Here is a 230,107-nt window from a genome sequence, read left to right as displayed (position 1 = left end):
AATACACAACTCCTTATATGGACATCCTGGGGGGGTGTGTTTATAGGTCACATCTTCAGGCTTTACAAAATGCGTTTGTGTCGTTGAGTCAAAGTGATGATTCATATTATATCGCATTTTTAGTAGTGATATAAAGTAGCAATAATTCTGCAGAGGTCACAAAATAGACTGTTTTTCTTCTCTTTTTGTTCATAAAAAAAGAGCCAAGTGAACTATGAGCTGCGACATATTTCCGATTTTATACGGTTTCAGTACTTTTTTTCTCCAGTGTGTTTATATAGTTGATGAAAATGTTGTTTTTTCTCATCAGATTGTCTAGGTTGTGCTGAAAAAGGATATAAGACACTCTATATTGCACATTCTTATAGCCTCTTTAGATACTGTGCCTTTTAACATAGTCATGGAAAAAAGCAGCCTAAGTGCTCTAAGGCTTCTTAGGGATTTTGCATAAGGTTCTTATGCAAAATCATACTTACATTCAGTGAGCTGCCTGTTTGGAGAGAGAGAGCGAGTGGAGAAGTGAAACAAGATTAACGCATCGTTATCATGTGAATTAGGACAGCAAAGAAAATGTAAATGTAGATTCTGTGACGTCCCCGTTCACATCACAGCCGTGTAAATCATGTTGTGGTGTTCTCCTGTCTCCCTCTCCAAACAAACATTGTCTATGTAACACACTTTGCCTAAGTTCCCCATGCACCTGCTCTTCAAACAACTTGAACTATCCCTTTAAAATAGAGGCGTCAACATGGTGGCCACATGCGCCCTCCCCCCCTCCCCCCTACTTAATATCATGTTACCATGAAAACATGGCAGAGGCACAGCTGCATACATTATCAAATGTATGACATAAGCTTTATTAGCATTATTATTATTTACTTGATTTTTGGTTTATTTTTCCGTTTTTTGACTAACAGATTCATTTTGCCTCATAAATATATGATTATTGTGAAGTATACGTCGTTCCATGTCAAAAGCAGCACTTTTATTTTGAAATTATTTCATGAAAGTCATGAAAATCTTGAATGCAAGTTCACGATGGGAATATTGTGCCCAGGTATTGTGATGTTTTTCCCCCCACTGTCTTTCTCTAGACCAGCCCCCTCTTGACATTTTCTCTTTTCTCATTTGCGTTAAAGAATCAGTAGTGGCTTCTGTACAGATGTCCAGTGCAAGCTGTACATTTAGTGTTTCGACTGATGAGAGCGCTTAATGAAATATTTAACAGACTATTAAAATATGTGGCTCATGGTGACGCGTGCTGCAAACCGAGTGCCCATCAAGAGGCCGCCGTGCTCCATCGCCTCTCTGCTCAGCTTCATCAGCCCTGGCGCTGTCCATGGTCCTGAGTGCTGCACCATAAATTCCGCACCACCGGGGGTCAGTAGGGGGCTTGGCACTGACAGCACAACCGCCACAATGAGCAATTGAGGAGCGATGGATAACACGAATATAATGTGCCATTGAGTCATTAATCAAATCAATTCCTGGGCAATTGATTTGCACAGAATACATGCAATATATTGAGCATGACAAAGACTTGGACGTGACCCAAGAACAGAGTGGGCCTCCTTCAGTCAGCAGCACACACACTCATACACACTTATACACACACATACACACACACACACACACAGTGCTGATGAGCTTTGAGCAGGTGTTTGATTCCTGTTGTTGGGAAATCTGTCAGCGCTTCGTTCTATGGGAGGGCAGGGAACATTAGAACATTAGAACTCCTTTTAACGCGTGTGAAATATTCAGTCAGACTGGAGAACATTTTCATTAATTATAGGATTAATTTGACATCTGACAGCACCTCTATTGTAATTTGACAATTTATACATACAGAGCAGTTTTGTCATTATGGGTGTGACGCCTCCTGTGTCTGATGGGTACTGAGCCTGTGAAAATAAGCCTGCTGGTGTCATAGTGATGTCATCTTGAGGGCTGGCCTATCTGACAGCACTTTTTTTGTCGGGTTGCCAAATGCGATGCACACGCCACACACAGCCTCTTTTGCCGAGGCCTATAATTTCTAAAAATGAGAAGTGTGGTGCCTTTTTTTCCTTGTATTGTTTCTAGGTAACCGGCCTCACAGCGCATTTCATATTAGGCAAATTTACAGATGTGTACATGCATGTTTTAAATATAGATGCAACCACCGCCACTTGTTCCTCCTCCATGATTGTTGTTTCCAAGCAACTGTAAACTTTATGCCACCATCACAGTAGCTGCCTCTCTCTCAACCCACTGGACAACAGGCAGAAAAACACAGATTGTGTCAGACTCTTTTCTTTACTAAGGTTTTTTTTTTATCTCTTGAGGCATCCTGTAAAAAAGACACACCAGGTGCTTTAGGTGTCTGAAATGCTTTGTGCCCACGGCACATTAGCAGCCGCCCAACGGCTCACACACAACCGTCTGATCAGGGCTTGAGGCCGGAGACTCCTGATGACAGAACAAAGATTTTTTTTATAAACTGAGGACACTTAAAAAAACATCTTTAGGCAGGTAGGGTCTGTGTGAAAGGGGACACTGCGTTGCAAGAGGGGAAGTGCAGGATCCAACCTTTTTGATGGGATTATGGTTGGGGGTCGGGATATGATTGAATGATCAACATTTATTTATTTATTTATTTATTTCAGTTGCTTACAGTGGACAAACAAATATCTAAAGGGTACAGGCTAGGGGTGTCAAACTCATTTTTAGTTCAGGGGACACTTGTTATTGTTGCAATTTCAACAATATTGTGCCTAAATTGACCACTTACACAGCCAATCCAATCTAATCAGATTACAGATGTACATCCGAGATAAATAAGACAAATAAAATATAAAAATGACATCATAAACTTAACAACAAACAATAAAACAATAAAATACTGTAGAAAGTATAAATACAACACAAACGAGCAAGTCATACAATAAAACTATAAAAAAGATAAAAACCAACGTCTCATACTGGGTCCAAAGCCAAAGAGTAAAAGTGGGTTTTAAGATGTGTTTTAACAGTGGACAGTGAAGGGGGCGTGTCTAACATGCTGTGGAAGATTGTCCCCCACATGCATAACAACTTACAGATCACAGTGGATCTACAACGGCACAAAACATTTAGTCACAGGGATCTGGAACTGAAAAATATAGTATATCATTCTGCGGGCCAGTTCTGGCGTGCGGGCCATATGTTTGACACCCCTGGAGGCTGAAGCTAAACCCCTCTTACCTTACAAATGACCTGTTGGCTTGTCAGTGGTAGTTTTAACATATTTACTTTATTATTTAGGAAATATTTATTTATTTAACTACGACCTGCACACACATTTAACACTTGTACTTGTATAACCAGTGTGACAACAATAATAATAATATTGTGAAATCTTGATAGATCTTAATAGTATATTGGAAGGTTAAAAAACCCCAAATGTCTGTTAGATTCCAACCGTTGTCAAATGAGTTCATGCGAGTCAAGTGTGGTCATTTGACAGTTTTGATATAGGATTCACACTTCCTGTCCCCGCCTGCGCCTGCACTGCTGGTGTATACACACGAACACGTCCTCAGTCAGATCTGATAGTATTGCATGTCAGAGCCAGTTTTCAGATTAAAGGATGTAGCATACAAAAAAAAAATCACCATCATTTATCCACTGCAGCTTGAGCTCACTGTACTGCATGTTTTAACATATTCAGAAAAACTCTCCTGACTGACTGAATAGGATTTATTGACTTTTGTAGTAAGGAAATGGGATCTGTGTTCGTCTTCGATGTGTTTCCTTATAATCTACATAATCTCAGGTGCGGGTGTGCTTCTTATTTTGCTCCTGTAATATTAATTTACTGGAAAACCCCTTTAATCACCGAGTCATTGCTTTCTCTCAAGTAATGTCTGACAACATGAAACACAGGCCTTGTTTACCGACGCCGCTGATCTCCGGAGTGTCAGCACAGTTTTGAACACAGGATGACCTGCATTACTTTGTGGGATTTAATGTGATTGGTTTGAAGAGCTTTCATTAACCCGAGGGTCAACACATTTTCATAGCCCACAGCTTCCCTTAATTGAAGTTAGAAATTAAAAATAACCAGTTAAGGGGTTTTCACCTGGCAGTGACATTTTGTAAATTAACAGCGGTAAATAAAATGAATACTTTCCAGTTCATGAGTGAATCCTTTTTTTTCCCTCTCATAGTATGACTAATAGCATTATGGCATATTGTGAAAGGAATTGTGAGCTGAGTGCAACGCAGCCTTGTCACATTTCAACCCTTCCTGCTTTGAATCAACGGCATTTACAAAAGCGACTTAGATTCTCTATAAACACACATCCATTCAAAACCAATGACACGTAACCTGCCAAAAGTCAGGGTTTACAGATTGAGTCTGTATCTCAGTATAAATGTTTGGGGTTTCTAGATTGACGAGTCTCTTCCTTTACCTCTCACATAAAGTTGATAGTGAAAAAAAAGACTGAAACTGAAACTTGTTTTTTTATTCTACAATTTTTTTTTGGCCTCCTTATTTCTGTCCTTGACTGTGGTGATGTGTTATACATACAGTGCAGGCATCCTCTCAAAGCGTACATGCCCTGGATACAGTTTATCATGCAGCTTTGAGTTTCATCGCTCATTTTTAAAGCGCTGACACGTCACTGTTTATTGTATGCTGTGTGTTGGATGGTCTGACTCTGGCATATCCTAATTTACAAGTCTATCTTGGGTCTGCTACCTTCATATCTTCAGGCCGACATTCATGAGAACAGTTCAGGCTTACTGTCTTCGATCCCAGGACTTATTCCTTTTGTCAGTCTTGTACTGATTTAGGATAAAAGGCATATAAATACGTGGCTCCTTCTTCTTGGCACAAACTTGGACACTTTTAGAATATTTTTAGATGAAAACATATGGCCGTAGATGTTTTTGACTGAATGCACTTTGATTTTATTGAATAATTTGCTGATTAGGTGATTTTATATCGCACTCTGTGTATTTAAAATAGTTTTTCATGTATATTTTATTTTATTATATTATATTATATTATATTATTATATAAAATTATAATAAATATAATTTTGTTTGTGTATGCTGTAGGTTATATCTGTGCCTTAACCTAATGTCTTGGCCAGGACACTCTTGCAAAAGATGTTTTTAAACTCATTGAGTTTTTATTCCTGGTTGGCATACATGGAGTTGCTTTTACAGTGTCGGGCATGTTAAAGTAATAGTTCAGCCTTTTTCCCTGCTGGAAACTGAAGTTTGTAAATTGCTAACTCTCCACTACCTAAGTCCATTCAGAAAATCAGCATTTTTAAGTTGTGGGGACAACGGAGAACACCTTGCCAAGTCAAGTCAATTTTATTTACATTTGCCAACATCGAAGGGCTTTACAGTCTGTAGAGCAGGTGACTCCCTCTCTCCTTAGACCCTCACATCGAGTGAGGAAAAATGGGAGAAACCTCAGGAAGAGTGGAGATGTATATAAGTCACAGAAATGTAGAGAATAGCGAAACATTTGTGACAGAAGAGCTCACAGAAGAGAGGCAGATGGTCACAGTAACAGTAAAATCAACTAGTATTAATATTAATGCCAGTATCAATATTCATATTAATGAATATGGCATCCACACAAGGCTGTGGGTGGTTCACAGTTACAGGTCTGTAACTGGGGAAATGGAAACACAATGGTGCAGGTCTTTGCCAGATTGTGGTCTAATCTGAACAATTTTGGCAACACAAGAGGAGGTCTGGAAGAGGAAAGAAAATGAATGAATGAATTGATCAAATATAATTTAGAAGATTTCAGAATATTTAATCATGTAAACATAACATGTAAGCCTGAAACTGCATGGCCTTTAAAGGACTAACATATTCAAAGTAACTGATGGACAAAGCAGTAGATTAACAACTCTGATGTCAAATTGTTGATTTTCTTTGGTTTGGGAGAGCAAGTGTTTGATAAAGCATCACAAAATTCAGCTTCCAGCCTAGATTTGACCTTATGTCCTGCTGGCAGTACTGTTTTAAATGAAGGTGCGCTTCAGTTTCTTGTGAGTGGTTCTCAAAGCAGGATGTGGGCACAGCGCAGTTAGTGCTGACTATGTGCCAAAACCTCATTGATAGTATCCTGCACCCTCTCTCCCCTTTGGTAAAATGCCATTGTCAACAAGCAGATCTCACTGCGAAGAAATGGATCCAGCAGCTACAAAAAAAAAAATGCATTTTCAAATCACATACCCTTTAAACAGTTTCCCCCACATTTCTGACTTCAATTCCATCAACCTCTCCCTCCCTCCCTCCCTCCCTCCCCTCTGGCACCCATCGCTCCTCTAACCGTGTGTGAAACCCATTCGCTTTATTCTCCTCTCATAATTTCTGCTTCAGCTGACATAACAATCATCGCCTTTCCACACCCGCCCATCTTTAAGGCACGATTGTGTAGTGATACAAACGCCAGCGCAATCTAAGGTGCGTTGTAAAAATGTAAAATCACCGGCGCTAATATCCACAGGATGGGTTCCCTGCCAGTGATCCACTTTAATATCGCTGCTCAGACTGTTACGGCTTCAGTTGGCAGCGGCAGTGCCATGTACAAACAAATAATCCCAGTCTATTAAAAAAAGGTAAACATTATTATAGCATATAAAGAAAATCACACTGGAGTATCAGCAGGGCAAAACCCTGAAAAGATGATGAGGCAGCTGAACAACCTTGCTGTATGTGTGTGTGTGTGTGCGTGGCCATGAAAAAGCTCCCACAAAGAGGAGGAAGGAGCAAAATGAAAGGGAGGAAAATCTTGGATGATGCGCGGGTGTGATTTCTTAAGCTTTTTGTGTCATATAAATTATGAGGCATATCTATCTCTGTGGCATTGTTAAGTGCACCTCCTCGCTATCTGATATGCGGGGCCGTGAGCAGTTTATTAAAAATGGAAGTCGCTCTAAATGAGCTCGTAATGCTCAACCCTTTCAGGAAATCTTAATGGATCCAAGCCTATCTCTGACAAGGTTAAATGCTTGAGGAGACCGCCAGAAGCGTTAACAGACTACATCATGGAGAGAGTTGAATACTAACCAGCCCACACTGTCGATTCAACTAGAAAATTAGACAGCATCATGGAGAAATGTGATGTTTACATCTCAACAATCATAGGAAGGATGAAAAGAATGACGTCATTATTATTTTTTGGATACGGAAGAGGGCGTTGAGGAAAACGTGGAGAAGTGTCGGCGCAGTGGCTAGAGGACATTTTATGAGCCCGTGGAAGGATTTGCAGGACGCTCACTCTGCAAAGTCCTCACTCGATTGGGCATTATGGGAGCGGCTCAGAAGAGGGCCATTCAATCTGCAAGTGAAGCCGCAGAGAAAACCGTTATGTGGCTTCGGTTGAAGAGGGCTGATTGGTGGGTTGCTGCTGCGATGCTTGTCAGCGTCAGATCAACCCTGGCTGGTGTATGATGTCGTGAGACCCGAAACACCCTATGACCCCACGACACACACATCACTGATGAAGCGTCCAGGAGATGTTTCTTGAATATATCTTGCAGTCTTCGTTCGCATCAGGGGACTACGGTGGCCTTCATATACCAAAAAGGATGACATTCTTGTGTAGTAAACTTTGACTTTGACTGCTTTTCAAGCTGCTGTACGTAGAAACAGATACAGCTTTTATATATAATGGACTTCACAAATGTGCAGCTTCATAGTTTAAAATGTCTAAAATGACATCGGTGTATCGAGTTTTGTGATATCGGTATCTGTATCGGACACAAAAAACCTGCCGTCCCCACAAAAACAAATGTTACACCTATTCTGTGTGGCTTTTTCTTCGTTTGCCAAAGTGACGCGGTGGCACACGCTCGCTAGACCGGTTTCACACTGTTTCAATCTTTCAGTCTCTACTTGGAAGTATCCGCTCTGCTCAAATAGGGATTCCTTGACTTTGAGAAGCACTGATTGTCCAAGGTCCATAGAATTTACCTCACTGCTCCTTCGTAAGGACAAAAGCAAGGCACCGCTATAGCTACAGTTATCGCCTCTCTGGAACTTACAATAGAGGTGCTGTCATTTTTCAGTGTCAGCATTTCACGCAGGTGAATCTGAAATGAGTAGTATGAGTACAACCGTCTGCTGAGCATGCTCACTGTACCTCACAGAAGCTGAGGAGCACTGCCGCCTCCAGTTGCCGTTGCCCCGCAGACCTGCTGTCACCGCCGGCAACAGTAATAGGCGTACAATGAGAATAAGTAAAAAAAAAACCCTGTTGACTGAAGATCATCAACTGCTGCTGGATTACCGCTCATGAGGTCACATGTAAATGTTCTACCAGGATGAGCTGTCACCTCGTCACCGTGTGGTGTGTGTGTGTCCTTCAGATGACACAGCTCGGAGGATGAATTCAGCCTCATTAACTCCGAGCAACTCCGAGCAGAGGAACCTGCGGTACAATTTCACGACACGAGATCGTGTGAATAAAACATGATCTTTGTTTTGGGAAGGATGTCTTTTAAAGTCTGCGGGATGAACTGTTTGGATGCATCTTTAATGTCATCGTGCTCATGTGTGCCCATGTATAATGGAAATATATAATGGGAATGTGCTCTGAGACGCCATGGAAACTGTGCTTAAGTCGACATCCTGGCCTCTGAGCAACTACAAGCAGTGTATTTTTAGAGCTTGTAGTGGAACGTCATCTTTGCTCAGCTTTTTGTGAGTGTTATGTATATTTGTACATATTATGAGGTATTCTATCAATATGTAACTAGCAATGAGCAGCCAAACTTTATGTGAGTTTATTTATGTATTAGGGTGGATCTGAAAGCATATTTATATACATTTAAAGGCGCAGTATGTAAGAATTAGTGACATCTAATCAAGGTTAGAATAGTTTGGGATTTTTCATTAGTTTTTATATAGTTTTTGTGTTAGTTTTTTTTAATATGGAGTATTTGCCAGGTGCAAGATGCAAAAAGGTGTAAAAATAATGTATTGGGACAAATGAACAAACATCCCTGAATCAAATATTACGGTCCACAAGAAATTAGCCTGAAGTATAACATGTGCATAATATAGTCAGTGTGTCAACTAAAATTTTTATTAAAGACTAAAAGTCTTTGTAAATCTATTTCATACTTAATCCTTTTGGGTTTATATGAAGTGTGTTTATTTTTCCTCTGCCGGCAAATTTGAAAGGTTTTATGTTCTTTCATAATTAAATGTTTTCAATTTGTTTTTGCATGCATTTGTTATGTTAGATGTGTCTCGTGAGGGTTATTTATTATTATTATTATTATTATTATTACTATTATCATTATTATTGTTGTTATTATCATTATTAGTAGTAGTATTATTATTTAGGTGATGTTCATGTGTGTCTTTAGTCTTGATTTTTACCTTTCACACTAACTGCATTCATCCTCAGCAGTATTATCGCACTAATATTGCACTTCAGGCTAATTTCTTATATACTGTCATATTTGATTCAGAGATGATTGTTCATCTGTCCTCATACATTTTTTTTTAAAATTGCATCTGTTGTTGGGTTTTTATAACACAATACTTATTATGACCTTTTTGCATGTCGTAGTTGGCAAATACTCCATATTACAAAAAACTAAAACTAACTACAAACTATTCTAAATCTAAGCATTTACAAAAAGTCAAAACTAAATAAAGACTAAAACTAATGAAAAATCCCAAACTATTATAACCTTGGTTCGTATGTTCAAGTTCTGCCAATTTACCCTCGTAAATGTTAGATTCAGGCCCTTTTACGATAAAAATAAATCAGTGCATTGAAACCTGGAAATGGTGAGTTTCTAGGTTGACCTCTCCCTTTGTGGTCAAAGTATCAGACGCTGATGCTGTAAATGGACAGTCTGCATTTTAGGACACGGGGGCTTTCAAAAGGACAACCTGTCATGCATTATTACATCTATCTGTGATCTGGGTCAAGCCCTTGTAATGCATGAGTGCATTTACAGACACACACACACACAGCATACAGGACCACCATTTCAGAGGAAATATAATCAAGCCTATTGTGGACTGTCTGCTGCTCTTATTAACGGCCTCTGAATGGCTCTCAGCTGAAGCGTACGTATACGGCAGCCATCAAAGTGCCTGCAGCCATCACTCAGGCCTCGCAGCAGCGACGCATTCATGGGCCACATATGTGCTGCCAGTGGCACAAGTTGCTGTCGGGAGACATGTAATGCTTCCCCCGTTTGCTTTTGCGTGAGCAGCAGGGCATAATAAAACAGCAGTGAGATGTTTCATCTGCTGCATGCACGGGGACTTGTGGACGTGGTTGGGGCAGAGTGGGGATAAAGCTGTGTTGTGGTAGCTCTATTATTCATTTGGTTCGGAAAGTACAAAGTTTTCCACATCAAGGATGAAGACTGTAACACTGTAACGGCATAATCCAGCACTTTTAAACTATATTTTGCTTATAACTGAAAAATAAATGGATTTATTTGAGCTTTATCGAGGATATCTGGTGATATATTATTATATTTTCAAGACTAAAACCAGCTACAAGCACATAATTACCCCCTGTTTAGCCATAGTCTGATTTAACTTATTTGTAATCCATTGTCTTGTCACTGAAGCACAATGTCGCTTAATTATGATCGACATGGGCACTGTTGTTAATATTGAATGAATATGTGATTTCCCTGATGGTGGAAATATTAAAATAACAAATGTGTTGGAATTCACAGCTGAAAGTGTTCCCCAGAAACACACCGTTTAATTCGAACTGAGTAATTCCTGCTGAAATCCCAGCGCTCGGCTCCTTTTTTTGAAAATGACACGACCGAATGCTTCTCGAGCAGTTACAAATGTGCTTTAGTGCCACTGACAGGGTAGTGAAGTCACAATGTCCTGCCAGAGGAACTATAATGTTGACGAGTCGAAGAGTTTGTTGACTGTGTGAAAAAAATATCTTTTCAAAATGATTTCTTAAAATTCTGCGTACTACATTTGAAAAAGCAATACTATCAGACCTGCTCGAGGGAGCGTTTGTGCGTATACAGTTGCAGCACAGGTGCAGGCGGTGGCAAGAGGCATGTTTTTTTTAGCAGTACAATTCATTTCTGAGACTTTTTGGTGCCAGTTTCCTTGTGCTTTCAGTCATACTATAACCTGCTTCCTGTTCACATTACTATCCCAGTGTTGGTGTTACCCCCATCTGTCTTGACACACTGTAAAACAAACAAGAATGTCGCCAGACTAGATATAAACATTGCTATACTGAGAAACTCACAGAGAGTGGTGTGGAGCCGATAGGTCTCAGCATTCCGTGAACTCATTTGAGACTGGTGTGAATGTCAGACAGACATTCAATTATGTGTAAAATTACACACTACAGTTTAAAATTAAAGGGCCAGTGTATGGCTAAGGGCGATATGGGGAAAAAAATCCTATCACAATATTGATATACTGTACATCAGGATATAAATCAAGTTAATATTAATGTAAGGCTGTAGGCAATATGACTTATAAATAATATCTGGACATTTTTTAGGCTATATTATATATATGTATATATATGTTTATATATATATATATATATATATATATATAGCAGAAGTCTGATATAAGTATATATAATATATATATAAGAGACGGTTTATGGATGTAGTGAAAGAGGACATGAAGTTAGTTGGTGTGAGAGAGGGGGATACAGAGAACAGGGTTAGATGGAGGAGGTTGATTCGCTGTGGCAACCCCTGGGAGCAGCCGAAAGGAAAAGAAGAAGGAGAAGAAGAAGATATATATATATATATACATATGTAGGTTAAAACCAGTGGTGGAAGAGTACTGGGATATTCTACTCAAGTAAAAGTACCACAATTGTGATAAAATGTTACTTGAGTACAAGTACTGGTCTAAACATGTACTCAATTTAAAGTAAAAAAAAAGTAGCTTGTTTAAAATGTACTCAGAGTAAAAGTTACTCAGTTGGGGTTCTTTCTTGTGTCGTGCAAAGAGGACAAGGGGATCCAAATCTCACATGAATTGTTTTGAATGAAAGGCAAACCTTTACAAATTAAAGTGCTGACAAAATAAAATATGTGAACACATAATGTATCAGTCGAAATGGTCACAAATGCTTTAACGTTCTCACTCACTCAGGGACCTTAATTAGCTCCAATTCACCTGTCCTCATCATTCACTGCCAAAGTGTCTGGTGCATGAATTTTTTTTTAAACTCAGTAACAGATGTGATATAAAACATAGTGAAGTACAGTACTTCCAAACTTTCCCAAACTTAAGTAAAAGTAAAACTACACATTTAAAGAATGACTTTTAAATTTGAAAGTACACAAAAACCAACTCAGTTAATGTAGCGCGAGTAAATGTAATTCATTACTTTACACCTCTGGTTAAAACACAAAAAGCGCACTCCGCTGCTGTAGAACAAGATCACAGCCTCCATAAAGCGAGGCCCTTTCCTCCTTCTCAAAAGTACACACAAAAGGCAGATTCGTACATAAAACAAATATATATATATTCTTTTTAATTTTAAAGTGAATATACAATTATACAAGTCTACATGCGTAGTATGTTCACTTTCTGCCAATAAACCCAGCAAAATATTACACACCGGACCTTTGAATCATGTTTAATTGAGTTTAGTTCAATTTAAAAAGTGCACTTTGAAAAACCAACATTGAACTCCATTTAGCTGCAGGTCAATTACAGCTTAAATGCTCAGGTATAAATGGGGGACAGCTGTCCCGGGTGACCTTCATGATCCTGTAGACGTTCTGGCAGATGTTTCGCTGGGCAGGACAGATGAGGCGAGGTATGACAGAAAATCAACAGCATCCACAGCTCTTCTCACAGCTTTGGCATGAAGCCATTTACTGCACCAGGGAGCTGGACGCAGCTCTGACCTCTTTGCAGACTCTGGGGCTTTTCTGCCTCCTTCTGCCATAAAACTGTTTTATGTAGGTTAAAGGAAATAAAGGAGCGTATTGCACTCATGACTCTCCAGATGCAGAGCAGATCAGCAGATCAATAGCCGCCCTTACTTTCTTTCTCCCCAGTGACTCTAGTTGGCAGAGGGAGAGATGTCACTGAACCTGCTCCTCTGAATAAAGCACTTTTAAAGGTGCATTTCATTTCTATGCCCCCACAACCCACCACTCATTTTCACTGTCGAGGCACATTTCCTCCTGTCATGTCTTTCAGGTGAGCTCGACATTATCTCCTGTTCAGTTATTGCCAACCCACTATCTGCAAGCCTGAGGATATTTCTTAGAATTTCTAAGTCCAAATGTTTCTCCATTGCTCAAATTCAAGTCCTCCAAATGCCAAAGAGTAGGCAGGGCACTAAATTAATAATAATAATAATAATAATAAAAAAAGGGAGGAGATAAAAAACACTGCAGAGCCACTGAAAAACTTAAATAACTGGTCCGATTATAACTAGATTTGGGAAAAAAGATAATCACATCTCAGTAAATGAATAAATGTGTTTTTGTATCATATCACCATGCACATCATGCTGTAGTTTCCTACATTATATACGTTTTTGTCACCTATTTTAATGAATACTTCACAGTTGGGAATTACAGATAGCACAGTCTAACATTGAGCTGAATTTTCCTTGAACGTTCTAGGAACAGACTCCACAAAAAGCTCAGAAAAGAATCTGTCTTTTAATGAATCAGAAGTGAAAACACAAGTCCACAGGCGATGGGAATTAAACATACAAAAACTTGACTACATTTCGCGGATTCAAAAGGGGCGTGGCCACGGTAACCATCGGAATTTAGCCGCCAATTCGCCAGGAAACAGGACATGTACACCTGTAACTTGGCCATGGGTTGACCGATCTGCTCAAAACTTTGTTTTTACTAGATTCAGATAACCCCACAAGTTACCATTTAGTGATAATAGAGTTGCAGACACTGTTCATTGTGTTTCAAGCTAAAAGCAAAGTATTGCCTGAGAGCATTCCAAAATTCAGAAGACGAAAAAGTAGCTCGGACAAATGTGTACTTCTGTTGTTGGAGTAAAATCCTGGAATTCTCAACAGAACAATTTGAAGGGTTGTGCAAATAAATGTATAAAGAGAAACAAGTGATAAAATATGCATCGGAAATTTGACTGGATGTTTAACTTTGTGTTGTTCTGGTCTTGAAAATTAACACTTATGGGTTGTGTGTTTTTTTGTTGATGTAATCAAGGGTGTAGATGAGGGTGGAGCTAACTGTAAGTGACAGACCATCTAAGATTGTTTGAGTTTAAGTTGGGGGGCAGACATAAATAAGATTTTTATTCTTCAGTATTGTCTCAAAAGCATTTATGGATTATACTTTACACTTTCATGAAAGGAACAAAATAAAAAGAAAGAAAGAATAAAATAATCCTTATCAATTAAATGTATGAAACGCAACACGAGTCGAGACTGATATCTGAGAAATGACTTAATTATAACCCTCAGCGTATTTAATTCTGGATAATACTAAAACAGAAAACCAGACAATTCTTTGCAAAGCTCCTAGTGAATAATTTTGTGTGTGTCAAATGTATCTAAATGAATGAATTTATTGTCCACAATCAAACAATACACTCCTGGTTTGATTATCTCCTGCTGTATAGTATACAGAGACTTGGGAACTAGAAGCACAGACTTTACCTCTGAGTTTGAAATGTGTTAACACACTAACAAGCCTGTAGGGGAACAAACAAACAACCAAACAACAAAATGTTCTTTCACATCCAGTAATTGAACTTGTGTTTGTTTCCCCCCCAATAAAAGACCACATTAGCATTTCTGTGACAATTTTGTGCACGACTGACTGTGATCCCTTCTCACCGCGGTGACATGCTGTGATTCACACACAACTATACCATATATACTGTATATACATACAATATGCTGTTCATTTGTGGGAGGCAGGGGTGATGAGTGAGGACAGAGGAGTGTAATACTCGCTCACACCCCCAACAATAATGCATGTGTGGTGATTCGTCTCTTTTCCCTGCCTCCAGCATTTCTGTCCCGTATGCTGTAAGAGACACAGTAAGTCAGGCCAGTGGTGTGGAAAATTACATCATTAATTGAGAATCATCAACATGGTATCTTTAATATGTAATTTAATCTTCGGTGACTGTGGGTGAGCTGTATACGGAGAATTACTCATCCTCTCTATCTATCTATCTATCTATCTATCTATCTATCTATCTATCTATCTATCTATCTATCTATCTATCTATCTATCTATCTATCTATGCCTAGTCATTGTACTATATTACTGTTTTGTAAATTGTCATCGCTTGCATTACTTGTTACTGTGTAAATTAATAATAATAATAATAATAATAATAATAACAATAATAATAATAATAATAATAATAATAATAATAATTTAAAAAAAATAATAGTAATAAAAAAAAAAAAAAAAAAATAATAATAATAATAATTAAAAAAAATAATAGTAATAAAAATAAAATAATAATAATAATAATAATAATAATATTACAGTGTATATTACTGAGTAATCACATTATCACAAAGCACAGTACGGCAGAAACCTTTACAATATTAACTAGGTGTCCTGTGTACCTAATGAAGAAGCCAGTGAGCGTATATTTACAGTTTCTGATTCCATTATAAAAACCTTACCCAGTTTTCCAATTTTCCTCCCAATACTAGAAACATATATTACACAGAGCCCAACACAAAACTGCCCACATGGGGTGAACGGGTGTTGTACATATACTGCACCTTAGCTGATGCATGTGTGGGTCCGACTTTCAGCTCTGGTTTTGAACACAACTGGTGCTCAAGTGAATATACAGTATTTACGAGTGAATATATTTACGACCACACGCTACAGTGTGGCTCACTGATGCGTTTCCAATCACTTTTTGGACTGCAATGGACTTCTGGCCCAAAGGAATAACCATAGGCATGTATTTCAAAAGTGGATGTAGACTTTCGATTTCCCCATGGAGGCCAGTGTGGAAATAAAGATATACTGAAGAGCCACCAGGGGCGAGTCTGATTGTTGCAAAATTAGCTCACTTGCCACTTGATTTACGGAAGATTTCCCTGAAGATTTAATTGTCTTAATTGTTAGGTGTTCGTCAATCATTGCATATGTAAATTAGTATGCTCTGTTCCCATTTAGAGAAAAATAGACCATAAACTACGATCGAGAAGTGGTGTCATCCAATCCGGGCCTGGACGCCTGTTAGTGTCTAGTTGTGTCAACATGGTTGTTGTGGTTTTTAGTTCTGTTAGTTTTGGATGTAATGGATGTACAAAAATATGTGTTTCTGTAACTGTTCGCTTGAGCAGGAGGGTGGGGGGGGGTGTGTGTGTGTGTGTGGGGGGGTCACCTTCGACCCGTGTGGCAAAATAACTGAGGCGCCGACTCCCACTGCAATCTGAAGGAGTCTGGTGTAACAGTAATTTCGTTCCCCCCCCCCCCCCCCAAGCAACACAGGCAGAGAGGAAGATCCCAGGAGTATTTAGTGCAGTAGGGGAAACAAGGACGGACGTTATAGATGAGACCAACATCGCAATCAGAAATATAATTAAATCACCCGCAAGGACGGAGGACATATATACTGTGCAGTTAGGATTTATTAGTTTGCAGTTTAAGTTGAATTAGACAGCTGCTTCGGGTTTAGTTGAGTGGTCTGACTCAGTCCATCCAGTGGAAGAAAAGAATGACTCTTTTCATGCTGTACTGGATCACTACCCTTTGCAGAGTGGTTACAAGGTTTGTTGATTGCATGAATAGAAAAGGGTGATGTTTTAGCTCTCTCTCTCTTTTCTTCCTTCCTTCCTTCCTTCCTCCCTCCCTCGCCTGCTTGTTTTCCCCCCCCTCCCTTCTCCCTTCAGCAATAACATATTTCTTTTCTTCCAGTTTAAGGGCTGATTGACATGGTTCTATCAGCGCCTCCTATTTCGTACGTGACGTTTCTCTCAAGAGAGCGAATGTAGTCAGATGAATGGTTTTTAAAGGGACAATGAGCACTGAATGAACACATTTGCGTAAATGACAGAGACTCAGAGTGGGATTGTGTTTACGGTCTGCGGCTCCATGGAAAGGTGGCGCTTGGCTTGGGAAGCTGACGTTATCACGGTTTCACACAAAACCCCATTTACTTTTCACAGGAATATGAATTCTCCAGTGGTTATTAGGAGTCCTTTGAACGTTACATGCTTTCCTCACTTTTATCACAGCCCTCTTAAGTTGGATGATGTGACAGGTAGTGGAATTGAAACTTCCACACTTTAATCTTAATACTGTCACGATTCTAAATATGCAAATGTGTTTGGGATGAAGACGGCTTGGAGCCATTTGTAGTAAAACTGGCTGTGGCACGGCCCACTGCTGCAGGTTTCGCAGACTCTGCGCTAAATTTATTATCCACTCATTATTCTTTGATTGTGGTTTATGAGCTACTTACTGTACACTGGGTCTTGATGGTTCTTGTATAAATGTACAGCAATGATTGATACCTGTTTTTTACTTCCATACCCTCGGTTTGTCCAAAAGCCTGGGAAACATTTTAAAAGACGCAGTATCCAAAAACATGTTTTCATCATTTTCTGGTCTAAATTTTGGACACAAAACGGATCTTGCAGCGTTACGTTCACCGAGCAACGAACCTCGGCCGTGCCATTTTTCATCGGATGAGTCAAGTTTTAAGATGTGAGCAGAGTAATGACTCACATATGAGGCAGAAATGACTGCAGTGTGTTTGTTCCATCACATTTAATTTCCAAGTCCTTTGATAAATAGCACATTATAGTGCATTATGTAATTATTCATTTAAATGGGGGGTGGAAGTATTTCGGTGATGTAAGTCATATTGTGTGAAATGTTAGAGGTTATGCATGAGTTTTTTTAGGAGAAGAATTAAAGGCGGGAGGCGCACCGACCACAGCAGATTTATCTTTCAGACTCATTCACTCAGGTGTTTGTTTTATTTGAGGAGGCTAATATAAATGTTTTATGAGATTACCCTGACCTTTGCCCTTTGACTAACCAAATCCAAACAGTTAATCCATTAGTCTGAGGGAACTTTTTTTTTTTTTAAGATAATACAAGGCAGTAAAAAATGAACAGTTTTGGAGGTGAATTCAATTCTAATCAAATCATTTTTGAGTCGCAGTGAAGGATTTTTGTCAAATGCAATGCGATCACCATGGTGTGTTTTTTTTAAAGCAATAGTTTTTTCATCAACATGGGCAACTGATAAAGGAGTGACCCAATTTTGGTTGAGTAACATTTTTTTTTTTTTTATGAATTTGATCAAGATTTGAATTTCAGCTAAACTACACATGGACATAGTTACTGTTTATCTGGTGTTGTTACAATTTTGAATGGGTATGAAGGATGCGTGATAGAAAGAAAACGTTGGATGCACTGTATGAATGTGTGAGTCAATGGGTGTGAATGGCAAAGTTGCATTAAGTGTACTATAAATACAGACCATGACTGACATTTGTTATTAATACTAGTTTATGTCATTTAAGAAACAGAATTAAAACTCACTTATCTTGCAAGGTTAACATTATTATTATTTTCCAATATATAATCTAATAATTGTTACCATGGGCCACAACCTACATCCTCAGAAAATATCATCAAAATCTATTCAGAACCTTTTCGGAGCAAAACACGAGCAAAAAAGCACTAACCCAAATTCCAAACCTCCAGCCAAAACGTTTTGGACCACACTTGAGTGTTCTGCATCAGCTTATTTTCTTTTCCTGGAAGTCTTCTGGAAGTTGGACAACTTAAAGCCAAATAGAGATGCACATGCTGCTGTTACAGAGGGGGAATTACAAAAAAAAACTTTACGTATTTTTCAAACTCTTCAAATCATTAATATGTTTGTCCTGCGGTGTCTGTCTTCAAGAGGAAGATGTCATATGACAAGTTCACAGTCAGACTCAAACAAGTCAAAGTCACATGGTGCGTGTTGACAACTGGCTCATCAGGACAACACCAGTGATATAACTCCAGTCTTTTTCCCGTAAACGCTGAGGAAACTTTCCAGATGAGCTCACTCACTGCCAAGTTTGAGTGGTTTTTACTGTGACCAGTGACAGATGCAGCTGATTTGCTGAAGTGCACACTTGATTATTTTGATGCAGACTCTGGCATGTTCGTGTGTTTGCTCTCTGGTTAGCTCTCGTGGCAACAGAACCCCGGCTCCACCCAGAGCCGCATCAACTTCTCATTAGTGGAGTCGGCTTACTGCGCTTCATGTTCTGTGTTTTCAACAAACATTTAATATCCTAGGTCCTCTTTGCTCTGAAACCACCCCGTACTTACTATGCTCTGCACAATATGTCTTTACACTGATATTTCTTTGTTTCTTTAATTAGTGTTTCTCTCTTTTAAATGACCATTCTAGCGACACACATTGTCAAAGCCCCATGAGTTTGACTCATGCACTCCCACTAATGGTCCTATTAATGTTTTTCTGTGTAATGTTGGCTCTTGACGAGTTTAAACTTATTCTAGCATTACACTTAATGCTATGTGCGCTCTGAGTTCCAAAGGTCAATTAGTGAATGTAAATCAGGGTTGTTTCAATTAGAGAAGCTTTTAGATTTAGCCGCATTCGCTTCGTGCATGATGATAGAAAAGCATGGATGAGAGGAGATGACACTGCATTTAGAGTCTCTATCAAAGTAAGATTCTATCAGGAGACTCAATTTGACCAAAACAACATTTTCTGTCTTGAAAATTTCAGCGATGGCCCTCCAGGCGAATAATTCATCCCTGCTTTCTTTTCCATTCTGCCTTGTTCCTGCTTCAAATTGCTGTCAGCAGCTGCATCAATACTGCATTTTCATGCCGGGGGTGGAGAGACATGTTGTTTCCACGCCAGCTGCTGCAGGTCGGTGTGCAGCCGTTCCTGGGTATCTTGACACAAGTCTTTTGGTCCAGACATTACGATTTTGCACTTACCTCTCATGGCTTTCAAAAAAAAAGTCGATACGAACCACTGTAGCTGTTGCGAGTTGCTTGTGCGACTGTAATCAATGCCATTTTTCTCACCAATGTACACAGCTTTAAAAAGGGCTCACGGCATAATTTAAGAAAACACAGGTGAGAATGTACTTTAGGGCTGAAAAGTCACGCTGTTTGTGGTAAATCACCTTCCAAACAGGCTCTGAAACTGTTTACACGAGAACTGTAATACACTGGCAAGGGTGAATTATTGATCAGGACACAGAAGTGTTGCTTTAATGGCAGTCACCCCTCTACTTTCCATGGCTCGCGGCGTGAGCTGACATGAATATCACAGGTGAGGACTTTCACCAAAGAAAAGAGTGGTGACCGTTACTGAAAACTGAAACTGCAAATGGTTTGCAGTTACAAAATTTGAGCTATCTTTTGTGTTTCTTCTCCTCCCCTTATTTTGCAGAGCTATGACCAATGCTAACTGGAAATAAACAACTCCAGAGTGCAGTAAAACCAGCGGTGATGGCTTTTACATGTGCATACGCCTTTCAGAAGTTGTACTGCGTTGTATGCTGTAATATAAAGTCCATATGCTCCTTGTCCCCGCCTCCCCACCCCTCGCTTTCACTATCTGCCTCTCTCGTTTTCCCACTGGGTGGAGAAGCTATAAATTAAAGTGGGGAATTACTGCTAACTGGTGGAATAAATTAAGGCGCTTTTGCGTCTGTAAACACCGTCTGACTGCATAATTACACTCCCACTCCCACTGAGACACTATGGAGAGGGAGGATAAGGAAAGAAATGCAGCATAGATAGAGAGCGGTGGCAGTGGGAGACAGAAAAGATGAAGAAAATGTCACAAGGGGGGGATCAGATATTATTCACTCCGTTGCTGAGTCCTGGATGCTGGCTGGGCACTCCTACAGATTAGGGGGGAAAGGTGACTTTGAACATCAGAATCTTAATCGCCATATTGTTCATTATGTCTTAATGATAAAGGACAAAATGCCGCAAACTGACACCACACATAATACAGATGGTTTGGCGCGAGTCACGTGTCCCTGTTTAAACGACGCTTTGTTGAAGATTTGCATATTTGAGCCATTAGATTTTCATCTACAGAAGAATATATTTAACATCATGTAACACTCAAGCTCTCGCTCATTCTTTAATCTCATTACGGACCATGTTCGTGGCAAAGTCCATTTAGCAGTTTACAGTGGATTATGGGATGGATCGAGAAGTGCTCAATCACATACGGATTTTAACAGCTGGCTGAACTCGAGCCACATACTTTACATACGTGCTGTAGACGCACGGCCTTCAAAAGCGGTGACGTCATGAGCCCGAGAAACACATCACATCACCATCAGCCTGCATTATAAGCACCGAGCAAATTTAATTAACACATTTGAAAACTGTGTGTGCACCACTGTATACCCACAGCAGCTGCTGACAGTGAGGCATGCACTCAAACTAGGTTGTTGACATTAGGCCGACACAACACAACTGCAGTAGTTCAATCACTGTTTCAATTTGCAGGCCAAGCAGATAAATAAATGAAAAGCAAATTACACAAAGCTCAGCTCGGCTCACCTTTTGATTCTCGACCGTCAGTCCACAGCCTCTCTGACGTGTCCGCACCTGCCGTCACTATCGCTGGCTTTCAAAAAAATAGCAGGTAGCTCCTGATGTGAAAATAACATCCAGAAGAATGTGCAATACACTAATTAAAATAATAGACCCAGAAAATCATTACGCCATTTTAGAATGTAAAAATACACAATAGAATAACCAAGGAAGTAAATAATATAAAAAATATGCACCTTAGGTAGTGATCAATATTGTACAGAATGGACATTTTAACATTTCTTAGTAATAAATAAACCTTTGACAATGACACCAAACAATCCATCTGAAGCAAATCTGAAGTTGCATATCACACTCGATATACAATTATGAACAATATGTATGTCAAGAATAGTCAATAACCTTAATTTAAAAAAGAGAGGTACAACCAAAACAACAGCTTATATTATATTATATTATATAATATTATATTATATTATATTATATTATGTTATATTATATTATATTATATTATATTATATTATATTATATTATGTTATATTATATTATATTATATTATATTATATTATATTATGTTGTATTATATGATATGATATTATATTACAGTATATATACATTGTATAGTATATACTGTATATTATATATTATTTTATATATACATTTTTAATCACTTCATCCTGGAGCTGGAGCCAATCCCAGCTGACATGGGGCAAAAGGTGAGTACACCCTGGACAGATCACCGTTTCATCACAGGGCCAGTTTAGAGTGTCCGTCCATCCATCCATCCATCCGTCTTCTACCACTTTATCCTCAACATGAGGATTACAGGGGGAGCTGTGCCAATCTCAGCTGACATAGGGCGGTAGGCAGGGTACACCCTGGACAGTTTGCCAGTCCATCACAGCGCCAACAGGCAGAGATGAATTACCAAACACTCTCCAATTTGCACTTATGGTCAGTTTAGAGTGTCCAATTAATCTAATCTGCTTTGGACTGTAGTAGGAAACTGGAGTACTCAGAGAGAAACCACACACACACTGCCGGAACACCCATACCCACGGGTGTAAAGGTAGTAAGGTGTAGATATTAATTTTGGTTCAACCAGGTGTTTTTTTTTTAGATGCACTTCAAAAGCCTTCCTGCTCTCTTCACATGTCAAACTTCCTTCCAGACAAACCCCATGCTTCTCACTAGCTTTACTCAGCTATGTGGGATATACTGTAGATCCTGTGTCCTTACATCCACACCTGCAAACCTCCTCTCATTGGCTGCAGCTTCCTCAACCGCACATCTCCAAGCCTCCTCCTATTGGCTACATCCTTCCTGACATACTCCCACAGGACACACTTAGACTGAGACACCACTCCCCCAGATGGAAAAAAAAAACATTATTTCCTTCCATAAACTTCAGAGATTTGTCTCCATGAAAAGAGAGCCCAATATTTTTGTAAAATATGCAGGTGCTACTTTGTTTGAGGACCATCGATCGACCATTATTGGTGCCGTTTGATTGGTTTGTCTTAAATAATGGATCTTCAGCTTGAATCCATTCAGTTTTCTGCAAGAAATCCTTTTGGAGAAAACAGCAAGAAGTTTTCTTCACCGGACAAAACAGCTGTAGTTTTTCAATTTGAACCAGTGACCTTGTTGCTGGGAGGCAATAATTCTAGCCACACCACCACCATGTTGTTATCATAAATATATTTATGTTTTATATACTGTATATATATATATATTTATATATATATATGTATGGAATAATGATTTCACTTGCCATAATGTAGTATTGTATGTAGGTTTCATGTTTGTGGCTCAAGGGCGCCCTCTCCTTAAGGTAGCAGGTAAATGCCACAGGTGTAGTTGTGGCCGTGCTGCTCCTTAATGAGAAACATCTCTGAGGTGAGTGTGAGATATCATGTGTCAATGTCTGTTTTTATGTGCACTGTAAGTCAAAGTGCTGTTAACCACACGTGTTATGAGCGAGTTGCTGTATTATTAAGTGTTAAAATGTTCAAAGTGCACCCTTTTTAGCAAGCTGGCTAGCTAACACAATGCTAACACATGTTGCTGTTCTTTTATATTATGCCATGTGTGAACTATATGTTGTCATAATCTGTTCAGGTGCTTATTTTGGTATTACTGTAATGTTATATAATTACTGGATAGCTCCGTTTTTTTAGGTGTGACTGTGTGAGGTATTGACACATTATCAGCACTGACTTGGCCACGTTCCGGCTTTTCCATGGACCCAACTGGCTGCTGGGCACACACTCTCTGTGATAACATGGCTGCCAGCAGGGACAGAAGGAAAAACAGATTTTGGCCACTTCACAAAATACTCACCTCATAAAACCTACACCTGCTGAAGTCTCTGATATCTTAAGAATATGTTTTTATTTTCAACATATTAACAGTACACGTTAATGAGCATTCACATATAAATGTGCCAGACTGGCGCCATTGGCTCATATCCATCTGTAGTCCCGAGGAGGCAGGTTGATATAACATAAGCAACATGTAAAAACACATGCAGTGTTTTCTCCCCGGGAAACTGAAGTTTGTACACTGCTGACTGTCTCACACCATAATCCACAGAGAGAGTCAGTATTTTTTACGTCATGGCACACAGGAGTAGGTAATCCCTGCTGGGTGAGTTCAAAATTGTTATCTTGTGACAGCCCGTTCTCATACCGAGAGCACTGTCACTGTCCCTCAACGTTGCCTGAGAGACGTACAAGGTATCCTTCCACATCTGAAAGACACACACACCGATCAGATCAGAGTGTGACTCAACAGTGCATATCCACTACTGGCGCTTTTCCACTACCCAGTACCAGCACGGCTCGACTCTACACGGTCTGGCATGGTTTTCCATTACTATAGTCCCCTCCTCAAAGTGGGTGGTGTCATCATAGCACGGCTGCATGAATCTGCCATGACTTCGTAGTATGTGCGACACGCGCAAAACGTTGTAAAGCACTTTTTGGTGTAACTGAATCATTAGAATCAGTTCATTAAAAAGATTAGTTCACAGAATTGTTCAGTACTTCCTGCATGACCGGAGCGTCGTCCGTCTGACACAGTCACTGAACTGAAATACGGCAGAAGGGGTTGTGATGCACCGCGCCGCTTGTGATCACTAGAGTCCTCTGTTAAATTTTGAGATTTTAGACATTACCTTGGTAAATGTTGGAGATTAACTCATGTCTTCACAATTTTTAAGTCTTTTTAACCGATCTGCGGTTCGGCATTGTCCGGTTTGATTCTTCTGTCGGACGTCGCACTCATGACTCTTCAAGTGTCGGCTCAGCTCGCTTGGAAACTCAGTCAGAGCAGGTAGTGAAAAAGGTACCAGGTACCACATACTATCGCTAATAGAAAAGCAAAAGGTCGAGCCATGCTAGGACTGGGTAGTGGAAAAGCTTCATCAGCCTAACCCAGATATTTAGCCTAAGCCTAACCTCAGTCCTATCCTGGCACCTAACCCTAATGTCAATCTCTGACTTTCATTTTACCCCTTCTCTGCTCTGAGTGTGCATCACCACTGGGTTTACACTGAAGTCAATCGAAAGCCCGGGGAGTCTCTTGGATGGGAACGTGCTCCTTATTGTCAGGGATTGAAATCCTTTGCTTGGCGTTACATTCAAACTTCCCACATGAGGCAGTGGTAGAGCAGGAGCTCCTGTGCTGATTCTTTATGGACCTTGGTGCTGGAGAGTGAGCGGGTTTATGAACTTTAGTTTCCTAAAGGTGGGGTACGGCCTGGAGAGGTTGCCAGTCCATCACAGGGCCACGTATAGAGACGATCAGCCATTCACTCTCACCTACAGTCAATTTAGAGTGTCCAATTCACCTAATCCCCATATTGCACTGTGGGAGGAAACCGGAGAACCCGCAGGGAACCCCCACACACACAGGGAGAACATGCAAATATGCATGGTCACGAATCCAGGTCTTCTTCCTTCAAAGGCAAGAGTGCTAACCACTACACCAACCGTGTGGCCCATACCTCATATAATTACACTAAAAAACCAAAACCAAAATATTCCTTTAAGAAAGGCCCAGTTTAGTAGCGCATGTGTGATTTGACGCCTAATGTGTGCCAAAGAAATGAAACAACGACAACTGGAGAGAAAAATGCCTCCTATTCGTCAGTAGAAGCACTCAATGAAGAGCCAGTAAAAGACGAAACCATCTAGTTACAAGTGTAGACTAGCATGCACTGCTACATGTGCACATTCAGCTCGACAACATTGTCACACTGTTTGCCAAAGGCGTAGTAAAAAAGTAACTGAAAAACAAGGCCTTTGTTTCTCACATGAAAATGACCTGTCATAATATTTTATGGAATGATGGCAGTTTAATGAAAACGCTGGAGGTGTGTGACTCCGCGCTGCTCATCAGTCAGATTAAGATTATAGGCTGCATTATTTCATCATCCACACTAGATCCATGTGTACACTCGGCACGCCAGTTTGTACTTTCTGCATCTAGGAATCCGACATTTATGTGTGTAAGAGTACAAATGGATCAAATGCACTGCATGTGTGGAACACAACCCCGACACTTATTACTTCACCCCACCGAGTGGAAGTGAAGTATTGTTTTTAGTGGCTCTGTGTGTCTGTCTGTCTGTTTGTGTTGTGCCAATATGACCCACAGAGGCCGACGGAGGCTTGTTGCATGACTGGGGTGAAGTCTGCCATCGCTGATTGCCTTGTTTTAGTATCGTTTTAGTCTCTCCGGACACCAAGTGTGGAAAAGGACGTGGAGAGGCCTTAAATGTGGTGTCATGATGGTGAAGAAATACTATCAGACCTAGCGGCAGTGCAGTGGCAGGCGGAGGAAATAAGCCTTTATTCCATCAAACTGCTGCTGGTGGGGTAAAGCAGATGATGATGGATGGATGTTTACGGTGGTGTCGTAAAAATATTTACTCTTCGGATTTATATAGCGCTTCATACACTCACAGTCATTCACACGCTGTCGGCAACGTGGGGTTAAGCGTGCCAAAGACACATCGGCATGTAGACTGGCAGAGCTGGGTATCAAACCCACTACCCTCGGAATACGAAAACGACTCACTCCACTGAGCTACCCAGTAAGGGGGAGCACTGTAGAGGAGAAGTTGAAAAGGTGACCAGACCTGCAAAGTCCCACTGTAAACAAATGATTTCCTGTGTGCAGCATCGGAACACAAGCACCTAAACACTGTGCTACTGAGAAACACAGCGAGGGTCGCGCAGAGCTGCTGAACGTACTCAGCGTGATGTGAACTCATTTGACACTTGATTCAACGTAAAAAGACGTTTGTTTTTATTTAAAAAGCTGCACACACTAGTGTGTAATTTTGTCCCCAAAACACTTTTTGTTTTTTGGTTGTTGAAAATCCTCTTCACGTCCCAATAACAATCAATAAGCACTACCAATCATTTCATTCAGACCAAACACATTGATTCACTGGTGTCCCTGTCAATAACGGACCTGCCTATCTGTGCAGTTCATCGTAATGTTCGGTGTTTTCTTACGGGTTATTCAGACATGATGTAGTGTCAATGAAGCTGTGCTCACAGTGCTAAAGAGGATTTCAACAAATAACATGAGAGGGTGTTTCAAAAACTAATTAGGGAGTAAAGCTTTAAAGGTTAATCAAACACGTTGAGGTTACAGGCCTTTTTTGGCACATTTTTTTGCCATGCTGTCACTGTCAGGTGTATTTATTTCCTGCAAAAACACTGACGTAAAGTAAAAGAGCTCAAGATTACAACGTTTTCTCTGCAAGTGCATGGAACCAAAGAGGGAATCGTAACTGCATTTATCAAGGTCCTGCTGAATCATCCACATTAGAGACAATGATGCTCTGCTTTGTAATTATTGGGAACCACTGATCTTTTCTTACACGTTCGCCTTTCCTGTGGGATATTTTGCTTTTCGACACAAAATCTCAAGCCTCGCTCTTCACAGAATGTGATTGAAGGGCATAAAACAATGTCAAAACTGTAGCAACGGCACAATTTGTTTGCTGAGGTGTGCGCGCGTGTAGGTGAGGGGAGAGAAGCTGGAGCCCCGCCACACCCAATCACAAGCTCCCGAGCTGATAAGTGTTGGTTTTTGATGCACAACTGAAATGTAAGCAGCTGGTCTCATCTCCGGCCCAGCGGTGGGATTCACAACACTCCGTTCCCCCCGCAGCAAACTGTGGTCCACATCACTCTGGGGACTGTACCAGATGCCCGACCAATTTAAGGGCCGCTTTGAAAACACTCTGACAACAGTGGAACAGAATCATAACCTGCCCAACATGATGCTATGAGCTGATGGAGCGATAATTAAAACAAACACGTGAACAATTCCATCCACTGCTCGCACAAAGAGAGTCTGACTGTGACTGTAGTTTTGTTTTTATTATGAAAGGAGACTAAACAAATAGACAGAGATAGATAGATAGATAGATAGATAGTTAGATAGATAGATAGATAGATAGATAGATAGATAGAGAGAGAGAGAGATAGATAGATAGATAGATAGATAAATGGACGGATAGATAGATAGATAGACAGAAAGATAGATAGATAGATAGATAGATAGATAGAGCGATAGATAGATAGACAGATAGATAGATAGATGGACAGATAGAGAGGTAGATAGATAGATAGATAGATAGATAGACAGATAGATAGATGGACAGACAGATAGATAGATAGATAGATAGATAGATAGATAGATAGATAGATAGATAGATAGATAGACAGATAGATAGATGGACAGACAGATAGATAGATAGATGGACAGACAGATAGATAGATAGATAGATAGATAGATAGACAGATAGACAGATAGATAGATGGACAGACAGATAGATAGATAGATGGACAGACAGATAGATAGATAGATAGATAGATAGATAGATAGACAGATAGACAGATAGATAGATGGACAGACAGATAGATAGATAGATGGACAGACAGATAGATAGATAGATAGATAGATAGATAGACAGATAGATGGATAGATAGATGGATGGATGGACAGATAGATAGATGGTTAGCTGGATAGATAGATAGCTAGATAGATAGATAGATAGATAGATAGATAGATAGATAGATAGATAGACAGATAGATGGTTAGATAGATAGATGGATAGATAGATGGACGGATGGACAGATGGACAGATAGATAGATGGTTAGCTGGATAGATAGATAGCTAGATAGATAGATAGATAGATAGATAGACAGGCAGACAGACAGATAGACAGACAGACAGATAGATAGACAGTTAGATAGATAGACTGAACAGACTGATAAATAAAAAGAAACAGTGATGGCCTGGCATCTCAGTGAGTGAGAGAGTGGGTGAATGAATGAATGAGAGAAAGAGTGATGTACATTATAGCTCAGTGTTAACCAAAGGACATGTGGATGAAAACCTTTTTTTCTTTTTTTTTTTACAAATGTGTCCCAGCCTTCTTCTGCTCTAATCCTATCCATCCTTTACGTCTTCTCTCATCTGTTCCTCATTCGCTCTCTCTCTCTCTCTCTCTCTCTCTCTGTCAAAAAAAAGAAAAAGAAATCTCTCGGAGGTAATTTATTTATTCAGCGCAAACAGCGGACACAGCTGAGAGCTTGCGTATCTCTCAAAGAATGAACGGGTGAGCGAGCACGGACCGGTGCGAGCGACTAATTACCATAATAAGGTGCACAAGTTCGCCAGCGAGTCCGGCACGTTTTTATTCCTCTGTATGTGTGAGCGCGGAGCCAGTCAGAGCTGCCGCAGCGGGGAGGGAACACACACACACACACACACACACGGACAGAGACAGGAGCTGGCAGCACATGATCACACAGGCTCTCCATTCACTCATCCACTGGAGCATTCGTGCTGCCTTCAACATATGGGAATACAACAAGGCGAGGTCGTGCTCGCACCTGACTGTGGAGGACGCACGAGGAGCCGCCGAACCCGAAAAAGGGCGACCGAATCTGGGGAAGTGTGCATGAAAGGAGAGCGCGGCAGCCGAAGCACCATCCGGTAGGTGATGAGCCTTGATTGATATGCGCGGACTGCCAATGCGCTTTTCATCAACCGATCAGGCATGTAAAAAAAATAAATGATCAACAAATCACCTCATTGGTGTTTTATCGCGCGTTGTAGCCCAACAAGTATTTTTTTATTTACTGTCTGTGTCTGTGGCACGGTTCAAGAAACAATTGGGTCTGTGTCTGTGAAACAATACAATCGACTCGGTGCCAAATGCCAAAAACCACTTGATTGAGGATGCGGGTTTCAGTGAAGAGCTGTTATATAAGGCTGTGGTTCCGAAAGGCCCACTAGTGTGGATATAAAACCAAACAAAGGAGAAAACATTAGAAAGATACAGGATTAGGGAAGTGTTGGCGCAGGTCTGCATGCATTTTATATATATATATATATATATATATATATATATATAAAAAAAGAGGGAAATGGAGAAATAAAAAAGAACAGCAGCAAAGCATCTAAGTTAACAATTGAATTGATTTGTTTGCACTGTGCACGTATTTAATTAAAACGCAGGAGTCTAATGGCTGAGGATGAAAAACATTTTCCAGTAAAAAAAAAAAAAATACATAATAGCTTTAAAAATTCTGAATGTAGGCCCTAGTCCACCATTCAGGATTTGTGTGTGAAGATTCTGGGCTGAAGTTGGTCAGGTGAGTTGGAGATAACCCTCATACCCAAACCCCACCCCCACCACCACCAGCACCAGCACCAGCTTACATTCATTGACTCATCTGGAGAGAATGACTGCATATATTTTCCTGCGGCAGGGCCTCCTGCCATGTATGCCCATTAAAATGCCATTAATTGGTAAAACAGCTGAAATCAACACAGCACGCCATGAATCTAAACACCTTAAAATGGAAATGTGTTGTGGTTCAGAGCCTCACACCGACCGCACTCACTACTCAGCCAGTAAGCAAAGAGTCGGATTCAAAACGCTCCTGCATCGTGTTACGTTTCCTTATTTGTCACGTTCCATATAAGTGTACCATAAGGGGATAGTTCAGGGTGTTTTGAAGCGTGATTGTATGAGGTATTGACACGTTGTCATCACAAAGTTTGCCGCTATCCCTTCTGTGAGCCAAACACTTGGCAGAATTAGGGGGACAGAATTAGAACGAGGTTTTAGCCACTTTACAATAGATTAATCCAATACAATTCACACCTGCTTAAGTCTATGATATCTTAAGAATACGTTCGCCACTCACCGCTAAACATTCTTTTCCAATTCCAAACTGAACACCTTCCTGCTCCAAATTCCACAGAGAAAATATTTAGTTATTTATATTTTTGAGCTTAGTGAGGGGGGGGCACAGGAAGTTGCTGGTGTACCACAGCCTTGTTTCATAAGATTGTGCCAAATAAGGGATTTTAACTCCTTTTAACACCGGCCGTATCGCAGACAACACGTCTGTGCAGATGCACTTTGCATTGCTGTAACTATGCAAAATTCCAAATTCCAATTTTCTGAGAAAGCTGAGAAGTTGCAAGTCAAAGACAACATGTGGTTATTACGGTAGTTTCACTCACGCTGTTGCAAGAAGCCGGCGAATCATTGTCTTTGTCAACAGAGAAGAGAGAGTTGGGAAAAAACGCCTATTTTTGGACATTGAGACAAATACTCAATACACATTTTGTTCTATAGTGTTCAAATTCAACATATAACACACACAATGTGAGTGTTTCTTCTCCATAAAACCTTTTGTTTTTCATAATTTGAAATTGTTCATACATTATTTTTAACATGCAGTAAATTGCACATAACCAGATATTGAAAGTTATTCTGGATAAATGGGCCAAAGCACTTCCTCACAGGATAATTTAAAGTAGTTAAAATGAGCCAAAAAAAAAAGTCCAGACGGACATTTTGAGGCTTCAGTGTTAAACACTGAAGTCGCAATTCTTTTAACTTACTGATGGAGATGGCAGTAGATTAATAATTCCTGTGTGCTGTGATGTAAAATTGCAGATTTTCTCTCAAACTTCAGTTCCCAGCCTGAAAAGGCCAACTATAACAGTGAGAGAAAGCAGCAAACATATTTTTAAGATATCATAGATATTATAGACTAGTGCAGACATACAGTATCTGTTTATTTCCTTCAGTCCCTGCTGGCAGCCATGTTAATCGTGAGAGCGGGTGTCCAGCTATCGGACAGATTTATGGAAACTCTATCCTAAATGATCAGTGTTTTAAGATAGCAGCTTTTTGGAGATCCAAGAACATAATCTAATTTATGTGATAGTTCCACATGTTACTTATCAGGACGACGCTTCATACCGGTGCACTTACCAGAGGCGAAACAAATCGGCGACATGTGACTCATGAATTAGGAACTGCAGAGGATTGAGACGTGCCTGCTGTAATAACTTCATCTAACCTGTGCCGACGGCACACAGGCGATAGACAAACAGATGGCACTTCATCTTTTGCAAGTTGGAAGAGACATTTCTTGGATGGGCTTCCCTCTGAGTTGCTGGCACCAAAGCCTGCTTTTGGCAGTAATGAGGGAGGCCATGGTCAACGGCCTGATTACACCGCTTTGTCTCCTGACTTAGCCACACCTTTCGAAAGGAAGCAGTGGAAATAGTCCAGTTTCACTGGAGCCGTGGTGCTGATGCTGCAGCACGTTGCTTAATTGATTTGCCCGGCTTCAGGATACATCACTAGGTAACCAACAAACACAAAAGGCTGGGTTCGGATGACCAACTACATTCAAATCCAGTTTAAATCTGATTAGTTATGGATCAGATTTGACAGTTCACATTCATAACTACGGGTTGCTGTCATCTGAATGCAACATTTCAAACTCGCGTGTGTGTGCACAAATATCTTTTTTGCACGCATCATCAACAACAACAACAAAGGAAAACCTCATATTTGTGGTTTAGGGAAATTTAGCAATAAAAGCTATTGCGTCAAATGTGTGGGTGAGATTTAGCTCTGGAGGACAACACTTTCCTTTACTGTGGTTTGATTTTGCTGTGCTGCAGATCGATGACATCAATGTTGAGCGCACGTGTATTGGTCGTCACTGAATACAGCGGCAGGGGTTGTGACACCAAATACCAGACTCCTCTGTAAAACATTGAGATCTTAGACGTTTCCTTGCTAAATGTTGGAGATTAATGCAAGTTTTGGGGATTTTTAAGTCTTTTTAATTGATCTACAGTTTAGCATTGTTAGGTTTGATTCTTGTGTCGGACGTCGCGTTCATGACCTCTTCCTGTTGCAGCACTCTGACAAATCAGTGGCCGGCAGTCTGACGACGTCACGCGTAGTGTTGGTTCAGCTCGCTTGGAGCCTCGCCAGAGCAGGCATTTGAAAAAAGTACCAGGTAGCGTGCCGAGTCGAGTCGCCCTTGGACCATGTGGTGGAAAAACGAATGTGAAGACTGACAACTGAGTCAGCGGATGTGTTCGTTACTTTGTCATGTATGTTGAAGAAGGATTCTTGGCGTATTTAGTGACAAGTTGCAACCCTAATGCTGATATGACCGTGATCCAGTTGCATGGCCACATATTGGACATACTGTATATCCTTTGTACGACCACATACTGAAGTGACACAAATCTGATTTGATGGAATTGACGAATGGATTTCTGCGTCCACACAAACCTGAAAACATTGCATCCTACTGACAAAAAACCTTCTGCATCTCCAGAATAACAACACAAATAAATATAGGGAGTATGTTTGCATATCATGGTCTCTGTCTTGGTTTTGATCCTGTAGTTGAAGTTGAAACCCAGACTAGCACATGAAGGGCTATGATTTGTTTGTCTCCTTTTGAATTGCCCGTCAGTGGTTGGACGTCAGACCTGTTAGTTTTCTAAATGTTTCAGTTGTTAACAGCATAGCCAGGTACAGATAGAGCTATGATCTATCCGAGCAGCATTGCTAATGACTTTATTGCATTAAAGAGAAGCATTTAAAATCCGGATATTGTATCGGAAGATTAATGCCTTTCGTGAGGAGCTTTGTAATGAGCAGGATAATGTATAGGCAGTCATTTGTTGTTGCCTTTCACCTTGGGGCTTACTTTCAGTAATGACCAGCTTGCTGTAAGTGTGCTACACTTGGCAACCTGTAGCAGATCACAGGCTGTGGTTGTTGCTGCTGGGTGATAAGCCAGTACCACATCATTAGTGCTCACTCCAGTCGCCCGTAAATGCAAGGTAATATTTCTCACTGACTCATTTGACTCATTGACATTATTGACATTTGACTAATGTCCATATAATTTTGTCCTGATCTTTGACTAATTCGTTTCAGCCCATCAAATTACCTGATGTTATTTATTTATTTATTTATTTATTTATTTTTTTTATATGCAGAAATCATTCAAAAGAGGTAGAAATAAAGTTTGTTATATGGAGCAAAGAAAACAAAAAATATTCACATTCAACAAATTAGAGAAACTAATTAAATTATTTTTAAAAAACACTCAAACCAATTTAATAGATCAAAATATTTGACGAATAATTTAGTGCTCGAGTAATTGTTTCTGCCCTAAAATGAACATAAACTATTTGGATTAATTTGTTTCTGTGTTTTTTTTTTTTTTTTTTTAGCTTCTTAATTGTGAATGCGTTCATTAAAACGTAATCATTTTTGGTTTCACACAAAACAAGACTCATTTCAAGGTTTGGGAATCACCAATCAACATTTTTCAACATTTTTCAGAAATTTCATCAACTAATTGATTAATGGAGAAAATAATCATCAGATTAATTGATGGTGAAAAGAAGTAGTTGCAGCCCTGACATGGTGCATGAAAGATTCCACATGGACAACGGGCAAGCTCAAAGATCCGATGGCCACAGATCTGCTGTGTCACTGCCTCCTTTATTCCTGAGACGTCACGTCATGCTGCAAAACAACCTGCCACTATCAGATAGAAATGATGCAGCTTCAGTCCAAACCACACTGACTGCCCTCGGCTGCAGTACTTCTTACTTGTGCCGGGAGTCGGTGAACTTTCTGTCTATAAAACACAACAGCAAAGCTATTATATTCATGACAGCTCAGTCATTATAGGAATGACACCCCTTGCACTACACATTGTTGCCATTACAGCTGCAAAAAAAAAAAAAAAGAGGCTGGTTTGCTGTGTTTTCCTGGTGTAGGTGGAAACCTGTCAGAACAGAATGGAGGTGGACTGGAACAGGATTAAAACATCTCATTACAATGATCCTGAATAATGTGATGGAAAGCACCTATAGTCGCTGTTGACTGATTGCTGGGTGCGAGTGCACAGCAGTATCACTCACTGTTATTTCCAATGCCACAGTGGTAAATACCACATTAAGGAAATGAACGAGCGCTATTTATTCTTCAAGCCATGAGCTTTTATGACATACAGGCCACCGCGAGCTTTGTTGTTGGCCTTGTTGACGCAAAATTATGATTTTTACGTCTGTTAAAGTCTCGAACCTTTGGCATTGTGAATGGAATGACGTGAAGTGTTACTCATAGCATGAATTAGTGTTCGACTCCTGCCATTGCTTACGTGTAAAGAGAGGTCACGTTGAATACTTGAACACTTAAACAGTAAAATGTTCACTTATTTTAAACTTGCATACATTTCTTCCAGTATTTTGTAAGACAATGAGAAATACTCATATACGACCATTATAGCAGTGCTAAAACAAATGTGATGGTGGCCAGAGACTGTTGCATAGAACTGTAGGCATTCGGTTTGTCATCAGAGCTTTCAGTGGATATACTGTGTACAGTGTTTTCAGGAATAACATTTTTATGTAAGCCACTTTCTGTTTGTAGCAGCAGGGACAGACACGCTGGCACCTTCTCTTCTCCATAGTGTCGGTGATGGGAGGGATTTCTGGAGCCAGTGTGGCCTTTGGTGTTGGTGTCCTTGCTCCCGGCCTGAGCTGAGCTGGACAAACTCCATCTTTGTCCGTAGCCACGAGTTAATTAGTCGTACATTTGCAGGGTAAACAGCACGTTGAGCTACTGCTGACAAAACTGAGGTGCATTGGATCAGTGTGTTATCTTCAGCTGGCAAAGAGACTGTGGAGAGTAGGGCTGAACAATGTGTCCCCTTTTTTTTCCTGCTACATATTGCAATGGCGATTATATTTGTGTTATAATACGAGTTTTAGTGGAGTATTTTTCCAATATGTGTGTTACGTTTTTCTAATTTACATAGAGGATTGAATAATTGATTTGCAGCCTTTGCGATTGACTAATTTGATTTAAAAAAAAAAAACAACAGAAAAAAAAAACTACACAAATCATTCAACCCCACAATGAAAGTGACAGGACATGTTGTTTCTCTACCTCCTTTTTAGCCCAATCTCTACTGACAACATCCATAATGTGTTTTAAATTCCTGGACGTGGAAATAACCACACTGCATCATCTCATTTGTGTTCCATTTTGAGCACCATTAGAGTGTTTTATTGGAGACGAGTTGGCAGTGCCATCTCTGGTGGATTTATCCAGACATTTGTTGTAAACTTCCTGCAGTGCTGTGAAGCAGACGCCTCAGTTTTATGAGTGCTGTTTGTCTGTCAGACTGGGAATGGCAATGTTGCTGCGCGGAAACCAACCCAAATCCTTCCAAAGCAAATAAAGCAAATGGACTGAACACCGTTTCCAGTTGCTCCTTAATTGCCGCTGATTGCTTTGATGTTGATTTGGAAATATGCTATGATTGACATTCACTGCATAGCAGGATTGGTCAAAATTATAACTTAAACACGATCATGTTGTGCAGCAGTTAAAGTCATCCTCTCTTGGCACTATTCCTGCATCCTGCTCTGTAATTGGATGTTGGGTGAACGGCCTCTAAAACATAGTTTTATGCATGTCCTTTTATAAAATGCAGAAATACAATGTAGTCGAGCAGAGGCTGAAAAAAACAGTAATCGCTAAAGAATATAACGCCATGTTCAGACTACGTGGGAAATTTATTTCTCAAATTGGTTCTTTTCAGGCACTTCAACACGTTTTAAGACCTTTTTAATACCTCTTAGAATGAGATTTAAGGCCAGCTGCATTTCCAACTGCACTCACAGTTTGAAGGACACAATGGAGGATTCGTGTCCTCTACTGTCAGTAGATGTCCCGATCCAGTCCATCGTCCAACCACAGACAATACCATCTCTCACAACTGTTTCAGCAGCAGTGATGGTGTCAGTCATGCTGTTGGTTTCATCCTGTGTTTCTGCTGTGTGTAGCTGGCCATTCTCAACTCGGACTTAGTCTAACGTTAACTACTGTATGTATTTTAGTGTTCTAAGGTGAATTTTAAGGGCTTTTTTCCAGATATTTCAAGGGCATTTTGCCCCCGGGCCCTCACTAATTTCTGACCCTGGTTTGAACTTCGATGAATAATGCAGAAATCTGATTTTCATTGCATTTCAAACCACTTCCCAGAGTCAGATTTGGAAAGAAAAAGAATATTTTTTTTGTTTTCTGTCCAAAACAAATCTCAATAAAATGTAGAAAATCAGATTCTGTATTATTTCAGACCAGATTTATTTCAGGTAGCATTATTTCAATTCAAATGGGGTCGGCTGTTGCCTCAGCCCGTTGCAAAGAGTGATGTGGCGTTGACGCAGGTCCGTGCTTTGATGGTTCCACTCGCATTAGACTCCCGTTGTTGTTTTTCAGCCTATAGCCAATCAAAACGTGTGTGTGTGAAGGAGTAGTGGAGCTGATCTGACAAGTCCGTGGGTGTACATCTGACGAAACATCTGAGAAGCGCCCGTTTTCTAGCCTCCTGTCTCTCCAACAGCCAGTACAGTGCGGAGACGTCGAGCCAAACAGATTATGAGCTTTTGTCAATATGCAAAAGAAGACTTGAGGTTCAAGCTCGCCGTCTATAAATGTGAATCTATAAGCCGGCGCAGGTGCAAAGATGAGAGACTGACAATTTCGTGATATTACTCAAAAAGAGCAGGCAGGAACTGCATTTCCTCCCCTGCTATGCCTCAGTGTGTGCAGTGCATATCTTCCCCCTGATTACATCAGCCCTGATGCTGATACAACCATTTACTGTGGTTTGAGGATAAAGAAATATAGCCTCCTGCATTAATTTTGTCTGTTTGAGTGCATTGCGTTATCAGCCATCTTGACAGAAATGAACCCACATTATGCCGCGGCCTTTTCAAAACAGAGTGCTGGTTCAGCGCTGTTGAGTAACAGACCTCCTTCAGCGTCGACGTGCATGCAGAGTGACCTTTTTTTTTTTTTTTTTTTCTCCACAGATGAAAGCTCTGTGCAGATAAAAGCCCTGTGAGCATGTGAGGGTCATCACTGCATTGCCATTGTTCCAATATTTGGCTTTACTTCTAAAAGTGGTATCCTGGAGTCTCTAAATTGAATGTTGAATAATAATAGTTGTGGGAACAGACATCAATAGCTCGAAGCTGCCTGTGAGAGTGTACTGAGCTGGGGAAAAAAAATAAAAATCCCAATTTGTCTTTGCTGCTTTTACCACAGGCAGAGTTACACTTCTTTTGTTCATCACTTACTTGGTGGTTGCACATTTGTTGAACTTTGCCCTTTACCTTCATTTATCTGCTGCAAATTATACTCACTTTTCTTTACGAGTGAACAGTTTTAAGAGACAAATGTCTTCTCAAACTTTCGATGTAGCCCTAAATATTTCTTGTGTGTGTGTTTTCACCAGTTAATGCTGTATTCCTGGTTGAAAGGTCGAGTCTTTGTCACATTTGTGGTGAACGCCCCCCCTGGGATGGAGGTTTTAACTGACAGCATACCCACTAAGGCTCAGTCCTAATGTCCCCCTTAAACCCTTAAGCCCTGGATCCTCATGGACTTTAATGAAGTCATCTGCTAAGTGCCTGAGTGCCGGGGGCTGCACGAGCTCCACATTATATTAATAGGAATGAGCTTTATGTGCCATATTACTTCACCAAAAAAAAAGTGGCATCATTTGGCAACATTGGGACCTTTTTGATTTGATGTTTCCTTTAGACTTAAAGATACAATACGTAACATTTCCGCGTTAATATCGAATATCTTCCAATACTCTTTAAATCCACAGAAATCCATGTTTTCATTCAAGGAAGTGACCATGTCAGTTTGGTTGCCAGTAAATGACTTCATGCACTTTACCGTCCGTGCTATAACTTTCAGGGCAAACTCCCTTGAGTCGCATTGATAGATTTTCATCAGCTGTGGTGCTGGACAACAGTTCCCATGATCCCACGCTGCTTCCTGTTGACATCTAACTCGACCTTGTCCTTTTGTTTACACTTTGCAGTCGACACTGTAATGTATATGTAACAAAATAATCTTGATAACCTTGCGATCATCCCATTGGAAATGTTTTCGAGCCTTTTTAAGCTGAATTGCTGTATCAAGTAATTGTAAATTATAACATGGAAATCGAGAAAATATCATAGCATAATAATCCTGTAGCTATTTAAAGTTGTTTTGTGATAATTGTTATTTGTATGTATTATTTTAAAAATAAGACATTGAAAACAACCGAGAGCTAAAAAAAAAATAAAAGGCTAAGCAGCTGGCAGCTGATGGTGGCTAACCTTTTATTATGGCGAGGGTTCTAAATGAGACATGAAGGGAGCGTCTTGAGGCCCAGTGCTATTGACATTTGTAGACACTAAAGTGTTTAAATCCAGCTGATGTCCATGAACGTGTCCTCTAATGATTTACTGATCCCCCCCCCCCCGTGTACTGCGTAAATCACATACATCAGTGTCCAGTGAAAAGTCTACGTTTGTTTTATTAGTAACGGAGTCGTGTCTGACATTTTGTTGACACATTATACACTCATTTTCAAATATTGTTAGAATCAGTCAAGATTCAGAGACCTGCCTGGCTGTAAACTGGTGTCTTGGCCGAAGCAATTAAATATTAATGTTCCCCATGAGGTGGAATATGAGCAAGTAGTATCTGCACGTGTGCTGCACGCTTGTGTAACATGAAAGGCTTTGAGAAATCTTTTAATCTCTACCGCTGTGGAGAAAAGAATATTTCATATTAAATCAAATGTACAATACGTGCTGATATTCAGTGTTTTCAACCAAAAAAACCCTCTTGCTCTCATGCTGCTGACAATTTTACTGTCGGGGAAACTAAGCCACAAATTGTCTGTGTGCAGCGCTGTGAGGGTACTGAAGGTTGATTGATTGTCGTGAAGTCAGAGAGAGACGTCATTACATTTGACTTTTTTTTTTGTAATATCTGTGCGGCAGGCTCCATTAATGACTCACACCAGTCGTCATTTATGTGATCCAAGCTTTTCTTGTAAACAGGCTCCTCCCTTTTCTGCTGTTGAGCAGTAAAGGTAGTTAGCTGGTGAAAGCAGCTCAAATGATTATTTTATATTAGCAATTGTTCTCCATTAATCAATCAGTTGTTTGTCTTATCTTATTTAATTTAAATGGTGACAAATATCAATTGGCGTGTTCCAGTTCCAAACATCCTCAAATGTATTCTTTTGCTATTATGTTTTGTATTTTCACCATTTGGTTGCAGTTTAAGCACTTAGTGTATGAACACGGCATTTTCACACGCATTCAAACACACACCTTAACAATGCATTCGTAGTGAGGACACTCATAGACATAAATCATAATCAATCAATCAATCGATCCCCTAGCCCTGACCCTAACCTCAACCATCACAACTAAATGCCTAACCCTAAACGTCGTTCTCCATTACTTCAGTATCTCCTCAACGTGGGCGGGGTCGCCATAGCGCGGATGCACGAAACTGCGGTGACATGGTTTTATACGTGACGCAAACACAAAAACTAGTGACAAGCAAAACAGTTTGGTGTACTCAAACGGTAGAATTGGTTCATCAAAATGATTTGTTCAGTACTTCCTGCTTGACCGGCGCGCAGACTGAGTCCGACACCGTCACTGAACTGAAATATGGCTGAAGAGGTTGTGATTCGGCTCACAAATTGCCAGCTTTCGTCTAAATACACCAGCCTCCTCTGTCAAATATTGAGATTTTAGAAATGTCCTTGCTAAATGTCAGAGGTTGTTGAAGTTACAGGGTTTTGAAAATCTCGTTGAACTGATCTACAGTTCAGCGTTGTTCGATATGGTTCTTGTGTTGGACGTCGCACTCGTGGCTCTTCCAGTGACGCCACTCTTCCAATCAGTAGCCGGCAGTCTACCGGCCACCAGGTACTATCGCTAATGGAAAAGCAAAATAAAAAAAATGAGTAGGACTGTATAATGGAAAAGCACAGATTTTTTGGTCCTCACCCATAAAAAGAACATCTGCTAGAGATCTGCAATGTTTCTTCAAGATCATTTGAGTGAATACGGCATGCCTCATGGATATAAAATGATTCCTACGTAGTGGCACAGGAAACAATCAGGAGATTGTTCAAAAATATTGGATCCCCAGGGGGTGCAATTAAGACGCCAGAATATGAAAGCGAATTGCAAACCGCTTCCGTTGAATGTGTTCAGGAGCGAAAAATAAAACTAAATCCCGTAACAAAAGATCCTTTTTAAATATTATGTTAGGTGAATCTTTGGGAAAATAGTGGCTTTATTTCGGCTGAGTAGCAAATCAAAGGCAGTAGTCTCGGAGCAGGTGCAGTCACTCCACGGATAAAGCACATTGACAGTTTTTGTATCGTTAAAGCGTTTGAGGAGTAAGGACTTGGAGTTGAGCCATATTTTAAACTTGTCGATTCTTTTCTAAGGTCAATACTGCTCAGGTTTGGGTTCCTTGGTAACAATGGACACGACAGCTAGCCCCTGAATCGATTGGTTAAAAAACGTTTGTTTTTTTACGACGCATGTGAACACACTCCAGAATCCATTAAGTTACTGTTCATACAGCAGTGGATTGTGTTTGCGTTTGAGTGTTTTGCTAAATGTTGCACCTAGAAGAAACCACCAACATTCATCCATTTGGATTTTCACTGTGTGTTTTTAATCAGCTTTTTTTTTTTTTCCCGGTGTGATCATTCGGGGAAAAACTAATTGTAATCCCAAAAAGAGATTCCTTTTTTTCCTTTTTTTTTTTTGTTCATTTTTCACCATATGAGGAGCTTCACTATGTGCAGAGGAGATTTATTTTTCCTCCTATTCAGTCCTAATTAGTTCGAGGAGACCTCTAATGAATACTGCAACAAGCGACTGTGGGTAAACCTGTTCTCTGCACACAAAGCAGAATCAACGTATGCATAAAATAGACTTCCACGTTGTGTAAGGTCATTTCAAACCCCGGGGAGCTCTCATTTGGCCTAATGAATTAAGAATTGCTGCGTTATGGTGCATTAACGAAAAATTTCCATCAGCATGAGAAATGGTTTGTGGAGTTTTTCTCCGTATCACGCTCACCATCTCTCCTTCTCTCCCCCCCCCCCCCCCCTCGGTATTGTTTCTCTCGATTGCCCTCTCTTCTTTTCAGCTGCCACATTTCTTTTTTGTAATCATCGGAGAGACAAATGAGAAACAAGTGAGAGAGAAAGAAAGCCTTTGGGCTTGTCCTCACATCATCACTCCCATTACTCCCCTCCTCCTCCTCCTCCTCCTCCTCCTCTCTCTATCCTCCATCTTTCTGTCTTCCTGAGTGACAGCTGGCAGCCAGTAGGGTACATTGGGCCATGCCAACTCGAGTGCAGATTTTTGCCAACTGACTTGAGAAAAGACACATTTGAACGTGACTGACTCGTGCGTGCAGTCTCCTATGGCTGCTGGCTGTGTTTTTTCCTTCTTTCCTCAAACACAACACATGCAGCACACATGACACTCCCTACTGCCCACTGAGCTCTGTGGTCGTCAAATCACGCAACCGTACGCTCGCACGCGGCCTGCGAATGAATCTCACCGGGATGAGCTTGGAAGCCGAGGCCACACAGGCAGCGAGCCGCCGTGAAGTCAAGACGGTGAAGGGTTAGCAGTTAGCGTGTGGGGAATTAAGTAGGAAAGGAATGTTAAATTTAGATTATTTTGTTGCACTAAAACAACCTGACATCCATTCCCAATATTTTACCATGTTCGCCTACTTCTGAAGCCACTTGCTTGTTTTTCTGTTCCAGCTGGAGCAGTAATTATAGTCCTCTTTGTTGCTCCTGTGGCTTTTTTTCCTCCCTTTATCTCTCTCTCCTGAGAGCAGCGAGCGGTGCTTTGCCTTTAAATTTGGGAGCTTTGCAGCACACAGCAAAAGGAAGACATTTCCAGTAATGACTCTGCAATATGCAAACATCACCTTATATTTTACACACGGCGTGCGCTGTCCCCTCCTCCCTCTCCTGTACAAAAACACATTTGGACGTTTAGAAATGTCTCGCCTTATGCTACACGCGCCACAGCTGAGCTGATGCATGAAGGAGCTGTTTGTAAGAAATGTATTGTTTTAAGTCAAATACAATGGCCACGTGTCATGAAGATTAAGGAAAAATCTCATTGTGATACCGGCTTCACATAAAAATAGTACAGCCAGTTTATTCACAATTAAAATTTTCATTTAAAGCAGAATTATGCAGGAGTTTTTACCCTAATTTAGCAGCTTTGTAGATAGTGTGATGTTAAATGGCTTTAGTTTGGGGGCTGTATCCACTCCTCCCACTCGACCGTCTGTTAGCAGAAAACCAGCCTTGCAAGACCAGGGCCACTGACCCGGAGTCCTCAGAATCAGGAGGTCTCGCAAAGTCCTGGGTCTCGCGAGTAACACAAATTGCTTCACGACACTACACACACACACAAATACACACACACACACACACACCCTAGCCAGGTATGGGCTATAAGATCAAGGCAGCGCTAGTGTTCATCATGACTGAGCCAGCGAAAAAGGAGCAGAGAAAAGGAAGACAAAAGGGCTTGAGGGGCCACACACACACACACACACACACACACACACACACAGACAAGTAAACATTGGAATGCCTTCTTTGGAATGGGCGAGAATTGAAAAACACAGGAGCATGCCAAGCGGTTGTCGACCGGCATGGACCTGGCTCCATTGTGTTCGACTGCTTCATTGAAAACAAATGCACATGGCCAGGAGAGGGGAATGGAGGGTGGGAGCGTCAGCGGTGAGTTTTTAGTCAGGATAGAACTGGTAGACGATGGATGGATGGATGTTTGCGGGGGTGTCTTAAAAATAAGTAGGGAAAAAAAGACGAAAACTCCCCCGAGCAGACTTTGCAAATTATGTTCATGTCTTGGTTTGTTCCACCGTCCACCAAATAATGCAGAGTTTGACACTTGCGTTGCTTCTACACAGCGAGCTGCAGCCGTGGGTCAGAATTGCAGAATGTTACCAAAACTAAAAAGGCCTCAGTGTTGATAGTAAGTTTTATTTATATATATATATATATATATATATATATATATATATGGGGTTTATGGCTGAGACGTGGTGTTGAAAAACAGGTGGAGCAGCTACCAAGATTATTCTTTTATTCTTTATCAAATATTTTGTTTTCATGAATACTCCAGTTTTTTTCCCCCTTTTCATTTCTCTACCCTAAATGGAAAGTGACATTTAGGTCAAGGTCTCTCATTGATGCAGACCGAGTAGCAGCACAGCAAAATCCAAGATCGGGCGAGTGCTTTGTGGAGGCAAGATTGGTGATTTCTGCTATAATATTTGGTGGTACAAGGGTCACTGATTGCAAAGAGAAAATGACAAGATGTAAGAAATACAAATACACACACTGTATATCTGTGTGTAATCTGGGATTATTGTAGCATGAAGCGGTTCATGCAAACATTGGGGGGGGGGGGTGGAATCAGACAAAACACAAGGCTCAGACTTGAACCCTGAGGGATAAAATGAGGCAGGTCGGTGATGAAAAATGAAAAAAGAGGTTTGTTGTTTTGTTTTGAAGAAAAAGTCGCCTAGAAACACGAAGCCATTCATGGACATTTCTACATGACTGATATTTGTGTGTATGTTGTTAATAGCTGTTGCGTGAGCATAGTAACTCTGACATGAGCTGAGAGAGACATGAACGACTAAGGATTGGACGACATGCGCTATCGCACAGTGGGATATTAAGCACTTGCATCGAGTTCATAGTGGTGAATTTCTATAATCATGACAATTGGGAATGAATGAAATTTGACTTGAAAATGCTGTCCATCTTGCCAATGTACAGTGAGGGGTTTATTATGAAGTGTCACAAGGGGGTGCCTGCAAATTTTGAGCCCATCCCGGATTTGTAATGATCTCATTTAAGATTCTCTTCACCTTCTTAAAAATGTTCATAAAAAAATAAGGGCTCCAATGTTTATTTTCGTCATCAATTATGTTGTTTGGTCCATAAACTTTCAGAAAGTGTTGATCAGTGTTTTCCAAACCTGGAAATGATGATGTTCTTTCTCAAAAAATGATTCAGTTTAATGATTTCTTTCTTACATGGAGCAAAGAAACCAGAATATATTCACATTTACGAAGCTGAAAGTTTGAACATGCTCAAACCGTCTTTTGATTGATTATCAAAATAGTTGACAATTCATTTAGTGATCGATTAATTAGTTGCAGCCTGAAAAAAAAAAAAAGAAAAATCTATAGTAACCTACTATGGTCACACCTACTGTACATGCAATTTAAAGTGTCCAATTAACCTCTGCATGTTTTTGGACATATGGGAGGAAACCGGAGAACCCGGAGGAGAACCCCCACACAGACACACACACACACACACACACACACACACACGGGGAGAACAACATGATATCCTAAATTGTAATCGTTTTGGTCAGAATAATCGCAACACAGCATTTTCAAATTGTCCCATGCCTGCAAATGAGAGGCGTCTGCGTCGTGCTGGAGATGTGACAAACTGCTCAATGACACGCGAAGGGAGATTGGAGTTGTTCGATGGCACAGGACGGATATGAGATCTGCAAATGTTCATCAGGAAATTAATCCACAAATATTTTGACGGCTGATGAATGGGTAACTGTTCAGGCTTTTCAAATGTGATTATTTGTATTTTTTTTTTGATGACGGAAAGCTGAGTATCTTCATTGTCAGACAAAATCAGTCAAGGGCTGCACCAATTAATTAATAATTTGCTAAATTAACTTTTTTATAATCAATTCATTGGTTTGAATGTTTTTTTAATCGATTTTTCAGCTTGCATGTTAATATTTACAAAGAAATCATTATATCTGATCCAATGTTGGTTTGTGGACTAAACAGAAACGTCATCATTGTGAGGTTTGAAAACCAACATTTTTCAACATTTTCATTTTGTTTTACCAAGTGATTATTCGATTAATTGAGAAAAAATAATCAACACCTTAATAAACATATGAGCTATAACATTATCTTATTCAGTAAAGTGAAATACTACACTAGTATACTAGTACTAAAATAGCATATTTTAGTATAAAGAAGTCCATTGTCATTTCTAGTTATCTGTGTACAGATGCCATCCATTTATTCCATTTTGTAGCAGCTCGAGCTTCTGTAACAGCCCGAATGCAGCCTGGGATTTTATTCCGACAATATAAGAATTGAGATGGTGTGTACTCCGACCAGAGCGACGCATTCCGTACTCGCACTGATTGTTCACGCTGGCCCTTTATAGTCATTTAAGTCACGCTTAGGTTTCAGCGGTCACTGGGACTCCTTTTTTTACGAGACCACTGATCAATCAGTCCCGTAATTCAATCCCTCAGTCAATCATGTTTGAATGAATAATTCACAAACCATCACAGAAGGCTGGAGTGAAACGGCTCACGGGGAAGGCGCCGCCCTTAAACTGCAAGGAGACCTGAATGGAATCAATCCAACATGAAACCAGATACAAACAAAAAATGTACGAAATGAGTTGTGTTCAGACACGAACAGAGAACTCCAGTAGGACACTGATCGAATCCAAAAGCATGTATGTGATCATCATGTGAAAAATGGCCGATTACAGTTAAAGTGTCTCAGTTTTCTAAAGCACCAGGAGTAAACGTGACTCATCATGATGACCTTTAGCTCTATATTTGCACTGACCATGTCGTTTCCTCAACTGGAGACACTCCACTCCTCCTGCCATGGCTCTACTATGGACGGATGATTTGAAGGACAAAGATGTTCATTTTCCCCCAAACTCCCAATTTTCATCCACGACAGTTGTCCGGTGCAGTCTCCTAACAGTCTCACTGTTTGTACAACATTTTTAGCCTTTTATGTTGTATTTTATTTGCCGATTGTTGACACCGTCTGATCCAGGCCGAAGACGACCAATTACAGTACATAAATATTTACAATTGAGATATCATTTTTTATGTTGCACACTGGATGGTAGGGCTGCACGCATAACCTCTCTAAATAACCTGAATTGCAATATGACTCAGAAGACAATTATTTGATTACAAATTATTTTTGACATAATATTATTATAATAATTTATTGTGAACTGAATTTTCTGTTGTGAAAATGATCATTTGGACTGTCTAAATCATCATCATCGGATTTCTTTGACCCTATTTTGCAGCTTTACTTTGTGGATGCATTAATGGGAAACACAATAGGAATTTTGTATAAGCAACATTAGTTTTTCTAAGCACATTACTACAACAACTTTGCCTGTTGGAACGCATTAACTTCACATACGTTTTGCATACAATTATTTCCTGTGCACAGCTGTATTTTCCCTGTGATTTTATTGCCTCCAATTCTTGTGATTGTGTGCAGTCAGCTAAGATAATTGCTGTGTTATGAAAAGAAGAAGAAGAAGAAGAACAAAACCGTTGTATCTGTGTGAGTCCAGACCATGAAGGCAATCTGAAGCTGTTCTACCACCTACACTGGGTCAGATTTCAGCAACACATCAGCCACTCGCAGTCTGGACGCCCTGGTCAGAGCGCAGTAACCGGCAGCACACACAGATGGGGCCCAGATGGACAGGTTTACTCAGTCTGATTTCCTTTCCCTCTTCCTGCCACCGAGCTCTCCTCCTCTCCCTGTGCTCCAGGCTTTGTGCCTTGTGAAATCAAGTGTGATGATCAATTGCGCTGAAAATTTTCTGGGATGGTTTAAAATGGCGTTCTCGAAAAGCCCAGAATTGCCTCCTGAATTTTGACTGCCCTTTATGGAACCGCCGTAAGCAGTTGGTTGTTAATACCGTGTTTAATATTACAGAAGAGGCCTGTTGCATATACACATACAGTACAATAGGTTTTATAATGTATGAGCTTTTTGGAAAATTGCATCACACAATTTCATACAAGTGTCTGGTTTGTTTTAAACCCGTAAATCATGAGCTTTTGACCCATCTGTGAGACCGTCGCTTGTATTTTTACAGAGTCACTTATCAGTCACATGGATCATTTCCAGGAACGCACCCCTTTCTTAGAACAAAAGAAATGAATTGTTGGGTATAAAGAAATGCCAGGAAAACATAAAATGCCCTGACATTGAAGTTATTGGCTTTGTGACGATGGAGGGAGTTTATGGCAGTAAGCGTTTCTGCAGCTCACAGGAGACAAAGGAAGCTAATCTCACTTGGAATGGTAAAATATGCTATATAGCTAATGAAGTATTATACTGTGGTCAATGAGGTAGAGGCACTGCAGAGCGCCTACGCAGTGTGTGTGTGTGTCTGTGTGTGTGTTGTGTTAGTGGGGGTTTGTTTTTCAGGAGGTTGCAGGGATAGTGCTGCTGCCATCAAGCAGCAAAGTCTTTCAAGGGAGAGTGAGCAGAGAGAGAGAGAGAGAGAGAGACCCATTAAGAAAAAGAAGGGAAATAATCCAAGAAAAAGCATATCAGGGCTTTTTTTTTGCCACACTACACTATGACAAATTTCACATGGATGTTTCTTCAAATTACCATTGGTGATATCCAGAAAAAAAAAACTGGGTGTGACCCCGCCTTTCGCCCGATGTCAGCTGAGATTGGCACAGCACCGCCCCCCGCGGCCCTCACGTGGAGGATAAAGCGGTAGACGATGGATGGATCCAGGAAAGCAAAGAAGTAGGACATTGCGCCCACACACTCCGGCCCAATCACAGACGAGATTCACCAGTGCGCCACGCGTTCGTGACGTCGGCTTCTCGGTGCCGTAATTCCTTGAATAACTGCCAGATATTGAACGTTAAAGTCATCTTGGAAAACCGGGGCAGAAGCACTCACACCATCGAAATAAATCCAGACGGCCTGACTATCATGATGTTCATAAGAGTTTTTTTTGTTGAAGTGTGGTTGTTCTTGGAGTCAGCAGCACTGATGTCTGAGACACCAATGCTCACTCTTATTGCATACGTGGCTGCCAGTGGAGACACAAGGAAAAACAGATTTTAGTCACTTAACTAAGGGCTCACCAAATAGAATTTAAGTCTGTGATGTCTTGGGGGTATGTTTGCCCCTTAATCTCCACGTATTACAGCCTTTTTAAACTGGATACTGAAGTCTTTGCTGCTTTGTAAAACACTCTCTCTGTCTCTCTCAAAAGTCCATCGGGACCACGACTTCCTTCACAAGCAAGTTTCAATGCGTTATTTTGTGACTTCAGAGTTTGAACTCCTGTGTTTTGTTTACTCTGACCCAAACTTCCTAACTGAGGCAGCAGCAGTAGACTATAGGAACTTCTGTGTGTCCACAAGCTAGAAAAACACAAACAGTTCCCAGTCAGAAAAGGCTGTCACATATTACATCTTAATAGGTTAGGTTTTATCAGCAAATTGTAAATAAGGACAATAAGGTGCAATTATGGGATTGTTCAGCTGGTAAAGCTGGCACCACACACTTATTTTAACCCTTATGATTAAGCCTTTAACACCTAAGCCATTAAAAAAAAAAAAAACATCTGGACTTTTGCTTAGTTTACCCATAAAAGGGCTCGAAAAGTTCCTGTGAGTAAATGTTTTAGGCCATTTCTCCAGAATTAATATAATTGACTGCATGTTAAAAGAGTGTATTAACAGTTTTAATGAAGAAAAACTAAATTACATTACATAAAAAAACATTGCACTTGTACATGAACAAGAGAGTTTGGATGTTAAATGTGAAATTTGAACAGCATAGCATATATTTGTAATAAATCTTTTTCTCTCAATGTGCAAAAATAGGCCAAGAAAATGGAAACCGTAATAACAACAGGTGAAACATCTCAGCTTTCAGAAACCGTTGCAATATTATGATAGCACAAACCAATTCGGAAATTACAGTAATGCAAAGTGTGCTTGCCCAAACCCCTGTGCTGGTGATACGCTCGGTGTTAAAGGGTTTTAAAGGCTAAACATCCTAAAAATCTTAAAAAAAATACATATAATCAACAAGATTGTTAACCATCAGAATTTAAAAATGAAAGAGAAAAAGCCCGATATAGAAAAATCGATATAGAAATGTATACATAACAATGGTTATGGGGAAAATGGAAGGAATACTTCAACAAAAACAAAAAAGTCTGTAGCAAAGACAACATACAGTTGTGTAAATTGGGCGATGTGTTGATCGACGGTACTCAAAGGTGAAATTAGTAGCACTAAACACAAAGACATTTAAATCATTTAGATTTTAGACATTTTAAAAACCCTTCTAGACTCCGTGTAAAACTGAGTTTAATGACTGATCCACGAGCAGGAACTGCTCCTATTTTTAGACTTAGACATCAATAAATAAGACGCGCTCAAATCCAACAAAGACTGCACCACTGAACACAAAGACATGAATATCTGTACCGATATTTCAATTACAGCACTGTGTGTGTGTGTGTGTGTGTGTGTGTGTGTGTGTGTGTGTGTGTGTGTGTGTGTGTGTGTGTGTGTGTGTGTGTATATATATACTGTATAGATATGTTTAACATTACATAATGTTAATAATCTAATCAGGATACATGTGTACTTTAGTTCTGGGAACAACACAATGGAGTTAATAACTATATTTCTCTCAGCAAGACAGCAAATGTCATCAGGCCCTAAAAAGATGGCTCATGACCGATGGAGAGCTTTTTATAAAGCCCTCTCAGAAGCCTAATGATGGTGTAATGGTTGGGATTAAAAATAAAAAAAGAAGAAGGTTGACCTGTCAGGAGGCCCCAAAGAGCCAAATGTGGAAATAAGTCACTGTAGCTGTAGTTTGGTGTTTTCCACGCTGGGGGTGTGCTGATCATTTTAAAGCTGCAGTTGTTCTTTTGTTGTGTGTCTTCGTGAAACGTTATTTGTCTGCTGCGTCCTTCATCTGAAAAGTGGCTCTGTCGAGCAATTCTTTAATTAGCACGGCTGACAAAGGCTTGTTTTAAAGCGCTGTGTGTGTTTCAAGCATCCCATTTTGTTGTACAGTGTTTGTGCGATGATAATAAAGATCTTCTTTTCCAGGTCTGTTCAATTACAGACTTAGTTGGGGCCACATTTTCAGACCAAGAAAATTTAGCTGGGCCACACATTTTTAAAGACACATTAATCAGGTAAAAACTGTACCTGAACAGAATCTGAGGCACGAGCAATAATATTTTCTCCTTTGAAATCAAAAATGTGGTGTTCATATCTGTCCTTCGCATACCTCGAGAGTGCATAAAACAAAAAACCCCAAAAGAAAACGTTTTCTCTTTTCAAGTTAAAATGAAATGTTTTATATTTGACGCAGGTGCAATTCAAAGTGCATAAAATCAAAGGGGTGCACAGTATTAGCAAAATATACAGCATGTCATACTCTCCGAGGCTTGAGGAAGTTGAGTATTTTTATGTTATGCCTAACAACCACACTGATTTCAAAGTGCGTTCAACAGAAAACAAAAGAACTATCACAGGCTACGTAGAGTGTTGCATTCATGGACAGTGCTGCTGTAGGAATTTTTGTTCATTTCCTCAGTCTTTCTAGCAGGGTCACCATCTTGCTCTTGGGCTGCATGTGGCCCACGGCCCACCATTTGAATCGACTGGCTCTATTCCATTGTATTACTATCACTATCCGACCCGACTGAGGGAGCATCTGTGTGTATACAGTGGCACCGCAGTGTTGGGTATAAGAATGATTTTATTCTATTTAAAAAAAAAAAAACAGGCTGAATTTGAGCTGTAGAATTCACTTCTGAAACTTTTCATTGGCACTTTTTTGTGTGCGCAGTCGTCTCACTTTACTTGCACATTGTTGCTGTTGCCCTCGTCTGTCACACTGTAGTCAGTGCAAATCTTAGTGAAGACCAGAACTCCAAAATAGCAGTATCTTCTTTTTTTTTCTGTCTTTTGTTAATCTTGACGATCAGATCCATGTGAGGATATCCCAAGTCAAGGGCATTTTCATAATAAGGATGGAGGAGGCTTGGAACTGTTCTTTTTTTTTTTTCCCCTGCTGTCCTCCATTTGTCAGATCCTGCTGTATCATTCTAGCCTTCACTCTTACTGCCTATTACCTCTTGTACAGATAGTATGGCAGCCCATGGGACATGTCAACATGCAGGACCCATTAAATTATTAGACCTCGTTTATTATTAACTCTGTTGCATACGCAATTGGCCGCAGCCTTTTAATATTCATGCAGCATGACAGTGCCAGCCGATGCAAACAGGACCAAGCGGGAGATACACGTGCAGGAAAAAGAAAATCTACTCCGTTTGACATTTTACCTCTTCAATAATTAGTGAGTTACAGGTCAGCATTAGGCTACAGTGCATTTCTATAGAGAGACGGTGTGAATGCACACAGGGTGTTCTCTTTAGAACGGTCAGAAGATAAAGGCTTAGTGCTCGTGCTGCAGCCCGGTCAGATTGACACGGCTGGCCAGATCAGCTTGGGCTATTTCTGTCTTTTCTGGTCCAAGTTTGCTGCAGGCAGGAGGTGTTGCAATACTGTCTGCTCGGCTGAGAGGTCGAGTCGGAGCGAGCCGTCCCACACATGGAGGAAATGTTGGAACGGAAGGTGAAAGTGCTCATTAGTGACGTCAATGACCGGCCGTCGGTTCCTCCGCTGTAATTAGGAGCTTAAGTGATTGGAAATGTATTAATTAAATATCCATGAATGTCGGTTTCATTTCCTCTTGCGTGTCATTTCTCAGCGTAATTTCACGTTCGCAGGCAAATTGGATCTTTTGCAGGCAGACTGTCTGCACTGTTGGGGTGGCTGGTGGCGCGTTACAGCTGCAGCGCTGATCTGCTGCATGTCATGTACATGCGTGTGCAGGTGTGGAGCTTCGGCTATATTTTCCCTACGCTTTGCCTTCGACAGACACACAAAACATACTTTTAAATCCTCTATCCTCTGTACTCTACTTCTAAATACCAGGACAGTTCAGTATGAAGTCACCGATCCACTGGTGCTGCACATAATATTGCAGAGTCAGACTGTGAGAGGGTAAAAAAAAAAAAGGAAATCAGAACTGAAACGCTAGAGTGCTTTTACTTTGAAGCAGGAACAGGACGTGCTCGCTTTGTGACATTTGTGGCAGACCCCGAAACTGTGAAGAAAGTTTATTTCACTATATTTTTTTGCTGAGACGTGCACTGCTTGCAGTACAAGTAGGTGAGAGGTTTTTTCCCGAAAGGAGACGCATGTTCTCAGTCAGTGTGAATGGTCTCAGGAGTTGAGACCTGTGGGCTGGTCCAGTACACAGTACGCAGTCCTGGTACTGCGTTTAGGTTAGGGTTAATTCATTATTATGTTCCTGAATAATTCTATCTCAGGGAATACTACGCGGCATTCACCCGTTCTCGCGAGAGTCTAGTGTTTGTTTCTTCAAGTTATTTTTATTGTCAAGAGGAACAATGTCTATTAGAAGTGAAAATGTTAGTTAAAGGTGACATCGAATGCTTGTATCGCACATATATGTTAGTTATGGAGGTCTACTTACATATATTAACTTGTTTTCATGATTAAAAACCTCCTAATCGCTGCAAACGAGCCGATCAAAATATCTCCTCACTGACGTTCTCGTCAGCCGCGCTGTTTCAGACCAAAATCACACCCCCAGAATGTGGACTGTGTTGTGATTGGCCAGCCAACGAGAGCTTTCCCACTGTCCTGTGATTGGCCAGGTACCTGGAAGTGACGTAATTGGTAGGCCAGCTCTCAGATACACAGCTCCCCCTCTGGCACGGTGGATGCTCTGCATCTCAGCAGCTACAACGAGAGTAGTTCTTCTTCTTCTGCGGTTGAATGTACGCAACCAGATGTGCCCGGACTAGTGCCCGCACCAGGAGGCGCTACGGTGGTGATATGAGTGGTGAGGATTTCTGATGACATCATCAGCATAGGGAAGTGCCGATCCGCTTCGCAGAGCCCAGGAAAACAATACAACACTATTTTCTCAGCAGTGGCTGAACTGTTTGTTCTGAAACTTTAGGGTTTCATAAACGAGGTAATGACGCAGATACACACACACACAAACGCAGCGTTAATTGGAGCTTCCGGTCTATGTCGCCTTTAAAACTAGTTTTTAGTTAAATTCACTGACTTCTTGTCACATTTGTGTCCTGGAGGAACAGCACAATGACAGGACGCCAAATCAAATTGACACTGTGCTTGAGGTTTAAATCACTGTTGGAACCTTTATGGGTAATCTGAATATATCCAAAATGTGTAACACAAATCCAGTTTCAGCTATTTGAATATGGACTAAATATTTAAATACATCGATATTGTGAACATCACTAACATCATCTGGTATCTTGTATTTACTGAAAATGTTCATAATTTAGTGTTTTAATTGTTAAGTTATACCAACAGACATACACACCTCATGTGGATCATGTGGATAAGGGGAGCATAGACACCTTTTTTGTGTGTGTGCCTAAAAATGTGTGTGTGCCTAAATTAAAATTAAATCTGTGGGTCCAGACGTGAGAAATCTGTCTATTTTACTCGCGTAGTTCTACCCATATTTTGACGTAGCTGTCAACCACGGATGTATGAAATGGAGGGGCATCTCCTCACACTCAAAAAAAAAAACCAGGTCTCTTCTCCGCAATGGAGGAGACTGTTGTGTGAATTGCAGTGTTCCATGCTTCATTGTGTCATTACTGTGATGCCAGAGACGATTTTTGAACAGCCAGTGAGCGTTAATTCAAATCAGTGTGTTTCAGATGACCTCCACAGACTGACTTGGTGTGAGTCAGATTTGGGAAAATTACATTTCATGTGTTTTCTGTTGTCTAGACATTCCAAAAAAAAAAAAAAAAGAAAAAAGAAAGAAGCAATCTGTGCATGCGAAAATGTCGATTTTCTCTGGCAGTCTGAAGGTGATCAGTGCGGGGAAACAAATGTGAGGTGAGATGAAGCAGCCTCTGAACAGAGAGCTACACCTGCACCGGGTCCACACAGGATGAAGACATTGTGGTTACAGCTGTGGTGCTCCTCCTTTTTGCCAAGTCAATCTACCTGCGCTGAAATAGAAGTAAAAAAACGTCCTTTTTTTTTTTTTGAATGTAAATCCGTTTGACTGGTGGAAAATGAATGTGCCAGAATCTGCGTGTGTATCTCAGGGACAGTGTTCTCTGCAGCTGTACTGACTTTCTTAAAGACTATTTTTATTTGATCAAAATAAAGTTTGGTCTCCTATAATTACATACATTATACAGCAGCTACTGCTGCACAATTAGCTGAGGAATGACAGGCAGACCCAAGTGGCTTTTACAAACAAGAACCTCAACACGTTTTTATTAGGCTGTTATTTTTGTTAGTGATTTGTCATTTAACTAATGCGCTGCTAATTAGTAATGGCTTAATACCAGTTCTTCGTGTCTCATACCAATACTCGTATGACAACCTGTACCGGTCTTCTTCTTCTTTTTAGCTTTTAGCCTCATGTCCTCCTTCACAACCTCCACAAAACCTTCTCTGTGGTCTTCCTCTTTTCCTCCAGCTCCATCTTTGACGTCCTTTGTCCAATAATGTTCACCGTCTTTCCTCTAAACCATCTCAGCCTTGCCTCTCATTTCGAAATCTGTCCATCCTAGGCCCCTCCCCTCATGAACATCTCAACACCTTATACCACACAGCACCTGCTACTTAATTTACATCTTGTACCTCCTTAAATCAGCCCAGCTGTTGATAGTTGTGTTGATGCTTTTAACAGCAATTAAAAAAACAAACCATAATCCTCTAACAGCATGACATGTCCTGGTCACATGATGATGACATGATGTCTGTCCTCACTGAAGCTTTTATGTTGTGATTTCGGGCCGAACGATTTGGAGAAAATAATTTAAAGTGTTGTGTTATTTTTCTTTGATAGATGTGATTTAATTTTTTAAGTTAAGCCATGGTTGACTGTAATACATTTAAAGCTTGATGAAGCAATATCACGTATCACCATCCATTAGAATATGTACTCTAATGCAAGAATAACAAGATGAGGATAAGATTAAAAAAAAATAATTAAATTGAACTGCAGCCATTGCATTGTTTGAAATTTGGATTTGAAAAATGATAATTGTTCAAGTTTATGGATTATATTGGATCTGACTTTTTAATCTACCAGTATCTAATCCAACGATGAGTGATTTGAGTATCGGGTCAGTTTATCCCTGCCCCTAAAATTTGAATTATTAATGATGAATAGACTGTTGACTGTTGTCTATTTATAATGAAGATTCTAACTCCAGCGCTTGTCACACTGCGCCTCCTCTGAGCTGCAGCCCTCTAGAGATCATAAATGTGTGTTTGTTCAAAGCTGCTGGGGGAAAAAAAAAAGTGATAATGATTCGACTTGTCGTTCGGTTGGTGACACCGTGCTCTGTTGCTTTCTCTCACGGGGCTGTAAATTTGTCATTTAACAGGCCGTCCAGACACGACTCGTCTGTGGGAATAGTCTTTGTTTTCCCACGTGCCCTCTGTCCCCCCCCCCCCCCCCCCCCCCTTCATTCTCATCCTGCCTAATTTCCTCTCCGTCAGCACATTGACCTTGTCCCTCATTCCACCTTGTTTGATTGGGAGATCGTCTGCAGTGAATGTGTGAGCGAGAGAGGGGACAAAGAGCAATCATGGAGGTGGGAGAAAGATGGATGGGGAGAGGGAGAAGGAGAGAGAGGGAGAGAGAGAGAGAGAGAGAGCAGTGAGGTGTCCAGCACTTAAATTGCCTGTTTATTTCCAGTCATTGCACCAATTACACTGATACAGCATACAAACAAGTGTGCAGTGTGTTTATGTGTATGTGGGCGATCGGGGGGGGGGGGTGAATAAGAGAAACAATAAAAAAAAAATTATATGGATATTTTTGTGCTGTATTGTGCAGTTTATATCGTAGCGTCAAGAGAGTCACAAACAAAGGGAATTTGCATTTTTGTTCTGTTACCAGGGACAAAAACAGAGGAAACTTGAGCTGTATAATGTTTAATTTTGCGATTCGTATGACAACCGGTGTATCCATGCATAAAGAGTGCCCGAGTGCATATTTGTGCGTGTGTGTGTGTGTGTACATGGGTGTGTCCCTCTGTGTGTTCTCTGTGGGGTCAGCCAGTGGCTGTTCTGGGAGCAGGAGTGTGATTGTTGGCTCTCTGGGGGAAGAGAGCCGTGCTTGTGACAGGCTGCAGTGATTAGTGGAGCTCAGCGGGCAGAATTCATCAGACTCAGCCAAGGCCACGAACCATTTCGGCCTGCAACGCTGCAATTTGTCTCCCACTTTTGCGTCACGTAACAGCATCCTTGCGGCTTGGGGGCGCATGCACACATTCTTGCCGGTATGCGAGATTGTCTTGTTTTGTGCAATTCTTGAGTGAGGCATGTTTGGGGTGATGAATGGTGACGTGTTTGCAAGACAAGGTCTTTTACAAGGAGGTGCTTTTGATGCCATGGATGGTTTAGTCATTTTCTGATTTAATTTTCATTTCATTCACTGTTGTCTACTTCCCACACCAATGTTAAATGGAAGTGCTTAAGAGAGCACTTGATAAGTTTGTAGACGGTTATTCTGCAAGAGTTGTGAATGAACAAAGTAGAAGACAGGTTTTTGCAGTTGGTTGTTTTTCACTGTGACATCATGTGCATCAGCTCCATCAGTCACATGTTCTGAAGCAATAGCAAAGAAAACCGTCGCAATATTCTTTCGGTTTCATCCACCGGCTACATTTTTTTTTTTTTTCCCTCTTCCACTCGGTTCCATAGAACTTTATTTGTACAGCGCTGGTCACAGCATACGACATGCCTTATCTCAAGCCGATAGGTTGAGACGCAGAGAAAAGAAGAGAAACCCACGGGTTCTCACAACGAGCAAGCATTCTGCGACGGTGCAGGAAGAAAAACTTCCATTTAAGGGGAAGAAACCTCAAGCGGAGCCAGACTCGGGGCGTGCGGCCATCTGCCTTGACTGACTGGGTTGAAAGGAGACAAATGTGTTAGAAAAGGATAAAGAAGAAGAGAGGGAATAAGAGAGAGGAACCGGGAACAGTTGTGTAATTGTGGTATTTAGGCAGTGCCAGACTGGTTGCTATTATAATAGCAGTACCCGCAGGTGTAATGGTGTTATCAATTGTAACAGCGGCAATTCATCACTGCAGTTGAGAAGTTATTTCCAGCCAGTTAAAGCTTAGCTTGAAGCGGAACTATGCAGGATTTTTACCCTAATTTAACAGCTTTGGAGTCATTGTGATGGTTAAATGTCTCGTCGTGTGGAGACTGGGGGGGTTGGGGAGTGGGGGGGCGGGCTGTCTCCACTCCCCCATACCGTCTGTTAGCAGCAAACCAGTGATGCCCGACTTCTGTCACAGGTGGCGATGAAACTGAAGAACATCATCATTGGACGCTAGCGTAAAATGATTACATTTAAAATGTAATGTAGGTCACGTGTCGTCAGCTTGGATTTTTATCTTACTACACAATTATTTAAATAGGTTTCAGGCCTGTGAGTCATGCTTTTCAGATTTCCACTTGGGTCCATGTGACAGACATAACTTTTGGCCGAAAACTGACCTTTTGAGTATTAATTCGAGGACAAAAACAACAGTTTGAGTCCACACAGACTTGTTTTGGTCAAAAAAGACAACGACGAAGACACCTTCTCGAGGTTCCGTGAGGACGTCATAGAAAACAGGGGCCGTACTGAGTAATAATTTCCACATTGTGGCAATGGAATGTGAGATTGAGCGCGAGACTGACGTAGACCCTCATTTAGTACGAATGGCACCACAGGCATGTATGCACGTGAGGAAATGTGAAGCATGTCTCTGTGGACACAGGATGCAAAAGTATGAGAAAATGATGACATGAGGTCATGTTTTTTTGAGTGTATGCATCGACCATGTATGAGAAATTGACATAGTCTTCCACTGTGAACAGTGAAGCAGTAGGAGAGAAGTAGCTGGTTGCATAAAGAACTCTGTTAAGTCTATGGTGAAAAATGATCTTCTACTCGTCACTTGATTTATAATGCCTGTAAACATTTTGCTGATGAGTTAATGGTCTCAATCTAGACTTTCTCTTCAATAGCACATGATGTCGATGTGTAATTATGGTCTCATTAAGGGGAAAACAGATGATAAAGCGTGACACACATGAGTGGACAGCAGTGTGATTTCAGCTTCCATCCATTAGGTCTTGTTGGTTTGCAACCAGAAGACTATGTGCAGCTCCTATATATATGAACCACGGGGTGTAACAGATGATAGTTCCAATTAACACTCCAATTAAGTGTTTTCTTTGACAGTAATAGCGTCTCTCCCCTTTGCCATGAAAGGATTGCACATGCGACATTAAGGCATTAAGATAATTTAACCACAGCTTTGTTTGTATATAGATAAAATAAAGTATCATTTTATTTTGAAAATCCCGCACAGCAGCCTGAACAACACAGACGTTGGCTCTGAACTAAATGATGATTGTATACAGTGTAAGTCTAATTTCAGGCACATGTGTTGGTATTAGTGTGACCAGCAAACACTGTCTCATTGGGTTTTTTGTGAAAACAACATTGACTAAATGTCATCTTTTCAGTTGACGATAGTGAATTTGACGCCCATTAGTTATGGAGCAACATATTGTACCTCAAGCAGGCAAGAAAAACACATGAGGGAAATATATGACTTTTAAGTTGGTCCATTTTACAACAGTTTATTTTTTTCTCCCAAGTCACAAAAAAGTTTCAGCAAAATATCCAAAATTGACGCCATTAGCAAAGTAAGTACACTAAAGTTCACTGTTGAGCTCCATAAACTGAGAGGAGCTGAACATTTGGAATCATCGTTTTCACATCCTCACATTTCTTTTAAACTGTCACTTGAAAACAATTTCTTCTAATGAAAATATGTGCTGCATTAACCTGGTCCATTGAAATTGTCATAGTTTTTTTTTTTTCTCTTTCCATGTCAATGAAAAACATTTAAAAAAATAAAATGTTCTTAATTAAAACAACAAACTGAGAGATTAATTGCTGAAGAAAATAATAATGACTTTCATTGCTGTTATGAAGCCGTTGGAGTTCCCGCGTCGGAAATGTCAAAGTAAATCCTTGAATTAGAAGAAACTACTTTTAATCAGCCGCTGAACAGCCAATCATACTGGCGCGGCTCATTACTGTCAGAGGCAGAGAGCATGAAAAACACGGATGACAGATTTAGTGGCCTGCCTCAATCCCTCTGGGATACACAGTTTTTATGGTAAGGGAAACAATTCATCACGGGGCAATTCATCAGTGGATAACTTTTAATTAATGTTCAAACCTGTGGACCTTTTAAAAAGGCAACCTCAGCCGCCTCCTCATTTGAATGTCTGCTGTTTTGTTTCCTTCTCCTTCACCTCCTCTTCATTTCACTCATCCACTTCCCCTTCATCACACTCGCCATCTATTTTCCCAGCTTCCCCTTTTCCACTCCACACTCTATTCCATTTTCAATAGATTCACGCGCAGAGTCCTTGCTGCTCAGCCCCTGCCAGTATTTGTGTTTTGGTGAATGCTGCTCACTATTTCTAGCTTTTTTATCATCTTTATATCTCTTCTTACCAGCTCATTTATTTCTCTATATCCTCTTTTCTTCCTGTCCTCTCCCTTTTCTCCTTTCTCCTCTGCCTCGAATTATCCACATCAAGGCAGAGTATTAAAAGAAATGGCCGATCAGAGAGTTCAGTGAGAAAGGGAACTATTGCAAGGACGCAAAATGGAGCCGGCGCAAGCAAATTGGACAGTCACAAGCACAGAAGCAGGCTTTGATGTAGGGAAGTCCACATAATGGTGGAGAAAAAGAGATTTGGGGCAGATTGATTTAGAATGAAATTAAAGAGGACGAGGAGGAGAATGAGATGGAGTAAATTGAGCATTACATACTGCATTACAGTGTCTCTTAATTAACCGTGTAAAAGCTTTCTTATTAGGACTGATGCACTCCTCGGTTAACGAGGGGAAAAGGGAGAATTCTCTTTCAGCCGTCATTGAGATGGACCTGAAGGAAAAAAAGAAAAGTGTGAAATGGCAAAGCACCGAGTTTGGAATGAGTGAGAACAACTTGGAGACAGCGATGAAGAGTGGTCCAAGCTCATCGCACATGTGAAACGTCTCACTTAATGTGTTCATTCTCAATTATCTGTCATCTTTGTAGTGCTGGTCCACACTGCTCCCCACCACCTCCCTGTCACTGAATAGACACTATGTGCTACTGTGTTGACAGTCCGATCACATCGCAGGGTATCTGTGTGTGTGTGTGTGTGTGTGTGTGTGTGTGTTTCTGCCTCAGGTTCTGCACCTTAGCTGTCTGGCCGTGTCAGTCATTTTGCCTGTTCATACATTAGTGACACATTATTTCATTAAAAACAAAAACAAACAAAAAAATCTCACATCCAAGAACAAATACATGATTATTGTAATAATGAGAGCTGCAACTAACAATTATTTTCATAATCAATTAATCCGTCGATTATTTTCTCGATTCATCGGTTGGTCCATCAAATATCAGAAAACCTTAAAAAATGTTGATCGGTGTTCGTCAAACCTGGAAATGATGATGTTCTCAAAATTCCACAAACCAAAATTATTAACTTTTAATGATTTCTTTGTTATCCACAGCAAAGAAATAAAAAAAATAGTCTCATTTAAGAAGCTTAAACAATCAGAAATCTTGTTTTAATCACGAGAAAAGCTTCGTGGTCGATTAATTTGGTAATCAATTAATAATCAATTAATTGTTTCAGCTCTTTAGGAATTAGGAAATAATATGGAAATAATGTTAAAAATGTTTTCCTTAAAATCTTAATTACTTACAAAGACATTGCTATGTGTGATATGTACAAAACCTTATACCAAGCAAATTTTCTAATTTCAGTAGAATTTATAATCCAATGTAATTGTGCTCCCTCAGGCTACGTGGGATTTATTTTAATATCTGTGCATCTATGCGTAAAACACAGCGTAAAACTCACACACATTAACAATTTGAAGCACATGCAGTAAATGTCAACCACCAATTTTCAACCTTGTGGTTGGTAAATGGTCTGTATTTATGTAGCACTTTTCTAGTCTTGAAGGCTGGGAATCGAACCTACAACCTTTATGGAAAGATGACTTGGTCTATCCTGCGGCGTTTTTCATTACGCCTGCGTCACATGTGCATAAATTGGGATGTCACAGATGTGCCAGAAACAAAAGTCAGCTAGAAGAAAAGAAAAACCAGTGATGATTACAGTCATGTTACCGTGGTTACTGTTTTTGCTTCTTTTACCGTGGTCCCTCAACAGCTGAGATCAGGGGTGTCAAACTCAAATGACCTGGGGTCAAACAAGTGTTAAGTCTGATCAAGAGGGATCAGTCTGGTGAGAAAAAGTGGAGAACAAACACTGCTCAGTAGTGGTTGGGCAATATGAGCTTATTCCATCATGATGTTGCAGTAATATATTCATAGTGATATTTCACAGAGTTTCAAAGTAAAAGTGCTTGTTTTGATGTAGAATGATGTGCACTTTCCTATAATAAAAAAACAAACATATTTATGATGCAAAAAGAACTCTTTGAACATCAAAAACGGAGAACTAAATCTAAAATTACAACATGGACCACTGTAGTTAAAACACCAAATTAGCTTCTATACATGTAATTTACTGTTGAATGTAATACATTTAATAATGTGGTAGTTACAACCGCGCTTAGGGGTGTTACGATTGTCCAAATCCTTGATTTAGATTTTTGCTTTTAAGGTCACGGTTCCACTTGCAGTCTTTTTTTTTGTCTCTCCGATTGTCTACATGGTAACATTGTCAACGGTATCATTTGTTTGCAGTGTACCACACTTAGCCCTCATTGTCAAATTTAAATCATTAACATTATGAAGGTCCGAGTTAGGTTGGTGTGTCGCCCAAATTAACAGTTGCCATGGTTACTATTAGTTGGCAGCAGCTTCGTTAGCGGGGGGGGGAGGTAATGTGTAGTCGCGCTACAATGGCTACAACCACAACACTGTTTTTTTCCCCCCTGTCTGGCACGTCGCACTGGGGGAGTGGTTAAATCATTCCACTTTTGCTTTGAAAGGTCGAGATTGTGACGTCGTTTCGATCAATATTCGATTTGAAATCAAGATTGTGACACACCAACAACCGAATGTCTTATTATTACTAAAATAAAACTGTTGCTAGCAAATGTATTCAGTATAAGATTCTGTCTATATTCTATCACCTCACATTTAAAGGATGAGGAGGTCACGGGCCATGTTTTCATTACAACAACATTAAGTGGTGGGCCGTGTGTAATCAATTAGGGGGCCACATGTGGCCTGCGGGCCTCCAGTTGGACACCGCTGGCTTAAATGGATTGGATTGATAAAATAAATGACATTGATTGCTGTCCCAAGTTTTAAAGGATCGCTACAAACATTAATGCTAATGGCTATGTTATCGACTATGCTAACGACCAGAAGCTGAGTACACTTTGTAGTGGGACATGTGCTATGTGACAGATTATACAGTAAATCAGGCCTTTAACTAGATGCACACTTATATTCTCCAACTAATTCAATTTACATTCAAGATAAACTTGCTTAAAACACCTTACCCTCAAAATGTCTGCTTTTTTAATTTTTGTTGCTTATTTTAACCATAAAAGGACCAGAAAAAGTGCTTTTGTTTCCAGTTGTTCACAATTGCATGCATGTTAAAATACTACGCTCCGTTTTAAAGGGTTAAATGTGATGCTTATACATCTCATGGACATCTGATTTAGATGTGACAGGCCGCGAGGGCAGAAATATAACCACTTTGAAATAGTCTTCCCTGTCAAATGACGTCACACATCACCATACTGAATAATTGTGTTTGCGTAAGCCTGCAGAGATTCCACCTTAACAATTCAAAGACTCTCTTTACATTTCTGTTCCATCATGGATTAAACAAACAAGATATGTTATGTTAATTAGACAGTTTTACAGGTGATGGTAAAAGCTGTGGACAGAGTTAGGTTAGCTGTGTCACCCCTACTGGCACTCTTTATGCTAATCTAACATATTTAACGTTCCGATATGAGATTGAATTGGCACATTTCCACACATATTAAGCTGTTCTGCAAATCTTTTTCTCTTATCGGGTAAGTTATAAAATAAGAAAAAAAGAAAAAGAGGATCAACTGGCAGAGAAAAGGCCAAAACAAAAGGCATTTGTCTTTAATTTTAGGAATTTAATTTAGGGATGGTGATTGTGATGTTTATGATAACACATGTGCAAAACAAGTCCAAATATTGTGCTGTTACAGACCTTTTTTTTTCAGGTGGCTCAGGCATATCAGAGCCGCTGCAGCCCAGATGGGGAGACAAAGACTGTTTGTCAGCAACTGGGTCTGAGTCAGCACAATGTACACAGACTAAATCTGCTACAGCAGCTGTAGAAGTTGGTCATCCAAAATGAAAGCAAAACGTCACAGGCCTGCACCTGTGTCGCTGTGACTGGCGTGGTCTTGTTAGGGGCCATGGATTCTGAGAGGAGAGTAGCAGCTCAGGCTTGTCGAGGTTAATCCGGAAGGTGTTTGGCAGGAATCCAATCCAGGTTTTCTGATAGAAAATTGAAGATATTCAACCCAACCTGTGCGTCAGCGCTGGGAATCAAAAGGTCACTGAAGTGTCATTGCAGTGATGGGAAGAATTATGGGATGTGGTGGCAGAAAGCGCCCCGGAGGTTTAGTGTGTAGTAAGAAAAAGGTTTTGTGCCGTCGTTGGCGAGAGAGCTGAGGAAGCTGAGGAATCTTAACACCATGCTCTCTGAAACCACCAACCACAGGCTGGAAGGATGACGACTGACTTCACAAGCGGAAAACCTGTCTTGTTAATACATTCCCTTGAATCTGATTGCCCTATTGATGTCAGCGACGTGCAGACACTAATCAGACCCACTTTTTCTAGAACAATCACTCGCATGTCTGGCTTTTCAATCGCAGCTCCTGCTCGTCTCCTCACACACAGCGTATGTGTCACTCTGTGGTTTTGACTCAGTGGTTCCCCGTTTATGGCTGTGACATATGGTACCATGATAAAAAACAGTTGGTTGTCTGTGTTTGCAATAGTCACATTTAAAGGATGGGCGACTGATGGACTGAGTCCCCCCCCCCCCATCTGAGAGGAGCTTTGAGAGAAAAGAATCCAGAGGGATTACGGAACGAGTATGAACACAACAGAAGGAAGGAGAACTTCAAATTGTGATAAAGAGACTCAAAAGAGGAGAGGGTGGAGAACTTTGAGCTGCATCGAGAGACATTTGAGATGCGCTTGGGAGCGTTGAACTCTCGATAGAGAAGGATGAGAATCAGCTGTGTTATTAGCCCCCTTTTGCACAGCAGCCATTTTGACATATTCTGGCAGGAGAAACACATAAAAAAAAAAGGACGGCTTTGTTCAGTTCATGTAAGTCAGGACTGTGTGACAAGGAGCCAGCCTGCACCCTGAAACTGTCGAGGATGAATTGAACTCAGCCATCATTATTCCACCTGTGCTTTTTCCCCCAGTAAAACCTGCCAAAATGGCTGCTGGGCTAAGGGTCCAACAGACCCCAAAACCAAAATGTAAACAAGAGTTCATTCATTCATTCATCTACTGCTTTAGGGTTGTGGGGGGCTGACATAGGGCATAATGTGGGGTTCACTCTGGACAGGTCGCCAGTCAAACGGCTAATTCCGAGTGTTCAGTTTGTCTCTGCATGTGTTTAGACTGGGAGCAAACCAGAAAACCCGGAGAATAATACACCACTCCTTATATGGACATCCTGGGGGGGGTGTTTATAGGTCACATATTCAGGCTTTAAAAAAAAATGCTTATGTGTTGTTGAGTCAAAGTTATGATTCATTTTCTATCACATTTTTAGCAGTGATATGAAGTAGCAATAGTCACAAAATAGACGAGCCAAGTGAACTTTGAACTGTGATGTGTTTCCAAATTTCACAAATTCAATCTGATTTTAAACATTTTGAGTTATACAGTTATACAGTTGGTGAAAATTAAAATAAAATGTTTCGTCAGATAGGTTTTAAACATAGCATTCCGGCTGCTTTTTTTCCCATTACTATCTATTACTATTTCTAAGGGTTAATAATGATAATCCAAATGTAAAACTGATGGTACACTGGAATGACAGGCATGAGGGCATCAGGAACTCTGCTGGTTTAAAACGCCATTACAGACATCCTTACGTCCTTTACGTTATTGACACATATTAGCATTGGTTAAAATCTAAACGGCAATTAATCCGAAGCAAGTAAGCATGCAAGACAAAAGTAAATCCCATGGGTGGACAATTCAATGGTTTAAGATCCTTTATCTTTTTTTTTTTTTATTCACATGAATGTCAAATGTTAAGGGCATCAGATGTTTCTAAGCTGTGAAGCGAATCCTCCCTAAGGAGTGTGAGACCTGCAGAGGTGATACAAACACAGTGTGAGGTGAGGGAAACGAGTACATGCTGGTGTTGTGGATAAAGCTGCTTAAATGTCATAGTGAGTTTTGACACACTTTTACACAATTGGTATCCAACATTCCTCCTAAGTCAAAACAAACACCTATTTTTAGATTCAGGATGACTTACACACCCTTCGCAATATCATTCGCTTTTATATGCATCCCCAGTTTAGCATCCACAAAGCTGCTTCAAAATCATCGTTGGAAATTAATCTTTATAGCTTAAGTTTCACAATAATAAAATCCCGACAGGAAACGTGCCTGTACATAGTTTCCATTTTTTGTTTTAGTTTCTGTTTCTGAACACTGAGACAAAGACGCAAACAAATGGTATTTTAAATATGTGTTGTGCTGTTCAAATGTAACACGCAGAATCTGGTGTTCATGTACACCTACAATGTTGTTTTTCTCAGTGAAACTTTTAGTTCTTCTTCATTTTGAATTGTTAAGACACTATTTTAACGTGCAGTTAATTGTAAATAACTGCCCGATATTGAAAGTTATACTGGAAAAATGGGAAAATGCACTTTTTATTGTTAACATATGCATAAAGAAAAACCTGACACTTTGAGGCTTAGTTGTTAAAGGGTTAAATGACTAGTTTGTGAAATCTTTTTTTGTTTAAATAGCCTTAGAATAATCATTTCAAAGGGAGGGTGTCACCATTGTTTTACAAACCTATATTTTGACATTTAAACGCAGCATTAATTGTGGGTTTTTTTGCAATATACTTTCATGGGGCTTATTCAAGGTGGCACGCTCCAGAATTGAAGAAAGATAAATGCTAAACCGCTCTGTAGTCAAAGTCATGTCTGATCAGATAAGGTTCGGTTTTCGTGAAGAAGAGGAAGTGAGCTGAAATCATGAAGGAGGATGGTGTTGTGTCTCAGGTCACGGAGCAGTCGATGTTCGCTGCGAGAAAGACACCTGATCAGCATTAAGCAGAGGGGAAGGCGATGGCAGGAGGGAGCTGCTGGCAGAGTTTGCAGAAAATCACCAGGGAAAATGAGAGAGATGGACATCAATAATCACTTTCTTTTCCAAGTTTGTGACAAGTGCAGGAGGCTGAGGAAGGAGTCGGACACCAGTGTTGTAATCGGAGAAGCAAAGACTTGGAAAATTTTCACATCAAAACCCATCTTGGTTGAGTCGGATCGCTTGCTTTGTGCAGTTTCTCTGAACTCGCTTTGATTCGGCCACCCCATGATTATCAGGGTGATGCAATATTCAACGTAGTGCATAGAAACACAGCATTAAAGTTGATTGAAATCAATGGGAAAGAAATGGGTTTCTAAAGTTTGTCGACTTTATAGGTTAGAATTAGTGTTAAAACCACTCCGAGATTAAGTTCAATATATTTGTAGTGTTTCTGATTAAATGGAGCCACATTTGATTTATTTGGAGTAAATGGAATGAAAGTTTAGCAAATGAAGAATAAATCACTCAGTCCTTTTAACCAAGAGTAGATTATGAAAAGTAATGAATGTGAAATACTGTACATGACATACTGCACAGTAACGACACATGATGGTCAGGGAGTCATGCAAGAAACATCTGTAATGCCGTTAGACTTTCATCAGAAAAGCATCAAATCTTTGGATTGTGATTGACATTGATGACCAGCTGTGAGCCCTCATGGTCTTTCTGTCACTCTGTTTCTCCGCAGAGAATTAATCTGACGACGGGGGGAGACAAGTAATCAACATCGAACCTGCCCGTAAAACCACAGAGGACAGAGTGGTTTGTGAGAAGAGAGGGAGTTTGCCAACACGCGCCAACCTCCAGTATCCGCTTTCCTCTCTGTTTGCAAACCACTTTTGAGAAGAGGCTGAAGGAAACGCGTTGAGGACGCAAAGTTCAAATGGTGTTGCAGGACCGTCTACCCTGTCAGCCCCACTTCAAGAAGTAAGTTTATACGAGGATTGGGTTGCACTTGTTTTTGGTTTACTTGACAGACATTGTGCTGTGATTATTCACATCTTTTCATCTACTGATTTAATAGTTGATGTTTAAAACTGCATTAGTTTTACATGGGTAGGCGAAATAATGTCATTTTTACCACAGGACATGTGCAATATTAATGGGCACTTCGCTTGGGATAAGAAATTTCAGTAAAACTACCACAGGTGGGAGGAGTAATTCGAGAAAACTGGACCAGGGAGGCAACGCTGTGTTTCCATTTGGGGCAAACGTCGGTTTCAGAGGCAGTTTGAGACATCGCAACACCGTTTGGGAAAGGTTGAAGAAGATCTTTGGGGATGGTGTTCGACTTGTCCGACTTCCTACTGCGAAACTAAATGCTTCTTCATGTGTCTCCATGCATGAAAATCTGCGGTAAACAGGATATGACGGAATATTTACACCCATATTTACTACTGGTCTATGTGCAGGGGATCAGTATTACCTGGGCTCATTTTTACAGAGTTTTTTACCCGAGGTAAAAGTCACCGTAATCATCTCGTAATGATTACTGACATTGGACATTAGGACGGGACTGAAATCACTAGGAACCTCCGGTAACAATTACTTCACCCCACCTCTCCATGGAAAACTAATCCCGTCCGAATAGGGTTTATGTCAACATAGCAGCATTCCCACACTGCGTACAGGAAGTGATGCATTTTATATCAAGACAGATGGATGCAACAGTAAGATTGCGCCGGATCAGATTGTTTGCGAAGTCGAACTTTTCCCCATTGACCGCAGCTATCAAAGGTCAAGTCTATCCTGCCTCGGACTTGGAGACGGTGATCCGTGCTTTCATTAGAACTTGATTGAACTAGTGCAATGCACTTTAATTTGGGGTTAGGGACAGGCTTCCATTTCATGCTTCCAATTAGTCCAAACTGCTCCTCCCAATCAGTATCTTCATTCAGCCCGCTTCAGCCATGTCGTCCATCATATGCTCTCAGGTCAGCTGATCACCTGCTCCTGGCTGTGCTAGAAATGAGGTTGAAGCCGAGAGAGCATTTGAAGTCACTGCTCCGAGACTCCGAGAAGTTTTATGTTGAATAATCTTCTATTTTATTTTTTTTTTTTTATGTGACTGTACGGCCCTTTTGCCAATGTTTAACAATTTCACTGGATAAATGCTTCTTGCTCCTGCTCTGTTGCTCTACAGTGGCGTGCACAGACATTTGAAAGGGCAGGGGCAAAAATGAAAAGGGCACCTACTGTACACCGATGGGGCCAGGTGCCAGTAGCTTAAGGCAGGCCTGTTAAAAGTGTGACCTGGGGCCAATGGCAGCCCGGCCCTGGGGATTGAACCTTTTTATTAGAAGGGCACCCATAGGAAAAGTTGCAAGGGCATTTTATAGGCCACTGCATCACTTTTTCTCCACTAGAAATCCACTCCTTTAGAAACAATACATGTTTTTTATTTATATTTTTGGTTTAGAGGCCACATATGAATGGCAGCCAGTAGGGCACGTCCTCATTTCTCATCTTGTGGCATACAAAAGACCAAATAACATCAACAACACTCACCAAAACGATGCACTGCAGCTTTAAATGTGAAATTAACTTGGAATCTTTTTAAAGCTAATATTGTTTAACAGCATAGTTTAAGCAAATATCATCTGCTGTTAACTATGGATGGAACTTGTATGCACTTGCACAGTACAGGCACGTATATGCATTAACATAAAACCCCATGCCAAACTAAAGCGCCACCAAGGTTAATAGAAATATGTAGAAGAAAGTGATTTCTTGTGTGTACTCTTGTTATTAGTGTGGTGGCGCGAAAACAGGCATTCCAGTCTTTCACAATGAAGTGCACTGCAATGCCCAACTGTCGTTACTCACAGAAATCCAATGGTCCAATCATTAAAGCAAAAAGCATCTTTTTATCTGTATTTGAGGTTGATCTGATTGATGTTTTATGTCTCCATAAACTATTTTTACCCTAAAGTTCCCCGCGTTACCATTCCATTCGAGTCTCATCATCTACTTCTCTGCAAAATAAACATCCTGAGACCTTAGACAAATTTTGGACATTAAGAGCAATTCGTTTGTTTTTGTGAAGATAAATCTGGTATAATGAATCCTCAGATGCTCCTCTGTCCAACCAGATAGAAAAAAAACAATCCACTCGCTGAGCTGTCTCCTATAAATGACTCATTTTCTTCTCCCTTTCGTCTTAATTTAATGCTAAACAGCACGTCACCGTTTTGCGAGAACTTCGTGTGTTTGTCTTCCTCCGCTTATCTGGGTTAGGATGCAGCAGTGTTGGTAAGAAAGCCCAGACAACTCGTCGGGTGGGATGTTGTGTGGCGTTTCCAGGCTAGTTGACAGATGCGATCTCTCCAGTGTGTCCTGGGTAGAAACCTGCCTGCACGCCTCCCTGGGAGGAGGTCTGAGCGTCATCCTCACCAGATGTTCAAATGGAGGAGCAGCGGCTCAACTCTGAGGCGTGGGCCACCCTGTGGAGGAAACTAATTTCGGCCGCTTGTATTCACAGTCATGTTCTTTTGGTCTTTACCCACAACCCATGACCTTAGGTGAGGGTCTGAACACAGATAGACTTATAAATTGAGAGCTGTGTCTTCTGGCTCAGCTCTCTCTTCACCACACCAGCCTCCACCTTGAACCGTCTGTCCATTTTTTACCACTTGTGAACAAGACCCGGAGATGGGTTTCTAGCTGAGAACCATGGCCTTGGGCTTAGAAGTGCTGATCCGCATCCCAGATACTTCACCCTCGGCCACATCATCTGCACAACGGCAGAGACAGAATCCTGATCGGACCACTGATCCTGACTTGGCTGCGTCTAGAAATTCAGCTGACAAATGGCAGTCCAATCCCAGCTGGGAAATATAATTATACCCGAGAAAAACGTGAACAGTTTTCATTCAAGCAAGTTTTGTCTAACAACCTTGTGGGTTATTTTTTATAAAAACTTTTTTATCGAAAAGCGCTGTGACTCGGATGTGACAAAGCAAAAAATTGCAGCATGTACTTTGCTATTTTAACTCCATTTAAACCTCATTATGAACATTGTGGATCCAAATCTCCAAAGCATAAGCCTCCAACAGGGTCTATTAAATTAGAGGCACAAATGCAATGTAATTAGTGCTTGATGGAACAAAAAGTGTTTTGTGTTCTTGGAAATGTTTGTCTTCCTTTTTTTTTTTTTTTTTTTTAGGATTTTCATTTAAAAAAAAAAAAAAAAATCCACTCCGCGATAAGACCTTAAAGCTCTTGTGAATATAAACCGTCAAGTCGACCACCTTGACTGAACCTCCGTCTCTTAAACCTTGGCAGTAATTAAATGAGAGATAAATGAAGCCATTAAACAAACTAACACTTATCAATGGTTAAATGGTGAGCAATAAAGCTCGATTATCCCCTCATTTTCTCCTGTTGGGCACCAGTCCAAAGGAAGCAATCAGTAAAGGTTGCTGTAAAAGACAGCACCCATTAACGAAATATACTAACTCGCTGCAGCTGGTCAAGGCTTTGAAGGTGGACTCTGTATCTCATGATCGCACCACTTAAGCCTCAATTTGGTTTTTCATTTGCAGTTGCAACACATATTTAAGTTCCCAAAGGCAGAATTTAACAGTGTTTTTTTTTTGTTTACTTTATTGTTTGTGTGTTTACATTTAAAGAAAACAATTTTCAACTCTTTTATTTTCAAGATTTATCTACTCAGAAAGAATGTTCCCCTTGTTCTTACTTTCAACCCAGTCTGACCAGATTTCATGGCTGAAAGTGAGGTCATGTAGGCCACCAAGAGAGACTAATGCATTCGGATGACTCTGTGTGTGTGTGTGTGTGTGTGTGTGTGGATCAAACACTCCCCCAGATATTAAACCCACATGCACGCACACTGTACACAGCAGAGGATCTCTTCTGAGCCTTGGGGGTGGCCTTTGTCTATTTCTATTATTATCTTTACGGTGAAAGATAAATGCATGCAAGTGGAACAACGCTAGATAATGTTGACTTCATTTTTTTTTTCCCAAGAGCCTGCATGCAAATGCTGTACTGTACACCAGAGCCTTTTAAACCACAGCAAAGCACAAGTCAGTCATGCAAGGGGAGGTGTCCTCACATTTGCTTGAATTAGATTTGTTTTAGTGGCTTTGTAATTCCGTTTTGTTGCATTGCTGCTATAAATGTCTTCCTTTGGACGAGATTCAATTTAACTGGATCGCTAACATGTATTATTTCAGTCAGTCAAAGGCAGAGCAAGTTCAAATGTTAGCACACACCATTTCATCAATAATAAGGGTTCGGTCTTGTTTTGTTTTCCCAAAGATTTCTCACTGGATGATACAATTATAAAATAAGAGAGGGCGATACAGGGAGACGGAGACACTTCAACGAACTGAATGCACAAATAATATATTATACAGAAAGAATCTCTGGAGTTGAGGTGAAATTATTGAAGTATGAAACTTTCCGAAATTCTGTTGGCCATATGAATTAGGACCGACCATGTTTTGCTTTGTCCAAAAGAAAGTACATCAAGGGACATCATGGAAATAAAGGGAGGAGAGACGAGGACATAAAAGAACATTGGGTCTCGGTCAGTCACCTTTGAATCCCCGTACTACAGCAAAGAAACTACAGCAAAGAATTGAGGAGAAAAATGTATTTTTTCTTAGTGTAACACACGTCTGCCTTGTGTGCATGCAGACGTGCACGGACACATTTTTGATGTTGGAAAGTGCAGTCTCAGGTTCAAGGTGTAATTTGCAGTGTGGAGGGTGTAGATGAGAACATGAAGATCATGAAGATCAAAGCTGCCGGCAGGGAGGTTAGTGATACCCAGGCTGCTAACAACTGGCACCAACGTCTGATGGAAAGCGACCAAACAGAAATAATATGTTGTGTCCCCTCATGGTGGATATGAGAAAGCATGTGAAGTTTGTTTTTGAAATGAACTGCATCCATTGATAGACAGTATATGCAAAGACTGCATGGACTTTGCATACAATACATTATATTGTTCTGTGGAGCAACCTCTGCTTCAAAATGCAAAAGTCACTCTGGCTGGTTTGTCCATTCAGGCTGCTCTAGAAACATGGCAGTAAAGCAAGACTATTGTAAAGCAAGGCTCATTTTAATGCTAGAAATACTATTTTTGGTTTAACTTATACAAAGATACTTGGAGGTAGTATTCAATTTCTCCTAGAGCTGAAACAATTACTCAGTTTAATTTATTACTTAATTAATTGTCAACTGTTATGATCATCGGTTTGAGGCTTTTTTCATTATTAAACAAGATTTCTGATTGTTTTAGCTTCTTAAATGTGAATATTTTCTGGTTTTCTTTGCTCCAGATAACAAAGAAATCCTTAAAACTGAATCATTTTGGTCATTTGAGAACATCCTCATTTCCGGGTTTGACAAACACTGATCAACGTTTTCTGACATTTTGTGGATCAAGCGATTGCTCGATTCATCGAGAAAAGAATCGACAGGTTAATCGATTATGAAAACAATCGTTAGTTGCAGCTCTCTCCCAATAAATCCTAAATGTTACACACTGGACCTTAAAAATAAGAGTTATTGGTTTCACCACCACAACACAAAATGAATGAAAGTGAGTTTAACTTGACTCTTTTTTAATTCCTGAATAATAACTCCTGTTGTCAAGAGGATAATGCTTAATTTCATTAATTCACAGAAAACAGCTTACATGTGTGTTACTGTGGAGCTTTTTCCAACTTATTATTTTTCTTACGTAGAGATTACACGGAGATGTATACAGCCCACTGGTAATTTAATATTTAAAATCTTGTATAATTGTGGTTGTTGATCAACATACATAAGGGGACATATTACAGAAGGAGAAAAAAAAACTATTTTAGGGTTAAAGTATTAAAGATGACTATAATATGCAAATGTTTTAAAGGAGACTTTTGCATTAACATACTTAACCTTGCAGTGCAATTGCCATAATGTCTAATGCGATTGTATGGATAATTTGTGTTTTAAATTAAATTTGTAATTGTTTTTTTTTTGTTTTGTTTTTTTTACATATAATCACAATCAGGATTAAAAATCATGCAAAAAAAAATAATCTATCCATGGTAAGGTCAACACTGATATCAGCTTTCTAGAATATGAAGTAAACAAAAGCAAAAAAAGAGCAAAGAGAGTTTCATTTATTATTAATTTAGTACATCATCACTTTCACATTATTAAAAACACAAACTCGGTTACGTAAAAGTCCATGGGGATACTTGGACAGTAATTTTGAATAAACAGTTAAGAACTGCTTTTGCACGATTTTAAAATAACTCATCCTGTGTATATGTATCTATGTGTATATATATATATGTATGTATGTATATGTATATATGTATGTGTATATATGTATCTATGTGTGTGTGTGTGTATATGTATATATATATATATATATATATATATATATATATATATACACATATATATATATATATATATATATACACATATATATATATGTATATATATACACACTATATATATATATATATATATATATATATATATTGTAGAGGTCCAACATGCAGGACTTTGTCTCGCATGTTAGACCAAAGCAAAAATGATCCTGACAGCTAATGCCAGTAAGCTATCATGCCTAATCTAGATGATCCCCAGTGAAAACAGATATGTAAGATAATGTGTGCATCAAGTTACTTACGAGCCCAGGAGGAGACGAGCTACTTGCGCCTTGTCATGCTGGAGCCCTTTCGCAGCTCCCCTTTGCAGAAATGCCAGACCAATATTAATTTCAGTCTTATCTCTCCTTGGCCTTCTTGCCAAAGAATGAGCTTTCTTTCGAAATAAATCTGGACAGTCGCCTTCAGCTGGATGTTTTGGCTACATTCAGGTGACATTATTCAAATCCAATTAAGTTCTGATTCATGACATATCAGATTTGACGGTCCACATTCGTAATATGGCTTTCATCAGAACGTGAACCGCCTTCTCAAACAGCACGCGCGCGCACAGTGATCCATTCTCGTAGGCCATCAACAGCAACAGAAAATGTCACATTTGTGAGACCACTTGGTATTGAAGTGGGAGCTATGTAAGATAAGATCCACCACGGGCAAATTCACTTACTGAAGTGACGCAAATCGGGATTGACAATCACATGTTTGCATCCACGGAGTGCTGAAAAATTCACATCTGGTTCACATCAACGGGAAAAAAATCTGATATAAATCACTTCAGCCTGGTAATCTCTGTGTAGCCTTTGAACTTTGTGCTGCCGCTACCAAGTTGCTCGCCTTGGCTGTGTCTGTTGCTTAAGTGGATGTCGTAAATTCACAACAAAGTTGGAGTAAATTGGTCGGTGATATGATACAGGAGTGTTCAAATGTGCTCACGAATACCAAATAAAACCCTCATTTGAATGTACAACTATTTTTTCAAAAATATATACAGGGTCCGGTGTTTTCCGTGATCTTGATTGCAACTGTCGGACCGGCTAACAAAACAGAGGCCTCGATAATAAATCATTAAGGTCTCCTGTTTGTAGCTGCTGAACCTTCAATATGGCCACCCAGCGAAAGTGTCATGGATGCAGTCTGTCGTATTTTGTTTTTTTCCCCCTGTAGTATCTTTAATGTGGAGGTTAATTTTCTCCCTGAAAGCACATGTGAGTCAGCTGCCTGTGCCTCCCACAGCCCTGTGTTGATATTGCAACAAGCGTCAGGCTTGAATTCAAATTTAACCAATTACGCTAACCAACCCCCCCCCCCCCCCCCCCCCCCCCCCACTCCCCTTTTCTCACAAATACAAAAATCCAATCAGAGTCCCAGCTGAAGCGTGACAACCACAGCTTGACTCCTTGACTTAAAAGGCAAAACATGAATTTGCCTTTTTATAAAAAAGCCTTTTACATTGATCAACTGTGTTTTTCTTCCAACTGGAAAGTTAGACCCTCATTGAGAAGAAACTAAAAATGATGAAATACAAATCCCCCCCCCCACACACACACACACCAAAAAAACATTAGCGTGCACATGATATCAGAAGCCAGTTATGCATTGATCAAAGACTGTATTATGACCACTGACAGAGACTGACACATCTATCGTTTACTCTAGTGCGGCAAGCCTCACTGTATCATCCACCAATGTGGCAGAACAGCAAATCCCCCATTTAAATATCCAAAAACTTTTTCTTAAAGTGCTTCATAAATAAAATCCAAAGATGGCAGTCGTGCATTTTTATTTTAAATACTTTTTGAAGTTGTGTTAATTCATTGTTTACTGCTCAACCCTCCACAATAGGGCAGAGGCGGCATACACCCTGGAAGGGTCGCCAGTCCATCGCAGGGCTAACACACAGAGACGAACAACCATGTACTCTCAGTGCTAGCCACTAGGGATAGGAACCGGTATTGGTCCGATACTGGTCAAAGTCACTGGATCGGATATCATACAGATAAAAATATAAAATCAGATACAGTCCAAAAATCCTATAAATCACAATGCAAAGACTATAAAAATGCAAATAAAAATCAGCAAAAGCATTTTAGCTGATTTTTTTTGGGGGGGAGAACATATGTTACACAATTGAAAAATGACTCAGCACAAATTCATTACATCATCATAGTTCATAAATGGTCTGTATCGGACTAATATCTGTATCGGTAGATACTCCAGTTTGTGATATTGGTATCGGTAGTGGACACAGAAAAGTGGTATTGTCTCATCCCTACTAGCCACGGGTCCTTAATGTGGCCTTATTTTTATTTATTTTATTTTTAGCAATTAAGGCAGGGCACGGCTGTTTAGCAACGTCATGCACGTAATCTAATCAGAAAAAACTCTCTGTGTAAAACTACTGTAAAATCAGCTCTGTGCCATTGCTAACATGCTCAGGAGGAGCTCACAAATGGACACTGATTGGTTGTTTGTATTCTTCACAATTCTAATCATTTTATTTTAAAGGTCCAGTGTGTAAGAATGAGTGGCATCTAATGGTGGGACTGCAGATTTGAACAGCCTGAGGATGCCACTGGTCGTCCCTCTCTTTCCCAGGCATGCCAGTGGCCTTCACATTTCACTCTTTCTCATTTGCATAGTAAGCTTCTGCTGCAGAACATGAAATGTAAGCTGTGGCAGCTGGTTTGTCTGTTCAGGCTGGAGAAACATGGCGGCACGAGCTCTCAGAGCCCGTGTCTCCTACGACGAGTCCTGGTCGGGTATTCCTTCGTCTTGGACTCGCTGTACAAAATTCCTGCGCTGCCTATTCTCTTGTGTGTAATTTATGTAATTTATAACACCCATCAGTAGAAGATCTAAGACCTAAGGATCATAAAACCACAGAAAGTCTGAAACATAAGTAGCTACCAAACCATTAAGAGCTGTAGACCAATTAAAGAACCTAAAAAAATGTGTTTTGAAAAATACTGAGTGCCAGTGTGTGGCTGAATTTTAGTTAACTTTAGCTCCATGGTTCTGAATAAATTGATTTCCCCCGCCTTGACTGTTTAAGAAGACTAATAAAAATAGTATTAAAATAAAAGCATAGGAATGTTTTTTTTTATTCTGCACTCAGCATTTTTATTTAATGGGAACTGCTCCACGTTGGCTGTATGTTGTCAGTGATAAAAAAGCTGTTTTGGTCACCTTCTTTATGCGTGAGTAAAATCCAATCTGAGAGTCTGAAATAATGCCCAGGCATTATTGCTATTTCTGATCCAATCTCTGGAGCCATTTGCGCAAATGTTTAAAAGCATACCAAATGAGACACATGGAAAAGTGCAGGGGATGTTTACTTTGGTTTTTAATTTGAAATGTCCATCACTGTTATGCAAGAGTGGGAAACAAAAAGGATTTATGTGAAGTAAAATCTGTGTCAAACCTGACAGACACAGGCCTGATTTTGAAGAAACGTGCTGGCTCACAATATTTCACCAGGCCAAGCGTTTTCATTTTAAACACAGCCTGAAGATCGTCCTCCTAAAACACGCCATGTGAGATTTGCTGCTCCCTCTTATACACAATGCGGGAGCATATTGTTGCAAGGAGCTGCCGCCCCCTTTGTGAAACGCTGAAAGGATTTACCTGTAATCTGGCTGTCTTTTGAAGAAGAAACACTGAGCCAAAATAATTCAGTGGCTTTAGCAGCTGCAGTAGAAGCGACAGGGAATGAGACTGGTAGCACGCGACAGACCATATTACAGCGCTGTGAAGATAAAACGCGCGGAGCTATATATCAAGTCACTTCACAGCCCTGTGAGCTGCACAACCACCAGCAAACAAAAACCACTAAGATGAATCCCCAACTGTGAATCATGTGACATCCCCCACAGTCTGTGCAAAGCAAAGCATGCGCTGTGGCATTATCACTTTTATTTCAGATTTGAATGGCAAGCATAGATCATGTGACTGTGCGTCGCTGTCAATGCATGTAGAGTCAATGGGCAGAAATTAAATATGCTTGTGTACATTTGTATTTGCTTTAAAACTGAAAAAAATATCCTCACAGCGAAAGAAAAAGCCTTTAATATGTAGCCTGAATGGACAAACCCGACAGAGATTGTGTTTTACAATTTGAAGAGGACTCCCATTGAGCAAATGAAGAAGAATTACATCCCTTCTGGTATGTGAAGGGGTGAGTTTTTCTCACACTCCGGGAACTTTAAATTTAATGTCATCGGCCCAAATACACACGTATGATGTTAGAATTCTTGAAATGTGTTCAATATAAACTGAAATGGAGGAATTTTAATCCGTCATGTCACATCAAAGTGCATTTCTCTCAACTGTATTATAGACACATATGATATGCATATAGCATGAGTTCACGGTTTTAATCTTCAACATAGCTCTTCATATACGCTCTGTCATACATCTGAGGTCTTTGTGTCAGCAGCCGGGATGAGAAACTGCTCAGTGCAAATCCTCTCGCTCCCTCATGCCAGGATATTGGTGCGAGAGGAAAAAAAAAAAGGGAAAAATTTGAGTTATTATGGAGGCAAATCCATTACTTATTTGGCTTTTAATGGGTCAGTCAATCTGCCCTTATGGCACAACCACAGTACTGAAAGAAGAAAACATGGGCAGGTTTAAACAGGCTACAGGGAAAGGACAAAAGGACAATGAAATGAATATCATAATTGTGTTATACGATTCATGTATGTCGTGCAATGAATGTAGACGGCTTTATTCACACGACTGAAGAGACTGTGGCTTGAGATGGTTTTATCATATGTGAATAAATGTGGAAAACATGCCCGATTTCGCTTTCGTTGTCAGGGTTTTGAGCTGATAAATATTCACCCAACCTTAACAGTCTCTCTGTCCAAATAACAAACACATGATTTTCTATCCTGATGTAGTTTTTTTTTTTCTATTTCTGATTACTCAAAAAAACCAACATGTTTTGCTCCATCATTTCCACATGTCCTTTCTGTAAATCGAAAAATGCGATCCATGGGCATGTAAGATAAGCTGTGGGCCACTATTATCTTTTCTCTGCCATCAGTAAATGGATTTACTGATACATCAGCAGATCCTTAGGTCAGCCAAAATCCGTTTTTCCAGATTTTCCCTGTTCTATCCCTCTGTGGGCTCTTAATGGGGAGAGAGAATCCAAAGGTCTTACTCAAAGCGGCGCTCTTTCTTTCTCTGTCTCTCTTCTTTCCCCTTTTTTTTTTTATGTAAATCGATCCAGTCTTGGGTTCCAGTATTAGATTGGGGGTTGTTGTGTGTACTGTATTTTGCCCGAGGCGGCTGGCTGTCTGGCTTACACATTACCCCACATGCCAGCTTCAGTCTCCTTTATGGAAAACTGAAATGTAGACCGCAACCGTATACAGCCGATTGTCCACATATGGGTTAATGTTTGCAATTTGACAGTGCATGAATAAACAAACACACTGAACTTTGAAGCCGCAACGTTTACATGCACAGACACAAAGAGCAGCCGTGGACTTTCTATGCAGTTGTATCACTGTCTAATAGAGCAAGAGAAATGAGCAACCACAAGGCAAAGGAAAGAAAGAAAGAAAAAACCCCTCCTGAAATGTCCGTTTGCCATTATTTGTAGCACCTGCTTAATCCTTTAAAATCACAGCTCAATACACTCTATTAATTTCAATGGCTCTCCACTTCAATCTCTCTAAACATCTCTCCTGTGTTTAAAGGGCTGACCCAAATACTCCAATGTTGGAGTCTCACTGCTGAAGCTCCAAAGATTCAAAAGTCATCCTTTCTTTTGCCCTAGTCAACCTCACACACACAAAGACCCCTTTTTAAAGTTGGTATTAACATTCATTCTGAGTGATCTGATTAAGGCCCGATTGTTTTAAGCAAAGGATTTTGAAGACTCTCACAATTTGTCCTGAATGCGTTCCCAAATCAGATCACAGAAACCACGTTTGGAGGTGGTTTGAGGATGAATGTAGCCACATTCCTGAGCGTGACGCATTAAAGCGGAACTTTGCAAGTCTGGTCGTACATTAAAGATGGGGACATGGTACAGAGAGTACATGTTTTTCCGTCTACCACTATCTACCATTATCACTGGATAAATGCTGCCCCTCACTCAGTCAATCGTTTCCTCATCCTCACTTCCTCCAACAACGGTTTTCTCTGCTTCTTTTCCGCCGGCTCTGCCATGATAAATGTCTAAAATAACACAAGACCTTGTGAGACTTCCGGATTCTAAGGACTCCGGGTCAGCAGGCCTGATCTTGCAAGCCGGATTTCTGCTAACAGATGGTAGGGGGAGTGGAGACAGCCGCCAATCTCCATGCAACAAGACATTTAACCATCGCAGTGACCCTGAATCTGTGTTAAACTAGGGTAAAAATCCTCCATACCACTGCTTTAAAGACCACCGCCTCACCTGACTCCTTCTGACCCACAATGGTTGATTCATTTGTTACTACTGAGACAATATTAACATTATTGTTGTATAACTTTAACTGTATATACTAACATAACTGTATAACTTCAGTTATGTTTTTAATATATACAGTATATATATATATGTATGTATATATATATATATATATATATATATATATATATATATATATACATATATATATATATATATATATATATATATACTGACACCATTTAAGTGTGTCAAGAGGATTATATCAGGTAATATCAGCAATATTTTGTGCAGCAGTAGAGAAATACAAAGATGTTCCTGCCACGTCAGAGTTTCATGACGATTGACCTCTGAATTTAGAGATTAATTTTAGTTGATGGGCTTAAACGTGCTAAATAATGCATGATAAATGGTGGCAGCATTGCTACAAGGCCATAATTATTGTTAAATCTGTATCCGTGCTATTATGTTGAAGTCTTAATTCTCTGAAATCATGAAAAATAGATCAGTTGTATTACAGAAACATTTGCATTTATTCTTATTTCCTAACCATTGCGCCGTGTCAGGTTTATTAATGTAGAAATATATAATTGGAATTAAAATAGGATGAGGAAACAGAAAAGGCTTTGAAAAATTAAACATGTAGGCCATTACAAATGTTATACATACTCAGTGAACTCAAATTTCTTTTGTCTTGAAATTGTATTTTCCCACAAAATTGCACTTTCTGCTTCTTTACCAATGCCATTTTACACAGTAAAGATACACAGTATATTATTATTACTTTGATCCAATGTTAATGTGCTGTATGCTGTCAATCCTAAATGTATCACCTCCTTAAATGCTTCTCTTTTATGTTTACGATTAGGATATTAACATTTAATGGTTTTACAAATTGTTTTATAGAATACATGTATTGTTAAAAATACTCTAACCCTAATGGTTACAACTACCAGGTATGAAGTGTTTGGACTGTGGAATCAAAATCTGATTTAGCACTACTGTCAATTATTAAAATGCTAACATGAATTCTCAGTGGAGTACACATCCAATCCTCTATTTGTAAGAAGGGTTCTCAAAACCAATCAGGTTTACAAATGATAGACAGTAATTTCTTTTCAAGCTAACGAGAGATGTGTCACCTAGGTTTTCTCCACTATTTTTTATACTTGGATAAAGATTAATATTGCACAGATGAATGTTTGCAAATATATATTTAGCGAAGTCAACTCCCAGCAGAGATGCCATTCATTTGGTTAATTATGGTGCTGTCTGCCTTATACACTCGTGGGAATCCTGTAATCTGCATGAGAGCCGACTGGCTATGGCAGATCACGTTGGATTTGTGAGGAAATCAATACCACAGCCCGACTATGTTTGCTGCTGTGTTGGCCCTAACAGTTTGACTAATGGCTCACGTTATTGAAGACCATGATGAGCTCAAGTTGTCACTGACAGTGTTGCAATTTACCATTTTCCAAATCTCTGTAGTCAATACTGTACTTCCTATTATGGCATCCATCACTTTGTCAGTAACAATAACAAATGACAATGTCAAAATGTTACTCTTATTCCAACTCATACAGACTCCCACTGCAAAGTTTTGATGGCAGGAAACATTGTCAGTTCTATTCTACTGCAGATAATTCTCTCATTATTAATTTATAAGACCTTATTAATGTGATATAACTAAATTAGGGCACAGTGATTTGTGGTGAATTTCTGAGGTTTTATAGATTCCATCCTGATGGCGGATGAGTATGAAATCCTTAAACTGTGGCTCTGAGCTAAAACATGTTGTTCCTTTTTTGATAATGAAAAGTATCTCCAGCTCTGTTCAGCTAATGCAGCCATCTGCTGGCAAGTTCTAATGGAGTTATGGAGCCTCTCAAGAGCTATTTAATAATTTAAATGTGGAGAGTATTCTCAAGACTTCATATCCACAAGGCTTAATTCGAAATGTCGGATTTAGTTTTTCATTTGTATAGTTGCATTTCCTAAGACTAAATATTCATTCTACTTTAACATTGGTTATAGTTCACACCATTGTTTAATTTTATTACTCTCTATAATCCTGTTGCTAGTTCAGTGTAGTTATCCTAGCTATGCATTTATATTATGTCTTAGAATGTTGTCTGTGATGGGAATCCTCACAGGTTCACCCATATGCACACACCTTCCTGATGATATTATTAATCGTTAAATAAGAGCAAGTTGCCCCTTTAAGTTTTGTTTATATGTGATTGTTGCAGTACGTTCTACGATTAAAATATTGCAGAGACCTAAGATAATTAAGAACAGTGAGAAACTGGTAAAAAGAAATACCACTTAATTAAACCTGTGGCTATTTATTAATTTATTTGTGCAAGAGTGCTGATTACAATTTCTTTTTCTTTCAGGGTGGAGGTCTCAGGATTCCAGCTGACACCAAGAATTTGAGGATCAACTACAGACCTGAAAAAGAGAGACAGAGCGTATGCTTACCATGATGGTTCCTGCGAGAGTGGCAAAATTCTGGGCTCGGCTCATTCTCCTCATCCTTTGCTTGACACTACATGCCGGCATGCTTCAGTTCACTGCGGCAACGATACAAGGATACATTGAAGATGAGAACATGGTTTGTCCATCTGAATGCAGGTGTGATGAGGACTTCATCTACTGCAATGATCGTGGCCTGAACTCAATTCCGTCACTGCCTCCAACTGCATCCGTTCTCTACCTTCAGAACAACCACATAAACAACCCAGGCTTGCCCACATCTTTGGAGCGCCAACTTTCTGTCCGTGTGGTCTACCTCTATGACAATGAACTGGATGAATTCCCCTTGCACCTTCCACCATCTGTGCGTGAACTGCATCTGCAAGACAATAACATTCGCACTATTCCTCGCAGCGCTCTGGCTCGGATGCCCCTGTTAGAAAAGCTCCACTTGGATGACAACTCTATTTCCACTGTCAGCATCGAGGATCAGGCCTTTGCTGATAACCCACGGTTGCGCCTACTTTTCCTTTCGCGCAACCATTTGTCCAGTATCCCCTCAGGACTACCTGCATCTCTGGAAGAACTCCGCTTGGATGATAACCGAATCTCCACAATCCCAACCCATGCTTTCCGAGGTCTCGCCTCACTTAGATGTCTTGTCCTGGATGGAAACCTTTTAGCAAACCAGCGAATTGCTGATGACACATTCTCTCGCCTTTCCAACTTGACTGAGTTATCCCTAGTCCGTAACTCCCTCCAGACCCCACCTGTCAATCTGCCCAGTGCCCATCTGCAGCGCCTGTCTCTACAGGACAATGCTCTCACTCATATGCCTCGTGGGTCTTTGGATGGCATGCACAGGTTGCAGAGGCTGGACCTGTCCGGAAACAATCTCACCACCCTACCAAAAGGACTGTTCAAAGACCTGGAAAACCTGGGTCAGTTGCTGGTGCGAGGTAATCCTTGGCACTGTGGCTGTAACTTGCGTTGGTTGTATGACTGGCTGCTTGCCCGTGGTAACACCATCACTGTCAGAGGTCTCACCTGCCATGGACCTGACAGAGTGCGAGACATGGCTTTGATAGACCTGGCCAGTGAGATGGTGGAATGTGAGGTAGTGAGAACAGCAGGGACCAGAGATAGAGTTGGTGGAGGTGGAGTAGATAGCTCTACTACTCACACCCCTCCACAGGGTTCTCTCTTCACCCTTCGCTCAAAACGACCTGGACTCGGGCTTCCTGACTCAGGTTTAGATTATACTCTTAGCAGCAGTGGTGTGGGGAAGAGCTTGGCCCTGAATGTGAAGGCTCTCTCTCACAACAGTGTCCGTGTTACCTGGAGTGTGGCCCAGCCCAGCTCCTCCTTTAGGCTGAGCTGGCTCCGACTGGGCACTGGAAACGCCATGGGATCGATCACAGAGACATTGGTCCGGGGGGACCGACGAGAGTATCTGCTCACCTCGTTGCAACCTCGTTCAAGCTACATCATCTGCATGGTGCCCTTGGCTTCAAGTTCAGAAAGCAAAGGGGCACTTTCTGGAGATGCTGACGCAGATGAAGCTCTGGTATGTGCAAAAGCTGAAACTTCAGACCTCAACCCAATAGAGGAGGAAGAAGATAAAAATTCACAGCAATTGACAGCACTGCCATTGGCAGGGATTATAGGTGGAGCTACTGCCATTGTGTCTTTGGCTCTTATTTTTGGCATCTTCTGTTGGTATGGACATAGGACTGGACATTTGTGTTCCCGTGACCACTATACTCGCAATAGCTCTCGAAAGAGTAAAACCTATGATGATTACATTGAGTCGGGCACCAAAAAGGACACTACCATCTTGGAGATCCGTGGCCCAGGGTTTCAGATGACTCCTATGGCGGCTTGCCAGCCAATGCAGGCTAAGCCTCTTCGAGAGGATTACATCATTCATACCATATATCCCTCCAATGGCACCGGGTTGTACAAAGGTGCTAACGAGGATTCTAACGCAGGACACGGCACCAACCGTGGGTACAGAGAAGGAGGAATCCCAGATATAGACTACTGTTACACATGATGTAATTTACCAGATCCTATTCACAGTGTTATTGGAAAACTGTATAGATGCACAATTTCCCTTCGCATGGACTCTTCTGAAGCACCCCTCTGTGCCTTCTTCTTCTGGTCACCCATTCCAAATTACTTGCTGTTCAATGCACTGAAAGTACTGTATGTGATTAACTGGAATGGAAATCATGTGGGAACAGTTCACTGCAGGAAGCAGTAGCCTGCACCCCAGGTGTAAATGCACAGCTGACCATTCCCCCACCATCTTAGAAATGATCTGTGTATGTTGTCTTTTCTGCTCTTCTCCAGTGACCTGTTGACAAAGAATGTATCCACTATGGTCAAACTTGGTGTCGGTGCGGATAGTGTTCTTTGGCACACTGGACTCATAGCAGTCAATTATAAGTGGTTAAGGAATGACGATAAAAAGACATTTTTTGATATTCATGTCCTGCTCACTCATCATACGCAGTATGTAGTCTTATCAACTCATTGTTCCAAATGCCTCAACTCTATCGATGTGCCCTACCAGCTATTCCAAGGAAAGGGCTTTGTAAAGCTGTGAATTGTTCTATTTCAAACGATCCAATAACCACTTGTCTTAAAGTAGGCTTGTTATTACCTTATTCATTTGTCATCAAGTTGGAGATCTTATCTGGGCTGGTCAGCCTTGGTTATACCTCTTTGAGATCCTCAGCTTGAGCCCAGTATTGTAGTGTTGCATCAGATTAGATGCAGCACGAGTGTGTAGATAATTTACTTAGATACCGACCGGACTGTGTTTGAAAAATGCTTTGCTATTTTTTATCAGTGGTTTGTTTAGTAATCAGGTCCTGCACAGCTCTCTTTATTTATTTTACTCCTTATGTAAAGCTTTTTGTCTCTGCTTAAATGTCTTTTTTTCGTTTTAACTTTCTTGTTTGTTATTACTGACGAAAACCCAGCTTTGATGAAGACAGTGGATTTGGTTTATCTAAGCAGCAAAATAGGAGAACACTGTCTCCAGGTTTGTGTTGTCTTAAATTCTTGGATGAGACTTTAAAATATGTAATCGGAAAATTAGACCCCTTTCCAAAGACTAGCATGCAAGCCCACTGAGATGAGAGAAACCAACCTCAATCTGTCTTTTCCATTTTGTGCCTGTGTGCTTATCCTGTGACTTCATTGTATGTCTTATGGTTAAAGAACATTTCTTCCACATGCTTAAGGTGATGCCAGTGTTTCCACAGCACCTGGACTGGACAGTAATACTAATGCGGAATGTCCTGCAGCCTCCTGTATGAGGCAGACTCTAATGAGTGAACCTTGAAAAGAGGGAGAGAACTGTGAGTGCAACTGAGGAGACTCAAACCGCAACACTGTTGACCTGCACTGTGGGGCAGCGGCCAAGCTGTGGGTGGGTGGATGGACTGGTGGGGTGTTTTCGAGGTAGAGCGACTCATCAATGAGGGGAGTTCATTGATGTTTGTTTTAGCAAAGGTAAAAGGCCTCCACTTATTCCACCTCTTTTATTACTGAGCAGCACTAAAAATGTAAATGTATCAGCACTTAGCAGAGAACAGGGACAAATGTAATGGCAGGCACAGGGAGATGGAGGAAAAAGAAACATCCCCAGGCACTGGCAAAGATACAGAATTGATGGCTGTGGCAAAGTGGAGCTCACCCATGCATAAATCTGTTTTTTCATATTCAGCCTCTTCCCTTGGGTTTAATATTGTTCATTTGTTTAGGGGAAACCAGTTGTGCTTCCTTGACTGTGCAGCCTGCCAGAATTTTTAAAAACCCTGGTCACAGACAACATGTCAGTGGAATGTATATTTTATCTCACACCCAAAATCACTGGCTCAAACAAATAACATCTTACTGGCCTGGCTAATTCTGTTTTGGGGAATGTTGATATTGTGTAATTGGTATTTTATAGTGGGTCTATTCAAGACGCATACTTCCTGATCATTTGTATAAATAAAACCATGGCCACATATACATGAATATTTTTTTCTCTGGTCAAAATATAGAAAATAATGGTGCCATAATTTTGCTTGAAAAAAATATGTGAACCTGAGATATGTGTGGAATTTGCTTTATGAATTCATCTACAGAGGGGATCAATAAAAAGTTTTATAATCTTGTTATTACTGAAACCTGTCATTTCACAGACTGCCCGAGGAGAATAACCTTTTTTAAACTCACTATATGTTCTTAAACTGAAAAGAAGAGAATATGGAGGAATTATCAGCGTGCTAAAAATAATAATCCTGAGCGACATTGAGATAAACCATGGCCATCTACAGTGTAAAGCCAGAAACTTGCTTGCTGTATAATGGAGTTGAGAGGAGTCAATCGGCTGCTGCCCTCTGTGAATTTTGTTAAAATGCAACCTGGGACTTTCCTGTCTTTCAAAGTAAATCAAACCTAAAATAGATTTTTGGCCACTTCAACCAACAAGAGTTTATGAAGTCATATGTAATGTGTTTTGTTGCCAAGGAGAAGCGATGAAGATTTTCATCTCCATCGCTTCTCCGGACATATTTACTACAGGAAAAAAAAAACCTTAGGGAGAAAATCTGTCAAACAGATTCATGACTGTCAGAAAAAATGAGCTGAACAAGACAAAAAAAAACTCTGTCAGGGGAAAATATTCTGACAATTTCCAACATTCTGAGTGTGAATGTGTGACTGGGAGACATAAAAGGCAGTTTTATACGGTACATAGGCTTATATCATGTATCATTTATGCCAGTGAAAAGGCTTCGGTGATGAGAACTCAGTGTCAAGTATTCCGGAGTATTAAAATGAATATCCCCACAAAAATGCCTGTCTCTCAAACAGATGTTGGAAAAGCCTTATGAACATGGTTGATAATTGAAGAATGAAAAATGCTGACTTTAAAGAGAAACTTAAAGTAGAACAGTGCGTTGCGCTCACACCCCACTGTGCTATCACACCCTGGTGTGCACTTCTACTTAACTGCAGCAAGGTAGAGCACTAACACTGACCAACAAAAACTGTGTTTACATTACTCTTGAAGCAAACTAACAGTTTTCATTTTAACAAACTAATGTTTGCTAAAGAGGAAACTATATCTCCATTTATTTTTATGTGTTCGTTATCATACATGATGACTGCAAAATGTGCCTCAGTTGCAAGCTGTAGACTGGAATGCATGTAACTCATTTGCTTCTTCACAGTGACTAAGAACAAATGGAGAAATCATTGTTTGTCGCTTGCAGTCGTGTTGTGTTTGGCTGTGTCTGGGAAAAAAAAGATTATCCTCAATGTCTGTGGGCTGAATAGCGGAATTACTGGGTGTTAGACTGTAAAGGCACACAAGAGAATCACCATCTGTGAATCTGAGGTTCTAAATATCCAAAATCCAGACTAAGGAAGTCGGCTTCCTTTTGTTACGTTAGAGCCATTGTATTGTTTTGATTGGTTTTATGTTTGAGCTTCAAGGAAACAAAAAAAAAATTCTGCCATCTCACTGAAATGTGCTTCATTTCTCTTGCACTGTCTAGGCCCCCGAGGGTGTGGCATGTCTGTGAGCGATTTGATGAAAATCACTGCAGATCAGTGATTGTAACTGCTCTTGCAGAGCTTTGTGAACAGTTTGTAATGGCAGCAGAATTCCCCATGCAGTGCAAAAGAAGTTGATTGGATTAGACACTTGCCAATTCGGTACAGGGTAAATCATTTCCTGGGTGAGTGAAATGTACTGAGTCCATGATACAAACTCGTTCTCTCGAGACTGAAGTCAAGAGGGAGCTAAACAATAATAATGCATCTCGTCAAATCTTCACGATGGTCACAGCATCTACGCTCTGTTGAATTACAGGTTAAAGTAAAACTTGCATTTATTCAAAAGTTATTTTATTAACTGCAGGTGTCGGCTCTTATTTCGAAGTGGAATAAATAATGACTATTGGTTCTGCTGTATCAATTTTGATATGTATGTTCAAACCAATGATTCCCAAAGTGTGGGCTTTGGCCAACTGGTGGACTGTGAAGGTATTGCAGGTTAGCCACGAGACATCGTAAAAACAACAATTTAATTTGTAGTTTTAAATCAAGCTCATTTAAAACAAGATGGAGCATTACCACAGGAGATACGATCAAAATAATTTGTTAAAATTAAATGCTTAATTCCTTAATTGTTAGCCTTTTCTAAGTTAAAATCATTATTATTATATCTTATTTATTTATCTTTTAGCTGTTTTAGTTATTTAAAGTTTGAGCAGGTGTCATTCACACTGGAATGTAAAGAGTGTGAGTTCAGATTTCAGTGGCCCACAAAAGAGTTTTGGAATTCAGATACTGCCCTAGCATTCTTAAATTTGGGAGTGCAAAAACGGAGAAGATGCTTATTTAGACACCTGTTATGACATCAGTAAGATTGTAGTCACCAATGGATTATATGTAAACTGCTGTATTAAGAAGGGAAGTAAAGAAATGGTATTTGGAAAGCCGTCTCTGGCCTGTACATCATTGTGTGTGCTGCTCGTGCAGAACACACTCACCCTCTCTCAATGAAGGAGTATTGTCATGGTCAGCTACATTACAATTCCAATAACTGTGACCTCAAGGTTGGACATTAACTTATTTCTTGCCTCACTCCTGGACAATTTAACACCATCCCCTTTAAATCTCATTGTGCACTGCGAAAGAAATGCCAGGGGAATGAAACGTGAGAAATACGGTATTGGAAATGAGGCCAAAGGGGGTGATATTGCTGAGAAAGAGATCTCGTTGCCCATGTTGGCTATGGGAGTCGTTTAGGAGTCTCACAGCAGATGGGCTTGTACGGTTTCGAACACAGATGGCTTAATACGTTTTTTTTTTTCCAAGAATATAACAGTTCAGAGTTGATAAACTGGCAATCTGATCATAAGTTCATTAGAATTCAGCATGGTATTTGGAGGGAATTGTCTGATCCTGAAGGGACAACTGCGGCAAACTGCAGGCTATTGATGGCTTACCGTCAACTCAAACTAGACCTTTTCTATTCAAGTAGCAAAATAAATTCACAACCCTACTGCATAGCAGCAACTCATTTCTAAACATCATGTTTTTCTGGTTCATTTTGAACTCACACCAGATGTGTCCAAGGTCTCCGAATTATCCTCTGTGTCACATTGGTATATCTTGCAAACAACAGATAAACACAGATAGTGTACATGGAAAAGCTGAAAGGGAAGGACTCCAAAGAAATCTGAGTTGAAAGACATTCTGTACTTTCCGTGAGGAACCTAATTATGAAATGGGCCAGGCAGAGGGAAATACTCATCGTGATTGTGACAAGACAATGACAGCTCGTCCAGCCGTCTTGACACACGTGTGCACCAACATCCTCTGTGTCTTTGAAATTAATTCAGCTTTCACTTGTTGTAATACCGTATCGTTTTTGTGTGTGATTTGCAACCATTAAGCCAATGTTTTCCTCTTAACTCCTACATGTGGGAGATAAACCGAGACAAGTTTTGAGTGTCGGTGTGAAAGGTTTGCTATAATAATGGAATGAAGCAGATATTACCGAAAGGCAAATTCGTTGCAGCACCAGTAGGTACTCACATCTGCATGGAGTGGGCTGTTTATTCTGAAGTGGTAGTAATCACCATGTTGTGGCTCAAATTACTAAGGTGGTGCTCTACACTGGAATAAAATTATATTTTATAAATCAGTTTAGCTTAGATCGAGGGTGGTATCACTGTCACAGCTGTTTACTGGGTAATAAATACATCCTACAGGAGCCACTTAATCAAATAAATGCCATTAACAAAACACTTAATGGATTCTGGCTGTGCGTGTGTATGTGTCTGTGTACTTCTGTCTTTGTGAGGTCCAGCTGGACCTGAGGAGGACATTTTGTCCCATTTTACCGCGCTTGTAATTTTAGTATTCCGTCAGACCATTTTTAAACAGGGTTTTGTGATTTCCTTCACACCGAAGTGGGCCTATTTAGCAGATAAAATCATCCTATTTTCTTTGTGTGTTTTTGTAAATTACTCCCTATTGTTCGACTCTGAGTCACACTGAGAGCAAAAAATAAATATGCTGTTTTCCTTAGAAGGGACGTCTCCTTGCTGTGTGATTAAATGTTAATTATGGTTCTTGAACTGAATATTTTTCTGATGACTTACATGTATATCCTGTTAATGCTATTTAAATTTCTGTTCATTATCACTGATTTAATTCATCAGTCATAGAGGCCGTTCACAAGTGTCTGAAAAGCTCAAAAGGCCTGAGGTGTTCTTAACTAGGGTGCTTGTGGGGTTGCACCCGCCATTACTAAACAACATAAAAACCATGTATTATCAATGTATTATCAGCTCTGCATTGCCTTCAAAGCCGATTTACTGTGTGGGGAAAATACCTGCAGTGTCTGGGTGAATCTTATCGTTTGTACTCACCAGTTTGACCTACGTGTACATCATCGTCGTGGGTATCAAAACACACGTTGAAAGTGCTTGCTGCTTTTTAGCACCGGTTAAATGAATATATTTGTGTATGTGAACAGTCCCTAATACTTTGATAGCCATCTTCAGGCACACAGACCAGAGACAAAATGCTGGGTTTTCAAGCAGCCTTTTTCGTAGCCAAGTAGCAGCATGGCTCATTAGTTGGTCCATCACGCTGGTCCAGACATTGCTGTGCCTCATGATGATTTGTAGTCATTTTACTCGTTGCCATCACTGCCATCATCGTCACCAGGTTAAATCCCCATTTAATCACTAGCGCTTTGGTTTATGGTTTGATCAAATAAAAGCTAATGACATTCACACCGACCCTCGGTTGCATATTAAAAAGCTGAAGGTGAATGTCGTTATCATTTGACCCTGCACCTGCTCATGCTAATTAGCATGTTAACGTTTGTCAACATTTGTCAGGCCGTGGTCTGTAACTTTTAAATAAAAACAAAAGGGCTGTTACAGTCACACCATTGTCAAATGAGTTCACACAGTGCTGATTACGCTCCACACGACTCTCTCTCTGTGTTTCTCTCTTTCGCTAGCGACGAAACAGCGGCTGAACAGCTGCCTGAGCCAAACTGTCTGTGTCAGCACCTCACAGCTCTAATGTTGTGTCTCCGTCATGGTACGTTCGGTTTGGTACAGTACGGTACAGTTTGGAATGGTAAAGCCCTGGGTCAGGCTTGCGATTCCACTAGGGAACTGTACATTTACTTGGTAGGCGAGTTGTGGGCCACGTCAGCGAGATAAGTAGCTTGAAGTCGTACCGGTTTCGACGGCAACGAACGCCGACCACAAACGTGACACAACAGACTACAATGGAGAACATTCAGCAGCTTTTTCTTTCCCTGCACGGTTTTGTAGCTGTTTATCTCAACAAGACATCAAGGGCATTGAAGAAACACTAGTCACAAGGGAGTGACATTTTACTGTCACCCAATCGGCTAACTGTTGTGGGTTAGTGCCTGACCTTACCGTAAAAGGTAAGGGTGCCAAAAATGTAACAATAGAGGCTTGTTATTTTGGTGTTATTCCTAATGGAAACACAAAGAAATAAAGCACTATCTGATTGCTATCTGATCACAGAAAACACATTCTAATGCCCGGTGTAAAGATGACCTGCGTTCTGTTTGTTATGATGCATGTGGTTTTAGTACAGCAACCGTGTTAGTAGCATTTCTTAGGATGCCAGTGAATCAGCTGAGGATGATACCCACATAGTTTTTCTCCTTGCACATCATCCAGGGTGAGCGTAGAAAAAGAACCACAGATTTCCATTGCTGTATGATTTTAGTTGGTAAAGCCTGACAGACATTTACATGCCAGTGCAGGTGTTGACGCAGTCCCATAACTCCTGCACCTCCTCATTATACAGTCAACGTCAAACACCCAGCGTCTCACACACCTGTCTTGTTACATTTATAATGTGCCACATTGTCGTACGGTAACATGTAAATCACATCAGGTTGTGTCATTTATGCAAAACAACTTCAACTCTGCAAAAAAAAAAGAAAAAAAAAGGAGGGGCTGCGAAAATTGTTGGCATTTTGGCATTTATCAGGCAGCAAAAAGAATAACAGCCCCATAAAATGAAGAGCAATCTGCAAGCTTTTCACATGAGATCCTGGTGAAACAACATCTCTCATCACACACTCAGACTCTAATGGAAACCTAAAAAGAGTCTCCAATCTTTGCAAATGGAAATGGAAACCAATGGTTTTTCATCCATCCATCCATCCATATTCTACAAAGAAGGAATTAAAAGGACATGCAAATACACTTTATGGACAAAAGTATTCAAACAATTGACCATTACACCAACATAGGCTGTAATGACTAATGGAGTTGGTCCCCCTTTTGCAATTTTTTTGGATGACCTTCCACTTCCTCAAGAATTTGGAGTGCTTCTATGGGAATTGTGCCCATTCATTCTGTAGCGCATTTATGAGGTCAGGCGCTGATGTCGGACGAGAAGGCCTGGCTCACAATCTCCGTTCCAGTTCATCCCAAAGGTGCTCAAAAGGGTTGAGGCCAGGGCTCTGTGCGAGCCCCGTCAGATTCTTCTCCACCAAACTCAACCAACCATGTCTTTAGTTGGTTTGTGGACTGGTGCACAGTCATGTCGGAATAGAAAATAGCCTTCCTCAAACTGTTGCCACAGAGTTGGAAGCATAGCATAGTCCAGAATGTCTTGGTGTGCTGGAGCATTAAGAATGCCCTTCACTGGCCTAGCCCAAAGGCTGAAAAAAGGCCTCCTCCACCTCCTATTCCTTCTCCACCAAACTTGGTGTGGCCAAATACTTTTGTCCATATAGTGTACATGCATATGTTGCATAAAAATGGTACTTGAGAGAATAGTACTAGTGGAAAAAAATCATTAAACACAAAAGAAATTCGGAACAAATCTGACTTGACTTGATAGTGAGTATGATACTGAATTTGCTTGAAACAATGGCCAACTTCCCAAATGTAAAACTGGTGGACGTTCCAATATTATAAGGTTAATGTTTCCAATGGAGAGGTCATCGAAATATAATAATAAAAAAAAGGTTGTTCTGAAAACAGCAAAGTGAAAAAGTCCAGATGATCAGCTGACCTTGTGTTATAGTAATAGATTTGAGAATTGACCCAAAGTGCTGAATTACTATTGTGATAAAAGTCCTTAAAGGTAAGCTCGGTGATGCATACACTACACATCACTCTGATGGTTTCGTCTTTACCTCAGACTGAGCATATTCATCACTCTGATTAAGTCATTGTCCTCAACCGCACTAAAACAGCCGCATCGTCATGGTTTTGGCTGACCTTTACGTTTTACACTTCCAGAACAGAAGGTGTAAGGGACATACAGTGTCCAAACAAATGAACCTGGATGTAGCCTGACAGATGCTTTTGCTGCATTAAACTGTGCTTTGACATTGAATGGTCAAGTGCAATTTAGGCTTGGTTAAACTGGGCCAACCAGAGCCACTGGATGATGTGAGGCACAGATGGCTCACTAATTTACAGACGGCCACAGTCACTGGACATTATAGCAAACCAGACACCCTTCACTTTCCGCAAGGAAAGGACACAGCAACAAAGCTGTCATGGTATCATACCTATAGCTTAACAAGGTCTACCCCCTGTTTTTCATCTTCAGTCATAAACAACAACAGTGGATTTGGGAAAGCTCAGCTCAAACTCTGCAAAGAAACATCTCATTTTAGCCTGCAGTGGTTTAAGGATGTTGAGAGCAGACTCTGACTGAAGCACACAGTTCTCCTGAGGGTGAGTCAGTGCACACCTCGAGCATAATAGACCTCACTGACTAAACCCCTCTCACTGAAAAGGTTGGACCCTGTCTGTCCAAATGAAGAAGACGAATGGCTAAACAAAGTGTTTGGAAGTCATTTTAAGTACAGTGCTCAGGAGCTAGATACAGAGATAAAGATGTGATTAATTTAGTCTAATTATTGTTCTTTTTGGTGATCCTCTGCATTCTCCACAGGCCTCAAATCTTCGTCCAACCCTCTGGCTTCTATAAATTACATGAAACTAAACTGCAGCTGCAAACATATTTGAATAAAGCATAATTGTATAATCATGTCATCGAGGCTCGGATGACCTTGGGCGACTACTTCTTCTGTTATCAAAATGTTCTGTTTGGGGAGTGGGGCTTACACGCCAACTACCAGTGGGGTGGAAATTAAGTTCCTGCAATGCGCTCTTTGCATGCGGTTCCAAATTCTGGGCTGCACTCGCGCCATGATTCGCTGTGCAAGGAAGTATACCAGGGCCTTTAAGCTTCTGAAATGCATGCTCTGGCTGCTTTAGAAACAGGGTGGTGCAAAATGGCAGCCTCTGTGAAAGCAAGGGTCTTGCCTAAAGTACATATAAGAGGCTTATTCTAATCTAACGCTATAAAAACCAAACTGTTATTTGAAAGTGAATATATATTTAACCCTGAGAACACACAGCATTTTTGCATTTTTTTTCCATGACTATTGTTTAAACATAGTATGTGCAACATAGTCTTATATCCTTTTTTTCAGGACAAACTAGGCAATCTGATGAAAAAAGAATTTCATTTTCACCAACTATATAAGCGCACCTGAGCAAAAAGTACAGTCTATTTTGTGACTTATGCACAATTATTGCTACTTTATATCACTAATAAAAATCCGATATAAAATAAATCATAACTTTGACTCAACAACATTTAAGAAGACTAAAAAAACACATAATTGAAAGCCTGAATATGTGACCTGTAAACACACCCAGGATGTCCATATAAGGAGTTGTGTATTATTCCCACTGGGTGCACCCGCAGCACAGATCCGTGCCACTGGAGCTCTAAGGGTTAACAAACATACTTATATTATTATATATATTCAATGTTCTACTAATACAAATCCTCCAAAGTGTTACACCTTCAAGTTTTAATCGTTGCCTGTTTCACGAGCGAAGCCTCTTTACTGAACACTGGTATCTACTTCTTCTGATACTGGCTGCTGTTGTGACCCCTCCTGATCTCAGGATGGGAGCACAGTTTATCTTTTTTTGACCTGCAGAGCTGATGTCTATAATTGAATGCTGGTCATTTTGCTCTTTTATATTTGAATAATGCCTTGCTGGGTCTTCTCCCTAATTGACTGACGATGTGTATGGAAATTTAAGGCCTTAAACTGCAGGGGAACCAATAAAAAGGCTGATAGAAGGTGAATCCTGGGTGGAAGGTAACATGTTTTCAGCTGGTTAATAGAGAGTTTACAGAATTTCTTCTTTTAAAGCATAGAGTCATATATATATACAGCAGGTATTCGTCAGATAAATGACTCCAGTGTTTCTGTGTGTGTTCAAGTGAGTGAGTGAGAGTCTGGCAGTAAAAAAAAACACAAACTATAAGAAGCAACCATTCATTTTTTATTGTGTTGGCAACGCACCCAGATAATTCAGTTGTAAGTCATATTACTCTTGCAGGTATATGTTGGACTTTAACTGGACCTTAACTGTTATAGGTGCTATGTACATATACTCCACAGTGCCCACCCCAGGGCTTTGACATAAAATTAATAGACAAAGCCTGTACACAGAAGAAGAGGACAACAGCAAGACTTAGGCAGTTAAATATTTTGAACTTAATGAATGGCAGAAAGACACAGAATGGTACTTACGACTAATTGTTTAAGAATAAATAGACAAAGTGTACTGGTTTCCTCAGTGAAGTCACTCAGGTAGGGAGAATATAGTGAATAGCCCTCAGGGTGCGACTCCTGTGGGTGTGATAAGATGATAAGATGTCTGTCTGAATGAAAGTCTATGGGAGAATGAACCTACTTCTCGATTTAATTAAAGATTCTATAAACATTTTCTTGAGAAGTTAATGGTCTCAATCACTAGTTCCAGGTCTTCTCCAGTAGAATGGGATGTTAGTGTTGGAAATGATGCCATTATGAGGAAAATAGACGAAAAGGTATGGCACATACAAGTGGACACCAGTGTGATTGACAGCTAGTGTTGTCTCAAAGGAGCCGGATTGAGCTTGGGATCTGAACTGTAACCACTGATAACTATTCACATAATCCAACCATCATGGTTTATTTCGAGTTGTTGTGGAGGAAAAGGATAACAAACACCTTGGATGCCTTCAGTGTCCTGTCATACGTAGTAAACCCCAGTTCTTTACTGAAACACTAGGTCAATCACTTATCAGTCTCTTAACTCTTATTTATTAAATGTTTACAGCTTACCTTTACTAAAGCAATTTCCAAAATTGTTCAAGTTCTTGAAATTGACAAGACCAAAACCCAATTTCTGAGAGCTATTGCCACCTAGTGTACAGGAGGCAGACACACGTCATTCAATAAATTGATTCCCTGCCATAGTGCTTGTACACTGGGACGCTCGTCCAATTAAACGGCAGCTACAACCTCAAGCTATAACCGTAGCTCGATTTAACTGTGCGTGGAATGGTAGTGACTGATGTTTTATGTTTTATCTCCCACTTCCCTCACCGAGCCCTACCGGGATGAGGACTGTGTAAGTGCTCCAGGCCGCTGGGTCTGTTATAAGATTACAGGGTCCAAAATTAAATTGAGACATATGCAAAGGTTGGAAGGGCAGGGAGGAGTCAGACAGAAGCTGGGGTTATGATGTCAGTAGGAGCAACACAGACAGAACCTCCCTCTAAACAACCACACTGACACACACACATACATGCATTTCCCTGTATCGATTAGATGAGGGGAAAAGGGTTGAGGTCAGCAGGCATATGTCTGAATTTCTTTCTCGCTGTCTCTCACACTCCATTTGTCTCTGTCTGATCCAATACTCTTCTTCCCCCATCAGGGGGCCATGCTTCATCCATATATCTGCGACTCCCCTCCCCTGACCCGCTCTCACACTCTGCGGTTTTCTTTGTGTCCGTCTCTTTGCCCTTCACTTGACATACATGAATCAATCAGTCAATCCAATTCCATTCAGGGCAAAGCCTGATGGATTTGCTCCTGAGCCACCGTCCCGATAAAGTAACAGCATCTACAGTGTAATTACGCTCCAATTTATTTGACGCAGGCGAGGTTGTGGCCGTAGATTGGATTTAGCTTCATTCTCAGTAATCACACACAAGTAAGCGACAAGAGAAAACAACAAGTGCCCTGCGAAATTAGGTACAGCTGTTTCTTGTTTTTTCCTTTTTTTTTTAATTTAATTTCATTGTCACAGGAGTGAGAGATCGTCTCATAAGCTGAGCATGATTATAGAACACGCATTGCTATCAAATAAATGTATTGCCAATTGTATTTTTTTTTTTTTTCCCCACTCATGTTCAAAACACATGATTATCACAGCAGGACTCCGAACAGAGAAGGATTAATTTCCATTTGTTGGACACAACATGCATTATTGACAGTTGAATGTGCTCGCTCAACAATATTCAAATGAGCTGCTTTTAAAAATAAATGATCTCAATCCGTCAACGTTCACATCACTTTGCCAGTGGCAGTGATTTCTTTTCTGTTTTTCTTCCACTGCACCCGCACAAACATTATTAGTCCCCAAATCAAGAATTTGCAGTTGTACACTGAAAAATAATTGACTGTAGGTTGTATATTTAGTTTAAAATGGTGTGCCCTGGATACAGTACTTTCACTAAATTACTTACAGTTACTGTAACTTTACAGTTATGCCATACGTTACTGTGATTTAGTAGTATTTTTCTGTATGAATACTGCATTTTACTTCTACTTTGCAGTATCTTCCCGTATAATATGGTATCTAACTGTAAAGATTACACTAAAAACAATTAAAGGAAAATACAAAGCATTATATTGTTAAATATCACAGTTAAAACCTGTTTATTATAAGAAATTGCAAAAAATGATGATGTCATTTCTTGTAAAATGTACAGTTAGAGAAAAGTGTAAAATGAAACAAGCAAAAATCCTGCACTTCACACTCATGACATATGTCTAGTTTCAAATAAAGACGATATTTTAAAATCTATTCGTTTAACAATTTCAGGAGAGGTGGTTTGTACAATGCATGGAGGAGCCAAAGGGAAGGGTGTGGAAATAATCAGTGAACGTGCAAGACGTAAAAAAAAATAAAAAATAAAAAAGAGGTGAGATTTCCCAACATGATCCGACAACATGATTTTCTCACGTTCGCAAAACTGTGACGAAGCTCGAGCTGAAGACTCAAACACGCCGGAGTGAAGCTCATCTTACATGATTCAACATGTTTACAAATGATTTACACATCGAAAAAGTCATTATTCAAGTATTTTGTTTTGAACAGGACTCCTCACACACTCCCTTCTATGATGTTGCTCTTCAAACGAGGTGTGACTTTCATTTATTTATTAGTTTACGAAGCGCTTATTGGTAAACTGATGGAATATCTATCAGTTTTACTTCACGAATCAGACTTTAATCAGACCAGCTTAAACAACTGTTTGGGAATTCTAAATTTGGGAAGAATGCATTCTCTTACTGCAGCTGACTCATTGTAAAAAAAATAAAAAATACAACAACAACAGACTCTTAAATTAAGTACATTTCCTCCCTTTCGACATATTTAGAAATATGATCTTAAACCTTCCAACTTCCATTTGCAAAAGGTTTTTAATGTCACATTTTGTACTCTGGATTGGCCAGATTATTGAGAGCCAAAGGTTTTTAATTAGTTAATTTATTTTAATGCCTTTGTCTGTCTATGTTATTGTCGCTTTTACTCTTTACCATTTTGCGCAGTAATTTATTGGCTCCTCTAGTTGCATTAATGTCACAGTAAATAACTGTGTTATATTTACAGTAAATTACTGTGTCCTACGTTCCGTACAGAAAACTTCCCTAAATGAACAACTGCTTTGATTTAGCTGTATTTTACTGTAACTTCACGGTAGTAATGTCATACAGTAAATTGCTGTGATTTAACTGTATTTCACTGTAAAGGTCACGCTTAAAATATCCCCATAATATCCACACCTGCAATCATTTCACAATAATGCAGACAAATACATTATTGCACTGTTTTCCCACAATAAATCCTGTGAAAGTATTTTATTGTGGAATTTGCAGCTTGTAAAATCAAGTGGCAACAAGAATCCGAACGAGGCCTCCAGAATCACAATTTGGCGCCATGTTGATGTTTTGCAACTGGAAGTTCTGAGGCGTCGCCCGCAACTCGGCTCCCGTTGGACAATAGCAGCTGTCACTCACACTGGTGTCCACTCATTTGTGCCGTGCTTCCTGGAAGTGAGAACTAAATTTACAAAAGTGACTGTCACAGTGTCACATAGAGACAAACAACCATTCACTCTGGAGAACATGGAGAAAACCCACGCACACACGGGCAAGGGCAACCGTGTGGCCCTTTAGTTATAGTCTTATGACTAAAATACCATTTGGTTTTAGTCATCTGAGATGTTATAGTCAACTAAATATAATCATATAATCGACTAGATTTGCAGTAGATTTATCTACAATCAAATCAAATACAATTTTTCTTTTGGTTTCAGTGTGAAAACAGTGAAACATGACACTTGGACTTTATTATCTTCAGACTGTCAATTGGTATTTTTATTCAAAATCTAAAATTAGCAGCATCGTTTTGTGGTTTGTTTCAGTTTTAACTACATTTTAAATTTAGTGTCAGCTGAGCTGAGAAAATAGCTTTAGCTTTACTCGCCTCAAAGGGTTTTTATCGTACGTGAAATCCGACCATCTATGTTGTCTCTTCTCTTTCTTCCTAACGCCGTAATTCCTGCTGCTTTCCTTGGTTGTCCTCCTTCCTGTTGACATAAAAGTAAATCAACCTAAGACATTAGATCTCTTCTTTTTCTTCTTCTCTTCTGATTGGTTCTCAGTTTTTTTTCCAAGTTTTTATTCATTGACAGAAGTGTCAGTAGATTGCATGTCATAGTTTTTGGTCATATCAACTTTGTTTTTGTTTACTTAACGTCTTGCTATTTGACTGGAAAATGACTCCCATTCATATGAAGCTCATAGCAACCAGCAGAGACACCCCCTAGTGGCTCTTCAATATATTCCCGCTTCCTATTTGGCTTCAGGAATACAGTACATGGTCCATGTCTGAAATCCTACAAATAATTTACAGTCTGTCTCTCTGTGGTTTTCACTCACTATCATTAAAAATGGGGGTCGTCCCTCAATGATTCCTCAAGTATAAATAAAGGTTGTATGTACAGCATGTGTGTGTATAACGGTCAACACAGACTTTGTGGATTTTCAGCACTCATCTGCTTTTGGGCCCAGTCACTTCACACTCACAAAAGGGAACTAATACATTAAACAAGCCACGTCTGAATCTTAACACTTTCACCCGCAGATAGAGCTGATAGCTGATCAATAGTTGCCAGACTCAATCAGTCATTGTGCTCCCGCTCAGCCCGACAACCATCGTGTGCTGTCGGTGTTTCAGACCCAGCTGCCTCAGCTGCAGGGCCGGTTTGTCCTCCAGTGCCTCTGTCATTTGTCTTTAGATTTCCCTTCCATCTGATCGCACCACTGCTTTTCAAATGCCCTTTCCACTTGTCCTTACTCTCTGTCTGTGATTTATTCAGCAAGTGTCCCCGGCCGTAGTCGAGGACACGACGAGATCATGCTCATTTGCACAAAGACATTTAGGTCCGTATGCATATTTTTCTTCAGAGGGATTAAACAATATGCCGGGGGAGTGAGATGATCCCGCGTGTATCCAGAGTTGTTCAAGCATGGTGTTTCAGCAAAGAAAAAAAAAGAAAAGAAAAGAAAAGAAACATCTGAATTTGCTGTCCACAGAAATGTCTTGCTGCACTGATGCACTCTGCCTAATGTTAAATTCAAATGTATTGAAACTATCAGAGAAAGTTAATGCATTTTTTTTTTTTAAATCAATACTTGAATGCAAAAAAGGGGAATGATTTTATTTATTTAACTCACTCACTGCATTAAACAACTTATCATTGCGTCAGATTTTACAGATGCTCATCACCACTCCCCCCACCCCCCCTTGCACTTGGACTGAAACTGCTACTTCTTTTCATTTTTGATTCACTGACTTCCCACTACAGGCAATTCACATGTGCAGTGAACTGTGACGGGAGACAATTGTACCCTCATTCTCAAATACATTCATGGCCATTTGCACACACACAAGCAGACATGCATACAATAATGCCAAAAACAGTGTTATTATGCAGAGAGCATCATGGACACACTGTTGTCATTAATATGCATTTTTTTGTTTTTTTTTTAAATCTGCAGGGCTGGAGTGGCTGCCATGCACAAGCTGTGGAGTCCTTACTTTGTAAATCACTGTAACACTATGTTAAGTTGATGTCTGTCACGCGTGGCAGGGTTTTTATGACCACCGCCATTTCCCACATCAAATGTCTCTTTCTGTCTCTTTTCCTGCCATTTTCATTTATGACATTTTTAGCAGACACTCTCCTCGAGTCCTTCAAATTGCCCATTAACGCGACGTCATCAGATCAAAATGAAGACACATTTGCGGCAATCAAGTCATTCCAGTGATCTGCTAATTAAAAGTGCAAGAAAAACTACATTACTCCTTCATAACATCTGTTCTCCTCTACTTTTAACAAAGCCGCCGCATTAAATCAAATGCTCATGGTCATGTGCTCCTCCATAATTCACTGATATTTTCTTAAAATATTCACACATACAAATGTTGTCGATGATAAATAAACTGTGACTATATTTGAGGCGCTCTTCTGCTGTTGAAAGGTTAACCATATTTACCTGCTTCTAGGGCATTTGCTGAATAATTAAACCAGCACTCTTGTATTTTTGATAAAGAGCTAAAATGCTCATTAGTTTGTGCGCCATCTGCTGAGTAAACACACTTACTGCAACGTGACATCAAAAAGGCAAGAGGCCAACACAACAGAGAGGTTTACTTTGCTGCACTTGACATTTTCACTGCTTTGATGCCAATCTTTGATGGTGCAAACATTTTTATATAGGCATATTCTTCAAACTACATATTGCGTCTAATAGATGCTCATAAATGATACTGTAGGAAATATAATCTATACTGTGTATTTGGTTCTTTTTAAATGTTGTGTTGCTGTGGCATAATTAATTACATTTTATCAAAAATAAATTACTCTTTTTTAAATGTAAGTAACTAATTGTACTATGTTGGGTCTTAAATTCTAGAATGAGAAGACAAGATGTGATGTGAACAATACAAGCTGAATTGAACATTTAATGTGAATAATCAACTATCAATGATAAGTGTGATGTGACACGAGAGATAGAACATAACAATTTTAATACACATAATGTTTTTTTTTTTTTATTAATTCACATATCAGGGTCAAACAGTATGGTTGCACAATTTTAAAGAGTCGAGTCTCCCGCACAGAAGGAAGCAATATGTGTTTCACAAAGAGGGGGGAATAATAAAAATAAATACAAATACATTATATTTTATAAATAATTTCATACCAACAACATCATTACAGTTACATTTTCCCTTAATTGTCACACACTACTCACTTTTATCATAATACAGCCTTAATCTGTCATCAAGAGGTGCATATGGTTCAGCATAGAAAAAGAGGGAAAAAAACTTGAAGGCACAATTCTTAGCTCCTCCTTTAATATTTTACATTTGTATTCATTTATTTTTACATGGTTGTACAGTGGCTAGCATTCTTACCTCACAGCAAGAAGGTGACCGGTTCAGATCCCAATTCGACCAAGCACCGACATTACTCACTCCGGCCCAGAAGGTGGCAACAGAGTAGAGAATTCGCAGAAGGACTTGTCACAGAAGGACACGAAGCGGAAGAGACGTGGCACATAAACAGAAGAAGGAAGGAAGCAGCTAGCTGCAGACAACTTTGCCGATGACAGCTCGTGGATCCGCCTTATCTTGGAGTCAGACAAGGAAACGTAAATGACAGTCGTACAACAGGACTTGAAATAACAGGACTCGATTAAAGTCTGCGTGACAGGTAAATGCGGAGTTACTTCGCTTTTGCGACGGCACTTCCTCAGCTCTTGCAGCTAGCTTGATTAGCTCGCCAACGTCATCTCAGCTACAACTTCTAGCTGAGCTAGCAGCTAATGTTAGCTCAGTGAACTGTTAGAATTAGGCTGTGGCCGTAAATAAGGTGCATATTAAGTTGGTGTTGCTGAATCATTAAGTCAGAGCCGCGACCTCATGAAAGGTCTAACTTGAGTTTTTCGGTGAAACTACACGGTTAAGTACAATTAAAGATATTAAAATCACGTCTGCTATCAATGTGCATAGCAGCAGCAGCTGGGTACCACTGATAAACACACTAGAAAACAGTTAAGTGACATGGATAACTGTAAAGCCTGTCGATATTCATCAATTAATGATGATAATGAAATATCTTTGAACATTATTTAATAGTGATCAGTATAGGGTTAGGGTTTACTGCTTGCGACATGACAGCCATTAGGCAGCGATCAGTAAATAAGTACGAAAATGCCTTTCGTTTCATTACAGCATGCTTAAACATTCAACTAAGTGTACTGTCACATTTGGAATGCTGTCTACTGGTTGTGTTACCTCTATGTGGCAGTTTCTTGCGTTAATGCTGACCTCTTCTGGACTAATAGTCTTGGGATGTGTGTGTTCTTGTTATTTAGGACCTTTTCTACCTTGTCAGGATCAATAGTCCTAATGAGAAGAGCCGACGCTCATTCCAGAGGAACTGGTTAAGTTTAGGGCTTAGGGATAACATTTTGTTTAGGCTTTTACTAATGAATGGAATGGAAACATAGCGGTGTGTGTGTAATGGCAGATTTTCCACGTAGACCCCACAAGTGATGCCTGTCTGCATATATTCATGCACACGATGAGTAAGTTATCAGAGGCAAATATATGTTGTGTTTGCCAAATGTCAGGCTGTCAGGAGAAAACAATGACAGAAAGACTTTGCTCAAGTGTGTACACTAGACAAGGATGGCCTCAAGATAAATTGATGCAGTGCAAACATTTTAACTACTAACAATAAACAGTCAGTTCCAAACTCTAATTTACACAATGACAGGCATTGTTATTGTTGCATACCTTCATCACAAACTTGCCTTCATTTTGGCTGTCATTCACACAACACAGGTGGCTATGGGTCTGTGCAAGTGCCCGAAGAGAAAGGTGACCAATTTATTCTGCTTTGAACACCGTGTAAATGTGTGCGAGCATTGCCTCGTCTCCAACCACAACAAGGTCAGTGGGTGAATAAGTATCACACTGTGTGTGTTTGTGCAAAACTTTCAACAAAATGTTCAAATGTTGTATTTTCCCTTGTTACCATTCAGTGTATCGTGCAGTCGTATCTGCAATGGCTCCAGGACAGCGATTACAACCCCAACTGTACTCTTTGTAATACTCCACTTAATACTCAAGACACTGTTAGACTGGTCTGCTACGGTAAGATTACCAGCTGTCTGTTTGTAATAAGCACTTCATGCATATTTATTCCTGTCTCTGTGATGCAAATTACTTCTCCGTCCATAGATGTGTTCCACTGGTCCTGTCTCAATAACTTGGCATCTCGGCTGCCCCTTCATACGGCTCCAGCTGGATACCAGTGTCCAGGCTGTCAGGGACCAGTGTTCCCTCCCTCTAACCTGGCCAGTCCAATCGCCGATGCGCTGAAAGACCAGCTGTCGTCTGTTAACTGGGCTAGAGCTGGGTTAGGGTTGCCACTGGTAAGAGCCTTTTACAGCTAAATCCCTTGGGGAGTAGTCTCACAACCAGTATGGCGATTTTTTTGTGTGTTCCATTCCGCATTCTATTCATGTTGCTGGATATTTTGTACTCTATACTCGCCTATACTAAAGCTAATCAGCAGTCAACAACCAACCAGCAACAGTGTGACCAACAACTTTAATCAAGTCTCACACATATTTACAGAATTTAATAGGCAGTCTGACTTTTGGATGTTAGAATCTCTCTACATGGGTTTTGCATGATTTTCTGTAGCCTGAAGCCAGTGATTTGTATCTACGCGTGTCTTTGTATTGATTTTGTATGTGACTTTTGCCTGGAAAAATGAGTGTTGGTTTTCTGTGAGGACACACTATAGATGGTCTTCCTGAAGACATAAAGTGACATACAGAATGGTGCACTCTGGTTTAGAGCTGCAACTAACGATTATTTGCATAATCGATTAATCTGTTGATTATTTTCTCGATTAATCGATTAATCATTTGGTCCATTAAATATCAGAAAACCTTTAAAAATGTTGATCGGTGTTCGTCCGGAAATTATGCCTCGTTTTGTCCACAAACCAGAATGATTGACTTTTAATGATTTCTTTGTTATCCAGAGCAAAGAAATGAAGAAAATACACACATTTAAGAAGCTGAAACAATCCGAAATCTTGTTTAATCATGAAAAAACCTTCAAACCGATTCATCGATTATCAAAATAGTTGTTGATTCATTTAGTAATCGATTAATAATCGATTCATTGTTTCAGCTCTACTCTGGTTGTTTATACCAATCAAATTGTACAGATGTAATGTTCACACATTAATAAAAATGTCATGTGTGACTGACAGATTGAAGAGCCCATTGGAGTCCTTGAGGAAACCACAGCCAATGATGTCACTGATTATACTGACTGGTCAACATTTGAGGGTACGTTTTTTTTTTTTTGTATATTTTAATATGTGCATATTGTATAGAGTTGTTTTGTAGCTGTTGATACAGTTTATGTTCTAATGATTGAATTGTTGAATCTTTTTGTTTCCATAGCACAAGAACAAAGTAACATTTACCCCAGTCACTCGTACAGCACCGGCTTCAGTGCACCACCAAACTCGATCTCACCTGCAGCACAGGAAGACCTCGGAGCTCATCGTAAAAATGGGGAACCGAACAAGCAGGACCATGCTGTGATCAACTTTACTACTGCCACCACCTCTGACACAGTCACATTACACTCAGGTAAAGCAATCAAAAGCCATCCGAGTCCAGTTCTTTGATTAGGAAGCAACTTCTTAGTCTGTTTTTTGGTTTTTTTCTTCTCAAGCATCATCCCCTAGAAAGCTCTATGACACACGGGATAGCGGTCACAGCTCTGTCACACAGATCGACTTTGACGACGACAAGTACCGGCGGCGACCAGCGTTGAGTTGGTTCGCTCAAATTCTCAAGTCAGTATTTCAAAAATATCGCTGTGACTCAAAAGTATCAGCTGTCATGAAAAGGTTTTGCGATCCTCGATTTATTTATTATTTTATTCTACTTCTGAACAATTCCAGGAATCGCACAGGTGGGAAGCGGTCTTCTCTGTCCTGGAAACAGCGGGTCTTCATGCTGCTTCTGGTCGGAGTTCTCGGATTCTTCACGTTGATAATCATCATGGCCAAACTTGGACGTGCCACAGCTGGATCAGACCCAAATTTAGATCCTCTCCTCAACCCCAACATCCGTGTGGGGAAAAACTGATGACGAGTATCGATTCCCTCTTTTCCTGCGATGTTACCTTGGGACTTTCCACTACATGGTTAAGCCCAGTAGAGAGCGCTGTTTACCTGACTTGACTGGAAAGAGACGCTGCGCCTCTTAAGACTCCATTCATATTTATCAGGCATAAGAAACACGCCCATGTCCCTTCAGATCATTACAACATGTCACAACATTCAAAAGGTTTCCTGTGATCCCAGCCTAAAAGGCTTCGTTATTGTTGCTTCAAATAACTATTGACAGAGTATTTATATTTACGATACCAGCAAACATTTGTCACCAACCCTTCTTAAGTTAAATTTACAATTCAAAATTAATTAAACACTATCGATGTTGAAAGAACATCCTTTGCTGGTCGAAATGTCAGAATGTATATATTCAGCTATGAAACGTCAAGTTACGTTGACACGGTTACAAACTGACTCTGCGAATTGAGTGGCCTTGTGTGCAGTTCTTCTTGTAGAGAAGTGGCCTGCTGAACTGGAATCAAATCGCCCTCATACAACTAATACACAACTAATCCTGGGTGCGTGCATTATTTCTGGGTGCGTTGCTTTTAAACTTTCCATACACACTGTGTACATTTTCCTCACGTTGTTGTCGCTGTCTTATTAAATGGAAATGATCAAGAATTTCAGTATGTTAATATTAGTGTTACATCACAAATTCAGAGGCGGAATGGAAAAACGGAAGGATTTCTGGAATGTACAGTGCAGCATAAGGTTCATAATATTATGATGGATAATGGAGAACAGTAGGTTAAACATGTGCTGGGAGGAAGCAACATGTGTTTCCTAAAAGAAAAGAAAATGGAATTTATTTATAAATATTTTTTCTGAATCTCCCAAAGAGATCTAGGGGGTGACCTGTAATTAATTTAAAATAAAATGTACCGTCTGTATCTTATTTCACTGGGTCCTAGGTAATAGCAAAGCTTAATTCGCCTTCATTCAAGCTCAGCTTCACTACATTATTGAAAATATAAACTCCATTAGAGACTTAGCGATTGCCTCGGTCTCTTATGTTGTTTTTTTTGTGAATAACAAACATTGTCGTCACAGGATTGCATTGGTTTTTGTTGCTGTTTTTGAGCTCTTGTTTAATGAAATGACATTCCTAATTCCATAAAGAAAGTTGTCATTGCAGTCACATTGTTTATTTAAACAGCTCCTGCACCAATGATAAATAACAGACTCTTAAAAAAAATCGTTTCATGTCCAGTTGTTTATGAGTCAGAGGACTGTGACACACAATAGACACACAAGCCTGGTGATGAGCACAGTGAACTTTACCCAAGATTAGAAAGACAGAGAGCAGTCAGACCTGCTCTGTAGGTTAACAGTGAATATTTGCACATGACTCCCCCCTGGTGGTGCATCTAGCCCAGGACATCTCCAGCAGTGCGTTGTATTGTGAGGACAGGCTGTTACATCAGTGGCTCGTAAAGGCTGCAGTTGCCAGGTTACTTTCTGCGCTATACCCATGTGTGTAAAGACTAATGTGAGTAGGATTTATGGTGATTACATTGATTTGATTTTATAATTTTGAGTATGAAGATGCAGACTCAAGCATTTAGAGAGAGCAAATCGATGCAGAGGCCACTCGGTGTCAGTACAGTCTCTTATCTCACAAAATGCATTTTCATGTAGAGAACTGCCACTCACAGGATCTTTTCTCTTTCTGGACAGTTCTCTGTGAGAAGGTCACGTGTGAAAATTCCAGTAGCTCTGTGGTTTTCTAAAAAACTGAGAGCAGCCTGTCCGTCGCCAACAATCATGCCACATTCAGAGTCTCTTAAATCACCTTTTCTTCCACATTGTGACGCTCGGTTTAAACTTCAGCAGGTTGTATTGACGATGTCTACATGACTGAGTGCATGCCATAAGGATGGTCTGTGTAGATATGTTGTTGTAACAGATGTACCTAATGAAGTGGCTGTTGAATGTAAAAATCACATAAACCTATGACGATGTGGACACGGAGTGACGTAACACTGTCACATGTCGTCCTTGAGAATCCTCATAATAACCCCCCCAATTACCCACAACAGCGGTTACAGCGGTGTAGCAGGTTTCCCATTGATTGTCAGTGGATCTGAGTCACATTACATTGATGATGGGAAAGCTGCCGTGGGCAGTGAGCATCAGACATGACGCCAGTTTACAGATCAGGTGCTTGTACAGTGCACACCACAGTCATGAGGACTGTGTTGTGTGTTCTTGTTCTAAAGAAATGGTTGTCATGATTGGTTTAGTAGAACACTGCGGTGTCTATTGGAGTGCAAGTGCTTGTGTCACTCTATTGGAGTTCAATTATTTCTCAGTGGCTCTGAGTTATTACATTGCCCATTGCACTGACATAATAGGGACATCCTGGTCAATAACTTGCCACTTTGTAGTTAACATGCGGACTGTGATTTCTCTGTACCTCTCCACTTCACACACGACAGCAATCCACACGACAAGTGGGAAAATCACTTTTGAGATAAACGTTTGACCTCTGGAGCACTGATTCTTTTATACATATACATATATGTATTTGTATTTGTTTTTTATGGCCGCAGCTTAACAAAGCAAACAATGATACAGTGTTAGAGACATCCCAAAATAACCCTTTGCCCAGATAAATGTTAGGTTAGTCTTCTTTAAGTATTGTTATTTACTTTCCAAATGAATCAAGTTTTCAAGGTCATTTTTAATGACACTAAAGGTGCGTTTCCCCTTGGGGATGAATAAAGTATTTCTATTCTATTCTATTCTATTCTATTCTATTCTTCTCAGTGCAGTTGCATAATAGAGTCTAAGCTGAAACCTCTATTAATGTAAATACAACAACAACAACAACAAAATCAGGTAATCATGTTTAAATATAACATCCTATTACCATCCTACAGAAGCGCATTGCATTCATTTGGGAAAAAAAAACAAAAAACTGACTAATGTTTTTTCCTGTTTTCCTGAGTAATTCTTTTCCTGTTTTTCTGAGTATTTTTTTTTTTTCTATTTTTCGTGCAAATTTGTTTCCCCTTCTGTTTTTCAGAGTAATATTTTATCTGTTTTTCGTGCTAATTTTTTTTCCCCTCCTGTTTTCTGTCGTAATTTTTTTCCCGATTTATCGAGAACTCTCACAAAACCTCCAACCTGCAAGTGACTTCCACATTTTCAGCAGTTTCCTGATCGTCTCTTGAGTCACCATGTAGCCAGATGCCTGAATGTATTTCAAATGCATCATCTTGTATCCATGGAGCATGCCATATCTGTCCAACTGATCCTGGAGAAACATTGCTATGTCTAACAGATCTGAACGAGCTTTCCTTCTGAACAACCGCAAAGTCCTGTGGTGCCTGCGTAAAGTCGACAAACTAATGGTGATACCCTCTATGTCCCTTAAGGACAGGATCTCCCATTGTCTTAAACCCAGATCAAAGTAAAACTAGATTAAACTAAATAAGCTATCCAAGTTGTTATAAATCGAAGTCTCTAAGGAATGAATGTGTTTATTGTTTCAAATGCGCTCTAAACTCAGAAAAAAAATTTAGTAAATCAGAAAAAAAATGACTGAAAAACAGAAAAAAATAAATTATCTCAAAAAACAAACCAAAACTTTTTTTTCAAGTGAATGCAGTGCGCTTCCGTACCATCCAATACAGTAATTTCCTAATTTATTAGGCTACTTAGAAGCCAAAAATTGTGACATGATTAACAAAATTCTAATTTTAAATGCGCAAGAAACACTTTGAGGTAGGAAGTGACCTTGTCAAGATGTACACACTACAGCACTGAACCATTTGATAGGATTGAGAACATACACAAATTCAAATTCTAGAAAAGGTCAATTACTAAATGGAGAACAAAAAATAAATAAACGAGGGTCATTTTCATCATTTTACAAAATACAAATCGCAAAATAACTTTTTCTATTTGAAATATGTATTTTAAATACATGTATCAGACCCTGTATGTCCCTGTGTATGTGACGGTTTGCAAAAAGGGTTAAGTTAGTTCAAAGTGGTCGCATGCAACCACTGGCTCCTCTGTCATTGGATGGCACAGGAGTATATATATTGATGTGTGAGTGTGAATGTTCACAGACGTGGAGACTTAGTTGCGTTTCAGATAAGAAAAAAGAGGCAACAGTAATCTCCTCTGTCATTCCTGGGACTTCATGAGAACGTGAGTACGTAGGTTTGCTTGGTTTTGACGTTTTCACATATAAATGTTAGAAATGGCCTCTGTGATTGTTTATTTATTTATATTTATGTATTATTTTAATCCTACTTTACTACCGGACAGAAATTATACACATAAATCTGATCAGAAACCATATAAATAGTTCAATTAAGAAGTATTAATCATGTATTTTCATCATAATTTTTTCCTTACTTCAGCTTTAAATATAATATATATATAGTAGAAGCATGATATTCAGTATGTAACACACTTAAAATATTGGATCTATATCTTGCCAGTTTTTCATGACCACTCTCAGGCATCAAAGGTCATAATTCTGACATGTGTGACCGTCAAGAGAAAAACTACAAGCATGGAAAGACTGTGCCGCACCAGCACCAAAACCAGGACCAGTACCGGCAAAAGCTGTATCAGTCAGATGACGACTATAGCCAAGAGTAAGTCTGTCAAACGTTCTGCTTCTGATCACATGCACACATATTTAGTAAAATACATGTTTGACTTGCAATAGACAAAGAGATGTGAACATTCTGTTCTTATTTATCTTTGGTTTCTTTCTGAAATAGCACCCGTTCAAAGGCAGATGGCAGCATTTTGAATGAAGACCATGGACGTCATCACTGTCAGTCTCATCACGACCATCACAAGCCACATCTCCACCGCGCTTCTCTTCCGGAAATCTCTCTGACTTCCTCAGCTGGTTCCTCTTCGTCCTCGCCGTCTTCCTTCTCTTCGTCTTCCTCCTCTTGTTCCTCCTTCTCTTCCTCCTCTTCCTCCTCCAGCTTCTCCTCTGACACCAGCAGCGACTGCTGGGATAGAGCTGCACACAAGAAGCCTCGGCATTCGCAGTCCTGCACAGACATCACGGGAAAACACGGATACTTTGACGGAGAAGACGACACAGCTCCTCTGATAGATAAAAAACGTGTGAGCAGACGCTCGGTCAAAGGGAAAAGGGAGAGAGGCAAGTCCTCACGCAGCCCGACTCAGGACACCGCTAACAAAACACAGAAGATTAGAAGAGGATCCAGAAGTGATGGAAATGTCCGGAAATCCAAGTCCATGGAGGCTCTGAGTAGACCTAAAGACAGAGAGGAACATGAAAACTGTGACGAAAATGAACAAGAAAGGAGGAAAAGTGAAGCCCGAAAGAATTTAACGAAGGAGAAAATGAAGTTCTCTGCTTTCCTCAATGAAATCACTCGGCAGGTGCTCAGCCCGATGAGACTCACCACTCTTGGGGTCACAGATGCTCAAAGACCCTGCAGTTCACGGCAGGCTTCCGTTAAGTCCAGTAAGATGGACAGCAGCACTAACAAACACGGACAACAGAAGAGCTGGCCCACCAGCGCAGACTCGGTTAGCTCCAGTGAACGCTCTCATACCGGCAAGCAACACTCTACTCAACTCTCCAAATCTAAATCCTTCCACCACAGCCGCAGTCACCATTCTGGAGACTCGCCCAGTCACATGTACCCCAGGCCCAAGAGTTGCACTGACATTAGCTGTTTGAAAAGAGCTCAAAGTCCTCAGCATCACAACCACACGCCTTCCAATAAGGGCTACCACCGTCACCAGGGCGATCACGCCTCTCGTCATCACCACCGTCGTCATCATTGTGAAGACTGCAACTGCCTGAACAATCACAATCACCACAGAGACCAAGACGGCACAGATCATCTGCATCGACAAGGACATCATGGAGGGCATCATAGCCCCACCAATCACCATGGTAACCAATATAAACACAATAGCGTCTACCATAGCCTGTCCCGTCCCCATCATAATGGAGACCGTCGTTATGGATGCCACTTCAGCCCGACTTGCCACCACGGACAGCACTGTCATCGCCATGGAAACCGCCGTGGACCTTCTCGTCACCATAGTGACCAACATGGCCATGCTCTTCACCATGGAGAAGAACAAAGTACCACTTTTCATTACACCCATGGAGACCAAAGTTCACCACATAATCGTGAAGGTCACACCACTCCATCACATCCCCATCTTCATGGCTCGGGTTACTACCACCACCACCAAAGCAGCCACCCAAAAACTGAGTGTCCTACTACATCACATCACCACAGGCATCATAGCTCATCCAGTGACCATGGTAATCATCACAGCCCACCACATCACCATCACCACAATCAGCATCACCTGGGAGACCACCACAGTGAAGGTCATCATTATCACCATGGTGACAGTGAATCTCATCAGCATCACCATGGAAACCACCAAAGTCCAAGCCATCGCCATGGAGACCACCACAATGAAATTACTCAGCATCACCATGGAAACCACCAAAGTACAAGCCATCACCATGGAGACCACCACAATGAATTTACTCAGCATCACCATGGAGACCATTACAGTCCAGGCCATAACCATCAACATGGAGACCACCACAGGGAAACGTATAAGCATCACCATGGGGACCACTACAGGGAAACACATGAGCATCACCATGGAGACCACCACAGGGAAACACCTGAGCGTTTCCATGGAGACCAACACAGGGAAACACATGAGCATCACCATGGAGACCACCACAGAGAAACACATGAGCATCACCACGGAAACCACTGCAGTTTTGGCCATCAGCATCACCATGGAGACAAGCAATCACATTGGTATTTCCATGAGGTTGAACACAATCGATCTCACCTGCATCACCATGACAACCACCACAGTGACTCGCATTTGCATCACCATAGCGACCATTCCAAAGAATCTCATCCACATCTCCATGACAACCACCGGAGTGATTCGCATCACCATAGCGACCATTCCAAAGAATCTCATCCACATTTCCACTCCAGTGAATCTCATCTGCATCACCATGGAGACCACAACAGTGAATCTCATCTGCACCACCATGAAGATGATGTTTGCCATCACCAAGGACATCATCCTGAATCACATGTCAACCATGATGACCTCCACACTCATTTAAAGGGACCTTCTGCTCGCAGTCCACCTTCACACAAGAAGTCAGAGTCTCATACCAACAAAGCAGATTTACCCAGCAACCCTAGGAGCCGTGATGAGGAACAGACAAGTTTTTTGGACTCGTCATCGTCATATAAAGTATGGCAATATTTGAATTTCCACTATCTATGTGCTCATTAAAAAATGACTGGCAGATCAATAGTATTACATGCTTGATGAACAGGTTACACAATCAGGATGTTCCACTCATTTGTTTTCCTATTGATTTAAACACCAGTGTACATCCCACCATGGACCATTGATTGTTCATTACATAACAATAGATTAGTCATCATGACCAGACTAATGATAATCAGAGAGACAGAGCTTAGATTGTTGTGCATCATGCTATAAATATGATTTTCTCAGTCGTTCTGTTTTCTTCAATACAGGAAAAGCCAGATGAGCTGGGTAGAATCATGTGAGTACGCGCGCATAGACAGTATAGACCTGTGTGCTTTTCACATCCAAAGCTTGATCAATGTAAGAATCTTTGGCAAAAACTGTGAGACTGTCGTACCTAAAGCTTGTGGTCATTAGTATTTCACTTTGTCTTTTTTGTGCATCTGTCCTGACAGGAAATCACAGGACAAGGACGACGGTCTGCATCGAAGCTCGCTGAGGACGGAGTGTTCCGGAGAGGAATTCATGAACAACCAGAGGCTTTTGGAGGCAGAGCTTCAGAAGACACGCATAGAGCTCAGCAACCTCACTGAGAGGTTCAAGAGGTAAACGGTGTCATTTCAACTGCAAATCAAATGTTATTCACACACATATACAATAATAATAATATACAACACTGTTGCTGACTACTATTCTTGTCTCTCTCTTTTTGTCCTTGTCTTTTGTTAGACTCCACGACAGCTGCTCCTCGACAGAGCAGACCAATGATCTGCTTCAGAAAAACCTCCATTCCATGGTGAGATGAGCAATAAAGACATATTTAAAACATGAATATAAACAAATATGGGTTTATGTCAGAGACAATATTAGGTTGGCTTAAAGTTATTTTAATAAAAGAAAAACATACGACATACAAACGTTGCTGAAAGTTTGTGAATTTCCTGTTATTGTTTTTGTGTCAGGCTCAGAGTATGGAAGGAGAACGCGAGAGGTTGAACCGGCGTATTTCGGCACTGACGGAGCAGCTCACTGATGCTAAATTTACTGACAATGTGGAGACAGGAACTCACTTCAATGTAAGATCTTTACCTCCCTTAGAAGTATGGGCAGAAAAAACATCTCTGAAAGACTAGACTAGACAAATAAAGGTCAAACAAATGAATCATTCTTTGTGAAATGGTATAAAATGAAGTGGGATTGTACAAGACACAAGAAAAAACTATTCATACAGCATCCGCCTGCATTAACTCTACAATATTTCAACAATATTTCCACTTCATCTCACGATTAAACAACTCTTTCCACCTGGAAACTGAAGTTTGTGACACAAACTTCATATTTAAGCAGATCTAGATTTTATTAAATCATCCTTTTGTGAAGTGACTCTAAATGAGTTTTTCCCTCTGATGAGAGCAAGCTTGTATCATATCTAAGGCTGGTTTAAAAGACAGTTCGGAATGAGTGTTTATGAATGTATTCTAATTTCTATTTAATTCTTACAAAAATCTATTTATTCTCTTCATAATTTAAGAATCATTCAGTACACTCAATATCAGCTGTATTTTCCTTTTTTAGGCAACGTCAGCACTGCACAACACTAACATCCATTTTCAGTCAGATGGTGCCATTAATCAGGTGGTTCTCCCCATCACTCCTCCTCCCACTCAGTTCATGGACAGCCATGACTATGGCAAAGCTAAAGTCAGCGGGCAGGAGCAATCTTTGGGTTCAGTTCCAGAGGAGGAAGAGGAGTCTGACTGGTCAGAGATGGGAGAAGAGATCCCACGGTTTATACTGACCGGACTGGGCAGAAATCAAGTGTGGAGACACCAGGAGGGAGACATGGACGGAGACAGTGAGTCAGGAGGTGAGGAAACGTTCAGACTGCACTCTCAGATACCTCATCTCCAGTTCACGATCCACAGTGAGATTTTACCGGCTCTGCAGACCAATACTTGCCCACCTGGCTTCACAAACCTGTCTGAGGCCATGACAGTGGAGAGCAGTTACAGGATCACCTCAAGTCCAGCCCTTTGCTCTTCAATCCTGATCCGATCGGCCAGCCTGGAAGAACTTCCACACCGTCACATGCTCAAAGAGCTGAGAGGCACAGAGGCCATGATGGACCTCCACCACCACCCGAGCCACGAGGTCATGGAGGACTTGGAAGATGAGATCATTCATCACTGGAGAACAAGCAGCGACATGGGGGCAGGTATTGGGAGTGCGATGGAGAGCAGCCTGGTGGGCCTGCGGTCGGCCGAGCAGATGCTCAACCATTTCATCTGTGAGTCACAGCTAAGCGAGGGGAAAGTTCAGAGCGGGGCCGAGGTGCATGGCTGGACGGGAGGAATAAGAGATGAGGTGTTGAAAGGGGAGCGAACAGAGCTTTGACGTTGTGAGCGAAAATCATAGAATAAATCGATCTTTCGAACTTTGAATTCCAACTTTTCCGGACAGAATACTAGGCTTCCTCAAAAATGAACATATGTTTAACCATTCCCACTTCCCTCAAAAAGTAATTTGTGTCACTAGAGGCAAGAGGCCCAAGTGATGTATGTATTTAATATGTAAACAAACAGCTTTTGTCTGTAGCTTAAAAGCTTAAAATTTGATGGTGACGTGTAGTTTTCTTGAGTAGATTTTTTGTTCTTTCCTCTCCATAGAAAACGTAGTACTTAGTAGATTGTTGTTTTGCTTTATTGGACAAAACATTATGGTAACACTTTATATTAGGAACACATATTTACCATTAACTAGGTGCTCACTGACATGCATATAGGTAGCATACTAGCCCTTTATTAGTAAATATTAAGCACATATTAACACCTTATTTAGGGAAAATCTTAATTCATGTCGTAATAGAGGTAGAATAAGGTGTTAATACGTGCTTAATAATTACTAATAAAGGGCTCTAGTATGCTACTTATATATGTTAGTAAGCACCTAGTTAATGATGAATATGTGTTCCCTAATATGACATGTTACCAACATTATGAACTCATATAACTTCTTATGTATGTAGTCAAGACAATAATGCAATTTAGCCAGAAACATACAGAAAGCATTAAAAGACATGGTTTGTAATACAATGATTTATGCGGGTGCAAACCCTGGTGTACAGACATGAGTGTCACTGCTGAATACAATATGTAATGCAGTAGCTTTTATTACGATATGTGTATATGTCAACGTATTGTGCTGTATTTCCTCTGGTTATCGTTGTTTCCCTCTGTTGACATCGACCTGCTAAATGCGAGTGCTCACACATGAAGCAGCGCTCCTCGCTTGTGTAAATGTAATGTGTCCATATAAACATTTAATAAAGACAACGGGGAGACAAAAGTCCACTGTTTCATTTTAGCCACATTACACAGTATGTTATATAGACTTTGTCAATGGACAGGGCACATTCATTTTGAAATAAAGTGTGTGTGTGTGTGTGTGTGTGTGTGTGTGTGTGTGTATATAGTAACTAAGAATAGAGAAATAAAATGCCAGTGACCAGTGGCAACCACATTTAATATAATGCCATTTATTTCAATTTAGTTAAGCAGTTCAGGACACAATGGTCCTATGCAGAAATAAGCAAATTGTCAATGCAATGAAAATCTTGGTAGTTGTATGAATGAATAAAAAAAATCAATATAAAAGTGACAATGTAGAAAGAAATGACCCAAAACAATGTTGAAATTAAATATAATTGTAAGAAAGAACGACAACATTGTCCTCCTGGGTATAAAAACGTCTGCCACTACATTTAACACAAACTCCTCAAAAGTTCTGCATTTAATCCCCTCCTCCTCCCTTCAATAGTTACATACAACGAGGAGGTGTGTTCCTGTGCACAGCAAATGCAATGTATAAATATCTCCTTGTCAGGATCGATTTGGTTTGTCATCTGTGTCCCTCCTCATGACTGATGGGTGCTGAGCTGACAATGGCCTGGATTCACAGGCCAGTTTAATAGGATAGGTAGGTATTAGAGGTAAGACACTGCCCGCATTCAGGTTTTGCCAAATCCAGTGTGCCAAATCCACTGTGTGGCACACTGGGCGGTACACAGTGGTCGGTGGAGATACCGGGGACATTTTTTCGACACTTTCTTGGACGACAAATAAGGTGAAGTTTGATGAGCTCACAGCTGTTTAGTTTCAGATGCCAGGGATATTGTGTTTTAGGAGTTAGTTGTAAATGTTCCTTACTTTTTTCAAAAATGTATTATCAGGGTGTTATTTACTACTTTTGCTTACTTACTTTTTGCTCCTAGTTTATTTCCCACATTCTTAGTTGTATTTCATTCTTGTCATCTCCGTCTCTGCTTACCCCACCTCTGCCGCTCTCTCGCAGACAAATCACAGCACCGTCCCTCGTTGCCTTGTCGATCCTCTTCCCCTCTTCCCCTGGTGAGACTCCAAGGCCCTCGCTGCAACCATGGTGGTGATGAAGATGAAGTTCCCCTTTCAGAAAAGGGTGAAACTGGCCCAGGGACTGTGGCTCCTCTCCTGGTGTGCCACAGTGGCCGGGGCCATGACCTTCACCTTGGGGTGCATCCTTAAGATTGAGCTCCACAGAAGAGGAGAGGTACTTTTTTAAAAATGCATTTTAATATTAGAACTTTGAAGCTTAGTTTATTCCCCCAAAGCATTGCTGTTATTTGCTGTTTAAACATTTGAATTATGAAATTGGAATGTCTCAAAGTACTGTTAAATTTTGACATGGCTGACATCACAGTATTATATAACTTACTCTATACTATACTGTACCATACTATACTATACTATACTATACTATACTATACTATACTATACTGTACTGTACCATACTGGTTTATTATTCCTCCAAAGCTTTGCTGTAACATTTGAATTACCATGAAATTGTAATGTTCAAATTACTGTTAAATTGTAAAATGGCTATACTACTACACTACACTATACTATACTATACTACACTATACTTTACTAAACTATACTACACTATACAGTATAGTGTAGTATAGTTTAGTATAGTATAGTGTAGTATAGTCTATATATATATACTATACTATACTACACTATACTATACTACACTACATTATACTGTACTATACTGTACTATACTATACTATACTATACCATACTATACTATACTAAACTATACTATACTATACTATACTACACTATACTTTTTATGTGAATTTACATGAAAACAACTGTACAACACCAAATTTTCTTTCAAAAAAATTGAGAATGTGTCTAGCCTTTGCACGGCAGCCATTTTGACATGTTTTAGCAAGGAAAGCACAGGTGTTACTGCTCACATTAACAAAGTGGGACAACGAACCAAATGGACCTCGACCATCGTTCATTTGATTATTTACACCTGTGATTGTCCTACTGTGGCCTGTTAAAATGGCCGCCGTGCAAAGGGCACCTACGACCGTGTCCCACTTTGGATCCTGAGTCATCATTTAACAAAGCAGGATCTGTCGGTCTTAATCATCCTCAACTTGATCCACATGTTTGAAGGCTGAAGTCATCACAACTTTGCACTAACAACAAAACAACAAGGTTTTTAGTTTATTGCGATGTTGTCATGGACTTTTTTTGTTTTTTTAACAGTTTTTGTGCCAAGAAGGTTTCTAAATGAGTGTTTACACACTTTCACCCAAACACATGCACATACCCATACATATATGCACCAAAATAAACAACTGTAAATGTCATCTAGTCTGTGGCTTACAGTTACAAAAGAATAACTTATAAACACCGTAGAGCTCCCATTAAATACCCATAATCCAACTAATGTGTTGTGTTACCAAAAATGGGAATATCATAAAATAATTTTTTATCTTACAAGACAAAGAATTTAGTAACGAGACAATGAGTGACACAAAACTATTGAAATAAATGAGAGGAATGTATATCACACACACACACATACATATCGCAGAAGATCTACAATGTTGAAAAAGTGTAGAAATTACGTCCCAATGTGAAGTTAGGTAGTGAATGTTGTTACGTTGTTGTTGTGTTTTTATTACACGTAACGTGTAATATGTTACATGTAACAAATATGTATGTGTAATATGTGATATGTAAACAACACGTTTAAGGCCTAACAAATTGGATTTCCAACAGACTAGCATAAGAGTATATGTGACTGACTGTAAACTTAAAAAACTAATTAAAAAGAAACCAATAAAGCCTATTTGACGGTTCAAATATTCAAACGTACAGGGTTTTGACTTTAAGTAAATGATTGTACAATCAGTCTGAAGTATTTAGAGATGTAAATAAAACCCTATATTTCCACTGAAGAAGCAGCTAAAGAAAAGAAAAGTATTTCCAGCCTTTTCAGAATGAAAATCTAAGTATTTTTCCTTCCCAAACAATAAAATATATTGATTACATTCCTTTGTGACTTATTTCCAGGTGATGGAAAACACTGACATACATATTGTACCCAACACCCTGATGATAGTTGGCCTGGCCTCCTTGGGAATCAACTACTTTGCTTCAAAGATCTGTCAGGATGCGCTGGAAGCCGGGCGATTCCCTCGCTGGAAGAACTTCCTGAAGCCCTTCTTTGCCGTCTCGTGTTTCTTCACTGTCCTCATGCTGCTGGCTGTCATCATGAGCTACGCCATGAAGGGCACGCTGGAGACCTCTCTGAAGGCTGGCCTGAGGAACGGCATCCGCTTCTACAAGGACACAGACACACCGGGCCGCTGCTTCCAGAAACAGAATATTGATCACCTGCAGATGGAGTTTCAGTGTTGTGGTAACAATGACTTCAGGGACTGGTTTGAGGTCCAGTGGATCAGCAACCGCTACCTGGATTTCAGCTCAAAGGAAGTGAAAGAGTAAGTATATGGGAAAATATGTGGGGTGAATTAAACATTAGTGACTATCAATGGAATGAAAGCACATCCTGATGCAGTAAAATCTATATCAGATGTATATATATCCTGTTTCCTTAGCCGCATCAAGAGCAACGTGGATGGTCGATACTTGGTAGATGGCGTCCCATTCAGCTGCTGCAACCCCAGCTCCCCACGGCCATGCATCCAGTATCAACTCACCAACAACTCTGCTCACTATAACTATGACTACCAGACGGAGGAGCTCAACATCTACCTCAAAGGCTGCAGAGAAGCACTGGTCCACTACTATATGGGTCTGATGAACACCATTGGAGCTGGAGTCCTGTCAGTTTTTATCTTACAGGTAAACTATGAGAGGAATCACAGTGGTCCCACTATGTATTTATTCATTTATTTATTTATTTAGTTAACCTTTATTTTACCAGATAAAAGAGATCATTGAGATCAAGACCTCTTTCACAAGGGTGACCTGGCCAGGAAAGGCAGCAGCACATGTCATAGCTAATAAAAACAGGGAGATAACAGTTACAAAACAAACATTGAAATATAAAAGTGCAAGTAAATAGACATATTAAGTGCAGGAGTTATGGTTGCAGAAACAATTTAAGAACACAGGCACTGTGCAATGGATTCCCAACTTTCAGCCTTTTAAGATAAATGTGAAATAAATGTTTATCATTTTAGTTTAGTTTGGAGGGTATTCCAAGCAGGGGGGGCAGAGAAACTGAAAGCTTTTTTCCCATTCCGGTCCGAACACAGGGAGAGGTACAAAATGTCATTGGAATATAAAGCATAATGGCTTTTTGTTCTCTGATTACAAGTGCGTAAATAAGCAGGAACCAAGCCAAGAAGAGAGTTATAAACCAAAGTCATCCAGTGTGTTTGGCATCTTACATTCAAAGAAGGCACTATGACTTCATGGCAACCTTTTAAGAGATTGTATATATATTTAGTTGTAGTAAGCTGTAGTATGTAACTTTTGGTGATTGGTTGTTGTTTTTTATTCTGCCTCTGTTTGGTCTTCATTGACAAAAAAAGACTCTGTCAGGCAATACCACCAAGCACAGTGAGGGAGCGTTGGTGTGTATACAGCAGGGGTGGGATGGGACAAGAGACATCCATCCTGTAAAAACTGCTGAAGAACCGGGTCTTCGGAGCAGTAGAATTTACTTCTGAATCCTTTTGTGGGCACCTCTTTGTTTATTTTAGTCATACTGCAGTCGTTTTGCTTTAAAGAAATCACTTCCTGTGTTCAGTGCGAAATTGTTGCCAGGCGACATGAGATCCAAACAGCACTATACTGATGAACACAGCATATTCAGAATTGTGTGAACTCATTTGACAATGGTTTGAATCTAACGGACGTTTATCAATATTAAAAGTTATGCACTAGAGTTTTAAAGGTCCAGGGAGTAACAATTTGTGACATTTTATGGTGAGACTGAAGATTGCAACAAACCGAGCTCCCCCTCCCTTTTCCAATCGTGTCAAGGAACTACGGTAGTCTCTGCATACCAGAAAGGTTGCCATTATTCTTTGTTTCGAATTGCAAGATCTGGCTGGTTTGTCAATTCAGGCTGCTGTAGAAACATGGCACAGCAAGATGGCGGTCACCATAAAGCAAGCCCCACTTGCACAATCATTCTTGTTGTTGAAAAATTTCATCTCACCTCATTTAACCCCCTTTTGTTTGCCAGTCCTTGTGAATGGTTCCTGCTATGACTGCTGCTCTCTGTCTAACACCCTCACGCCTCCCTTTCCTTCAAGGCTTCTGTGCTGGTCAGCTTGCGGTTCCTGCAGACCGCCATGGAGGCAGTGGCAGGGGAGGAAAACACAGAAATCGAGACAGAAGGGTACCTCCTGGAGAAAAGCGTGAAAGACACCGTCATGGAGTTCCTCAACCCCCTGCTGAAGTTCTTCCTGCTTACAAACCAGGTGGAGGAGGGCGATCCTGGAGCAGCAGCTCCAGCCACTGCTTAAAAGCACACGTGATGAACACACCTGCGAATCATTTTTACACAGAGAGGGTTATCAATGAAAGACCATTTAATTTTGCAGAAGGAGACATGAAACAGATTTCTATGAATCTCACAGAATCGGGAAAGAGTTCTCCTCCATCCTGCCCTTTCAAATTTCATGTGCTTAACCAGTACCTTCTCTGTTAAACACATTCTGTATAATGTGTATAATAGTGTATAATAAAGATACCTACATTAGCTCATGTAAACCCATTTCTGCTGTTTGTAAGATACATGACACACCACCCATTAATTTATTCTTTAATTTTGATCATTTCTTATTTTTATTTTTACATGAATGATAAAGTATTACATTGTTGTATTTGTTCCACAAATACACCGTAGAGAGCCATGATGCACAATGCTCTGCTCTGCAACAGGATTATGAAATAATATAAATAAAGATTGAAGATACTGATTGCCTAATGGAGTGGAGTCACTTCCTCCTTCATTTGCTAAGGTAAATAAAATACATGCAGACATTATAATGCTTCATATCATGCATACACACACACACTTCACAATAAACTCCCCATGATGCTACTTTCTCCCTGCTTCTCTTCTGCTTGCCAGCGAGAGGAATAGGATTAAGAGGATTGATTCATCTGTGTCGATAATGCGATGAAAGCCATTAAGTGTGTCCTCTGTTCTGATCACTCACCTTTGTTAAGGCTGCTAATCCAGTTTGTTAATACTCAGCCTGCTGCCCTTGCAGTTAGACACCTGCGTCAGATGAATCTAAGATTCAGGTACTGACGTTTTTCATAGTCTGCTTACAACAACCTAGGCCTTTTTCTCTGGTTAATTTACACAAACAACAAGTGCATAATTGACCCCCCCGGGGTAACTCATAAGGACTCAGAGATAAAAGACTGGTTCATCCCATGAATCTATATGTAATGGCTACCTATGTGAAAATCTTAATTAAAAAGTCCTTTTGAAAACAGGGCTGTGTGACGTTCTTGGGCTGAACAGATTCACAAATGTTGTGGTAGACTCAGTAATAATAAATCTGTGAAAGGCTTTCAATCAATTGTTATTGTAACCTCAATAATTAAAAGTCATCATCAGCACGATTGGAATCATTTCTTTAATTTGCCTTTAGAGAATAAATCCTTTTACTATTACTGTAATCTGATTGTAACCCTTATTTGATACTGATATTACATATGGAGGCAGCTATGAACCACTCATTCACCTACAAATAACACAATATCAAACTTACATTAAGCCAGAATCATGCAATAGTCATTTTGTGAAAAGTATTGTACTAATGCATGTTGTTGTTCTTCATTGCATTAGTGTAGTCCAGGCTGGAGTCATTTTTGTTTTAATTGACGGATATTTTTTTTATTTGCTTTAATTAGATAATATGGTTTATGTACGGCAGAAGCAAACTCATGTTTGTGATTGGATGTGTTGTAAAAAAAATAAAAAATAAAGAAAAGGGAACTGAAACCTATAAGCAGTGCAGTGGCTGTGATTTCAGCAACATTTGTGCCAACAGGTTTTTTTTTTATCATGAATGTAAATGTAAATGAGGGATAAAGCAGACATCACCAGTAACAAGTTAGCTATATTTAAAATAGTTTATTGGAAAGAAACAACCAAAAATCATGTACATGACATGGATGTGAAATGACTTCACCACAGTAAAAAATCCTGAATTACTGTAAGTCTTGAGACTGAAAAGGCTCATCATGTGAACACAGCCACACAAAGGATTTGCCATATAGACAGAGCTGGATTAACGATTATGTTCTGAATGTGAATCTAAACTGATAAATTAAAACTTATAACAATTACTCCCATATTACAGCAAAATAAAACTGAGAACAAGCTGTAGAAAGTCAGAGGTTCTCTTTATTCTGTTTTTAATTGGGTATATCAAAAGTGGTTCATCTGTTTTACTGTGTCCCAATACACAGAGAGCATTTTGGCAAAACTATTAGATTGTGTTGATTTAACTAATTCATTCATTAATTGTATTAATCTTGCCCTGGTGCATTTACAGCCAGAGGATTATTGCTCCCTAAGTATTAATGCATAATAGTTAATACATTTACAGTGTGATGTATTTATATTTTCCTTGTGCTCATATGGTCATATTTACTCATATTGTATCTTATATAAAAATTTATTAAAAAAAAGTGAATATGTAAGACACTGCTCAACTTAAAGCCACTAATAATTATTATTCCAGTAAATAATATTATGAATAAAATTAAAACAATGAATAAACAAACAGACATGCAAATAAAACTGTATTATGTCATTAATGAGCCCTTTGCACAGCAGCTATTTTGACATGTTTTAGCAGGAGAATCACAGGTGTCAATGATTACATTACAACAATGGCAGAAATCAACCATTATTTATTTGATTACTTACACCTGTGCTTTCCCCAATATGTCAAAATATCTGCTGTGCAAAGGACCCATTAAAACAATAAAGATTATAATCATCACCATCGGAATTATTAATAAAATATATATTATATTATATATTTATATTATTAATATTATATGTAAATAAATGTAAACAATAAAACAATTAGGTGACGACGCCTGTAGGTGGCAGCAATGCAACCTAGTGGATGCAAACATCCGGGAAACTCTAAAGAAGAAGACAGGGAAGTAGCAGCGGGATAACAGTCGTTAGCTAATGTATTTAGCTCCAGTGTTTACAACATTAGTGGGCTCGTATCCAGGATAAAGGAGGACAAGAGGAACGCTTACGGGAAGTGGCGGGTAGGTGGATGGACAACTGCGACATTTTGCCTTATCACTCTCCATTTACAGGATCCGTATGCGGTTGTTTAACTATAAACTAAAAAAGCTAGCTTACTAACCCAAAAGGGTAGGTCACCAAACTGTTATAAGGGGATGACTGAACTGTTTTTATATGTCTCAAAGTGTCGTAGCAGTGTCACTGCGTTAGTAGCTAACATGGTCGCCTCCCCTGCCTTTATGCTAAATGTCGCTTTGGCTTGGTGGAGTTGAGCCATTTCCCTGTAATAGTCCAGCTATTGTTTAAGAATGTGTAGATAAACCAGTTCAAACTGGGAGGGTAGCACACGGGCCTTTATGGCGCAATTTCTTTAAATGTACTACCTCTATAGTATGTCATTGATGCTATCGTGTATATGCTAAAAGCTACTGTAAAATTAAAAAATGTAAAGAGGATTGAGGAACAGTGTAATGCTGAACTCTGTGTTCACTTCAACAGGGTGAGGTCAAGATTGGTCGACTGGGATTTTTCTGACAGTACAGGCTCTTTTCTAGTCTATTACCACATGATGGCACTAGTGCACAGTGAAATGTTTGCCAAATTAGACTGAATACTTGTTGAGTGGAACACAATTTAAGAAAATGGAATGCCGAAAAGACCGAATCATTCAACACATGCACCGTAACCAATCTTATTACTGATTTCACACATACCTTGACCACCCTGGTTAGTCAGTTGTAGATACTGTAGATACTTTTGTTTTGTGTAGAGATTGGCCAATTTTAATCAGTGATTTAATAGAATCTTCCAATTATAACTTACTAAATCCTCTGATTTACTTTTTTCTGTAGGTTTACACATTTTTGTTTTCAGAGAGTAAATATACAGTATGTGAGTGTGCTAAAACACATTTTTTTATTACCTGTTCCATGTATTAAATATTCATAATAATAATAATAAGAATACTGTTTGTGTTAATGTGTCATGGACAGATTTTGAATTTGGTCATTGTGTTTCAGTGCAGAGATGGATGGAGATGACTGCAGTTTTCCTCCAGATTTATCGGATGATCAGTCACAAAGAGGAAGTGTTGCTTCTTCTGCAACACTTTCCCGAGGTATGACACATCAAATAATTACAAAACTCGCCAATAATAAAACTACCCTTTGTGTTTTCTGTTCTGTACTTTTTAGTGTTAACCAAATAACTTGTAAACATTTAAATGTGATGATGCTTGGCTACTTTTATCATTTGTTATGATATTTATCTTTTGTCAATAAAATACATTTGTGGTTGTTCACACAGCTCAAGATGTACTCGTATACCTGTTTGGAGACAGCGCAGTCCACTTGACCATAGAAGGGCTTGGCAGTGTTAATGTGCAGGAGCTGGGACGCAGTGTTCGTGAGGCTCTTCATATTCCTGAGTCTGTACAGGATACTTTTGCCTTCTGGTTATGTTCTCCACTTCTTGGTGAGGGCCTTCTCCCCCACACTCTACACTCATTAATGCTACAGCTGTTCATCTGGTCAGATTATAAGTATACACTGATTTTATGACTATGTATATGTATATATATATATATATATATATATATATATATATATATATATATATATATATATACAGATGTGTATATATATATACAGTACATATACATATATATGGATGCTTATTTATTATCGTGTCACTATCAAGTATTACATGATATTAATATTAGATATACAGTGGAATGAGAAGTGGTATCCAGTAAAACAAAAAAAAAGCAGCCAATCTATCTGTTTAACAGTTTATCTCCTCCATATTTCTTAGAATTGCAGTTAAAGGTGCGGCATCAACCATACAAACTGTGTCGGCAGTGGCAGGACCTGTTGTATCGCTTCACTGAGGCCTCAGAGGAGGACATTTCACAAGGTAAGAGTTTGGTCACAAATATTGATTTGGTGATATATATCGTCATCCTTCCTCATGCAAAACTATAATTGATACACCAGGGCAAATATTGATATTTTAATTAACAAATGAAGGCGCTCTAAAGTAAAAGTTCCCTGCTAGTTTCTCTTGCCAGGCGTCGCTACTTGATGTCTCCTCACAGTGGCACTGCTCAGATTAATGAGGGAAACTTGAACGAAATTTACTTGGCCAAAGAAGAGGGAGTTTATGGCACAATAATGGCGGGGAAAGCTACGTTAAGAGATGCCCCATCCATTTTCAATACATAGACTTTATATATTTTGTTCTCTATGTTGTAAATAAATAGAGATATCCTGCACTTGTGATGTATTGCTATGTGATTTTCTTGCAACTATTGATTACCACAGAATCATTGTATCACAATTTTATCGGTATCGTGGACCAAGTGGTTTATAGAAAATTAAAGTGAATTACTTGTACCTGAAATTCATCATTACTCTGGGAAGCATCTGGTTCACACATTCAAAATGAATATTAGACATTGTGACAATAGTCAGAAATGTTATATCATGGGTCGTGCTCATCACCTTTTTAAAAAAATTGGGTCCGTACATAAAAAAGTTTGGGAAGCACTCTAATATTATGTAGTATTAATGAAGGAAAACTAAAATAACTGTCACCCACAGTGCACTTTTGGTGAAGTGTAATGTCTGGTGTTATTACCTCATTACTTTGCCAGTCAATGTAGAAGAACCCACTCTCGCACACAGCTGGTGACGCAGCAACCACTTAAAGAAAAGAATAAAAGTCATAAATGCATTGCATAATGATTTAATGCTGTTTTGGAGTAAGTTCTGGTGAAAGCTACCACCCACCGTGCCGGAACTATGAGCCAGAGCAGAGTGGGCTGGAGGGGGCTTAAGTGCGAGATTTGATTGTTAGCCCCCACGTCTGTGTTTCTGGGTCTCCATGTACCCTCACTCCTCCACTCTGAGTGATGAGACCGAATGGTATGAATATATCGGCTAACACTGACGCATCATTTTCTGCTGCTTTTTCCTCAGATGAGCCGTTTCTCCAATACAGACGGAATGTGTTTTATCCTAAATCTAAAGAGCTGCAGGTACTAAATCTTTAATCATAAATGACGGAATTATGAAGACACTTTATTCCATCACTTAATGGTGATTCTAATAAAACTGCTTGCAAAGTTAGAAATAATGAAGATTTTTGGTTATTATCTGAAAGCCATCAGATAGGGGCAAACATGGCTTGTGACCAAAGGGTTGCTGCCTTGAGTGCCTGCCAGGCCAAGGGCTGGGGTACCCCTGTGCAAGGTACCCAATTCCCATTGCTTGTTAATTGGACATGCTTGGCAACATCCAGTGTACCCCTTGTTCCGACCCCGAACCCAGTGAAACAGGAGGGTTGCGTCAGGAAGGGCATTCCGCCAAATCAAATATGTGGATCATCCACTGAGGCAGCCCCCAGAGAGGGAGAAGCTGAAAGAAAAAAATATAATGGAAAGCTATTAGATTGTAGTAGTAGTTTTTTTGTAAATTAGAACTGCCATTCCATCAGCTGTGGAAAGGCTGTTCTCTTATATAACAATTTTAATTAATAGAGCACTAAATATTTAAACGGAATCATACAAGAACCATTTTCAGTATGTTAAGTTGGAAGTCAGATGTTTGGCCTAAACCTGTATTACTTGATTAATTGTTGTCTCTGTGTCACTCCTGGCCAGATCGATGATGAGGTAGTGCTGAAACTTTTGTATGAGGAGGCCAAGAACAACATCCTCACAGGTCGTTACCCCTGTGATCCCGAGCACTGGATGAGTCTCGGAGCCTTGTCTCTTGCTCTGGATGAGGGAACTGGCCTGGACAGCCAACAGTTCACCTCTACTGTAAGGTAAGTTAGAGATGTTGGTGAAAATATTTGTGACCAATCTTTGAATGTGCATGTTTTTTGTACTTTTACAATAAAAAAATACTTTACGAACTTGACTTTTAGATTTGATTTAAGTGCAATAAGCCTGAGGTAACTCAATATCTACCTCAGATATGATGCAACACCATTTGGATTTTGCAGTTAAGTTGCCTTCTCTGTTTCGTTCAGGCTGTGTATTAGGGTTAGATAGATAGACAAACGTGGATGCAGCGTTAACTAGGGCTGCAAGATGTATTGTCTCAGTCTCACTCACTCTCTGAGCAGTCAGCTCACAGCCAGCCCCCCCCCCCCCTGTGCACATGCTGTCCCTCACACACTACACCAAAGATGGGCGATAAACAAGAGGGAGAGTCTACGGAAATGGCACAATCTTTTTCTTTGCCGTTTTCAAAAAGTTCCACATAAACACGGCATCGTTTCAGGAAATATGTCCGTCCATACGGAACCCCCGAAACGACTCAAAACGCTGTAGTACATATGACACCACTGTAAATCTGTTTAAAGAAGACATTACAGATATAATAACAGAAACAGAGACAATGAATCAAGCAAGAGGAAAGAAATACACACTTTAAAAAGCATTGTAACGTTCTGAAGTTCCCATCCAAGAGGTAAACCATTTAATTTCTGCTTATGAAACCAGAACATATTGATTTTCTGCTTTTCATGCAAAAGTGGGTGGCTGTGGCTTAGTAGGATCAGAGGATCGGTGTTCGACCCCCAGCTCCACCAATCTATAATGCCAAAGCGTGGGCAAGACAAAGTAATGACACCCGAAAACATTTGTAAGGGTCGGTTGGTTGATTTCACATTTTCAAGTACTTCAGCACAACAATTGATGAACATCCAGGGTCAACTGTCTTTTCTGATTTGTTGGTAATGATCATATTGTGTGGTTGCAGTAATTTGCAGTTGCTTGCTGTGCCAGGTGCATGAATGTAGATTTTGACATATTTGATTGTGAATAGGGGGCTGATAATTACACAGCAGACACTTGACGAGGCCCACTGTGTAATTAGTGACGTCACTGTTCTTATTTTAGATACTTGTGACATACATTAATGGCTGCTCACAGTCAGTGGTAACCGATAACTGAATAGATATTTTTTATACTTTATTTTTCAGGATAGAAAAAAAACATGGAGCACTGTGAAACAGAGTGTTGGTCACCAATGTAATCCTACAAAATATTAATTATGATTATTGATGAGAAGCAGTCGCTTGTGTTTCACTATTTGTGTTTTATCAATTATTGCATTTATAAAAACAAATTTTTCTACTCCAGTTACTACTTAATTTATGGTGCATTTATTATTACACGGTAGCAGAGGCTGCAAGCATTTAGAAAGTGGACTTCATGTGTGTTTGTAGAGGTGACAGAATTAATGAATTTATACTAGAATAATTTTATACTATATGACTTTAAGTATATACACATAAAAGAACAATAAACGGTAAACAGTAATAGTGTTATGATAAATGACGTTGAAAAAGTGACAGTGATATTTAAAGTGCAGTGTAACAGCGCTGATGATCGATCAAAGTGGCAGTGTGCAGTGGAGACAATTACGCACTGTAAATTGCCTAGTTGGCCTGGTTGAGGAGCCTTATGCTGTGGGCATAAAAGCTCCTCCTCAGTCTCTCAGTTTGTGTTTTCAGGCTGCAGAACCGCTGAGTTCCGCTACGTTTGAGCCTGAGTTCAGCATCTTGAACAGGCTTTTGCTGGGGTGGGAAGTGTCCTTGATAATCTTGGTGGCTCTGCCCCGGCAGCATCTGGTGTAAGTGTCCTGCAGAGAGGGCAGATCTGAGCCAATACAGCGCTCGGCTGCTTTCACTACTCTCTGCATGGCCTTACGATCCTGGGCTGTGCAGTTGTCAAACCAGGAACAGATGTTAGATGTTAGATGTCAGAATGCTTTGACAGCTGCTGTATAGAAAGTTTTTAGGATCTTGGTGGAGACCCTGAACCTCCTCAGCTGTCTCAGGTGGTATAGTCTTGGTCTCGTCTTTTTGACCTGGGTGTGAGTGTGGATGGACCAGGTGAGCTCATCAGAGAGATGAACTACAAGGTACTTGATGTTATGTACCAGATCACCTGTAGCTCTCACTCCAGATCCCGCAGAAGTTCTGAATTTACTAGAGTCTTTGAATGCATCTCATTAGCTGCTCCTGTTAGTTCAACATGCTGTAAACCCTGCACTTACTTCCACTAGCTCTCGTGCACTTCAGACTACAAACACTGTGTATACAAATACAACAATAATCTCCTATGGTCTGATGCATACACAAATCCATTTGTCCCAACATTGCAGGTATTTGTCAGTCTGCAGTTTTAGTGAACATGTATTTCTCTCCATAGTTTGTACATCAGTCACAATCTTGAGCTGGTCAGTTCTGACTGAAACATCTTCATGTTAGAGTTTTCTTACTCACCGTCTTGTTGTCTTTAATAAGTCTTTGTCCCATGCTCATCTGCAATATTGCCCAAGTAAACTGTAGAGACGGAGTAGTCAGTCCCATCTCCAAAGATGTTCTGTATTACTTGTCTATTACCTTTGAGGATGTCTCTTGCTGTTTGCTATTGGAGTAAGTATTGGAATAACATCTTTGTTTGTGTCTGTGGTTTTTATCTCTCAAAATCACTTTTCTGGTATAATGTGGTCTGAAATCGCAGCTTCCATAAAGCTGACCTGGCTGCTGGTATGAATATAAAAAGCGCATACTGGGATAATGAAAACCCAACATTCATTAAAATCAAGGGATTGTACACTTATAGTGTACAATGTAATAATTGTTTTATCTTCAATTTATTCTTAATTACAGTCATTTCATCCAAATTTAACACACTGGGGCCTTAAACACATTACATTGAACATTTTAATCTAGTAATCTAGGGTTTAGATGATTAATCAGTTATTAAAATAATTGGTTTGAGATTTTGAGTTTCTTTCATGTTAATATTTTTGGGTTTCTTTGCTTTTCTATAACAAAGAAAGCAAAATAATAAAGCGTTTGGAGAAACCATTTTTACAATTTTCTGACATTTATAAATTCAGTTTTACATGACAATATTAATAGAGGAAATAATTGATTGTTACAACCCAAAAATAAGCATCGAAGAAGGAAACAAAAGAGTTTGTGCTAGAGTGAAGAAAACTGGAATGCATTGGAATGCAAATGCACACACTCACACAATAGTCTAGTACATTGACACATCCGTTTGTGTTAGTCATGAAGAGAGAGCAACAAAAGCAAAAGACGACATGAAAACAGGAGGACAATTTAAGCTTATTTATTAAATATTGTTATTTTTTAAATTGAATATAATACAGATAAGATGGGCTAAATGTATAAAGAAAATCTCTCTTTTCTGCTTTCCACAGAGAGAAGAAGCTGTCCTCATATTTGCCTGCACATGTTGTCATGGGGAGTGGAGGTTTACTCTCCACTCTGAGAGGGAAGTCGAGTCGTCATGCAGGGCTGGAGCAGAACCTGTTGGCGGAGTACAGAAAGATCAGCACATCTGCTGGAAGCCCTGCTGAGCCCACACAACTCCTACACCAGTACCTCAACACATGTCACTCTCTGCCTTATTATGGGTACGGATTTGTGTAATGAGGCATTTATGCTTCATTTACAAAAGCAAATGAGTGCAAAAATATGAAAGTTCCCTGTTCAGACCTGGTATTAACTCCAGTCCTCTGTGAGACAAATTCATGCAAACAGCCTTAAGTAGGACATCTGGCATTAAATATTAAATTGCATCCTGGCTGTGTCTCCTGTAACCACAGTTCTGGCTTGCCTTGCTCTCTATTTAAATACACAGTGATGTCGTGACTTTGCAGGAAAAAAATTTTTTAAGTCCGACTATAGATGTGTGTGTGTGTGTTTTGTTATTCGTATTATCATTTATAATGTGAATATTCTCATTTCTTTGCTCCATATAACAAAGAAATAATTAAAATTGAGTAATTTTAGTTTGTGGGCAAAACAAGACTTTTGAGAACATTGTCGTTGCCAGGTTTGTGAAACACTGATCATCATTTTCTGACATTTTAGATTTCAAATAATTACTCAATTTAATCGAGAAAATAATCCACAAATTAATCAATTATGAAAATAATCGTGCTGCTGTAACATGAAATAGAAATTTAGCTTATTCTCCCCATCATCAGATTGGTCAGATGGATGTCAATATTGGGTCTGAACGACAACTTTACCTTATCTTTAATTATCAGCCCTTCATTCCCATCATGTTTGTTTCATTCTCCACAAACAGGTGTGGTTTCTTCATTGGTGAGATTGACAAACCAGTGCAGGGGATCCTCCAAAGGGGAAAGCGCAAATCTGTCAATGTTGGGATTTGCCTAGAGGGAGTTTATGTGATGGATGTCAAAGAAAAGGTGAGCCCTGGAGTTTCTGGGGTTGACAGCTCTGTAAAACAGCAGTCTGCATAGTTGGGTAATATCTGCAATGCCTCTTGAACTTGTGCTGATTTGTCATTGGACACACTTTTTTTGCAGCACGTACTGCTCGGCCTGCGTTTCAGTGAGCTCTCTTGGGACCACAGTTATCCTGAAGAGGAGGGCGACTCGCACATTCTGTGGCTGGAGTTTGATGGCGAGGAAGATGGTACTCCAGTCAACAAGTTGCTTAAGATTTACTCAAAACAAGTAAGAAAGTGATTTGTATATGATGTATATTTACATACATTTACGCACCTAGGTTTTATTTTAGACAACTTGTGTTCTATTTGCTTTTTTTTCTTTTGGGTTGCACCTGACTGACACGTCCACCTTTTTTCTGCTGTAATTTGAACATCAGTTTAAGATCAGAGGCAGACAGATGCAGCCTGTTTATGCGTGTCTCACACTTCTGCAAGCAGAGACTATATGCAGCCATCTCTAGAGAACACCCTCCGTCTGATGTTTTTCACAGCTATAAGGGCAAGTGCAGCCACTGTTATTATTTTCTTCTGAGAGGAGCATCACGCTTGATATTGGTTTGAAAACTTGGAAAAAAATAATCTTCTCCACTTATGTCAACCTGGCTCAGTAATGGTAGGGTTGAAAAAATACTGTCAGAGCCAACAGACGGTGAAGTGGTGTTATTTAACAGGTAAAAAAGGCCATAAATAATCATACCAGGTCCTAATCCAAGGCTGGTATGTGACCTTTCATCACTAATGGACCATCAAAAAGCACAGCTGTTTATTACCTCTCCCTCTAAGGATCCAATCCACCCCAAATAGTTTATTTAACACATTTAAAACAACACAGTTGACCAAAGTGTACTGTACAGTAATGATGCAAAACATTTAAAAACACAAAAGAGCACACCACACATTCAAAGAGTAAAACCAAACATAAGACACACAGAGAACGAGGAGAACGGATGTGTTTTTAAAACAGATATAAAAACAGGAACAGACTTGTTGATTTGTCTCCCCCCCCCCTCCCCCCCAGGCAGAGCTCATGAGCGGCTTCATTGAGTTCTGTGTTGAGCTGAAGTCCACGTCTGAGGGAGGAGCTGCGGCTGAAATGGACGGTGAGACGAGTCCGTCGCAGCAGGCCGCCGGACAAGATGGTGGTAGAAAGAATGGGCGTGGAAGGAGACGTGGGATGCTGCACAGGCAAAACAGTGTTGTGTGCAGCCGGGTCCATTCACTGAACACCATCAGCTATGTGGACAACGGTGAGTCTAATAGCTGGATTCAGTAGCTGTTGTCAACCTACAACATAATCTCCCTCGATCATAATTTCCCTGTGATCAGTTCAGTTGAAGACACTATTTATTTTTAACATTTGTCCATGCTTGTCTTTCAGGGAAAGAAATCAAACGCTTGAAACCGAAAAGAGCTGCATCCTTCTTCACCCGACAGGTGTCTGCAGCGCCTACGTACTCGGCCGTGCAAGTGACAGAGAGTCTGGAGCAGGGTTAAGCTCACTCTTCTGCCCCGTTCCTCTCTTTAAGACCAAACGTGAACATTTTACACTGAGATTTAAACAAAAGACTTGACACACGCTTGACACATTTAACTGATAATATATGAACATGCAGAGGACCAAGTGAGGGATCGAAGTGTGTTCGAGACAATATTTATCTTTTGAAGTTTTGTATATTAGGAGAGTACGGCAATGTGAAAAGCAAAATGATCTGTTAACAGCTATGCTTCCAATTTCAAACTAATGTGGCAATTTATTAGATGGCCTTACTTAAAGAAAACATCCTCTGAGCGCCGTTTGATTGACCTGCTTCCTTCATAAGTCTGAGACAAGCTTTAGAGAACTCCTCAGATGATGACTGTATGATATCTCGTGACCTTTTCACACCTTTCCGCAGTACTTTTTACCAATATGACACAACAATGTTAACATCAAATGAGTTGAACCATTACATTACCTCTTTTTATTCAAATATACAATTTACCCTTATATCATTTAACATCCTCATCAGAACTCACACTGTCATCATGACAGACACTTTCAGGGTATGATCTAAAGGGCGTGTTCCCACTATTCTGCTTTTCTTAACTGCCAGTGCCTTGTTCTCACGAATGGGTGAAACCACTTTTTAAAAACTGCTGGTGGAAACGTTAAGCGCTTGGTGTTACCGATCATAAACAGTCCGTATGGGTGCACATTGGCTGTGTTGTGGAAGTTTCTTGTAAGTACATGTATTTCAGATTTGCTGATATTTGCAACTTATTGAGAGAAAGAAACATGCAGGTGGTTGGTATTAGAATGAATTTCCATTAGTCAAAAAAGAGTAATGCGATTTTTGGTCCAGATGTGGCTTTTAATGGGATAAAATAGGTGTTTTTATATCAAGCTACTCGGAATTGGTCTGATACTGGCCAATATACTTAAATGTAAAATATCCTAACATTGAAAATAAAAGTTAAATCTGATACAATCTGTAAATTCTAAATACATAAATGCTTCACCAAAAACAGGCAACATGCTTTAAAGAGAGATATATGCCACTGTCGTTGTGTGACAAGGATCTGAGTGAGAGTTGCTACTGTTGGCCACGCAGTTGAAGCAATTGCATCAGTAAAAATGTCATACTTGTGCAACCTCTGACATGAGAGAAGCTACATTTAAAGACTCCTTCCTGAAAACTAAACAATAACTTTCAACTTGGTTGTTAAAGTCTGTGTGAACACCAAAGCAAGCCTGTCTTACGTGCTGAAACATGGTTTACTAACTACCTTAACTTGCCAGAGTCAGATTCCCTCCAGGTGTATCTGTGAACTTAACCCCAATCCTGTTTCAGGTAGTTTATCTGCCTCTGACGTCCATTCAACAAACACGGTCACCTCACTAACTGGCCATAACAGATGCTATACATTGCAGATATGGTGGATCATTTACTCTTCCTGATTCTCCTGAGCATGAAAAGCAGAATGTTCACACATTTCAATCAGCTACTGTTTGTACCTTAAGTGCAGCACTACAATATATAGTTGCTCTGTACACACTATGCATGTCACATTATAGAATAGGCATTCCGACTTACTACACATCATGTGATCCTGCACTATTAATACTAATACACTGTTTTTAAATCTTTTACATCTGCAGATGGTTTTGTATTGTTTGTTAGCTTTTATGAAAGACTATTTTTACTTTCCTTTTCATATACTTGTGAGTGTTTGTATGCTAGAATGAAGAAATAGGTCATTTAAAGCATTGTCTTTCTTCGAGCAGTCACTTTGCAGAAACATAAAGTGCCTTTTTGTTTATACTAGTTTTGGTGCTTGGAAACCAGGAATTCTGGTATTTGTATTTCCCATTCTTAGGACTAGACATTGCATTTCACCTCTCCTTGCTGAGATGAGTATACTGGTAAAGTGGATATGTACACTGGGCTGCTGTTGAACAGTGAATGGTGGATTCTTCATCAACATATAACTTAAATATTTTTTAAATAAACATGCAAAGGGGTCCTGTTTCTCAGAAAATGTGAGTTGGAATGTGTTTACTCGTCCACTACCTATACCTGAAGTGTACTGAATCCATATTTATTTTAATCCAGACTTACGTGTGTGATTTTATTCAGCATTGATATTTTACCACATGTCCTGTTCAGATGAACAGACCTGCAGTATTATTTGAACTGGATACATTTAATCAAGGCTTGGATCAATGTTTTTGAGTTTTAGCAAAGTAATTGTTAATGACATAATGTGGAGGGATGTAATCTACAGTATATAACATTGGTAATTCATTTTTAATAAAAATGAATCAAACTACTTTCAGTTTATTTGCTGTAATCTCATTTCACCTATACAGTGTGTAACATGAATAATATAACAGTATTCTCCATGATTGCAATATAGATTTTTGCCAATTTTTGAGTCTCTGACCAATAAATGTATGCTCTCTGAAGAAGATGCCTGAGGCTCTTTAGCTTTGGTTCTGTCTATTTTTTTTCTTCCTATGTTCAAATGTCTCCTACTGTTGAACCACATGAACAGCTTGTTTATAAAACAGTATTTCAAATTAACATTACATGTTAGATTTTTTGTAATATCTGGGGGGAAGGCAAAAATACTATGTTGGTTACGTAATCGACTGGCGACTCTATTGACTGCGCACGCTCTTTGATGACGTAACACTGGCTAGGCTACATACACCCGGAAACGGGAAGGAATTCAAGTCAATCAAGCCTTTGCTTTTGGAAAGAAATATGACGGGTTTTCTCTACTAGTTATGAAAAGCTCTGTTAATATAAGTAGACAGCTAAGCTACACTGTTATCAGTCAGTTTTGAGTAAGACGTCACAGTGTTTAGGCAGCTGTTGATAGTGTGCTTCTGCCAGCTGGACGCCTGTCTTCTGTGTATCGTCGTTTTCTTAGCTTACCGATGGAGTCAAATATGGACGATGAGGTGGTGTCAGGCGATGGTGGCCCGGGCAGGAGGCGGAGGGTGCACGGCTTACTGAAAATGTACTACGGGCTGAACGAGGAAGGAAAGGACTCCCAGGAGCCGGAGTCTCTGGATCCCTGCGACATTAACGGGCCTCATTTTGATCCCGAGCACTATCTCAACAAGGTGAGAGAGCTTTCATGACCCATGTCTGTGTACTGTTGTTCTCACTGTGAGTATGATGCTGCTAATGTTACTGTATATGAGAAGAATTTGGATGTTTTCTGCAAGAATCCCACACACTCTGTCCACATACACCCAACAACTTGAATGACATTATTGTGATAAGATAGCTAGGGGATGATATTGAAATTAACCAATGAAAGAAAATGAATGGGACAACTGGATTGCTTTATTGATAGATGAATAGTGTTTATAGTGGCACATATCAAAAACAGTGTACACCGATACAGTATAGTCTATCTGTGATGGGCGTAACATTACTTTTCTTACATGTTACTCAGTGCTTTTTCTAAAAATGGTAAGTATGTATGACAGACACATTCACCTGACACATACAACAGTGAGTAAAGATCATTAATAACGGAAATGACTTTACAATATAAATAAGGGGACACATTCACAAATAGAAATGCAGTTAAGAAAGGTCTAGAAAGGGAATACGGACATAGATGTTTCCAAAAGGAGCAGAAAACCTATGAATAGTATGAATATATTTCAGTTTTCCTTATTAAACAATGCATGCCTGAAATGAAGCAGAGTTTACATATTATGAAGGAATCACCTAAAATGTGTGTGAAATGTAAATGTAGTTTAATTTACACTGTCTGATCATTTGATGTTGCTTGGAACCTGATACATACATTTAGTTCCACATCTCCTCTTTTTTAAATGTGACTCATCTTCTGTTAAAACGCAGCTAAGAAGAGAGTGCTCTCTGGCAGAGCTGATGGACCAGGAGACCCTCATGGTGAAGCAGATTCGCTCTTTGGACAGTGATATGCAGACGCTGGTGTATGAAAACTACAACAAGTTCATCTCAGCCACAGGTGAGAGAACGCCTCACCTACTGTCCAAGTTATATTATAGAGTGGGCATTTGGTTAACCCAGCAATCATTTCATGATTCCAGACACCATAAGGAAGATGAAGAATGACTTCAAAAAGATGGAGGATGAAATGGACTGCCTGTCCGCTAACATGGCAGCAATCACAGAGTTTAGTGCTTCTATTAGTGGTACTCTTCAAGATCAGCACGCACAGATCACAAAACTCTCAGGTGAGACCTGTAATCGTTTTGAAGTCAAACATGGCGAGGGGGGGGCTTCATGATCCTTTCTTCTCATTGCATTGTATCGTCCTACCTTCACTCCAGGTGTTCACACTCTGTTGAGAAAGCTGCAGTTTTTGTTTGAACTGCCTGCGAGGTTGAATAAGTGTCTGGAGCTGCAGGCCTACGCTCAGGCAGTGAGTTCCCACCGCCGTGCCCGCTGTGTGCTGCAGCAGTACAGCCACCTGCCCTCTTTCAAAGGAATACAGGACGACTGTCATGCCATCATGGACAAGCTGGCACAGGAGCTTCGACAGAAGTTCAGGTGGGAAGTTTTGCATCTACAGTTAGGTCGATGTATATTTCGACAAAGACACTCATTTTGTCATATTGCCTCTGTACACCACCACAATGAATTGGAAATGAAACAATCAAGATGTCATTGAAATGTGCACGTTTAATTTGAGGGATTGAAAAAAATAATTGCATTGACCATTGAGGACCTATAAGCATCTTTATATGAGCCTACTTTTTCATTGTTAGCTTTAATTTCAAAATGTGAAATGCTCTCTCGCTGGTTGTCCGTTCAAGCTGCTGTAGAAACATGGCGATGCAAGATGGTGGGTTTCATTTACAAGCTCAAGCTGTTATTTATTATTCTGCCTTACCGTGTGCAGTAATGCTACACTTGCTTTTTCAAAGTACTTTTTACACTATTTACTTCTTTTTTGTCTTTCTTTTCCTTAATTTCTATGTTCTCTTTACATCAACTCTTTGTGCCCTTTTGTGTTGCGCTCGTAGGGATGGTGGAACGAGTGCTAAAGATTTATCACAGTGTGTGGAGCTGCTGTTACAGCTGGATGAGCCAGCGGAGGAGCTCTGTGATAAATTCCTGAGCCATGCACGATCTCGACTCGAGTCGGACCTTCAGGGCCTGGAAGCAGAGATAAGACCGTACCCTGTCTCAGCAGTGAAAGATGCTCCTGCACACAGGTTGTCAACGACTGCAGGTGCTACATCTCCGACTCATAACTCACCTAGAACAAGTGCTCTACCCTCTCCCTCCTCAAACACTGACATCTTGGAATTCATCGACAGAGGCTGCAATGAATTTGTCAGCAGCTTATGTTTAGTAATTACATCCTATCAGGAGCTTTTTATTAACCATGCTCAGACAGGAGAGCTGGCATCCAAAAATATCCCACAGATGGCAAATGGCAAACTGCACGCCTTTGTGGACGACCTGGCAGCTCGGTATTTCTCACTCGTGGAGCGGAGGATACAAGAGGAGAAAGGGGTCGGAGATAACTCCCTCTTGGTCCGCGCACTCGACCGCTTCCACCGCCGACTTCAGGCTGTCGCCAAACTGCTGCCAGGCTCTGCCGTGCCACACAAAGGGACGGAGATTGTGGTACGTGCGGCAACGGAGCGAGTGAAGCAGTACCTCTCTGCCCTGCAGAGCTTCTACATGGACAGTTTGACAGACGTGAGGCAGGCTCTGGCGACACCGCGCCTCTCTGTGGCTGGTGCTTCAGGGACTGGAGGCGGATTACTTCATGGGGGGCTGGCCTCTGGTAGAGATGCGCCAAACAGCCTGCCAGAGCTGCTCTCGTCCCTGTCGGCCTTGATTCTCAACCAGATCAAGTCCGTGCTGGCATCGGTACATCTCTTCACGGCAAAGGACATTACTTTCTCCAACAAACCTTACTTCAAGGTGAATCATTTTGCAGATAAATTAACATATTGCACTCTTGTGGTAGCTGATGATTAACTTTTGTAATAGGGATGAATTCATGGTTTAAAGGGTTCCGTTCAGCGTAACAACAAGCTTCTCTTTTGTTTCCTTCCTGTCCTTGCAGGGAGAATTCTGTAGTCAGGGTGTACGTGAGAGCCTGGTGGTGAACTTCATCAAGTTTGTGTGTCAGTCTTCTCGCCAGTTCTGTGAGAGCGCGGGAGACAAAGGCGGCTCGACTCCTCCAGCCCTCCTGTTACTGCTGTCTCGCCTCTGCTTGGACTATGAAACCTCGACTATCTCCTACATACTCACTCTCACAGATGAACAGTTCCTTGTGCAGGTGAATGACTTGTCGCCTTGTATTGTAAAAGATGCATGTTTTTTTTTTTTTTTTTTTACAACGTATTCTTAGATTCTCATTTTATACTTTCTCAGCACCACAGTCCTGTAACACCGGTCACAACTCTATGTGCTGAAGCCAGGGAGGCGGCACAGAAACTTCTGAATCATTATGTCAAGGTAAGAATTCACAGCATAAGTCACTGAGTTACTTATCTTATTATAGGAAAATATAGATATAAGTGCATTTTTTTTTTAATTTTAAGTTTTCATCAGGTCTGACAAATTTGAATGATTGGTCGTCTTTGTTCGTTGGTCCTGTGATGCACTAGTGACCTGTCCAGGGTGCAGTCTGCCTTTTGCCCTATGTCAGCTGGGATTGGCGTCGGTTCCCCATGACCCTCATGTGGGGGAGAAAGTGGTAGAAAATAAGTGTACATAAGAGACATTTTGTGATATCTGTAGCCTGTTACACATCCCATAGAGAGCATTAAATGACCAGCTTTTCCCCCACATGTCAAAAAGGGAAGATTTACCCTAAAACTGCAATATAATAATTTGTCTATTTTTGTAGAGCACGTTGAGCATGTCGGATCAGCTTGGAGCCATGCAGCACGCTTCCTTCCTCTCTTGTAAACGTCATATGTTGTTTGTGCAGGTTCAGGGTCTGATTATCTCCCAGATGCTGAGAAAGAGTGTGGAAACACGAGACTGGGTTAACACCATCGAGCCTCGAAATGTCCGCGCTGTGATGAAGAGGGTCGTCGAGGACACCACCTCGATTGATGTGCAGGTAAAACTTTGCATAATCACAACACGTCTTCCGGTCCAGTCACTGCCTGTTTAGTGAACATTGCGTGTTCTTCTGTAGGTCGGGCTTTTGTATGAAGAAGGTGTGAGGAAAGCACACAGCAGTGACTCCAGCAAAAGGACATTCTCTGTCTATAGCAGCTCTAGGCAGCAAGCACGCTATGCTGCCAGCTACACCCCAAGGTATATAAAACACATGACTCCCACAGATGTCTTTGTCCTAATATGTGTTCAATTTAATAATTCTGCTGTTAAATTGTGTATGCAAAGCGTACAAGCAGACACATGTGGCCAATCTGTATTACCGTGGTTTAGCTGATAAGTCGATTTTAGTGATTTGACCTTTGTCTGCCTGCAGTGCTCCCATGGATACAAATCTACTTAGCAATATTCACAAGCTGTTTTCTGAGAGGATCGACATTTTCAGTTCAGTGGAGTTCAACAAGGTGAGTGCAGATCTGTCTTATGCTGCTGTGTCTTCATTTATCTCATTAAATCTCGGCTCTCCGTTGTCCCAGGTGTCTGTGATGACAGGAATCATAAAAATCAGTTTAAAGACATTCCTGGAGTGTGTCCGCCTGCGCACCTTTGGTCGCTATGGTCTTCAGCAGATCCAGGTGGACTGCCACTACCTGCAGATGTACCTGTGGCGCTTTGTCTCTGATGAGAACCTGGTACACTTCCTGCTGGACGAGATTGTAGGCAGCTCCGCTCACCGCTGTCTGGATCCTGCTCCCATGGAGCAGAGTGTAATCGAAGTAATCTGTGAACGCGGTTAAAAGTCAAGAAAAAACATTTCAAACGGTTAAAGCTTAACTCTGAAATTCATGCCATCACACTAACATGTTATTTATTGAAATTCCCTTAACATCTAAATAGCCACAAATAAATAAAGATGTCTTGGATGAGCTTTCTTGTCGAATGTCAAAGGCAAAACACACAGAACATACATTGTGAGGACCACTTTGTTGATACAGACTACATCATGTCTTAATCTGTGTGAAAACACTAATCAGCATCATGAACTGGACAGGTAGGCAGGTTGGTTTGTGTCAGGTAGTTAATTCAGTCTGTTCTGTCCAAACCAAATGATTGTGCATGTGTATTAGAGTATTGTGAGGGTTACATACACTAGATTTTAGACAACTTTATTAATGGCTATCAGGGCATTTCAACAAAATGACTATAGTGAGTTATGTTGATCAGATTAACTGAAATTGGAATCGGTTAACCAAGTGTAAATCATATGGTAAATGTGTAGCTGTGCACTCATGCTCTTAAACTGTACAATAATCATGTCACAAATCCAGAAAACCTCAGTTATTACAGGCTTCAATAAAATGTGATGGAACTGTGTGTATCTTTATGATACTCTCTTATTTATGAGGTGTGTAGGTTGTCATTTGCAAATCATACAATATTATAGGTTATGTACTATAAGCTACTGAAAGAAATACTGTCCATGTTTAATATAAAAACAATATGAATTGTTGAAGAGAAAAGTCTGTAATCTCATGTATGAATTAATCATCTGTAGCATCTTTTGTTGAGTAACCTGCAGTGTGAATGTAATCTGATTATACTGTTTGTCTGAGAACTAAAATACATCCAGCAGCTTTATCCAGATTCTACTTTTGGTGTGTGTCTTATGCAAATCAACATGTTTAGGATTTGTTTAAAATAATAAAACAAAAAAAGGTCTATGTATGTGATATTCAAGTATTTTGTTATTCCTTTGCTCAAAAGAAGGCTTATGTTAAAAACACAGTAATAACATTGCAAGTACGTGTAAATGTGAGAGAATTCAAGTGTTCTCAACCTCTTCTTGCACTTCCGCAATGAGGAACACAGCAGACTGTCGCCACCTGAGGAGCTCATCTGATTGGCTAAACTCGCTTAGCCCCACCCTCTTCTGATGGTCTTAGTGATATTTGATTGGCTAAAATACGGTTTCCTGCTCCTGAACGTGCGTGTCGGGGCGTGTCCAGCTGCAGGTTGATGGATACGTCGATGCTCCAGACTTAAATTAAAATCCGCTGTGTCCCCCGCAGCTTCTCCCCTAACGCCGGTAAGACTCTATATTTACTCTGTTACACTTTAAACAGCATTGAACTCTTTATATGCGCCGTCATCTTCCGTAAAAGCTTTGTTTTTTCCCGTGTTGACACGTCGCAGGTAAAGGTGAAGGTCCCTACATGAACAGCTGAACTTTGTCTCTCTGTGTTTTGACAGAAGTCGCAGTTATATGATACTAGAATTCACACATTACCGCCATTTTAGACATATTCGTTTCCTAATTGCTATTAAAATACAGGTATACGTGCATTAAATGATGAATTTAAGGATACGTATCGTTTTAACGGAGCTGGTTGAATAGAACTATTTTTAAAGTTTTTTTTTTTTAATATACAGTACTGAGTATTGAACTTATTTGTAAGGATACATTAACCTTATCTATAATAATGTATTACATTATAAGATATCATAACCATTTTACAGTGTAAAAAGCATGGGTCACTGTTGACTGTTATGCATATTACCTACTGGCATTTGTCCACGATTAATCAATTATTAATCGAGTACTATAACTAAATTAAGAAGTATTTGGTTATTGATAACTGAATTTGTAATTTGTTTGGTTTCTGAACTAAATAAAATAAACTGTTGGAATCACTGACCAACTACTTTATTAACTGAGAAAATAATGGATCGATTTTGAAGAAAATGAATTACTTCTTACTGTTTTTTTTTTTTTTTCTTACAGGAGTCCAATCATGAGGTCCAACATTCAAGACTCCAAACACCGATCCTCACACACCACAGAGCAAGAATTTGGGGGAACCCTAGGTGAGTTACAGCTATGCATGGGGCCAATATAAAAATATAATGTAACTATTTATCCTGACCAGCTGATGTCCTACTGACTCTGTGGTGTGAATAAGAGCTATATTGCAGCATTTTCTGATACCTCAGATAATCAATAATCAGTAATCAGATCAAGACTTGCAGTATTCCAATCTTTATGTGACGTACTCAGCAGTTTGTGTGAGTCATAAACAGCCTCTGCTCTTTATCATGGGAACAAAATGGCATATTGCTTCAGCAGCTCATGAAAAGAATCAAAATGTCATATTCAGATGAGGGGATGAACAATATTTGGATTATTTGTGTCCATGTAAACTTAGTCCTCCTGCTAAACTACTGTCAATTTACTCTTTGTCACATGTGTCCCAGGTGCCATATGTATCCCCATCTTTCTTCCGTTGACTGTGCTGTTACTGATAACTCTGTGCCAGTCCCCCGATGCCTCTGTCCTCCAGTGGCCCCCTCTTCTTCCCTCCAGTGAGCGGCTGTGGGACCCTCTGGCCCCCATGCTTGTGCTGGGATGGATGGCTCTGCATGCTGTCCTCTATTTGTTGCCATTCGGAAAGGTATGACACACTCGTACACAGCCTGGACAAGAGGTTCATCTTACATTAAAACTAGCTGTGGCTTTGATTGTTTGATTAATTGAAAGATCAAAAAAGGGTTTTGAAGTCATGCTATAGGGTAGTAGCAATTAATAAAAATAATGTCTAAGTTTGTATTTATGAAATTGTTATGTTATTGTAATGTTTAAGTGAATTAGTTGAAGCAATTATTATTTGTTGTTTTTTTTATTAAGTGCTAAACATGTTAGTAAATGGGAGCGTTTGGTAGTTTCCATCTCTGCAGTGGTAACAGTTTCATTTCTACCTTGCAGACTTTTCAAGCGTTGCCCTCTAACATCACAGTCCATCCTTAAAATGTCCTTTGTTTTAAACCCAAGACAGTTTAACTTTTGCTGAGCAGTGTTTCTGCAAAATATTATAATTTGCGTTTAATTCTGTTATAACTTTTTGCAGGTGTCTGAAGGACTGGTGCTGAGGGATGGAACTCGCCTCAAGTATCCCATCAATGGTACATTTGAGTTTGCAGAGTCGACAATAGGCTTTAATAGTATTGACCACTAAAAAGATGAGTCAAAGGAAAAAACCATAATACTTAATTATTATTACACCTATGTTTAAGGTCCAGTGTGTAAGAAATCTACTGCTGAGACTACAGATTGTAACAAAAGGAGGACTCTTCCCTTGCCTTTCCCACACATGTCAAGGAACTATGGTCGCCTCCGCTTACCAGAATAGATTCTGTTCTTCTTTGTTTTTGTAGAAAGCTTCAGCTTCAAAATGCAAAAGCAGGCTTTGGCGGGTTTGTCCGTTTGGGCTGCAGAAGAAATATTCCATCACCAGATGGCGGCCATGCGTAAACACATATACAAGACTCTTTCTAAAGCCAAAATACAAAAGTCACAACGGAAGTCAGCAGTTGTGGGGGTTTGTTACAGTACGTCCTGGTTTCCGGGGCAGTGCAGCTTGTTCGGTGTGCAGCTTTACTATTATGAAGCAGAGGAACTTGCTGAATGGGTTTGGGTAAGGCTTGAAGTGGGCTGGTACTGTGCGGTACATAATACCGGCACTTCTTAATTTTAATATTTTGAGTACACAGTAAAAGTACCTTATACTATTTATGCATGAAGTACTTTGTCTAATAAAATTGAAAGCATTAACTATTTCAAATAAAATCTGAAATAAAAATTTCAATTCTATTCAATACCATAAAATAAGACAAGATATTCCTTTATTTGTCCCATATGGGGAAACTTGCAGTGTAACATCAAGCAAAAATTATAACAGGGTAGAAGAAAAATAGAAATAGGTTAAGGAAATATGAGTATTAAATATATGCAAAGAAATTTGCTAGACGAACACTACAAAAACAGATGAACGACTATAGCTCCACTGACGGATAATTTAAAAAAAATTCTATTCAGCACATGTTCAGCACGTGTTCACTTTTGATAAGACTTTATTTTGAAAAACGTACTAGTTAGAGGGAGTATTTTTGAATTTCTGCCAATAAATCCCTCTAAATGTTCCACACTGGACTATTAAATACTTAGATAAACTTAAACAGTTAATGCTGAACAAAGTCAAGATTCAAATACACTACTTAAACTTTACTCATGTTGCACAGTCATGTTACAATTTGTAAAACACCAGCCTCAGCCAGTCTGTTTATGTCTCTTTCCTGAGCTGCAACACATGGTCATGTCTGTTTTGCTCTCCTCTCAGGTTTCTATGGCCTGTGCATCACCGGTGTGTTGCTGATGTTGTTTATGTGGCTCGGAGCTCCTCTCGGGTTTCTGTTTGAGCTGCTGTTGCCTCTGGCAATGTGCGCAACAGCGCTGTCATTCCTCCTCGCCGTCTACCTCTATGTCCGCTCCTTCTGGGCTCCTCCCCATGCGCTCGCTTTGGGAGGCAACACAGGTGAGAGTTGAGCTCCATCATTAAAGGAAGAATCTGCTCCGAAATGTGGTTAAAAACAGCTACCAGAGATGGACTCTGGTTCTGCACGGCTCTTTTATTCTATAGTGGAGGATTTTGATATTCTCATGGGTAGTTATCTAATAGCTAAGCTCAGTATTAGCCTGCAGTCAACAGTGAACATTCTCTTTTAAGTAAGTGGACTTTGTTTGTTTAGTGCCAAGCTATCGAATTGAACAGAGCAGCAAAATTCAATTTACTTTACAGAAAATAAGATTATTAAACATGTCTATCTCTCTACAGTTTGTGTTTGCGCTGCAGTGCACTTATATACTTAAATTTAAAGTAATCTATATTAGATAATTAAACGGGCAATACAAATTTAGTCTTCTGCTTTTGGGAACAAAATGTATAAACTTTTATAAATAAGTATAAATATGCCAATTGATTAAATAATAATTGGCCTGTTCTGATCATTCAAAAGGTTCAAGGCCAACCGGTTAATCAGTTTTCATTGTTATTATAAATTGTATAAATTTAGTATAAACTAATTACCTATTTACTGGTTTACAAGATGACATCATTGACTTGGCTCATTCCCATTTCACTTTGTGTATTCACATTATTTATTCACAGATAATGTAAGAAAAGAAAGAAAGACAACTGTGTTTCAAGTGTTTCAAGTCTTCCCGTGGAGGGGTTAACATTCATCCCTCTTGTTTTGTTTAGGAAATCCATTGTATGACTTCTACATTGGACGGGAGTTAAATCCTCGGATTGGAAACTTTGACCTGAAATATTTCTGCGAGCTCAGACCAGGACTGATTGGTTGGGTGAGTTGACCTGCAGAAAACCAGACACTGGTAACGGTTTCAGGTAAAAGGCTTGTGAATGTATATATTTCCTCCAATTGAATGACAGAACATGAAATAACTGTGAGAAATCTGTGTGAAAACCAAGTTTATTAGTATTGATTAAGTGAAACATTTATCTTTTATGTAAAAAAAAAAAAAAGTGCAAAGCCCAAACTGTTAGTCTAAAATAAAACACTGTGTTTTCAAAGCTTGCAAACCTGTTGTGACATCGGGGGTAACTGTTTTAAACAAAAACACATTTGTACTCTCACCCTATATGTCTGTATTTATTTGTTTGTATTGCAGGTATAAACATCAATTCTAATCCAATAGATGTTTTGTCCAATCCAGAGATTATCTATTCATGGTCCACTAGCTGTCTGTGGTGTGTGACCTATAAAAAAAATCATCCAGTGTTTGTACACAGCCCTTGCACACTGTTTATTTGAAACAAACATGTGCTTAGCCACACAACCATTTTTCAGCACTTCAGAAATAGTCTGCGTTCATGTTCCAACCTCTGTTTCTCCTTCAGATTCAGAACAGACTTAAAACAACAGATTTGCACTTTTGAATTTTCTGATGGCGGCAGCAGTGGATCAGCAGCTCCTGTGTGTCATGATATAAAATTGCTGATTTCCTTGACAATGTATATCTATGTTAATAGAATATCCTATTCTGGAGGAGCACTGAAAGGAACTTTAGTAATAATAATAATAATAGTAATAGTAATAATAATAATACCAATAATACCAACAGATGGCGATGTTGTTCCCTGGTGGTTCTCCACTGCAGTTTACAGTCTGTATTTGACACAGTCAGAATAACACAGTGAGAGATTTGTTAGGGTTACAGAGGTGCACTTCATCGTCTTCGTCTGACTCATCAGTTCAAATTGGACTAAATATAGAATTTGCACTGACAATTCCAGGTAAATAGTCTAACATTCATCTATGAGTTGCAGCGAGGCTCACTTTATCTTCACTGATCACAAAAAAGCCGCATGGGCAGTAAAAGGGTGGGAAAAAATTGAACGGGTCCTTGTTTTTCCTTAGAGCATAAACAGTAAAATCTTTGCACATCTGAGTGTTTTAAAGCTGTGTGCGTAGGAGAGGATAGAAAAAGCTTCCACCAACTGGCTACAGACAGTATGTGGGAGACTTTGATTTCCTGACGTATGTTAAAACTATTTACTTTTACATTAAACATCCTACTGCTAATTTTGTAAATAATAAACACTTCTAATTCGAAGCAGTTTTATTTGTATAGCGCCAAATCACAACATACATTATCTCAAGGCACTGTACAGAGACATTTACAACTTTATAGAGAGTAGAGAAACCAACAGTTCACACAATGAACGAGCTCTAGGCATCAGTGGAGAGAAAACAACTTTAACAGGAAGAAATCTCTGACAGAACCAGACAATCTTTGACAGGGCCTCAAATTATTTAACGGATTGCATAAGAATGATGAATTAATTTCGTGTACATATGTGAACTTGTTTAAAAGCACGGATTGTTTTGGTTTTGAAGGCTCTTGAAATAGTTGTAATCTAGTTCAAATTTTACTGAGGTCCAGATAGCCGATGTAACTCTATATTTAGATATTTCTTTCTAGTCAAGATAACTAGTGTATGATGTTTTTGTTTTGTTTTTTAAAAACTACTTTACAACTACTTCATTAAAAAAGTGCTTCAGTGAAAAATGCTTTATTGCCATGTCAAGTGAAAACAAATTCATGGAAACAACAAGGCCCTTGTCTGAAGTACATATTAAAGGCTAAAAAAACAAACAATTTTTATTTTAAAGTAATTATATACTTCCACAAACATATCTCTGAGTAGTTTATTCAACAATAATAATAATAATGATAATAATAAAAATAAACCTGCCTAAATGTTATACACTGTACCTTTTAATGATTTTCCTCAGAGCTGACTACTGTTTGTTCCTCTACATCATACGAATGAGCATATACTGTATATAGTGCATGCAGGCTGACGATCAGTGTTCACTTCCTCTCAGGTGGTCATCAACCTTGGCATGCTGATGAAAGAGGTGGAGCTTCGAGGTTCACCCTCCCTCGCCATGATAATGGTCAACAGCTTCCAGCTGCTGTATGTTACAGACGCTCTGTGGAACGAGGTGAGAGCTCAGCACAGTCATTTCTCATTTCAAATTGATACAACACTACAACATAACACCAGAGATATTTATTTGTCTTTCTATCATTTGAGTTTGACTCGATCTCATGTGACTTTCACAGGAGGCTGTTCTGACGACCATGGACATCGTGCATGATGGTTTTGGCTTCATGTTGACCTTTGGAGACCTGGGCTGGGTTCCTTTCACATACGGCCTGCAGGCAGTATTTCTGGTCATGCACCCACAGCATATAAGTCCACTCAAAGCAGCAGCTATAATTACACTGAATGGTAATCATGAGTCTGATTCTTTTCAATGGGCTGTAAAATGTTGTGTTGTTAACATTTATATCTTTGCCATCAGGTGTTGGTTACTACATTTTTAGAAAATCCAACTCACAGAAGAACCAGTTCAGAAGAGACCCCACACATCCAAGTGTTGCAAGTCAGTTATTTCTCCAATGTGTTTTCTAAATTCTGAAATATTCTCTTTTCACATCCCATTTCTAATGGTTTATATCAACTCATGTACGTATTAGAGGTTTCTCAATAGTGGGTTTCTTATGTCCAGTAGAATAACAATAATTTGAACCATGAAAAAGCTGAAAGCCACCATCCCCATTCTTCAAGGGAATTCAATTTTTTATTAATAATTTTCCATTTAAATTTGTAATAACATGTTTATGGACTAAATACTAAAAAAAGGAAATATGTTTGATCAATTATTGCATTGATCGAAAACAAGTTTAAGTATATTTCCATAGTTCTCAAGGGACTGAATGGCTTACTAATTAGTAACTAATAACTAACTAGTACCACATGTCCATCACTTAAAAGTCGTGACATCACCATCAGAATGTTAACTTCCTTTTTGAAGCCTTGTTGTTTTTTTTGCAACTGGAAGTTCAAAGGTGTTGCCTGCAACCAGGCTTCTATTGGAGATAGAGAGCACTATATGTGCTGTACATTATAATATATTATACTCTAAATAGGAACATAATTTACAACATCGCCAAAAGCGGACCTGAAGCTAGTGATTGAGACAATTAATTCCTCACAAAATTGTTTACTAATGTTATAAATCAAGTAAGAAATCGACTTATTTCTTGCAACCAGCAGAGTTGCCCCCTGACAGTTATTCAGTATATTGGCACTTTCTGATTGACTCAAATGAGGAAACTGGGAGACTCCTTTCTTTTATGATATACAGTCTATGGGTGGCAGCAGCAGCGAGCATTTGGTTAGTAGACTGCATGTATGTTTCCATAAGTAACAAAATTCATGAGGTTCTCTGAATGCATCTTGTAGCTGCTCCTTAAAGCTAAAAATTCTCTGGACCCAGCGGAAGTTCCAGGGTCAGCAGATATGGTAGATTGTAAAATGTATTATTGGAGCCGATTAATCGGCTAAAACAATTAATAGGTCAACCTCTAGTGCAGATATAAAATAGGTTCAATTAATTTGCTGTTTGAATGGAATGGAAAGGGAGATACAGAGTTATTTCTGTGATTTCTGAGATGACTCGCAAAGGTAATACCGAAATATCTGTGTTTTTCGCAATTATTTGCAGGACTGGAGACCATCGCTACTGCAACAGGGAAACGGCTGCTAGTATCGGGCTGGTGGGGTTTTGTTCGTCATCCCAATTACCTCGGTGACATGGCTATGGCCCTGGCATGGTCTTTGCCATGTGGTGAGGCAGCTTAATAGCCAACACTAGGCTAAAGTTTCACACATGCCACACAGACATGAGACAAGCCTAGAGAGGTTTTATTAGAAAACCTGGATGATGTCGGGGCTAAATCAGGCCCCTCGTACTTCTGTGCATGTCAGAGGGGGAGGGCACTGCAGGTGTTGGAGCCACAAGTTGCAGAACATTTATCTTTGGATTCTGCATGAGGGAGCAGACTTTTGTATGTGTATGTGTGAAATGGTTGCAGCAGGAAATACATATTTCAAAAGGAAAGCACCAAAATTATACACCATGTGGTTTCTAATACTCATAGACATAGTGGTTCTATATGAGTGTATCCAGTATTATACTGTGTCTGATGCTGATGAAGAAGAAATGAAGACAGTAACAATTTCTGTCACTGAAAGGCCTCATGTTCCCTTCTTAAACATCATAACTGTCAGGCTTTTGTTAAAGCTGACACTCATGTGCTCATTGATATTCAACATCATATGACTCAGTTTTGTAGCCACCTCTGTAACTGAGTTGTATAGTCATTTCTTCCTGAAACAGCTCAATTATTCATTAAGAGACCGTGGATAATGAAAGCAAGAGTGAATCATATATCATTTTTTACTTTTAACTTTTTTAAATAAACTGTTTCTCTTTTCTTTAGGATTCTCACATCTGCTGCCTTACTTCTATGTCATATATTTCACCATATTGCTGATCCACCGAGAGGCCCGTGATGAGAGACAGTGCAGAGGAAAATATGGACTAGCATGGGACACCTACTGTCGACGTATCCCATACAGGATCTTCCCCTATATATACTGAAGAAGGACAGCAGCTGAGAGGAACAAGACCAAATCTGTCACAGAAAAACATGTGATTCTGCAAAAACCCAGCAATAAATATTTACATCCACCACAGATAATAACCAGTACTGCTCCTACTGAAAAGTAGGTCTTGTAAAATTTCAAATTTGTCCTGTGTGAGCTTCTTGCATATGGATGCTCTCACTAAAACATGGCTGTCTGTGGGGATAGAAGAAAAAACAGATTTCATCTTAAAAGATACAGATTCAAATTTGTAAACTTCCCCGCACTAAGGTTTTTCAGCTTGCTGGGACATGAGAACCGCTGGTCTACTGCTGCTGGTAAGTTTGTCTCACTGAGGTAAAACTGAACAAAGCATTTAAAAGACCAAAGTTATAAAATAACACATTTGAACTTCCTCAAGGATCAACAACTCCTGTGTGCTGTGACGTTAAATCACTGATTTTCTCTATGGACTTTGGTGCAGGGAATGAGTGACAAAGCAACACAAACTGCAGGTTTAAGTAGGAATAGGCTGCCTAATGGCAAGAAAGGTTTATATTCTTAAGATATAGACTCAAACATACATAGATTTTGCAGAGTGAGCCTTAATAGGCATGCACCTCACAGTCGATGCTGACTATGTGTCAGTACCTCACGCAACCACACCTCAAAAGACCTGAAATATCCCTTTAATGCAGGAACATGTAATGAACTAAAATGGTAAATTGCAGTGCCTTTCTTAATCCTAAAAGTATGTCACAATTTTTTTACTGTGTGTTTTGTTACCTGTGAAATACATGTGTATGAAATAAACAATTTCAAAACAGCGCTTAATAACCCATGTATATGAAGCTCCCTGAGTACTGACTGATACAAGTTCATACTATCTAATACTAGATATTCTATAGACAAAATCCTTTCCCCATTATATGAAAGCTTTCTGAGGATAACAGAGCAGAACAGCTATGAGCCTGTGGAGATATCTGCTAATAGCTGCACCACCTTTTAATACCCATTAACATTCTCTTATTCTCTTTCTGTTAAAATGGATTCTTGTTCCATGCAGGCGTTAATAGCAGATGTTCTCTTAAGCTTCTAGGCTTTTTGTGACATTTTGTCAGACCTCAGCTATTATTATGTCTTCTCTAAATTGCTCTGAAGGAACAGAAAGTGCATGCGTTATATGTTATTGGTACAAAGAATATGGGCATAAAATGGCCACCATGACATGAAAGCAGCAGGTTGAGTCAATGTGGAGGTGAGGTGACACGTGCTTTAACCTGGTCTATTGAATAGGTGCATAATAAATGATGGACTGATATTATGGCCAGTAACTTGATTCATGTGAATTTTAAGTTAGGTAAAAAAAAAAAACAGATAAGGACTCAAAGTTTCCATGGATAATTATTCTCTACAACTTGCCTGCTCCTGATCAGGCTAAAATGAATTTTACTGATCCAACCTGGTCAGCTGTTAATCTGAGTGGAGTTAAATTAATTGTGGTTTTGTGTTAATATGTTAATCATTAAAGGCTCCCAAGTTAAATTTAACACTTGACTAGGACAGAGGTGCTGTTTTTGCGGACAACTGTGTGGTTATCGTCCCAAATTAGCTTTATTTTGGCAGACCTTCAAGGAAATTGGAGGACACCACCGTACAGTACTGTATTTAAGAAAAAGACATTTTCAGACAACTTTAGCTTCATGGAAGAGAAGGGAGGAAAGAAATGATTAATATATAAATTAATATTTTGTGTTACAACCATACGTCTTGTGTAGGAGGGACACAGGTGGTGCCTGACTTGGAGTACGTGCAATGGATTAAGCCAGAATGTGCCGATGACACTTTGCTTTATCACTTACCCTGGATTTGTTCATTCTACTTTTGTGCAACAGCCCCCTGTTTAATAATGAAAAATAATAATCTAAAAAAAGTGTCAGTACAGTACAGTACCATTTTCCATTATAAATCAAATGCAGTTATGTTTGTGCGAACAGGTGACAAAGCTTTTTTTTGCACACCTTCATGTTTTCACCCTTTTACACCCATTTACAGTTCAGTTGCCCTCTGGCTTCGCCCACGCAGGCCTTGTACAATATTGTGTTGTTTTCCATTTTGCTAAAAGCTAATGAGGGACATGCTTGGCTGCCTACATGTTGACTTCATGCTGTAATAATCCATAAGTCTTTTTACCTTTTATGCAAAAACTTTTTTATGATCTGTTTACTTGTATATTTCATGTTAATTTCTAATTTAATCAAACTTTTTATGTATATATATATATATACAGTATATATATATATATATATATATATATATATATATACAGTAACTATATTTATAACAGCTGTGTATTTATTTGTTTTTATCAAACATACTCTTTAATGTTACAACAGTATTTTAATAACTGTTAACTAGGTGAAATTAAGCAATATTATAACAAGAAAAATGACCATAAACACATAATATAAGGCAAGGGACGGCAAGTAAATCAGGCAAAACCCGTTATTTTCTACTTACCTGTTTTTTTTTTTTTTTTAATATATAAATAATAACTTGAATTTGCCACAGACTGTTACTCTTGTCTGGAAATGTCTTAAAACTACTCTTTGACTTAGTTCATCGTCTTTTTTTCAGAATGCTTTACATGTGACACCTACTGCATGACTGTCTGTCCTGGGAGAGAGATCCCTCCTCTGTGGCTCTTCCTGAGGTTTGTCCCATTTTTCCCCTGTACATGGGTTTCTGTGGAATTTTTCCTCACTTGATGTGAGGGTCTAAGGATGGATGCTGTCACTTGCTGTACAGACTGTAAAGCCCCTTGTGTCAAATTGTGTTTGTGATGTTGGGCTATATAAATAAAATTGACTTCTACAATGACATTTTTGTGAAGATAAGCAAATAATTAAAACAACTGAAACTAAAACAGATTTTTGAATTCATCTACCAGGCTGGATATTAATGCTCTGTAGTATACAAATGATTTTCATTAACATCGTGCACCAGTTCAATTCATGCATCAAGGAATAATAGATATATAGCCCTCCTCTAGTCATTGAGTCAGCTGCAACAGCTCAAAGTCAGAATTTTCTTTGTTGGCATATAATCAGGAGGGAATATTAATATATATATATATATATATATATATATATATATATATATATATATATGTATGTATATATATATATATATATATAATAAAAAAAGTAGCAGTTAAAATTTGATCTACATTGAACCACTATAGCTCTAAAATGCAAATTTACACATTAACACATCAGTTAATGTGATAAAATATGTTTGTAGTAACACAATGTTGTGTAATAAAGGGCATTAATATGCAGACTATACAGACTGATCATTCTTCTGTACTGGATAACTGAATTATGAGTGCAGGACTTTTACTTGTAGTATTTTTGCCTTCCTTCACTGGTGCTGCAGGTAAGCAGTAATAGTAACAGTACTTAAAGTAAGAGTACTTACTTTACTTTGATTTAAAGCTTATGACACTGACCTGTCGCCTCTCTTCTTTTCATGAATGTGAGAAAAGATGAGAAATTCGAAAAAGAAAATCCCTGTCCATTCAGCCATGAATATGACTGTGTTCATCAATGTGCAAACTGCTGAGATACAGTATCGTTCAATTCTGAAATCAATTAACATGCCCCCCCCCCCCCCCCCCAGCAGTTTGTCATCGTGAGCAAAATTAGACACTGATATGATCATTACCAAGAGCAAAAGGTGAATAGCAATGACCTGTAAAAACTCACCTGTAAAAGCCACTGGGCCTCATTCATAAAAAATAAACCATGATTTGATTTTAAAATTTAATTTTTAAATTAGTTGTGAGCGGATTAAAAAAAGACCATTACTACTGAATGATGCCCCTCCTTTAATATAGTCTTGGAATTGCCTCAGGATTTGATTCCAATTTCCATTTAAACCTGTGTTACACAAATATAGCTACAGGCTTCAGTTTAATAAACAACAATTTAATTGGCAAAAACACATTTTATGCTTAACTTTCAAGTCATTTCAATTAATTGTGCTTTTATTAGATTTTTTTTTCTTGAGAGGAGGCAGAAGCCAACAGTCAGTGTGAGTCACGTTCAAGTGTGACTGGACAAACGACCCACAGGCTAAATAAAAACTTGAGTGTGAAGAGGTTTGACATGTTCTTGGACACAGTCGGCCACTGTTAATCAGAGAAGCTGTGTGAATAAGGTGTACACAACAATTATGTGTAGCTAATTCAGTGTGTTAGCAGGAATGTGAGTGTGGAAACTTAACAGTCATCTCTTTCTCCTTTTTCCATTTCAGTAAAATGTTTGCTTTTTAAATTAAATAGCTCCATTTTGCTTGCAGTCAATTGTGAATGGTAATTATGTTTATTCTGCCAATTTTTTTTATATATTATTTATAGTTGTAAACAATGCAAACAACATAAACAGAACAGTCATCTACCCCAGTTAATGTTAGCAACTGTGTTAAGCTATCGTCGACGTGACAGTTATTATTTCCGGTTTAACAGGAAGTTCATTTTGAAAATCGGTATCTGTGTATTTTGTTGGAAACTTAACAGCAGAAAAGTGCGAAGAAAACGGAAAAACTTGACAAAGTTGCTTAAAGAAAGTAAGCATTACAAAGATTAAGTACATGACGCATTTAACAGATAACAGTTAAGTGATTGTCAGCACCAGTCAAGAGTGGCAACAAGGTCAATTGTGTTTTATGTCCTTTATTTAATGGCTAGCTATGCGAACTTTAGTGCGTGCTAGCTTACTCAGAGGTGGAGATCCACCTGCTGTCACTGCTATGTTTGCCGCTGAAATTCTAATGTGCTTTTTTTTTCTGTGTAATTTTTGTCTAGCTCTTAAGTTGGTCTTTCAAGATCAATTCAACGTTTTGACCATCAGTAATGGCTCCCCCTTTCTTTGACTGGACTCTACAACCCCATACCCAAGGTACAAACAATGGCAGGACACAAATATACAAATCAAAGCAAATAAAAACACGGGGAGAAAGGACAATTCGCTCAGTCAGTCAGTCAGTTAGAGATATACAGTACATAGCAATATAATCAGCCAAACATCCAGCACCAGTAATTAAACAAATATCAACATTATACCCACTTGGCCACGAGGAATGTTTACATACAACATGTATATATGCACAAAATACAGCATCCACACATCTGCATAGACATACTCTTCCATGTTCAGACTCTCTAGTTCGCTCTCAACAATTAAGACTGTTTCCACATTAAAAAAAGAAACATTAGGCCATCCCAAAAGAAAGCATATGCTCGTTTTTCCCTCAAAGTATTAAGATATTTCTCTTTGCAATCACCATGCCATGTTGTGTTGTCTTTCAGTGCAGGTGGGGTAAGGCAGATAGGTGTCATGTTGCGCTCCAGATGGCAATGTGTGGGTCTGGTGCAATATCATAATTATATACTTCTGAGAAACATTTAAAAAAAATACCACCCCAACATGTAGTTATCTTAGGGAGCTCCAAAAGCGGTGGCCTGGTGTGGCCTCTTCTGACTTAAATTTTGTGCAAAATGGTCAGACCGAGGGATAAAAAGAGTAATGGAGCCTATGCAGTGCTTTAAATTGAATCAGACGGTGTCTGGAATGTATAGAGCAGGTGTGAATATCTTTGAGCTTCGTAGTCATCATCACTGACAGTCCTGCCAAGGTCTTTTTTCCCACGCTTCCTTTAAATACTGTGCGGAGACTTGTGTGCGGTGAACAGATCAACAGAACCAGTCTTGTAGAGCCAGGGGAACGTGATTCGGAGTTTGTTTGACCTTAATAATTGCACATGTGGTTTTGCTGTTTTTGCATGTCTGTACAGCTGTGATAACACACCACAGCTCTGGAATGCCTTTGCATAATAATGAATGAGCACAAATGCGTGTCTGTGTGTGCGTGATCGCGCGTGTGCACGGGCGCACCAATTGTATATATGCCAATCACGGTGTTTCAGTCCAATCAGTTGTAGCCAGTTTCCATGGCAACAACTAGAGCACAGACGTAGGAGAAGAGGGGAAAGGAGTTGAGACAATTATCGTGGTGGAGGGTGCTGAAATAGGAAGAGCCTGGGAAGATGAGTGTGTAACAGTGTGAACTGTGGGATGAGACAGAACGAGAAACAGATGCATGTGTTGTGAGAGAGCAAGCATTTCTCTTTCTCTGTGTGTGTGTGTGTGTGTGCCAGGTGTCATATATATAAATATATATATATATATATATATATATATATAGAGGCACCAGGGTTGCGGTTGTCATGACTACATACATGAAACTGTTAAATATGTACTGGATGTAAGGGAGAGAGAAGAGTGAGGAGCTGTGCTGCCAGGCATATACACCAACTTGAATTGTTTTTTTTTCCTCTTTTGAGTAGAAGCCTTGGAGTGAGGCAACAGGAATCTCTAATACAATTTAGTTTCCATGGTGACAGCAGGGGATGATGGTGTGTCCTTTTCTAACAGAGGGAAAACGCCAGCTTGAAGCCCCGCACTGTTTTCTGTCTGAATCATTATTTAGACAAGTGATAACCTGGCAAACCTTACACACACACATATACACTGCAAATGATTCCCAGTGTTCCCTGCTCAGCTTCCTCCTTGTTTCAATTTGGAGACAGAGGGAAAAAGAAAATGCCACTGAGGGAAAAAAAAAAGAAAAAAAGAAGAAGGCTGTCACGAATATTTAAATGCACCACAGCTGCAGTGACATTTTCATTTTGATTTCTTGCCATGTGGAAATAGATTCTGTCAACTAAGTTGTGTTATGCAACCTAACAGGCATTCAGTGGCCTATAATTTGATAGGTTACCATTGTGGAGGTGCAGGCATTAATCAAAGGCTATCACTCTCTCTGCCGCCTCTCCACTGGCAGCTCTTTTCACATCAGTGGAGAATTTTTCCATGGAATTCCGTTGTTTTGGTGCCTTTTCAGAGGTTGTGCGAACTACTCTGAATACACTTCGACGTGCAGCTGGATTTTTTTTGTCAGCCATCAGTGTGCGGTATGACGAGGGTTTCTGAATTGCCCTTATCATCCTCAGAATGACTTTTTCTCTCTGATTCTAGCAGAGCGTCATGTCTGCAGAACTCCTCACAGATGGACCGGAAATCAGAAGCTCAGAGACGATCATTTTGGCATTAAATATTTTATTAGAATACGGCGTCAGAGCAAATTGCTGTACATCATGTTGTAACCTAATAAATATAAAGTAATCCACCAAAATTTACTGTAGCATACACTTATGACAATTGTATAAAAGACGATTACAAATAGATATACTTAAATACACTTTTCTAAAATGCTTTGTTCAGAGCAACTACATAATGACATTCATCCAAGCTGTTTTGCTCCTGCTTTCCTTGTGTTCCTGTGCTTTAGTAGTGATTGTCCACACTCAACGCACTCACGCCGTTGGCAGAGTTTTGAGGTCTCCGTGTCCTGTGATCACTTCAAACATCATCTGGCACAATGTGTACTGTCTACGTTGTCTTCACAAACACTGACAGGCGAATGGAGAAGCTTCAGCCAAGTCAATGTTGGTAAACTGGTTCCCCCTTACATTTTTACTCATTTCACATGAAATTGATTTAAACTGATGCAGTCTGTGGTGGTGGTTTGAAAACATAACGACCAAACCCTTGAAGCAAATGCATTGCTCAAACTCAATTGTAAAAGAAGCCTTATAAATGAGTAAAAATATGAATTTAGATCAGTGTAAAAGTCATACATTAATCTTTTTTTATTTATTTTCAGAAGTAAACTCTTACTTAATATTCTGTTTCCCCCCCTGAAACTTAATTAAAGGGTTAGAGGGTGTAGTTTTTCGAAGTTTGGTTGTATTGCCACATTTTCAACACTGACTTTCTCAAGTGCACCTCCCATTTCCTGGAACCAGCCTGGAATCTGGACAAATTGGGTCTCATAAAAAACATGGCTGCCAGCAGGGACATAAGGAAAAACTGATTTTGAAGCTTATCAACGCCACCAACTTAAATGTACTCAGTCTTACAAATTTGTTCTATTACATTATTGAAGTCAATGTTGGTTATGTGTCAATAACTCATGCAACCACACTTCTGTATTTTCTGGTGACTCCACTGAAATTATGTTCAGTGTGTCTCTCCATACCACATAGAAATGGACGACTTACTCCTTTTGGAGTACCATTTGTTTAACACAACTATTGCGAGCAATTTCAGGAACTAATACAACATTTGCTTCATAGATTTGCTCCTTTAATAGAAATGATCTTGGCTCTGACGGCCACTAACTAAAGACAAATGTCAAAAACAGTTGATGGATGCGCTAACATTGGTTTTTATCTTGTCATGAGATTTATTGACTATATCTTTATATGTACTATTTTAAGCTTATACTTCCCTGTATGTGTTCTGGTATAGGTATTCAGGTCATATTAGGATCAGTAGATTCTGCAGTAAACATGTAGTTTCATTGCTAACACACACAAATCCCAAAGCTGATTTATAGGATAATACAAATTTAGGAATAATGTATAATAAAAGTTTTGCATGTTGTCATGGGTATTTGACGTCATGGCTGTTGGAATTTACATGTTTTTTAATTTTATTTTAGTACATCTTCATCAGAAACTACTTCAAAAGGCTGCAGTATTCAACACACATATTTCCTATAGTTTATGTACCAGATGGGGCATCATCACTATTTACTACGCGCGGGGGAACCGACGTACAGCGATCATCACAGTTGCTCGCAGGCTCCGCACTAGTTTCGGTTTTCCTACTGAAAGTCACACGTGTACCTTCACCTTAAAAAGATCAAACTTATGAACACATGAGAACAAAGGCAGCTCCAGCTGAGGAGAAACTTTGCCGTTTACAAATCTGTTCCTTGAAACCGTGATATATGATCGTAGATATATTGAGAGGACTCAACTGTCTTTATTAGAGCAGAGATATTGTCGGACTCACTTTTGTCCCTTTTGATCTGCTCCGTATTATTACATACACTTGATAACTGCGTCGATATGTCTCATGAATCATATTACATTGCTAGTTTTTAATTGCTTTTTATACATGATAGTTCTTAGTTCTTCCTCATAGTAGAGTGGCTGTGCTAAAATGACCATAGTATACAGGAGATGTGGATGAGACAAGAGTAACCGTCACCAGAAATAAGGCGCTCCCTGCACATTTACAAAAGACGACAACAACGGGACTATAAAAATATTGTGCCAAAATCAACTTTGTCGAAGAGTGAAATTAAATTCGGAATGTACATTACAAGAAAGTGTACTACAAGATCACACCACCGCCAAACTCAGTCTCATAATTTTTAGTGTTCACTTTTTTTTTTTTTTTTTTTTCAGTTTGGCACAGTGTTTTTCAGATATACACGTTTGGCATCATATGTCTGAGCATTAAGTTCTACAGAAAGCATGAACCTAAATGTCACCCGAGCAGCTACGGACTCACAATTAATCATGACTAGTGAACTTGTGATTGATTCCTAGTTGTAGTTACAGAGTGAAATTGATTGATTGAGGCTGGCATCAAAGACATGTTCTATGTTGATCCTGTGTGCGCACACACCACATGGTTATTTCCCTGCTTGGCCGCCTTCTGCATTTCTTACAGTGCTTTAACCTGTTTCTGACAGTTGTACCTGTAACACAACCAAACCAAAAACTGACACAATCCTGCCCTGACTTATAGAGTACAGATATATATATATCTTGTTTTCCAGCCACTAAGTGTTTGTAGGTTCACAGTGAGTTGAGCGGCTGGATCAGTAAGAGCAGCATGGGAAAGCTCCAGCCCTTCATATTGTTAAATAGTACAACGGGTCAAAGGCAACACAAACATCCTCCGTCTAAGTCATTTCCATCTTTCAAAACTTCATCCAGCAGTCCAACAGCAGTAGCTGGGATAAAGCAATATAATTGAGGGGAGGCAACACCTTTACATTCACATTATCACTCAGATTGGTCGTAGATTAGTCCTTGTTTTGACTGTTGAAAGCCCAATTCATTGGCTGGGAAGGATGCATGGAGAGCAGAAGTGTTGATGCCTCCAGTCATTCTTCTGGGTCTTTCTTACAGACATTTCGCTTTTTTTTTATTCCAGATGTTAGAAGCTCACCAAGGCGTAGACCATACTGCAGCAGGAAATTGACCATGGCCAAAGGTAGATGAAAATGGGGGGAAAAGAATATATATAATTTTGTAAGTTCATCCAAGATCAACCTCTAAAGTGTAGTGTCCCATATGGACTACAACTGAATGTGCATATGAGGTATTTGATATGTTTACTTTGCACCTACTCCTACTCTGTAGTAATTAAATATATGTGAACATACATGTATGTTTACAATAAACTGTATGTGCTGTATCTGAAATTCAAATATTCATTCAAACCTGGTGCAAGAAGTTCAAAGTCAGTTTAAAATACAGCCTCAAAGCACATTTGACCATCTGAAGTAATGATTGCATTGCCCAGCAGAGGGCATCATGAGCGCAACTTGGCCTTAAATTCATATAAAAAATATTGTGCAGCGTTATTGTCACGTAATATTCGTTTGAACTTCATTTTAGGAAAAAGTGACAGCCCCACATATACAAATTCTACTGTGGGTGATAGTAGAAGTAAAGTAAAGGCATTTTTACTTACCTGTAGAGATAATAGAAGAATGAGATCAGATAGAAGCCCAGCTTACACCACGACTCCTTCTGGCAGTAGTTAAGAATATCAGCGTTCATCACACTGACGGGATCATACATGACTTCTGACCCGTCAGCTGGCCGGTGAAAAAACCTGAGAAAGCAGAGTGGCTTGGCTCACTTATTCAGCAGAGAAACAGAAGCATGTCAGACAGCTGTTGTGGGACTGTACCTCCACAGATGGTACAAGAGCAGTGGGATATTCAGGCCCAGTGTGACCCACTCTCCGGCACACATGAACATCAGGCAGAAGAGCCCGTGGATGGAGTACTCCGGGACTACCAACTAACCAGAACAGACACAGAAAATCAGGTTATAGGTCTGCAAATAACTGAGAAAGGGAACTGTTTAAATGCTACTGCACAAAAAACTGTGATACTAAAGTCAAACCATCTGAATGCAGCTCATTCAGACTGTTCTGATCACTTAGTTTAATGAAGAAAGCACTCTAAATATCTCATATGTTTCTGGAAATAAACAAGATGTCTCTCTAAAGTGTAAATAATAAAAAAACACCCACATAGAAAACAGTGAAATACATTAGCCTTTACTTCCGAATAGGATCGTATATTTAACACAGGTTCCTTTTTTAAACACATGTATCTGCTCTGTAATATTAATTAACACTGTTGATAGGGTTTGTTTGCAAGCTATAATTTACAGTCACACTAGTATATTACACAGTGCTTTAATTGTTCAAACATGTCAGTTTTGAGGCATGATTTTTTTCTGGATTTCCTTGCTATTGTCACAACAGTTCTCTTAACTGTTCTTTGAAGTTGAAATGAGGTTACATATAATGTATCTCTGTCAGTAATGGGGGTCCACTGCCTATTTGGACTTTCCATTCTGCCGTCAATATCAGCAGGCAGCAGCAGGCAGTGAGTCACTGCAGTGTGCCCCCGCAGTAATGGCGGCTCCACCAAAAGGTAGAACTCACAAATCAGCTGCTGTATTTGTCTGTGCATGTGGTGTTTCTTGAACTGATGTGTTTTCCTGGTTGTAAAACCAAACGAGGATAGTGAGAGTCATTCAGAATAACTGATGCAGCTGCACAGGTTGTTCAGTCTAGGTCTAATCTCACTCTGGCACTTGAACATTTTTAACTCTGTTTTATGGTCTCCACCAACTCATACCCGCTAAAAGGCTAAAAAGCTCCCACTTTGTTCCTTAGTTATTTTCTAACCTTGTCTATTTCTCATTTGGTGTCGAGCAGGTATCGTACATACAATGAGAATGAACCATAACAGTCATTCCGTAAAATGGCAGTATCACATAGTGTGAAGCGGAGGGAGACTGCAGTATTGGGTGATAACTCTCACACAAAGTTGACCCCATTCTCATGGCAAGTAGATGTGTGAATTAGTTTCGACAGGAAATGATTGATTGTAAATGCTGTAAAGAAATAACCACACTTAAATCATCCGATTGCTTTGTTTGACACGACAGCCAGTAAAAGTCGGCATGGCCCCTGTGCTGATCGATGTTGTTTGCTGGACAAATACATCACCTCTGATCAGGTAGAGGTAATAACCCACTAGACTGTAGTGACATGAACACAATGTCTTATTGCGAGATGAAGTAAAGCCATCACAGTGTCCTGCCCATTGGGAATGTCCTTGCATAATTATATTTGCACTGCTGATAATTGTGTTGAAAATTACACACGTCTAATTTATTTTTCTGTAACAGAGTGATGGAGTGAGTGTGTGTGTCAGTGGCACTCAAAGCTGTAGTCTGTAATTGGTTTCCAAAACACTTTTCATCTTGTTTGTTGGAATCCTCCTCACGTCCTGATAGCCATCAATAAAAAAAGCCGTCAAGGGAAAAAAAAAAATGAATAAAAGATCTGGTGTCAGGTTTTTAGTGTTTTTCTTACAGGTGATTCTGTCACGGTAGAGTCCGTATGAATGAGCCTGTCCTCAAAGTGCTCTCTCCTCCACTCAGCTTCAGGCTGTGTTTTAATGTTTGTATAAAACATTGATTCATTACGTCACCAAAGATTTTTAAATTATGTGGAAAATAAAGGATAAAACGTCAACATATATGAGTGGACACCTGTTTGATTGACAGCTAGTATTGGTGTCTGTGAACGTCTCTTTTTAAAAACTAACATGGAAGCAGTCAAATCATAATGTCAAGGCTTCAAAACAGGAAATTGTTAGGCAATCGGAAGATGAGGTCCTCTTTGTACATAGGTAGGATGTATGAGTTACATAGGTGTTGTATAGTGTAGCCTGCTATTGAAAGCTATTACAGTGGGTTTTCTTCTTCCCTCCGGAGCACTTCCTTTGTCGATGGCTATCTGGACATGAAGAGGATTTTAACACATAACATACAGACTCGAGCTTTAAGTTCCTTACAGCACACCACTGTGGAAGTACTTCATCAATAATTCAGTAGTGAATATTAGCAAATGGATGTTAATCAGGGACTTCATGCTCATGCAGCCCCCCAATAATCAATGACTATTTATCAGTAAATGGGTACAAAGTGACCGCCACAGCACAACAACAGCTGAGATGGACTCTGAGTTCTTTACCTGAAAGCCTTGACATGTGAAAAGAAATCTCATCACAAAAGGCACAAAGCCTGCACTGTATGATTGTTCTCCATGGCTGAGTGTCTGCAGAGCAGTGACGGTGGTGGGGATGGGCTGTGTGTGAGGTGAATCAGTGCACATTACAATAACCAAAGAAAGTGTTAAACTGCTGTGTTTAGTCATCGGCCAACAGCAGGTTAAAAACACTGATTACTCACTCTGCGAAGCAGGTTGCAGATCCTCTCAATGTTGAGAATCCTTTCCCTCTGTAGAGAGTATACAAAGAAAAGCTCAGATGTCTCACACGTCTCAGAAACATGTATATTTTCATCCATTTTTAGATCTCAGCAAGAACATGGTAATAATGGTAATGCTTTCTCATTTCTAATGTCATTTTCAGGTATTGGTCTCTTTGAACAGCAGCCATTTTGCCATATTTACAGCTGTAAATCATCACCAGTTGATGATTTACAGTTTTATTTAGCTTTCCCAGTTTCAGAGTGCATGGGGGTTCACTTTCACTGTCCTGACTAACATAAATTGAACAAAGACATTGTTAATGTGATTAGACACAGTTGTGCCCTTTTTGCTAAAACATGTAAAAATGGCTGTTGTACAATGGTTAACAAAGAGAAACTATTACAGGGCTGCAATAAACTCTTCTAACTGTTTTTTTTATCTGAGGGCAGAATTTAGGAAAAACATCTATATTCACGCGTCACCTCCCTCCACTGTTGACATCGCACAGCATCAACCTAGAAATATTGACTCAGAGTCAGCAACTAATTAAAGCTACCAAATAATAAATGACTAAATGGCAAATTTCATCTTAAACACTTGAGTTGTTTCCCATTATGTAGACATGGTACCACATCGTAGCAGCTACATGTGAAGCACTGACAGTGATGCATGGCGCAGCTCGTTGGCACTTTGTAAGCCTAACAGCTCTGAGTCTCCTGTGAGCCATGATGGAAGCTTCAATTATCAATTTTAGAAATGAAAGTCATCAATCTTCTGCTGCATTGACCATTTAGCTGCTCTGGGAGCTCTCATAGTGACGTTGTATTTGGGTGTCCATTGATTGGCTGGGAAATGAGATGTTGCGCCGCAGGTTATAGTCGTCACTTTTCAACAGCAGCAGTTAAAAAAAAAAAAAAGCTAACAGTACAATTTACTGTATTTCATGAAACAAACGTACATAAGATAAGCAGCATGCTACAGTTCTAGAGCCATATATACAGCCTGTTTTTATCATGGGTGACAGAAATACTCATTCTCTTTTTATGACACATTGAAGCATGTTTCTTAGTTACATGACCATGGCTTCCGGTATTAATCCCCATGTGGTGTGTTTTCCTTCAGCTGTAGCCACAGGCTACTCCTTATATGAATCTGAGGCCATACATTCAAACTCCCACAGTGACCTGAAAGTCGATTTTGCCCTGGATCCACAGCCAAACTCTGGTTCTCCCTCCCCTCTGTTTTTTTGTTTTTTATGTATTATTATTTTTTATTTTATTTTTGCTTTCTTTTCAGCACCACATCCTGAGCTTGTAAACTGTGCTGTGACAATTTGCACTTTGTACTAAATCATTACACATGTCATGTTTCAAAAAAGTATTAAGATTCGTACTTGAAGTTTGATTACTATTATTATTATAGTTATTACCATACTTGATGGCATGAAATAAAAATAAAATTGGAATGAACTGAACCTATTCGTTCTGAGTAGTTTAAACATTTAATTTAAACAACATTTCCATTATTTGTAAGACAATCTATGAATCTATTTATTTATCTATTTTTTTTGTTATATATTTCCTGAGCACCGTTTCCCCCCCTGAGGGTCATATTTGCTCATATTTACATTTTAAACTCAAGGACATTTATCGAAACACATCCATGTACAACACTGAACAGCATAATGCTGGAGCTGGCAGCTGTTTTTTGTACACTTCATTGTTTGTTATTGCTCATATAAACCATAGTTCCTGCCTTAAGTCTCTGTGCAGCCTCCCTGAGGTGCCACATTTGACTTCAAATCACTCTGAATATTCAATTGTTGCAGCAGTGACGGAATATTATGCAGGACACAAAAAGAGCAACGAATGCGGGGTGAGGACTGTTGCCGAGTGCGATTAATAGTCGAAAGAATTGTCAAGAGCATGACTTTCTCTAAAGCGTTATTTCACGGTGAAAGGTAAAATACGGGGTCTGTGCTCTTCGTGGCATGATTCATATTTGAAGGCATTTTTAGTGGAAACTAGAGAAAAACACTACAAAACACCAAGGCTGCTCAGTTTCCCCTGACTGTCAGTCCACTCATCATTACGGAAACCTAAATAGAAACCAACATAGACCTACATATAAAGTACTATTACTTTTTTTCCCCAAAGCATTATTGGCATTATTAATAATACAATTGTTAAAAACTCACACATTCTCACAAGGTTAGCAATTGTTTCCATAAAACCTTTGGAATTTTGCTGCTTACAAACAGACACATACAATATAAACAAACAGACCAAATAATTGTGCTTTTCATCTTAGTCAACCAGCAAACACTGTATTGATGTTACACCTCCCTCTGAGACTATAACCATGATTCATGGCCAGTAGAGTAAACCTACATTAGGCACATGTTCATTCTCTTCCATTTCTGCAACATTTACTGCTTTAATCTGTTTTTCTAAAGCCGCTTTCACACTAAAATTAGTACCTGGGATTTTATAACCTGGGTGAAGCTGTTAAAAGAAATATAGATGCATGGAGAACAAAACAAAGTGATAATGTTACAGTGGTTATTATTTTTCGTCTTTAACTTCCCTTGCAAAAATAGAGCAGAAAAAGAAGAAATAAGCTTGTTCACCCGGGTATTACATTCACACTGGTGTTGGTCACAGCTGAAGCTGAAACCAACATGCATTGCAGTGTAATTTGACCTGAGAGTGAATGCAGATTAAACACATCTCCACTGGTGTAAAGCCAATTTTAATGTAGGATTAATTTTTTTTCTATGTGGGGTGTTAGACACAGCAGTTGAGTGAAAACAATTTGTTTTTTTTCTTATGGCTGTTGTGCAAATCTATATTTTGTTTTCCAGTTTATTGACCTTGAGACTGGTAACATCACATCCTGATGGATCATGTCATTTCTGAGCACTTCTGACATGTTGACATCAGTTAAGATGACAAGTTTGCGTTGTCTGTTACAGAAAGGAACACCTGTGCTGTGTAATACAGGCCATTACAACAGCCTTGATACAAACGCGGCTGTGAGGAAGTTTTTAAGAAAAATATCTCTTCTGACTTTGTCACACCACAGGAAAATAAAATGTGTTACTAACCACCATGCCAAATTAGAATAATTAAAAAAGGTGCTAAGTGTTTTAAAATCATGTAATAATTAAGCAACATTCTCTGCTCTGAGACGTGAGGTGGATGGGTTCCACTAGAAAAGCCAAAAGACATAAACACACACACATTTTACCGCAGCCCAAAGCAGGTGAATGTTGCCATTTGTCATTATTTTCACAGAATATAAAAGTAAACGTTTCGGTATCAAACCTCTTCTTTAACGTAGAAGCGACGTTCAACTGCTTTTGGTGACCCTAGGCCGGGTCGTAACACATACACGGTTTAGTGGGGACCAAAGCAGATGTATGTAGCTGTTCAGTGTTTGTACAGCGTGTTATTAGCTACAGTCCTGCTATCTCTTTTCTCCCTCTTTCAGTGGTCACTGCAACCTCACAGCAGGCGTCTGCTCTTCCGTGTGCTTTTCTTTTCTACTTAATTTCCTCTTGAAGAATTAAAGCTTTTCTGTGTGTTAATTGGAGTGTGTGAGTGAATGGTTCCTCGTCGCTACATGTTGGCCCTGTGATGGGCTGGTGACCTGTCCAGGGTGTACCCCGCATTTAGCCCTATGTCAGCTGGGATTGGCACCAGCAGCCCCTCGACCCTCATGTGGAGGATAAAGCGGACAAGAGATGGATGGATATAAGGATAACCTCACGTGTTTGCTTTACATGCACTTTAATGTAATGGGCACACCTCAGTTGATTCACGACGCTTTGCCAAAGACACAACCTCTCCATCTTCATCTGAGGAGGGAAAAATAACACATCCTCTTTGAACTAAACAGTCGCAGTCGTGTTTGTGCCAGAGCTGCTCCTCTTGATTGCAATATTGTGTTTCTTACAGGTATTTTTCAGTTTTTTTTTGTCCACCCCCCTGCATCTGACGTGCCTCCACACTCCCACAGTCTGTTTTCGCAGTTTACTCTCCCACTCCTCATCACTCTCAGGTTCAGATCATTCCTAGAACATTAGCTAACTTGTGAAAAAGACATTCTCAGCTGCTGTTAACTTGCTACATGAATAATAACACTCACTATTGACTCTACACTATGACTGTATAAGTGTAGAACCTAACACTGTATATTACAGTACAGTAACAAAATGTTACTGATGACCTAAACATGCCAACATAACATAGTTACTATAATATAGTAACATGTTTAGGTCATATCCTGATAATTGTCATTGTCAGTCTCATATGTCCCACACTATATTATTTACTCCTTTACAGAATTACTACACACTATTACCATACTGTTACTGTACCATAATGTAAAGTGTTACCAGTATATACACAAAACAAACTTGCACTTACATTACAACAGGTTGCAATGTTTTCATTATTATTAGTAGTATTAGTAGTAGTATTTAGAAGCAGAGGTGAAATGTTTTGGTGTGATTTAGGTGAATGTGTTGAGGTACCGTGTACCTTCACTTACTATGTTACAGACATAGACACACAGACAGTGTGGTGTCTCATTGTAACAAAAAGCAACTTCACTTGCATCGGTCTCATAAATAAGTGCTCAATGCAAAGGCTGCCTGACTGGATTAGTAGGAATTTGTTTTCAGAGTACTGTACAAATATTTGATGTTGAAAAATGAATACAGAGGTTAAATAATAAAAGATATTAGGGTCCTTTCATATGTTAATTCTTGATATATATTTTTTGATGATTATTGACAACAGAAAACAGCTCACTGTGAGTTCTCACTGTTTAAAAGCCTATTTAAAACATGAATGAGGAGTCTGGTTAAACTAAATTTAACTTTCCTCCTGTCTGGTCTAATCTGACAAATTTTACAACTTCCTTAGGGTATAAATACTGTCTTTTTCACAATATGCTCATTACTCCTTGGGATGGGCATGAGTATTTGATTATTCAATTATTTGCTTGATTATAAAAGGTCAATCAGTTACTGTAACTATTTATAATATATTACAAAGACGCAAAGCAAATGTTTCATCACTTGTTGCACTTGTTGAAAACAAATCTTTCTACTCCAGTGACTCCCTAATTTGTGGTGCATCCATTATCACTATGTGGCAGCAGCAGCAGCAGCAAGCATTTTTGACTTTATGCTTGTTTGCAGAAGTGAAGTTTACGAGGTTTCTTGAATGCACCTTGAAGCCGCTCATCTGAACTCAACACACTGTAGATCCCACAGAAGTGAGTAAATTACCAGGGTCTTTGAATGCATTTCGTTAGCTACTGTTATTTTAGCACACTGTGAATCCTGCATTGCGTTCACTAGCTCTCATGCGCTGGAGTTTAGAGTGAATGGAAATTAATGGGTGAGTCTATATTATGTTCATCTAACAGATAGGAAACTTTCCCATAACCTTACCTACACATCCACAATCTTCCAACCACCAACTACGGCGGTACCATATCCTATTTTTCACTATAGAAAATGACACGGATATAAATAATTAGAATAAATCAATCTAAAAATTAAATTATATATCTGAACACATTTTACACATTAGAAATAAGGGAGTGTTTAGTCAACACTGGAGAAAGGTTAAGGTGAAACCCTCAGTTTGTTCTCACTGTTCACTGTGAATCACAGAAATGTTCCTCTTGAAATTGAAAAGAAGGGATCTCTGTCTGTGCATGCGAGGGTTTGATCACTCTTGAAAAGAAATGAAACAGCAGGCTTCTTACCGCTCTGGTGGGATTGCTCTGATCAATGGGGTTTTTGAAGTCTGTGCGGAGCTCATCAAACGCGATGATCTGAAAAAGATAACAGGCATTTGTTGTCCCTTAGTTACTTTTTAAAATCCAGTGCCAGTGCCAGTACCACACATCTAAATGGCTATTTGGTACAACTGGTCTATTCAACACTTACACTTCTATGCCTAAATTTTTTTTCTACACACCTTACCTCATCCCGCACAGCTGCAGCCACACTGCTCACTTTGCTTGAACACACATGGTGATTAAATAGTTAATGTGTAATTACTTACTGCCTCATTCTTCCCCTTTTACACTCTAGATTAGCGCCTCTTGTTTTTACACAATGTGTCTTTAGCAGTTTCTTTTTACTCAAAGGAACTTCTTCTTCTTCTTATAATGGCGGCTTGCATCCATGATGTTCCACAGATCCTCCTGGTTTGTCAGAGTGTTGTTTTTGAATGTGACCAATCTCCATTTAATGAGCCTCATAGCAGTAGGAAATATAATTTCTTTGAGTTGCCTCTACACATTAGGGAGGTCCCTTCACTGCGTGTTTTTGAAATCTCACCTGAAAAACACTCTTCTTTCATGACTTCCAATGCAGTGTGAGATGTAGCTTGTATTTTGCTTTACTGTTGTTGCATATTTTATTCTGGTGTTATTGCTTTTTGTACTTTTGACATGAGATGTTTGTTCCCATGTTGTACATCTTTTATGAAGGACAATTGCCAACTGTGTTATTTTAAAAGGGCCCTGTAGAGAAAATTTGAGTGGATAAATGAAAGGTGGGAAAAGATGTGACACATTTACATGAAATCCTGAATGATTTCATTTCTTTTTGCCATTTTAGCTAAACCGATGACACCACGTTAATGTTCAGCACTGGTAGCACTCTAACTGCTCCCTGTGAGGAGGCTTTGAGTGGTAATGTTTCTACCCAGCCCGCTTGATTAATTGTCTGTAATAATTATAATTCTTCCTGCATAGACCACCAGCTGTGCTTATCATCAGTCCAGTTTTTAAACAGCAAGCTTCAGTAGCAATGGCTCATTGAAAGGCAATAAATAAACAGGTACTATTTGCAGATAAGTGAGCATCGGCGTCTGACTCGTGACAGCGACTGATATTATGAACTCTCTGTTTGAGCAGAAACAGTTTGGTAATTCCCCTCCGCATGAGTCCATAAGGCTCTCCCTCGTCTTCTTTCACACTTAGCTCTGTTGTAAACAGATGCAGTTTCCATGGCGACATTGCGAGCCCCTAAGTGGGCACCATGGTTACTTCACAGTGACTCTGATTGGTGGAGAACCACATCGAAGTGGGGTGCCATACCCTCCTGGTGGAGGCAGACATGGTGGAGGGAGGGGGGGGAATCGGAGTTTGATGAGCGTTTCAATAACACGCTTGAGTGCTGAGCCAGACGCACACTTCTCCTCATCTCCTTCACACGCAGACACACTGACTGACTCATAGTCTCACCCACTTAGTCAATTGGTGCGTTAGTCATTTCAAGTCATATAATTATATTTTTTTTGTGTTTTGCATTGTTCCTGCATCTATATACCGATGTTAAAGGTGAGAGATTGCCGCTTTAGTGTTTGTGCTGTCTGTACAAAGCTGGCGCATTGATCCCCAGCACATTTCTGTGCAAATAGTGCTCAAAATGCCACAGACACACAGATTCTCAACAGTCTTGTGGCCAGATTTATGATCGTTGTGTTATGTCACCTCCCTACACTCATTACATGCAGTTTGCCGGAGCCTGAACACTTTGTTTGAGGAACACTTTATTGCCAGTGCTCTGGGATCATGAGAGACAGAGCCAGCTGGAATCTGTCTTTGTGTCAGACGTACTGTGACTAGTGGTAGACTGCCATTTAAAAGAATCATTAGATGCACAGATGAAGATATAAATGTCCAGTGTGTAAGACTTAGGCCCAGTCTCGTTTCTCGTGTTTACTCCATCCTACCCCTTTTCCCCCTGTCCCTTTCCCTGTAATTACACGGGGTAGTGGTTCAATTTAGCCGTACTGAATGGGATGTCCCTATAAGAACGAGACACCACATGTTTATGTTGGAGATTCAACATACCAACATCAGTTACCAGTTTATGATATGTACAAAAGATAGCAAACACGTTTTTTTTTGTGTGTTTGTATGTGTGTAATCACTTTTTCATGAACTGTTTCCTTTTATATGTGGAGGCTGCCCTCTTGCACCGCCGCCATGTTTTGACAGCAAAAACCAGCCATAGCGTGTGTTTTGTGTTTTGAAACGGAAGCTTTCTGCATAAAGGGAGATGAATGGCATCCTCTCGTCGTTCCCCTATGCTTGTGGGGAAAAGGAGTGGTGAGCGGAGAAGTCCGCCATTTGTTACCATCTGCTGTCTCACCATTAAATGTCACAAATTCTTACACACCGGTACCTTTAAGATCCCATGCATTTAAGAGTCGTCACACTTCTCCTTCAACTACGCGATGCTCCCGCCACCAAAATTAATTATAATTCAACTACCTGTCTTAAAAGCTTGTTTGAAATGGGAAAAAGGAACAAAATGTAATTTAGTGGCTTTTAAGAGGTCAGGCTGCCTCGTCAAGAACAAACAACACCATTTTGGCAAACATGCTGCAGCATATCATTATCTCTAGAGGACCTGAGCAAGGTATTTGTGTGTGTGTGTGTGTGAGTGTGTATCTGTTCTTGTATTTGTTACCTCCTAAAGAGCTTTTCTGGCATAAACACTGACCTTGTCAGGACTATTAGACTTCTGGGACAGAAGGAGACTAAAACCTGGTGCTAATGAGGCAGAACCTCATCCCTGAGGAACTGGATAAGTTTAGGGCTAGTTAAGGTCAGGGTTAGGCATTAACTGGTCATAGTTAAGGTTACGGATTAGGCTTTGTCTAGACCAGTGGTGTCATTTAATGAAGCATCTCTCTATAAAACATATTATAAACGACCTGAATTGTCTTGAGAACAAGAAGTGCAATTTCAACAACATTTACGTCTATGTTTACCATTTACACATGTGTGCATTACAACCTACAGATCACAGTGGATCTACAAAGGCACAAAACATTTAGTCACAGGTATCTGGAACTGAAAAATATGGTATTTGACTTTATATACTTTAGATTCTAATTATACTGCGAAATGTTCACAAATTCTGGCCCACGGGCTGTGTTTGCCACCCCTGATCTAGACTGGTCTGTCCAACTTAATGGAAGTCAAAACAGTGTCCTAAGAAGAACATCTTTGCAAACCTCTCTCTGTGTGTGTGTGTGTGCGCGTGTGTGTTACTGTCAGTATTTGTACCACTGACAACTGTGGGTGGATTATGGTTGTCTGCCTGCGTGGGCTGGTGCGTGGATGTTTTCAGGCTCTACATTTTTGTGCCCGTTTTAAGTTTCAGTGAGTGTGTGTGTGTGTGTGTGTGTCCAGTGTGCACAGTGCCACTCACCTGCCATATGACAAAGAAGATGAGCGCAGCGCACAGCACCAATGTGAGCATGTAGCAGAAGGCCGCAAAGGTGAACGCCATGGCCGAGCCAGCCAGTCTTAACGGTGAGACGTGTGAAGCGAGACACACGAGACAAAACGAAGAACTTCCTCCCACCTGTCCTTAGCCTCGCTCCGGCTATGGCTCACTCTCCCTTTTACCTTCTGTGGAGGTTATTGTCTTCCCCCCTTTGTGTTGTCCAGTTAGGTTAAGTACTCAGTTACAATCAATCATCTGCCTGACTGTGGCTTCTCTTCCACTCATGCTGTGTCTTTGTGCCACTTTGTACAGCTCTCTCTAAACAGCACGATGACCCCCCACCGTGCTCGCTTTGATTTTGGAAGCACTTATATGAGTCAGTCTTTTTGACTGACACAGGTGTCTGTTGTTGGCCTGGTGCACCTCTTTTTTTTTTTGAGTCTCTGACAGACAAAATGTCTGTATCCTCCCCCTCCCTGTAGTTTCTCTTGACTCAAAGCCTACACGTACACATTTGCTTCTCACAGTAATTCACACCACAAAGTGTCTGACAAACACGCTGACAACAGAAGCACAGGATTCTTGTCGATAGTGAGCACAGTAAGTGCTGTTTTCAAAAAAGATTATTGTGGTTATTGTTTAAGTCGGTTATGGCTTGTAATGTGGTCAGTAGGTTTTTCATATGGCTTCATCATTTCATCTGTTGCTCCAAATCAAGAGCATGCTTAATGACGCACATGTCTAAATCATAGTCAACGCGAATGTAAACAAACATAGCTGCGGCGTATTACTTACAGAGACAGTCTCTTTGCGTGTTACTTATTGTATTACAAAAATGTTAAGAAAAAAAATTAAAGAAATGATGTGAAGCAGATAATATTGTTCAATTGACTATATAACATTACAGTGCCAATATCACACATTTAAGAGGACAGATATAAGATCAGAGTATACTTTCAATTAATTAGCATGGATCAATACCTGGACTGGTCTTAACATCGAGTGGAAAATACCTGTGTCTGGTTGGAGACGTGTCTGCCACTGTACAGTCCACTCTTTCCTTGTCTCTGTCAATTTGGGTCGACACCATGTCAGAATGCTCTGCTCTGCATCTTTCCCTCAGAAGCATCCCTCAAATTCTCCCCCAAAAATAACAAAAAAAGCATTTAGATCTGCCTCTGCTGACGAGCAGGATAAATAACTCAACTCCCAGGGAGATATGGAAAAAAAGAAAGAAAGAAAAATGGAATATGTCACCAAGAACCTGCAGAACATCTACATGTGAGACACTTTTACGCTGCTTTTAAAATGTTTCCTTCTCTTAAGCAAAAATCTCCACAGCCCTCAGGAGTCATAGGTTAATTAGTCCACCTTTCTGTTGTCTCCTCTTTCTTATTTCCTTTCTTTCTAAACCCCACTGTCTTTAGTTCCCGGAGATTTTTAAAAACAGACCTGAATGTGTTTCCTGAGTCTACTGTCTCCGTCTCTCTATTTCTCAGACTGCGAGAGAAATATTTCTATCACGCTTGATGTTGTAACAGTCGACCAATAGCATCACTCCGTCTCCCTCCCTCTCTTATTTGCTCTCTCCTTCCTCTCTCTCCTCCTCTCTGTCCGTCAGTCTCCCTCTCTCTCTGTCTCTCACACACATTTATACATTTCCATAATCCCTTGTTCCCCGGAGAGTGATGAGGGGGCAGGGCAGGCTGCAAATGTTTCTCCTTTTGTCTGTATCTCTGTCTTTATCCATCACTCTCCCTCCCACTGTCTCTCCCTCTCAACAAAGCCCTCAATCATTATTCGGTTCATGAAAATGTATGTTCTGTTATGTCTGAGGGTGTTGCTCTCACTCACCTGTCGTTTCTTTTATTTCTCCGCTCGATTAGCTTTTCACTCAACATCCGTGACATTGTTCAGTTTCATTTTAAGTTCATCCCCTCATGTGTAATTTTTTTTACAAACCAATTATGGCACGTAATATTTGAAAACATTGCAAGACTTTTTTAATCTGTGCACCAGTTATTCTTCACATAATTCTGTACAGATGCTGAAGTCAGGAGCCACTGCTTCAGGGAAAAGCCAAATACACAATCTGTAATGTAGCACATAGTCATTATATTTCTCTCTTGTCAGGACAAGGGTCACCAAAATGTCAAGGTGATAAAATAATTCAGTTCCTAACACTTTTATTCCAACACACTTGCAGCCTTAAAAGTGCCTCAATACCCCTTGTTACCCCATGAGAGCTGCAACTCATGATTATTGTCATAATGGATTATTTTCTCGATTAATAAGCGATCGTTGACGATTAATTTAGTAATCGATTAATCAAGTAATTGACCGCTCACTCCTTTCACACCAAAGTCCAAAAAGAAAATGAGCAATTTAACATCACAGCACAATACATCAAATGCATTCATTTGTCACTTCTGTGTTTGAGATCCCTCATTTAGAGTTCCCTAAATTACACAAACGTTCCAAAACAAGACAGCAGCAGATGAGCAACTTTTGTGTTCCTTTGACCTTAAAATGCTGATTTAATCCATGGAGTTTGGTGCTGGAGTGTAAGCATAAACTTCTGTTTCTAGCCAAGACTTCGGTAAGTGTAAGGTTTACTAGTTGAGCCTGTTAATCGTCGTTTTTTTCTTGTGTTCTTGTCTCTGCACATCGTACATCCACACAACCTCAACTACCTTAAAGTGAAAGTGATCATTGTTGACACATTTATTTTAGCAGGATGTTATTGAACCAGGCCTTATTTTACAAAGCCAGCACTTAATTTGCAGCTGATAAGAAATAAAACACAACGGACAGGAAGAAAACAAAGTAAAAGTACTGATGCATTGTTCTGTTTTCTAAGCTGTTTTTACACAGAGCATTGAAGATTCCCAGGGGAATTAGATTTGGAATTTGTTCTAGGACCAGCGGGTAAAAAGAGCAACGGTATTTTTGCCCTGCTCAATGGAATTCTTTTAAACCTGTAAAGAGAGCCATCTGGTGGAAAGAAGCTGAAGATTGTTTGAGAATATTAAGAGACTGCATATTCAGTGTAAGGGAGTTTACCCAACATGTAAATCACTCCGATTGACTTATTCCAGGCCTTTATTTGCACTAATCTGACCTGTGTCAAACTTGCTATGGTTGATTCTTTCAATCGTTTTAACCCAACATGTGTCTGCTCATGCCTCTAGCAGGTACAGAGTGGTACTTCAGGAGTTGAATGTGTGCTTGTGCATGGATTTAGTCCAACATTTGATCTGCACTCTTTTGTTCACTCTACCACAACTAATTTATTACAGGGCCCAAAGTTTGCCAACAAAAACATTCTTCACTCCATTACACCAGCACCAGCAGCCTGGATTGCTGACAAAATGCAGGTTGGATCCATTGATTCATGCTGCTACCACCAAATTGTGACTCTGTACCATCTGCATGCCTCAGCAGGGATCCAGATTCATCACGCCGGGCTCCTTTTAGTGAGCATACACTGCACTCTCCCATTCCCTGTTCTTGACTGACTGTTTGTGTCAAGGTTTGATGTGCTGTGCATTCTGAGATGCTTTTCTTTTTCATGCCACAGCTCATGATCAAAGTCCCGGAGATTACTTCCCCCCCTTGATTCTGATGTGAAAATTAACTGAACCTGACCTGACCTGTTGGAGCAGGATTTAATGCATTGTTACTGCTGCAGCGTGATTGGCAGGTTGCACCAATAAGCAGCTGCACAGTTATTACTGATGATGTTATGAGAAGTTTATCAGTTATTAGGTTAAGTATTAATCTGTTGTGAAAAGTGTTTCCCAAACTTTTGTCATGGGGACAAACCACTATGACACGTTTCACAATGTAAATCATGATGGCAGATTTGTGCATAATTACAATTAAATAACATTTTTGACTATTTTACTGCCTAAATGTTATTTTAGTATATTGAGGCTGATAGCTGATACTTTGTCATGGAACTATGATAATATCTGGGTTACATTACAGAGCAACAAATGGAAGGTTTTCATTAATTTGGGTTAGTGTGTTAAAGTCTATTTTGGTTTACTGTGTTGTAAGTGTTTGGGGGATCCCCTACAGTCTGGCCAAACCATATGTTGAGTGATAATTTTCCATGTATATTACTGGAATTACATTTGAAATATTGTGTTGCAACAGTGACTCAGCTGATGTTGCTTTTATCCAATTGTTGTTTAGCCTTCTTTAGCAGGAGCAGTTAAAAACAACTTCAGTGGTTTGGTGCCTGTTACCATTAATGAGGTAATCATTCGTGATACGTTAGTTTAAGTCTTCAAATTAAACTCCTGCATGGATTTTATATGTAGGTAGAAGATGCTGTCCATGGTGCTGAATGATATGGGCTGAAATTCAAAGGCAGCCTGTGACAAATACTGCATATTTGCTGCCTGGATGACACTGGACTAAATGTGATGTTGTGTGTATATTGACCTTAAAATGAACCATACGTATTATGGGATATGAAACCATACAATACAATCAAAAAGGGATTCAAAAAATTGTAAGAAAAAAAGAATAAACCTAATTTGTAGTAGTAATGAACTTGGTTCGTTGTTAATTTAAGACACTAACAATTTTAAATGTATTCTATAACTTTAATAATTATTGTCAAGTTTGACAGTGGTGTACGGATCAAATTAAAACCACAGGTCCATCAACAATTGGTTATTAAGATAAGATGGGGGAGAAATTTTAATTGGTAGAGCAGCACAAAGGCATCATCATAAAATAGCGATTTCCGTAGGATGTAATATACAACATACAATGTATTTTGTGTACACAGTGTTTTTCTCTTTTAAGCCTCTATCCACTAGGGATGAGCGTTTTATAAAAAGTGTTTACAATGTTTTCAATCTTGGTGATATAACGGTCACATTAGTGATCAGCAGACTGTGTACGTTTTAGTAGATGTAGCAATAATCTCAGGCACCAGCTTGAAAAAGGGAAGAGCACTGGAAATGCGCACAGACCAGGAGTGTTACACATGCTGCGGTAAATAATCATTCCTCATGTTGAAACCTACAGGGTTCTTTTTTTTTTGTACTCGCAGTCACAACCCACTGAGCATTTACTTGCTGTTGTTTCATTAGTGGGTTTAGACTCCCCACTAGTGGTGATAGCATGTGACTGTAAGCACTGATTGCTTTCATGTTCATGTATGTTACACTGCAGAAGGTCACATGAAAACCTCACAATACAGCAGAAAAAATGACAGCTAATGCATTTCTATGAACATGAGTATTACTGACAATGTGCCCCGATATCTAGATAATGCTTTTCATGAGCAGCCATAATAACAATATCATCTGTTTTACACATGCACGTAATTCTCTCTCTCTCTCTCTCTCTCTCTCTCTCTCTCTCTGTGTGTGTGATCCACATAATGATAATGGGTGGCATATTACTGCGAATAAAGACCATGACGGATATTTAAATTGTCCACAAGATGGCAACAAATGAGAAGCAGGGTGACAATGACACAGATGCTCACATTAGGTGTCTAACAGCGGCAACGATGCACCGATGAGTCACTCTCATAAACTAAACGTTAAATAATTGACGGCCTTTTGAGGCGTCCTTGCTTAAATAGAAAAACAAAACACCGTCACTGACTGTTTAGACGAGGGACTAATTGAAATGATAAATTATTAATTATACAAATTATACATTCATCCATCCATCTTCTACCACTTCATCCTCGACATGAGGGTCACTGGGGGAGCTGTGCCAATCTCAGCTGACATAGGGCGATAGGCGGTAATGTAATGTAAAATGGTGTGTGTACCGTTAACTTAGTTTATTGTCCCCAGTTTCTGTACATTTGCATGTCTCACTTTGGAGATGTCTGAAGGTAGCAGGCTTCCGCTGAAGTGGGCTTCATTGCATTTCATACTTTTGAATCTCCTTTGCGGTGGTAGGAGTTGGCTTTAATGTTGGATTGAGTAATTGTACAGTAATTATGCTTGATTTGAATATAGTATGTTCACAATTTAGGTTTGAACAACATGTCTTTTGCCTGTTTCCTGCAAATGAGTCGGTTACTTCTAATTGTGTTCATGCAGCGTGATGAACTGTTGCAATAAATATCCTGTAAATTAGCATCCTCAAGAATTGCAAATCACCCCGTGGTCTGACATATTAAGCAAATGATTCCACAGTCGTATCATTTCACATTTGCGCACTATTGACTCAGGAATCCGAACCGTATTACTATGAACAGGGAGAATAGGAGCATATTTATGAACACTGTGTGTTACACCACTTAATATTTCAAAGTATGTTTTTTTTTTTTTATGGCTTGTGATTTTATTCTGTTGGTTTTGTCTGATGCTTTTATTCTTGTGGTTTTATGATGTCTTCCATTTTATGTTTGTATGTCTGCTGCTGTATACTAATGGGTCCAGCCTTGTTGAGCTTTATTGTCCCAATAAGGACAATAAAGTATTATTATCTATCTTCTCTACATCTATCTATCTATCTATTTAGCCCCAGATACCTGAAACATAATTCTATATGGTGATAAGACTTAAAGAACTGTTAAAAAACTGTCATCAGTGTGAATGAAGTCTGCAGTCTGGTGGCAGCTGAAGCTTGAGCAGTGAACAGCCGAGGGCAGTGTTTCGTGGGGTTTGGCATATCGATATCAAAGACGGTCCCAGTGGTACACGCAGGCTATGCCACCAATACACTTTGAGATCAATGTGATATCTCCTGCTGCTCCTCTGGCCCCAAATGAAATGTTTTCTCTTCTAACAGCTTTATTGATCACCTTTAACGATGGTGGTGAGGATTAAAGACGTTTTAGAGACGCACCCTAAAGAGCACCATGTGACCCAGAGACTAAAGAGACACTAAATGCATAAATTACAAACATACAGCACCTCAGTGACATGTTTACTGTACCCAAACATCTCAGTGTTGCTGTTAAAAACCTGTTGTTGGTTTTTAAAAGTCCACATTCTCCACCCGTCACATATGCAGGACACAGTCATACATTGTGTCCTGCATATAGGGCTGATATCTGAACTTTGATGCAGATTCCTGAACAATACTTTGTTGTTAAATCAGGGTTAGTCAAACATGTGGCCGGGGGGCCACATGCGGCCCTCCAATCGATTACATGGAGCCCGCCCACGAAAGTGCGGCGCCACAGTTGCCAAGCAAGGTGATGTAATATAAGACTAACTATATATGACATTCAGTTGTAATTATTGCTTTATTAAATGTATTACACTCAACATTAAATGACATACATTTAAGCAGTTTTTCTATTTATTTCACTGTTTTTGTGCATCATAAATATGTGTTTTATTGTGAAGTGTACATCATTTTATATCAAAACAAGCAATTTAACTTTGAAATTCTGTTTAATATCATCATGAATATCTTATATTGCCCACCCGCTACTGAACAGTTGGGACTTTTTTCCACTTTATTTCTCTCCAGACCGGCCCCCTCCTGACCAGACTACATGCTCATTGGCCCCCAGGTCATTTCAGATTGACACCCCTGCTCTAAATGGTAAAAGGTCTGTATTTACATCATGCTTTTCTAGTCTTGATGACCACTCAAAGCTTCTTTACACTACAATTTTGCCATTGACATATTCATTATGCAGTGCTTTTTCTATCACTCATCTTTTAAACCCATTCACCCCGAGGGTACTCGACAGGAATCAAACCCACAACCTTTGAGTTGAAAGACAGCTTGCTCAACCACTCAGTGACCTCTACAATCGCAGGACCAACATACACACTCTCACACTCACACCTATGGTTAGTTTAGAGTGTGCATACGTGTTCTCTTTATTCCTCATTTTTCATTATTTGATGACACAAAAGTATTGAAGTTCAATACCCAACACTGAAGAATGGTGGAGTGGACTGGTGCTCGGAGAACAAACGCTGGACGCTGGGAAGACCGAGGAGCTCATCATCAACTTCAGGAGATCCCAGGTTGAGGAGTGGAGAGGGTGTCCAGACTCCTGTGGGCTCACATTATCAACACACATCACATTATATATATATATATATATATATATATATATATATATATATATATATAATGTCTACTTTGACACTAAAGGGTGCAGACCCCTGGTCTATTCTGTTCTGTTCTATTCTATTTAAATACACATGGGACCAAGGAGAACAGAGGCCACCTTCAATTCTTGAAGATCAGTCTTCAAGATAAACATTGGACAGATTTCATTAGAATCGGGAAGACACGCCTTCTCTCTGGAATAATCTGCTCTCAGCTCTTTATCTATATATTGCGTTACACCAGGCTCTGATTGGCTTTTTACTGGCAAGAAATAACCACATTATATAATTCTCTTGGAGCCAAACTTAATACTAGCTCAGTCTGTACAATAACGTCTCCCTTTAGGGGTCGCCACAGCAGATCATCAACTACCAATGGCTCTATGTTTATAATAAATCATATTTAATTACACTAAAAGCTGGGGTTATGAATTTCCCTCACACACAGGACTACAATGCATTATCTATTCAATGAAGATTTTATGCCCTTATTGTTCACTATAGAGTGAACATTATACTACAGTATTTTTGTCATTGTTTTATTAAAATCTATTTGTCTTGCGAGCAAGTACCAATGTGTGGATAAACAGGACCACAAAACCAACTCAACCTCCAGAGTTACAAAGTAGAGCTGTCACCGTAGCAACGCAAACAACTCCGCTGAGGTTGCTGTGACCACAAATCAAATGTTTTGTGCCCTGTGGACGCTGCATCACCTGCAGCGTCCACAGGGCACAAAACATTTGACAAAAGAATACAATAACACTGGGTGGGCTACCCAGTGTTATTGTATTTTTTTTATTTATATTTTGCACATATAATTGCAGTTTTGAGTTTATGGGTAACATTTTTAGTTAACTTTATTTATGGGTAACATTTTTAGTTAACTTTCTTTGTATATTTTCAGTTGTGAATAATCACTGTGATTCTTTCTGTGTTGCCATAGATTTGTGAGTTGGCAAGACCTGAAGCCTGTGGGAGATAAAAGGACTGTCCACATGGGGTCAGGAAGCCAATAGATTGATGAGACTGATAGATTTGTTAAAGCGTCAGTATTGTTATTGTTGATCCCCCCGGGAGCTCTGTAGATTGACCATATATAGTCCCTTGGTGATATTTTGAAGCGTTTATTCGTTGTTTTGTTGAATCTTTTATTGATTATTCTGTAGTTGACCTCACATTTTCTGTAGCTTTATTTTCTGTTTGAATTACTTTTGTCTTTGTACACTCTCACGGTGCAGACAATTTTAGAGGACAGCTTCATGCAACATCTAATTGGAATAACTAGTTGCAGATGAGGATTAGGATTTTGGTATCCAGTTTTTCTGAAAAGAAGAGTCAGCACTGTAAACACCCCAAAAAAATGTTTTAGGTATTTCTTTAGGTAAAAGCCTGAGGCTGATGTTACCAACATGAAAGAAATTTATTAATCGGATTTAAAATGTTTTGTTAGTTATAATAAAATTACACACCATTACTCATGAGCTGCTCTTCCTAAAGGCAAACCTTTATTATCCTAATGTGTTGAGTTATATTTCTGTCTTTCTTTATATCTATTTTCACTTTCGGAATGACTGATTGTTTTGCTTGTTTTGTTTGTTAATCACAGACAAAAGTTTTAATTAAAAAGTTTAAAGTTTAATTTTACAATTTTTGACATGAAGTACTAGTGTGACTAGTGTTGGTTTAAGGGTGCTGTCCATGGTTCTGAATGTCAGGAAGTGAAATGTGAAGCTATATAGCCTGTGACAGTTATTGTATATTATTTTCTGACTGGATTACACAGGAGAATGTGATGTGTGGATGTCCGGGTTTTAAAAAAGGTGACGTAAGAAGCAAATAATATCTTGAACTGAACCATCAACCAACCTATAAGCACATATTGTATATCGTATGACTTGTTCTTTGCAGTTATTGCAATCTAAGTTAGTTTTTATATTAAATGTATGGATTATCTGTTATCATTTACTAAATGAGTGTTGTGGGTTCGTTGACAAGATGAGTGGGTGGGGAAATGAGAGCCTTTATATATGTTTATGTATGTAAATATATCATGTGGGTGATGTATGTTCCATCAATGTGGTTTATAGTATGTTTTGAATTGGACACCGTAAAAGACCAGATGGTTCATCCCAAGGGACAATCCATTAATATAACTGTTACAAATTGACCTTTTCTGTTACGAGTCATACATTTATAACACTGATAGGAGCGTGGGTTATATTCAGAATGTTGTCATCGTGGAGGCTTTAGATGAATATATTACGTGTACAGGATGTGTTAACATAAACACTGTCACAGGTTACAACTTGGACCCTTCTAAAAGGCTCGGTTTACAGTATAAAGTGTTAGCTTGCTGCTCCTGAAACTTGAATGTAATTTTGGGTGCATCCCTTCCTCTGGTGTCTTCAGATCCCAGTGTAATCTAAAGTTTGCCGTAATCATCCCTTTAGGTGCTCTACGGCCTAGATTTCCACCATTATTACAGGCAATCATCCACCAATAAAAGCTAAATGAATTTCATACAAATGGAAGCTATATTTTATTTTAGCTGTGCTACAGCCGTGTGCTGTTTCCTCACACTGTGGTCCAACACTCCCATAGTCGATGACACATTGTTGGGTAAAGACGTTTGTAGCGGCTGGAGGATAAATTAAATGTATTCATGTCAATCTAAATGAAGTTAAAATGACCACAGGACTAATATTTCAGTTAATGGGTGCAGAGGCTGTGACTACGTCCAATATGTTAAATGTCAGCATGTTTACACCAAATACTGTATCTGATAAATGGAAAGACAGGCTTACCTGTAGCAGTGTTGGCATTCTAATAGTAGGATTAAGGTAAAAGCCTATAGCTTAGCTTATGTAACCTCAGTACTGCATTCATTAATGGACATTTATTAAAGTCTGATGATACATATGGATACAGTTCTTATTGTGTAGGCTGATCGGAGATATTAAAGAGACAAAATTTTGTTTCTAAACCACACTCTCCTGCACCAAAGTCTATAGAGAAAATCTGTAATTTTAACTCACAGAGACATGGGCACTGCTGTCTTGTTCGGTGAGTTTGTGTCACTTGAAAAACTGAATGAAGGATTTCCAATGCAGGAGTCACAAAAATAACACTTTTGAACTTGCTGATGGAGACAGCAGTGGGTCAACAGCTCCTGTGTACTGTGATGTAAAATCGCTGCTTTTCTCGATGGACTTTGGTGTGGGTGTGCACAGGTTACAGAACACAAACTTTCATTTCCAGTGCAATAGGGCCAAATAAAGCAGCAAGCATATTCTAAATATATCATTGTAGATTTTATTAAGTGAGATTTCTGCTCAAATAAGCGACACAATTGCAATTTGGGTTTGTACACAACACAGTGCTTTCACATTGGATCGTACAGTACTGATAATGCAACTCAGTATCAGACTTTCATAAAACCTTATCTGGCTGTCAAAACCAATAGCTTAGCATTCAATGCAGGTTTTTTGATTGGTATTATTTTGGAGAAACACACCCCAATGACATCAATATGACTTAAAAAGGGTTGTTTTTCCTCTGACTTAAGAATACATTTGGCTTTGTGACACCTTTTTCACCAGAATTTTCTTCGCTGTTATGAGTTTCAACTGCCCATACTTTTGTTTTTCGAGAAAACAAATCATCAAGTTGCAAACTTCTCCAAGTTGTATAATAATGTGTATGATTAATTGACATTCCACATAAATATTTCAGGGTAAAACTCAGAATAAGTAATTTTTTCTGTGGTCGATACAGTATCTACCTTATTACCACCCAGACTACAACAAACCTGCAAACCTACAGCACATCACATGTACAGGCAACATCTGGCATTTGTGAGTCTCCTAACGAGTGTTGGATCTCTGGCTTTCAGCTTAAAACAGCAGGTTATGGCGCTGATATTAACACTCATGAGCAGAATGTGAGGATGTAGCAGTGGAACGGTCATTCATCCCAGACTCCTGATGCGCATGCAGTCAGGAGGACCCGGCGTGCGCGTATACAGCGCTGAATGTGAACGTCTCCTCCCCTGTTTCTGCAGTGTTACTGCTTTTCCATCGCGCTCATCGCTTCTTGTGCCAAAGCTGGCCACCGCAAGAGTAAGACTCAACGCTTCCATTTGCATAACACTTTCACCACACTCCTGTGTCTTGTCTGCCATCACCATCCCTTCTTTTTTACCTGATATCCATCGTGTCCTGATCTGTGTGCGCGCGTGCGTTCGCGCGCGCCCGTGTGTGTGTGTGGTTTCTTGTGTCCTCTCAATCCTTCACCATCCATTCACGCCTACTCCTCATGTGCACTTTGGTTCTTTTGCGTTTTCCAGCTCAGACAGAAAAGCAGATTTTTCCCCCTCCATCACAACTCAGTTTATTTTTCGGATTTAAAAAAAAAAGAATGCAAATGACAATTGTGAAGAATTTCTGACTGACTGACAAACGGGACGGATGAAGACAGAGTCATGCTTTTTTAATTTATTATTTTACGCATCAACAGTCGCACGTAGAGCCTGGAGAGGATAAAGCTGAGAACGCAATGTGGCTGGGTTTTTGTTAGATTTGGTGAAGGTGTTGCTGGGAAACACAGAGATTTAATACAATGAACTAATCAGACAGTGTTAAGTTTGCTGAGGTACCTGTGATTTGCAAAATAAAGGAAAAAAAAAAAAGATATTGGAGAAGCACCGTGGAAATCTACGCGTCACCAGTGCAACAAGCCCGCACACCAAGGCGGTGCGACTGGCACACGGGCTGTCGTCCTCTGTGGAAGTGGTGCAGGGTGAATCCACGGTGTGTCCAGGGTCTGACATTCTTAGCTTTCTGTGAGTATGTGTGGTGGGACTGCTGTGCTGTGCTGTGCTGTGGTGTGGTGTGCGCATCAAATTGACTCACTCTGTTTCTCTCTCATGATGGGATAATCTGCTTTTCCTCCTTTGCATCTGTAATGTGCAGTAATCTTGCTTCTGGTCCTCAACCCATTTGTAATTCAACATTTTTGAATTCTCTCTATCTGCAACTGTGCTGTTAATTGATCTGTTTTTTTTTTTTTGTTTTTTTTACTCCAGCTGCAGAAGATACAATCCCTTCATATCTTTTAATAAGATTCTTAAAACTCTCTAATCTTCCAATTACAGGGAGTCTTTTTAATCTGATGTTTAAAAACAACTCTTTAAAAGAAGCTGTCCTTCCACAGAGCAACATGAAAGGCAAGTTCACCTCCTGAAGCCATAAACTTCCACACCGAGGTGACTCACATACATCTGCACCTGGGTGAGTAATATACTTTCTTGCAATGTTAAAGACACAGTATATAGTCCAAATAATGAAGCATATTCTTGTACGAGCAGCCAGATTTTCCACCATTATTCAGGGCTCGGAGGCTCATATACTGCACTTGCATGCAAACCAGCTGTTCATGTCATCTCTGCTCATATTTCAGTTTATCGATCGTGGCTTGATTCGACATAATGAATCAGCCAGGTTTCGTACGGGTTTCCCACCCCATTTTCCTCCCGCTTGTTTTTATGACTTCCCAAGATAGTAGGAATGGCATTTATTGCTCATTGCTAATTACGTCTGCCATCCTTTTAAAAAGCATCTTCTCTCACAAAACCACTGATGGTATCAGTGTGTGACTCATTATGTTGAAGTGTTTACTTGCCAACCCAGAGACTCCTCTGAAACAGGAACACGTCTGAGGATTAAATCATCAACTTGTCTCATTTGGGTCAAAGGTGCTTTTTGTATTATTAGTTTGGAACTAGCAGAGATAACATGATTAAATTGGGGAACTGACTTGCCAGTAGCTGAAGTCAGATTGTTTTCTTAAATGAGCTTAATGTTAGCTGCAGGGCAGAGAACTGTGGGGTTTTGTGAGTGGTGGTGATCCTGCCCCGGGATTGTGTTTTTCTAATCAATAAAATGTCTTAAGTGAGTGTCAGAATTTCATTTTAGATTTTGGTTTACAAAAAGCTTAAAACCTTAAAAATCGATCGCAAAAGGCCACAGTTGTCGTGTTAACAAGAAAATCCTGTCTGCTTCAGGGAAACAAGAAAGAATTTGTTCCGTGACACAGTAAAGGCTACGTGTCAGTGGATGACACCATTACAAAAGACACTTTCTGTCTCTATAGCATTGATTAAAAAAAGAGAACGAGAAAAAAAACTCTCCCTACATTTGCGCCAGTTGGAGAGAACATGCTTTTGCCATAGAAACATCACCCACTCAAAATTTGTGCAGCGTTGTTTGCCAAAGGCAATATCATAATATTATTATATTGCATGGAAATGGAGGAACCGACATGAGAGTGCTGTGGAATATTTAATTCTCTCTGTGACGGACACAGTGTGTTCTTCTCATGGTTTCCGAAAGTTAGGACATTTTCACAGGTGGCTTTGTCACATTTCACTCATCACTGGTTCCTTCTGAGGAGTCACTGTCCGTGGTGCTGATCTGACACACAGATGTTGAGCTCGCTGCTCAAATCTGCTGCTGCTGCTGCTGCTGCTGCACAAGAACAATCTGTTTGTTGTTTATTTATGAGGCAACAGAAGAATTTGACAACCTAATTTCTACAGCTGTGCTTCACTGCTTTACCATGAAATGTAGCCTTTGATAGGGAGTGATGGAGATCACACACGGCCTGTTATGCAGGTTAGAGTGGAGAGTACAGCTTTTCCTCTGCTGCATGTGGGCTGCACATTATGTGCTGACATCTCTCTTCTGCTTCAGGTGGAAAACCTATTTTTTTGAGACGGGGGAATGTCTTAAAAGTTGAATTGGGAAATGCCGAATTATACCGCTGAGTGTTTATTTCCTCTCTTCTCACATTGGTGCACATGTTTTCCCCTCTGACGATTATTGATGCTCCACTCCCTTGATTGTTCAATCAAGCTGTTAATATGGTCACTGCTCTGCCAAGAAAAACACTGTGAAATTGTTTTATTTTCCCCCACCGACATAGTTGAAATGGCTTACATAAGATAGAGGGGAAAATGAGGAGCAATAAACAGAATATTACAGGCTTTAAAACTGGGGGAAATGCTTTACTTCCATGAGAGCTAAAGATTAGTTTTTGGTATAGTTCAGGTTTTGTTATTTTGGATTTGTGTGGTTGTATGGAGTACTGAGCAAGGTCAGTACTGTAGTACTGTGTGTGCCTGCTTAAGTCTACATTATTTCATATTTCAAAAGTTTGCCTCACTTAAGTAAATCTGAACAAAGGATTTCAAACACCAAATTCACAAAATTTTACTTTTAACTTACTGATGGAATGCATTAGTGGATCAACAGCTCCCATGTGTTGTGGGGTAAAAATCCATTTTCTCTGTGGACTTTGGAGTTTTAAAGCACAAAATATAGTCCAGTTGGAAAAAGATGACTAAAGAGCAAGCTGCAACCATATTCTTAAGCTATCATAGACTCAAACAGGTATAGAGTTTATAAGGTGAGATTTTTGTTGAGTGGCTAAAGCACATGTTTATTTTCGCTCCCTATGGCAGTCAAGGGCACAGGAGGCCCACACGGTGTAGTCAATGTTGACAATGTGTCAGTACTTGATACAACCACACTTCACCTATCCCTTTAAATAAGCATTTAATATATCGTTTTATTGCGGGAGGTCTCGTCTGCGTCAGAACAACTGCTCTTTTCTTGTTTACTCACTGCTGATTGATTTTTTGGAATCACCTCGAACTCAACAGTACATGGTGAACTGAGTCAGTAATACTGCCGGTGTAGAGCGGTAACATTTTCAGTGCTGCTGAGCACACAATGACCACATTACAGTATATGTGTGGGAGTTTGACTGTGTAGTTCAATACGATGTGATTCAACGATTAGTAGGTGCCAATACTTCTGGCTTTCCAAACTTGGACTAACCGAGCTGTTGATCCCACATCATTTGCATACAAAAGAGCCTGAGTGTATAAGGACTTTCTGATGTAAACACTTGTGGAGTTACATGAACATCTGATGTAAGTTCCAAAGATATTCTGATATAATAACCAAACATTGTTATCAATTTTAATTCATATAATTATTTCATTTGCATCTCAACTTCACTACAGAAGATACAGCCTTTCCTATTGTTGCCCTGGTAGTGGAAAAATCTTCAGTCCAAACTCAAACTTAAAATCCCTTAAATGATGTTAAACTTAGTAAAAAAAAAAGAAAGAAAAGGAATTAGTTCACAATTAACTGATTAACTAAAGTAGTAACTAACTGATACATTATGTGTACTTATTGGTGCCTTGTGCTCTGTTCTTCATCTCACTTGAGAAAGAGATTGTGTGACTTCCTTGTAAAATGAAGGTTAAATAAAAAAGATAAATCATAAATTTTAACAAAGAAATAGTCAAAATATATGATTGGGCAATAGATATTATCATTCAGAGCATTGAAACAAAGGCAACCATCCAGCATTTCACACCGGAATATTTTTTGAACTGCCTTTAGCTTTCACTGTGGTATAATGGCTTTTTTAATGCCACAACATTTATTTATTTCAACCCACAGAGCCATTAATTTTTCAACAAGATCTCGTATCGATGTTGGGAGAGTTGGACCCTGGTGATAAGTGAACGTGACGTTTCCCATAAGATTGTGAACTTATGTTCTCAAGCCTCCAGAATTGTGATTTGGAGGAGGATTTTTGCGTAATGTTGACATTTACGAACGAAAGTTCCAAGGTGTCAACTGCAAACACAGACAGGTGTCCACCTGTATGTGTCGTACATTATCATTGATTTTACTCTAAATGGGAACATGATTTACAAAATTGACATTATGTTCTATTGAAGAAGATGAGCAGACCAGCAGAGTCGCCCCCCAGTGTCTATCCAATAAATTCTGACTTCCTGATGACTTAACCGAGAAAACCAGTAGATTCTCAGTGCAGTTTATTCTGGACTCTGGTGGTCAATCCATTTGAACTTAGACTTGACCGACTGTAGCAACCCCAGATAACACAGAATGGACAACCTGCGCGTTCTCTAGAGATAACCTTCAACCTTTTGAGGCACATGGAAGTTGGGCCCTTGAGAATCAGCAATTCACCTTTACATAATCAATGTAACACTTTGATTTTCCACTCACACGTCTCTATCTTGTCTCTCTCAGTTTGCACAGACCTTCACATGTAAAGTGGAACTGAACATCAGCAGTCTCCAGTCATCATCGCCTAACCATGTTACAACTCAAGAATATCCTGAACAGCTTTCCACCATTCACCCCATGTATGCTCCTCTCTATTCTGCTGGTTCTGCTCCCTGGAGTCACTCATTTCTCCCAGGGCAGCGTCAGCCATGAAGATTCCAGCAGCATCTCAAACAACTGCTCCAGTCAAGACAACTGCTCTGAAGGAGTGCTGCTGCCCTTATGGAACCCCCAAAACCCTGCGGTGGGGGACAAGGTGGCACGCGCAATCGTTTACTTCGCCGCTCTCATATACATGTTCCTAGGCATGTCCATCATCGCCGACCGCTTCATGTCTTCGATCGAGGTCATCACCTCTCAGGAAAAGGAGATCACTATCAAGAAGCCTAATGGTGAGACGACCACGACTACTGTGCGCGTCTGGAATGAGACAGTGTCCAACCTGACGCTGATGGCACTTGGCTCATCAGCGCCGGAGATCCTGCTGTCTGTCATCGAAGTGGTTGGCCATAATTTCGAGGGTGGATCTCTGGGTCCCAGCACCATTGTGGGCAGCGCTGCTTTCAACATGTTCATTATCATTGCTATCTGTGTGTACGTGGTGCCCGAGAATGAAACGCGCAAGATAAAGCACCTCCGGGTGTTTTTTGTTACCGCTGCCTGGAGTGTGTTCGCCTACATCTGGCTGTATCTCATCTTGTCTGTGTTCTCCCCCGGAGAGGTGGCTGTTTGGGAGGCCGTCCTCACCTTCCTCTTCTTCCCTCTCTGTGTGCTGCAAGCCTGGATCGCAGACCGACGCCTGCTCTTCTACAAATATGTCCACAAGCGTTATCGTGCTGACAAAACCCGTGGCATCATCATTGAGTCAGAAGGGGATGCCATGTTCACGAAAATGGACCTGGAGATGGACGGCCAGGGTGTCAACTCCCACACTCACCCCAAAGAGGCTCTTGATGGGATGCTGGAAGGTGTGGAGGAAGGTGGAGGGATGAGCACAGAGCAAGATCAAGAGGAGGAGGCCCGAAGGGAGATGGCCCGCACACTGAAGGACCTGAAGCAGAGGCATCCGGAGAAGGATATGGAGCAGCTGATTGAGATGGCAAACTATCAAGTGTTGGTCCAGCAACAGAAGAGTAGGGCCTTCTATCGCATTCAGGCCACACGCATGATGATCGGAGCAGGGAACATTTTGAAAAAACACGCAGCTGACCAGGCCAGGAAGGTTGTGAGCTGCCATGAGGCCAGTGGGCAAGAAGAAGATCCCAACACTATCTATCTGCAGTTTGAGCCCTCTCACTACCAGTGCTTTGAGAACTGTGGTTCACTCAAGCTGTCAGTGAGCCGTCATGGAGGAGAAAGTGGCTGCACTGTGAAGGTATGAGGAAATATGAGAATAGATGGTTATAGTCACTTTTTTTTTTTAGCTATTAACAAATGTCTTAACACAGTTTGCACAATTATGATGAGATTAGACCCAACTGAGGCAGAAAGACAACACAAGTTATGCACTGCAGATAGGGTTGGAGATCCTTGAAAAACTGTTTGAGAAGGCTACTTTTGAATTTTTGATGGCAGTTTGATTGATGCATCACTGTTCAACATGACTGGATGGTGTTTTTACAGGCCTGTCCGCTCCACAGCTGACTGACATTTTTCCTTTTTGTGATCTCCCACCCTATTTTTAACTTCTTTAGGTTTATTTTATTATCACTACGGCAACTAAATGTTTTTTCTCTAATTCTCTGTGCCACACAGGTAGACTACCGTACAGAGGATGGAACGGCCAATGCAGGCTCTGACTATGAGTTTGCTGAGGGCACTCTGGTCTTCAAGCCTGGTGAAACCACCAAAGAATTCACCGTCGGCGTTATCGACGATGACATTTTTGAGGAAGACGAGCACTTCTACGTGCGCCTCAGCAACCCACGAATTGTGCACCGCGCCGAGGTTTCCCTCCTGGAGCCAAGCTCCATCACCTCCAGCAATAGCACGGTGGGCATCTCCTCCCACGTCCCTCCTAAGGCCGCCCTGGGCAACGCTGACACCGCCACAGTTACCATCTATGACGACGACCACGCTGGCATTTTCACATTTGAGAATAACAACATGAGGGTCAGCGAAAGCATTGGCAACATGCAGGTGAAGGTTCACCGTACATCTGGGGCCAGGGGGAAGGTGGCAGTGCCGTACCACACCATCGAAGGCACCGCCAAGGCCGGGGAGGACTACGACGAGGTGTCGGGCAAGCTGGAGTTTCAGAATGATGAGACCATGTGAGTATCAATTCCTCTCTTTCCGATGCAATGTCTTGTTGTTGCTTCTAATATCTTGATTATACATTACTGCCCACACACTGGTACGTTAAACAGTCCTGCTAGATTACTGTCGGTTGTCTCTTCACCCCTAAAGGATGAAAAGACTGTTTTTATGAGTCATAGATATATTCACTGCAAGAACTTTAGATCATTCGGATGGATGATGTGGGAGGATGAGATAATTGTGAGGCTGATAATGAAACAGTGAGGCTGATGGAAAAAGAAGAAGCACAGAGGCATATTTCTATGAATACCTGCATGAATTAACACACAGAGGTTTTATGGGCGTTCAGTGCATTGCAGAAATGAAAGGATGTACATGTATGAGAGTTGTTTCCCAGTTCTCCCAGTGGGAGAGTGTTTAATTGGCATTCACTCCCGGGTGAAATGAGTCTGTGATTTTGACACAACAAGGGGTTTTCGCTTTAGCTCTGATTGACATCGGATCCATTCATTTATTTGTCATCTGCTTCAGTTTTGACAGCAATGCAAATTTGGTGGTCATTTTGTGGCGCAATCATCTTCCGACCGATTAGCATAGCATTTAGCCAAGAGTGTTTTAAATAAACCGTACTTTTTAAAACAGTTACTTCGATCACTGAGCTCCATTGCGTTGCTGCTGTTTGTGACATCACGGGTCACGCACAGGCGACACAGATGAGGAACAAACACCACAGGACAGACCAACCACTGGCACTGGGAAATGGTGCTGCAGTCATTTATGATTGCTTACACACTTAAATTTAAAATAATGCACTGGATTTGAAACTCGCCTCGCACGTCTGTGTTTTGCATAACAAACATTAGACACATATCATCTACATTAGCCACATAATCAAAACTGAAAGTGCTCTTTGCTGGAAACTGCAACTGAAACACCACACTTACATTAATCCCGTAATCTCAGAATGCATATGTGAGGACATCAACATCAGATTAGTTTTTTTGTATTCGACAATTAAGAATAAACAGGATTTCTGTATGTTGTAAACAGCAAATATGAACACAAACACAATATATACCCACACAAATAGACAAGTAGGACATGTGAAAAATATTGTAGATTTAGCACAGTTGTATACAGTTTGCAGTACACATATAAAACTGTTGGTGTTTGTGTGTATAGTTTAGAAGCTAAAGTATCATTTTAGATGTGGGTTTTGATGTCGTGCTTGCTTTTGCAAGAGACTTAAGGTGTTTTGTGTATATTGTTTTTGTTTGTGTAGTCTTGACGAATCTTAGTTTTAGGGAATGTGTTTTTGCAACAGTAAAAAAGTATTTTCATCACGTAAAATCATGGTTATACCCACTTTCTTACACAGAAACACAGTAGAGATGAAGACTGAGCTGAAACCGGTGCTTGTGATGAAGCCTGTGTGATCATTTGAAATAAAAGGATCCGTGGATGCAGTAGGGGAGAGTGGTGGAATGAAAGCTGAGGGAGGAAGAGTGAAAGTCTGATGTGTCTCCAGCTTTTCTATTGAACGCTGTGTAGCAGTGTTTTGCCTGAATAATGACAAGCACTTGTTGTGCTGTTTCTTTTCATGATGAGGTGAGCAAAGAACCTGGCAATTATCCACCGCTGTGATTTCTTTCTCCCTTTTTTGATGTCACTTAAAAAGAGGGAAATGCCCTCCTCGACTGCATCAAGTCCCTCACAAAGCGATTTGCAGCACAGCGAAGGACAATACAAATGCAGCGAGATGTGTCAGATGGATCGGTCTGCCTGAAGAGGATTTCAGAGCGTGTAGGTGTGCTGCGTGGGATGGCTGAGTGGGAGGAGAGTCAGGTGAATGCATGGTGTCAGAGAGAGAATGAAGATCTTACAATCTGTCTTTTTTGTCTCGCGGTTTGTTTGTGACAGTTTGCTCGCACACATTTATCACTTTTTTTGTCCGTGCTTTTTGCAACATTATGCTTGTGTGTATTTCCCATCAGACACATGTATGTGTGTGTGAGAGATCTTGTATTTGTTGCCTCTTAGGACTTTTTCTGGCATAAACACTGACCTTGTCAGCACCAGTAGTCCTCATGGTGACCAAAATCTGGTCATAATGAGGAAGCATCTAATTTAACCAGGGACTGGTTATGTTTCAGGCTAAGAGTTCACCTGTGGTTTGGTTAAATTAAAGGATTAAGGTTGGGTTAGGGGTGGTTAGGTTGTCTAAATGAATGGAAGTCTGTGCAGAGTGCTTAAAGGGATAGTTGGATGAACCTGTGTGTGTGTGTGTGTGTGCGCATACACCCACATGAAACAAAATGTTGCTCCAAAGGGACACGATAACAGGAGCTTCTAGAGTTTCCAAAGCAATTAAAGTGAGTGAGGAGGGGGTGAACAAGTCCCGAAAGTTCCCAACACACCTCAGAGAGAACAGAAGGTGCAGATAATGAGACGGTAGTGTACACCGATCAGCCATAACACTGAAACCATTTATCAGTTTTAATCTTGTGGCAGTATACTGTACTTATACAGTAAAAACACAAGCCACATCGTGTTCATATAGTTTTCAGCAGAGCTTCCCAAACTTCTGACATTTGAAGATCCTGAAAATTGAATTGAAACTATTTTTGCCCCTGTTACCAATGAAAAAGCATCATTGGTGATTGGTGGTAGTGTTGCAATAATTGTCTTTGGAATGGTCAATAGATTTTGTATCCCTAATCTCAAAAGTAACGGTGATAAGCCCTATGTTGTTTGGTTGTAAACACAATATACATATGGAAAATTAACTATTTTGTTAAATGTCAGATTTTTTAGAACAGTTTGTGAGTTCTGCACAATTATTGCAACTTTGTATCACTACTAAAAATGCGATATAAAATGAATCATAACTTTGACTCAACGACAAAAAAACCCCACACATTTTTAAAAGCCTGAATATTTGACCTGTAAACAGGATGTCCATATAAGGAGTTGTGTATTATTCCCACGGCAATTTACCATGGGTGCGCCTGTGGCACAGATCCGTGCCACGTAAGCACTAAGGATTAATATCCAAGTAAGAGGCCCAAGTGCAAAATAGTGTACAGGATGTAGAGCAAGCAAAGCAACTGAGATTAGTAAAATAAAATGCATTTGTCCAGCATTAAAGTGAATTAGTGACATATCACACCACACACATCTCACATATGTTAGTGGTCGAGTTCCGTTAAACAAATGATCAATGCAATTATTGTGTCTCTTTATCTCCCTGTAAAACATTCTGTGTAGACAATGGACTCTAATTATATGAATTAAAAATGAATACGAAACTAGAAACCGTTATGTAGAAATTAAAAATAAACTGTCAGGGAGATTTCCTCTGATTACCCACAGAATTATGTGCTTTAAATGTTATGGCTAATGGGTGTGTAGCAACGAGAGATTAGAGGTCAGCCCTCAAATGGAGACAGACCTTTAGATAAAACCCTCACCTACTGAGGCATGACAGTAACACAAGCATCTGCACTGCAATTAACTTTATATTATTTGAACTCTGGCTCTCCACGACAGTTTGCAAGCACTGTGGAGAACCAGGTCCAGCTGAGCGGGACAGTTTTACCAAAAGAATAGATGAGAATAAATGCTGTGGGAAATGCCAGAGCGTTGCTCCTGTGCAGGAACTGAAAGGGTATAAGAGGAATACTCTGCTCATGCTGTAGGTTTGCAGACATGAGTCAGAACTGCCAGGTCCAGTTGGGTCAAATTACAGCATTTTTTCGAAAATATCCTCCATCAAAGGTTTGGAGACAACATCTCAACGCTGTTGTTCAGCACAAGGTATTTATCAGAGCTGGAGTATAGAGCCTCGGAGTCGAAGCTCTCCAGCTCAATAGATTTCAAAGTCTTTCAGTAAAGTTTAAAAAAAAAAAGAAAAAAAGTCTTGCTTTATGCAACACACATGCTTGAGTCAGACTGAATTTTTTATGAGGTTGTTTAATTTGGAGAGCTCAGTCTGTTCCGTTAAAAGATGGAGGCGGAAGCATATACAGTATGCAGCATATGTATTTACACTCATCAGCCACTTAGTTAGGTTCACAGGACACAGTGTCAGGAGGAGAGGTACATGCTGAGGTCTTCTGCTTTTGTAGCCCATCTGCTTTACATTTTGAAATGTATGTTTCAGAGATGTTCTTCTTCATGGCCTGGTTGAAACAAGTAGTTGCATTGAGTTGCTGTCGTCTTTTCTATAGCATCGCAAACCCCGGTCTGCCCTCTCTCTCTCAGAGAACCTTTTTTTGTTTTTCAGACCATTCTATGGAAACACTAGAGATGGTTGTGCATTGTAAAAACCTTATATCAACTGTTTTCAAAGTTACGTCAATCACGTTTATAGAAAATAAAGCCCAGCATATATTGTTTGAGGGGACATTGGTGTGAATGACAATGGGAGTTTGTTTGCAACCAGAAGATGATGTCCTCTTTTTCTAAAAAGTCTCTGTTTCTTCTCCATTCTGATGCTCAGTTTTGAACTTCAGCAGGTCTAATTAGTCATTTGGAATAAGTATTGTATTTGTATGAAGTAGTTACTGTAAACGGATGTACCTAATAAAGGGGCTAGTCAGGGTATCTTTGTGTCTCTAAACAAGATGTGTGTTAAATGCATATGTGTGTTCTTTGCTGAATCTTCCCCTGGATACTCAGGACAAAGAGCTGACACTCAGCAGTGAGCCTGCAGGCGGCTCCTTGTCTCTCTGTGTGTGTTTGTACCGTTGTTGGATTTTGTGTGTCCTTGTGTGTGTGTGTGTGTGTGCTGCTGGTCGATGTTTGAGCAGGCAGAGGAGTCAAAGAGGAGGAAGGCTGGGATTCAAGCGTTTGACACCAGGCCAAGAAGAGTGGTTTAAGATGTAGGCATGCAGTTCAATTATAATTTGCCGTCTAGATTCTGCACTGCAGTAAATAGATTATGATGTTTGTGCGCACGGACCCAAAAATAAACAGGCTGACTGAGAGATCCATTTAACGTCATGTGTTTATGGATTAGCGGAAGACGTGCACAGACCCTTTGATGGCTGCGTTGTGCAGCTTCCTCTTGTCTACGTTTTTTTTGTAAAAAAAAAAAAAAGCGCCTCAGAATGTGTGGCACTATATACAATGGTGGAAGCTGAAGTAGATAACTGGGGCAGTTACATAAGCCGGGATGAAAAAGATGTAAGGAGAAAAGAGAAATCAATACTCTGATATTCTTTGTTTCTCATGCCTAATGTAGTCCAGATCAATGTCTACCTGAACAAACATGGCAGCCTTGGGTGGATGGCAGGACTTTGAGTCAGAGTTGTTTCAATGAAGCCCCCCCACAGATCCCTCCTGCCTCAGAGCCCCAAAGTTCCTAACATGGGTGTGTTTTGAATTTCATGTGGTGCCTTCTCTGAAACCACTAAGCAGAATGTTATATTGGCATGGGAGGAGTGGGAGTTGTTGCAGTCACTCATACATCGCCAGTTACAGAATGTGAGGGGGTTCTTATTAATGTGGACTAGGACAGGATGATAGTAGGACACATTGTGATAAAAAGCTCTCATAATAAATGATCATAGTGAATTTCCTTTATTGAGTACGGAAGAGTATTAGGGCCACGTAAAAAAAAAAAAAGAAATTGAAGGAACAGCATGAATTCTAAAAAAAAAAGCGTCAAAATTCCGAGATTTTTTTTCTCAAAATTCATGCTTTTATTGCATGAATAAATTATTTTAAATAAATTTATTTTTTACATGTGGTCCTAATATTCTTCCGTAACTGAGAGAACTGCAAATGGAGAAAAATAATCACATTTCGCATGAATGCTGTCTAGTTAAATACAGTAAATAAGTTCACGTAGAGGTTGACCAAGGTCTGGATCCAGACACAGATGCTGTGCTTTGCTCTGCTGACATGGACATAAAATCAATAAGTCATGGACACTTGCTGTGTTTTTATTTAGCATTTATGGCACCAGAGGTTCAGGAAACGCCGACAGCCTGAATGTGTACTGAATCATAAAGTGACGCCACTCGGCGAATCACATCGGTGTGAATCCCAATTAGCATTCAGACTGGAGTCAGTGAGTGAGACGCACACAGAGAGAGAGACAAGAGGGCAAGCAACAGACTGATAAATAAGGTGAAAGGAAGAAATATAAACTTCACACACAATCTTTTTTTTGGCTTGTTTCTTTTCTAAAATTGGGCACTTCTTGACTACACACAGAGTTTCTGCACCTTTGCTTAAGGACACTTCTTATGAATTTTAATCGATCACCTCTGAGTTAAAGGATTCTAAGACTTATTCCATAGCACCACCAGCAGGGTCAAATAAATTGAAATATTTCAACACAAAACTAAAAATTAAAATGCTGTACTGACATTCATTGTTCCTGCACGCAGTCTCATGGTGTTTCCATATGTCACTAATCTCTTCCTGTTACGATTAGTTACGATGTCGTGCAGTTGTGTTTATACAGGCGGTAACAAAAATTATGACCAATGTCAAAATCCCTTTGTCTCTGTATGAGTATCACTTTACGGGAGAGACGAAAAATCATGTTGATCTGCTGCATAAACAAACAGTATTTGTCAGTGTTTATCTGTGCTGCAGCCTGAGATGGTAGCATCACTTTCTCAAAGACACTTCAGAATGGCACATAGGTGCTGACACATTAGCTTAATAAAATGATTATCTTTTGTCCCTTTTTATCGCTTTTAACCCAACAGTCATGAATCAGGTAGAGGAGTAGTGAGCAGCACACCAAGGAGCACGGGGGGAGATTGACTACACAACACAAACCAGAAACCCCTCTTGTTACCAGCCTGTTCCAAATGTGGGGTCCTTGTTAAAGGAAAATATCTGAAAAGAAAATAACTTTTATCCTTTAGCTGAATGGCTGCATCCTCTTTTAGTCAAAGGACATTTGACAGTCTGTCGTGTTCATGAATTCACTCTTTGTCTTGTCAGGCTCTCCGGAGAATTCCAGTCTGTCCCAGTGCAGATGGAGAATGTCTCCCAGGGTGAACATACGGGGACAACATCACTTACCCTCTGCCTGTAGGCAGATTTGGAGTCTGCAGTCCACATAACTTACTGTGTAGGCTCTTTTTTTGACTGCGGGAGGACTGGAGTAGCCTCACTGAATCAACGCAGAATGTGGAGGAGAAGAAAACGCTGAATAAAAAAAGGTTCAGGTTCAGCTACTTTAACAATGAGCGCCCAGAGATGACACTGAATTTTGATTTTGTGTTTTCATGGTTTGAAAAGTACTCGAGATTTGGATAAAAGGCACCAATTTTCCAACTGTATTCCTTTATAGCAAATGGCTATCAGACTGAGAAGTCTGATTATCAGACCAAGAAAAGAAAACAAGTTGTAAAATGAAAACTGCTCTGAGTGGGCCTCTCTTTATTCATCTTGCTATTAAAAAGCACAACGTTGGTCGCATATTATAAGACTTAACTGTTGCCTTGCAGGGGCCTTTCTGCATGGAGTTTGCATATTCTCCCTGTTTATGGGTTTTCTCCATGTACTCTGGATTCCTCCCACAGTCCAGAAAACATGCAGAGGTTAATTGAACACTCTGAATTGCCCCGTAGGTGTGAATGTGAGAGTGAATGTTTGTGTGTTGGCCCTGCGATGGACTGGCGACCTGTCCGGTGTGTACCCAGCCCTTTCGCCCTGTGTCAGCTTGGATTAGCTCCAGATCCCCATGACCCTCATGTGGTGGACAAAACCAGTATAAAATGAATGGATGAATACACTATCTCTTTTTAAAAAAAGAAGAAGCTTGAATTGAATGGCACATATTCCCTTTTCCCCGGTTAAGTCCCAGATAATCTAGTCTAATATATTTAACCCTTTAACACCGAGCGTATCGCAGATTACTCTTCTTTTTGCATTACCGTAATTACGAAATGCAAAAGCATACTCACAGGACATTTTCTGGCCCTTTTATGGTTAAAAAAGGCACACAAAAAAAGTCCAGGGAGAAATTAGGGTGATGAGGCATCCACATATTCGGAAAACATATGCCGTCGTCCACAGATTCATTAGCCGCTTTGTGAGCCGCACATGTGAAGCCATTTCAGATGGTGGCCGAGGGCTTTATCACACTGCAGCTTCAGAGCACATGCACAAATAAACTGAGAACACATCTTCACTGATTCACGCTGCAAATACACTCAAAACAACCGAACACAGAAATGTGCTGCAACTGCCTCACAAGACAATGAAAATGTGCACTATAGCTGAAGTCGTTGGAGTCAGCGACTCCTCCGTGGTGTAGAAAAATGTTAGTCACTATAAGCGCTGAACAAGATGCCGGGTTCATTACTCCCTCGTGTTCCCAGGAGACACTCCCACTGTTGTCTGTGCTGCTTTCAGCAACATTGGTTCTGCTGCACTAACACTGCACAAGTGGGTTTGTTTGTATTGTGAGTATTATTTTGTCAGAATGAATGAATGTTTTCTTAATTTGCTGCCGCTGTTTTAAAGTGATAATTCCGTTTTTTTGAGAATGGGTCACGGATGTACTGTAAATCCGAACAAAGGTATATTTATGCAAAAATTACATTTGAACCCATGGTGGCAGTAGTGGATCAACAACTCCTATGGACACTGATAAAAATTGATTACAATTGATTGATTTTCTCTATAGACTTTGTTGCAGGTAAGGAGTTTACAAAGTGACCCAAATTACAGTTTCTACATGGAAGAAGTTTTAGAGGGAAAAATGTAATCGAGATATCATAAACGTGAGCAGGTGTAGATTTTATTCAGAAAGCCTAAAATCAGTTTTCCCTTGTGTCCCCACAATAGTTTCGGATAGAGCACAGATGTCAGTGTTTTTTGTATGGGTTTGTTTAAGTGTGTGTGCAAAAACACTGACCGACCTCGTTAGGACTAGCGTCCTCATGGAGACCAAAACCTGGTCTTAATGAGGCAGAACCTCATTTCTGAGGAACTGGTTAAGTTTAGTTTATTTCCATTTTACTGTAATTGGTCTGTCACATACAGTAACATATCCATGTATGTATTATGGTGACAATACAGAATTACGTCACTAAAAAGAAGGCAGAAAAAAAGTTTTCGAATTGTGACTTTAATCTTAATCTTTATCCACATGTAAAAAGAAAAAAGAAAGAAAGAAAACCGGATGAATTGTGATTCTTCTTTTTTCATGTGGCCCTAATTTATAGGGACTATATGTTTACACAATGGTGGTTCAATTTATTTTTTTGCAAATCATTTTTTGTGAGTGCTGAATTACATCATGATCTATAATGCGAGTGAGATTATTCAAATGACAACCAGTATAGAACATTTTGATTAAAAAGTTAATTATATATTATAACAGCAAACATTTTTACAGAATAATTTGGATGAATGAGCCAAAGCGACGGCAAATGACTGAATCGTGTGGAGGCTGAACAGACAGTGTTGAGAATTTAGAATCTGATCTTAGAAATGAACAAAACCACAGAGAAAGATAAAACTCTATAAAATCTGAGTGGTTCATTTCAACTACAGTGCTCGGCAGCTTTCACCCTTCCATTAGCTGAAGATAGAGACTTAATGGTCCTCATAGCTGAAATTAGATATTATTCATTTATTTATTTATTTACTTAAAATAATACTTTCTGACATTAACCTTGGAATTCCTTGCGTCAGTGAGGCAAATGGTGCTTCAACTTTCACTCTTGGAAACTCTTGAACTTGAAAAAAGTTGGAAATAAAAAAAAAAGAAACAATTTAAAGTTTGTAGTCGTTTTGGAAACATTTGCCATTTGTGTTTCTGAAATAACTGCAAATGAGTGTCAAACGCTTGCAGAGCTTTCAAGTTAAACGGCCGACAAATCATCTTAATGCGGCGCGTGAAGCCGACTCCCTGCTGCTCCCTGACAACCTTTCCTTTCCAAGTGGTACTTTAGTGTCAGGTCTCCAACATGTAAATGTTTGTCTGATCCCTTTCAGTTGAACAGAATATTTAAAGCATTTTTAATACCCTTCTTCTTCTTTCAGCTTCTCCCTTTAGGGGTTTGCCACAGCAGATCATCTCCCTCCATGTTGTCCTATATCCCTTTTGTCCTCCTCTGTTGCACCGACTGTCCTCATGTCCTCACAGCAGGTCTCACTACCGTCTTGTATTTTTTGATACACTGCTGCAGGATAAACAGTGCCATCAAAATGGCTGTTGCATGCAAGTGGAGTACTCATATTTTATTTTAAAGCCTCTCCATGATGCTGCGAAGTAAATTCACCTTGTAAATGTTAATATAACCGGCTTGTTTAGCGCTTTCGTATCCACTGTGAGGACTCTGTGCTTGCTTTCACCTTTGCTCTCTCTCTGTTGCCTGACTTTCTCCGACATTATGGCGGCCAGTGACGTATTTGCTCATGTTTAAAATAAACTTCTTCCCTTCTTCTGCGAGCAGGAGCTCTTCCTGTGTGTTGTCGACTCCTGAGTGTACATGCGTATGGACAGAAATAGACAGCCACCCACATATCATTAGGGAGATGGAGGGAGAGAGAGAGAGAGAGGGAGAGAAAGACTCAGTGTGACAGTGGAGGAGAAGGGCGCTGAAGCTGAGGAAAATATGTCGGTCACAGATTGACACCGCAGCCTCGCGTGTTTGTTGTAGTTTTGGGATTTATTCTGTTTGCGTCCGTAAATAGTCAGTGCTTTAATTTCCACAGACAAGAAGATACTGATGATTATAATAAAAATAACTAATGCAATTTGGTATGATCACACATGTGGGAGGTTTGTAGGCTTTTCCACTAGATTTTATGGCTTTATTGGTGCTGAAGGAGTCCACCCTCTTGTGGAAAGCTGGGAAAACATATCATTTTTTTATGTAGTTCATGTAGTGTATTGCTCTACCGGATATTTGTCAAATTACTAAACCTCTTATCTAACAGCTCTGATGCATGATTCACTGTGTAGGCAGTTTTCCTTTTGGCTACTATGGTTATATTTGAATGCAGCACTAGAAAGTGCTTTTACTGGTTGCCAGGAATCTATTTTTGATGGGTAACAAGGCTCTACTTCAGGTTAATAGGCCCTTTGCATAGCAGCCATTTTGACACACACACACTGGTAAATCAGCAAACTTAATGATGGCTGAGTTCCATTTAGCTTCCTTTCAGCTGCCCTGACTTACAACAGAGCCCGTGTTAATGTGATCAATCCTTTGGGCTAATTTGACATTGTGCTTTCCCTGCTAAAAATCCGTCAAAATGGCTGCACCGCAAATTGCCCATTCATTGGGCAGAATGACTGAATAAAGGCGCTTAATGACGTCGCTCATCTCTCCTATTCTCCCCGTCCTCTCGCCCTTCTTGCTTTTTAGGAAGCTGCTGAATGTGAAGATCATCGACGACGAGGAGTACGAGAAGAACAAGACCTTCACCATCGTGTTGGAGGAGCCCATCCTCCTGGAGGTGGGACAGAGACACGGTGAGTCGAGGACACAGCTGCGCGTCAAAGCAGCAGAGATTTCCTCGTTATTTTATGTCTAAAGATAGAATTCTCTTTTTTTTTTTTTTACCTGGCATCCACTCTCATTTATATTTTATTGAAAGTCTTAGCCTTGTGCAGTTCAAGACATTTGTGAGGATTCTGATACTTATAAGATGGTATGATGATGTGAAGGGTTAAACAACTTCAACACAGCAAAACTGAAATACATTAGTGCCAAAATATGTGAATAAATCGAGTAAGATAATAAAAATGTCTCTTCCTAAATGATCTGTATTTATATAGCGCTTTTCTAGTCCTGGTAAATGCAGGGGCAGGGAATTGAGCCCCATCCTTACTGTTGGAAGATGACCTACTCTACCCACTGATGCACAGCTTATAGCTAATGAGTATGAAATACACCGATGAGCAAAATTCTCCATCCTCCAATCCTTTATTCTAATTCTGTCACCGAACTCCATATGTCTATTTATGTGCAGGCCTTGCTTCTCATGTCATTGCATATGTGTTTGTCAATCAGCCTCTGAGGACAGGATTACATGTCGTCTGTTGCTCAGCAGACAAAAGCCACTGAGTCAGAACCACAGACTGTATGGATGTTCTGCACCCATGAGACTGGCGTTCACTATCTTATTTTCTTTTAACCAATCTCTTCCTAAGTCTGTGTGGGAATCGCTGGCTTACAGTTTTGCTCACCTGTTCTTCTGCTGCAGGAGACACCAATGACAACAAAACAGTGGTGGGACCTGAGGATGTGTCAAAGATGGGCTGCCCGTGTCTGGGAGAGCACACCAAACTGGAGGTGGTCATTGAGGAGTCTTATGAATTCAAGGTAACCAAAATGAGCCAAAATCACACACTGAGCTGTATCATTTGTTTGTTTTTTTCTGATGAACTACAAATTCTCATTAGTTCTTACAAGTTTAACCTGTTCTCTCTTCTGCTCAGCTGTTTTAATCCTTAAAGCGGAAGCTTTTGCCTGGACGCTTTTTTGCATTTTTCTCTACGGAGCTCCCCCTACAGTTTCAGAGTACATATTTTTACGACACCACCATAAACACATCTCCTCCTTCCCTTCATCTCTCCTGTCCATCTGCATTTGTTTTCATTGGAGCCGACAAAAACAAGCCGTGGAGCCATGTCCATGCTGATCGGCATCCGTTTTGCATGCTTCTGTAATTCTGATGTTTACTCGCGTGTGGCCCCTTCAGTTAAAACATTCATTTCCTCTTCCTCGTAGAAATGCACTTATTGTAAGTCGCTTTGGATGAAAGCGTCTGCTAAATGACACGTAACATGTAAACAAACCATTCAAAATGGCATTTACCTTAAATATTTATCACAACCCGTACTGAATTGCTTCCCCCCCCCCCCCCCCCCCCCCCACTCATTTTGTTCAGAGTTGATAGTGACTGAATAAATCGCCGGGTGTTTTCAACTAAACGCAACAGTATCTGCTAATTCATATTATGACTGTTGGAGATTAATATTTAATCCGACCAGATGGGTGATAAATTATTAGTTCTGTGCATGTAACTAATGGCTCTCCCAGCAGAGTCGCTCTCTAGCCATTTCATCCAGCATGAATAGTCATGTCGGCGGAGAAAGTTGTATCATTTATCTGTAATGCAGCTTTCAAGGGATAATCCATCAAATTGTGTCGCGCGCGTTGCCATAAAACTGGAGGCATAGTTTGGGCAGAAACTCAAAACAAAACTCCACATGACTCTCTCTGTATTTGTTAGTATACAGGTGCATGAAGCTCATTGCCTGGTGACATTCCTGCAATTTTTCAAGTTTGTGCTAGGATTTTCTAAATTGGTAAAATGATCTCCCCATGTAAAACTGGTGTTATGCCACTTTAAGACCAAATTAGAGCTGTACCATGACGTTTCTTCCACTCGTGGCTCTATTTTCTGCACTGCAGCTTCACGATGGCTAATTGCCTTTCCCTAAGGGACAGCGGGATTTTGACTTCCTGTGCACCACAGTGGTAGAAGACGCCCTCGGTTCCACCTTAATTCACCACGTCATTCATCATCTCCCGTCTGACATGAAAACCGCTAAGATATTTGTCCCGTCTGTAAAATGGCTTCCAACTTGTCCTGTTCTTTGTCTTTGGCGACATATCTGCAGAGCACAGTGGACAAGCTGATCAAGAAGACAAACCTGGCTCTGGTGGTGGGGAGCAGCAGCTGGAGAGAGCAGTTTGTTAGTGCTGTCACTGTCAGTGCAGGTGAGTCGTGGCGTCCTGAAATGTCTCATGTGTTCATCCCACAGAAATGGAAGCTGTGGAAGAGGAGGAGGGAGACCTGCAGGCTGACTCTCTCTCTCTCTCTCTCTGTGTTTGAACCACATTTTTTATTCATGGTTGTGCATTCACATTTCTGCAGCTGCTGTATTTGTTGAAATAAACTATATTAAATTTACCTTTTAACAGGAATGTCCATTGATCTTAACCCTTTATAACACCTAAGCCTCAAAATGTCAGTCTGGATTTTTATTTGGCTTATTTTAAACCATAAAAGGACCAGAAAATGTCCTGTGACTAAGTGAGTAAGAGTAAGAATAATGTTCAGTGTCCGGCAGTTTTTACAATTTACTGCATGTTAAAATGGTGTATTAACGATTTAAAATTAAGGAAAACAAAAAGTTTTATTTAAACTGTAGTTGTACACGAACACCAGATTTTGCATGTTGAATTTGACATTTGAACAGTATAACAGTTTTTTTGAGTTTTTGTCTCAATATCAAAAAACAGGCCTAAAAATGGAAGCTATTTACAGGCGTTTTAACTCGCTCATCTCTGGTGACAAACATACTTTCCTGCAACAGCGTGAGTGAAATTACCGTAATTAGCTTTCAGAAACTGCTGGGATTTTTCCGAGAGCACAAACTGTTGCGTAATTACGGTAATGCGAAATGTTATCTGCAATACGCTCGGTGTTAAAGGGTTTTAAATACAAAAAATATCAAAGGACTCATATACTGCACTTAGAGCTTGATATATAAATAAGGGAAAACAAAAGAGTAGGAGTGGCAATTATCAGTCATTTAGAATTAGTTGTAGTTATTTTTGCACACATACCAATTAGTGATAGTGAATCTGACCTCTGTATTTAACCCATCCTTATTACACACCAGTAGTGAACACACAAGCGGGGCTGCAGGAGCAGTGGGCAGCACTTATCTGCAGCCGGGGAGCAACAGGGGATTGGGTGTCTTGCTCAAGGACATCCCAGCTCTGGGTTTGAACCAACAACCTGTCCCATAAGTCTAAAGCCGTGTTTCCATCGAGTTTGATACAGTACGGGTTAGGAATAGTACCAAAATAACCAGCCCTTCCATTCCATTTTTGGCACCCTTCCCTTTGGGTACCAGAGTAAAATGGTACGATAAGATCCAGCTCCATCCACGACAGTGAGCTGATTGGGGCGACAGACTTTTCCAGTTTTCTTCGGCTGTCTTTCTCTTCAATGCCCGCAGTCTATTCTTATACCATTGTTGTCTGTTGTTGGAGAAACGTAACCAGGTGTTCTGAGGGACCCCATTTCAGCTCAGGGCCCCAGGCAATTGCATCGTTTTTCAACCCTGGTGCCACATTCTTACTACTTTGACATGGGCTACTGTAAATCCTGGTGATGCAGTTTGCGGCTCACCACTCAAAGTGAACTGTTAACAGCACTGGAGAATTTATGTGGGTGTATATGGTCCGTGCTCCTCTCTTTTTATGTTGTCATTTTGAAAACCTTTCATTTTAATTTTAGATTTGCACCAGTGCACAAAGCATTTGGGTTATTAGACACCAGAGATGTTTCATATTTATGACGGGCTCTATACTTTCATTTTCTCTCTTCCCAACTCTGATGGACCTCACTTAGATTTGCATGCAAAATGGGTGCATATAGATATATAAATAGACAGTACACTCGCTGCTTATTTGTCTGTCTCGGTCACTGAGTCATTGCTCTATTTACAGAGGAAATGTAAAGATTTGAAAAGATGCCTCCCACACATAGATCAAATGGCGTAAACACGGCGGGGCTTAGTATATTCCTGGCTCGAATTGACATCAGTATTTCACCAACTTTTTTGATATCATAAAGCACTCCGGGCACAAACCTCTGCTAAGGCCACTCAGTTTCCCACAGTGTCAATACACCTTTCTTTTTAACAATAAATTCACTTTTTGAATTATGCTGCTCACATACAGAGAGAGAGCCAAAGTGGGGCCAATAACACAAGTTTGTGTAATTCTGTAATAATCAAAAGTACAAAAGAAAACACAGTTTCACACCATGCATGTCCTTATTGTCATTTACAGGTGACGATGACGAGGAGGAAAGTGGGGAGGAGCGCTTGCCGTCATGTTTTGATTACATTATGCACTTCCTGACAGTTTTCTGGAAAGTCCTCTTCGCTTTTGTCCCACCCACTGAGTACTGGAATGGCTGGGCCTGCTTCTTTGTGTCCATTTCCCTCATTGGTGTTCTGACAGCTGTGACTGGAGACCTGGCCTCTCATTTTGGCTGCACCATCGGTCTCAAAGACTCAGTCACCGCCGTGGTGTTCGTGGCCCTCGGCACTTCTGTTCCAGGTGGGTGTGTGAGGGCGATCAGCCTCTGACACTGAATGTTTCAGTGTTTTGGGTTTTTTTCTTTTCCCTCTGGTGTTTGCCAGTGCAGTAAAAGCAGCTGCATGGGGCGACTTGTGTAGTTTGTGCCTCCTGTCAGAGAAATTCTCTCCATTAAGCAGATGTAAATAAAGCAAAACCCTGTTTAGCTTGTTATTCTCTCCGTGCTGCCTAATTGTTTTCCCATTTCACTGTCTTAAATACTCTCAGGGAGCAACAACAACAGTATAAGAATTGGGTTTTGACAGATTTTATCTCAATAACTTCCACACTTGCTCCTTCAAGCCAGCGAACTAGTTAGGCTGGGCAAAACCCTACATAAATAAAAGAAAGTCAGTGATATGACAACATTTTGACTTAGGAGTATAGGAGTGTAGGGGCACTGTCTTGTTTTCATTTACTAAAGCAGAATCGGTTGAAAAGTGACTGTGTGTTTGTGAGATTGTTTTTGTTTGTGTGGTAATATTTCCACTGGTCAAAAAACATGTTTATTCTCATGTTTTTTTCACCAGTGGGAATGTGTTTAAGTGGCAGTCAGACCCAGGCCAAATGGGTTTTTATCGGCTCTCTATCACTTTATTTTTGCCAGAGATGCACCTTTTCCAGTGCAAAGTGTCAATGCACATTCATCTTCCACCCATTAGCATAGCTGTTAGCAAAAGTTTGTTGCAATCCTTACTAGAAAAGGTGCAAAACACTAACCAACAGTAGCTCAGTGGTAGAGCGAGTCGTCACGCGAGTCGTCAAGGTTGCTCCAGACGGCTGTGTCAGCAGCGTGTGAATGGGTATGAAAGATGTGTGTTAGAAAATACGTTGCACATAGATGCGCTGTATGAAAGTGTGAGTGAATATGTGTGAATGGGTGAATGGCCCATCCCATTCATTTGTGTCCTCTATAGTGGACAATTTGTTCACCTGTATATTTTGTTTACTATTTTGAGTTACCCTATCCAATCAAGGATACTGTAGAGCTCGAAAGAGTACTGTAGACCGAGTACCGTAGAGCTCTACAGAGTAGACAAAGTACTGTAGAGTTCTACAGAGTAAACGGAGTACAATACACCGAAGAGCTCTACAGAGTAGACAGAGTACTGTAGAGCTCTACAGAGTAGACAAAGTACTGTAGAGCTCTACAGAGTAGACAGAGTACAATACACCGAAGAGCTCTACAGAGTAGACAGAGTACTGTAGAGCTCTACAGAGTACTGTAGACAAAGTACTGTAGAGCTCTACAGAGTAGACGGAGTACAATACACCGAAGAGCTCTACAGAGGAGACAGACTACTGTAGAGCTCTACAGAGTAGACAGAGTACAATACACCGAAGAGCTCTACAGAGGAGACGGACTACTGTAGAGCTCTACAGAGTAGACAGAGTACTGTAGAGCTCTACAGAGTAGACAGAGTACAATACACCGAAGAGCTCTACAGAGTAGACAGAGTACAATACACCGAAGAGCTCTACAGAGTACTGTAGACTGAGTACAGTCCACTATAGAACTACTGTAGACCTCTACAGAGTACTGTAGACCAAGTACAGTCTACTATAGAGCTATGGTAGAGCTCTACAGGCAACAAACATATTCTTAAGATGTGGCTGAGCAGATTTTGAGCTTTTTGTTAAGTGACTAAAATCAGTTTTTCAGGTCCATATTTCATTTTAAAGCATGTTATATTTTAGCCTAACAAGATATTTTAGAGACATGGTAAGAAACATTACCACAGGGTTTGTATTTCTTTATTATTCACTATAAGAAATATAAATGTTTCTGTTTTATGTCTGTTGTGGGAACTGTCTGACTGCAGAGTTTAAAAACAATTATTTCTTAGCATGACTACTTCAGTGGAGCACTGCCCTCAGGGGAAAGTTTACTGTGAGTCTGACAGAACCACTCAGAGAAATAGTTGGACACATTTGGGAATATATTTATTTACTGTCTGTCAGAGCATTAGGTGAGAAGATCAATTGCAATCACCCAGGAGGGGGACAAAGCCTGGCTCTGTCCAAACATAAATCTGCCTTCCAGCACCTCTATAGCTCAACAGTTAGTCAAGTCTGTAAGGTATTAAAATAATATTAGTTCCTCATAAATAAAGCCATCACTTTCACTTAACCTGTGTGTGTCAGCTATCACCACACAACAAAAAGATTGATGATAAGATTATATTCAGGCTCTTAAGACAGAAGCTACTTCAGGTAAATGCTTATAAATATTAGTTGTACCTGCATTTTTTCAACAAAATAAACAATATTTATGTTACATTTTCTTGAAAGGTGTTTAATGTCAATGCACAGTTTAGGACAAAATGATTAGCCCCCTATGAAAATATGACGTATTTCCTAAGTGCTGTTAAACAGAGCAAATTCTTTTTACCACAGCTTTTTCAAACATCCTACTTTTATTTTGGACACTTCCATTATTTTAAAATTTGATTAGCCCCCTTAAGAACAGACCTTTTTATTGAGCCATAGCACTTAACTTTGTAATGCTCAGAACCTTTAAAATCAAGTTAGAACAGAGGATTGTCTCCCAATTTACACACAGTATAACATCTTCAGTAAGGGTTTGAGCTGTCACTTGAGAAAGCATCATGCCAAAAACAAAAGAAATCAGTTTAGACTTAAGAATAAAAGGATTGTTGACGCTCACAGAGCAGGAGAAGGATAGTACACAATTAGCATCAGGGGGGCTAATCATTTTGACCCTGGTAGTATTTGGTTGGGAAATACTTTTAAAACAATAACATTTTCATAATATCATCCTCAGGTGTAACTATCTGTTCAGTAGTGATGATATTTAACCATAGACCTTGTACTGATCGTAGCCTTCCACTTTGACAAGGGAAGCCTTGGAAGTGGGATGGATGAAGCAGTTTAGCAACCACGGGGTGAATTGAAGTCTGTGGGAAAGTGAGCTTCGACTTCTCACTCGATTTATAACGTCAGTAAACATTTTCCCTGAGGAGTTAATGGTCTCTATTGCTAGTTTCAGGTCGTCTTCAACAGAACGTGTCAATTTTGTTTCTCCGTGTTCCCATTTAGAGGGTAAAAAATGATGGCACATGAGTGGCGTCTGTGGAAAAAAAAAAACTGTCATGATTTCAGGGACGTCGCAAATCTCAAGTCTTCACAGTGGCAGTTCCTTTTACGACCAGAAGACTGCGCTCATATTTTTATACAGCCTTTACAGACTTAGGCCTCTGCGTCGAAGTCTGTATTCAACTTTTGATGGACTGTTTGACGCTTCTCTTTGTTTTACAGATACATTTGCGAGTAAAGTGGCAGCCATCCAGGACCAATATGCTGACGCCTCCATTGGAAACGTGACCGGCAGCAATGCGGTGAATGTGTTCCTGGGCATCGGCGTGGCGTGGACCATCGCGTCCGTTTACTGGCACACTAAAGGCCAAGTGTTCAAGGTGGACCCAGGCTCCCTGGCCTTCTCCGTCACCGTCTTCACCATCATGGCGCTGTTTTGCGTGGCGGTGCTCCTCTACCGCCGGCGTCCCAGTGTGTCAAACGGAGAGCTCGGGGGACCACGGACAGCGAAGCTCGTCACCTTCTTCCTCTTCCTCTCCCTCTGGTTCGTCTACATCCTGCTCTCCTCTCTGGAGGCGTACTGTCACATGCCCAGCTTCTGAGACAGAGGGACACGCACAGACACGACTCGCTGAACGTGTGTTTTTTTTTTTTCCCCCTTCTGTTTTTGTCGATTTTCACAAAGGTTTCTATAGCTATTTGTATCGTTAGTTTATTTACTGATAAGAGCACAATATCGGAGTGACTCTGGGTCTTTGAACATTGGGACTTTGCTACCGTCCACTCCGCTGTGAATGATAGTCCCTGAATCTCCTCCTCAAAGTTGTCCTCCCTTTTTTCTTTTTTTTTTGAAATGTTCCAAAGAATAATTATCTAATCAGTGCCAACTAATCATGAACACCAAGCCTTCCATCACTTGGTCTGTTAACCTTGAGGCATTGTGTCCTCTCTCTGAGGACAATTACTGAGTTTTTACATGTTAAGCACGAGGCTGGAGCAAGACGTGAAGAATATAAAGAGAAATACGCGACGAGATGGCATTGCACTTGGTATTTATAGAAAAACAGAAGAGATTTCTGGCGCAGGAACGACCTGTACAACATAGATGTGTGTTGATATTTACTACTCAATCTTTACATTAAGTATTCATCGTATATCGCGTGTAAGATGAACATCGTGTGTGAGAGTTCCGTGAACGAGTACGTGTGTTTCTTTTTGCACGTAACCGGTTTTGTGGTAAACAGTTTTAAAGTACTGTGTGTGATATTTTGATATAACACTTGACGTGTCGATGAGCTCCTGTATCATAATCTCTTCACTGCCTGGTGCGCCCCCCTCTCTCGATCAGTATCACGTTTGCCATTGCCATGGTTTTCAAAATGCCTTTTTTTCTAGAGGAGCTGGAGCAGAGTGTCTGCTTTAAACTGTAATATGAAGTGCGTATGTGTGTGTGTGTGTGTGAGTGTATGTGAGCGTGTGCGCACTCCTCTGGTCTCCAGCACAAAATGTCGGCGGGCATTGGACTACACTTTTTTTTTTAAATTTATTTATTTTTTGTTATCTGCCCCCGCTGACACTGTGAACGTTTTGCAGCAGCATCACTTTCAGTAAAAGCACAGCAGAGAGCAAAGTGACTGTATGAGAATGTTTCAAAGGAAGAGCAAGATCCTCATTATGGCACAATCACAAACACATCCATCAACTGAGATGAAAAATGTGCTGAAAGAGACGACGTGTACAGTATTTCCCTGAGAGTTCCTTCTTGTGTCGCACAGAGCAGTTGATATTGAACTTTCTTTTTCTTTCTTTTTTTTATTTAATCTAGAATATGTAGAGCCATATTTATTGTAACGGTATTACAGTAGAGGTATTTATATGATCCGTTTTAGTTTTATTGATATGCACGTTAAATGTAGAAAAAAAAGTGGAAATAAATGTTGCTGATTTATGATGCTGTAAAATGCCTCCTTGTTGTCTTGATTCCATGTGAAATTGAGACGGAAAGAGTATGGGTTATGTTAAAAATAACATTAAAAAAAATACCTTAACAGTGAAAACAGGATTTACTGTAATGTCAAAGACAGACAACTGACTCAAAATCAAAGTAACTGTAGATGAGTGTATTATAAAACCTCCAGCTAAATGTCGTTTGACAGCTGAATCCTACAGAAAAAATGGTCCGTGTCAGTTATTACATGATTAGATTATCACTCATATGAAGGCAGGATTCCACTGTCAATTTCAGTTCAGTCGTTTTGTAAAGTGGTTTCCATGTCTCAAGGTCGTACGATGAAAGGAAACTCTGGGACATGAGCAATTTATTTATTACATGAAACCATCACTATTTATTGCACTACAGCACAGTATTGAGTTACTTTCTTTGACCGTTTTAAAAGAAATTATAATAACTGGAGGACACGCGATAATCATCAAATGCAGACATAGAGACGTGTCTGTGGAAGCCCAGACTCAATCAAGCGATCGCGTAAATGAACTGACAAATAATAAATATCATTTCCTACTTTCCTGAGGAGCCGTGAAACAGTGAGTGTGTGTGTGTGATTTTTTCCTGGCTAATAACCACATCATGTGAGATAATTATCATTAGGGGAGAGTGCCGCTCCACTGATGAAGATGACCTCGCTGAGCTTCTGTTGTGTGATTTTTCAAAGTGTTAGGTGTGGGTTTCATCATGTTGCTGAATCTCTGCAGCAGCAGCAAATTGCACAAAATAATGAGAGAAGGGGGGGGGGGGGGGGAAGGGAGAAGGGGGGGGGGGGGGGGAGGAGGGGGGGACATGCATATAAAAAGTGTTTTGTCATTTTCCCCACCGGAGCTCACACGGTGTCTTCATAATGGTGCCCTCTTTATTGCGAGCATAAGGATGGACTAATTACAAACATATTGGTGGAGAAATGAGCACACACACTAGTAAAGGATTTTCATCCAGAGACACACAGTCAGTTTTTGAAATGAACTTGTGGTCTGTGACAACTGGGAAATGAGTTCCACACGTACTGTCAACTCTGGCAGGGTTTGTATTAAAGGCCTCTGCTGCTGTACGGCATGACGGTCTGTGGGCAAAGACAATTACTATCAGAAAGCCTGAAATTGCATGTTATTTATATCACAAACACTTTTACACTTTTAAATCTTAAATTCTAAGTTTGTTAAATTATAATTATTTATAATAGCCATTTACATGTATTTTTTTCCAGCCTTTTACTTAAAATGTATACAGTATCTGCAATTATCACCTGTGCAGTTGTCAATTTCAATGACAACTAGAAAAAAAACACGCACTTTCGAGCGTGCCTCGACTGATTTTGGACGACATACTATACTATGACGTTTTAGATTGATTTTGGACGACATACTATACTATGACTTTTTTGACCCATTTTGGACGACATATTATACTATGACATTTTTGATTGATTTTGGACGACATACTATACTATGACTTTATTGACAGATTTTGGACGACATACTATACTATGACGTTTTAGATTGATTTTGGACGACATACTATACTATGACTTTTTTGACCCATTTTGGACGACATACTATACTATGACGTTTTAGATTGATTTTGGACGACATACTATACTATGACTTTTTTGACTGATTTTGGACGACATACTATACTATGACTTTTTTGACCCATTTTGGACGACATATTATACTATGACGTTTTTGATTGATTTTGGACGACATACTATACTATGACTTTATTGACAGATTTTGGACGACATACTATACTATGACTTTTTTGACCCATTTTGGACGACATACTATACTATGATTTTTTTGACTGATTTTGGACGACATACTATACTATGACTTTTTTGACCGATTTTGGACGACATACTATACTATGACTTTTTTGACTGATTTTGGACGACATACTATACTATGACTTTTTTGACCCATTTTGGACGACATACTATACTATGACTTTTTTGACTGTTTTTGGACGACATACTATACTATGACGTTTGATTGATTTTGGACAACATACTATACTATGACTTTATTGACAGATTTTAGACGAAAAAAGTCATATACTATGACTTTTTTCATATCATATATGTCATATACCATGACTTTTTTTGACTGTTTTTGGACGACCTACTATACTATGACTTTTTTGACCCATTTTGGACGACATACTATACTATGACTTTTTTGACTGATATTGGACGACATACTATACTTAGACGTTTTTGATTGATTTTGGACGACATACTATACTATGACGTTTTTGACCAATTTTGGACGACATACTATACTATGACGTTTTTGATTGATTTTGGACGACATACTATACTATGACCATATTGACAGATTTTGGACAACATACTATACTATGACTTTATTGACAGATTTTGGACGAAAAAAGTCAAATACTATGACTTTTTTGACCCATTTTGGACGACATACTATACTATGACTTATTTTGACCCATTTTGGACGACATATTATACTATGACGTTTTTGATTGATTTTGGACGACATACTATACTATGACTTTTTTGACCCATTTTGGACGACATATTATACTATGACTTTTTTGACCCATTTTGGACGACATACTATACTATGATTTTTTTGACTGATTTTGGACGACATACTATACTATGACTTTTTTGACCCATTTTGGACGACATACTATACTATGACGTTTTTGATTGATTTTGGACGACATACTATACTATGACTTTATTGACAGATTTTGGACGACATACTATACTATGACTTTTTTGACCGATTTTGGACGACATATTATACTATGACGTTTTTGATTGATTTTGGACAACATACTAAACTATGACTTTATTGACAGATTTTGGACAACATACTATACTTTGACTTTTTTGACCCATTTTGGACGACATACTATACTATGACGTTTTTGATTGATTTTGGACGACATACTATACTATGACTTTTTTGACTGATTTTGGACGACATACTATACTATGACTTTTTTGACCCATTATGGACGACATACTATACTATGACTTTTTTGACTGTTTTTGGACGACATACTATACTATGACTTTTTTGACCCATTTTGGACGACATACTATACTATGACTTTTTTGACCCATTTTGGACAACATACTATACTATGACTTTATTGACAGATTTTGGACGACATACTATACTATGACTTTTTTGACCCATTTTGGACGACATATTATACTATGACGTTTTTGATTGATTTTGGACGACATACTATACCATGACTTTATTGACAGATTTTGGACGACATACTATACTATGACTTTTTTGACCCATTTTGGACGACATACTATACCATGACTTTATTGACAGATTTTGGACGACATACTATACTATGACTTTTTTGACCCATTTTGGACGACATACTATACTATGACTTTTTTGACCCATTTTGGACGACATACTATACTATGACGTTTTAGATTGATTTTGGACGACATACTATAGTATGATTTTTTTGACTGATTTAGGACGACATACTATACTATGACTTTTTTGACTGATTTTGGACGACATACCATACTATGACTTTTTTGACAGATTTTGGACGACATACTATACTATGACGTTTTAGATTGATTTTGGACGACATACTATACTATGACTTTTTTGACCCATTTTGGACGACATACTATACTATGACGTTTTAGATTGATTTTGGACGACATACTATACTATGACTTTTTTGACCCATTTTGGACGACATATTATACTATGACATTTTTGATTGATTTTGGACGACATACTATACTATGACTTTATTGACAGATTTTGGACGACATACTATACTATGACGTTTTAGATTGATTTTGGACGACATACTATACTATGACTTTTTTGACCCATTTTGGACGACATACTATACTATGACGTTTTAGATTGATTTTGGACGACATACTATACTATGACTTTTTTGACTGATTTTGGACGACATACTATGCTATGACTTTTTTGACCCATTTTGGACGACATATTATACTATGACGTTTTTGATTGATTTTGGACGACATACTATACTATACTATGACTTTATTGACAGATTTTGGACGACATACTATACTATGACTTTTTTGACCCATTTTGGACGACATACTATACTATGATTTTTTTGACTGATTTTGGACGACATACTATACTATGACTTTTTTGACTGATTTTGGACGACATACTATACTATGACTTTTTTGACCCATTTTGGACGACATACTATACTATGACTTTTTTGACTGTTTTTGGACGACATACTATACTATGACGTTTGATTGATTTTGGACAACATACTATACTATGACTTATTTTGACCCATTTTGGACGGCATATTATACTATGACGTTTTTGATTGATTTTGGACGACATACTATACTATGACTTTTTTGACCCATTTTGGACGACATATTATACTATGACTTTTTTGACCCATTTTGGACGACATACTATACTATGATTTTTTTGACTGATTTTGGACGACATACTATACTATGACTTTTTTGACCCATTTTGGACGACATACTATACTATGACGTTTTTGATTGATTTTGGACGACATACTATACTATGACTTTATTGACAGATTTTGGACGACATACTATACTATGACTTTTTTTACCCATTTTGGACGACATATTATACTATGACTTTTTTGACCCATTTTGGACAACATACTATACTATGACTTTATTGACAGATTTTGGACAACATACTATACTTTGACTTTTTTGACCCATTTTGGACGACATACTATACTATGACGTTTTTGATTGATTTTGGACGACATACTATACTATGACTTTTTTGACTGATTTTGGACGACATACTATACTATGACTTTTTTGACCCATTATGGACGACATACTATACTATGACTTTTTTGACTGTTTTTGGACGACATACTATACTATGACTTTTTTGACCCATTTTGGACGACATACTATACTATGACTTTTTTGACCCATTTTGGACAACATACTATACTATGACTTTATTGACAGATTTTGGACGACATACTATACTATGACTTTTTTGACCCATTTTGGACGACATATTATACTATGACGTTTTTGATTGATTTTGGACGACATACTATACCATGACTTTATTGACAGATTTTGGACGACATACTATACTATGACTTTTTTGACCCATTTTGGACGACATACTATAATATGACTTTATTGACAGATTTTGGACGACATACTATACTATGACTTTTTTGACCCATTTTGGACGACATACTATACTATGACTTTTTTGACCCATTTTGGACGACATACTATACTATGACGTTTTAGATTGATTTTGGACGACATACTATACTATGATTTTTTTGACTGATTTTGGACGACATGCTATACTATGACTTTTTTGACTGATTTTGGACGACATACTATACTATGACTTTTTTGACCCATTTTGGACGACATACTATACTATGACTTTTTTGACCCATTTTGGACGACATACTATACTATGACGTTTTTGATTGATTTTGGACGACATACTAAACTATGACTTTTTTAACATATTTTGGACGACATACTATACTATGACTTTTTTGACTGTTTTTGGACGACATACTATACTATGACTTTTTCGACCCATTTTGGACGACATACTATACTATGACTTTTTTGACCCATTTTGGACGACATACTATACTATGACTTTATTGACAGATTTTGGACGACATACTATACTATGACTTTTTTGACCCATTTTGGACGACATATTATACTATGACATTTTTGATTGATTTTGGACGACATACTATACTATGACTTTATTGACAGATTTTGGACGACATACTATACTATGACGTTTTAGATTGATTTTGGACGACATACTATACTATGACGTTTTTGACCCATTTTGGACGACATATTATACTATGACGTTTTTGATTGATTTTGGACGACATACTATAATATGACTTTATTGACAGATTTTGGACAACATACTATACTATGACTTTTTTGACCCATTTTGGATGACATATTATACTATGACGTTTTTGAGTGATTTTGGACGACATACTATACTATGACTTTATTGACAGATTTTGGACGACATACTATACTATGACGTTTTAGATTGATTTTGGACGACATACTATACTATGACTTTTTTGACCCATTTTGGACGACATACTATACTATGACTTTTTTGATTCATTTTGGACGACATACTATACTATGACTTTTTTGACCCATTTTGGACGACATACTATACTATGACTTATTTTGACCCATTTTGGACGACATACTATACTATGACTTTTTTGACCCATTTTGGACGACATATTATACTATGACGTTTTTGATTGATTTTGGACAACATACTATACTATGACTTTATTGACAGATTTTGGACGACATACTATACTATGACTTTTTTGACCCATTATGGACGACATACTATACTATGACTTTTTTGACTGTTTTTGGACGACATACTATACTATGACTTTTTTGACCCATTTTGGACAACATACTATACTATGACTTTATTGACAGATTTTGGACGACATACTATACTATGACTTTTTTGACCCATTTTGGACGACATATTATACTATGACGTTTTTGATTGATTTTGGACGACATACTATACTATGACTTTTTCGACCCATTTTGGACGACATACTATACTATGACTTTTTTGACCCATTTTGGACGACATACTATACTATGACTTTATTGACAGATTTTGGACGACATACTATACTATGACTTTTTTGACCCATTTTGGACGACATATTATACTATGACATTTTTGATTGATTTTGGACGACATACTATACTATGACTTTATTGACAGATTTTGGACGACATACTATACTATGACGTTTTAGATTGATTTTGGACGACATACTATACTATGACTTTTTTGACCCATTTTGGACGACATACTATACTATGACATTTTTGATTGGTTTTGGACGACATACTATACTATGACTTTATTGACAGATTTTGGACGACATACTATACTATGACGTTTTAGATTGATTTTGGACGACATACTATACTATGACTTTTTTGACTGATTTTGGACGACATACTATACTATGACTTTTATGACCCATTTTGGACGACATATTATACTATGACGTTTTTGACCCATTTTGGACGACATACTATACTATGACTTTTTTGACCCATTTTGGATGACATATTATACTATGACGTTTTTGATTGATTTTGGACGACATACTATACTATGACTTTATTGACAGATTTTGGACGACATACTATACTATGACGTTTTAGATTGATTTTGGACGACATACTATACTATGACTTTTTTGACCCATTTTGGACGACATACTATACTATGACTTTTTTGATTCATTTTGGACGACATACTATACTATGACTTTTTTGACCCATTTTGGACGACATACTATACTATGACTTATTTTGACCCATTTTGGACGACATACTATACTATGACTTTTTTGACCCATTTTGGACGACATATTATACTATGACGTTTTTGATTGATTTTGGACGACATACTATACTATGACTTTATTGACAGATTTTGGACGACATACTATACTATGACGTTTTAGATTGATTTTGGACGACATACTATACTATGACTTTTTTGACCCATTTTGGACGACATACTATACTATGACTTTTTTGATTCATTTTGGACGACATGCTATACTATGACTTTTTTGACCCATTTTGGACGACATACTATACTATGACTTATTTTGACCCATTTTGGACGACATACTATACTATGACTTTTTTGACCCATTTTGGACGACATACTATACTATGACTTATTTTGACCCATTTTGGACGACATATTATACTATGACGTTTTTGATTGATTTTGGACGACATACTATACTATGACTTTTTTGACCCATTTTGGACGACATATTATACTATGACTTTTTTGACCCATTTTGGACGACATACTATACTATGATTTTTTTGACTGATTTTGGACGACATACTATACTATGACTTTTTTGACCCATTTTGGACGACATACTATACTATGACGTTTTTGATTGATTTTGGACGACATACTATACTATGACTTTTTCGACCCATTTTGGACGACATACTATACTATGACTTTTTTGACCCATTTTGGACGACATACTATACTATGACTTTATTGACAGATTTTGGACGACATACTATACTATGACTTTTTTGACCCATTTTGGACGACATATTATACTATGACATTTTTGATTGATTTTGGACGACATACTATACTATGACTTTATTGACAGATTTTGGACGACATACTATACTATGACGTTTTAGATTGATTTTGGACGACATACTATACTATGACTTTTTTGACCCATTTTGGACGACATACTATACTATGACGTTTTAGATTGATTTTGGACGACATACTATACTATGACTTTTTTGACTGATTTTGGACGACATACTATACTATGACTTTTATGACCCATTTTGGACGACATATTATACTATGACGTTTTTGATTGATTTTGGACGACATACTATACTATGACTTTTTTGACCCATTTTGGATGACATATTATACTATGACGTTTTTGATTGATTTTGGACGACATACTATACTATGACTTTATTGACAGATTTTGGACGACATACTATACTATGACGTTTTAGATTGATTTTGGACGACATACTATACTATGACTTTTTTGACCCATTTTGGACGACATACTATACTATGACTTTTTTGATTCATTTTGGACGACATACTATACTATGACTTTTTTGACCCATTTTGGACGACATACTATACTATGACTTATTTTGACCCATTTTGGACGACATACTATACTATGACTTTTTTGACCCATTTTGGACGACATATTATACTATGACGTTTTTGATTGATTTTGGACGACATACTATACTATGACTTTATTGACAGATTTTGGACGACATACTATACTATGACGTTTTAGATTGATTTTGGACGACATACTATACTATGACTTTTTTGACCCATTTTGGACGACATACTATACTATGACTTTTTTGATTCATTTTGGACGACATACTATACTATGACTTTTTTGACCCATTTTGGACGACATACTATACTATGACTTATTTTGACCCATTTTGGACGACATACTATACTATGACTTTTTTGACCCATTTTGGACGACATACTATACTATGACTTATTTTGACCCATTTTGGACGACATACTATACTATGACTTATTTTGACCCATTTTGGACGACATATTATACTATGACGTTTTTGATTGATTTTGGACGACATACTATACTATGACTTTTTTGACCCATTTTGGACGACATATTATACTATGACTTTTTTGACCCATTTTGGACGACATATTATACTATGACTTTTTTGACCCATTTTTGACGACATACTATACTATGATCTTTTTGACTGATTTTGGACGACATACTATACTATGACTTTTTTGACCCATTTTGGACGACATACTGTACTATGACGTTTTTGATTGATTTTGGACGACATACTATACTATGACTTTATTGACAGATTTTGGACGACATACTATACTATGACTTTTTTGACCCATTTTGGACGACATATTATACTATGACGTTTTTGATTGATTTTGGACAACATACTATACTATGACTTTATTGACAGATTTTGGACAAGATACTATACTTTGACTTTTTTGACCCATTTTGGACAGTATAGTATGTCGTCCAAAATGGGTCAAAAAAGTCATAGTATAGTATGTCGTCCAAAAACAGTCAGAAAAGTCATAGTATAGTATGTCGTCCAAAATCAATCAAAAACGTCATAGTATAATGACGTTTTTGATTGATTTTGGACGACATACTATACTATGACTTTTCTGACTGATTTTGGACGACATACTATACTATGACTTTTTTGACCCATTATGGACGACATACTATACTATGACTTTTTTGACTGTTTTTGGACGACATACTATACTATGACTTTTTTGACCCATTTTGGACGACATACTATACTATGACTTTTTTGACCCATTTTGGACAACATACTATACTATGACTTTATTGACAGATTTTGGACGACATACTATACTATGACTTTTTTGACCCATTTTGGACGACATATTATACTATGACGTTTTTGATTGATTTTGGACGACATACTATACCATGACTTTATTGACAGATTTTGGACGACATACTATACTATGACTTTTTTGACCCATTTTGGACGACATACTATACTATGACTTTATTGACAGATTTTGGACGACATACTATACTATGACTTTTTTGACCCATTTTGGACGACATACTATACTATGACTTTTTTGACCCATTTTGGACGACATACTATACTATGACGTTTTAGATTGATTTTGGACGACATACTATACTATGATTTTTTTGACTGATTTTGGACGACATACTATACTATGACTTTATTGACAGATTTTGGACGACATACTATACTATGACGTTTTAGATTGATTTTGGACGACATACTATACTATGACTTTTTTGACCCATTTTGGACGACATACTATACTATGACTTTTTTGATTCATTTTGGACGACATACTATACTATGACTTTTTTGACCCATTTTGGACGACATACTATACTATGACTTATTTTGACCCATTTTGGACGACATACTATACTATGACTTTTTTGACCCATTTTGGACGACATATTATACTATGACGTTTTTGATTGATTTTGGACGACATACTATACTATGACTTTATTGACAGATTTTGGACGACATACTATACTATGACGTTTTAGATTGATTTTGGACGACATACTATACTATGACTTTTTTGACCCATTTTGGACGACATACTATACTATGACTTTTTTGATTCATTTTGGACGACATACTATACTATGACTTTTTTGACCCATTTTGGACGACATACTATACTATGACTTATTTTGACCCATTTTGGACGACATACTATACTATGACTTTTTTGACCCATTTTGGACGACATACTATACTATGACTTATTTTGACCCATTTTGGACGACATATTATACTATGACGTTTTTGATTGATTTTGGACGACATACTATACTATGACTTTTTTGACCCATTTTGGACGACATATTATACTATGACTTTTTTGACCCATTTTTGACGACATACTATACTATGATCTTTTTGACTGATTTTGGACGACATACTATACTATGACTTTTTTGACCCATTTTGGACGACATACTGTACTATGACGTTTTTGATTGATTTTGGACGACATACTATACTATGACTTTTTCGACCCATTTTGGACGACATACTATACTATGACTTTTTTGACCCATTCTGGACGACATACTATACTATGACTTTATTGACAGATTTTGGACGACATACTATACTATGACTTTTTTGACCCATTTTGGACGACATATTATACTATGACATTTTTGATTGATTTTGGACGACATACTATACTATGACTTTATTGACAGATTTTGGACGACATACTATACTATGACGTTTTAGATTGATTTTGGACGACATACTATACTATGACTTTTTTGACCCATTTTGGACGACATACTATACTATGACGTTTTAGATTGATTTTGGACGACATACTATACTATGACTTTTTTGACTGATTTTGGACGACATACTATACTATGACTTTTATGACCCATTTTGGACGACATATTATACTATGACGTTTTTGATTGATTTTGGACGACATACTATACTATGACTTTTTTGACCCATTTTGGATGACATATTATACTATGACGTTTTTGATTGATTTTGGACGACATACTATACTATGACTTTATTGACAGATTTTGGACGACATACTATACTATGACGTTTTAGATTGATTTTGGACGACATACTATACTATGACTTTTTTGACCCATTTTGGACGACATACTATACTATGACTTTTTTGATTCATTTTGGACGACATA

The 230,107-nt window shown here is 39.6% G+C and overlaps 9 protein-coding genes and 1 long non-coding RNA gene across 13 annotated transcripts; 9 read left to right on the top strand and 1 right to left on the bottom strand.

Annotated features, from left to right (window-relative positions):
• Positions 1-29,180: 29,180 nt before the first annotated feature.
• Positions 29,181-87,754, top strand: flrt1a (fibronectin leucine rich transmembrane protein 1a). Its single transcript, XM_058628214.1, has 3 exons — positions 29,181-29,568; positions 67,963-68,201; positions 83,498-87,754. The coding sequence occupies exon 3, from the start codon at positions 83,575-83,577 to the stop codon at positions 85,630-85,632; it is 2,058 nt and encodes a 685-aa protein (XP_058484197.1). The 5' UTR covers positions 29,181-29,568; positions 67,963-68,201; positions 83,498-83,574; the 3' UTR covers positions 85,633-87,754.
• Positions 87,755-104,391: 16,637 nt separating this feature from the next.
• Positions 104,392-109,256, top strand: zfpl1 (zinc finger protein-like 1). Its single transcript, XM_058628416.1, has 8 exons — positions 104,392-104,555; positions 105,692-105,799; positions 105,892-106,003; positions 106,091-106,284; positions 107,139-107,217; positions 107,335-107,526; positions 107,612-107,735; positions 107,844-109,256. The coding sequence occupies exons 2-8, from the start codon at positions 105,698-105,700 to the stop codon at positions 108,028-108,030; spliced, it is 990 nt and encodes a 329-aa protein (XP_058484399.1). The 5' UTR covers positions 104,392-104,555; positions 105,692-105,697; the 3' UTR covers positions 108,031-109,256.
• A 2,468-nt stretch (positions 109,257-111,724) lies between these two features.
• On the top strand, positions 111,725-118,685 carry si:dkey-273o13.3 (filaggrin-2). Its single transcript, XM_058626573.1, has 8 exons — positions 111,725-112,220; positions 112,517-112,675; positions 112,805-115,328; positions 115,622-115,650; positions 115,808-115,957; positions 116,082-116,148; positions 116,315-116,428; positions 116,928-118,685. Exons 2-8 carry the CDS (start codon positions 112,560-112,562, stop codon positions 117,744-117,746), a joined length of 3,819 nt encoding a protein of 1,272 aa, XP_058482556.1. The 5' UTR covers positions 111,725-112,220; positions 112,517-112,559; the 3' UTR covers positions 117,747-118,685.
• A 592-nt stretch (positions 118,686-119,277) lies between these two features.
• Positions 119,278-125,700, top strand: rom1a (retinal outer segment membrane protein 1a). Its single transcript, XM_058627537.1, has 5 exons — positions 119,278-119,474; positions 119,703-119,936; positions 121,766-122,196; positions 122,314-122,560; positions 123,985-125,700. Exons 2-5 carry the CDS (start codon positions 119,787-119,789, stop codon positions 124,195-124,197), a joined length of 1,041 nt encoding a protein of 346 aa, XP_058483520.1. The 5' UTR covers positions 119,278-119,474; positions 119,703-119,786; the 3' UTR covers positions 124,198-125,700.
• Positions 125,701-126,849: 1,149 nt separating this feature from the next.
• Positions 126,850-139,089, top strand: frmd8 (FERM domain containing 8). The gene is made up of 11 exons (XM_058627249.1): positions 126,850-126,985; positions 127,985-128,082; positions 128,271-128,438; positions 128,778-128,879; positions 129,944-130,002; positions 130,627-130,793; positions 134,216-134,431; positions 135,112-135,235; positions 135,356-135,505; positions 136,298-136,526; positions 136,658-139,089. Exons 2-11 carry the CDS (start codon positions 127,992-127,994, stop codon positions 136,771-136,773), a joined length of 1,422 nt encoding a protein of 473 aa, XP_058483232.1. The 5' UTR covers positions 126,850-126,985; positions 127,985-127,991; the 3' UTR covers positions 136,774-139,089.
• A 358-nt stretch (positions 139,090-139,447) lies between these two features.
• On the top strand, positions 139,448-145,591 carry vps51 (VPS51 subunit of GARP complex). Its single transcript, XM_058627248.1, has 11 exons — positions 139,448-139,891; positions 140,646-140,775; positions 140,858-141,004; positions 141,101-141,320; positions 141,797-142,709; positions 142,855-143,070; positions 143,166-143,249; positions 143,728-143,862; positions 143,941-144,062; positions 144,238-144,325; positions 144,398-145,591. Exons 1-11 carry the CDS (start codon positions 139,703-139,705, stop codon positions 144,656-144,658), a joined length of 2,505 nt encoding a protein of 834 aa, XP_058483231.1. The 5' UTR covers positions 139,448-139,702; the 3' UTR covers positions 144,659-145,591.
• Positions 145,592-145,846: 255 nt separating this feature from the next.
• On the top strand, positions 145,847-157,594 carry tm7sf2 (transmembrane 7 superfamily member 2). 2 transcript variants are annotated; one of them, XR_009240079.1, is made up of 12 exons: positions 145,847-145,947; positions 146,644-146,726; positions 147,114-147,310; positions 147,764-147,818; positions 149,033-149,227; positions 149,954-150,057; positions 152,106-152,225; positions 152,347-152,515; positions 152,589-152,669; positions 153,795-153,917; positions 154,573-155,055; positions 157,355-157,594. XR_009240079.1 is itself a non-coding variant. In XM_058627385.1 (11 exons), exons 2-11 carry the CDS (start codon positions 146,654-146,656, stop codon positions 154,731-154,733), a joined length of 1,278 nt encoding a protein of 425 aa, XP_058483368.1. In that variant the 5' UTR covers positions 145,847-145,947; positions 146,644-146,653; the 3' UTR covers positions 154,734-155,543. The 2 variants fall into 2 exon arrangements, 1 of the variants encoding a protein (XP_058483368.1); XM_058627385.1 differs by lacking the exon at positions 157,355-157,594 and having other exon boundaries at positions 154,573-155,543.
• A 1,677-nt stretch (positions 157,595-159,271) lies between these two features.
• LOC131458347 (uncharacterized) lies at positions 159,272-185,256 on the top strand. Its single transcript, XR_009240080.1, has 4 exons — positions 159,272-159,346; positions 159,585-159,678; positions 184,594-184,690; positions 184,972-185,256. It is a non-coding gene; the product is annotated as an uncharacterized LOC131458347 (long non-coding RNA).
• On the bottom strand, positions 161,887-179,084 carry cnih2 (cornichon family AMPA receptor auxiliary protein 2). The gene is made up of 6 exons (XM_058627386.1): positions 177,487-179,084; positions 174,015-174,083; positions 168,209-168,256; positions 165,621-165,733; positions 165,399-165,542; positions 161,887-164,886 (listed from the first exon to the last, which is right to left on the bottom strand). The coding sequence occupies exons 1-6, from the start codon at positions 177,565-177,567 to the stop codon at positions 164,859-164,861; spliced, it is 483 nt and encodes a 160-aa protein (XP_058483369.1). The 5' UTR covers positions 177,568-179,084; the 3' UTR covers positions 161,887-164,858.
• A 4,109-nt stretch (positions 185,257-189,365) lies between the features above and the next one.
• Positions 189,366-218,128, top strand: slc8a4a (solute carrier family 8 member 4a). Of its 3 annotated transcripts, none has more exons than XM_058627900.1 (9): positions 189,366-189,688; positions 190,782-190,858; positions 194,708-196,118; positions 196,499-197,016; positions 208,357-208,463; positions 209,198-209,316; positions 210,621-210,720; positions 212,809-213,081; positions 216,379-218,128. In XM_058627900.1, the coding sequence occupies exons 3-9, from the start codon at positions 194,775-194,777 to the stop codon at positions 216,756-216,758; spliced, it is 2,841 nt and encodes a 946-aa protein (XP_058483883.1). In that variant the 5' UTR covers positions 189,366-189,688; positions 190,782-190,858; positions 194,708-194,774; the 3' UTR covers positions 216,759-218,128. The 3 variants fall into 3 exon arrangements, with proteins under 3 accessions (XP_058483883.1, XP_058483882.1, XP_058483881.1); XM_058627899.1 differs by lacking the exon at positions 189,366-189,688 and adding an exon at positions 189,695-190,378; XM_058627898.1 differs by lacking the exon at positions 189,366-189,688 and adding an exon at positions 189,695-190,410.
• The last annotated feature ends 11,979 nt before the right edge of the window (positions 218,129-230,107 follow it).

Source organism: Solea solea, chromosome 4, assembly GCF_958295425.1.
Source record: "Solea solea chromosome 4, fSolSol10.1, whole genome shotgun sequence".
Taxonomy (NCBI): Eukaryota; Metazoa; Chordata; class Actinopteri; order Pleuronectiformes; family Soleidae; genus Solea; species Solea solea.
This window is presented reverse-complemented; position numbering and strand designations above follow the sequence as displayed.

What these genes read in the sequence shown, in the direction of transcription:
- vps51 (XM_058627248.1), top strand. Translation starts at nt 139,703, where the DNA reads ATGGAGTCAAATATGGACGATGAGGTGGTGTCAGGCGATGGTGGCCCG. An exon ending in TTCTGAATCATTATGTCAAG is followed by an intron (nt 143,250 to 143,727) that starts GTAAGAATTCAC and finishes TTGTTTGTGCAG; the next exon opens with GTTCAGGGTCTGATTATCTC. An exon ending in GCTGCCAGCTACACCCCAAG is followed by an intron (nt 144,063 to 144,237) that starts GTATATAAAACA and finishes GTCTGCCTGCAG; the next exon opens with TGCTCCCATGGATACAAATC.
- rom1a (XM_058627537.1), top strand. Translation starts at nt 119,787, where the DNA reads ATGGTGGTGATGAAGATGAAGTTCCCCTTTCAGAAAAGGGTGAAACTG. An exon ending in AGCTCCACAGAAGAGGAGAG is followed by an intron (nt 119,937 to 121,765) that starts GTACTTTTTTAA and finishes ACTTATTTCCAG; the next exon opens with GTGATGGAAAACACTGACAT. An exon ending in TGTCAGTTTTTATCTTACAG is followed by an intron (nt 122,561 to 123,984) that starts GTAAACTATGAG and finishes CTTTCCTTCAAG; the next exon opens with GCTTCTGTGCTGGTCAGCTT.
- frmd8 (XM_058627249.1), top strand. Translation starts at nt 127,992, where the DNA reads ATGGATGGAGATGACTGCAGTTTTCCTCCAGATTTATCGGATGATCAG. An exon ending in TTCTGCAACACTTTCCCGAG is followed by an intron (nt 128,083 to 128,270) that starts GTATGACACATC and finishes TTGTTCACACAG; the next exon opens with CTCAAGATGTACTCGTATAC. An exon ending in CACTCTCTGCCTTATTATGG is followed by an intron (nt 134,432 to 135,111) that starts GTACGGATTTGT and finishes CTCCACAAACAG; the next exon opens with GTGTGGTTTCTTCATTGGTG.
- flrt1a (XM_058628214.1), top strand. Translation starts at nt 83,575, where the DNA reads ATGCTTACCATGATGGTTCCTGCGAGAGTGGCAAAATTCTGGGCTCGG.
- si:dkey-273o13.3 (XM_058626573.1), top strand. Translation starts at nt 112,560, where the DNA reads ATGTGTGACCGTCAAGAGAAAAACTACAAGCATGGAAAGACTGTGCCG. An exon ending in GATGACGACTATAGCCAAGA is followed by an intron (nt 112,676 to 112,804) that starts GTAAGTCTGTCA and finishes TTTCTGAAATAG; the next exon opens with CACCCGTTCAAAGGCAGATG. An exon ending in GATGAGCTGGGTAGAATCAT is followed by an intron (nt 115,651 to 115,807) that starts GTGAGTACGCGC and finishes CTGTCCTGACAG; the next exon opens with GAAATCACAGGACAAGGACG.
- tm7sf2 (XM_058627385.1), top strand. Translation starts at nt 146,654, where the DNA reads ATGAGGTCCAACATTCAAGACTCCAAACACCGATCCTCACACACCACA. An exon ending in CCTCAAGTATCCCATCAATG is followed by an intron (nt 147,819 to 149,032) that starts GTACATTTGAGT and finishes CTCTCCTCTCAG; the next exon opens with GTTTCTATGGCCTGTGCATC. An exon ending in AGCTATAATTACACTGAATG is followed by an intron (nt 152,516 to 152,588) that starts GTAATCATGAGT and finishes CTTTGCCATCAG; the next exon opens with GTGTTGGTTACTACATTTTT.
- slc8a4a (XM_058627900.1), top strand. Translation starts at nt 194,775, where the DNA reads ATGTTACAACTCAAGAATATCCTGAACAGCTTTCCACCATTCACCCCA. An exon ending in GGAGGTGGGACAGAGACACG is followed by an intron (nt 208,464 to 209,197) that starts GTGAGTCGAGGA and finishes CTTCTGCTGCAG; the next exon opens with GAGACACCAATGACAACAAA. An exon ending in TGCTGTCACTGTCAGTGCAG is followed by an intron (nt 210,721 to 212,808) that starts GTGAGTCGTGGC and finishes TGTCATTTACAG; the next exon opens with GTGACGATGACGAGGAGGAA.
- zfpl1 (XM_058628416.1), top strand. Translation starts at nt 105,698, where the DNA reads ATGGGTCTGTGCAAGTGCCCGAAGAGAAAGGTGACCAATTTATTCTGC. An exon ending in TCGTCTCCAACCACAACAAG is followed by an intron (nt 105,800 to 105,891) that starts GTCAGTGGGTGA and finishes GTTACCATTCAG; the next exon opens with TGTATCGTGCAGTCGTATCT. An exon ending in TGACTGGTCAACATTTGAGG is followed by an intron (nt 107,218 to 107,334) that starts GTACGTTTTTTT and finishes TTGTTTCCATAG; the next exon opens with CACAAGAACAAAGTAACATT.
- cnih2 (XM_058627386.1), bottom strand. Translation starts at nt 177,567, where the DNA reads ATGGCGTTCACCTTTGCGGCCTTCTGCTACATGCTCACATTGGTGCTG. An exon ending in TCTGCAACCTGCTTCGCAGA is followed by an intron (nt 165,734 to 168,208) that starts GTGAGTAATCAG and finishes TGTTCTGGTTAG; the next exon opens with TTGGTAGTCCCGGAGTACTC. An exon ending in CTCTTGTACCATCTGTGGAG is followed by an intron (nt 165,543 to 165,620) that starts GTACAGTCCCAC and finishes CTGCTTTCTCAG; the next exon opens with GTTTTTTCACCGGCCAGCTG.